Source organism: Electrona antarctica (genome assembly GCF_951216825.1).
Source record: "Electrona antarctica genome assembly, chromosome: 6".
Classification (NCBI taxonomy): domain Eukaryota; kingdom Metazoa; phylum Chordata; class Actinopteri; order Myctophiformes; family Myctophidae; genus Electrona; species Electrona antarctica.
In genome coordinates, this window is record NC_136811.1 from 35,907,182 (window position 1) to 36,126,217 (window position 219,036).

Below are 219,036 nucleotides of genomic sequence, written 5' to 3' on the forward strand. Positions count from 1 at the left end.
GACCAGCGCTATTGAAGATATATTATGACCAGAGATGTCAGAAAGCCTAGGCCTACTTCTCCTTTCATAAGTTTCATATAGTTCAACTTGCACTTTTAGGGAAGTTGAACTATATGGAAGATGCAGGAAAAAGAAACAGTACCCTAAAATGCCTTGTTTGTTTCTTGTTGCTTTGAGTGGGGACAGCACCCTATATACTCTATGGACAGCACCTAATCTGCAATGTCTTTTTGTCTCCACTTTCATGTTGCATGTGTTTGTGTGCCTGTGTGTGGGGAAGAGAGAGAGAGAGAGAGAGAGAGAGAGAGCTGCTACTTGCTGCTAGTTGTCACAAAGGTTTTTAAGTGAATGTGAAAGTGGATGCAAAAACATTGAAATACTACTGTCAACTTTCAAAAGTCTATACCAAGCCGTATAACTATCTCTGACAGAAAATACACAATCTTTTTATAGTTTCACAAGATAGTATTACTCAAAGTGTTAATGTAACACAGCTCTGTTTACACCTTTATTGTATTCCTATTTACTGTATATTCAATATTTATTTGTACATCGACAAAAAGAAAATCAACCAGGTGCTCGATGCTAGTCGGCTGGTGCTTCAAAGATCAGTGGGACTGGAATACTAAAGGAAAGGCGGCGATCCAAGCACTCAAAAGATAAAAACATTAAGGTACTTTATTTAGAAAAGTTAAAATAAGCCTGGCTTATTTTAACTTCTCTAAATAAAGTATACTTTTTATCCACCCTCTCCTCATTTTTTAATCTTTTGAGTGCTCGGATCGCCGCCTTTTCTTATTTATTTGTACATACTGTACATTGTTTTATCTTGATTGTTCCACGTTTACTTTGGCAATGTAAACGTAGAGAGAGAGAGAGAGAGAGAGAGAGAGAGAGAGAGAGAGAGAGAGAGAGAGAGAGAGAGAGAGAGAAACAGACATTTAAAATGCCTAGGAAAGCACAGGCTGGTTGAATGGGGATGTCCCATGGACTGTGAAACCAAGAATAGGAAAGTGGAATAGAAATTGACTTTCACTCCTGCTAGCTCAGTAGCTCACACTGTTTTCAAACATAAAACATATGCTGTACCTAGTTTACGAAACTGCATCATTTTGGTTTCATCAGTCCAATAAAGGTTTCGCTGACCTTCTCAAGCTGGTTTCTATGTGACCACAGTGGGATGGCTATTGGCTATTATGAAGATCATATTTGGAGTAACCTACATTGTCCCCTCCCTCCCTCTTCCCTTTCCAACCACGACTCATCAAAAGTTCAAAACCATCTCATCTATATTATAAGCCTGTGTTAAAGGGAAAACCCTGTCAAAGTAGCCTACATTATGACCCACAAAAACACAGCAGCCAGATGTATTTAGACAGTGACAACATACCACACAGGTGAGTTGAGACTAGATTCACTTGATTTTCATTCACATTAAAGTTTACCGTATTAACATGATATATATATATATATATATATATATATATATATATATATATATATATATAAATATATTGTATTATTGTTGTACATTTTGTTTTCTACATTAAATGTACAAAACAAAATGTACAACAATAATATAATATAATGATTTTGTCTAAGGTTCATAATGATTGTAGTAGTATAGAATGTGTGAATAATTGCTACATTGATTCATTGGTGTTATTAGTATATGCATATAGTATAGTATAGTTCTTTGCTGTTTACAATAAACGAGCATAATATCACTAAGGATGCAATATTGCAGTTTGTCTTGATTGAATACGGTTATTCAACAGTACATTTCCTAAACAATCCTGAAATTACTTTGTCATACCTTATTAGTCAATATTGACAAAGTTGTCTTATTACATAATATTATTTATTTATAACTCTCACCCTTTCCTTAGTACCTACTGTATAGTATATACTCTTTTTGAACAGTGTAACTATGTTCAATATGGTCATATCCAGAGCAACTTATAAATTGCAAAATCAGAGTGAAAATATCTGTGAAAATATGGTACTGGAAATAAGTGAGGGTGAGGTAGTCTAGGGTCTGAAGAGGTGAATATTGTACAGAAGTAGACATCTGCAGACTGCAGTATGTGTGTTTATGTTTGCAGGATGGGGAGAAAGTCAAGGTCCTCTAGATACCGGTGGCTGTGGTTGTGGTGTGGCATCCTCACCGTGGCTGTGGTGGCTATGGCTGCAGTTCTCACTTCAAGTAAATTAAGCTCAACCAACAAGGTAACTATGCACATCTAGCATGTGTTTATTCAGATCGGTGCAGGTAAGGTTTTGAGTAAGCACTCTGTGCATAGAAAAGTGCTATAAAAATGCAATCCATTATTATTATTATTAAGATTTAATTTATACTTCGACAAACAACTATTTATGGCATGTCATTGTTCTGAACTGGGAAAAAAATCACACTCTTGTGAAGTGAGGGGCACCTTTGTTTGCTTTTATGTCACGGGGGGCATGCTTTTTTTATGTTTTTTCTTTTTGTGGCTTTCGCCTTTATTTTATATTTTTTTATAGAGGGACAGACAGTAGGCTGACAGGAAAATGGGGAGAGAGATGGGGGTGACATGCAGTAAAGGCCGTTGGGATCGGGAGTCGAGGCCGCGGCACACTGCCAGACTTGGGCTACCGGCCAAGTTGCCTGGACCGCTGAGCCACGGCCCAGGCACGGGGGGCATGCTTAAAGCAAACCTAAAAAGTCCATAGACTTGACTGCAACATGATGCCACAGGATATCATGTCTGAAAGCCTAGCGTCCCTCAAAAAGAGGGTATGTCATTTTCATCAAGAAGAGTGACGATCATATGACAAAGTATAAATCCTTAATGGTCAAAATGTCTAATGTTTTCACCTGTTTGTAACCAGTGAAGTGATGTCCACTAGATTAATCATGCTCACTACATTTTTGAGGGGCACTAGCCCCTCCTATGCCCAGCTTTGTCTGTGTGTAGCCCATAGTGATGATTTGATTGGCTGAGCATGGAATGTGATGTATGATGATGTATGACGATAAGAGCGCCCCTCACTTCACACAAGTGTGATTTTTACTTATTCTATATAACATAATTTTAATTAGGCCTATCTGTTCTTGATACATGAAAAAAAACACAATCGTGTGAAGTGAGTGGTGCCCTTCATCATGATGATGATGATGCATGCCACATGACGTCACGGGGGGGGGGGGCAGACATACATTGACTTGAATGCCACATGACGTCACAGAAGACATAAGACATATCCTACTTGTTCAATTCATATCCTACACACAAAGCATACACAAAAACATATATTGTCATAATCATTTACATGATTCAACAATTTTAATTTTAAATGGCATAGTCTGACTTTTCCCCCAATCACCTTTCATTTGATTTACAATATGCTTCACCCCTGGTAAATATAATGGTATATGCAATTATAATTCACTATAATGGATGGATAGAAGCTGCTCACTGACAGGGAACATTTCATCTAATTTGAATGCCTCTAGGTGGCAGCATCCTCCTGATGCTGAGGTCTTCTAATTAGCTTACAGTGATCTCTCATCATGTAGAGGGAAAAGAGAAGGTGATAATGGCCATTATGATCCCAAAGTGATGCTTTGACTTACATTTTTCAAGGATGGCTCCTCTACACATATACCAGAAAACGACACAACTTTGGGTATGTGCCAATTACTGTACAATACCAGTGTTTACATTTATCATGCCATTGTTGAAAACAATCTGTTATCCTGTTTTTTGCCTGTATTAAATTGGTTAAATAAAGGCTTTTGAATGGTATTGCCAATAATATATTAAATGAAAAGTGATAGGAACACATCTAACTTGAAGCTGTCTTGTTTGCAGCCACAGTTGCACACTTTAAATCAGATGGTAAGTACAACATTTTTATTCTTAAAACCCTTTACAATCCCTTGAGTCTATAAAAAAGTTAATGAGTGAGTGAGCTATAACTATCATGTCTACGAGCACCAGACTTCAACACAGATGTCAGTCAGACAACTCAACTGAGCAAATGTGAGGGTGAATGTGGATTGAATTTGGCAGGACAATAGTGAACTTCCCTCAGGAGATATCTAGAATCAGAGGTGGATGCTGAGGGATGGAGGTGGAGGTGATGAAATGCTGGAAAGGTAATGAGCAGTATAACAATGTTTGCAATCTGAACAGTGGAGCAGCGGCATAGCAGTGTGCAGACCCTATAGGCAGAGTGAGAGTGACCAAATGCATTCCGCAGCTTAGGCCACCTTATTACAAAATTAGGTAGCTAGATAGATAGATACCTTTATTATCCCGCAGGGGGAAATCAGTCGCCCAGAGGCGGCACAGCAGTTAAGGTTACAAAATACAAGTAAGAATGAGAGATACAGAAGAAACAAGGTACAAACATGGATAAACAAAAACATATATACAGTCGATCAGTGCGTCATAATAAAGTGTATTACTGCATCTCATCATAGGAAAAACAAGACAAATAAAGTCAACAGTGCAAAGCCAAACAAAAAAAAGTGTCCATTGGTCAATGCAAGAAAGCTTGAGAAACCAGGTTATGCTTTGATTGTCCTATAGCCATGAAGCAGCCGTTGTGTGTCTCGTCTGGATATGCGTTGCAGCATGCATAATGGGTCTATTGACTCCACTCAACTCAAAGTTTATTTATCAAGCACAACTCCAGTTTTCTGCTTGAAGCCAAGCTTGAACTGAGTTGCAGAATCCACTCCATACAGTGAAAGGTACAGAACTGATGTGTGAAGTGGTGTTCTGTACACGATATCAGTGCAGGAATAAAAACAGAGTTTGTGTTCCAGGTCCTCCAGTCTCCTACATCCAGCTAACTTTGAGTAAGTATACTTTACAGTTCTCCCTTGTGTGACTGAGATGTTCTGTTCATTTCAAGCGGTTTGATATCCCTTCCTCTGTTGCCAACACTTTAGACATTTAGCAGATATAGCCAATAGTGAATTATTTACTTTTCCCTGTTTTAGGTTTACTATCATGTTTGAGTTATTACTGTAGATGTAGATGGCAGGACGCAGGAGTGAATAGGGTATGAATATGAAAGACTGTGACGATGGCCTGACCTCCCAACAAATACAATTTAATCTTGCAAGCCTAACTAATCTGAAAATCTGTTATTTTCCATGAGTGACATATAAGTCATACTTTATCTACAGTGCTTATAGATGATATTAGGTGATGTACAGTTACTATATTCTTAATGTTACACATGTGTGTACGCATGCACACACATGTGCCCACACACAGGCTAAAATAAAGGAAGATAAGACACAGTCCTGTCATGTTTCCATTATTGTATTGTTCCTCCTACTTCACTTTTTCCTGTGTGTGGGTTAAAAAAAACACAATAAATCCAAAGCAGAACTGCAAATAAAGCGAGGTGTAAATACCCACAGCCCACAGAGACAAAAATAATTTGTTAAAGCTGCTATAAGCAATAATATGTCAAAAATGTAATGACGCTTTTCCTTTTCTTTTTTTTTGTATTCAGACCGCCAGCAATGGAGGAATGGGTAGAACGCTCCCAAAAAAGATTTAGTCTCTGTGACACATCTAGGGGCCGCAACCTGCATTCAAAGATGTTCCTAGAAGCTTTGTCATTGGTCGAAAAAAGCCCGGTGTAGACAGGCAAATCGACCAATGACAAAGCTTCTAGAAAATCTTTGAATGCAGATTGCGGCCCCTAGATGTGTCACAGAGACAACATTTTTTTAGAGCGTTCTACCCATTGCTGGCTGTCTGAAAAAAAAACCACTTTGCATGACTACGTATGTTGCTCGAGAGAAATACAAATGTGTAGAAGAGAGTGTGGGACAAAGTGTACAGTAGTCACTCAAAAAGAAATTAGACAGTAATCTAAACTTCTACTCTTTATTGATGTCTTCAAATTAACCTGATTTGAACCTGTGTAGGAGTGTAGTGTATGAGATGACTGGTAAAGAATAATAGGAGAGATTTCCTCTTTCTCTTTCTGGTTCCTAGATTGAACTATGTATTATCTCATCCCTCTGGATTAAGTGCATCTGCTAAATGCCTAAATTGTAAATTGCAAATGTAAGTTGTAATGAAACAACTACTTGAAGCGGGGAGGCATCTTTATCAGAATATATAACCGACAAATAAGCAGTATTAAATGAAAAAATAACAGTGACAGATAAATTATGTAAATATTCCAGATTAATACAAATAAAAAAGGTATATAAATGACAGTGATTTAAATATGATGTTAATTTTGTGCAGTGCCAGAACATATGGGCTAGAGTGGCCGGTGACTGGCCAGTGGCCACATCTGTCGCAAGCTGGTTTCACATTTGGATACATTCTGTTGAGCCTTTCCTTTGACAAATGTAATCTGTGTAATATTTTAATTTGCAGAAGACCATGCCTGGCGCATACTGAAGAAGAGTGCACTAGTTTTTTAGATTGTAGACCATTGCTCGTCAGTGATAGATATATTCCTAAATCGTTTTCACTATTACTTTCTGTGGTAAACTTAAGTAGGCTTTCATGATAAATGTCATATCACTGAAGTATACTTTGAATTATAGGTTTGCTTTATCACCTGCTTTTCTCCTGTCTCAGGTGGCGATGGACACTCATGGCAGACCGATGTTGTCGGCACCTTCGAGCCCTACTCCCTCATCCTCCAGAACAACTCCATCCATTGCAGAAAGGATGGCGTTTACTTCTTCTATGCTTATGTCACCTTCTTCAAGATTCTTACTGAGGCAGAGCCTCGGGAAGAACATCAAAACAAGCAGAAAAAAACGGTGACTCTTTATGGAAATGGCATTCACAAGAGCGAGAAGAAGCTGTTCGAGGGTGTCTATTCTAGTCAGGGAGAGGGCTCAGTGTCAATGGCCAAGATGGTGAGGCTCGAAGATGGTGATAGTGTCAGGTTAAGTATCACAAATAAGTATCGAGCTGATGCGGGAAATACATATTGGGGTGCCTATCAAATCTAAATCCACAAAGGCAGAGTCACTGTTCCTCTACATTGAACAAGAAACCGCATTTGCAGTTATATATTCCAACTGAATATCCTTCTGGAAAAGTGTGAGGAGTTTTGCAGGCATTGTGAAAAATTAAGCTATATTCAGATTAATGTAAATTAAGAGTTGGTTAAGAATTCCTATCACTGTTATTTGATGGGTAATTTATGAGTTGTGATTCATGTGAGTATACAAATGAGTATACTTTCTGGAGAGGCTAATTGAAGTATAATGGAGATTGTTGTTATTATTAACATTGTTTACTTGTCATTCTTGTTTTCATGTTTGTTGCACAGATGTTAATAGTCAGAAGAAAATCATGCATTTTTAGTCCTTTGTACCAGGGTTGGGGGGAGGGTTATTTTTGGCTAGGAAATGAAATATTGTATATGCTGAATTTTGTAACTGTATGTAAATGAATTGTCAAAAGTAAATAAAAGATACAATGAACTGCAGTTCATTGCAGTTCAAAATAAAAACGGTTTTCCCCTGCAAAAAGAAAAGAGAAGAAAAGTGATTTAATTTCCTGTAATAAATTGCCCTGGTTTGGCACCTTGTGACCGTGACTCTTGAGTTTGGTGTATCAGTCACCATAATATCTGCAATGATTTTCAAGACCTTGACAGTGCTAACATAAAAATGCAATTTCTGAATGCATTTACCTAAGGTCAATGCATCCAATCTGTGTAAAACTACAACCGCAGTTTACTGCAAGTTACATTTAATTAGGCTTTACATCTTGCAGGCACTAGCAACACCAACAAGTACAAGACAGGAAACCACATTATTATTATGGTACATTATTAGTCACTGTGGCACCAAAACATCTTGCTCTCATAGCTCCATCAGATGGTGACTGCTTAAGCTTAAAACACCCTCTGTAAATAAGTTAACATAACATATTATTTATTGTTTTGTCCCACGGGTAAGTTGTTCCTCTCAAGACAAGAACTATTAAATGATGAATTTGTGTTTCTATATCTATCCGTATCCTCTGTTGCTTTGTAAAGCACTTTGTGAAAAGTGTCCCATAAATCCATTTAATTTGACTTCAAATAAGTATGAGATTCATCATGATTGTCATTATTCACAAATCCAGTTCACTTTAAGGTCACCATCAAGACCATTAAATCCTTCAAAGCTTCAATTTCATGTTTTGAGAATTACATTAGTTTTCAACCCTCAGATCATCACCATGCAGCACAACTGCAGTTTTTTGTATTGTTCCATACATTTTTACCTCCTAATCGTGTTAATTGTGCAATCCAAGATAATGAGTCAAATTAATTAATTAATCTGGCAGTTATGTAACTTCTCAGGCACAACTTTGGACCACCAGCTGACACAAAGAAGAGTGACGGATAGCACTCATTGCAGTGTCCTTGTGTTCAGAGTCATCCAGTCACATGAGTGTTTAGTTCATGTTTTATAATTGTATTGGGGCTTCCGAGCGTTACGTTTTTCACATAGCTAAACAGTGCATCTAAGTGACAATAAAGTATTTGGAGTCATCCAATCATGTTCCAGGATTTATTTTAGTGGTTTTAATGGTGGACAACAATGTTGGCATTTCTGCAAACCATCTTGAATGTCGACGTTTCTGGACCAATACATGTATGGACTTGTTGTCAAGTACTATTTGCAATTTCTACTTGAACAATGGATTTCCACCCTATCAGTATGCAACTAGGAAGGCGCTGAGTCGACAGTGCAGTAGGAGCACCGCTTGCTGCAGGCACTTGCTCGGCTATTGTCTCGCTAAAGGTCAATTTATGATTTGAGCAACAAGTGCTGATGACACTTAACACTACTTGTCTCACAAGTTTCACAACGTCCTGAGTTTTGACTCACAGACAGCTTAACATGATGTAAACAAGGAAGTGAACATAGTTTTGTGCATCTCTGTGGTAACTAAGCTATATTGTCTTCCCAGCCAATCAGAGTATGCAGCATTTTATGAAGCGTCACTCTGTGTCCATACATATTTGTTCCATAGGAGCAACGACCCTCTGCGAAGGTCCTCTGTGACACATTTGTCATTTTGACACATGTAGCCTAGATGCGGCGCATCATTTGACACTTCACGCAATTCACGCAAAGCATGAATTGACCCTAAGGCGCATCTCAAAGGGCTCAAGGCCATTACGCCTGCATGCCTTCTGTCAAGTGCTTGTATTATGATTAAATATTCACAATTCCTACCCCAAGGGTCTGACTTGTGATTCAGACCCTCTGTCACTGGAAACGATGACATAAGACGGTGGGAATGACTACATACAATACAAATAATCGGATACTAACAATGGCACTATTTGTTTCAAGTTCAAAGTGTGACATATATTTAGACATATCTTCATCGCACATGTGTAAGAGCTTGCTCTACCGTCACTAATGAGTCTGACCCCACTGGACTAGACTGACTGAAGAGTTGAAAATAGAAGATGTGCATGGTTTATTTACAAACAAGACTGGGTCAAAGAAAGCCATAGAGTTATAAGGGTCAAAGCCCAGTATGGACAATGTACTTGTGAAATGTCAATGTCCCATGGCCTGGAGGGACAATAATGGAATTGCTCTACATCAGGGGTGCTCACACCTTTTTGACTTGAGATCTACTTTTAAAATGACCAGCTCAACAAGATCTACCCACCAAAAAAGAAAAATAGCCCATTGCTGAAAATGCGTAATAAACATTTAACATCTTGAAAACAATGCATCAATATAAATCTTTTTGGCATCTGCCAGTTAAATTAAGATGACTTGACCTGCCCAGGCGGTGGCGTAACCGTCTGGGCACCCGACTGGTAATCCAGTCGCAGTGTGCCGCGGGTTCGACTCCCGAGCCCGACACGGCCTTTACTGCATGTCTTCCCCCATCTCTCTCCCGTTTCCTGTCAGCCTACTGTCTGTCCCTTCAAAAAACCAATAAAAGGCGTAAGCCGCAAAAAAAATATCTTTAAAAAAAAAAAAGATGACTTGACCTTAATTCAAGTGGCAGATGCCAAAAAGAAAGAGTTTTGTGATTTTTGTTTACAAATATATATTTTTTATATTTTAATTATCCTTTTCTACATGCACAGCCTTGGTGATCTACTGGTAGATCGTGATCTACCTTTTGGGCACCCCTGCTCTACATGTTGCTTGTTTGTACCTGACACCGGACATACTCAGATCTAAAGGCTGGATCCTTGAGTTCCAGCCTACAAATTGGAAGTGGAAGTGATGTTTATTTACCAAAACTATTTAACAGAAACACTAGAGAAGGACAACAGGCTATCGATAATATAAAGAAAAGAGTCAGATAACTATCCATAAACTTCAAAGGACCCCAACTTATACCAACATGGGAGAAAGTAGCTCTAGAATGTATCTGATGTTACATACATTTGCAAGTATTTCACAATACAGAGCCATAGAACTCTTCCATAGACTTATGGTTAGCGGCGGCAGAACGGTGGCATAAATCTAATCGGCGCTCTGTGTGTTACTGAGCTACTCGCTCAATAAATAATTCCAAAGACTTGGAGTCAGATATGGTCCTCTACTTTCACATCATGTGAAAGTTCTGGCATAAAAGGTGGTGTGATTAATTACCCAGCACCATTCAAAACACACCTGTCAATTGTGTGCCCCAAACATTTGTGCTTCCCTGGTCAATTTGTGATGACGTTTGTGGTGATCAGAGTAAGTTTTGGTAAATTCAGTTGCTGCATAATTGTCAGGAGTAATGGCTTTTTGGGGCACGGTGGCACAGTCGATAGTGCTGTCGCCTCACAGCTAGAAGGTCCTGGATTCGATTCCCGCTGGGGGCACTGTGGGCGCTGGGGGCGTGTTCCCTCCTCCGCGTCATCAGTGCCCATACCCTAGGTGGGGTTGGCAAAAGGGCCTTTCTGTGTGTAGCTTTCATGTTCTCCCCGTGTCCCCTAGGGTAGGTACCCTCACAAAAAACATGCAGTAATCCTGGTCTCTAAACTACCTCCCCCTGGCCAGCCAGGGCGCCTGATGGAGGGGAAAGGAACTTGTCGGAATAAAGTGTTCCTTCCACGCGCTATGTCCGGCTGAGGAAATTCTCCCCTGTCAGGTGAAAAGAAGCAGCTTGGACTACTCATGCATAGAAGGAAGCATGAGGTCAGTCCGCTGCCCCCCCAGGTTGGCAGAGGAAGTGTAGCGCCCAGGATTACATTAGATAATTGACACTGGGTGAAAACAAATGGGTTGCAAAATCGTGGGATAAAAAATAATAATAATAAAAAACGTAACTCGAGAACCGTTTGACCCACCGATTTCACATTCGACACACACGTTCCACACCCCCACACGGAGTGCAGTGCCAGGTATCGAGTCGGTCGGACCCACGGTTCTCCAGAACCACCACAAAAGGCTCTGGTCAGGCTCTGCCAGTGGGCCTAATTTCATCTGTGCAATTTCCAGCCTCTGCCTCAGCCAATTGAGGCTCAACCAATCAAGCTCTGCCAGTGGGCCCAATTGATTGCCAAGTACACTTTTCAGTTTGCAGTCTTCACACACACAGGGTGCTGCCACACTATCTAAAGAGCCGCGCACGTTCTCGGCTGTGCGCAGCTTATTTTCCGAGTTTTTAGACAGCTGGTGGATGGAAAAGAAGCTCCACCTCCGCGGAAGACTTGCCAGATTCCCGGAAACGCTCTCCTCCGCACAAGTTGTCAGCGGAGGTGGAGCTTAATTTCCATCCACCAGCTGTCTAAAAACTCGGAAAATAAGCTGCGCATGCACAGCTTAAGAAGTGCGCGGCTGGCGACCGCTTTGCGCTTAGGTGTGGAAACAGTGATACAGGCACATACACAGATCTCCATGTGGGACACCGGCTGACAGTTAAAACGGGTGCTATGGCAATGTATATCATTAGGTTACCAAGTTGCATCGTTCCCAAGTAGGCCGGTGGCCGACTGCGACGGGCACGTACAGGTCTAGTTTGTATCAATACGCCTGTATCAACAGAATAATTATGTCATAGGTATATATGGGGGCATCATATTTGGTCTTGAAACGGGCCTCCAGATTCCTAAGGCCGCCCCATATCTGACTCCAAGTCGTTGGAATTATTTATTGAGCGAGTACACACGGAGTGCCGACCACATTTATGCTGCCGTTCTGCCGCTGCTAACCGTAAGTCTATGGAAGAGTTCTATAGCTGTGTATTGTGAAATACTTGCAAATGTATGTAACATGAGACATTCTAGGGCTAGGGAGAAAGCAAAGGCAAGTGGCACAGCCGCACAGGTGATGTATCATGTATGTGTGACGGGGGTCAAGTGTGCTTTTCTTTCTTTTTTTTGTGTTGCATAATGGCCTTATTATTTACCTGTTGATCATGTTAATGCAATGTTCTCCTTTTGTATTACTGTCTGAGTGTCTCCCTTGATTGCCTGATGAGCGCCAGCCACGCTGATGACTTTGGACCGGCCTTGGGGTTCAAATAGGGACACACTCATTTGGGAAGGGAGAGCCAAGGAAGCGGGTCTGGAAGGCAGCAGCTCTGTCCGTGTGGCGACAGGGCTGAGGAGGTGGGGTACTGGACAGAGGAGAGGACAATTCCCACAGCGGGCCAGGATAGCTCGTGTGGCCGTCTGTGTGAGGCAACTATGCAAGGGATGAAGGAGAACCAGCAGATGAGATGATCACTCAGGTTGACCGGGGAACCTGTGTTTGAGACGCTGAAAGAGGGGAAGCCAGTCTGACTCAGCAGAGGGGCCAAGTTGCGACTAGCCCCTCTTTTCAGATAAGTACCCCCTCTGTGGCCTTGATGACAAGTTATGACGACATGTGCCTTTTGGCTGCTATCATTTGTTGGAGTTAAGATATTGTGAGCGGATGTACTGTCGGCCTGTCCTTCGCAGTATCAACAAGAAGAATAGGAGGTTCTGAAGACTTCTCTCCTCTGACACTGTCTGCACTTTCCCATATGGACTGACCCCTCCTTTGCCAATTTGCACATTTTGATAGTAATGTATTTTAAGAGTTGATTGTTTTGTTTATTTGGTTAATTGTTTTGTTAGGATTTAGTTAATTATTAGGATTAGGGTTTAGTATTTTCTATTGTATTTTAAGCAGGTGTCTTAGGAACCCATGTTGTTAGGAATAAACCACAGACGAAAAACAGTCCAAATTTCAGACTGACCCCTCCACGAAAAGGCCTCGTTGTCCTGACCCCTTATCTATCATTTATACATTATGGATCAATAGTGTGGACTGTTATTCGTCTGTGGCATTCAATAATGTGTATACTTACTTTTGAGAGCTGGTTTCCGTGTCAGACTTCTTCCTGGTTTCTTTATGATGTATTGCTCTTTTACCTGGTTAAAACATGAACCTTTTAAATGTAAGAGTATAATTGAGGACTTGCACCTCCCCAAAGCAAGTGGCTTAGTGGGCTATACAATACATTATTGGGTCTCACAGTATACATGCACACGCACTTTAAACAGTGCACTTTAAATATATATTACTGTGTTGCTCATGATGTTTTTATATTGATCGTTTCTTGTGACTTAATCGGCCATTTAAAATACGAGTTTTTTAAGTCCCGCAATTCCTTTAAATGTCTCCTATGAGTAAAGTAAGCCAAAAGTAATCAAACCAAAAATTGTAGATCTTCTATTTTCTGAAAATCAAATAAACCACAAAATTAGAAAACAAAAAGGCAATGCATTGCTCAAAAAAGGGGAAAATATATTCCTCACCCAACCTTCAAATCAGGAGGCCACTAGTCCAAAAGCATTGAATTGGTTCAGAGCTTAAACTGTCAGAAATGAACATCCTTTATTCCCCTTCACAAAAGTTCTTCGGTCAAACTACTCAGTGGTTTAACAAGTTCTGATTCTGTTTTAGTATTGGACTATTGTTTCACAAACCACCACCAAACTGTCTTTTTGATAAATGGAAACACTTCCTGTACTTTTATAGATGTTCCTAGTATCTCACTTCCTGGAACTATTGCTAACATGCTTTTCCCAAAGAGTACAGCTCCCCCTATGATCAAACCTTGTCAACAGAAAATGAATGACCATGGTTTAACTACACAAAACAAAACATATCTTTTCCATACACTACATTTCGGGGTTAAATATGCAACCATACTTTAACTAATATATTCCCTTTTGTTATCACCCAGTATGTTATGTTTTCTTTTCTTTCAATACTCATACCAGGACAGGGAAAAACATTTCTTCATCTTCACACATTTATGTGGCAGTGTCACAGGTTGATACGGCCAGTGTATTGGTGCCAGGTGGGACACGCCTATTCTATCAACGGACATGATGAATGAAGCGAGGCCTGTAATAAGTGAAAGGTGAGAGACAGAGGCAGAGAAGAAAGACAGTAAAATTTTCAAAATGAAGTACAGTAATATTCCACTCATTTGAACTCCTGTTGCACTTTGTATGCTGTGGTTGATGTGGATACATTATCCACATGTGATGTATGACATGATGATTACCATTTTATCATGTGATTGTCCAGTCCAAAGAACTGAGGAGGACTGGTAAGAATAAAGTGTGAAACGAAGCGTGAACAAGCCCTGTGTTGGCCTGTCAACATGACTCATCAGTCAACTGTTTTATATTGGTGAGTTAATAAAACAAACAAATGCTACAAACAAACGTCCTAAGTGAAAGTCACAAAAGCTACAAACGCCAGCTTGTAGCCTATACTGCATAAACAAAACAACAACTTGCCTTGCCCACCGCATATACCTATGTAAGTGTATGTACAATATTGACATAAAATGGAGTAACAATAACCGCACAACACAATGAAACATTAGTCCCTAGCTGGACTGAGCAAAGCGACCATTGGCAGTCGTACAGTAGCATTGAAAAGCCTCAGGGCTATACTGGCACGAAACACTGACCAAGTCTTTTATTCTTCTGTGTGGGAAGATAAAACTTCCACTATCCATGGAGCTAAGCCGGCCACCACTCCATCTTATTCTGGAGGGGATGAGAGGAGTTGACCAGGATAGCCTCCAGCTTCTTCCTATAGTTCTCATCTCTGCCAACAATTCCACTGTCCAGTTTAGCATAGGCGACAAGAGAACTTTCTTCACCAGCTTGTTCTGTCTTAGTGTCCCTAACATTGCTGTAAAAACATTCACACTGGTTCATTCCCCTGAAGAAGCTTAGCTAGTGTATAAGCTGGCCACCTCTCCTGGGAGGCGGATACTGTACATGCCAACTCTTTCATTCTCTTGCCCCTGACCTTTGTAACTGCTGATTGAAAAGCCAGCATTCACTCTGCTACCATCTGGGTGTAAAAGTCCCAGACTGGCAGCTCAGTTTCTCAGTCTTCTAATGTGCTGTTTTGTTTTGGTATGGAAGATGCTCTACACACCACCACAAGACACGGGTCTTGTGGTGGTGTGTAGAGCATCTTCCATACCAACTAGCAGTGGTATGTTTTAACCACCGTGTCTTGTGGTGGTGTGTAGAGCATCTTCCATACCAACTAGCAGTGGTATGTTTTAACCACCGTGTCTTGTGGTGGTGTGTAGAGCATCTTCCATACCAACTAGCAGTGAGCCATATTGTCTCACCATCTTATTAACAATGAAGCCCACATACATGAATTGACCAGCACAGGTCCTCTCTGATGTGAACTCAGTGGAAGCTGCTCACTTTTCCACTGCAGCCCTGTTTGTGTGAATGGAGCAGGTGCTCTCTGCAACTCCAAAAATGTGCCTAGTGGCCTGGAAGGAGAAATCACTACATTACGTCAGTCAGATCTCTGCTCACAATATATCCTATCACTGCTATGCCGATGACACACAACTGTTTCTATCCTTCCCCCCCTCTGCCACCCAGGTAGAAGAGCGCATCACTGCATGCCTGGCTGACATCTCACAGTGGATGTCTTCCAACCACCTCAAGCTGAACCCAGACAAGACTGAGCTTCTGTTCTTCCCAGCTAAGTCCTGCCCTATGCGGGAGCTAACTATCTCCGTAGACAACGCCCTGGTAAAGTCTGTCCCGACAGCCAGGAACCTTGGTGTTGTCCTGGACAGTCAGCTCTCGTTCAAAACACACATCACAGCTGTCACTAGATCCTGTAGGTTTACACTCTACAACATACGACGAATTAGACCGTTCCTCACCCAGGAGTCAGCCCAGCTCCTAATCCAGACAACAGTCTTGTCAAAACTTGACTATTGCAACTCCCTCCTTACTGGCCTACCGGCATGTGCACTTAAGCCCCTCCAACTGATCCAAAATGCCGCAGCACGCTTGGTCTTCAACCAGCCAAAATTCTCACACGTCTCCCCCCTTTTCCGCTCGCTCCATTGGCTCCCGGTCGCTGCCCGCACAGAATACAAAACTCTGATGCTGGCATTCAAAGCAACCAAAGGCATGGCCCCCCCATATCTCACAAGTATGATCGTACCCTACAAACCCTCCCGCTCACTCAGATCAGCCAACGCAGGGAAGCTGGAGGTACCTTCACTAAAAACGCCGGGACAACGCTCCACACGTCCCAAACTCTTCTCCCTTCTGGCTCCAAAACTATGGAATGCACTTCCCATTGCAGTCAGAACTGCAGCCTCACTCCCAATCTTCCGCCGTAGTCTGAAAACCCACCTCTTCAGACTCCACCATGGCCCGTAGCACTTGCCCTAGCCTAGCCCCTTAGATAGCACATTATGTAGACTTAGATAGTATTTTAAACAGACTTATAGCTTGTTATGTAGACAGCTCTAGAATTGCACTTTATGTAGTCATAGCACTTTATAGTACACATGTATAATATATTATATAGTATAGTATGTATAGTTTACATAGATACTCCACTGTTACGTTCTTAGTTTACGCATGATTCATGATAACTACTTTTTATACATGTGATGTATGCCATGCTTTGTGTTATTGCTTAATGTAAGTCGCTCTGGATTAAGAGCGTCTGCTAAATGCCTAAATTGTAAATTGTAATTGTAGTTATAACTCAGCTGTCAGTCAAAACTGCAGTCACCTGACAACAACTTATCCGAGCTGTGGAAAGCCTGGTTTCCATAACATTGTTAACTAGTGTCATCTGTTCTAGTCAAGTCAAGTCAAGTCAATTTTATTTCTAGAGCACATTTAAAACAACCAAGGTTGACCAAAGTGCTGGACAGCATAAAAACAAACATATACAGTAGGGAAAATGCACGAGAAGATACAGTAAAAACACTTTCTAGAACCCACCTACACCCAAGCAGTTTTACAAAGTGCTTAATTCACAGAAGAAATAAAACACACGATGCAGACAACAGAATAGGCAAAAAAAACATGGTGAACTAGAAAAGGTGCCCCTCGGGGCACAGGTCTCCACCAGGCCAGGTCAGGTTGTGGCCTCCTGGTGGCGCTATAATAGGCGCCATCAATGATAAACATTAAACACCATTGATGGCAATTGGATGATTTGAGGCATTTTGTTCCAAAAATGTGTTTTGCTAAAATCTACCTGTTGGTGGCGCTATAACAGGCCAATGTGAAATGGGTGGGATATATTCCTCAGCCTAGTAGGAAAGTCTGTGACAGATTTCAAAATTGCACTCTGCGTTCATGATTTGAGGCTTTTTGTTTCAAAAGGGCCAATCCTTTTTCCAAAGTCTGCCTCCTGGTGGCGCTATAACAGGCCGTTCTGGAAAATTTGGGGACGGACGGACACACGGACGGATGGACGGATGGACGGACGGACGGAGTGCAAAACATGGAGGGTTAAAATTTATTATAAAAATAAAAGCAACTTTGTATTTAAATGTGTTTTAAGAGGGATTTAAAATATGGCATACCGGTAATTAGCATACAGTCCAGTATGTGAACAAGCAAACACCATACAATACATCTAAATAAGATAACTAGCATCTATAGTTAATAGCAAAAGGTTCAGATGCAAAGACAAGAGTGCTATCGTATAGACTAGGGTGCCTGAATAGTTGACTTTTCAGACTTGGGGAGTGAGTCTTATTCCACAGCTTGGGAGCCAGGAGGGAGAAGAGTCTAGGATGTTTGAAGCGTTGGCCAGGGTGTCGTAGAGAAGGGAGGGACAGACATCGTGTTTGCTGATCTAAGTGGGAAGGGGTGTAGGGCTGCATCATATCCTGTAGGTAGCGTATGTGCCATAGGCTATTAGTCTTGACTTGCAATAGCCAAATGATTAAATCGATGTCCATTCCTTGATGATGTAAGCCGGTCAGCCTGACCCTGTGCAGCTAGGGTGCCATGCACGTGGTCGCTTGTAGGTCATCACCAGTGTTTTGAATCGGAATGGAACAACCAGCAGCCATGCAGTGGAGGGAGCGCAGAAGTGGAGTTGTATGAAAATGTTGATATAATCTTAGTGGGAAAAGTAGTAAAATGTATTGCCAAATGAATGAAAAACCCTCCCCTCTCACTCAACAATCACTGATTTTGTGCCCCAGAGCAGAGCATATACTTCCCAGGCCTCTCCTGGAACTGAGATATGACAGCAACTATAACACAAATCATAACGCATTATGATGTAAATACTGGAGAGCAAACTTACTTCCTTCCTCTTTCATCATTGGCAAGAAATTGCTGTGCCATGACCACATTCTGGAGAAAACAAAACATACGTTTTAAATAAGCCTTTACACACCTGTATCAGTGGTTCTCAATCCTTTTAATGTCAAGGACCCGAGGTTTGGTATGGATTAGACCACAGACCCCACAGTACCTGAAATGGAACCAATTCAATCCGTGAGAAAATTCAGGAATGAACAAAAGGGTTTCTCAAAGCACTCAAACTATCCTTTGGGAAGGGACTGCAGCACTAATATTCTACAGCAAATGGAGTGTTAAAGGTAATGCATTGTGAGCAGGACAAGCAGGGTGGGAAAGGCCACCTAGATATGAAGTCTCAAATCGTGGAGGTTGAGTTTCCCAACTTCGATCTTATTAGTTTAATGCTGCCCAGCACAATGAAAAGGGCCATTTGTCTCCCTGTGGAATCCAGTGGGAGGTTGCTGAGTTACATATTACAGATGACCTCTGCTTTCGTCACAGAGGGGGAAATACAGCTTTTGTCAGAATGATGTAATCAAACACACTATAGTCAAACATTTCCAAAACCTTTAGTATCAAATCAAATGGCAGGTAATTGGTAAGTGATATTAAAACATAATGCATAGCCAACGTCATGACGTGTTAGGTGAGATTAGACCCTGTAAATAGATACTCTGATATTTTGTGTATGTCTGTGTTTGTGAGTGTCTGTGCATCTGTCCAACACTTTTGTCCCACATAACATATTTGAATTAATAATACTGTTCGGATTGCAATGACGATAAGATACTAACAGTCTTTTTAGATCCCTAGAGGCACATGCAGGGGCCTGTTTCAAGAAACTTGGATTAGAGATTAAACCAGGATTTAACAGATATAATATAACCGGTTTCATGAAAGCTGGTTAATCTTGCCAGATTAATTTGACCAGTTAACCTGGATATGTTGAGGCTTGATTCGGTTTCATGAAAGCATGCCACACTAGTTACCATGGAAACTAATGCTGTGGATTTAGCCTGCTCCGGACCAAGCTAACAGCCAGGTTTAACCTAATCCTGATGTCTTTACTGTTCATTAAGCAGTCAATCTGATCACAAACCAATGATTATTTCCACACTTATTCAATTATTATGGGTTTATGTTGCCTTATTTTTATGAGTCTGCATTAAAACATCATAATACTGTAGGTACACATTGCCATTAAAGGACTAATTTAAGCCCTATATACAAAATCAAAGAAGCAAAATATATAGGCTGCACAACATCATGACAGCTCTTACTAATTATTTGATCTGCCCAAAACATTGTGTTTATTGTCATGATTTGTCACAATAAGAGTTGGCTTTGTCTGTGGCGTAAACATCTTTAAACTAGAAAAAGTGCCCTTCTGGGCACAGGTCTCCACCAGGAGGATAGGAATGTGTGTGATGTTTGGCAAAATGCCTTTGATGGCAATTGGATGATTTGAGGCATTTTGTTCCAAAAATGTGTTTTCCAAAAATCAACCTGTTGGTGGCGCTATAACAGGCCAATGTGAAAAGGGTGGGATATATTCCTCAGCCTAGTAAGAAAATGTGTGAAAGATTTCACGTAAATTGCACGCTGCGTTCATGATTTGAGGCTTTTGTTCAAAACGGGGCAATCTTGCAAACTGTGAAAGCCAATTATAGCCAATTAGGATGGAATATGAAATATCGGACAGATCCGACTTGAGCACATGACCATAGAGATACTGTGTAACGATTTGTAAGATTTTTGGACAGAATCTGGAGGAGTAATATAAAAAAATGTGTTTTACAAAAGTCGGCCTATTGGTGGCGCTATAAAAGGAAGATGCGGAAAATGCAGGTCAAAGGTTTGTCCTTGGCCTCTAGGGAGTGTGCATGCAACGTTTCACGCAGATCAGTGCAGTTTTAGGTAAATAAAAAATGTGAAAAGCTGCCTCATGGTGGCGCTATAACAGGCCGTTCTGGAAAATGTGGGGCAGAGGTTCATCGTTGGCATCCAGGGAGTGTGTGTGCAAAGTTTGGCATCGACCGGGTTAACGGTGCCGGAGATTAGCTGGTAACGGACGGACGGACGGACGGAAGGACGGGCGGACGGACACACGGACGGAGTGCAAAACATACTCTCTCCCCATGCCTTCGGCCTGGTGGAGACAATAAATACTTTTTGAAAAGTCTATGGGGAAAATGAACGGGGAATTATTTCCTGGGCCCTCATCAGGGGCGGGACGGCAACGCTCTATGGGCTACCACCCACACGTGTGCCCAATTAGGATCGGGCCCCAGTGCCCCACCCACGACTAAATGAAGTGATTAGTTGTGCTGAATCCCCCTCTCCACTCCACCCACTCTCAGCTAAGGAGTGAGTGGATTTTGTACAGTTGCTTATATGTATAGCAAGTAGCAACAGCTATTACAAAAAAGGGTTCTCGGATTGAAAGGTATAACTACGAAAATTGATTCCCGGTCTAAATGGGTTAACACAGAAAATGGTCATATAATTCGGTGATCAATATATTGGTATATCAACAGTTATACTTACATCCATTGATCTGTCAAAATTCAGAAAACTAGTCCATTTATAAGTGTGCAAGTGTTTCGGACATATAGACTGTAAAAATAAATCACACCCGTGTGAAGTGAGGGGCTCTCTTATCATCGTACCTGTCGATTTGCTCAGACACATATGACGTAAATTCTCCATTCATTGTCAATGGGAATTTAACAAAAATACTGATTTGAGGCCTGGGCGGTCCAGGCACCTAGGCCGGTGATCCAGCCTGACAGCGTGTCGCGGGTTCGAGTCCCGAGCCCGACGACCTTGTCTGCGTGTCTTCCCCCCTTCTCTCTCACCCTGTCCTGTCAAGCTAACCTATCAATAATGGCAAAAGAATATCTTAAAAACAAACAACAAGTGTTGCTGTACTGTACTTGCTGTACGTACTGTACAAGCCCTCATCCCTGGCCTATGTGTGTGTGTGTGTGTGTGTGTGTGTGTGTGTGTGTGTGTGTGTGTGTGTGTGTGTGTGTGTGTGTGTGTGTGTGTGTGTGTGTTAGGCTGTGCAACAGTGACACTTGGTGGTGAACAAACGCTATAATGCCATTTTCGTGCTCGGACAGACCCAGCCACCCAGCCAGGGACAGACCCAGGGACCCAGGGACACACATAGCTCTATAGGATTGGTTGCACCACTCAAAAAAATACTGATTTGCTCAGACACATATGACATCAATTCTCCATTCATTGTCAATGGGAATTTAATGTTTGTGTAGGACGAAAATAGCCGATTTGCTCAGACACATATGACGTAAATTCTCCATTCATTGTCAATGGCATTTAATGTTTGTGTTAGGACAAAATGGAAACAGGGGAACGCCGGTGACGCCATTCGTTTCTACAGACTTACAGTAAACGGTTTTTTTTCATCACCATCTTGGAATTTCTGGTCCGGCGGTCCCAAGAAGCAACCGGCAACCCATGTCCATGACTTACACATGCCAGGTGTCAGGAAACTGCAGGCTACAATTCGCAGATCCTGTAATCCTGAGTTGAAAAGGTATTGTCATGCACATCCAAATAGACGCTGGTGCAAGATGACGTGTAAAAGTATCAAAAAGAAAGAAAAAGTCTGACCACAAATGTTCTTCCGGTGAAAACCATCAGGTACCAATTTGACTGACAGTAGCAGAATTATGCAAATATGGAAAACCTCCCCAAATGTTGTGTTGCGTTGCGTTGCGTTTCGTTGTGTTGTGGTGCATGCACGGTGTGGGCAATGACCCCTAAAATGCAACATCATGTGTTTTGCAAAATTGGAAGGAAGCTGAACTGTAATCCTGAAGTGTTGAGAGTATAATTGTTTGAACAAGTGTTAACAAGGTTTTACAGCAGTTGCTCAAAAAGCTGCAATAGCATGAGGTGAGACAGATGTCTCAACAAAAACAACTCCCAATGGTAATAGTCACCGTTGCGTTGCTGCACTGATGTCTTTGGCACCATTCACACCTGAGAGACAGCTGTCTCCTCTGTGTCTCCTTCTGTGTGTCGCATGGCTCGCAATGCATTTTCAATGGGAGTCACGTGGTTTGATGAGACAAGCTTGCTCCCTGGCTGTCTTCTGCCCTCCTCCCCCCATGGAACAAGGTCGTCTCGTCAAACCACGTGACTCCCATTGTAAATGCATTGCGAGCTGAGAACGCACAGAATAGAAGAGACAGGCCTGGGCCGTGGCTCAGCGGTCCAGGCACCTTGGCCGGTAGTCTGAGTCTGGCAGTGTGCCGCGGGTTCGACTCCCGATCCCGACGGCCTTTACTGCATGTCACTCCCCCATCTCTCGCCCCCATTTCCTGTCAGCCTACTGTCTGTCCCTCTATAAAAATATAAAATAAAGGTGAAAGCCACAAAAGAAAACATTAACAAAAAAGAATAGAAGAGACAGGAGACACAGAGGAGACAGCTGTCTCTCAGGTGTGAACGGCGCCTTTGAGAACGTTTCCAAGATACATAAACTGTATAGTGTTTGTGTATATCTTGTGTATCTGGACAAATCATTAATTTAGACCTGTTTAACCTACACGTCATTATACCTTTCAATCCGGCACAGAATCTGTGGCATTTTAGATAGCAACATCATTGTAATTATTAGTATTTTGTTTATAAATATGGTTTTTTTAGGCAACTGTGATGATTTAGAAGGCGTGAACTGAGTGAAGATTGTGTGGGGGTTAAAGAAAGTAGAAAGTGATACTGAATGAGAAATTAAAAGCGATAAGAAAAACAAAACTTGTTGTTGTGGACATTTTCTGACGTGATTTTCTGACTGCGTATCATTTCCCCTTCCAAACATTCACAAGCAGTCAGATGAGAAAGTGGAAGATACAGAGAAACCATAGCATCACAAGGGAAAGGTTATTGAAACCTGTTTAACTGCCTGGTTTTTACTTGGTTGCATCACCGATCATTACCGAGTCAGAAAGGAATGCTGACACACTATTTTTAGACATTCTGAAAAGTGTAAACAAATATATAAATGTACAGTAGGCCTAGTAGTTTTGAAAATAAAATCTCCAAAAATAACTATTAATAATAGTAATTAATCATTCAATATGTCTGGAATATAGATGATCCACTCACTATAGGCTATACTCACAAGTGCTCTTTTCAGCCTCAAGTTGCTTATTACGCTTTTAAGCGTATTAAAAATATGAATGGGTGCCTGGCAGCTTAGCCCGTGAAACAAAAAACAAAAAAGGTATTACAGTAATGGTACGTAATCAATAATTGTATAAGAACAAAGCTACACCAATATGACAGAACAGCTCTTGGCTATTTTAAGGATATTTGACAATTTCTGGAAAAAGAGACAAAATGGAATCGCACTGCTCACTTTAATAATCCCTTCAGGATGGAAACCTTACAGTACACTAATTTTCTGGTGACTCAACAAACATTGTAGTTTAAAAACTTGTAGTTTCATGGAATTTCAAAAACGTTTTAGATAGACATTTATATTAATCCCTGTAAGATATTCAGGTGTCACAGCAGCACTGCGCAGTATAGTAGTCTTTGTTGACCTAACCATCTGGACTGCCTGGGTACACATTTTTTGGAGAAGGAATGAGCAATTAAGGTGTAAACCGCAGCAGTGACAAACAACATTCCCCTGGTGAAAAAACTCACTTGTCATGACTCGTGTGTGTGTGTGTGTGTGTGTGTGTGTGTGTGTGTGTGTGTGTGTGTGTGTGTGTGTGTGTGTGCGTGCGTGCGTGCGTGCGTGCGTGCGTGCGTGCGTGCGTGCGTGTGTGTGTGTGTGTGTGTGTGTGTGTGTGTGTGTGTGTGTGTGTGCGCATGCATTTGTGCGTGTGTAGCCTGCTTGCCTGCGTGTGTGTGCGTGTGTGTGTGTGTGTGTGTGTGCGTGCGTGTGTGTGTGTGTGCCAATTACATCATGTCATTTTTATTTATTGTTTTCAAAAGCTGAAACTAGGAACTACTAACCACTTTCCCATCCTCAAATGTTGCGCTTCCCATTTGATACCGCAGCCAACAGATTTCTGTTCGCTCTCTTTCCCTCCCAAAAGCATAGCGGTGTCTCCGTGGCCCATGGGTCGCTCTACTGCCTGCTGCACTGTCTCCACTTACAGTGTGACATCACTGGAGTTTCCCCTTTTGTAGAAGCAGCTGCCGCAGCATAAATACTACAGCCTCCCTGGCAGAAGTTCACTTAACACAATAGGCATATCGTCACTGCACACTGGAAGCACTTGGAGACACTGGCTATTTGCACCAGATATTTAGCTGCCAGAGGGTTTCTTTACAGAGCAGACAGTAACAGCTCAGTGGCAGAGACAACATGGTGGCATACACAATGACATCAGGAGACTTGGAGACTGGGCTTGGTGAGAGAACAGTTGTTGTGGTTGAGAAGAAGTCATCCCTGGGGTGGCAATGTAAGGTGTGCTGGGCCATCCTCATTGTGGCCCTTTGTGTAGCTGGAGCCCTGTTGTTTGCTTGGTACTGGAATGGAAGGCCAGAGACAATGGTAAGGAATACTTACCTGTCTGTCTGTCTGTCTGTCTGTCTGTCTGTCTGTCTGTCTGTCTGTCTGTCTGTCTGTCTGTCTGTCTGTCTCTCTGTCTCTCTGTCTCTCTGTCTCTCTTTCTCTGTCATAATTCAGAATGATGTAGCCTAGCTGGCAGGTTAAAAACGAGAGGTGCTATACTAATACTAATTTACTCTTTGATTTGTCTTTTGTCACAGATGCGGCCTGGCCAATCAGAAGCACGGCAGGAGCAAAAGCAGAACGAAACTTTTGCAACAGGTAAATGATTTGCGTTGTTGCTCTTTCCCAAATGCTGAGTATTGAATTCAACATGGGATATTTTGAGCCCTTACGGATCATTTGAGACAAGTTCCTCTCTTTTTTCCCTTTCCTTAGAACCCCACCACACATTGAGGAGAATTGGCAGCAAGTCCAAAGCAGCCATCCATTTAGAGGGTGAGTCATAGTCAACCTTGACTTATCTTTCTGCAAACAATGAGTCCATGGTCTAGTTTTTCCACAGCCTCTCAAACTCTTTCTCTCTCTCTTTTGAGCACAGCTTCTCATTTAGAAGTGGGTTGGCCATGAGGAAGTGACTGCACAAGTTATTTATTGCCTGCCTGTTATTTTAAAACATACCTGACTTCCACATGGCCTACCTGTGGATTACTCACTTCTGTATTACACTATCTGCTAGCTCAAGATGTTCTAGCTCAAGATGTTCTAGCTCAAGATGTTTCAAAGTCTAAACATGTTTTTGTTTTGTTGTTTCTAGGCGGCTATGATGAGAGCAATGTATTAAAAAAACAGGTGGAGTGGAGGAAGGATCAAGGTCAGGGTTTTGCTCAGGGTGGATTCGGACTGGAGGACAACCAAATCATTATCCCGCAATCCGGTCTCTACTTTGTCTACACCCAGGCATCTTTCCGGGTCTCCTGCAGTGACGAGGAGAGTGCAAGCAAGCACAATGCACCACTCAGCCACAGAATCTGGCGTTACTCAGACTCCTTGGGCAGCAAGGTTTCTCTGATGAGTGCAGTGAGGTCAGCATGCCAGCGTGCTTCTCAGGAGGACAACTACAGAGTGGGAGAGCGCTGGTACAATGCCATATACCTTGGTGCCGTGTTTCAGCTGCGCAAGGGAGACAGACTGTGGAGCGAGACCAATCAGTTGGCAGAGTTGGAGTCTGAAGGGGGCAAAACATTTTTTGGTGTGTTTGCACTTTAACACATGAGAGTAGGAACTTAAGGGAATGATTATAATAGTAACAGCTGTTACTAACTATGCTGTGGTGTTTACATACCCTATGTTTTATGTTAAAACTCGTTAGTCATCGTCATGATGACATGTTATCTTAAGATCTCCATGGAGATTATTTTCATGTAAATACTTTTAAACTGCAACAGTTTGGAATATTATGACTATTTTATGCACTTTTGTACATTTTTATATAGACCAGAGATTGTAGGGTAAACATTCTGAGCCAAGTGTTGACACAGCTCTTCACTGGAGAGTGCAGATTCATGGATTATTGTAATTTATTGTGTATTACTCAATAGTATTGCCACTTATCATCATGTATTATATTTATTGTCTTTATTTATATGTCATCAGGATTTGGTAAAAACAGTGATATTTATATATATTTTTATGTGTAGGCCTACATGAACTTGATTTTTCATTAAAATGCAGAAATGTGCTCAAGTTTATTGGGTTAGGTTTATTGTCTGTTATGTTACAACACAAACAGTTGAATCATCAAGGCGCCAAACACCAAGACACCAAACAAACATCTGCGGTCGAATAGGCAAACAACTTTGTCTAGCCTAGACAGTAGCCTGCACTTTACAGCAAGCAAGCTTGTCCTATTATTTGGCAAAGCCACAACGAAATGCCTCCGCAGCCAGCAAATACTTCCTCTGTGAGATCAGACGGGACGAGGGGAATTTCCTTCTTTTTGTGTCTTTGTGAGTGCTGTGTCAGGTGGAGGCCCACATAAGCCTCAACCCAGAGCGGGTTTTCCCCAATGACGCCCCCCCCCTCCCTCCATCCTTCCCTTCGTCCTCCTCCCTCACCCTCGCCCTTCCCCTCCCTCCATTTCAGCATACCTCATCTTCAGTCAGCTGCAGAGGAGGAGGAGGAGGTGCTGCAAATGACGGGGAGGGAAGGAAGTGGATGGGAGGCTGGGGAGGTGGTGAGGTGCTTACATGCAGCTGCGCTTTTTTACATTGTCACATGCTAAATCATACAAACTGTCACTGTCGCGTGGAAACCTTGCATGTCCAAAACCGTTCCTTTTTTATATATAGGCCTATATATATATACATCATTTGTAAAAATAGCTGATCTACAAGCTTACAACAGCTCTGATAGTGACGTGTTGCTATTTTCACTATAGCTTTGTGTGACACGTACTACTTGTATGATGTAGGGCATATATTTACGTATGTAATACATGTACAAAACAAAACTCAAAAGTTGAAAAATAGAGATACAAGGTTTCTGACCGACAGTCAGGCAAACTGTACTGTATGGGTTTGTCTGTCCGATAAACATCCACTTATTGTCGTGCTAATGAGGTTATTATGTTCCCATGGCTCTGTATGCAGGTGCTTATTGTGTTCAAATCTATTTCACACTGTCACACATTCCTTTAATGATCTCATTTAGGAGGTTGGTGGGCTTTTTTATGGAGTGACTCTGGCAAATCACACTGCAGAGGAATTATGTTTCACGAATAGAGAGACTGAGCATATCCCCTTAGAAATAGAAAATAAATAAACAATTGATGACATCTAGTGGTTGACATCCAAGTGCTTTGGGACTATACTATTGTAATCAAGAGGCACCCCGTTAAATGACTAAATCAGTCAACATAGGAAATGTAGTGAACCCATAAAATGGTGCATAGTACCAAATTATACTGTATTAAAGTTACAAATATTTGGAAGATATGTAGAAAAAACAACAACATGAAGCTGTTTATAAAATTATATCAATGACATACTTTTCCAAAAATGAAACTAGATAAAGTGCCCCTCGGGGCACAGGTCTCCACCAGGGCAGGTCAGGTTGTGGCCTCCTGGTGGCGCTATAATAGGCCAATGTGAAAAGGGTGGCATTTCTTCTTACACCTTGGATGGTTGGATGATTTGAGGCATTTTGTTCCAAAAATGTGTTTTGCAAAAATCCACCTGTTGGTGGTGCTATAACAGGCCAATGTGAAAAGGGTGGGATATATTTCTCAGCCTAGTAGGAAAGTCTGTGAAAGATTTCACCTAAATTGCACGCTGCGTTCATGATTTGAAGCTTTTTGTTCAAAACGGGCCAATCCTGCAAACTTTGAAAGCCAATGTTAGCCAATTAGGATGGAATATGAAATATCGGACAGATCTGTCTTGAACACATGACTATAGAGATACTGTGTAACGATTTGCGGGATTTTTGGACAGAATCTGGAGGAGTAATATAAATAAATGAGTTTTATAAAAGTTGGCCTCCTGGTGGCGCTATAACAGGCCATTCTGGAAAAGTTTGGGCAGAGGTTCATCGTCATCAATCACACACGCACGCACGCACGCACGCACGCACGCACGCACGCACACACACACACACGGACGGACGGAGTGCAAAACGTATTCTCTCTCCATGCCTTCGGCCTGGTGGAGACAATAAGCCATGCTCATTTCAGCTACCATGAGAGATGATAATGAAACACACATACTGTAACCCAGTGAAAAACAATTGTTTTATTTGACCATAGTATCCATATAATTTGCAGACATAGAATCTGTAACATAGTAACATTTAAAATTTTAGATAAGAGTGAATACAAATATTTTCAAATCCAGCTATATTTGTCATACATGTGCAAGATTATAGAACATTTCTTAAATGATCTTGGCATTCATATATTACACTGTCCCAGGAACTATACAGTTAATAAATATGGGCTATTTCATTCATCTATATCTTGAGACTACATTATGTCTTACTTCTCCATACCCTGAGCTTAAGTGTATTCATCACAACAGCAACAAAACAAGTAAGTCAAACATAATTTTGTCCAGTTAAAGTGCACCATGAATAATATAGTATTTTAAATTTATTTGCCAAGGTGTCAGGTCTCACCTGCCAATAAAGCTGGCTAATGAATGAAATAGTACATTCAGATTAACTGCTGAATAAATATGGAGCATCAGATTCCTTTACATATCATTGTTTGATATATTGTTTTGTAGTTGTACAGTATCATACAAAATGGAAAAAAATGGCAAAACACCCAAAAATATACTGCAGTGGTTGTGACTGCTTGTGGCTGTGTTTCAGAACACACATATCCAGATTGTCTTGTGGGAAAGAAAATGCAGATCATCCATAAAAAAGAAATGACCATCATTATGTGTAATTATTAATTGTGTATTATCTTTTATATATACAGCCGTGTAAAAAAAAAAGAAATCAACAGTTTTGGAAAACATTTTTCCATTGGCAAACACTATCAAAAATGTATAATACATAAAGTTGATAAATGTATCCTACCAAATGAGTCTCATTCTTGAAAGTTGGTACATCAGTATCAGTATAAGGATTTTATAAGATACAAAGTTGCACTTAAACATACAGTCCATACAACAGATATCCACACCTGCCCACTTCCTTAACCTCTTTTCTTTATGGCTATAGAATAATGCACATTATCGCTCTTCAGTGAATTCAGAATTCTTTTTTTGCGTATTTAGTGTCTCTTCAAAGAATACTTAACTTTAATAGAAACATCAGGGGGAGGAACAAGGAATTGTACATTGCTATGTCCCTTGATAAATTCAACAGATTCCACGACTGAATCCCTCCAAAAGTTAACAAACGAAGTGAACGACAAATCCATTACAAAACAGATTACTGCTATTACACGTATAATAACAATATCAGCAAGTACTTTTCTAGTTGACAAACTTGAAAGAGGAAAAAGGCGGTAATAGATAGCAAACACATACATAAAGTTCTCCTATTAAAAAGCCTTGACATAAAGGTTCTACAACAGAACAGAATAACAACAGGAGAGGATTGCTCGAGAGATCTGTCCATTTAATAGGCCTCTGAAAAGGCTGCTGGGGATGTGCCTGTCTCTTGTTTTATCTGTCACCAGTGCCTTACAAGTAGGTTGTACCACAGTGAGATTAACTGTGAGCGCGGGTGTTATCTGCGTGATTCTCCCAATAGCTGCAAAGTGTAAAGCACTCCTATTAGCCTATTGTATTTGTGCTTCCGTGCCGTTACGAAAACATTGCCATTGTGCTCATCACCGAAAAACAAAATAAAAAGAAGTGAGTCACAGTGTCCCCCTGTGTTTGTGTTCCTTCTGCGTGATGTACTGCGCCCAGTACCCCACCCCTCCATCCCTCAGGGGTTGGCTTTATTTATACAGCAGGGGGATCTGACTGTTGTGACAGTGGTTGCGGGTCATCTTGCTGTCTGCCTGGTAGACGTTGGACGAGTTGGAGAAGGAGGGCGGGAGCGCGTGATTGTCTGTGTTGGGATTTGGGTATCCGGGTGGCGGAAGCATGGATTTGGGGTCCGGTTGGGACGAGGGCGGAGGTGTGTTGTGGTTCTGATTCTGGCCCGTCGAGGGTCGTCTGCGGTTGCGCAGGGCTTGCCTCTCGGCCAGCTGGTTGCGGAGTGCCGAGACCCTCTCCTCTTTCTGGGAAAACGCAAAGTTCCATTTGGATGAGGTCCATGCACTTGTTTTAGTGCACGTGTATGTGTATGGGTGAACAATGTATGTACTTACCTCCTGAATGATCTTCTGCAGTTCCCTGTTCTCTCTCTCCAGCTGCCTGGACTTCTCCTCGTCGTTGTTGTTGGTGGAGGATCCAGTCTTCAGGGTGTCCTGTTGCTCTGACTGCCACTCTCCGCGGGTGATCAGTCGGCGCATCTGATCCAAAACAGTAACAGGAAGTCAATAAACTGGACTCAAGCCTAATAGTTGTGCACCGCTGTCACGTGACAAAAATAGGTGACCTATAAGCTCCCAATGCATTGGATCGTGATGCGTCGTGAGCTTGTAGAATTTACAAGCTCACAACGTCCAACGTACAATGTAGATATAGCTTATTTTTGGCCGAAGACACCGACATGTAACTAAGTATAATTTAAGCATCAGACAGAGCAGGGAAAGGAGGAAGTCCAAAAATATACGAAGGGAGGATGACCATTGTGTTGTCGAGGCTGCCTTTGTCTAGACGACTATTTTATTTTTATTACTGAAGAACAGGGCAGGGGTGCAGTCCACTCAGCATTTTCCGAGATCGACTAAATGTAGAAGGAGAGAGAAACGTAATGTAGCAGAACATTGGGGGGGGGGGGTCCAGAAATGTGTGACTGAAATATATTCTCATACACGCACGCACGCACGCACGCACGCACGCACGCACGCACGCACACACGCACGCACGCACGCACACAGAGAATAAATTGGATGTAAAAGTTGACATCAACAAGGTATCAAACCTTTCATCTCATATAATTTGCTCATTGTGCAATTGGATAGATGAGGTGTTACTACTTTGTACCGAGGGCACTGCACTGCAGACACATCCTCAGTAAGCTTCAGGTGCTGCTCACTCACATTCATAACACTGCTGCATTGTGGACAATGTCTCGTCAATGAATGATTAACCAAAAGGGATATTTCCCTAATATAGGAAATATCCCTTTAAATCTGTCATTTGGTTTCATATTGCGATCCATCCTGTTTCGTGTGCTGTAAGCATTACAACCATCAACATTTATTTTGTATACTCGGCCTTATGCATCTGCTGTATTGAACATCCCCAGAATAGGGATGTTGGGGTTAGCGTTTATTTTCAGTGTGCAGGCAGCTGTTCATTCACAAAGAGACAAATTTAAAGCGCAGTATTATGCGTGTCTTAAGTACCAGGTCTTATTACTTAACTTAAGACCTGGAGGCGTGGTCAATGCTGTTTGGCCACTCAGAATAGCCAAATGGCATTGATCACGCCTCCAGGTCTTAAGTTAAGTAATAAGATCTGGTACTTAAGACACGCATAATACTGTAAAGAGTGAGGCGTACCTTGGGCACAAAGAGGACCACAAGCGTGATGTAGGCAGAAAAGACAATTGCCAGAGAGGCAAAGGCAAATGAGGCATCCTGCTGAGATGTAAGGATCATAGTCACTGGAGCAGTGATCATGCACAGTACCTGAGTGAGGGAGAGAGAGAGAGAGAGAGAGAGAGAGAGAGGGTTGAATAAAGTAGTGTTTCATGGGTCAGGACCCAGTTTTGGGTTGTGGAGCAATTCTTATGGGTCGTAAGTAAATTGAAAAATATATATATACATTTTCAAAACTTTGTTTTACGAGTTTTTTGTTTTTCAAAAATCAACATTTTACTAAATTAAAAAAGAAGAATTAAAAAAAGAAGTCCATAAATGTAAAGGAAACTATATATAGTGAAAATAGTAGATCTACTATCTATTTGGGTCGAATGTTGGAACAAGGAATAAAAACTAAATAAAAAGATGGAGAGAGTGTAATAGAGATGAGGTGCAGGGTGGGTGGGGTGCTTGGCTGAGGAGTCACATCTATACAAGCAGAAGGCATCTGTTTATCATTCCGATTAGGGCCCCCATGTGAAAACTGTATTAAAAAGTCATGAGTGTTGTGGCACAGTCACCCTTATTGTCATCTCATCTCCAGATCGGCGGCATCACAGCTCAGCAAAGAGGAAGGAGGTTCTTATTTCCCCAGATATCATTAACTATTGACATTGTCATAAACACAGCTGTGTGTGTGCATGTGCGTGTGTGCGTGCGTGCGTGCGTGCGTATGTGTCATCATAATTTACGTTATGTTGCATTAGACTGGTCTCATATTATGCAGCAACATGATGAAATTAGAACACTAGGATGTTTGTTTGGCCACATATCACCGTCTCATAAATAATCACGAACGACAGATCAATGATGAAGTCGATGCCTTCGCTAATTACATCACCACGGCTTCAAATAATTCATAATGTGAGTCAACTGTTAAAGGAGTAGTGAAAACATTTTACAGTCTGTTTAGAGAGAAGACCGCATAGCTTGAGGCTGACAGAGACATTAACTCCTTGGACACTGAGCAAGCCACTGCAATTGGAATTAATTCACATCACTTTCAAGCTTGTATGTGTGTCTAACTACTAAACTAAGTGTAAAATTCCAGCTCTTTCAGCAGAAAGTGCATCTGGATGATTCACTGGCTATTAACAGTTGCGTAACAATTTCTAGGGTTGTGCTGTGCATTTGTGTGAAGTGTGTGAAGTGCGTGCGTGCGTGCGTGCATGCGTGCGTGCGTGCGTGCGTGCGTGCATGTTTTAAGGCTGGTCCCACTATGATAAGATGGAAAAGTATGACTTGAAATGAGAGCGATAGTAGCGATCTATACTGTATGATTGTGGTCTGATGGTGTTTCTGTCGCTGGAATATGCAAAAACGTACTGGATAACCAGTGTGTGGTACAGAAGAACATTTTCTAATGGTGTGGGCTTCTACAGTATGGGTCTTGTACATTACTGTTTAATTATGCATCTGTATGTTCTGTTGAATGTATACTGTAATTTATTTTTCCTTTTACTGTTAGTGTCTGCAGTTGTAAGTTTCTTTGAATCCTGCATCAGATAATTTTAACAGTCCATGGTAACACTGTTTTGTTGTGTTTGGTGACTTTATGTTTACTATATGCCCTGAAAATAATAAAGTATTAATCATAAGAAAGGCCGCTCCCACTATATGGTATGCTCTGATCTCAAAGTGATCTTGTAGTCTGTAACCACTAACCAGTAATAACCACTGTTCATACTATTGTACACATGCATATTGCATATCATTTCTGTCTGGTGGATACCTCATATGTCCTAACCTGTTACCTTTTAGGATTCAAATTAAAAAAATAAAAACTACAAGCTTGTAAATCTACAAGCTATAGATATACCATTTTAGCTACTTTTGTATGACACCGAAGTATGAGTATGAGGGCATTAATTACGAAAGAACATAAAAAGAAATATGGCGAAAGCAGCACGACAATAACATAGAATTCTACTGAAACTACAGTACTACTGTGGAGGGCGAAGTTCAGTTGATAACTGATGAAAGATTATGAAAATGCAGGCAAATCCACCGCTTGGTGAAAAGCTCAGATAGATTTTAACTTATAATGATGCCAAGAGTTCAGCCTCTCAATAAAGCAATGAAGGTGAGCTATCATGTAATTCACAGATTGTCTTTGGCTCCCATGTCTCTCTACTCACAAGTATTCCCCCAAGCCTTTGCTCTTTTCTCTTTTGGGAATATAGTACATTTACAGAGAGTAAATTTGTTCCTGAAGTAGGGACCATCCGACAGCATTTCATTACTTTCACCAACTATTGATCTTGTCTGTGTTTTATGTTTTGTTTAGTATGTCTTTAGCCTATACTGTAGGTCAATGTAACAATAATCCAGAATCGGACACCAGCTGTATAGTCACAGCTACTGTAGCAATATATGAAACTGTCCAGTCTCTATGGTGACATTAGACATACAGTTGGAGGCCATCGATATTGTCCTTTTCTTTTTGCTGAGGTTTGCGTGATCTGCGCAAAAGGACACCCAGGTGAAAAAGTAATGTATTTTAATATATTAAAAATATACTTTTAGTACGTTTATTATACTGAAGGTATACTTTTGTACTAAAAGTATATTGGTACTTTTGTCAAAGCATGCTAACAGTACATTTCTTTCCAATACATTTTTTTACAAATATAATCAGAGTGCATTCAATATATATTTCTAGAAAGTACATTGAATGTCAACATAATTCTAATTCAATTAAATGTACTTTTCAAAAATGTATTCTGATAATGTTAAGCTTTTGTTGAACTTAAGTACATTTAATTTTAAATATATTTTAAACTATTGTATTTTAAGTTCTTATACAGTATACTCCTAGGAAAGTATCCTCAATATGCACTTATCTTAAGATATACTATAATATGCATATAAAAAGTATACTTTTCACAAATACAATCAAAATATGTTCAAGTATACATTACAATGTATACAATGTATTGAAGTTTCACTTAATTATACTTCATAAAAGTAAATTTTTCATCAGTGCATTTATAGTATAATGCTGACAAAGTATACAGAACAAGCATTACACTTAAAGTTTACTTTAGTCTACTTTATTTTAAGTATACTATTCATGAATGTTCCTGGATGCTATTATTCTTACATTATATTTGTAATGTATTGTTATTAAGTAAATTCAAAATATATTTATATAAAGCACATTAAATGTCAACATAAATTAATTTGTAATTTGTTTAAGTGTACTAAACAAAAATATCAAATGTAATTTTTAAAAGTGTGTTCAAATAATGTTTATCTTTTGTTCAACTTAAGTACCTTTCCTTTAAAATATATTTTAAATTATTATATTTTGAGTGTATTAAAATATATTGGTGGCTAGAGGAAGTCCATTTCCCAGCATGCACTGGGGTTCCAAGGACTGTTATTGTTCTTATTTGTGGTGTTATTTGAATATTAGAATGCATATTGGGTTGCGTTATTTTATGGGTCATTGTGTTTAGTGTTTTGTTAGTGTTTTTTGGTGATTCATGTTGTTTTATGTAATTTGTTTAGTAAAACCATGACTGTAAATGTCTGTTGATTTGGCCAGTCTCTCTCATACTGTATGTGCAGTATTGGGTTTGTTGGATTGGGTTTGTTGTTGATGGTTGCGCCAACAAAGAGTTGTCATGACTCTTGCAGGCCGCAACTATACCTCAAGCCTTTACAATATGACAATTTTTGGCATATTCTTTTTTTAAGAATATATGCAAATTTATACTTTTCAGAAGTATATTTAATATACTCATTTGTACTAAATAAATATATATAGTAATAGTAGTATAGTAATTATGCTCAAAATTTAAGTATAATAGTATAATATAAATTCATTTGAAGTATACTTTCAATAGTTTCAAGTGTACTAGCAATGTAATAATAATGTTACAACACAAACATACTTTAATTGTAATAATAGTATATTTTAAATTAATTGTCTGTGTACTTGTAGTGAGTTTAAATGCGTTATTATTACATTACTACTTCAAACTATTAAAAGTATACTTCAAATTAATTGAATACATACTCGTATATGTGTAATACATTGATAGTATACTTGAAACAAATACAAGTATATTTGCAATACATTGATAGTATATTTTAAGCATAATTGCAATATACTCTAAATATTTATTTAGTACTTGATATGTATTGTTAATGCACTATAAATGTAATGATAGTATACTTTAATATACTTAATGACACCAGGAAAAGTGTACTGTGCTGTACTTTATTTGTAATTAAATTGTATTTTTTTCGGGGGGGAAAGTACATTAAAATATATTTAAAATATGTTTAAATATATCTTTAGTGCAACTTTAGTGCAACTAAGTACAACTTAATTTTTTTGAAAATAATACATTTATATAATAAATGTACTATACTTTAGTATATTTCTTTTTCACCTGGGTGCAGTTAACCCATTTTGGGCGGGAACCCCTTTTGGTGTTTTAAACATTATGTTATAATTTAGCTATTGAAAAATAGCAGATCTACAAGCTCATAGCGCGCCACCGAGTGGCGCGCTACGAGCTTGTAGGTCTGCTATTTTTGAAAAATCGTGAAAATATTTATTTCAGAAAACTGGAGGATTTAGAAGGATTTTTAAAAATGTTGAGGTCAGGCCTAAATGGGTCAAATGATAAGGGACAATATCGGTGGCACCCAACTGTATGTACAGAATACCTGTTAGTACCCTTTGGTGTGTGCAGAGGTATTCTGTAAGCCAACAAAACACCTGGTGCAACATTATAGGACAAAATAAATATAGTGACAACTTCAGTACACAATGCTCATTCTAAATGTCATCTAGCAGTATTCCGTGCTCTATGGACCAAAAATAGCAGAAGATTGATTGTTACTTTTGGCACACGACACGTCATAATCATATACAGAAACATAAATTAGGCTTCAAAGTGTACTGGCATCGTTTCTGTTTTGCACTCACAGCAACGTTGTAAATAGCCATCCCCACAGCCCGATGGTCATTGATCTTCTCTGTAGAGACGGACTTGGTTTCGTAGGCCAGAAATATACCCAACAACAGCAGCAGACCCTTGTAGCCATACACCACGCCTAGAAAACAAAGGGGAAAAGTAAGGGATAGAGAGAGATCAGGGGGTTAAAATAATACATTATTAAATGGGTGAGTTGGTGAGTGAGCGAGGCAGACAGAGGCTGCCAACAGACTCAGTGCAAACGAGCAAGTGAGGGAGGCAGCGAGGAAGTGAGTGATTGGGAGAGACATAAAGCACGGAAGAAAAACAAAACAGAGAGGAAGAAATATCCTGAAAGAACACAACTACAGAGTGACTAACTGAGTGCGAGAGGGGAATATAACATGAGGGAGTGACATCAAATGAAAAGAAGAGAACTCCTATGAGTGACTCTTGACGAAGGCTGGACATGTTTCCTTCAATGTTACAAGAGCGATGGCCCAGTTTGTGACCCACATCATTTGAATTTCAAGATCATAATCCTTTCCGTAAGAGCTGCTGCCATTACTTTGAAGGACACGGGAGGGTGATGAGAGAGACAGAAAGAAGAACGATGAGACGATAAAGTGTAAAGTATGCGAATGAGAGATAAAGCAAGTGTGTGTGTGTGTGTGTGTGTGTGTGTGTGTGTGAGTGTATGTGTGTGTGTGTGTGTGTGTGTGTGTGTGTGTGTGTGTGTGTGTGTGTGTGTGTGTGTGTATATGTGTGTGTGTGTGTGTGTGTGTGTGTGTGTGTGTGTGTGTGTGTGTGTGTGCGTGTGTACATTCTGCTATGTAACTACTGATATTTGAGGAGAAAATGTTTGCGTGAACACACACACAGTCTTTCTCTCATTACTATCAGGATAAGTATTACATTATAAACAGTAGTTACATGAATGTATTTTTTCATTGTCTCCGCCAGGCCGAAGGCTGCCTCACAATAAGCTATGTGCATGGCCTGGTGAAGTTCTGTGCTCAGAGGAGCAAATATTTCTAGTTAAACTAAACGCACAAAAGTGTATAGTATGGAATCTGTCAGCGTATTTGTACGCATTTGTCTGTCTTTGACAGAGACATTCAAATGAGAGAAAGCGAGCGAGTCTGTGACTCAGAGGAAGAAAGTGGTGAAGGGGAGTGTAAAGACACAATAAAATAGAAAGAGGAATACCAAGCCAAGTGTTCATCTTTTCTGAGCTGCAGTGTTCCAACAGTGGCTGAATGAGGACGTCCAGATCTCCTTTGGGGGCCTCCCTCGTGAACTTCTACTCACATGGATGGACGCAGAGGGAGAGAGAGTGATGGCGAAGGTGGAGAACGACAGCAAGGGAGAAAGAGAGAGAAAGGCCATGAGAAATGATGACACAGCAACATAGTGGGGAGTAGGAAAAAGTGCACCCTAAGCATAAGTCTGGTGATTGTATAGTGTAGAGGGCAAGATCCCCTGGAGTACAGAGGTCGTCTGGGCTGCAGTAATGACTGCATTTTGATGCCAGGTGGGTGGATATTACGAAAATCTAAGTTGCTTAAGCAAAAATTCACTTTGTACAGCAACAATACCCGTTTCACTGTGACATGTTGATGTTAGATGGAGAAGCCTTCACATCACTTTACATTCCGTTTCCCAGTACTGTCACTTTGATTGTTGTCACTTGAAAAACAATTTGTTTGTTTGTTTTCCAATTTGATTACACCAACAGAAATGTAGTCTTTTCTATCATACACAAATAAATACAGACCATGAAGGTTTTGACAATTTAACATTACAATAACAAAATGCCACATTATTCATGTCTTCAATATGAGGGAAGATTCTGCAACTGATGTATGAAATATTTATAACAATTGTGTATGACACGGCATTTACGGTGAGCAATTCATGTCATTTTAATTCATGTCATTTTAGAATAAACCGGAACCTCCTCATTGCCGCGAAAATGGGGAATTAAATCCACAGAGTGAGTGTTCTGCTGGTTAGCATCCAGGCTAGTGGGACGTAGGCTCATCACTCCAACCCTAATTGAGTGAGGAGCTGACTGGGAAACATGGGGTGAGCTGGTCTCCACAAAGCTATTAAGCCTCCCATTAACAACATCCAGGTAGGGAACAAAATGGTTTGTCCATGGCCTCTCTTTGAACCACTGCTGGTGTACTGTAATCTCCTTCTGGAGTTCAGCACGCAGGTTTGGAGGAGATGCCACAAGACAATCAACAACAGTTTCAAAGTTCAGCACCTTCCTTGTCAACACTATCAGCCGATGACCTGCCAGAGCCCTTGTCAGTCGTCTCCAGTGGTGACCGGGGTCGGCCTGAGGTTATGGAAGCTCTCCTCCTGGGCTATCTGGTCAGCTGCTTCCTACAGCTGCCAGGTGTGTTGGGCGATGGCTCTCCGTCTCCAGAGTCTGCAGCATCCTCCTCATCTCCTGGGTGTGCAGAGTCCTCTGGGGTCCCGTCACCAGAGTCTGCAGCATCCTCCTCCTGTCCTGAGTATGCAGTTCCGCCTGCAGTCCCGCCTCCAGTGTCTGCAGTTCCGCCTGCAGTCCCGCCTCCAGTGTCTGCAGCTCCGCCTGCATCCCCGCCTCCAGTGTCTGCAGCTCCGCCTGCATCCCCGCCTCCAGTGTCTGCAGCTCCGCCTGCATCCCTGCCTCCAGTGTCTGCAGCTCCGCCTGCATCCCCGCCTCCAGTGTCTGCAGCTCCGCCTGCAGCTCCACCTCCTCCGCCTGCAGCCCCGCCTCCTGCGTTGGCAGCCCCGCCTCCTGTGTCTGCAGTCCCACCTGCAGCTCCGTCTCCTCTTCCTGCAGCTCCACCTGCAGCTCTGCCTGCAGCATCTCCGGCGTCGCCTTCTGAGCCTGCAGCATCTCCGGCGTCGCCTCCGCCTGCAGCACCTCCGGCGTCGCCTCCATCTGCAGCATCTCCGGCGTCGCCTTCCGAGCCTGCAGCACCTCCGGCGTCGCCTCCGTCTGCAGCATCTCCGGCGTCGCCTCCGTCTGCAGCATCTCCGGCGTCGCCTCCGTCTGCAGCACCTCCGGCGTCGCCTCCGTCTGCAGCATCTCCGGCGTCGCCTCCGTCTGCAGCATCTCCGGTGTCGCCTCCGTCTGCAGCACCTCCAGCGTCGCCTCCGTCTGCAGCATCTCCGGCGTCGCCTTCCGAGCCTACAGCACCTCCAGCGTCGCCTCCATCTGCAGCATCTCCAGCGTCGCCTTCCAAACCTGCAGCACCTCCGGCGTCGCCTCCGTCTGCAGCATCTCCGGCGTCGCCTTCCGAACCTGCAGCATCTCCGGCGTCGCCTCCGTCTGCAGCATCTCCGGCGTCGCCTCCGTCTGCAGCATCTCCGGCGTCGCCTCCGTCTGCAGCATCTCCGGCGTCGCCTTCCGAACCTGCAGCATCTCTGGCGTCGCCTTCCGAACCTGCAGCATCCCGGGCGTCGCCTCCGTCTGCAGCATCTCCGGCGTCACCTTCCGAACCTGCAGCATCTCCGGCGTCGCCTCCGTCTGCAGCATCTCCGGCGTCGCCTCCGTCTGCAGCATACCCGGCTCCGCTTCCACGTTCCTCCGCCTCGTCTCAGCCTCCAGGCCGCCCTCCTGACGGCGCCTCCTCCACCTCGTCTCGGCCTCCAGGCCGCCCTCCTGACGGCACCTCCGCAGCCTCGTCTCGGCCTCCAGTCCGCCCTCCTGACGGCGCCTCCGCAGCCTCGTCTCGGCCTCCAGTCCGCCCTCCTGACGGGGTACTGTCAGGGTCTGTCTCTCCACAGACCATGTCAGCCCTGGCCACTCCCACTTTCCATTCCACACTGCAGTCCCATTTACTCACCTGTCTCCAACTCCCTCGTCATCCCACCTGTGAACTATTCTACAATCAACCTTCCCCCTATAAGACTGGACTCTTAGCAAGCATGCCTTGTCAGTTCATAGTTTGATGTTGTCGATGCAAGTTCCTGGATTCCTGTTTTATGGCTATACTACTCATTGCTGTTTCCTGCGTTCCTGAGTTTTTCCCTGCATACTATTCCAGTGTAAGACTTGCCTTTTCTTTATTACATTTTTTGAAATCCGCCCTAGTTTGCTGTGACTCTGCATATTGGGTTCAAATCCCTCTGCATCCTAACACATAGCCTATTAATCTGGGGTTCCTTGATGTGAAGAAATGTGGAAGCAAGCCCAAATAAGCAACTACTATACACTTTAGAATCAAGCCCAAAAAAACATCAACCAGCAACTACCAATAATTTATTTGCAAGTGACTTTACAGAAAAAACAAGTCAAAGGTTGCATATAATAAGCAGACATGGCAATTAGTATTTGCGAATCTATCTTTGAGGATCTCTGTCTCTTTGAGGATTTCTGTCTTTCTCCATCTCTTTCTGTCTCTCTCCAACCTTTATTGTCTCTTCAAGGCCCTAATTTATCTCTTGCGAATCTGTCTTTGAGGATTTCCATCTCTCTTCATCTCCGACCGATCTTTGAGGATCTCCGTACATCGGGCCATTGGTTCGTATCAAATCGTGTCAAATCTTTGAAGATTTTGTCCCCTTCTCTCTCTCGGCTGCCTCTTTCTCCCACTTTTTCAGGGTCTTTCTTTTACTTAAAAAATAAAATTAGAATGTTTAATTTATTATGTTATTACAATTTTTTTCTTTTTTCCAGTTAATCACAATGCATAATCACAATGCCAATGTCATGGTGATTTTGTCACCCTCAAAAGTTGTCCATTTTGCTGAAGAAATACCTCTCTTTTCATTTTGATATCTAATGCTGGTAATGAAATCTTAAATTAAAAAATAAGTTTCATTTTTTATGTTATTAAAAAAATTGTATAATAAATAAATAATATAAATTATGTTGTTAATAAAACTTAAATAACATATTTAAGTTTTTATTTATTTCCTCACTGTCTAGGTTTTCAAGTAAATCCATATTTTCATTGTTTAAGTCTTGGGGCTGATTCATACTGGACATCTTCATATATGAAGATCACAACACTGACCTCATCAAACCCTGTGTAGCCATATAGCCATGAAGAGTGGATTATCACCTACATCTGCATATGGAGCCGGCCAGCAACTCTACATCTGACCTCACGGACACCATGTTGATCTGACCTCATCAAACCCTTAGATCTCCATATGTGGAGCTGACCTGTTCTGACATCCCATATGTTGATGCTTCCCCACCCGTCTACCTGATACCTGTCCATTCAAACTCTAGACTGGCCCGAACTGGGCTGGCCTGAGGCCCCGCCTGGCCTTACTATAATTAGCACACAATTTACGCCCTACCCGGCCCGAAAACGTCAATTAAAAATCACACCTGTGTGAAGTGAGGGGCATCACATGAACAACTGAATTTATGTGATTGGTTAGCCGATTTGCTCGTCTACATATGACGTACATTTTCCCTTCATTGTCAATGGCATTTACTGCTTGTGTTGCCACAAATTTATGTCATATTTGACGGACAATCGGACATATGATCTAGTTTCTCCTTTCATTGTCAATGGCATATATGAGACGTGTGGGGACAGAAGCTGTATATAAGAGTGAAAAAAATATAATATTAATAATCTTAATATAATATATAATATTAATCATATTCAGCTATTCGGTCAACTGTTTCCTAAATTTGGTATTCGGTTTAGGCCAAGAATTTCCCTTTCTGCTGCCGTTGGTTCTCATGGCTACCAGTTCCCACCTGATGTTGTGTGGGAGTTCAGAGTGGTCCAGACGATACTGAATAACTGCTAGCTTACATAACGTCTTAAGACTAGGGCTCAAGTCTAAGGTCACATTCCCACCTAATACTTCGGTAGACTCAATGCGAATGGGCGGAGAAATTGGGATTCTTGCATATTTAATTTGCCTTCACACTGTCATCCGCAGCAATTGGAAACGCAGCAGGGGGGACCTTTATCAATGTGTTCCATTCATAAACTAGCCTACACAGTGAAATCTATGGTGATAAAATTATACTCATAACGTGCATGTGTCGTGCCGTCTGGGACTGTCACTGGACCCCCATCTCTCTCTTTCTCTCTCTCTCTCTCTGTCTCTCTACGCACGCAGCCACACACTGTTCTTTTGGGCATGGAGGCACAGCACTGAGCGCACTGATATAACAGACAGCAGCGCAAAATGTTTACAAGTTTATCGAGATGAAAGTCCCTACTCCCCAGTCCCCACACAGTGACAGCATTCCATGTTTACGGCACGCACAGACAGACAGACAGAATATTCTGTAGGCTATAATACACTGCAGTGTTTTTATGTGTTTCCTTAAACAATTGATTAATGTACTCGTCCTCATTTCGATCAGGGCTTCAGTCTCCTCATTCGACCACGTCTATCCACGGTAACGGGACATCTTTGCGCTGCGTGAAATATGCCTTCTCCGTCTCCAACTGTGTTCAGCTCCTCACCCGCCACATTGTTTGCTTCATTTCCTTTATTTACTGTGGATTGCTTTCACACCTGCACCGAATCGTAATCAAGTGCGATTGGAAGCGAAGCGAAACCCCCGTTTTTGCTCGGAGTAGAATGCGGTTCTTTGATACGCATTAGGATTCGAATGAGCCTTCACACCTGCCAAACGAAGTGCACTTTCTGACAATGCGCAGCAGGATTCGTTTTAATCGCAGCAAAGCTTTCTGGTGTGAATGTCACCTAAGACGAACAGGTCATCATTATTAAATAGAATGAAACGATCACCCACCATGCAACAGCACATCTTACTCATTGAACTCGGCCTTTTCCCCTTGAGCTCAACCCTCCTCCAGGAGAAGGTCTCTGGATTGAATTTCCACAGATATCTGGCCATATACCGCGTTTCACTTTTAAATATGTACAGCTCTCCATTGTAGGTATAGGGTGAATGTCAGAAGCGTAATTGAAGTGTCAAGTGTCAAACACTCTGATGTCGTTGAAGTCAGGTTGCCCGGACTGGCTATAATCGCACTTAAATACAAACAACTTCGTTCCGATGATGGTGGCAGCGTTATTAAATTAAGTAAAGTCTATATTTCCTCTGGCTCCATTGCCTCTGGTATTCATTAAAGACCAGACCATTGTGGTGGTGTCCAACTTATAGAGGTCCATATCCTCCATAGATAAACATGACCTCCCCCAAGACACCGGCGGAGTGGTGGTTCCTCTCCTCTGGAACAGTCCCTGACACCATGGGTTTGAACCATCTGTGGGTGTCCACATCAAATGCATAAAGCACGTCGCAGTAACTGCCATGCTTGCGCAAGTAACAATCAGTCCGTCCCCTTGTATCGTAGGTGGCGCCTCCCCACATGTAGATGGCTCCTTCTATCAGTACAGCTGTGTGGCCCGAGTGCTCGGTGGGAACATCAAGGTGACGTTGATCTCTTCCAGTTGCCACTGGAGGAAACCTCCTCCAGCGTAAAGACACTGTCAACATGCTGACCCTGTTTTGATGATTTTATTAGAAATGTTCAAACTGTCAATGTTTCCTTTTTTTTTACTAAGTTTAAACGCTACTAGGAGCGTTTAATCTGTATGAGCTTCTAGATCAGCTATGTTTGAACAATGTTGAAAATCCGAAATAGTGCTTATCTCACACTGGTCACGCTAAAGTCTCTCTAGAAGTGTTCATATTACAAACGAGATGCATGCTGAAGTCAGAAATGAAGACAGAACATTGCGCTTCTGGCCAAAACTAGAGTTCCCTATAGTTTTAGAGCTATGAGCCATTCTAATCGGGCCACAAACAAATATGCAAAAGCTTTGCAAAAGCTATGGCTACACGATAGAAGCACGGGATCTTTGAATCACGGGATCTTTGAATATCTCACGACACACGGAACAAGAGAAATGATCCTCCGAAATAGACACCTGTGAAGCCATTTAGTTAACTATTCCTGGTCTGGTTAATTGTATTAATTATCTCTCTGTATTGAACTCTCCCTAACAAATCTTTTTATGAATTGCAATTGATATATGATATGATATATGATATATGATGTAGTAATGACAAGATATTATAACAATGTATGATTCCCCTAAAAAAGTCCCCCTTTTCACAATGATCATGCAAGATGACAACTGAATTAATGTGATTGGTTAGCCGATTTGCTCGTCTACATATGACGTACATTTTCGCTTCATTGTCAATGGCGTTTAATGTTTTGATGTTTAATTTACGTCATATTTGGCGGACATTTGACCTAATTTCTCCTTTCATTGTCAATGGCATGTGGGGTCAAAAGCTGTATAGGGGCTAGTAGCGACCCTAAAAAAAGATATGGAAAAATAAAAGTCCATATATGGTTATTCCCAGACCTGTCGCTTCTCGCCCTCAGGGCGTCTTACTGGTAATTAGGAACCAAATGGACTATTATGGAATGGGTCTGTAAATAAGTGCAAAAATGAAACAAAATGGACCCTTACAGGTGCATGTAGTTCCATTTGTATACTGTGACAGTTAAATGAACACAGGATTGTACAGTGTAGATTGGGGTCCCAGACATGAAACATAAATCATTTGTGGGTCCGTGGTCTAATGCATATGAAACTGGGTTTTTTCATTTTAAAAAAGGGTCAGGAATCACTCAGGGTAAGACTCATCGTTGGTAACAGCGTGATCATCAACCACGAGTATCTGTCCTCAAACTCCATATATCTCAACATGGGAACGGAGAATCTCAACCAGACAAGGAAGGTATATACTTTACCTCCACAGTGATGTGGAGAGGGTCCACGATCTGCCAGATCATGAGAGACAGGAAGTCGATGGCCAGCAGCACCCCCACCGTTGCATACAGTTTCCATGGCTCCAAGTGCTGCCGGGGAGGATTATAGGACAGAGAACGCACATCGACGTCAGAGATGCACACAGGCAACCGCAACAATCACACACGCTGCCCAAGGACATCAGGAGCCGAGTCCACGAACAGAGACAAACGGCCAGGACTCCTTCTAGGACAGGTGTCCTTGTGATTTCTGGATGAATGCACAACAGTTTGTCTGTGCCTGAGTGCGTAAATGTGTCAGTGAGATGATGGATCGTCGGATACAATGTGTCTGTGTTTGCGTAAATGTGTGAGTGAGACCAAGTGGAGGGAGAGAAAGAGAGAGAGAGAGAGAGAGAGAGAGAGACAGAGGAGGGAGAGACAGAGAGAGACAGTCAGACAGAGCATGCATGAAAGAGAGATGGAGAAATAGAGAGAGAGCAAGAATCAGAGAGAGAGAGACAGAGAGAGTGTGAGAGAGAGAGCATATCCATGTAGTTCTTTGGGGATGGAGCTGGTGTATTTGTGTGTATGGATTTAGAGGGCCGTTGGGGATAATGTGTGGGCGCATGCATTTGTGTTACATAGAGCTGCAGCACCTACACTATATCTATATCATGTTGTCATTTTACATCAAAATTAGCATTTTAAATAGGATCAATATGCATGACGTGTCTATGTGTATGATATAAAAACACCCATATGAACTTCCATTATTCTATAGCATATAGAGCCATACTGAAAGAATTACAGGCCAAAACAACAGCCAATCAAAACATGCTCTCCCCCTTTGCTCTTCTATAGCAACAATCCTTGTTTTTATTTCATGCACAGTGGCACGCTACCAGCTACTGTACCTTCAACACAGCAATAAAATAAAACAGATATTAACCACATGAACCATAGCATCCCTGTTCTGCATGGGGCAAACCCTTTTAAAAAATAACCGATCTACTATTTCCGGTGAAGAGATTTGGTGTAGGGAAAAAAAAGGAGTCCTTTCAATAGCAGTGGTTCCCAAACTTTTAGCAGATCTGTGAGCTTGTACTACTTAACCCTCTTAAACATTCGTTTTCTAATTTATGGAATTTCTTAGATTTTTCTTTTATTAATTCATGAAATATGTTGCTTTTTGAAAATGTTTTGAAATAAATAATTAAAAACAAAATGTAGGAAACAAAAAATAAAGGGACCCATAAAAATGTGTCCGTGACCCACAAATGGGTCTCGACCCAGTGTTTGGGAACCAGTGTATAGGGTGTTTAAACAGCCTTGGTTGTCTCTTCAGTTGAGTTGCATGAAAATGATTTGAGCAGCTACCCCAACACACACACACACACACACACACACACACACACACACACACACACACACACACACACACACACACACACACACACACACACACACACACACACACACACACACACACACACACACACACACACACACACACACACACACACACACACACACACACACACACACCACAAATCCTCCCTCTCTGTTTCTGACGCACGGCAAAGTTTCTTTAAATACTTTTGCACATCATTCTCTGGCAAATTGCCCTTCTGTGGACATGAAGAGCGTTGAAAGTCAACCCGATTCGTCGTGCACTGGCTAAAATAATAAAGCCCCTGAAGGATGGGTTTCTGCATAGAACTTTAATACTCATCCATATTCATAAATATTCCACAAATGGCTTAATCTCCCATTCTTCTGATTAGGTCTTAGAAATTCCCACAACACATCGTAGACTGGCAGTATCTCACTGGTTCCAGGTCACACTATCTTTGAGAGGAGACACACTGTGTGTGAGAATTAACACACGCGCGTGTGCGCATGCGCTCTTGCGTTTGTAACACATGCACGCATGAATAATCAGGCTACATATAGTGCAGGGGTCTGGCTTCCCGTGGGTGTGTGTGTGCCTCAGTGCTGTATCTTTATGTGCATGTCTGTGTCTGTCCATGCATTCATGCATGTATTGTGTGTGTGTGTGTGTGTGTGTGTGTGTGTGTGTGTGTGTGTGTGTGTGTGTGTGTGTGTGTGTGTGTGTGTGTGTGTGTGTGTGTGTGTGTGTGTGTGTGTGTGTGTGTGTGTACATTTTCAACTGCAATATCAGGCCCAATTTGCCCAAAGTAGGGACGTCAGGTTGACATTTTTTTAATTGGGACACATCAGCTGCACAATAGCGATAGCGATGTCATAAAAAAGGTCAATTGCCATGTGGGGCTCTATGTGTTTCCCGAACAATGTGTCGGGACCCATTTTTGGTATACAGTTAATATCTTATTTTTATATGACCTACAAACAATGACTTTATTTTTTCAAAAGAGTTTCAAAAATAAAATGCAAAATTAACAAGTTTCAGAAATTTTCTAAAACAATCCAAACAGATTTCAAAAGATTTAAACTATTAAAAAAAACTAAAATCATAACAGGACGAAAACAGGACGTTCTGCATGATGATCGACGAGTGCTTTTACTTTTGGTAACATTTTGATTACCGGACTTTTACTTAAAAGTAAAAACTGTGAGTACTTTTCCCACCACTATACTGTACAACTCACTGTACACCACTGATCCTCGACACATGGAGCCAGCCCATGCTCTCTTTAGAAGCTTACACTGTGAAATCTAGAGTGTTTCCTTAACTCTAAGTGTGTATATAAAATGGCTCTGTAAGGTTTTAATTTTATAAGGGATGTAGTACACCCTGACCTCTCTCTGGCCTCTCTCCCGTGGTGGAAAAAAACTACTCCCATGTTTTTAAATAAATACTAAATCTAGTAGATCTACAAGCTCACAAGTTCACCCATTGCGATCCGATCTATACAAGCTCTGTAGATCGGCTACTTTCGAATAGACAAACAAAAAAAAGATGTATTTTTGTAATGAGAATCTAAATCTATGAAGTACTGTAAGTTAAATAATTGTAGTGGAGTACAAATTACAATATTTGCCACTGAGATGTAGTGGAGTAGAAGTATAAAGTATTGAAAAATAGACCTAAACGAATAAGAATAATACTTGAGCTAATGTACTTATATACTTTCCACTACTGCCAATACCTAAAAAATGCGCCCCCCTCCGCCCATACACCCCCCCCCCCCCCCCCCCCCAACACACACACACACACACACACACACACACACACACACACACACACACACACAAACAAACACACACACGCGTGCGTGCGTGCACGACAGATCTTAATCCACTGCTCCTCGCTATACCTTCTTCTTCTCTTTCTTCTCCTCCTTCTTGGTGAAGAGGGTGTGGACCCACCAGATCTTGGTGAACATGCTGCCGTAGGCCAAGCTGAAGCCCAGGCCCAACAGCCACAGGCGGAACTGCAGAGAGCCAAAGAGGACGAGTGGAAGAAGGATGGAAGGAAAGTCACACAAGGAGAGGTGAGATACGTGGGAGCAGTACAGCGCAGGGGGAGGGAGGAGAGGAGGTGAAATGTGTGATGGTCAGGGGGAGAAAGAATAGGGGGTGGGGTAAGGGAGCATGAGAAGGAAAAAAGATGGAGAGGAGGTATAGTTGAGGGAGGAAGGAGAGATGCAGGGGAATGGAGAGAGATTGTTAGGAGGAGTAATGTTGGGAGGGACAGAACGCATGAAGGAAGGGATGGTAGAGAGTGTGGAGAAAAGTATGAAGGTGAGAGAAGAAGACAGAGTGAGTGGTGAAGAGATGGGAGATGATGAGGTGTGTTCAAGAGACAGACAGACAGACAGACAGACAGACAGACAGACAGACAGACAGACAGACAGACAGACAGACAGACAGAGATGGAGGTGAGAGAGACAGAGAGACAGAGATGGAGGTGAGAGAGACAGAGAGATAGAGGTGAGAGAGAGAGAGAAGTGAGGTAACAATTTATAGAGGTGTTTATTTGTCTCTCAGCAGCAGGTTTCTCCCTCCGAAAACCATCACCTCAAACCTAACATGCACTGCCACACCTTTATCCATCTCTCTCTCTCTAAAGTAAATAGTAAATGGTGCATTTATATAGCGCCTTTATCCAAGGCACTTTACAGAGATGGTGCATTACATTCACCCATTCACACACCGATGCCGGAGGAAACCATGCACGGCACCAACCTGCACATCGGGAGCAATTAGGGGTTCAGAGTCTTGCTCAAGGACACTTCGACAGTAACTCTGGGGGAGCCCGGCTTCGAACTGGGAACCTTGCGGTTTCCATCCGGTCACTCTACCCCTGAGCCACTGCCGCCCCTCTCTCTCTCTCTCTCTCTGCCATTACCTGGCACACTACAGGAAACTGTGATCGGTGGACATGGAGGCCATCAATCCCCAGTGGGAAGACGGCAGCCAGCGCCATCATGCAGCCCACTGCTGTCATGTTGTTCAGGTAAGGCTGCGAATTCTGAATGTAGCTGTGACAGTAACACACACACACACACACACACACACACACACACACACACACACACACACACACACACACACACACACACACACACACACACACACACACACACACACACACACACACACACACACACATAAAGATATAAAGTCATTAAAAGGTCATTCCCAGTTATCTGCATTCCATATAGCAGTCGAGCACATACTTTAACAGCTGATGTTTCATTTCAGTTGCGGTACCATATATCTATGACATACATTTGAACCAGAGATACCATTTTGTTATTGCGCTCCGTTAGCGCTGAAAATGGAAAGATTTTAAAATCCTTACTACCAAAATCTCACTGTTAGCTGGCATTACATCATTTCATATCAATCATTTCATATCACCAGATACATTTGGAGCCTTCATCTGTGCTGTGGCATGGACAGATTACGCAGTATGGTCATTTGTATTTAAGAGAGAAGAATGTTTTGGGCGTGTAATTTACGTGCGCTCTCATTTTGGCTCCAAGATCAATTGCCTACGTGGGCATTTATTGAAGGTCAATGTTGCCCCCCAACATCGTTGTCAGCATTAATCTTTTCCCCAGTGGCCTCAAAATATACTAAGTTGCCAAAGAATTCCATAGTCTCGCATTCTCTCAAAATCTGGCTCTCAATACGAAGGCATTTCGGTTGGCACCCGGGTTCTGTGCGCGCACCACTGGTCGCTAACCATGCTTTTCCACCTTCCCTTTCTGACTCATTGTTTAAAGTGTGGCATAGAAATGGTATTCACTCCTTCAAAGATCTTTATATTGATGGATTATTCCCGACCTTTGAACAAATACGACGCAAATTTAATTTACCCCAATCAAATTTTTTTAGATTTCTACAGATACGACATTTTTTAACACAGCACACTGCTTCATTTCCAAACATACCTACCAACTCATCAATGGAATCTATATTTCTACCTGACCCATTGGTCAAAGGAGGTGTTTCTATTATTTATAATTCTCTCTCATGTTTAGATAGTAATGCCTCCTTGGATTATTTAAAAACTGCTTGGGAAAACGATTTAGGAATATCTATCACTGACGAGCAATGGTCTACATCTCAAAAATTGGTGCACTCTTCTTCAGTATGCGCCAGGCATGGTCTTATACAATTTAAAATATTACACAGGTTACATTTGTCAAAGGAAAAACTCAACAGAATGTATCCGAATGTGAATCCAGCCTGCGACAGATGTGGCCAGTCGCCGGCCACTCTGGCGCATATGTTCTGGCACTGCACTAAACTAACATCATATTGGCAAAGTATATTTAAATCACTATCAGACATTGTTGGAAAACCTTTTGACCCGGATCCACTGACAGCAGTTCTAGGAGTTAAAAGCCCCGGGGTCAAATTGTCTACTTTCCAATATAACATGGTAAAATATGTGACTCTACTGGCTCGCAGACTGATACTGTTGAACTGGAAGCAAGCACATGTTCCGACTCACACTACACTTATGAAAGAGGTTATGCACTATTTGCAATTGGAAAAGATAAAGTTTGAATTGAGAGGGAGTGAAGATAGATTTTACCAGACATGGCAACCCTTCATTGACTATTTCAATAGGTGCACGCTAACCCCTCCTACACAATAGATAACAAAATAAAAAATTGGAAAGAAGAAAAAAAAGGAGAAAGGAACTGAGTGTTTTTTCTTATTTTATTTTCTCATTTAAAAAGAAGAATGTCGGGTTGGGAGAGTTTGAGAGCAAGAATGTCTGTCCTGTTGTCTTTACTTTGTTTGTCTGTTCACATTTGTCAATGTTTAACTGTTTTGTTTTTTCTTTATCACATTTATGTACCTTTTTTATTATGTATTGTATGTCACTTAATTACTCATTATCTGTCAATTATTTTCTTAAGTTATGTCATAATACAAAAAGCCTAATAAAAACTATTTAAAAAAAAAAAAGAGAGAAGAATGTTTATCTAAGTGCCTTATCAGACAGTCTCAGCATTTATACTCAGACGTTAAATCCCACTTATTTTGCAAGGCATATAGACTTCACAGTGTACTTTCACTTCCTCTAATCTCCTCTTTGTGCGTATTTTATTCATACCAGAATATGAATGATAATTCAACTATGAGAGTATACAAATGGACACAAATTGGTCAATCTGTACACTCTGACTCTAATAGTTCAATTAATATGCAGAATTTTACTGTGTTCCTTTATGCCATGACCTTGACCTGGTTCTGTACACATACTGTATGCATGATGTAGTTGTACACACGCACATTCATTTTGTTTGTACGTAAAGAACATGTGAGGTTTTATTTTATTTTTATTTAACTGAGATGTTGATGTAGGCTTACTGTACTTGTGTTGCCTAGCAAAGCACTTTGTGACAAACTTAATTTGTAAAAAGTGCTTTGTAACTAAACTTGATTTGATTTGAATTGACAGAATATTTTTGGCTGCCAAGTGCAGTCCTGGGTGAAATAGTGTTTGAAATATAATCAAAGCTGGTCAGGCCCTGACTGCCAAGAAGGCACCTGCTTGATATTCCCCAAAGAAGGAACCTCATCCACTCCCGGAAAACAGCAGATAAGCCAACAGACTTACAGGACTTAAAATCACTTTGACCCAGGTCAAACATAAAAATACTGTATTAAAAAGGCATCAGATACATTGGGTGGGTTCACACGACATGGATTAAGTCTAGAAATCCTCCATCAAAAGGTTTTTTCTTTTATCTTTTTCATTTTAATTTTTTGTGTGGTTGAATTTTCTTTAAGAAGTGTTATTTGCAGTTGGCCTATGACTATGGAAGATAATGTTACGGTATGATGCCACACCCAATAGCAAGCTTCAAAGTCTGGGGTGACTAATGTCAAATAAAGAAAATAACAGTCCACTTGTTTTAACCTCTTCAGACCTACATTATTTCAGAAATAGCTGACCTACAAGCTCACAATGTTGTATCGTGGTGCGTTGTGGGGTTATAGCATAGCTATTGTTTAAGATTTTTGCCTATAATGACAAGCCAGGGTTTTTAAACAAAGGCAGCCTAGAGGTGTAGTAGTTGAGCTCATCACCTTCCATTTGGGATGACTGGTTTCAGTCTAAGTTAGCCCTCTGGTGGTCAAATTTGCTGACAGATTTTCAAATTGTAGCTTCCATTCACTCTGCATACTTGCATAGATATCCCCCTGTTCAATTCTGATTGTTGTCAATTATTGCACAGTTCTTCCTGTCAACTGTGCTATAAAATGAAATCAATTTGACCTCTACAAAAAAAAAAGTAATCGAAGAGATTACGGAGAAGACGGAAGAAAATGAAGCTTCTTTATAATTTAAGTCATTTTCTGTGTGTAGGCTATATGCAGGTGAAAAAGTTAACTTTATAACATTTGGCTGCAATTCGTTGCAGGGAGGTTTATGGATGTGAGATCAGGTAGTGGTGATGTGGACATATTTAATTCAAAATGTCATGATGTCAAGAGGCATTTTCTTGAGTGCAGCATATACTGTACACATATACAGATAGACTGAAAAGTTATTACATTACTTTTGCTCTCACTTTTGTGACTTTTTTTATAATAAATAAAGTATCTTTAATACATCCATGAAAGCTTTTGTTGAGCATGCATACCCTACACATTGACACCTGGGACCTGCCCTGTACATCCACAGTCTGTTTACCAGCGATAAGGCCCACTGGAGGAAGTAGCGTGGGGTTAGCCTAATTGCTTTGCGCCAGAGGTAACCGAATAGTAATTAATTAACTTTTTACCCCATCCACATTTCCCGGACACAATCTGGACCCGACCCAAACTGACGATCCATCATCATTATCAGAAGCCCACACACTTCTCTAACTCCGATTTCTGCTTCGGCGCCAAATGGTCACTCGACAAACATAACATAAAAACAATAAAAAGCTGTCATTACCCATGCACATGCCATCCGGCCACTGGTTGCAAACGGTTGCAAGGAGTTGCATGGTAACCCTTTGGTGTGGTTTGAGCCATTGAATTCCATGCGTTGAATCACTTGGGACAACTTGGGACGACGTGCGTCAACGTGCAACAGGACGCATCACACCACTGGGACAGCGCTAAAACCGCCTCGACCCTTTGGGCTTAGTGATCAAACCTACCGCACGTTGCTGTTGTAGATGTTGAACGTGAGACAGACGATACCGAACAAGATTCCGAGGCCGGCGAACACAGACACAGATGCAAACAGCTTCTGAGACAAGAACCTGTAGTCTTCAATCACTACCGTCCGATCAGCTGGAGGCCCGGCACCTGACACAGAGATAGAGAGAGGGAGGCAGAGGGAGGGAGAGAGAGAGAGAGAGAGAGAGAGAGAGAGAGAGACAGAGAGAGGGCCGCTCTTATCATACATCATCATACATCATCATACATCATCATACATCATCATACATCATCTCATTCCGGCAGCACGTACGCACGCACGCACGCACGCACGCACGCACGCACGCACGCACGCACACACACACACACACACACACACACACACACACACACACACACACACACACACACATACTGTACACACACACATACACACACACACAGATAGATAGAGGGGCCTCAATGATTATACGAGACGGTTGAACTTAATTAGCCGTTACGGTGTTAAGGGAAAACGAAGTGAAACTTAAAAGTGGAACATAAAAGAAGGTAGTAGCAGCAGTTTATAGCAATCATTGGCCGCATTAAGCACCACTTTATAAGTTGACAATGATGTGAAGGGTTACAAGATAAAGGGTGAATAAAACATCAACACAAATTTATGGCAATTATATCAATACAACTTTCATTTAATCTGTGTGTTGGTAAAGGTATCTTCTTCTATGTCTAGAACAAGGCCTGGTAATAGGCCAGTCAATCTGTCAAGAGTGTGGTTATCTTGTCACAGGGAACAATAGAACAGTGAAACGATGCTGTATGTACCCCCAGTCCCCCACACAGGAGTGAGTCATGGATGTCAAAATATGGCACACTTGTTTCACTGTGCCGTGTGTTATCTCCATCTTTAAATTATAGCATCTACATGAACAAAACTGTGGTTAATTAAAGCCTATTGACACTATGTCAAACAACAGTGTTGTTCGCTGTGGGAAAAGTATATTACGTAGAAAACATGGGCATCATCAATTGGAAAAACAATATTTATTACAATTACTACAGGTTGATATCATTAACAGCTATTACATTATATAATATCACACAGACCACAGGGCCCTGAATTAATATGCCATGAACAGCTCTAGAACATTTACAACCCATTCAAATGTAAGTCTCCAAAACATCACAAATTAGCTTTGGTGTTAATTAAGCATAATGAGCTTTAGGGGTTTGGGAGAGTGCACACAGATGCTAGTAGCCTACACTGTAAAATCCTCTGTGTTATCTGCGGGTTCATTTGGTTACCATTGTACACACTCAGAGTTGAAGTAACACTGAGAATCTTTACAGTGTAGTTTGGAAAGTGAAGTATTCCTAAGTGAAGCTGGTTCCATGTGGGCCAGATGGATGGGGGCAGCCTTAACACTCACCAACCTCTGGCAATGACAAACCTCTGTCTAGTCTAATCTAGGATGGCCTGCAGCTCCCTGCAGCTGCGTGCGTGCGTGCGTGCGTGCGTGCGTGCGTGCGTGCGTGCGTGCGTGCGTGCGTGCGTGCGTGCGTGCGTGCGTGCGTGCGTGCGCACAAGTGAGTGTGAGTGTAAATTGCATATCTTTCTTACCTGTGTGTGCATGCCATACATACATGTATGAGTTTATGCATGCGTGTACAGAGTTGTGCATGTAGCCAGATCATCTGTGTGTACTTATGTACATTTCTTGTATGTGAGTGAGAGAGTGAGTGAGAGTAAGAGAGTGAGAGAGAGAGAGAGAGAGAGAGAGAGAGAGAGAGAGAGAGAGAGAGAGAGAGAGAGAGAGAGCATCTGTGCATGTCCAGGCGGAATAAAATCATGTTCAGTGTCGCCAGGAGGGTAAGGATGCGTGGGGGTGGGTGTATGGTTGGGGGTGGGGTGACGTGTCAGAGATGATAAGGGTGATGTGTTGGCGTCACAGGCAGGACAGCACAGGGTCACAGCCAACGGTTCACGGTGTTTTCATGCACATGGTGTTGACACAGTGTCAGTGGAGTCACAGCACTGACACATGTGACATATGTATGTATGGACTGAATGAGAACTGCAGCTATGCATGCTGCTCTGTGAATGTGCGTGCGTGCGTGCGTGCGTGCGTGCGTGCGTGCGTGCGTGCGTGCGTGCGTGCGTGCGTGCGTGCGTGCGTGCGTGCGTGCGTGTACGTAGTCTGTTGAAATGGCATGTGCTTGCACAATTTAAACCCTCCTCCGTCCTTGATCAGGGAATCAGGACAGGGAGTTGCCATGGAGACCCATGCAGCTCTGTAACAGTTGCCACAGCGATTAGAAGAGCTGAGTTTAAAACGGTTGTTAGGGGCGACCATGAAGAGAGTGAGAAAGTAAGGGAGGGAGGTGCTAAGTAAACTGGGAGGAAAACAGCTTGAGAGCAATGGTGTAAAGTAGCCTAACATTTAGTACAGTAAGGTTGCATTCACGGTACAGTAACAGTAAGTACATTTACTCAAGCAATGTCAAATGTACTTAAGTACAATTTTGAGGTACTTTTACTTTACTTGAGAAATTATTTATATTTTACAAATATTTGACTTTGTAATAAGTTACTTTGCAGTTACTTGAGTAAAATACCATAGTATTTCTTCCATCACGGATGGAGAGATTAAGCTTCAGACTGGGTTCTGTGAGTGTGCAGTGACCTCTGCCACAGATCTATGTACAACTAAACTGAGTCAACTCAGAAACCCAGGAAATCAATATGATTTGTCATCCTTATTGGTCGATAAATGAAGTTTTGTTCAACGCAGATTCAGGAGTGGAGAACGCCCACTGCTCAACCTGATCACTCAGCTTCCCTATCTCCTTATCGAGTTCACCTGCGTCCTACAGTCTCACAGCCAATCACGTAACATTCCCCACAGCATAAATACACCATCTCATCCCTTACCTGCTTGATACTGCCTCGCGCTTTCAAATCCCCCCCCTCCTCCCCAACTAACCCCCTTCATCCTCAGCCTTGCCCCGCTAACACTTCTTTCCCTCTCCTTCTCCTAGGAGCCCCGAGGGGGGCAGCGTCCGAGCCGAGGCGACCGATCGCTCCCGAGCAGAGCACGGCGGTCGCCATGCTCCCGAGACTACGCCCCCACCCTGAGTCTCGCCCTCACCGGCTCCTCATCAATACACCTACATCTCACTTGTGCAATAAACACCCCTAAACTTGAGCAGTGATGTGGTCTCTTACTAGTGAAAAGCATATTGGTCCCTGTTTGGACAAAAAAAAAGGCAAACCAATTTCAGCTCTTCCAGTCTTCAATGCACAAAATGTCAACTCTGTTACATCGCCATAAGCTGAACTGTTGCCCGGAGGCATTGGCTTCTGATCTACATTTTTACTCCCAGAAAGAGGGGCTTTCTGAGTTCAGTTAAGCCCTGGTAACAAATAATTTCCTTAATAGCCTAAAAAGCGACTCTCTGTGGGTCCCCGGCAGCATGCAGGATTGATTATTGGCCCAGTCGGTCCAGGCTCAAGTGTGTCACCTCTCCAGGGAGGGGTGGGCCAGTAAACAACCACAGAATTGGTCCTGGTCTTGGTGGCTGAAGAAAATCAACAGTAATAGATTTTTCACAGACAGCAGACTGTAACTGGATAGTGTGGCACTCAAGTCTTAGCCTCCCATGCACATGAGTGAAAGAGAAAGCAAGCTGTTGGCTTGTGTGCTGTAAGCTAAGGCATCTCAATATAGAAAATGACACAGGACCAAAGACATATTTTTCCCTTGTCAGACTGGGCGATTGAGCCAAGAGCTGGCCTGTATTTGCCTCAGCATCAGATTGTTGTGCATCTGCTGTGATGTGACATTTTAACACGTGCTGATGAATGGTGGTGGTTGTGAGAAGGGGCTAATTTAGGGTGAGAGCGAGTGATTCATCCCAAATGAATGGTTTCATCCCAACTAGTGGTTAGATGTAAGTTATCCTGATAGACGTGATTACATATTATTTAAAGAGAGTATTCTAAGTTAAGCGACCAGAGGTCTAATGTGATCTAACAACGCTGACTCGCGGCTTGACAGAAAAACACACACACACACACACACACACACACACACACACACACACACACACACACACACACACACACACACACACACACACACACACACACACACACACACACACACACACACACACACACACACACACACACACACACACACACACACACACACACACACACTGTAGGCAATATAATCAGCTATCACCCCACCTATCCAGACGTCATTGCCGAACCAGGAGAGGTTCTTCTGGGAACTGTCATAGTACCCGATCTTCTTATAGCTGCCTCCTAGATGAGTGCGAGATCGAAAGAGAGGCAAGGCATATATGAGGGAGGGGTGGGTTGGTCGATAGACAGGGGAGAGATTCAAATAAATGTAACGTTCAAGATTTGGCTAAATTCAATTACATCACATTCATTTCTTTTTAGCTGCCTTTCTCTTGGAGAGGGCAGGAGAGACTGACTGAGTGTAATAAAAATGGAAAGAATAGAGAGAGAAGTAGAAAATGAGAGAGATCAATTAGTAGGCTGACTGTTCTTGTTATTTAATCTGAGGCGCTCAGGTCAGGATTATATTAGAAATTAGATAATAGGCTGAGTCTACTGTAAATTGACGATGGTAAATTAGTGAGTGTTGTGCTGAATTCTGTGACTGGAGCTCTTACGCCTTATGGGAAAGCATTGTGCACTCCCAATTGGCTTAAAGGACAGCCAATGAGTAAAAGGTCATGAAAAAGTCACGACTAGCACAGTGACTGGAACTGGTAAAAAAGAGAGTGGCATTCATGACCAAGAATACTGATAAGGCCCTTGACTTATTCAGGAATTCAAGTCAGGTTGTCTCATTGTAGATGTCAAATTGCATCGACACCATAACAGGAAATATGAGACTGGGTGGGAGGGAGCTGGGAGGAGGGGGGATTATAAATTCTCATCCTTAGGACACCAAAAAGAACAGAGGTAGAAAATAATCCCCCACCTTATCCTGTGCAGGAGAAACTCATTAAGTCAGCGGTGACAAATAGGGTGCCATTTCCAGAAATGGCTTAAGACAAAGGCTTGAGCCCAATTAAACTGAAGCCTTGAATCAACACATTTCTGCATCAAGCCCATTCGCATGAGCAATTATGTGACATTGAGACCAATTGCAGCGAAATCCCACAGTAGCAGTCCCTCCCAAAAAATAATAGGCCTAGGTTTCGCTTTGTAATGAGCAGAGAGCAGGCATGAATCGATGTGAAAAATACAGTCAGCAATGATCTAATTGATGAATGAGTGACATTTACTTCTCAGACCATCCTTCTGCAATAGGAGGTCTATGACAGAGTGTGGCCATGAGGGATTCAGTGTAGAATGGCATGTGTGGGAGGACAAAAAGGCTGAGAAAGCAGAGTCATTAATTGTACCTTGCAGTTGTTCAATAAGTGTCATTGCCATCCTGGAACCCTGAGCATCAAACACCACATGGCCCTAAGACACAGGAAAAAGAAGAAGTAAATGAATAGAAAAACTGTAATGTGTGTAACTAGTGTAACTAATTTTGCTTTAATCTAACCAGTTCAACTTAATGACACCGTAGTTTCTTACACCAACAGCATAGTGATATATTTGCACTGCAGGTATGTTTGATTAGGTAACTACCCCCCCCCCCCCCCCCCCCCCCCGCCCCCCACAGTTATATATGAAACTAAACACCTTCAGCCTAATGTATTATTTGTCGTATGAAGCTGTTGCTAGGGACGCGGACGTATGATGAAGTAAGTATTAGCCACTAGCCATTATCCTATACTCAACATCCCCATGGCATGTTCCCTTCTACTGTTTTTACTGCACTCACCGAAACCCCTTCAAATGAGCTTGTGTTGAGGGCCCTATAGATCTCTGAGGTGATGTCATGGTTGTTGTAGTTGAAGTCCTCCAGGCGCCGGCCCTTGGCTTTCAGCGGGGCCACAGTCTTGTTGAGGGCCAAAGCCAGGGCCCACACCGCATCGTAGGCTAGAGGGGCCTCCTGGAAGCCACCGGTCTCCTCCGGGTTCAGCCCACCCAGCCGAGACATCAACGCTGCCTGGAACTCCTGGGATGTCTGATTGGGAATGAACAGAAAGTAATCCTTGGCTTAGCCCTAACTTTATCTAACAATAGACATAAAATGTATTAAGCTTTATATTTCCTGGGGCTCAGCTGCTGACCATGATGTGTAGCTGGCTTGGTGTTGGTTTGTTTTCCAACATGATGCCATGAAGGCACATTTCCACATTTGTCACAAAGACATTACTATTCTGTAACCATACATTTTCAAGTGTACAAAATATTGTCCTTTGAGTTTATGACTATATCAATATAAATATTGCAATACTTTGTGTTATCTCTAAGTGCAAGCTGAGACACATGTGTGACAGGAAATAATAACCAATCTCCAAGGTATGAAATGTCTGAGGTCAATTACACTTCCAACTCAGCCATGTCAATTACAGCTCATTGAAATTCCAGCTTGGCATTTGGCATAAAAAACTGCCACTAGCTACCGAAGACTAGCTGACAGTGTTCCATCGCAGACAGTTCAATATTGGAACAGCGGCTTCATCTGCGCACACTTTCTGGCGGAAATATGCCAATTCTGTACTTGGAAATTGAATTTGAATATACTGAATGTGAATGGGAACTGTGCCTGTGCTGTGGGTCTTATTGCTGCGGGGAGTTGATATGGTACCTCAACAGCTACATCAGCAGGTAGCGTCAGGTACAGTATGCATACATAAACAACAGCTGCAGATAAGGAGCAAGGGAGGGATGCGGAGAGGGGGAGAGGTAGTCAGAGGAAGAGGGAAAGGCGGGGGGAGGGGGGGAGATGAGCAGTATAGGAGGTAAATTTCAGGTTTGAAAAAAAGAAGCATAAAATTGAGAAAGAAGGGATGAAGAAAGACAGGCGAGCAGAGGAGGAGGAGGAGGTGGCTGAGTTAGTCCATTAAGACCTGAGGCCGATTCTACAAATTCAAACTCTTTCAAGATTTTTCACAAATGTTCAAAAATAGCAGATGTACAAGCTTGTATATCTGCTATTTTTGAATAGCCAATGTAATAATCTAAAATGACACAGATGATTTCCCAGTTTTTCTAATGTTTTTTTTTGTGGCTTTCGCCTTTATTTTATATATTTTATGGAGGGACAGACAGTAGGCTGACAGGAAATGGGGAGAGAGATGGGGGGGTGACATGCAGTAAAGGCCGTCAGGATCGGGAGTCGAACCCGCGGCACACTGCTAGACTGGATTACCAGCCAAGGTGCCTGGACCGCTGAGCCACGGCCCAGGCGATTTCCCAGTTTCAATGGGTTAAAGGCTGAGGGTAACGGCAGGAGGAGGGACAGAGAAGAGCGGACAAAAGAAGAAAGCAGGAGAAATGAGCTGCAAGGTGTCATGTCAATGAGATGATGGTGGGTGAACGAACCAGTGCACAGTGACCAGGGAAAGTAAGACGGTAAGACAGTAATACGGAGTCTAGCTCAGTGCTCCTCAAACATGTTCATGTCAAGGACCCCCAAATTGATAGGCTAAATATACACTTGGCCGCTGCCCCCCGTTTGAAAATATTTTGTACCAGTGATCCCATAAGAGAAGATTATGTCTTCCCATTTTCCAAAAATAGCAGATTTACGCGTTGCAAGGTTGTAGATAGACTATTTTCAAATGGTTGTTTAAAACACTTCCTCATTTTGCTAGGGACCTTAAAGGGACATTTCACCGCTGGAAGAAACTGCAGTTACTCAATGTTAATAGTATTTGTAGTAGATAACTTTGAAATAATTTGAAATTTGCACCCTGTGGCCCTCATTTATCAATTGAGTGTAAATTCTGCCCCAAATTCGAGTGTAGGATTCGTAGTACACCCACGTCGGGTCGGCATTTATGAAGTGATCGCAGACAGCTGATCCTTCCTTAATTTCGTTCGGACGTTTATAAATGTGACGGCTGAAATCTATCTGGCACGCCCTATGAAATCAAGCCTCGCCCTCGTTTTTGCGACATGAACAACTGCAGTACGACCTTGGAAACCATAGTTACATGACGAAAAAAGTCAATAAAAAAGTCACCCCCCTCTCATACACACACAGACGCACGCACGCACACACAACTTGCAAGTCCAACTGGTTTGTTGTAGCCTATCTTAAATAAATAAAGAACGAACACCTGTATGAATTAAATAAAGCTGTAGCTGTAGTACCCTGTCTGTTTCTCCTCTCGCTTGCCTTGCTGCCCACACACACACACACACACACGCACATACGGGCCGTGGCCCAGTCAGTTTAGAGCTGGCCCAACTTTGAGCCTTGTGCATGCACATTTCTGGTTAGTAAACCACAGCATGCAAGCCGCCTTTGTTTTAAAATGGTTCCCCAAACCGTTCACAGTTCACACTTTACTATCGGCCGGGGATGCGCCCCCCCCCCCATGCTAATTTGCCCAGTCAATCATTTGATCCGCGCTACGCGCCTGCCGTGTGTTGTAGCCTATATTAAATTATTAAAGTATTTATTCATTTAATATAGCCTACAACAATATATTAGTGAACAAAAATCTGAACCTGCATGTGAACAATGAATTAAATAACAAATAGGCGCACACACACGCTGCTGTTTTCCTCCTCTCCTGTCCTGTCTGTCTCTATCACTGTGGTCCGTTCATGACACCGCGACCATGCACGTTTATGACAATCTATTTAGATTACCTCGCTAGTCGCAGTAGTCGGTGCAGTGGCTGGGCTGTCAACTGACAATTATATAAATGTGCAGCCTAAACCAGCCTCATGTGGTGGGCTGGCAGCCTGGCTGGGTGGTTTAGCCTATCCGATGCGGTCAGCGGTCCCCAATTTTGCGCTGGCACGCCGGCACGGCACATTTGGCATTCGAGCGACACGTCGGGTTTATCCTTAAAACGACGAGATGTAACTCGAGAAAGACATGGCTGTAGATTGCGATATAGCCTACCCGTTGGTTGGTAGACTTGACTATAGCAGCATGCACTCTCGATCCAGTTAACTATTCCAGGAGGGGGGGGGGGGGGGGGCACCGGCATGCGCTCATGCAAAACACTGTTTAAATGGCTTAAGCATCTAAACTTGCAACATTGTTTTAATTGCGCGATTTTAACTGCTTGTAAAGTTGGTAATCTCCTACCAATTTCATATGACACAGACACATCGTTGATGTAGGCCTATTCCTTTTTTACATGTAGCCCATATAGGCCTACATACATACTACATACATATACTTTAGATGCCTGTCACAGCCTCTCAGCTGGTCAAACAATGCTGCTCCGCTGTTCTACGACAGAAAAACAGCCGAGGACAAAGCGTACGACAGCTCCCGACCAGACGTGATTTTTGTCTTGGCTCAAGTTCAAATTCAAACGTTGGCGCAAATCGTAAATGCCGAAAGTTGCGGTAATTTCGGCGTACACCCATATTTTGGCGTACGCACGGTTGATAAATGAGGGCCTATGACCATAAAAAGAATGTGTGTCTGTGTGTTTAAGTGGATTGCTGAATTCCTACAATGACAATAATGCTTTGGTGTGGAGGTGTGACTTGTAGTCCAGGAAGGAAGTGAGACCACATTTTCATGACAATGGTATCATGACTAAAATATCTAAAAACACATATTACACACATAAAAACCCCAGGAAAGTGTTTCTTGTGTCCTAAACGTCATTCAAATAAGATCTGGTTGCAAAATGGGCGAAGTGGCCCTTTAAGCACACCTGGGGGTATCCTGGACCCCACTTTGAGAAGCACCGGCCTAGCGTATTAAAGCATCACCCACCAGGTTGGAGGCACCACGAATGGTCTCTGGATTCAGCATGACAATCTCCGTGGTGACATGTCCCTCCACAGCCTCCGTCATGTTCTCCACTGTGCAGTTGATGGCTGGGTCTTTAATCTTGAACCAGTTGTCTGCGTACCAACCAATCAGGAACCACACATACTTCTTCCCATAGAGCTTCTCTTTGAACACCTGTGGGAGAAGTTAGAGAGTTAAAGTAACACGATTAATTTGTGCCTCCTCTGACTCTCTGATGTTGCTATGAAAACTACTAAATTAATTTAGACATTCCACAAAGAAACTCATTACAGAGTCCAGTTCCTCCTAATAGCCAGTCAGGATGAATCTACTGGGATCAATTGAGTGGAAAGGAAAACTCACCTCGCAAAACACCTTCCTGGCTTCAGTCTCGTAAAAGAGCCCCACAATGATTCTAGCATCCTGGCGCTGTGACACGCACGCACGCAGGCGCGCACACACACACACACACACACACACACACACACACACACACACACACACACACACACACACACACACACACACACACACACACACACACACACACACACACACACACACACACACACACACACACACACACACACACACACACACACACACACACACACACACACACACAAACCCAATAAAAGCTCTTAGTCATAACATTAACAGCACAATAACAGCCAAGTTGTTATGCAGTTCCTGCTACTTCACAGGGCGGCCGCGTGCCGCTGTTCGGGAGCTGTTAATTAGCCCTGTGCATTACATTTCCTCAATCAAATCGCCTCTATGCTAATGGCATCGCGCATGCAGCTGTGAGCCTGTGAGCAGCTGAGGTGAATTTTACATCAAAGCACCTTGAGGTTCTTGACAGCAACAGCCGGGTCGGTGAGAAAGCTCTGACGAACACTGATCTCAATGCCTGCCTCCTTCGTCCTCTCCTCCAGATCATCTAGCGTCTGGGAGATGAAAGACAATAGACAGAGACGGAGACAGACAGAGAGGGTGAGGAGGAAGGTTAGAAGGTTAGAAAATCCACCTTTCAGCTGGAAATGATCAGTCCCCCCCTTCCTTTTCCCCCCTCCCTGTACATACAGTGTTTTATTTTTCCTGTGATGATATTGAATTTTGTTGTTATTTTGTATGTCATGTCTATGTATTGATTGCATAGGGCCTAAATGGAAACAAGACCGCAAGGAGTTTTTTTTTGGTGATATCCCTTTTGGACTATACTGTAAGTGTTTGACTGTACTCTGTTGCTGTTTATACATTACTGTCTAATAAACTATTCAATCAATCAATCAATCAGATGCACAGTAAAAGCCTCAGTGCTCATTCCATTTGTAACTGAGGGTCTACAAATCTTTGTTTACAAATTGTAACCAAATATAATTCCCATATTATCTGCTGTGGTTCTGCTGTACTGCTGTATTAATTTAGAGTCAGACCCTGGAGTTAACTATAGCACTGGCTGAAGCTCATAATGCAGTATCTTCCCTAACTAAGCAGGGATGCATTATTGGAAGAGCGGTAGAAATGTGTGTATTTTGTGTGAGGGACCATGGTTCAAATACTGGGTTGTACATGAACATGTGTGCGCGCACGTGCGTGCGTGTGTGCGTGCGTGCGTGTGTGCGTGTGTGCGTGCGTGTGTGCGTGTGTGAAAGAGGGATCATTAACCTCCATTACAGGAGAGAACCTGAGTGCCATGGTATTGAGCGCTGTGCCTGGGAGAGATGCATTGCCTAATCAATATTTCTTGCAACCAATATTCCAACAAATTACTTCAGAAATCCTACAACAATTGCCTGGAATGAATACTTAAAAGCAGACTCTTATAGCCTGGGAACAGGCACTTGTGCACACACATGTAATAACGACACGCTGATCACACACACACACACACACACACACACACACACACACACACACACACACACACACACACACACGGGACCGTGGACAAATAAAAAGGTAGAGTAAACTGAAGAGTGAGCTAATGGGTGACCAAATGACAGGAGAGGACAGAGGAGATGAAACAGAGATAAAGTAAAAAAGTGGAAGAAGAACATTTAGTTCCACTGACTGAAGTGAACACTTCGGTGGTCTGCTGAATGGTGGCGATGCGTGTCCACTTCCACTTCTGAAAGAGCCGCACCCTGGTGGGGTTGTGGAGCGTGGCTGAGGGGTGGGTGCGGAAGAAGGTCGGGAAGCGCTGTCGGTTGGACAGGGCAGGCGAACTGGAGCCGTAGGACAACTGGTGGAGTTGGAAGCAGAATGTGTGAGAAAGTTGTTGACAGAGGGAAGGCAGAGAGAGAGAGAAATATACTGTGACAACATTTACACTTTTGAACAGTTTCCTGAGGATGTCTCCTCAATACATCGGCATGTGACTGATGTGAGGAGACATCGTTCACCATGGATTCAGATCAGAACATGTCCCCTCTGTATATGCACATTGCTGTATGGTGGCAGTGAGTTCAAACAGCGGAAGACAGAATGATTGACAGATATAGGAAAATTGAAACACATGAAGAACAAGAAAGAACCATATCTCACCTTCATTTGTGTATAGATTTCGTATGTCTATATGTTTTTCTTGAGTATGGACCGTAGGAAGCTGCTGCCTTGGTGTGGAGGATAGGTAGCAGCCTCACCCATACAGTATCACCCATAATTATGGGGGATACTGTAGCTCTGGTCCATAGCTCTAATGCGTTGCATTTAGAGCTATGTTACTCTCGACTTCCGCCGCTCACATGAATGCAGACCAGCCTCTCGTCTTTAGCGTAAATAAAAAGAACGTTTTTGCTACTCACCAAAACAAAGGCAGGTTGTGTCATTAGAAAACCTACTTTCCTTAGTGGGAGCACTCTGAGCCCCCACCACATGTATAAACGGTACTTTTTTGCAAAAAGGGGATTTTGTTTCCACTGCGCCTTCTTATTGCCCAGAGAATTGCCTCATAGAGAATCATTTTCTTCCGGTGAAAAAAATCCCTTTCTGGCCAAAAAGTACCGTTTATACATGTGGTGGGGGCTCAGAGTGCTCCCACTAAGGAAAGTAAGCTTTCTAATGACACAACCCGCCTTTGTTTTGGTGAGTAGCAAAAACGTTCTTTTTATTTACGCTAAAGACGAGAGGCTGGTCTGCATTCATGCGAGCGGCGGAGGTCGAGAGTAACATAGCTCTAAATGCAACGCATTAGAGCTTTAGAGCTATGGACCAGAGCTAGGGATACTGTATGTCCTCTAATTATTTAAGCAATGTGTATCGCTTAAAGGGGGGGAGTGATTTTATGTTGGCAAGAAGCATAATAGTGTTTGAAGGGAAGGTCCTAAACAGATTTTCCTTTCCTTTAAAAAATGTGACAATAAAGGGTGATATTCCAACGCACGCACGCACGCACGCACGCACGCACGCACGCACGCACGCACGCACGCACGCACGCACGCACGCACGCACGCACGCACGCACGCACGCACGCACGCACGCACGCACGCACGCACGCACGCACGCACGCACGCACGCACGCACGCACGCACGCACGCACGCACGCACGCACGCACGCACGCACGCACGCACGCACGCACGCACGCACGCACGCACGCACGCACGCACGCACGCACGCACGCACGCACGCACACACACACACACACACACACACACACACACACACACACACACACACACACACACACACATACCAGAGCCTGTCTGTAAATCGCAAACAACCAACAATGCATATAGTTTTGAGCACTGAGGACATTGGAATGGACTTTGTGATAGATGTCACATGTCATGTAGACATCTATCTGTTTGTGCTCCCAGCACTAACAGATCCCTGTGCGTACACACAGGTAAAGAAGGTGTTGATACGATAGACTGGAAACAACACAAATAGTGACAGCTGAGCTCTAGCTTGACACGAAAGCGAAAGGGGCAGAAAGCATTGATGTGTACTAGGGGGAAATAGCTGCAGCTTCCACTGCCAGCGTACATTAAACACATGACACTAGTGTCCCAAAACTGGGAATGTCAATATAGGTTAACATTCAGTTAAAATAGGTAAATATTTTGGGAAAAATAAGTGAACATTTGGGGGAAAAAAGCAAATGCATCGCATTGAGCTTGTAAATCCGCTATTTGACATACTTGTGTAGATTGATTAAATTACACAAGTATGTGAAATTATGTATCACAAAGGTAACTGTTACACACACACAGGGAGAAACACAGGAATAAAGTAATATACACAGAGCAGTCAAACAAATTCACATAATGCAACACATGCACACAAAATATATACAATTGAGAAGAGCACACTTTGTGCACACACAGCTTTGTGTGCGGTTCGGTTGGCCAAGTCATAGAGCGTGAGTCCGTGACAAGTATGCGGAAGTGCCGTTTACGCCTGTGCTTTGTGGCCGTGATACGTCACTGCCTTTACCTCTGCATTTCCAACCCAGCTTTGTGGGTGTTCGCACCAAGGTGGCAAAATTGAAAAATAGCTAAACAGCAGGAGCAGAAATGATAATGCAGCTGCGCTCCCAAAGAGACAAGCCAAATCCCCTATTGCTGCTTTCAAAAAGACAGACAAAAGGAAATCTTTTGACTCCCACCACAATATCAGCCCTTGTAGTGGCAGATCAGTGGCAGTCCCTGGCTTAGTGTCACCAAAGGAGAGCAATGGGGTATCAAATTAACACCATGCCAACAGAGGACATTTTTCGCATATGGGAAACCAATCATCTAAGCCTAAGAGGAATCCTTGTTGGCCATGGGAGAAATTAGGCTTATGGATTTTAGGCACATCTATTTCTGTCACATTCACCTAGCCTGGCATTGACAGACTGATCACATGGGTTCACTCGTTCACACGTTCTCGCCACGATATCGTGGAGAGAACTAGCTGGCAATGCCTGCAGGCTAACATTGAACCCAGGTCTCCTGCATGGGAAGCCAAACATTTACTACTTCGCCAAAGCAGGGAATCCCCCCCACCCCTCCCCCTAAGCCTTTGGGCTACAGGCAGAGATACTCACTGTCTGCTACACAGACAGAGAACGGCAATGGAAGTAATTGCTTGTGGCAGTTACTACGCAGCAAGTGGTGGCATGTAGTAAAGAGTGCAACATTGTACGAGGGAGAGTTGAGGCGGGGGAGCAAGGAGACGAACGACCAAGAGGGAAAAAGGCGCAGACAGTAATGATAGAGAAGAAAAAAAGAGCGGAATAAAGACACAGAGGGAGGAAAGAAAGAGGGAAGGAAATAGAGCAGAGGGCCCCGGGCAAGGGGAAAGGATGGAAGTAGGGGGAGAGAGAGAGAGAGAGAGAGAGAGAGAGAGAGAGAGAGAGAGAAGCCAAACATTCAGATTGTACTGTTGAACAACATAACATGGCAAAAAACAATACTGGCAGTGGAAAAGAAGGGGTTGTTTGCACTCACTGCCTAACCACTTAATGAAAGTTGTATAAGAGAACAAAGGGCTAAATATGAAGTACATCGGCTACAGAGTGCAGGGAAGAAAGAGCAGGCATACAAAATAGAGACAGTTTTACTCAAACAGACTTGAAGTTACATGAACTGTTTATTTTGTGGAGCCCACATTGAATTGCCTTTTCAGGGTTGAAATGTGCTATACAAAATAAACTTGCCTTGCTTTGCCTTTGTGCCCTTGGTCACTTTGTAAAGCGCATAAGCATGCCGATTTCACCTTTGTAGATCCTGACTTGATTACTAAGTGGCTAAGAAACATGTTTACTCCATTTGCGCTATGGAGCAGGGAAGTGAGGTAAACATTGGCTACCAGTAAAAGCGGACCCAACCCAACTCCCTCTAGGTTTCTCTCGGTGTTGCATTGGTCATTGCACGCAGTACCATGGCGCCCCCCCTAAGATATTTCAGGAACACAAGCGCACGCACATGCATCGATCAAAAACAACCTTAGGTTCACACCAACACATTTTTACAAAACACTGCAGAGTGTCACACCAGTGTGAATTAACATAGGAATAAGCCTGAATAAGCCCATTATGATTATGTGACTAACTCCTGTAGTGTAGGTGCGACGTGTGCTTGATGTCATTAACATAGCGTCCCCGCAAAGACAAAATCACCAATTCAACATTGGTTTCTCTGGATGAAACCAATATTAGTTTCTCTGGGTATGAAACCAATATTAGTTTCTCTGGGTATGAAACCAACATTGGTTTCTCTGGATGAAACCACAGAAAACATACTCACCACTATGAGGTTCCACATACGGGCAGCCTCAGCCACTATGGTGGAGACACCACTGCAGCCAGGCATCAAGACAATCTTTATGGGCTCCGTGTAGAGAAGGTCATAAAGCAGCTTGGTGGATTCACCGGGGTCACACTAAAGTGGAGGGAGAGTTGGAGGAAAGGATGAAGAGAGGATGATGGGAAAGTACAGTATGGGTGTTTGTTGGAAACAGAGGACATGGGCGATGGAAGAGAGGAAAGATGAAAATGAGACAGATGATAGAAGATGGATGTGGGGGGAAGGAGAAGGGAGGAGAGAGTGGTAAAGGAGGAAAGGAATCAAAATCATCTTAATTTGTCACCTCACAGGTGTATATGTGTAAAAAGGAGGAAAGAAACAAAAGTTAACCACAATGCATTACATATAACTTGCTCTCACTGTCCTTTATAGAAGTACAACACGATATCCATAAGCATAATAAATGGTCCCAAGCCCATTACAGAGAGAGAGAGAGAGAGAGAGAGAGAGAGAGAGAGAGAGAGAGAGAGAGAGAGAGAGAGCAAGTGAGCTTGTATTCAACTCGTTGTGAGCTTGTACATCTGCTACAATAGCTCCTTTTTTAAGAAGAAAATGTATATTATAGGTGAAAAAGTAATTTCACCTATAAGTGCTCAAAATAGGGACACAAGGTTGAAAGTGGTTAAAGGACCACTTCACCACTTTTCAACCTATTTTAATATAATTGGTCCTCATTAATGTTCACTAGAGCGGTGCCTGTTGGACACTGGCCTACTTGGAACGATGCAAGTTGGAAATGAATTCCCCACCCAGTTATGTCTGTGTCCATTGTATGCCCATATATGGAGTTCTTTGTCAGGCATGCCCAAATATGGAGTCTATGCAGATATTGTGATGTCAGAACAGGCCAGCTCCATATATGGAGATCTATAGGGCCTCTGTCCAGAGCCCGGGCAGAGGCGGTTCTGGACAACCGTGGGTACGACCAACTCAAGGCCGGGCACTGCTAGCCTGGCGCAGCCAGACTTCATCCGCCCCTATTGCATATGCATATGCCCCGAGGCGGAGCCCAGCGAAGTGGTATATTAGTATCGCAACGCGAGGCTAGGGCACTGCACTCCCTGTGGTGGTGTGGAACACGTGTGGTGAATTTGTAAATCCATTATCGCATTGCAACCTTTCAGGAATAGAAAGCCTGCAGTTTCTATTAGCTTGGATGACCCATTGATTGATTGATTGATTGATTGATTGATTGATTGATTGATTGATTGTCTACGGCTTTTCAAATATTTAACCAATGAAATTGGCATTATGAGAGCTAAATAAAAAGTACATTAGATCCATTGGAACAGTTATTTTTTCCATTCCCATGTCATGGTTTTGGATATACAAGGTTTCTGCCTGACAGTGACAATATATATTGTGTCTGCCGGGTGGAAACCTCATATGTACAAAACTGTTACTTTGCAGGATTCAAATTCAAAAACCTCAAATGTAGCCGATCTACAAGCTCAAAAACATGTTTTTCGAGCTTAGAAATGCCAGTTTTGATGCTTTTGTACAACGCTGCAGTATGATCAAGTAGGGCATTTATTTCCGAAAGAAAACCCACAAATAGTTAAAATATAGATATGAGGTTTCTGACAGCGACAATATGCACTAAAATATACTCGCACAAATACACATTTACATGCCCATCCAAGAAAATAATTCCTCCCACCAGCATTCTGAATGTCATGAACAATTGCACGGCAGTGGGTGATGGCCTACCAAAACAATTGCCTGGCTGAGGTGACTGTAGCTGTGTGACTCCTCTGAAGAAGTGTTTCTCAAACTTTTTCATGTCAAGGAGGACGTAGACATAATCTCCATCCTACTCCTCTCCTCCCGCCCAACACTTCCTGCTGACAGGCCCCAGCCCGGGAATACATTCAGACAAATATCACCCTCCCCGCCTAGCTTCCGACTCCCAAACAGTGCAAACACGGACCAATTGTGTTCGTATAGAGTAGACGCTCGACAAAGGGTGGATTCGAACCCACAACCTCCACAGTGGTGGACACTGGACAGGCACTTTTACCACTGCGTCACTCGAGCCACTGCTGATTTTCTTCATATCTGCGTCAACAATGTGCAGAACTAACTTCATCACGTAATCCTCAATGCAACCTTTTTAAAGAGTAATAGCGGTCCTACATTTAAGAGTGATCTTCTCCTGATTCCTTATTACTAAGACAATCAATCAGTGTTGCTAAAACCTATTATATACAGTATATTATGACAATAAGATTTTAGAATTAGTGAAATTAAAAGGTAGAGTTTCTGCTTGACTGTGAACTTTATAAAAAACAAAACAACCAAAAGAAAATTCCAATGGTCAACTTCCATGTAATTTCAGATCAATTGGTCAACCTACTAAGGAGAAAAGTGCATGTGAAGGGATAACCATATAGTACCTATACCAACCTAACGGCCAACTGTCCCTACATGCACATGCACATGCACATGCACATGCACATGCACATGCATGCGCTCGCACACACACACACACACACACACACACACACACACACACACACACACACACACACACACACACACACACACACACACACACACACACACACACACACACACACACACACCAAATACCCATATAACCGCCACTGCTGGTGCTGTCCTTGGTGCTGAAATTCCCCAAACCAATATCAGTGTATGTTAACATGTCTTTGATGGCTCTCCAGCCACACACACCCTGCCTGCAGTGCAGTGTGCCTTTGAAGAGAAATGATGATTCCCTACAGGAGAATGACAGAAGACTCTTCTTAACGTACTCTCTAATTACACTGCAGATTGAATAATATAAAAGAAGCGTGAACAGAGAATAAGACATGCAGGGCCCGGGGGGGTGGCATGTATTAAATCTCAAAGCCGGTGTAGCTACATCCTAACATCCTTATAATTATGCCTGGAGTGCTACTCTAGGCTTGTATTCCGGTGGCCATGTGTGAAACAAGGATACGTAATATGGATCTCACATTGGATGGAAAACAGTGTTCCCAGCTGCCAGTTAAAGCACGCAAGTGAGAAAAGCCGCCATCATGCCATTTCTCTCTACCAACACTGTCTCACTCCATCACACACAATAATTGATCAAAGTTTGCAGTCTCCACTTTGATATATCCATGGCAACGGAGCTGGATTGCATGCGTGCGTGTGCCTGTGTGCCTGTGTGTGTGTGTGTGTGTGTGTGTGTGTGTGTGTGTGTGTGTGTGTGTGTGTGTGTGTGTGTGTGTGTGTGTGTGTGTGTGTGTGTGTGTGTGTGTGTGTGTGTGTGTGCGCGCATGCGTGTGTGCCTGTTTGCACTTGGGCATGCACATGTGTGTTTGTGTATAAAGATCTCGGAATGCTGTAAATAGCCTAATGTTCTCTCTGCACCCTGCCAACGAGCCCTTTCCAAAGCCATTTCCCCACCACAGGGTATCGGCATCCATTAAAAAATGACAGTCTGGGAAGTGTTGAACTTCATGAATATTGTATAGTATATTGACCAAGTCTGTCACTTAAACTGATAACTGAAAAACCTGTAAACCTGTAATCACACACTGGAATTTGGTTTGGCACTTGTTTGCCAAAATCCAAATCAAATGGAGGTGAAATTCGAATGCATCTCTCAGATCTATAGTCTGAGAGATGAAAACAAAAGCAAACTGGCGAAACATGAAAACAAATACAGGCTGTGTGACAATGGTGCTACCTGCTGTCTTCCAGCCTTGATCGTGAGACGCAATTATACCAAGATAAATACAGCGGTTATGATCTTGTATTAATCTGACCACTAAACAGGAAGATGAGAGCGGAGCTCGCCAGGTGCAGGTTTGGTCCTTGACCAAACAAGCTGTGGATGGATTAATAATAACTGCAAGTAAATAGCAGGCCTAATTAATCCCTTTCTTCTAATTGCTTTTTCTGCTTTGTAGAGGGCAAGCTTCTAATTAATATTTCAGCCATGTGTGAAACATTTTCTATCTGGAAAACTGAGAACTTATAGCCTGCACAAAAAATGGGATAAATACCAAAAACTCCTCTTGACATAATTCAAGGATTTTACAGCTGTCACTCTAACTTGTTTTATTCTGCATTTGCATATTTGTCTTGAGTCAGAGGCCTCAATGAGTCATGCTCTACAAGTGAAGTTTTTCTAGCCCATAAAATCTGTCCAAAATTGGTTGGTAAATTCCAAATTGGAGGCCAAGCACGCACGCACGCATGCACGCACGCACGCACGCACGCACGCACGCACGCACGCACGCACACACTTAATTAATTAATAGAAATGTTCAACATGCTTCAATACGTGTGTGAGTATGCAATACAATGTGAATGACAATGTAATGTAACAAACACTGGGCACACATATTCTGCATACATTTGCAAATTAACACACACAACCCTGAAACCTTGTTTGTTTCTGTGCTTTGCTCAAGAGTAACTGTGTTGCCATGCCAACTCTCGCTCTATCTCTCTCTCTCTCTCTCTCTCTCTCTCTCCTATTCTCTTAAACAGGATTCCAATGCAGGGCCTCTTTCACCAATCAGAACAAAGCTCATAGCGATTTCTAACCAGTCGCAGCAGCACAGTTAACCGTTTGGCACCCGAGCTCTCTCAAAGCATCTGTCCTGCAGTATGATTGATAAACACCCTCAAGGGAGGAGAAACAGAGCGGATTGAAGAGGAAATCCGCATTTTTTTCTGTGTTTCCCCAAATTCCCCCTTTAGTCCGTCATGGAATAATGTCAAAGCTTAAAGAAAGCCTTATACTGTATGACCGCCTCTTTTTAAAGTGAAAACGTGCATCACGTTTTTCACTTGAAAATCAGCTGTAATTTGGTCACAACCACAACCACAAAGAATAAATTAGGCTTACTATGGCAAAAAAGAAGACTTAGAACAAACCTTAAACATTTTGCCTGGGGTATAGGCATAATGAATTGAAAACTGGGACAGAAACCAGTGGGAGAGAACAGCCTATATGCTGAATGTATAGCTCATGCAGTGATTGAATAATGCTGACATTTAAAAAAAATACCGATGATAAATGATTGATGAGCAAGAAGGTGTTTTCTTCATTTAACACAAGGCAGTCTCCATTATTATGGCAAGAGTAATTTCATTAAGAGGACTGATGTGTCTTAATTAATCTTTGAACAGTGCTGGGGGGGTTGTGGTCAGATGATCTCCAATGGAGACTCAGGATAAGGCAGTGGCAGTGCCTCAAACAAACACTATAGAGTAACAATAACTAGGCTATGTTGTTTTTAGAATATATGCTATGTGCAGGCACTGTGAAGAAAATAATAACTCCAAAAGAACATGCATGGGGAACATGTTTTCTGTGGGTGGTTTAGGCTATAGTCAAGTCGGTGTATGGAGCTAACTTGCTAAACCAAAATTCAGGAAAAAGAAAGACCTACACAGTAGCCTAAACTGTCTGAAATTACACCAACAACAACAATAATATGACAATCGCTTCACGTTACATTTTCAAGAGACCCAACTGTCAGAGCAATTTGTCTCGGAGCAAATCGCATTGATTGTGCACACATGTAGCCACACACAGACACACACAGACACACACACACACACCACCTTAAGCGCCGTGTCGCTCAGTCACACTCACCATGCTGTCGTAGTGTATGAGCTCCAGCTCGTAGTCTGGCAGAATGTCACTCCTGTTGTTCACAAGGTCCAGGGCCATCTGCGCGGAGGGCAGGCACGCCTGACCGCCCGGCCAGCCGCCGCTCATTGGAAACAGCGCTCCGATGTACAGCTTCTTTTTGCCTATGGACGGACACGGCCAGACCAAGAGAAGCAACATAAGAGATGCCCGGAGTTTACTTGCTTCGTGGCCGGAGGCGACCCCGTGTGACTGCCGTAGACTTCTCCGAAGCCCCAACATGATCAGGTGAGTTGGAACTTGGTTTGAAGTGGTGCAGTAAGATAGAGTGCTGTTCTTTTTTTTTAATGGTAAAAGTTGCAGTTGTCTGTAGGCCTACTTGTCTTGATGGGGGACTTAGAGGCTACTGCTGTTATGAATGTCGTGCACTCGAATCTCAACTAGTTGTCGGCGAAAACTTAAAAGTGATCTCAACACGTGTCCGGTTTATTGGAGAACTTTAATTAGATCTTAAAATATTTTACTTTGTTATTGTGCGTGTGCATTTGTGGACAGAACATTAATTCCTTAATCATTTTAGTAACGTATAGGCGCAATCGATCCTATAATTTTGAGATAATTATAAGGCTATGTGGTAGCCTACCTTGATTATTAGCGGCTGGGACGAATTCAATTTGGGATCCATAGCATTTCTACTTTGGGCATAACAGATACGATTCTGATCATTCTGAGCTGGCTATTGCATTGCAATCATGCACATGCAAACTGACGAAATTAATTTAGGGTTCATGCATTTGTAGTTGTACACATTGTGCACAAGGCAGTCGAATTACAGTCAACGATGCACAAATGATGCCCATACTCACGACTTTTACAAATAGAATAAAACACGCGCACCGAGCAACACTCGTCTCGAATCCACGAAGAATGGGTCAAATTGACCAAAATAAAAAAAGTTGGACTTTAGAAATTAAAAGATGGTTTTGTGTGTGGAAGAAACGGATATTTTCTCCTCGTTCAACTATTCGTATTCCAACATGAAAAGGATTTTCTGCGGAATCAGGCGCGCCTGAGCTCTGCGCATCACTCACTGCAGCACACTGACTAGCTGGGAGTCTTAGCCAGAATAACTCGCACAGAAATGTGTGCGGAGAGAGAACGTAGAGAGAGAGGGGGGGGGGGGGGGGGGGGAGAGAGGAGGAGAGAGAGAGAGAGAGAGAGAGAGAGAGAGAGAGAGAGAGAGAGAGAGAGAGAGGGAGGGATAGAGGGAGGGAGGGAGAGGGAGATATATATATATATAGAGAGAGAGAGAGAGAGAGAGAGAGAGAGAGAGGGAGAGGGAGAGGGAGAGGGAGGGAGAGAGAGAGAGAGAGAGGGAGAGGGAGAGGGAGAGAGAGATGGAGAGAGAAAGAGAGGGAGGGAGGGAGAGAGAGAGAGGGAGGGTTGAGACTTGAGAGAGACAGAGAGGGAGACAGACAGACAGACAGACAGACAGATGGGGGGTGACAGACAGACAGACAGACAGACAGACAGACAGACAGACAGACAGACAGACAGACAGACAGACAGACAGACAGACAGACAGACAGACAGACAGAGGAGAGGGAGGGAGGGAGGGAGGGAGGGAGGGAGGGTGAGAGAGATGGATAGAGGGACAGAGAGACCTACCTGAAGGCGGTTGAGAAGGGTCTTTGTACAAGGACCACTTCACCACTTTTCAACCTATCTTCATATAATTGGTCCTCACTAATGTTCATGATAAAATACCACAATTTGTTTTCTACTTGGCCTGTGTCTCATAGGAAAGCTGTGGGCAGTTCAGAAACCCGTCCACCAGTGACATCATCGTTAGGCAGATTTAAAAAAAAACCCAAAATATTTAGATTTTTATTATTGTGAGAACAATGGCTACTATTTTCGCATTGCAACTTTTTAGGAATAGAAAGCCTGCCGTTTCTATTAGCTTGGCAGGGTTTCTGAACTGCCCACAGCCCTTCATGAGACACAGACTGAGTAGGATTTTTTTTTTTGCTATTTTATCATGAACATTTGAAAAGTGGTGAAGTGGTCCTTTAAGATTTTCAAATGAAGCACACATTCAATAATGACCATGCAGGCGCCAGTGTCTTATTTCACTCTCATTGAACAAGCTACAACTTATTTTATCACCACATTGTCCCATATAGCTTACAGTCCTACTGTGGTCCTATAATGCATTCTCAACGTTTGGTCTATATGTTGACATATCCAATTATCCATCTAAAGGGGTTACCTAGACTAAAGGGCTCCATTTTCATTCGAGCATTCTAAATACACTATTTGGGGATTTAGCATTGGGGAAGGGGCGTTCCTGCACTAAAGTGGTAAAGTGGCTATTTTGGTCACCTGTCTAAATCCCTAAAACACCTCCGCTACCCGTTACATTATGTGTGGTTTGGGCGTTACAATAATGAAACCAATCACCGTGCCACATGCCATTGCCTTTAAGAGATCCCTTATCCATTGCCCAGTTCTATATTGCTTCATAGCCTTATGGTCTAGCCCATGGCATGGAAGAGTGATGCGTTGCTATGCCTTGAAGTCTCACTTGTGCTGCCCACCCCCCCCACCCCCTCCCCGTGCCAACAACTCGCTCAGACCTCGCTCATTTTTAACATTTCAAAGTGCTGTGTGATCTACGGATTTCGAGCTTTCGTTTGGTATATAGATCGTGCGTTTAGGCAGTCTCTACGAAACGGTATCAAGCGAAAATGAAATGTCGGGAAATTGGATTAAACCACATTTGCTGCGCTGTGATGAAACTTAACGAGTAAATGGAATCACGCACAATGGCTGGCACAACAAGTCAAATAACTTCTTTGACTAGACAATTATATAAACACAATGGACACAAGGAAGTGACAGGTCACAGCAGGAACTCACTTCTGCTGATTATAGGAAAATTACAAAGAGATGTAATAGGAGAATAAGGAGAGATGATCAAGCAGCCTGACTCCACGGACATCTCCATTGCAGGCGCACGGCGAGTATAGGAGCTTGCCCTGTCCCTTTTTATTATTATATATATATATAATTTGTAACCCATTTTTCACCCCATCTATTGTGATCCGGGGCTCTACACACCCTCCGCCAACCTGGGGAGAGCAACGGACTTGAACTCATGCTTCCTTCATGCATGAGTGTCCAGGTTGCTCCTTTACACCTGACAGGGGGGAGTTTCCCTGGTTGGACGTAGCGCGTGGAAGGAACACGTTATTCCAACCAGTTCCTTTCCCCTCCATCAGGCGCCCCGGCTGGCCTGGGGGAGGCAGTTTAGTGACCAGGATTACTGCATGTTTTTTTGTGAGGGTATACCTACCCTAGGGGACACGGGGAGAACATGCAAACTCCACACAGAAAGGCCCTTTCGCCAACCCCGCCTCGGGTATGGGCACTGATGACGCGGAGGAGAGGACACGCCGCCAGCGCCCACAGCGTCCCGAGCGGGAATCGAACCCAGGACCTTCTAGCTGTGAGGCGACAGCACTACCGACTGTGTCACCGTGCCCCCGCTTGCTCTGTCCCTTAATGGTATTTCGTCACCCGCTATCTATTTTGCCGACACCGGTATTTGCGCCTAGAGGTGTGGTCATGGGCGTGTTGGCACGATTTCCCCTAAATTGCTATTTTGGTCACACACATTTGGGAAGGCGATAGTGGAGTTTAAAAGCACCTGTAAGCCATATGCCAAATTAGTTTGGTAGAGTGGCGCCGTGCGCCTGCAATGGAGATGTCCGAGTCAGGCTGCTTGATCATCTCTCCTTATTTTCCTATTGCATCTCTTTGTAATTTTCCTATAATAGTGCCTGCTGTGACCTGTCACTTTCTTGTGTCCATTGTGTTTATATAATTGTCTAGTCAAAGAAGTTATTTGATTTGTTGTGCCAGCCATTGTGCATGATTCCATTTGCTCTTTCAGTTTCATCACAGCGCAGCAAATGTGGTTTAATCCGATTTCCCGACATTTCATATTAGCTTGATACCGCTTCGTAGAGACTGCCTACACACACGATCTATATACCAAATGAAAGCTCGAAATCCGTAGATCACACAGCACTTTGAAATGTTAAAAATTAGCGAGATCTGAGCGAGTTGTGACTCAATGGAAAGATGAGTGTTCTTGGCTCTGTGCACAAGTGAAACTTCAAGGCACAAAGCTTCACTCTTCCATGCCATGGGCTATAGACCGCCCATAGAACTGGGCATAACGGGCAACGGATAAGGGATCTCTTAAAGGCAATGGCATGTGGCACGGTGATTGGTTTAATAATTTCCCCTAATATAAGCCCTCAATGGGGGTTGGGTTTTTGTGCTAATTCGCTTATTTCCATCGAAATAAGTAGTAAAGTGTGCTGCTTGGGATACTATTTACATTATGAAGAGAGGATATATATAAAAAAATATATATTTGAGCGATGGAAATAAGCGAATTAGCACAACACCCCAATGCCCCATTCAATTCAATGCAATTCAATTCAATTCATTGAGGGCTTATGGTAGGGGAAATAGCCAATAATGCGCCTTCCCAAATGTGTGTGACCAAAATAGCAATTTAGGGGAAAGCGTGCCAACACGCCCATGACCACACCTCTAGGCGCAAATACCTGTGTTGGCAAAATAGATTGCGGGTGACGCTGGACCAAAATACCATTAAGGGACAGAGCAAGCTCCTATACTCGTAATTTCCAGGCAGCGACGAAAATCGAGCCCTAAATGCCAGTGTTGAACTATTGACAAAATTGATCATTAAAAGTACCACAGACGAAAAACAGTCTAAGTCCAAATTTCATTCTCACCCCTCCACGAAAAGGCCTCGTTGTCCTGACTCCTTATCTATCATTTATACACATTATGGATAAATCGTGTGGACTTAGACTGTTTTTCGTCTGTGGCATTCAAATAATAAATGTATCAGTAAGATTATAGCTTTCAGCTACACAATCAATCAAGAATGCTCCAAAGTGTTCGTTCTTTGTAAAAGCCTCTCAGTGTGCTCACTCCATGCTCATCCACCTCCATACAAACAGCCCCCATGCGCTACAGCGGCTACTTTGAGAAAATAATCAATGACAACACAAACATGATCATATGCATGTTGTATGTTGGTATGCAAACACACTTGCCACCGTATACATACTAGAAGATACACACACATTCTGTACACTCAGACCAAAAAGACACACTGGCCTTGCAGCAGCCAATGCAGCACTTTCTCGCTGCCAACTGCCAACCTTACATGAAATCCCTCGGTAGGTCAATGGCTATAACAGAATTAGAGCTGGAATTCAATTATGATCCAGCTGGTCATTATTTCTGCCCTTTTCAAAAGTGAGTATGCATGCACCTCCGTGGAGAATCCTGTCTGGCTCCTGCCAAGATATTCATGAATCAGTTGACGTCGTTATTAATACTTAATGGCATTGGCTTTTACTCTAGGGAAAGGTTTTGGATTGTTGTAAAAAAAAAAGTCTAGGTCTATCAATTATACTATTTTTCCACAATCATATACACAAGTATCAACAATGTTCTATGAACATTCTAATAACACTGTAATAATAGGATACTTTCACTTTTGAAAGTTCCTTATTCAAACAGCTGTGAAAGAGACCATTCAAATAATTTTAATTCTACAGTGATTTTATAAAACACGATTATATAACTTCACTTCATTATCCAAATCTCATTATGTTGGAGTGTGCAATTCATGCAGATCCCATTGCTAATAAGCCACCAGAGGCCGAGGTGAATCTAGTGATCATCTGTTGGCATTTTCCCTCCCCTTCTTCTCCATCACCCCATACACCCCCCTTAACCACCCCACACCCATCCCACCCCATGACCCATCCACCACAGCATCAATTATTTAGGCCTGAACTTTTATAAGGCGTTCCAATCCACACCACCAGCAGCGAGCACTGACAGCACGCACAGCGTCCAAGAATGCAGTAAACAACCCCTGTGAAGGCACAGCCGTTTGCTGCCGAGGTATTAGGTGCAGTCTGCAGCGTGCACTATGGGGACATTTCAGCTGCAATCTGTTGCTGAGCCAATTTAATGAGGGCGTTTGGACTTCTTGAATCTAGAATACGTGCAATAGGGCATTCCCCTGGATAATAATGGCCTGCTTTCTCACTCACTTTTCTTGCCTTTGGTAGCACAAACAAATCGAATAAAAATAATGTTTTCCCGATATTTCTCAGATAGTTCCACACTTGCCCAGAATACCAAGGCCACCATTCAAAATGGATTGTTCTAAGTAAAAGCACAAATGTGTTTTAAAATCCATGTTCTTCTAGACATGGGTGTTGCCTGGAAGCTGACATGTAAGCTATAGTTTTGTCAGTATTGTTGCAGACACTGGTCCTCTGTCACATAGTAGGCTATTTATAATTAATTCTCAGTACAGTATCTTTCTTTAACATGCTTTGAGTACCGGATACTGTAGCTGGGATTTACATCATTGTGTTATGCAAAGATAATCACACATTGGATAATTCATGAACTCATAGTAGATACATGAAGTAGCCTACATCCACATAATTTTGGTTAGCCAAATCACTGAACTCTGATGTGACCCGCACCAGGTCTTGGGTCCAGACTTTCTTTTCTTTTCAAAATCTTTTTATTTCCTTTTTTATAACAGTATGGGTGGTCACAGGTTCATAGAAAAAATAAAAATAAAATATCAGATTTTAGTATCAGTGACTGAGGTAAACAAACGTACTGTATAAATCACAGAGATCGTGGGCAGACATAATGAAAAGACAGTTAGTGCAAAACATGCCCCTTCAAGATAAAAGAAAAACATTTTCTCCCCTTCTAGTCCCAATTTAGTATAGCCAATTCCCAATTCCCCAGCCTCTCTACAAGTACTCCATCTCTGCTAACCCCCACAATCAGTCATTGGGAGGGTGAAGAAAGCCTCGGGTCTCCTCCGATACCCGGGCCATCAAGCCAACATCTTCTTTACACCCGACAGTGAAAGGTCTCACTAGGGGGGCGTAACGCATGTGGAGGTACACGCTATCCCCCCCACCTCCTCCCTCCCCTGAACAGGCGCCCTGACCGCTTGTGGGGATCATCAATGCAGCGACAAAGATGAGCCCTCCCCATTCAGCTTCCCACCCGCGAACACGGCCAATTGTGTTCGTTGGAGCGCCCGGCCAAGCGGGTCCAGACTTTCTAGTTACCTCTGTTCTGTTTGTATTGCCACTGGTCTGTGTAAGTTCCGATGTGTTTTGAGAATGTCAGACAATATGAGGGTATGTGCACTATGCCTATAATAGCCAGATTAAGTGTTTTTGTTTTTCTGATGTTCTGTATGGGGAACACTCACAAAGGTAAATGCTGTTAAAACGCTATACAAATGGCATTTCATGATTATTCATGTTCATGTTATTATTTTGGGGACCTTGGGGACAATTCTGTCTGTAGATCACAGAGTACAAGAGAAACTATAGTGGATGTAATCTTCCCAGTCATGGGCTCTGCAGTTGGGAAGGTAATATGCATACTGTATGAGCACGTACGCACGCACGCAGGCACGCACGTGTGTGCACACACACACACACACACACACACACGCACACACACGCACACACACGCACGCACGCACGCACGCACGCACGCACGCACGCACGCACGCACGCACGCACGCACGCACACACACACACACGCGCACACACACACACACACGTGTACACACACACACACAGCAGGGTATTAACCTTTCTCCTGCTGAGGAGGCAGTAAGTGGGTGGTGAACACACACTGAGCGGAGAGGGAACAAAATAAGAGAAGATGACAGAGTGTAAAAAGAAGGTTCTAAGTAAGGTGCTGTACGTGGTCTTTCTTTGTTAAAATAAGTGTAAATAGCTCTATAGTCCTATAGTAATCATTGCTAACTTTGTTAACCAACAGGTCTTGCTATGTCTCCAGTTCGTTAGTAAACAGAAAATACATTTTCAGGTCAGGGTATAGAAATGTTATCTAATCAGGAGAGAGTACTCATACAGGATAAACAAGTGCAATTGGAAGTTATGAAACTAAAACAAGAAAGTTGCAGACAAATTTGGAACTGGAACACTATAAAATTGAAGATGATAAATGGCTTCTGATTGGATAAAATGGGTACCCCACCTGAAAATGTATTTTCGGTTTGGTAAGGAGCTGCAGAGATGCAGATTGCAGACCCCTCTTACTGAGCAAACACTCTATATAGAAATGATTACTATACAGAATATATAAAGCTTAACCTTTTTAAATGTTTGTTTTTGTTTTAACAAAAAAGCTAAACAAAAAATAAATGACTTACAGAACCTTTACAACAGGCAGCAGTGCAGCACACCATCAAATCATCTGTGTTAATTCAACTCATTTATGAGAGTGTAAAAATGTACCCAAATGAACACTTTCAGAGTTAAATTACCGTAACAGGGTAATGACAGGACCGGAGAAATTATCTCCTGTTTAGTTCATTGTGTCTTTGTAAAGTCTCTGTCTTTATGTTATGTGAGTTCTGTTGTCATGCCCATGTCGACATAAATCCTGGCTGAGAGAATTGAGTGCATGGTTTTAAATTTGACAGTGGATATTCAGCTGTCACAGGTGTCACATGGCATTGGTAAAGGAAACACTTGTTTTGATGTGTCTGTTTGAGCGCTCTAAACACCCTCCACAGATCCTTACTCATAATATTAACCAGACCAAACCAAACCCATGCCTAAACATAAACAGTGCCTAATCTTAAAGCTGCACTATGTAACATTCCTCTTCTATCCCTGATGTGAACCCGGTTTCCTGCACAAGTGCTGACATTTTTTATCATTGAGCTAATAGAGACTGCCTGCTTGCTCAGGGGATACATTTAATATTGACCCAGTCAAAATTTGTGTCAGATCCCCAACCCCAATTGTATAAGTTATATATCTTATACTCTACAGATTGGACAAAATTATATTTGAATCATAAAAAGGTTGCATATAATTTGCCCAAACGTAACAGTGCATAACTTTAACTCAAATGAATTAACTAAACTACACCAGGCAATCTCATTAACAGTCACTAACCTCAACCAGCTGCAGTTGCATATGATTGCCCCTGACCAATACAAACACATTGAGGCTCAGAGGGCTGAATATTCATTACAGGGCTGAATATTCATTACAGGGCTGAATATTCATTACAGTGCATGCATGCGTTGTGTGTCTGTGAATCTCTATATATGTATTTATGTAGCATTTCTGCTCAAGCCCTTCCAACAACTCCATATGCCTATGGTCCAATACCGTGGACCATAGGCAGTGGCGGTGGCTCAGGGGTAGAGTGCCTGGATGGTAACCGTAAGGTTGCCAGTTCAAACCCGGGCTCCCCCAGAGTTACTGTCGAAGTGTCCTTGAGCAAGACACTGAACCCCTAATTGCTCCCGATGCGCTAGTTGGTGCCTTGCATGGTTTCCGCTGCCATCGGTGTATGAATGTGTGTGTGAATGGGTGAATGTAATGCACAATCTCTGTAAAGCGCCTTGGATAAAGGCGCTATATAAATGCACCATTTATTTCCCTTGACTGCAACTAAGAGCAATGGGTTAGTCTGCGGTTAACAACTAAATAATTATATTTTTCCAGTGACATTATTTCACCAGTAGGGCCTATATTGTACCTTTTATTTAGCCAAGAAAGGTTGTCAGAACTGAGAACAGTGCACACATTCGTCGCCAACATGCTTCACACTAATACACATTTAGTAGAAAGTAATTCTCCATAATCTGCTAACCCTGATTGTTAATTCCTTGTGTCAATTTTGTTCAGTCAATCAAACTGTGTGCAAGTGTCTTGCTTTTTGCTGCCTACACCAGAGAGAGAGAGAGAGAGAGAGAGAGTGAGAGAGAGAGAGAGAGAGAGAGAGAGAGAGAGAGGATAATGTATCTCTATTGCCTGTTTTATTAAAAAGTGAAAGCCTCTGCTCTGTCTCAGAATGACAGCCTAGTGGTCGTGGACAGCGGAGAGTGGACACAGTGGACAGTAACAACATGATACAACAGCCTAGTGGTCGTGGACAGCAGAGAGTGGACACAGTGGACAGTAACAACATGATACAACAGCCTAGTGGTCGTGGACAGCGGAGAGTGGACACAGTGGACAGTAACAACATGATACAACAGCCTAGTGGTCGTGGACAGCGGAGAGTGGACACAGTGGACAGTAACAAGATGATACAACAGCCTAGTGGTCGTGGACAGCGGAGAGTGGACACAGTGGACAGTAACAACATGATACAACAGCCTAGTGGTCGTGGACAGCGGAGAGTGGACACAGTGGACAGTAACAACATGCATTTACTTGAGTAGCTGCTATAGGCATATACTACATACAAGTTCCGTTTTTGAGTACTGTATGTCTGTAGCCTACTTGAGCAGAGTATTTGTATTTTTGAGTGGTGTAAACCACTCCTACAACTGGCTTTGTTAGTTTACGTGTCTGTCTGTTTGTCTGTCTGTCTGTTCGTACCAAAAAATGAGCATGGTTGCTATGGTCACCCAGTTCACACGGGTGTGATTTCATTACGTCAGACATTACGTCAGACCACAGCTGATCAGTCTATATAAGACCTTACACCACTCAGTTCACACGGGTGTGATTTCTTTTGATACTTTCAGACAAATGTACTTTTGACTCCACTACATTTCTAGGATAGAAATTACATTATGAATTAACCACTTAAACCACATTTTCAAATATAGGCCTAGTTGAAATATAGCAGATCTACGTAGTAGCACACACAACAGCACAAAGTGTGAGCTTGTACAAAAGTGTCTAAATATACTTACATATATTTTTTAAAGCAAGTACTCCAGTACTTTAACTCGAGCTTGTAGATCGTCTATTTTTGGTGTGCGATGGGTTTAGTAGCCTACAATGCTGTTACAATCTGCCTACTTGTAGACGTATGAGAGCATTTTACCCAACTCTCATAGATTAGAAACGGCTGCCCTCTTGTGTCCATAAAATGCATTGCAGCTTGAGATAAAAGACATTTATTTAAATGTAATTATACTGTAGGCTACATAACAACATGATGAAACAACTCAGGGCCAGAATCCTACCTGTGTAGTTTCTGTCATCTTTGGTAAGCCAGCAGAAAAAAAAGGAAAGGGAAAAAGTTCATTAGCAACTAGCAAAGAAGATTTGGGTGAAATGTTTCAACATTTTAAAACATAGAGCGGTTTGATGAACAAGAGAAGAGGACATCTTTCACTAAAATATTGTTATGGTGTGTATTTTCCCAGAGGAATATTGTGTGCATTCAGTATTCAAAATTCATATTATTTCATGCCACAAAGTGACAGAAACATACTTATTGGACAGGCTAATAATATCACAGCTATAATAATACTATTATGTTGACTATCCTATGATGTAGCTATCCTATCTATAAAATGGCAAGCTAAGACCTCAGACCTGCAATATTCATATGGCAGGAATTTCAAAACCAGTGCAAGTCCCCAGATTACACTCTAATTGCTTAGTTAAAGGTATAGGGTTGTGATATTTTTTTGGTTAAAACAAAAGGTTTTGTGTTAAAAGGTTAAAGCACTATATTGATTGCTATAGACTTGTTTGTCGGTAACAGGGGTCTCCCCAGTCCCCATCTCTCCAGGCAGCTCTTTAAGAAACAAAATACAATGGACCCTTCTAAACCCAGACCCCAAAAGCGATTGTCCAATGCCAATCCAAATAGTTTAGCAACTGTTGCTGAGAATGGCAAGTTTCCGTCACCTCATAGCTGTCAATGTTATTTTGCATGGCTATGTTGTTGAACCGATGCTATAGCAGCCATACACAGCTTAACGTCGGGGAAGTTACACGACTCACACACCCAGGTGATGGCAATAATACCGTACCGTGCATTACATGAAAAGTTGATTGAGTTGGAATTGGATACAGTTTCTCCCTCTAACATTTCCTCCTCGGCTCCTCATATTTCTAGTTTACTGAAATAATGTCATGTACATTTTCCAGTGCATAGCAAATAGCATACTGCAGGCCTTGTTGAAAATTGCCCAACATATGCAAGTTAGCATCCGGCAGTTTCTAAATGCTGGGAACCCATACTCAACATTTCTAGCATAAAACTTTAGGGTACTCAACATTTCCGGGTTCACAATGGGGCTCTATGGGCTTAACCTGACTCCGCCAGATGGGGCAGCAGAGAGTACACTGGGTTCCCCCCTCTGCTGCCCCATCTGGCGGAGTCAGGTTACTATGGGCTGGCAAGTGGACTACCCATTTATCAGCTTCAAAGTTTTGTGTTCCAGTTCCACTTCCAATGTTGTCTGCTCATTTCTTTGAGTTATCACTTCCAATTTGTTTAATAGTATCCTATGTAAGTTCTCTCTCCTGGTTGGATCAAATTGGTATCCATCCTTGCCTGAAAATGCATTTTCTGTTCAATCAAGAGCTGGAGGGACCGAGTGACTCCTGTTACTGAACAAACTCTGCAATCACTGAGTATTGTCAGAATATAAAGCAATTTAACACTTAAATATCACTTACCCTACTTTTTTATAAATTTCATAGAAACAGTCTGGAAAAGCAGGTGAATTTAATGCAAATGCCTGCTTTTTTGTACTGGACATTTCCTTCAAAGACTATCTACTAATCCATCAATTTAATTCATGCTGAATTGATGATTAATTGTGGGAATTTGTACTCTAAAGTAGTGTTACTGTGTTACCAACTTAATTATGTATGTTAAACAGATAATAAATGCATGGTGACATTGCTATTGTGTTTTACGAAGATGAATTATGCCTTTGAAATTTAAATTGGGCTGTGCAGAGTGAGTAAAGAGTAAGTAAGAGCAAAAAAGCGTTTAATTTAATCTATAGCACTTCCTCCAAATTTGGTGACCTACATTGCTGAATCAATGAAAGGAAAACAGAGATAGTATAGGCCTATCACTCTGACATAACTGTTGCTGAAGTGGTTGTGAATGCTGCCCAGCCCAGATCTTTTTTTTGTGCTGGCCTTTTTATGTATTACTCAACTGACCAGACATAACAGTTGTGAATTTGATTACTATGTTACAAAATAACACAGGCAAGGACATTTTTCAGTGTGTTGTTACTGTATCTTCTTTTAGCCTAGTTCATACTCTTTGCACTGACAGTGTTGCTTGCTGATAAAATCTGTTGTCTAAATTGAACGTAATGCTCTATTGAGGCAGTTGAGTCACTCACAGAGGCACGTGGGTTTGGGTGAGTCCCACTTGCCCAGCTTGGTGCAGTGGCTGATGTTTCTGCCTTCCAGGATGAAGCCGGCATGGCAGCTGTAATGGAGAACTGTGCCCTCCACCGGTGGGCCCGGGGGCTTCACCGCCACCCTGCCGTTCTCCAGAGATGTCCACACCCGTGGGCACAGCAGCACTTGAAGTTTGGAAAAGAGGGAGAGGGAAAGATAATTAAGCAGCTGTAGAAAGCCAGTAAGCTGCTTCGGGAGAACATCATCTTTTTAAAGCTTAAGTGGTACAGAAACATAAAGTGATATATGGTCACCATTTTCAACTTCTCTTTTTATAAATCAGTGCTATTGAACACCCTTTACATCTGTGTGTGGGTATTACAAGTATTAAAATGCTTCTGACTAAACCTCCTTACTCCATTGGATCCTCAAACTGTCGGTCAACCACTACAGTAACTCCAACTTTGGAGACAGTTGTTTTTTCCATCATTAATTAAAATGACAAAGCCAGGCCACAATAATGGTCAAAAATATCCTAACTCCACTTGACCTGTACTGTATTTGGGTAAAGTGATGATAATATAAGGACACAAGGACACAAGGGCCTTTCATTGTGGCGTTTGCATGTTCTCCCCGTAGGTACCCTCACACAAAACAGCAGTAATCCTGTTCTCTAAACTACCTCCCCCTGGCCAGCCAGGGCGCCTGATGGAGGGGAAAGGAACTGGTCGGAATAACGTGTTCCTTCCATGCGCTACGTCCGGCCGGGGAAACGCTCCTCTCCTCTGTCAGGTGAAAAGAAGCAGCTTGGACTCCTCATGCATAGAAGGGAGCATGACGTCAGTCCGCTGCCCTCCCCAGGTTGGCAGAGGAAGAGTAGCGCCCAGGATTACATTAGATAATTGACACTGGGTGAAAAAATGGGTTGCAGAAATCATGGGATATAAAAAAAAGAAAGATAAAAAGGACACATTCAAGTATCTGACGATTTATAAAGTCACCATACCAACTTTCATGAAGCAGTATTGTGTTCTTTTCTCATTTCCTAAAAAGTTAATATTTTGGACATAGCCCCAAAAGCAGAGAGTGCATAATCCATAGCTGGTTTCTGCCCAGCAGCAGAGATATATCCAGAAGATCTTTTAAAGGAATGATGGCAGTATTTGCATAGACAGAGTGAGTCCCTCACACTGCCATAGCTGTGTGCGTGCGTGCGTGCGTGCGTGCGTGCGTGCGTGCGTGCGTGCGTGCGTGCGTGCGTGTGTGCGTGCCTGCCTGCCTGCCTGCCTGCCTGCCTGCGTGCGTGCGTGCGTGCGTGCGTGCGTGTACAGTATGGTAATTGGTGCATTTATATAGCGCTCTTATCCAAAGCGCATAACAGATTGTGCATTACATTCACCCATTCACACATCGATTGCGAAGGAAACTATGCAAGGCACCAACCTGCACATCAGGGCTCAGCATCTTGCTCAAGGACACTTCCATACTAACTCTGGTGGTTGTTTCTAACCAATGTCTCTCCATCTCTCAAAGAACAACTTTTTGGATCCCGATTCCCAATCAGTCTGGATTCAAACCTTCTCATTCCACTGAAATGGCTGCCTCCCACTTATGAGTCCTCATCATTCTTGACCTATCTGCAGAATTTAACTCAGTGAACCAACAGCTTCTCTCAAACACCCTTTCTGACCTTGGTATCACTGGGATGGCAATGAAGTGGTTCTCCTCTGCCTACCAAGTTTCATGGAAAGGTTTGCTTTTATCCCCTCATACCGTCATGACCAGAGTCCCCCAGGGATCTGTATTTGGCCCCCTCTTTTTTATCCCTTACACCAGATCCCATGGCTCTGTCATCTCTGCTCACAAGCTCCTATGTCATTGTTGATGACACTCAACTGTTTTTATCCTCCCCTCCCTTTGCCACACAGGTTGAAGAGCACATTGCTGCTGCATTCTGTCATCTCACAGTGGATGTCCTCCTACAACCTCAAGCTCAACACTGAGCTTCACTTCTTTCCTGGAAAGTCCTACAGTAACTCCCTCCTTGATTGATTGATTGATTGATTGATTGATTGATTGATTGATTGATTGATTGAATACTTCACTTTACCTTATACCTTATTGGCAGAAATGTAATCAGTACAGGGTACAGTCAAACAGAAATGTAATCAGTACAGGGTACAGTCAAACAGAAATGTAATCAGTACAGGGTACAGTCAAACACACATCCAAAGGGACCACCGAAGAAAGTCCTTGCGGTCTTGTTTCCATTCAGGTCCTGGGTATTCAGTTCATAATCATGGCATGAAAAATAACAACAAAATTCAAATCATCATAAAAGGTAAAAATAACAAAAAATATGTACAGGTTGGGGAACAAAGAGGGGGGTTATAAGGAGGTGGGGGTAGTCACTAGACTTAGAGGGGGGGGGGGGTAATCATTTCCTCTCCCTTTGGCATGCTGAAAGGTGGATTTTCAGGCCTGTTTTAAAGGACGCCAGGGATTTGCATTTTTTCAGGGAGGGAGTCAGGGCATTCCACACTTGGGTGGCAGTGCTGTAGAAGGAGAATTAGCAATTGTTTGTTTGAAAGTGGGTGGTACCAGATTGTTGTTCTTGCTTCCTCTTGTATTGTGGCTATGGTAGTCACTTACTTTTTTTTAGGTAGTTTGTCAGGTATGCGGGTACAGAGGGCATAGAGAGCAAAGCTGCATTTACAATTTTAAATGTCAGTCCCAATTTCAATTGCTTAACTCTGTTTTCTACCCGGAGCCACCCTAGACTATCAAAATGGGTTGCAAAAAGATCGGCCATGGGCCCCAGACTGAGGAGTAGTAGTTTGTTTTGGGAGGTTTGTAGCTTGGACTTTAGTGACATAGAGATGTTTGAGAACCAAGAGGTGCAAGCATAGTTAAAGTAGGGCTGAATTAGGGCTGCTTGCTGGTCTGATAGTATACTCACTCAAACTCCATCCAGAATGCCACAGCATGCCTGGTCTTCAACCTCCCAACATCTCCCCCCTTCTGTCTTCTCTTCACTCACATGGCACCTGCCATCAGTACACGATCCACCCCTACACCCCTTCCCGCACACTTTGATCAGGTAACACAGGACGTCGACCTGCTCCTCCATTCCCTACAACACCCTGGCCAATGCTCCATAAATCCTATAATCTTCTACCTTCTGGCTCCTAAGCTGTGGAATGGCCACATGTGGAGCCCTGGTCTAGACCCCTGGCACACAACCCGCTCAGGAAAGCAGGAAGCATTTCCATATATTGCAGTGTGATGATGCAAAGATGTGGCAAGCTATTGATTGGAAGCGGGGGTTTTCCTCATCCCCTCGACAAGAGATACCTTCTGTAAGTGATTTTCAAGAACATATGGAGAGACTGCTGAACCTCCTGCTGACAAGGGAGAACACCCACTACATACTGTATGTAGGGCTATAATGCCAACAGTTACATGCCACTTCTAGGCGAGCCTATCACAATGGCAGAGCTTCAATATTTGTTTGACCACCAGCTAAAGGCAGGAAAAGGAGCGGGCCCTGATGGTGAAGTACGCCCAGGTGTGTTCAAACTTCTGCTAAGTGGCCCGGACGGTTAGCTCAACTGTCTGGGCACCTAGGCTGCCAAGCCAGCCGGACGGCTTGCCGCGGGTTTAACTCCCGAACCCGACGGCCTTTGCCGCGTGTCACTCCCCATCTCTCTCCCCTTTCCTGTCTAATTACTGTACCCTATCAATAAAGGCAAAATACGCCCAAAATATATATATATATATATTTTAAAAACTTGAATGGGTGATGCACATAAAAAGTAATGCACACTCATGAACTCCATATTTGTAACTGGCTATCCAATGAGCCGGGCCCCTGCTAGACTTATCATGTTATTTAAGAAAGATAACCGTCTTGATTGTGACAATTACCTGTGATAAGTGTGATTAATAATGCAGCAAAGGTTTATGAATATGTGCTCAATAACAGACTGACTGGTATAAGCCATTCCGAGAGCAGGCAGGTGCACAACATAAAATAAGCTGCTTTGAACACAGTGTGGCACTTAGGCTTATAATTAGACATTGTGCCAGAAAGAAGCTGCATCTGTACATTGCCTTTATAGCTTTTTCCAAAGCCTATGACAGGGTCCCAAGGGGAAAACTGTTCAAAGTCTTAAAGAGCCTGGGGTGTGGACTTACTATTATATAGCATTTTGGTTCTGATGTCAATGTACAGTGTGACTGTTACAAGTATCCTGGACTCCACCACAATAACAGCGTCCATCGTGTGAGTGAGGCAAGGATCCCCTACATCCTGCTTCCTGTTTGTAATGTCTGTTGAGATGCTTATCAGTTTCTAATGCTAATGGATGACACTGTGACTGTTATCCTGGCAACCTCAAGAGAAAGGCTGACTGAATATGGCATGCTTGTTAATGAAAGTGAAACAAAGTTTATGGCTATATTGGGATCTGAGGAAGATAAGCAACCTATTCAGCTTGCTTCAAGGCTGTGAGACATTGTGACAGTTAATACGTATCTTGGGGCCATCTTCACTGCTGATGGAAATGCCTAAATCTCATTTGCCCTACATGTAAAAGAGAAGACAAAGCACTTAAACAAACTGATTGTTCTTGTCCACCAACTATGATGTTCCAAGGTTCTTCAGCAAGATACAGCCACGTCATGGCATGCTTGATTACCCTGTTGATATCTATAATCTAACTATAAATGCACCAAGTCTCTGTGTGTACATCTGTAAATGGTAAATGGTGCATTTATATAGCGCCTTTATCCAAGGCGCTTTACATAGTTTGTGCATTACATTCACCCATTCACACACACATTCATACACCGATTGCGGCGGAAGCCATGCAAGGTACCAACCAGCACATCGGGAGCAATTTGGGGTTCAGTGTCTTGCTCAAGGACACTTCGACATGTAGACAGGAGGAGCCGGGATTCGAACCGCTGACCCATGGATCATTGGACGACCTGCTCTACCTCCTGAGCCACAGTCGCCCCATCTGTACGTCTGTAATCTACGTAACTCGAGAACCACTCGCCCCACCGACTTCAAATTCAACACACGCGTTCTACCCCACCACAGTGCAGTGCTAAGCTGGCCTGTTCTGACATCCCAACACTCCATATTTGGGCATGGCTGACACAGAACTCCATATATAGGAATAAAGGGACACAGAGAGACACATACAGAAATCTGACATCATTCTGACATTGGGCATAAAAGGGACACAGACATAATATCTGGGTGGGGCATGCATTTCCAACTTGTATGGTTCCAAGTAGGCCAGTGCCCAACGGGCACCACTGTAGAGGCCCCACGGGCACCTCTCTAGTGTTCTGAAAGGACAACCAAGTCATGAATTCTCATTTACCATAGAAAACGTAGAAACAAGATCATATTTAGAGTGACCGAGGAGACATGACATGATTGATAAACTGCAATCCGAAGAGGGATCAAGATATAAGACCTACCAAGTTCCAACCCAGAACCCAGATCAACCCAGATGTATCTGTCCATCCACTCTATACCAGCACCGGCAGTACATCTTACATTGGGGACTATTTGAGAATAAGCTTTACACGGTTCTAGTTATCCTCTCATAGGCTGCGTGTGGAGAAGGGGGGGTGGAGTTGCATACCACCTGAGCAGGGTATGTGTCAATGTAAGACTGGTATACAAAATTAACAACTTCATACTGTTTGTATCAATAAAGTAACTAACTAACTGGAAGGTTACGCCTTCCCCTGACATTAATAACTATTAGGTTACTCCTAGACTTTTAAAAATGGAGGGAAAAGATACAGTGCATTACACATTGTACCTCGATCCCCACTTGGTGTATTGTAAATGATGTAACATGGTAGATTTGTGATAATGAAATACATTTGCTTTGCATCAAAGATTGCCATTAAACCATCAGGGAATTTTAGAGAAAATTTATAGTAACCACTATACTCTGGCTTGTTGAAATACACATCTTGATGGGGAATAGGAGGACATACGGTAAAGGAAATAAAGCAGCAGGGGACAGAGGTCCTGAGCTGAGCGTGCTCTACTGTCAATTGATTAAGAGAATTACAGGTGCAGGCTCTCAGTGCAGAAACATGCAGAAACAGTCTGCACTCACAAAGTCCTTTTTTTTCAATTCTTTAATTTACTGCAGCAGCAGTTCAATTTAAACCAGAGAGAGTCTGATAGAGGGTTGGATCAAAGAGCACTTACAACATCTGCTGGACTGCATGATGTCCGTCCATGTGCCATTGGGCAAACACTTCCTGACCTTAGGCCCCACAATCACCCTGTTCCCTCTGCAGATGTACTCGATCTCATAATCCATCGGCAGAATCTGCACACTGCGTATCTGGCAGGGAGAGGGAGGGAGAGAGAGTTATATTAGTGCCAAAGAGAGAGAGTAATTACAGTGATTGATGCTCTCTCATACCATTTGTCGCATTCACTTAGGGACTCCTTTAATTTTGTCTTAATACACTGGCTTTCTGGGCCCATGTGGTGCTATTGGTTGAGCTGTGTTATAAATAACATCTCATGGCAATATCTTCTGAATTAACAAGCATCTGTGGTTTTGAAATGCATATTGACTCTGGTTTCAGGAGGGGGTATAGGAAGAGAGGGGGATCTCTCGGCGCATGTGTGAGTGTGATTATGTTTCAACCTTGCACTCCGATGCTGCATGCATACCGGTATGTGGGGGGAATTGTGTGCATGTGTGTATGTGTATGTCTGTCATTGTCTTTGTGCCCTGTACAGTGCACACACAAGAGTGTTCGACGCACATATGCGTGAGTGTATGAGCGGGTGTTATTTATTTTATTTTGGACATGTCAAATCAACACTGTTTGATCCCTGCGTTTTTAATCCAGAACAGATCCAGAACCTGTGTACCTGTTCTTGGGTCAGCCCCCTGTAACGGATCCCTCCATCCCTAGGAGGCCGGATGATGGCACAGCCTGAAAGAAAAGACGAGTGAAGGAGGTAGGCAAGATGGAAGGAAGAGTTTCATCCTCCAGAAAAAAAGTAGATATATTACTGTAACATGATATCCCTGTACCATTTGCTGCCTTCCCAACGTGCACAAATAACAGCACTCCATTTAGGTCACTTAGCAATCTCTATGGAGCTGCTTCTACCCATTAATGCATATAAACACACACTCACGAACACTCAAACACAAGCACATAAACAGACATGCACATAGAGACAAAAACACAAGCAAATTACCTCCAGTTGATGAATTATGTATGGGCACAACAAGAGATGGAAGAGCATAGAGAATTATCAGAAACAATAGCTGTGCCATCTCTGGATCTGAAGAGAGGAAAGAGAATGAGAGAATGAGGGAGGGAGTCAGGGAGAGGGGGGAGAATAGGAGAGAGAGAGACATGAGGGAGAGAGAGAGGGAGAGTTTATGCACAAAATATTGCATAAAATAAAACACAAAGAGGAAGTGGGGCTTTGGGCAAAAGAAACAGAGAAAGCACAGGAACAGAATACATCTAGAAAGGTTAATAGTATTCTTCCAATAAGGGGGCTGTCATCATATGTGAGTGAGAGTATCATGACTACAGTGCACACATACAGTACTACTGATGCAAACCTACTGATACTACTCTTAATCACCCATTTTCAGCTTATCTTCAGTTTAGGAGAGCTGTGGACAGTTCACATCGCATCGACACATTTGTGTAGAATTGTAGATCTTCTATTTTTGCTATTTTTTCATAATTTGTTTTGCAATTTGTCTTAAGCATGTCTGTTTGAATTTGGTTAAAGGAATACACCACAGTTAAATAAAAGTTATAGCTTCCATCCACCAGCTATAGGGATTAGCATACAGTATACTGTAGCAACAAACATTCACACACGCTGCTAGCACGTTTCTAGTCCTATGCAACAAAAAGACCACGTGGTGTTCCTATTTTGGGACATTTTTCAAAAAACAATTAATTTTCAAATGTCTTCAAGCTACAAGCTGCAAGCTTGTACATGAACTACTTTCGCTATTCGTCGTACAACTAAGGGTAACTGATTAAGTTGGTATTGTGTATTATTTTAACCACTTGACCACTATTAACCACTATTCTGGGGAGAAACATTCCCCAATAATAGCCAATATACACATTACACAAGTTGTAGCTCAAGTCCAAGTTAGCTCAAGTCCGGTTCTCTAAGGATAGAGAGTTGAAGTTGAACAAGTACATACAGTAGTAGACTCTCTTTTGGCTCTCTGGGATAGAGTTAGGCCACAAACCACTTGGCCAATTAAATGAGTGATGAGTTAACCTGTGACACTTCAAAAGATCCCTGACACTTCTGTGTGGAGTTTGCATGTTCTCCTCGTGTCCCCTAGGGTAGGTACCCTCACAAAAAACATGCAGTAATCCTGGTCTCTAAACTACCTCCCCCTGGCCAGCCGGGGCGCCTGATGGAGGGGAAAGGAACTGGTTGGAATAACGTGTTCCTTCCACGTGCTACGTCCGGCCGGTGAAACTCTCCCCTGTCAGGTGAAAAGAAGCAGCTTGGACTCCTCATGCATAGAAGGAAGCATGAGGTCAGTCCGCTGCCTCCCCAGGTTGGCAGAGGAAGTGTAGCGCCCAGGATTACATTAGATAATTGACACTGGGTGAAAAAATGGGTTGCGCGCACACACACACACACACACACACACACACACACACACACACACACACACGCACAAGCACACGCAGACATGTCATGCACACGCACAGAAACAGACAGACACACTGGCATGACAGATACACAATGAAGTGTGCATGTTGTGTGTATGTGTATACAGTAGTAACAGTATGCACGCAGCTGCGCACACACACACGCACGCACGCACGCACGCACACACACACATCCATTAAGTTTGGATGTATCAAAGTATAACACACAACCCTATATATAGCTGCTCATTTGCAGTGTTGAATAATACATTTGGATTTATACTGTGGTCTCAAATACACAAAGTCACACATGTCGTACACACACACGCACGCACGCACGCACGCACACGCACACACACACACACACACACACACACACACACACACACTGCACACACACTGCACATACACTGCACATACACTGCACATACAAATATACACTGTGTGATGGGTGGTGGTGTGGCAACAAAGCAAAGCACCACAGAGGGAGACAGATGGCGGCAAGGATTTCTTATAGAAGACAGACAAACAAATTCTGCTGGATATTTCATTAGCATTAGCCAGTGTATTTTTAGAGTGTTTGTGCAGGACTTGTGCATACATGTTGAGTAGGGGGCCTGCTTGTGTGTGTCAGTGTTTGTGCAGGACTTGTGCATACATGTTGAGTAGGGGGCCTGCTTGTGTGTGTCAGTGTTTGTGCATGTGTGAGTATGTGTGTGCAGCATGTGCATTGTGTATACTGGATATGCGCCTCAGCAGGAGACATTAATATAACTGGTACCATACTGTGTAACATAAAAGCGAATAGTCTGACTCTGAGTCTGGCATGGATGAGACAGCCTAGAAAGTACAAAGCCAGTTAACTTCATCCATATGGAGGCTATGATGCAGAAATATGAAAGACACCCCCCACCACCACAACCACTGATGTGGCTCAACTTGCCTCAAGCTTACAGCGCAATTAAGACCAATTTCAGGCAGCACCCTGCATGGACTATACATGTACCACAGTTGTCCATATAGTCTACTCTATACCATGATAAGGATCGATTCTAAGAACCTTTAAATGTTATGTTCATGTGTTAATGGGTGTGTTGTCCATCTTTATCATCTACCTCGACTGAATTACTGCTGAATTAGGCTACACATTGCCTGCATGTCCTGGACGGGGTAGATTCCGAGTCCGGACGTAAAAACAAATCCATTGCCATAAAACCCCTTGAGTATATGTTAATCCCGAAGGCGGCCACGGGACGATTCTGGTCCGCTTCAGAACCATGGACAGCGCGGCATGTTCAGATTGTTAGCGCAGTTGCCAGCAGCCTACTGGTGGATGGAGAATTATTAAGCTCTTGGTCGTTATGATGACACATCATGCACACACTGACTCAGATACTGTGATTTGTGCATGAGTGAGCATGAACTATTGAGACGTGAGGGTCACAGTAAGGGTGCCACCAACCGTATGCTGCCGGTAGTTACTGGTAGGCTGTTGACAAGGGAATCCGTGATGATGGCCTGCATGTGAAGGAAGGCCGACCATTATTTACAAGACGTCTGCACACAGAATCGGCATCTAAAAACGCTCCTACAAAAGTATGAATGTCCAGCTCAGTTCAGCTCAAATCAGTTAACTGGACTGGATGATTATTTCAAAAATCAAGACGCTACATTTCGAGACGTTTTCCCCCCCAAAGCACCAGAATGGTAAACGGTAGATTAGGATGGTCGTGGAACAGAGAAATGAAAACAAACAGCTCTCTGTTTTATGAAAATAGCCTATACAGATACATTGTACATATATAAAATATGATAAAAAACGTTCTTTGGTATACAGTAGCCTATACTACTGTATATATGCTGTGAAATCGAATTATATTTTCACATATAAATCAATGTAGTCAAATCCTGCAACCAACAGTAACATATGACACACTGAAGCGATGCTGTAGTAACGTTACTTACTATTAGTTTCGATGCGCTCAGTGAAGATAAGGTCCTTCGGGTGGGACTCGTCGGGGAATAAAGCCCGCGGTGTCGGATTATTTGGTAAAAGAATGTCTTTATAACGATGTGTATGGCTATTGTCGATATGGCTATAAATGTGCAACTATAGCACCGTGTGCGTAAACAGAATGCCACAAAAAACAAAACGTATGCTGTGTTCTTCGGTGTAGGCTATGTTATTGCTTGGGGCTGGGCGCACGCCAAAAATAAATACATGACAATAATCCACAGAGGTACATGCACGACTATATACAAAACGCATCCCATATACGACGGAGCAGCGATTTGCCACCACACTCCCCGCTTTCCCCCCCTACAATCTCCAGCTATATTCACGACGTCATGATGGAGACGTAGGGTGCGTAACACTCCCTCTCTCACGCATATAGTCAGCTCAGCAGCAACCTGGATGAAGCACGCCTATTTAACTGGTCTACCATATTATTATGATCAGATTCATAATACATCCGAGGAGGCTTTGGTCTTATATCTTATTAAAAGCTCGTGTATTGATCCCACCGTGGATCATCATCAGGGTTTGAAGACCGGATCATGGGGCGAGTCCAGTATAGTCACTCTATGGCTATACGTTAAGCTGCTGTAAAGCCCTCTGGAGCTTATGTCATCAAAGCAACAATCAGTAGTTTTTGTAAGTGGTCAGTGGTCATTCTAACAAACCATACTCCTGCCTCCTGTCCCGTCTCCTTTTGTCTTTGCATTCTCCTGCCAGTGCCTCTCCTCCCCTGCCATCTATTCCGAGACCACCGCTCTCCTTCATATTTATATCTCTACTGAATAATTGAAGCATGGCGGGAATAGATAACCTCTGCTTCTGCTGTGTCTCACCATCACTCTTCCTAACAAAACCAAAATTCACATCATCTCCTCCTATACAAGCTGGCCCTACATTCCTGTTCACGAAAATAACCTAGCAAGAAGAAACACAAAACAAAGGAAGTATATAATAAGTTACACACAAGAAAAATTACAGGTTGCAATGTTTTATTGATATTGAATCTTTTGTTTTTTTACACTAGGCTATTGCATACATGGTTGAGTCAGTTAGTTGAACAATATAATATGAGTGGCATGTCAAAGTCACACTAATACCATCAAGAGTTGAAGACGTGAAGAGTGTTCTTGAGAATGTAAATGTTGGGAGTGTTAAACATAAAGGAGTGGGATTAAGACAGGCGGTCAAGTGTGCACGACATGCTTAAAATATCAGAATGTCGAGAACTGTACAATCTCTCAAATATTCAAATCCACTATATGTCTCTGTACATTTCATTATTTTCCAACTTTGTAATAATTACATACATTTACAAGTCATCTCTTGACTTAATTGTTTTTCACATTAAAACTTCCACAACATATATATACATATACAGTAGACATATATTATATATCACATATGTAATATATATGATACAGGATATATACTATATAATACAGTATATATACTGTATACCTATGTCAGAAAATACAACAAATGAGTAAAATTAAATCTCAAAACTCATACTCAGCTGATTCACAATAATAAAAAAAAAGACCATAAAAGGGTACACAAACTCCTTCCAAGTGTTTCTAAATACAGCTAGAATTTCATATTATTCAGTTTAAAATGACGTCACTATACAGGCTTAATTTGTCAGGTGTTTTGGGTCAAGGCACACTTAAAATTACAATTGAGGATGAAATTTGCACAAATGAAATCTACCTTTACAATAGTAAACAATATTGAAATGAGGAAATCTGGGACAGGGTTTTGAATAACACAGCAAAGTACAGCAAAACTACTGATGCAATAAAAAAAATTAAGTCACAACTCTTAAGTGTTCATTTGATCGTATAGCCCTGAATGAGACATTTCATGTCTAAATAAATAGCTAGTTTGGAGTGCATGCTGTCTTGATGCAAACAGAATAGTCTGTGGCTCTCTTAATTGTTTTAAGGCTCTATCCAGTACATTTCATCAACCTTTTCTTCTTTTTTTAAAATTTTGTTTTAGGAATAATCAAAAACGCATTCTTCTTTCTTGCCAAAACACTACATAGACATAGATCACTGGAAATAAATACATGAAATGTGAACCCGAACATGCTTTTTCTCACAGCACAGAAAGAGAACCGTTTTATCATTCTTTCCTGTAGAGAACAAGTTGATGCGTATTGTTAAAAGTAGTGGAGATCTCAGCGTACGCGGATGGATCCTGCACCGCTACACCTTGAAGGAAACACTGATTTTACTTGACATGTCATGGTGAAAATAACGAAGAGCTTGTTTTTACCAGTCTAATCAAATTAGATCAACCACTTATCTCAGAAAGGAACAAATGATGCAGGCCCTGCATATAGGGTTCATCCTTTGCAGCTCGTGCTATAGGAGCTACGCCTCCCAGGTTCCCTTACTACCAGAGTATAAGAGGTTATTTAACTTAGTGGTTCTCAACCTTTTCATGCTGTGACCGCCCAAAATAATAAGATTTGAACTGGGGCCCCCCACCCTGACAAGCACTTGGAATGTAGGATTTGAGGCATTCAAGTTTGTGACTCGGCTCCACACCACAGATAGTATGAAAATAGCACATCTATACAAGCTCACAATGCCTCACATAGCGAGGCGTTGTGAGCTTGTAGATCGGCTATTTTCACAATTTCTGCCTCTTTCTTATATTATTTGACAATTTGGCTTATGTTTGAACAGTATATTTTAGTATAGTTTGATGGCTTTTGATCTCCCCCACTGAGAACCACTGATTTAACTCACCTCAAAAGGTCTGTAAAGTTTAGGAATACCGGTAATGTCCTTCTACTGTGATGCAATATATCAGTCTCATGATAAAGTGTTGCCAGTGAATGTACCTGTGCTTCTTTATAGATTATCATACACCTATATCATTGCTTTACTCCAGTTCTTTCACTTTCATACTGAACTCACGCTTTTATACTTTGGTATTTGCCTATATTGTCAGGTTAGGTAACTCGTGTTTTCTTTTTAAGCGAGTACAAGTAGAAACGCTGTTGCTGCTTGCTTTCGGTTTTGTCTTCCAGGATTAATACGACAACTATGACATCAGCTTCACAAACTGAAGCTTCGGTGGTGCTGTTTGTAGAATTGCTGTTGGCGTTCCTTGATGGTGGGGTCTCTGTTATCCATCGCTCCTCTGTCTCTGTCCACCTCGTCGCCCGTCACGCTCCCCACATCGCTGAAGTCCCCAAGGTGCTCCACGGAGTCGCACTTCTCCAGGTCGGAAGCGATGGTCTGCAGGCTGAAGACCGAGTGGGAGTCCGACCCGGCACGCTCCCTCTCGCCCTCCCTGTACTTCTCTACCAGATCGTTGGTCTTATCCGGCCCGTCTCTCTCCACCGGCCCGCCTCCAAAGGCTCCGCCTTTCTTCTGGATACCACTGTCGCACTCTGCGCCCACTGGGGGGCTCCGTACGACGCAGCTGATGGCCAGTCCTCCATCCGCTGGGTCCTGCCCCCTCTGGGCGTGGATCTGCTCACTGATTTTCTCCAAGTTGCGCAAAGCGATGGAGTAGCGGGTCTTCACCTTGGCCACATACTGTTCCAGCTGCATCACTTTGGTCTTGTGCTCCTGGAGTCACAAAGAATGCAGAGTAGGGCTGGGCAATTAACCGAAAATATATCAAAACCCATATTTAGAACCAATAGCTGAATTATACTAGTTGTGATTCAAAAAATATTTTTGAGGGGCATTTGTGTAAACAAACATTGAAGACAACAGTGTGTAAACACAAACACTGAAGACACAAATTGTGATTAGCCAGAATGAGATGAGATTTATTGTATAAAAACAAAGACCATTTTTTAATCGATTTTCTATAATCGACTAAATCGATTATTCTGATTAACCACTTACCCCTGTATTGTACTTCATTGCCAATGTTGGCGTGTAAAAATTGTGAAGCTAGCTGATATACAGGCTCACAACACATCGCAACAACCCATTGTGAGCTTGTAGATATGCTATTTTTCTTTTCTTTAAATAACCGTTCATTAATGGTAATCGAGGCACAGGTTTGATATCATCATGATATTGAATATGAATATTTGAATTCATATTGCCCAGCCCTAATATAGAGCATTCATCAACACCTGCATTGATTTCATGCCACTGAGCAAATAATGACCTACAGTAAATCCATGACATGAACTACAGACTGTTTTTGTCAAGTCTGCAGCTTTCAGTACATTTACCCTCACAAGTGTGTGTGTGTGTGTGTGTGTGTGTGTGTGTGCGCGCGTGCGTGCGTGCGTGTGTGTGACGTGTGTTGATTGAATTATTAATTGCAGCACTATCATCACTTGGAATTACCTCCAAGATGTGGTTGAACTGAGCCTTAAGCTCAAAGTAGGGTTTGGACTTGACAATGACTCTCTTGAGGGACTTCTGCAGTGTCTGGACCCGAGCTTCTGCCTCCTGACAAGCGTGGGTGACACGCATGTGTTCCCTTTCACTGCGGAGGCGCTCCTCCTCTGCCTCATTCACCTAAGGACAGACATGTACAACACATGTCAACACACAGAGTTAAGGCCGACAGTACACATACTGTAGCAGAAATAACCAAGCCTGTACCAGGCTCAGAGAGAGTTTATTTCCCTGAGGCTGTCCTGAACATAATAAAATATCATGTATGTGTGTATTCTTTACTTCCTTCACATTTTAGGGGTCTGTCTCCAAGTAAGGTCACCAAAAATCTTGATGAGGAAGGAATTGTATAAGGAAAAGTTGTGTTTGGTGTCATAATGATAGAGGCCCCTCCTTTCCAGCAAATAATTACGGAGTCCTTACCTTAGAGGTGGCATGGTTGAGCATCTCTTGCCAGGTTGGATCCAGGGTGTTCTTGCCGTCAGCCATCAGACCCTGCTCTGCCACATACACCATCTCCCTGGCGGCTGTGTGCATGGAAACGGCTCTTTCATAACTCAGTGCAGCCTTCTGGGTCTCCTGCTGCGCCTAGAGGAAGGGGACAACCAATCATAAGGCAAGGAAGTTGTAAATAACATAACAAATCAACTGTGAAACGAAGAAAAAATGACAACGATTAAACAAATTCCAAACCGGTGTGATCTTTTATTTAATAGCAACCTGGAAATACTGATACACACCGATAGGTCCCACTTTGTAAACAACATGGTGTTAGTGTCAGTGACATCTGGTCTGTCCTCCTTGTTACCGGCCAGGTCAGAGTTATTCCCTTCTCTGATCATTCTTTTTGCATTTCCACATTTTGTGTTATATGTGTACAGCTAGCAGCTACAAGCTACACGTGTGGTGTAGTATAAACACAACACACACACTACCGCAATGGGAGAGTCACCTACACAGAACCCTCAACAGTAAAGCCCTATGTATGTGACGCATGGCTCCCTTTATAACCAAAAATGTTATGTTAATTAAGACATATGCCTTATTACTAATCAATACAAGATGGATTTATCACAATGTTTGTCTGCATCGGTTGCTGTTCTTAAGATGTGGCTAGACGTGTACCGGAAGTTTGTATACTGGACCAGACCAGGTAAACCAGAAATTGACCCAGCTCTACATATTAGCATATATTGTTTTAGAATTTAGTTTATCCTGTTTGGAGGAACAGATGGGTGTCATTTCAGAGAGCATCAAGTATGTAGTCAAGAGAAATGAAGTACATCAAGTACATTTGACCTGGTATTGCAGCACCCGGTTTTATCAGTGGGGGGTGGGGAGATTAGACAACCCAAAATGGTATTCACCCGAGGCTATGGATGGCCCTTTCACACTGATCGCCACAGCAACACCAGGTGAAACCAAATCGCTGATTGGTGTGTATGCAACAGAACAATAAAAGACAACTACCTGTTTTGCAAATGCTCTTAATCCAGAGTGATTTACAGTAAACAAGGTAATCTGTACATTGAAACTATCCACACTATATGATGTCAGGTCTACAAATTGCCTGGCATCTGTCTACATAACATGCTATCTAAATTAAATGTTTAGCCTTTGCATAAGACTGAAGATTGGAAGTGAGTCTGGAGTTCTAATTGCAATGATATATTGGGAGTTCGTTCCACAGTGTTGGAGCCAATATGGAGAAGAGTCTGGGACGTGTATAGCTCTGGTCCATAGCTCTAATGCGTTGCATTTAGAGTTATGTTACTCTCGACTTCCGCCGCTCGCATGAATTCAGACCAGCCTCTCGTCTTTAGCGTAAATAAAAAGAACGTTTTTGCTACTCACCAAAACAAAGGCGGGTTGTGTCATTAGAAAGCCTACTTACCTTAGTGGGAGCACTCTGAGCCCCCCACCACACGTATAAAAAGGTACTTTTTGGCCAGAAAGGGATTTTTTTTCTCTAGAGGAAAAATATTCTCTATGAGGCAATTCTCTGGGCAATATCGGTAATTAAAAGTATTTTTTTCCCCGGTGGCAACAAAATCCCCTTTTGGCCAAAAAGTACCGTTTATAAGTGTGGTGGGGGGCTCAAAAGAGTGCTCCCACTAAGGAAAGTAGGCTTTCAGGAATCTTTAGTAAGAGTTCACATGATGCTTTCCAGATTATGTAATCTACTTCCTGTTTTTCTTTGTTTGAACATCATGGGGCTAGTACTGTCCTAAAACAGTATTAACTGTTTCTTTGTTTGAGCATCATGGGGCTCTTTATCTGACCTAATCACTCCCAACTCCCCAAATTTGTTTCTGTTGCTGAATTTAAAATATAATTTATAGTAATGCAACAACGGATTGCACGCCTGTGAGTGGATTCATATTTATTTTACACAAAATGGACACACAATTGAATTGCGTACCTCTTTGGCAAGACGTCGAGCCTCATAGTATGGCCTGGCTTTCTCTATGCAGCTGCCGAGCTGGGAGCTGTGGGCATTCAGTTTTCTGGCAGAGTCGGTGAGAATCTTTCTATACCCTGACCTGGCATCCTGGATGGAAGATAAGGCAATGTGATTATATGTCACTGTATTATAACAACTGACCATACTAAAACACCATAAACCATGAAGGCCGAGAAATTAGTGTTTATGTATTTTGATCCACTTTGGCAGAGCATCTCAAACCCAGAGCTCTGATGAAGGCTCAAACGCGTAATCGTTCCTTTTTGGTGTGTGCTAATAAAGAAATGGAAATGTGAGTACTTTGTCCGCCATTTATTACATTGGATGGATTTTGGATGTGCTACCTTTTTCTCATTTAGTTTAATTAATTAGTTGGTGACAGACAGATCATCAACACGGTAAACTTCAACACATTTGAAAGTGGGTGTATGTTGCAAAAAATATATTCATAAGACCTTTGCTTACATTTGTAGATTATTAATTACCATATACTATACAACAACTATTGTACTATTTACACTTACATCCAACTGCAGTTCTAGTTTGTTGATTTCTGCACTAGCTTCATTGAGGTGTTCCAACTCCTCCTGTAAGACAAATACGTACATGATTTATCACTTGTGTATTGATATTAAGACACACACAATGTATATATATACTGTAGCCTGCGTAGTGCATATATATATTTGCAAATTGTCTCAGTATTGTGATAATAAAGGTAGGCTATAGTATCCTCCTGTCACTTGTCAAAACATGCATGCTTCACTTCATGAAAAGTACCATCATTCTGGTTCGATTGATTGAAAATTGTACAACAGTTTGTAGAGTAAGTCCAGTTCGAGGAAAGCAGTTCAAAACAAGGTCTGCAAAGACTAAAGCCCAAACCACACCAAAGGGTCAGGTTGGGACGAAACAGTTTTTAAGGTAGACCACACCAATGCAACGCATTGCAACTCAATGAGTTGCATTGGTGTGGTTTACCTTTAAAAACGTTTTGAAAAAGAATCACCTGCACAGAATTTCTTGACAGAAAGTAGCTCATAACATGTCTACGGTGGATTTTTATAAAAAACAAGCTCGGCAGATTGAAAGAGGATAATTCAAGCTTGGACTACAGCTGCAATGTTGGTGAGTTTAACGTCGTTTAAGACAAGCAGATCGCAAACCAAATTGGATGAGTGGGGAGTCAATGGAGGGTATTGCAACTCTAGATTCATCCCATTATAAAAAAATCTAGAGTTGCAAATTGCGGCTAATTTGTCTTAATCATCATTAATTGTAAACACGTTTTATTCTCGTTATATTCCCACAATTCCCATTTTCCAAACGAGCACACGCTTCTCTATGAACTCTCATCTCGTACCTGAATTCTGGGGTCCAGTTCTTCTTCGTAGGGGCTCTGTGGCCCCTCGCTCTTCAGTCTCTCTCGACCACCATCCTCGTGGGACGTTTCTAGTGTAGTTTTATTATTATTAGTTTCAACAACTTTGACCTCTGCAACGGACCTCTGCAATGGAGGTATTTCTTCCCTCCATTCACCCGCTTCGGAGTCCCCAGACCCGGCGGGGCTTTCTCGCAAGTCGCCTGGCTCCATCACAGGCCAAGTCTACACGTTAGTGCTGCTGGAAGCAAACGTGAGCTCAGGTTACGTAGCTAACGATAGCTGACTTCGGTGGGGATCGAACCGCGACAATCCCTGTTAACAACCAACGGTATAGAATGCCACAGCCATAAAATAACGACAGAGCAAATAATGTCGTTTGGTTAGCGATGTACAAGCACCATCAGATCACAACGAATTTAACGAAATGAAACCCATTGAATACCTCCCTTCTGGATGTTGACCAGACAAGGCTAGCAGGGTAGCTCGCTAATAGGCAAATGCTCTCTGCATTAAACCGGCCCTTACTCAGGTATAATTAAATATGTCAAAGTAAAGAACAACGGAGGCCCATCGCTATGTCCCTCCCTTACCCGGAGCTTTACCCCCATCTCTCCAAATGAACCCCCGTAGCAGCCCCTCTTCCCAGCTCAGTTCATTGTGGAAGAAAAGTAAACACTCGAACCACTTGAACCCCAACGGCTACCGTAGGACGCAAGTCCCCCTCCCCAACACACACAAAAGTTGTTACCCGCATCGTAAATTCGTAGGCCAGTCATAACCTCGCCTCACCAGTCTTTCCACCACCTCGGAGGCCAGTCATTATTATTGCATATTATTATATTAACATTTATTTGCATTACATTGTTTTTTTTCTTACATGAAGAAACGGTAAACTTCAGATTTTGTACCCAAAATAAATGGGACAATAAATATAACTAAGAACACAATGTTCCTTCCATTAAAGGTTAAATGGGTAATTTTATTCCAAAAATATAACACGTATTATTATTATTTTAATACTGTGACAAGAATGTATGGAGGCCTCTTTGGACAATTATTAAATCAAAAGTAGTATGATTGAAATGTAATCAATGAGAATTACCACAGGGCAGAGAGAAAGAGGGATTATATTAGTTAGGCCCATTATTGGTGACCAGTGTGACCACCACCAAAATAACAAAACAAAACAGTTGCACAGTTTGTACAGACATTTGTACCAGACAAATAAAAATCAAGAACAGAGGTTACCAGTAATTTAATTTAAACAAATGTGACAAAATAGGCTATCACATTGAATGAATTAATTAATATATGCATAGCATAATATAAAAATAAATCTCTTGATTTTTACAGCAATTATGTTAAATCATTATGTAGGCTAAGGCTTATCCTGCACTGTAAAAATATGTTTTGGAATCATGAAAAAGACCTGAGTGGTATTGGCAATAAGTCCTATATCAGGAAGGAGGATAAACCATTCTTTATAATCGACACAGAGATAGATTACATCTTAGCATTCATTCAAATACAAACTTGAAACTAATTCATTCTTTGGCCTAGAATGGTCTTCCTCATTGACACATACAGATTTCAATCAGGTTACTGCATATCAGATCAACTCCAGGTGGGGTCATATCGGGTCCATCCGGGAGGGGGTGCCAAATAGATCCTCTTCCCCCTCGACATGAAACTGACAACGCCCCTGTATCCTGCCCGTGGGACTCCAGACTTTAAGTCGTCCATGACCCCCAGGTTTTTGGCCAGGACTTTAAAACTGTCCTTGCTAGAGTACTGCAGACGAAAGGGCCCCGATCCAGTCAGTTGACCCTGCTTGACCTCTTCATAACTCACCACAGGAGCACTATAAACTTTATTCTCAAACTCTTGTCTGTAGGTCTCCTCTTTCAAGTAGCTCAGATCCAATTTAGTGAAAGGCACATATTCAGAATTCAGCTTTATGTAGCGCAAGTACTTGTCGTAAAATTGGCCCAGGCTCACACCCTTCCTACCAAAAGTCAAAGTGCGTGAAATCTCTGGGCGGATACAGGCCCGGTCACGGCGCTGCGCCGGCTGGCGCATCCAGTCGTCCCAGAAGGAAGCAGGCCACTTAGGCTCCAACTCATCCCATAGCTCCTTGAGGAGCATCCAGCCCAGGCCAGGGAAGAAGTCTGTCCTGTAGAGCAGGTTGGCTTTACCAGGGTCCACAAAGCCATCCCTGCCATTGTCATTCCAGGCTGACACACACCACAGGCTTGGGTCAGACTTCAGCATTGGATGAAGGGATCGGAAGTACTCAAAGAAGTCTGGTGCCACCTAGAGGAAGAAAATAAACATTTAAATATACTTTATTAACACAAATAAATGTAACACTGTACTAGTATACAATAGGTGAACTGAAGTATAGTTAACACAATCCTAACTTGTGTTAACTATACTAATAACAACTATGGCAGTGGTTCTCAAAGTGAGGTCCGGGGACCTCCACAAGTCCTTGAAGGTGTTTCAGGGGGTCCCCAGCAAAATTAGTTATAACATCAAAATTTGTTTCATCACTATGGTTTATACCCATTAACCCATTTAGACAGAGTGTGTAACTTATACGTTGTTATAGTTTTCATGCCGGGAGCCACCTCTGTGTCTCATACACTTCTCTGTGTCTCATAGTCTATAGCAACAGCATTGTTTTCATTTGAAGGTTTTCAGAAAACCTTAGGTTAGGTTTTAGAAGGTTTTTTTTGTTTTAGAATCGGCCTCAGGCCTAAATTGGTTAAATAGGGATAAACTAAAGTGAGTGTGAGCTCATCTTGTAGATCGGCTATTTTCAAATAGCCAATGTAAATACTGTAGTACTTACATTGACAATACTTTTTTTTAACATTTTAACAAATCTTTTATGAGCACAAGATATTTTCAGATGGGGGTCCGAGGTAGAAAATCACTGAACTATGGTATTACCTCCAAGTCATCCTCCACAATCACAACTGAGGAATGAGACAGGGTCTTGAACACTTGGTTGAGAGCCCAGCGGTAATGCCTGGAGATCTTGTAATAACCCTGAAACTTCTTGTGTTCCGGACGCACCACGATATCTGTCAAGTCTGGCTGTTTTAGGTGAGTCACCTGATTACCATAAGAATGTATAACCTCCGCCGTCTCAGGATGTCCACAGTCCTGACTGACAATGATCGGGTAGAGCTCCGCTGACGGTCGATACTCTAAGAGCTTGTCCAGGCAGCGTTTCACGGTGACCCTGTTACAGGCAATAACCAGGATAGGAATTGCAGTCTGTTGGGGTGCAAGCTTCTGTCCACTTCTATTCGGTAGCTCCCACAGTGACCGATGACTCTGGATCTGTAGGAGGATCTTCTTCTGCAGTTCAAGCTCTGCTTCAAATGTGTCAGCCATGCGAAGCACATCGGCCGCCACATCAAAAGCTGGCCCTTCATCCAGCTCCCTCTGCTCTCTGTTTGGCTTGTTGTCTGACTGCCCAGACGGGGGCCTCCCCCATAGCAGAAGCACCAGTATGGCATTCCAGGTGACAAATAGTAGCGTACCACCGAGAATGAGAGAGCCTCTTTTGCGAAGCATGGCCCAAATCTCAGAAGAGAGGGTGGAGCGGGGTCAGGAAGACAGGGTGCTGAAGGAATGGTGTCATAAAAATGAACTGTACGCCCAGGACACAGGGAGGAGTACCTTGTGACTCATCACAAGAGCATAATGAAGTAAGACCCACACTTTTATTCCGATTGTGTATACCAACTAAATATTATTATTTACTAAGCCATACTACAGTGACAAAGAGATGAAGCTGGGCACTGCAGAGATTCAGGTGGGCAAAGGATGCATCTTGCATTTCTGGATCCTCAACTTGCATTATCCAATTCCACCTGAAATAAAAATGTTCCTTGTTATGACAAAGTCAGAATACAAACATAAGCATATAGATAAGCATATGTACAGTTAAAAAGGCTATATAAAACTGATCCTGTTATCAAAGTTATTAAATCCCATAACCTATTCAATTACATGAATACAATTAAATAGTTACAATATTATCGTTTATGAGGAAATTAGGTTAGCAATAGCATATGGGTATTGGACTGCACACTGCATGCAGTCGGTGCACAGAGGAATGTGTGACATCCAACCCCGGTGCCACAAATCGATTTTATTATCACCTGTAGCTAGCACACAAATTAAGCTAAACCAGAGTTATTCTAACTGACCAATAACTATATAATGAAAACACATAATTGCTTGTTGCATGTCCATCAGATCGAATGACATATTGGCTGTACAAAATAACGTACAGCTGAAGGAAGAACGTGTTCAGTGAAATTAGCCCTTACCTTGACAATATAAGAGTTTCTTCCCTCTGTAGCCATTTCTCGGCTATTTCTTCGATGACAATCGGCGAAAGTAAACGAGCGAAATTACAAGAACGTACTGTGTCGCTGTGAAATGTCGCATTAGCGAATTATACACGATAAAGTCAACTAATCTCGTTACTTTTCCTTGTTTCTCACAAGACTGAAGAAGTCGGACGACAACTTCCGGATAACATGTTAACAGGAAGTCCCGCCCCGACCGTCACCTTAGAAATTACATAACGCGATTCTCTTATTATTAGGACAACACTGAAAGTTTATTCTTCACTTTAAAGCATAGGTCAGATGTGAAATATGCTATAAAAAAAACTAATAATAGCAGCAGTTGTGGTTGAGTGAAATGTAGGCTAATAAATCAATTGAATTTGTCCATGTTTTCTGCACAAGTTCAAACTCACATTACATGTATTAAACAAATGCCTAATGCCCATGCCCACATGTTTTGTACATAAAATCCATCACATATTCAAGTGGCCCAATTATTTGCCAATAATTTGGCAGAAATACTCAACATAGCTGATAGCTCTGATTGTATGGTAATAAAGCTAGCCTGGCTATAATACATCGTAGCTACAAGTCAGCTCAAGTTTCAGCATTTCATTTATTATGATACACTTCAGAAATAGGAAAGAAATCCTTTGTGAACTTGATGCTTCAGTACTTCTGATTCTATACATTTTATTAATGAACATTCGTTTCCAGTGTCCAATTTTGAGATCACATCACAACGATGAATTGAACATGGTGGACCCTATTGTAAACAAGTGTAATGCTTAATTGGGTCGTCCACTCACAATTAACACTAACAGCCTTTGTATTGAGTTTGTGCTTGAAATGTACTGTAATTCTGCAAACTGTTAATAAATATTTCAATCAATCAATCACAATGGCAAAAAATATAGGCCTATGATAAATTGCAGTATAGGGTGCCATGGCCTCATTCTTGTCTCAATCAGGTCGATTCTCTTTGCTCTTCGGTCTAGAATCGGAGCAGACTTTCAATGGATCACTGGGTCCCTTTACCTGAAAGTGTGAACAACAGACAATTAGTTTGGGTTTTTAGGACCCCATCTTTTAGACATTTATAACGATTTAACTGCTCACCTGTTGGACATTTGAGACATTTTGCGTAGTACTTTTCCCCTGTTCATCCATCTCTCTTGCATTATCAGGGCTGCAGGACAAGACCCCCAGGTTAAAATAAATCATTTCTGACACCAAAATAGACAAAGATATGCAGGTATTCTTCAGAGTCGACCACCCTTTTAGAATGAAAAGGGGTACTATCATTTGCCCTACACTTTCCTTCGAACTTGGCAAAATCACTGACACATTCAAAACTGGAAGTTCTTTGATATTCTGCAAACACTTTATTGTATAAATGTGTGATGCAAAAACAGAGGATTCAAGTTCAACTCTTCCAGGTGCCGTAGACTGCAATGTGCGCGCGCGCACCGGTGCATTCGGGTTCGGGGCACCTGCACCTGTCACGTAAGGACGCGCGTCCTCTGGCGGCGTGCACGTTCTCCAGTGTGAACGACGGAGATGTTTAATTCCACGATCATTTGTATTTGTCAGCAACGTTTTGTCCTCCAGCGGCGCTGATTTCACCGTGGCTGACGATCCTTCCCCCCTCGACACAGTACTACGTTCTCCTCGCAGAAAACACTTCCATGTTGGTAACGTGGACGCAGGCTGGTTGGACGCGGTACCGCGCTCACTGGTGGAGTCGCGCACCGCCCCATAAGCCAGCCCGAGGCTGCGTGCCTGTGTGACAGGCCGCTTGTTCGGTGGATTCCTGCTTAAAATATTCCCCCGACACCGGAGAACAGCAGACAGGGCAGACGCAGAAGGAGTAGAAGCCATAATCTGAGCATATTATGACAACTGTCTGCACTGCAGTTTAGACTTCCTTGACGCTTCAATCACTGGCCGCCTCTCCCTAGCTAACCAACACCGGCAGTCAGCACGTAGGTTACAGTTACACTACAGTAGTTTGCGTCAGCCCCCCAGACCATATTTGCTTCGTCCGGCCCGGGGTCGGGGTAAATGGGTGATAGCAGCTAGGCTATGTTGTCAAAGAAGGAGGAGGGTGTGTGGGCGTGCGCGCGCGCGCGCGTGTGTGTGTGTGTGGCTTTTGTTGCTGGGGTCCAGCTGTAAAGGTTTGCCTAGGGCTAAGGTTTGCCCACATAACTCATGAGTCCACAAATAATTGGGCAATTAGGCCTAGCTAATTATTTTAAATAACTTTGCATTTAGTTTAGGCATATACCCTTAGGAACATCTTTGAACATAAGATTTGGAAAAACTAGACTACATGTCAACATTTACTTACTTGGGGTAAATTAGCCTAGATAAAGTTTAGCCCAGCTGATTTATTTTCAGACACTTAGACCATCTCATTTGTGGACTGGTGGTGTAGGCCTATGTATGTTGAAGCCAAAATGATCAGCATTTTACTAATACTGACCAAATCATATCTCCTAGTCAAATATGGCAGCTGATTTCCTTCATAGAGCACATAAATTCCCCTGCATGATAGTCAAACTGGTTTCTCGGCCCTGTGACTCTGAACACATGCAAATCACTCTCCCCAAAAGTGTCACTGTGTCACAGTTGTATAGTGTCACTGTGTCAGATATATTCTTCCTGAACAAATTATCTAACAGTCTGCAATGCATCATCAGCCTAGTTTGTTGACACCTCAGTCTTCAGGAGTAGGCTAGTAGCCTATCGGGTAACAAAACCAGTTTCCAAAAGGCAGACGTGCAAATAGCCATGCAGTCTTTAACGTCAGCAATCAGGTGTCACTGGAAATGTGTCTCTACAATGGTCATCATTATTTATTAATCATTGACTGGCTGTGACTGGCATAATATTGACTTTCCAGGTGAATGCAAGCATCCACCATTTACATCGCTGGTAACATCTTACAATCTTTTCGGGCATTAAAGCTTTCCAGAAGATCAGTCTATTCACCATAGCCTACACTACAGATACTAGGCTTAGCCGCAATTTGCAACTCTAGGTTTTTTGAGTGGTGCAACCACTCCAAGGAACAGCAATGTCCGTCCGTCTTCACCTATGTGACTATGAGTACCAGTAGGGGAAAAAGTGGCGCTGTTGTGCCAGAAACAGAGAGAGCGAGATAGTGTTGCACTGTTGCCTGCTAATTACAGAGCGAGAGAGAGGCAGGGGGAGAGGGGAGTTGCACCACTCAGTTCACACAGGTGTGATTTTTTTATAATGGGATGAATCTAGAGTTGCAATACCCTCCATTGACTCCCCATTCATCCAATTTGCGTTTGCGATCTGCTTGTATTAAACAACGTTAAACTCACCAACATTGCAGCTCTAGGCCAAGCTTGAATTATCCTCTTTCAATCTGCCGAGCTTTTGTTTCATAAACATCCACCGTAGACATGTATGTCAAGAAATTCTGTGCAGGTGATTCTTTTTCTAAGTGTTGAAGTTTGGAAGCACTCGTTTTTATTAACGGGTCGCGCTGCTGCCTCCTGTATTATGTGCAAATGCGAAACAGGTGGTACGCAGTAACGCAGGGCCGTTCAGTGACTGCTTCCAAACTCCAACACAGAATTTATTGACAGAAAGTAGCTCATAACATGTCTACGGTGGATTTTTATGAAACAAAAGCTTGGCAGATTGAAAGAAGATAATTCAAGCTTGGCCTAGAGCTGCAATGTTGGTGAGTTTAACGTCGTTTAATACAAGCAGATCGCAAACGCAAATTGGATGAATGGGGAGTCAATGGAGGGTATTGCAACTCTAGATTCATCCCATTATAAAAAAATCTAGAGTTGCAAATTGCGGCTAATACTAGGCTATTTTGGGAATAATGATAGGTTATACTACAAATTTCCTTGTTTAAATTAAACTCTATTCTGGAGAAAAATACACATCATTTAAAAAACATTTGACAATAAATGAAAATTAAAAGTTTATTTTAATACAAATCTATATATCTTTATACAATGTTGAATGGCTATATACAAAACGTAGACATCCTGAGTCAAACATTTTGATCGGCCCAATAAAAAAGACCGGCAAAGATCCTTAGTACTCTTCATGAAGGAGTTTAGTGCATCTGATCTGAATACTTACAGATTTCTCATCACTATGGATGCTGTCCATATAAATGTTCATAGCCTTCTCTATGTCCATTGCAAGAGTGCCTTTCACAGTTATGTACTTCATAAGGAAACATAAAAAAGGAAATAAAAATAAGTTGGTCTCCATGTTCTTGTGTAGCCTACATCACTCTGGGCCTGTTAAAGGTATATTCAGTGATTTCAAATATCTTTTTATTTTATTTTTTATAATCCTCCCTACTGTAGAGTGTGCTGACCATATAAGGAGTTCCTCCCTGTCCCCAGTTAACCCCTGGGGTCAAAACACCGTAGGTTTCGTTTTTGGCTAGGGTTAGCCAAGGACTGTCTAAAGAGGATGAGACGCGAAGACAAATTTGGGCATGTACAACTTCCTGGTCTCAACTGCGCATGTTTCTTTCCTTCCATGGAGCAACATGGCGTCGCCCGTACGGTCTTCGCGTCTCGTCCTCTTTAGACAGTCCTTGGGGTTAGCCAGCCTTCATCCAATCATGATCGAGTGGGGGCCTTAGTGCACGTGCTGTTGGCCCCCCACTGTAGAGTGTGTGCATGTGCACATCTTGTTAACTGGGCGGACCAGAGGGTTTTTCAAATCACCCAAATCAATGAATTCTCCTTTAAGCCGGTATCGTTCAATGACAATCTAGGCTAACAGCTCTTCATGCTTGCAAATACGTTTTAGTCAATGACAGATTTCCTTGCTTCCTTGTTTTCTTTCACTCAGTCCACTGAGCATTAAACCAAAACATACTGTATACAGTATGTGCTGCTTTTGGTGTCACTGTCATTTAAGGTTCACAGACCATCCCAATCATTGTTATATATATGAGCCAGGAGGGTTTTCTGTCCTTTATTTCACCCCCTTCTCTTCATGGTGCTGCTGCTGTGGTTGGAAAGACTGCCAGAGTTTGGTTATTAACATGGTGAGGCTTCCCGTGAACAACCACATTGGGCATGACAACAAAAGCCACAATCCCTATTAGCATGAGTGCCACTGTGATTGTGATGATGGTTGCTACCACAGCATAGTAGCACTGGTCTGAGCGGAACCAACTGCGCAGGCGACCTCTGACTCTGTTGGGGGGCCTTCCTACATCCACAACAGTGGTCGGAGCAATGCCTTGTTCCAGAGTGCTGAGGTTGACGTCGTTACCCTCCATGGAGGAGCCATCCTGCTTCTTCTTGGGCAGGGAGAGTGTGGTAGATTTGGTAGGGCTGCTAGGAGGGGGGTTCTTCAGGACCAACTGACCCTTGCTGCGTTTGAAGCGAATGGATATCGCCCTCTGCATCTCTTGAGGGAGTTTGCGGAAGATGTCCAGGTTGTTGCCTAATTGAGGCAGGTCCCTTCCATGGGGGAGCTCTGTCATTTCACGACACACTGGGCAAGACAGGGACTTGAGCTCTAGAGAGGAGACATTGATACGTGCAAGGCACTCCAGACAGAAGGTGTGTCCGCAAGAGAGCAGCTTGGGGGTCTTGAAGATGTTGTCATAGGAACAGAAGCACACAACACATTCTGTATCAGCCATTTCATCTTCAGGGTGCTGCGCCTTCCTCCCTTCCTCCTTCCTATCCCGTCTGGAATCCTCACTCCTCCCACGTGTCCTCCGACCTTGTGTGCTTCGTCCTCGTTCTCTCCTCCTCCCCCTATCTCTGCCAGCCCTCTCAGAGTCGGTGCTCTTGGATCGCCTCACTTTTGCAGGTTTCTCCTTCTTCCCTTGATCCTGCTTGGTGGCCTTGTCTTTAAGGTCAGGTTTGGGTTTAGGTTTGACATTGGGGGCTTGTCTGGTACCACAGGTCTCATCCCGACTCCCTTCACCTTGATGTCTCTCTCTGTCCTCATTCATGATGGCAGGATGCAGTCACAGTCCCTTGCTGGCTGGATTCAAATGCAGGCCTGCCTATATAACAGTTTCTTCAGAAGAGCTGTGGAAAATGAAACATGTGATAAGATGACTGGTCTTTGATAACAAACAGATCAGGAAGCAAATGCAGGATTAGGTGAGCTGCTGTCATACCCATGAAAGGCATGCCTGAAAAAAAAAAACACTTTCATGATGATGAAGCAATTTTAATCTATAAGAATCTAATGTACTATTGTAGTCTAAAGCTATCAATTTGATTTGATTGTTTCATTTACTTAACAGGCATGTGGTAATATTGTCTCGATAATGGGTTGCCATATTTACTTAATAGGCTTTCCTGTACAGAAGTCATTGGCAAACATGTCTGTAATGACCACAGCTTACTGTACTCAAGTGTGTCAAATAGATTTCAATGTACTGATCAATTTTTAATGGTTTCTCATTGCCTTTTTGACAATGTGCAGCTGACTGAAAGCAAGCCACCATTTATCTGAGATACCATAGCAAACATTCCATAATGACAATCTACTTTACATAGTCACTCAATCATTAACCCCAACCTTTTAACCATTAGGCTACTAATCTCTTATTTTCATGACAGGCAGCTTTGTGGTCATACATATTTTTTCATATAATCCACTGCATCATTGCATTTGCAAGATGTGATGATTGTTTGTTTGTTGTTGTTTTATTGGACTAGTGGTACTGAGTTTTTACACCTAAAAGTGTAATTTAAATAGAGATGCATTCATGTACATAAGTAAAAGCAATATGAGTCTGACGAGTGAAAACAGAGAACATTAAGGTTACACAACAAATTCCATAACTCTGTAAAATTGTAAGGATATATTACAGGTCCAGTTGAATTAGCATTCAAGATTTCACTGTGTACTGTAGATATCCAAACGCACTTACTTTTTTGAGGTAGGTGAATGTTGGATGAATCCCATAGATAATCCAGCATGTAAAATATTTCTAATTAGTTATGTTCCATTCAATATATCTCCATCGACACCAAAACTTAAATCCGACTCTCATCTGATCTCCTACACTACAATCTGCGTGTCACTTGTTCTACCTGTGACTATACTGCCTTCCTTGATTGTCCCTCCTTCCTCCTTTTCTTGCCTCTGTTGGCTCGAGAGTCGATACCTCCCACTCCAATCTCTCGTCCGACCAGTTAAGCAAGTCAATGTGGCATTTGAAACATTACTTAAGTTTGTATGTGTGGAATTCGTGGCCACACTTGATGTGTGTATGTACGTCTGTGTTTGAACTTATAGCATATATCATTTAAAATATGACATACAGTGACCCATATAAATATACAATACAAAGCTCAGCTTTTTAGTTAAATGTCTTATCTTGAAAGAAAGTGCCTTGAGATAGACCTTTGTCTTTTTCTCTTTTCACCTTGTACTTCAACAGAGCATCACATTTCTCCTCAGTGCCATAACAAAGTGTTTGCATTCTGGACACTGTACAGTCTAATTTATAATGTGAATGTTTCCCATTGATGTAATATTTCCTGATGTGAGATGGGGACAGGGAAGACAGTCAGTGGAAAATTCCAGTCACTGAAGCAAAAACAAGGGTACCAGACTGTCAACCATGACCTACAAGTCAAACAACAAATGCCTCTCATACTTCCACTTGTCTTTGTCTAGTTAGTATCTTTGAGATTTTACTGCCCTGACAAGAAGAGCCACTTAAAAGCTTAAAACAAACTGCTGCTACCAGAAACACTATTATTTACTGTTCACTTAGTTGGGATGTGCATACACTCATAAATGTGCTAATAATACCATGCTTAATGGCAGTCAGTTATACTTAGATATCTTCCTCAAATATTGACAATTTAAAATATATAAGGTTATTTGCTCACTAATGCAAGTGAACCTGAAAACATAGAACACCATTATTAAATGTGACAAAAAGTTGAGTGAAATAAACAGTTAAAAAAAATCTGTCAACACCACCAAGTAGTGTCGTTAGTAGGAATTAACATAGTGAAAAACAAAAAGGTAAAACAATATATATATTTTTTCCTTTTTACCGAATGGGTTTCCAGATTGGTTTCTTTATAACCAATATCAACCTTCGAAGACATTTTTAACAATCCCTAGGAGAATTCTCAGTGAATTCTAAGTTGCTGTTTTCTAGCTTGACAATGGATGATAGTGGGTCACTCAAACGAGCTGTCTAAACATAACTTCCCTGGTGCATGTCAATGAACTTCCTCATACAAAAAGGCAAATAGAAAACTAGGCTAACTGAAGTGAATGGCAATGGTTAATGAATAGTATTTATCATGATTCATGACTAATGAGTATTCTGCAATATTAGAAAGCCATGTGACCTACCTTCCTTCTCTAATCTTGACTTAAACACAAAAACTCACATCCCAGGCCAGAAAAAAGTAGCTGGAAATGTTTATTGTCATAGAAAAACACATTTGCTTGTGAGTTAGTCCATTTACCATTCTTACAATGCCTTGCTTTCACATCCATAAGCTTAAACAATGGGCTTTATTTAGGGTAAGCAAACAAGCCCCTCTGGTGGGTGTTCAAGTGCACTTCGAAAAACAAAGCAGTAGTAGTAGTCTCATGTTTTCTACTGAGGCGTAAAAACCAACCCAGCAAGTCCTGTTTCTGCTGCTGCAAGGCATGGCTGTGTTGATGCAGGGAGTTCAAATGTAAGGACATAAGCATTCCCTTTTTGCGGCTGAGCTCACACAACGATAATAGCGTATCCACAATTCCACGTGAGGTTTTGATCAACTGTAATTTTTCTGGACCGATCGCTCAATTCTGTGTTGGCAAACAGAGCCATCACCAGTGCGAGTGGGATTGTGTCACTTGTTGCCATGATCAGCCAGTTCCTCTTTTGTCTTGCCTTGTTTGCGTGGCATCTTCTTGCTGCTGCTGTCCTCCAGCTCTTTGTTCTTGTAGTAGTGAGGAGCCACTTCAAGAAGCCAGCCACTCTCTATCTCAATCACCTTCACACAGGGGGAAGATGGATAAATCAATTAACGGCAATTCTAAGGTAAACATTGTTATGGTGGTACAGTAATCTCTGCTCAGACTTCTTCATTGCATTGGCACATGGTCACACGCTAATAAGTTGGCAGTGCCCAGGATCGAACCCATGATCTTGTGGTCCAAAGAGCCCCCCAGCACTCAAAACACAAACGTATAACTATTACTGTTACTTAGACAAATTCAGAAACGGGTCTCATGGTCGCAGCTTACGTATTTCCTGTAGTCGGACTCGACAAAGCTGCGGGGTTTAAACCCTCACCAGGCGCACCTCTTCTACTACAGTGAACGGTAGAGTGACTGATGTTAGTCTGCCTCAAACGTTACTCTTTTACCTGCTTTTTACTAACACTAACTTACAAAGATGCCCAGAACATCGAGATGAACCTGTGTAGTTTATGGCTGCTCCAACAGTAGTGGCAACATTCCCCAAAAGAAAAACGGAATGTCAAAATATCCACCGCGGTGGCTGAGACCAGAGCCATTGAGTAATGGTTGAGACGAAGCAGTGAAAGGCTGCCGTACTTTATACCTCATACTTTAAATGCTTAGTATGAGGTATAAAGTACATAACTGACGTTATGTATCTTTCAGGACCTTTCACTGCTTCGCCTCAACCATTACTCAATGGCTCAGCCACCGCGTGGATATTTTGACATTCCGTTTTTTTTGGGGGGGAATGTTGCCGTTGGAGCAGCCATAAACTACACAGGTTCATCTCGATGTTCTGGGCATCTTTGTAATGTTAGTGCTAGTAAAAAGCAGGTAAAAGAGTAAGGCAGACTAACATCAGTCACTCTACCGTTCACTGTAGTAGAAGAGGTGCGCCTGGTGAGGGTTTAAACCCTGCAGCTATGTCGAGTCCGCCTACAGGAAATACGTAAGCTGAGACCATGAGACCCGTTTCTGAATTCGTCTATATGTGACCTTTGGGCAGCGAACGGCATTGCAAACACTAATCCAACCAGTAGTGTGATGCAGACAGACCTGTCTCATGAACTCTTTAGTGGTGAAGACCAGCTCATGGTAGATGAGCCAGCGTGGCTGTTCCTCAAACAGGGAGCTGTTGGGGTGGACATAGACCGTCTGTTGATGCTTCACCGTCTTATAGCCGCCCTTACTCAACCGTGCAGTGTGGTAGAAATACCCCGCTGTTACTGCCTGGGGGGAGAGAGAGGCAAGAGAGGGAAGTGGATATTATGGTTTAAAACGGTATATACACATCTATATAAACTTTTCAACCGTGTTTAACCCATTGATACCTGAGGCTGAATCTGGGAACGCCTTCTAGGGCCTGACCTAAGGTTTCTGAAAACCTTCAAATTTTGATTCATTATTTTTTTAAATAGTTATGTTTTTTCAAAAATAGCAGATCTACAAGTTCATAGCGCGCCACTCGGTGGCGCGCTATGAGCTTGTAGATCTGCTATTTTTCAATAGCTAAATTATAACAATAGCTGATGAGACACAGAGAGAGCGCCGGCATCAAGGGTAGAACAACGTATAGGTTGCACCAGGCATCAATGGGTTAAAGCAATGTTGTTGTTGCTGTTGATGATATTGATCTCTCCAGTAATATGGTTATTAGGTCATGTGAGGTATCTGATGCTATTAACCTGCTTTAGTCCAATGCTATCTATGTGTTTCACTGGTTTTATGGTTCATGGTGTCCTACTATTGAAAAGAAATCGCTCTCTGCAGCTCTGCTCCATGGGGGGGGGGGAGGGCAGAACACAGCCATGGAGCAGAGCTGCTCTGTGAAACCCAGTGACTCCCATTGAAAATGAATTGCGAGCTGCTTTGCCCCCCCTCTCCCACCGGAACAGAGAGAGCGATTTCGTTTCAATAGTGTGTACGGCGCCAAACAGCAGGGACAATAACAGGCCTATTGCCTATGCCAGTATCCTGTCAAAGGTGTTAGAAAGAGTCATTTTAACCAGGATTTAAATGTATGTTTTAACTACTGACAATCAGTACAGATATATGCATAGATCTATGCTCTAAAGGAGTTGATCGCTATTCGCTAAATATGAAAGTCATAATTGCGCTGTATTTGTATGTTTTATTGACCTATCAAAGGCATTTGATAAAATCATGAAAAACTATTCATGAAACTGATTGCAAGTTTCCCAAAATACATAGTTAGAATTCTTATAAATTGGTATGCCCAGCTAACCATAATTCTGTCTCCACCCCATTTCACCTGGGAAATGGGGTCCGTCAAGGTGGAACTTTATCTCAGTTTTTATCTAATGTTTTTATGGATGACCTCTCAAGGCAGCTAAATGCTTGTAAAACAGGTTGTATTGTTGGGGAGTGTCATTAATCACCATATGTATGCGGATTATTTAGTTATACTTAGCCCATATAATGCAAATATCTTGGTCTCTGGCTCGATTCAAATCTATCATTTAAATGTCATATAGATAACATAGTCCGGAAAATCAACTTTAGTACTGGTGTTCTATATCGTAATAGAAACTGTTTTTCTTTTACAGTAAGAACTAAACTAGTTCAACAACTCATACTACCAATTCTTGACTATGCAGATGTAGTTTATCAGACTGCCACTAAAACAAACCTTCTTCCCCTGAACTCAGTATATAACCGTTTATGCAGATTTGTCCTTGACTGCCCATATTTGACCCACCACTGTACCTTGTACGAAAACCTCAACTTACCATCTCCCACCTCAAGAAGACACCAGCACTGGCTGCAGTTCATCTTTAAATGCATTCATTTCAATTATCCACAGTATTTAAAACAGCTTATGATACCATACACTTCTACACATCAACTTAGACATTGTTCACAGATTTACTTTAACATACCCACATCAGTTGGCAAAAAATCATTCATGTTCAAAGCTCCTTGTGACTGGAACAATCTACCTGTCCATATACGTTCAATAACATCTTTTCATTTGTTTAAAACTATGCTGTCCTCTCATCTTGAGACTACCTGTTCATGTTTTCATTAATCATCACTGTAATAGATCCATGATGCAATGATCCATGTGTTATGTCTACGTTATGTCCATGTTATGTGAAATGTTGTTTTGTTTTTGTTTTTTGTTTTTCCTGTTTGTTTATGAATTGTATTGTTTTGTCTTGTCCTGTTTTGTCTGGTTGAATTGTCTGTAAAAAGTGTCTTTATGTATCAAGTGTACTTTGTGAATTGCGGACCCCCTTGAAAACGAGATGGTTCATCTCAAGGGATTGTTCCTAATAAAGAAATTTCAGACAAATATATACTGCAGGGTTAGAACAATTATTGAGGATATGCTCACAGTATGGCAAAGAACATATTACTTATAATGCCAAAAAAGCATTATGATTGTTAGACAGGATATATATAAAAATATATATCCAATATCTCTAGCTAATAGCTATCCAGCTGGATAAATAGATATACTGCAGATCACGAGATGCCTTATTAACCCTGCCGTTGACAGAGATCTCCGTCAAGTCTAATCCAATGCTTCACTGCCGATGAGGGAGATTTCCCTCATGTGGTCTTTTCAGTGGTATGATAGATCAGGGGTTCTCAATGTTTTTGGCTGGGGACCCCCGGAAATGCTTTGGCCATTTCTCGCAGTGTCTGGCATATTTTCTAGACAAACTGGCACATGATATATTTCCCATTATGTGACATGATTAACTAGTAACACGTAACCAGCTAAAATTCAAACTGTAAAAATATTCCATTAGCCACTGACTAAAGAAACACCCAGCCTTATCTCATGTGGTTTTGGGGTGTGTTCAAACTGATACATTCTGATAAGGTTTGTAGAAGTCCATCTGCAAAGCCCATACACAGGCAGCCTTTAGTGTAGATGATTGCTCTGGTTTACCTTTCAAATATATATATTTTTTTTCATCAGTGTCCAGTATATTGCAAAATCATGGTGAAATTGCTGATGTTAAAATACATGTTTTTGGCACGAGCAACAGGTCAACAAGTTCCCCATTCAGCATGTCCAGAAAGCACTGACCTTGCGGATGGGAGTGATGTCGCTCTGGGAGCTGACCACCTCCACTTCTATACGGTCCATCAAACCCTCCAGCTGCTCCCTTACATCCCGCGCCCTCTTCATGGAGCGGAACTGGATGAAGTTCTCGTAACACCACTGGGTGGAGTAGCCGCTCTCCATCCACTGACGGAAAAGGATATACGATTATTAACCTGAAGTCGATTTAAAAAAAATGTCTTCTGAATCCTAACATTTTTCTGAAAAACCCATGTTTCTATGTCAGTGGGGCTCAACCTTTTTCATGTCAAGGACCCCCAGAATTATCTCTATTGGGCCACGGACCCCCATCTCAAAATATGTAGTTCCAGGGACCTCCCCAGAAGCCAATATTTTAGTTAAAAATGTTCGCTCTGAAATATATTCAAAGATTTGTGCCCCATTTTCACGATTATTCTAAAATAGCAGACCTACAAGCTCGTAGCGTGCCACTCGGTGGCGCGCTATGAGCTTGTAGATCTGCTATTTTTCAATAGCTAAATTATAACATAATGTTTAAAACACCAAAAGGGGTTCTCGCCCAAAATGGGTTAAGGTCACCGTCTCCTGGGAATCAGGTGCAACCTTTACTCAGGGTACGAAAGAATTTTCTGCAAGGTTTTGTTCAATAGGCATTAGTTTTAGTTAAGTTTTAGACCTTTACTTCCTGTTTATTGGTTCAATTCCTATTGATATTTTATTCGGCTTACATCTTCCCAGGCAAAAACAAAGATATGAGCTTCCGAGTCTGACATGATACTACCGTTTGATTTCATTGTTATTGTATGTTTCAACTCTACCTGAGTGTAGACGTTAAGCAGCACCATGTGGTCCCCTCCTGGCACCACAAAGTTCATCCTGGCATTATCGGCATGTACGACCTTGTCTTTAGGTCGGTAGAAGATGGAGTTGTTCACCGACAACATTGCTGCTATGGTCAACACCTCCTCTGAACACTTATACCTATTAGAAATTGGGGTGGTGCAGAGGGTGGAGGAGATATAAAAATGACTGAGGCTTTGCCAGCTTTCCTAGTACTTAAGAAGACATGAAAGGGTTTGTGTTTGAGCCGTCACCTGGTACCAACCTCTACAAGACTAGAACTATTTAAGTGGTGCCTGTGTCCATGCAGTGTTTTGTGAGATGTGTGCCTTAAGTGGGGCAAATGATAAGAAATGAACATCCCACCACCTACTGAAAGGGTAAATATTCAGAATCAATGTTACTCTGTTGTAAGAATCCAACATTTTGAAAGTTCTGTACCTACAATGTCTTGTACATTCTTATGGGAATCTTTAACAAAAGAAATGTAATGAGTAAGGTTCAACTAGGTACAGTAGAAAAGCATTTTGAAAAAGGAAGCCATTTTATAGTTTCAGGATTTTGTGGTGTTTGAGGCCACGTTTAGATGACAACGCACATGGTGTTTGTTTACATCATCGGCCGACGTGGACAGAGCCATGACATCACACGTTTTGCAGATTGCATGTTTACATGGAGACATCAGGCACAGTGTTTTCAAAGATTTCCACACTGGAAGGTAGTTCTACTTTGTTGCGTTTCAACCCCCAATAACGGCATTGCCGTCTAAATGGATGGCACATCTGATATTTTATTTTTCTCTAAAGACTGTTACCGTGTAAATGTGGCCTGGGTTGTTAACAGAACAATGGGTAATGTTAGATATCAGCAGACACTCACTGTTCAGAGGCTAGGATCATTTTGCTCAGCATTGGATCCACTGGCAGCTCAGCCATCCTGCGACCCATCTGAAAACAAAACAACAAGTCAATTCACTGCTCATTACAAATTCCAACACTAGGTCAAAATTCCAACACTAGGTCAATTTGTAATGAGGCCCAGTGGCTCATTTGTCTGAAAAACTTTGTTTTCCTGCAGAGTATCAGTGATTAACTGATCAGTGAGATTGTGCATGTGATAACAGCTGAAAGGAGACTTTGTGTATCACATACTGTATCTCGTACCTATCAGTTTTTAGTCAATAAGGAAGGGAGTCGCGGGAACTGAAAATGTGCCACTGGCTGTGCGTGATGTATTTACTTTGTGTTTGTATGCACAGAATGGAGGAGTGGAGTGAAGACGCCCATAGATGATATAGGAAAGTCAACAAAGGGGCCCAAGAAAGCCTACCGAGTGTTCGAGGTTGTCTCCATGCTCCACGCCCCGCATGTTTTAAGTTGGGCAGAGGAGTCAACTATAATAAAGGTATCTTTCTAAAACGGTTAGTCCCAATACTTGATTCTGATTGGCTGGCTACCGTCACATGATCGTTGTAAATTTCACCGATAACCCACACCTTCAATCACTTCATATCATTCCCAGCTGATTCCGCATCTCTGTAGCTGTACTGGGGAAGTGGAGCGCTTGATTGACTTACAGACCCATGCCGTGCGGGCGTCTAAGCACCACCCGGCTCATATGACTGTGAATGTGTGGCTCCAGGCAGCCCGTAAAGACATCAAGCGCTATTCTCCCGTCATAGCCTACTTGCCGAGCAAAACAAGGAAGTGATGTGGCTCAATAATAGTTTTAATAGGTTAATATTGCTAGTCATGTTTGTAACCGTTTTAGAAAAGCAATAAGCCACTCGAGGCCCCAGCTTACCGGGTATTTTACAATGGCTGGGAGGGTAGAAGACCCTCCGCTGCGTGTCAGGTCTGCCTACGCCTCCCAGCCATTGTAAAATACACGGTAACCTGAGACCTCTCGTGGCTTATTGCTTTAGTAACTTACTAGAGGTTTGGCGGACCTAAAACAAGCCAGAAAAATGAAACTTAACATGAACCCTGCTTTCAACATACAGTACAGTACATTGTGGTGCTCTCTGCTGGAAGAGTTTGCTTTATTTTGGCAGTTATCTGTTACCAATTCTATTGTGTTGAATTTTGAGAAGGTATTATTTACAGGAATGTACAAAGAAAGGAAAAAGAAAAACCATTTAACAATGATACATTTAGGTTCCCCTCATTTAAGGGGACAGGGTACCCACTCAAAGCCTACCAAGTGTTCGAGGTTGTCTCCATGCTCCACGCCCCGCATGTTTTAAGTTGGGCAGAGGAGTCAACTATAATAAAGGTATCTTTCTAAAACGGTTAGTCCCAATACTTGATTCTGATTGGCTGGCTACCGTCACATGATCGTTGTAAATTTCACCGATAACCCACACCTTCAATCACTTCATATCATTCCCAGCTGATTCCGCATCTCTGTAGCTGTACTGGGGAAGTGGAGCGCTTGATTGACTTACAGACCCATGCCGTGCGGGCGTATAAGCACCGCCCGGCTCATATGACTGTGAATGTGTGGCTCCAGGCAGCCCGTAAAGACATCAAGCGCTATTCTCCCGTCATAGCCTACTTGCCGAGCAAAACAAGGAAGTGATGTGGCTCAATAATAGTTTTAATAGTTTTATTAGGTTAATATTGCTATATGTTTGTAACCGTTTTAGAAAAGCAATAAGCCACTCGAGGCCCCAGCTTACCGGGTATTTTACAATGGCTGGGAGGGTAGAAGACCCTCCGCTGCGTGTCAGGTCTGCCTACGCCTCCCAGCCATTGTAAAATACACGGTAACCTGAGACTTCTCATGGCTTATTGCTTTAGTAACTTACTAGAGGTTTGGCGGACCTAAAACAAGCCAGAAAAATGAAACTTAACATGAACCCTGCTTTCAACATACAGTACAGTACATTGTGGTGCTCTCTGCTGGAAGAGTTTGCTTTATTTTGGCAGTTATCTGTTACCAATTCTATTGTGTTGAATTTTGAGAAGGTATTATTTACAGGAATTTACAAAGAAAAAACATTTAACAATGATACATTTAGGTTCCCCTCATTTAAGGGGACAGGGTACCCACTCAAAGACATGATATTTCAAGGACAAATCTAAGGTTTTCAATTACTTACTCTTTTCGACTGATTCTCATTCATACATTGAATTCACACACACACACACACACACACACACACACACACACACACACACACACACACACACACACACACACACACACACACACACACACACACACACACACACACACACACACACACACACACACACACACACACACACACACACACACACACACACACACACACACACACACACACACACACCTTAGTAAGTTCTCCCATGTGGTTTAGAGCTCCCAGAGCATACAGCTGTTCCAGAGCCAATACCAGGGTCTCGTGAGGGGGCGGGTCCATAAAGTCAAAATGAATCAGGTCATTGATGCCTGCAAGCAAAAGTGAATAGTCTGATAAGATGACAGCGAACAAACAGTGACCCACATGCTTATTGTTATGATTGCAGGGCGTTTTATTATGCGAGATCACATTACTCACTATGCTCATTTTTAGCATACTTCTTAGTAAGCTAAAAATCAATTAGTTGAATCAAGGGCATGTGGAAAAGAGTCTGTTATTTGTAGAATCAAACATTTCTTCCCTCACCCAGACTTTTGAGCAGAAGGACTACATTTCCCAGGTTGGTCCTCTGGATCTCAGGCACTGTGGTCTCCTCCATCTCGTGCTTGAAGGCCCAGGCCGTGTACAGCCTGAAACATTTCCCAGCAGCCACTCTGCCAGCACGGCCCGCTCTCTGGTTGGCCGACGCCTGAGGGCATACAAAACACCCAGGAATGTTATATTAACTAAGGCAGAAAAAAACCATATTGTTTTTCCATAACATTGTAATTACCTGACATTAAGGATCACCTAAGCTTACATGCTATTTAACATTGCATCAATGTGAAAAAGCTGCTTGAAACAATTAAAGGCAGTGACTCCACAAACAGCACAATCACTCCACCGGAGGCGGCATTGTGCAATTTGTGCGATAGAAGTGAGCAAAGCAGACCTAACTTCATGTATGATGTATAATAATGTATTGTATTCAGACATTGTGTTAAGAAAATGCTTAAGTTTAAGTAAGGGATTGGTGCCCTCCAAGGTCAGGTAAGCCAATGAGATTGTGTCAGAGCTTGTAGAAATTGGGTGCCACTACCGGTTCAGGAGCCATAAGTCCACGACCAGTATTCAAAGTGAATTACCCGTGAGCACGGCGTGACAATTAGTGACTCCATGCCAGTGCGGGCGTTGTAACTCTTCTGTTTGCAGAAGCCGGGGTCAATGACGTAGATTATACCGTCTATTGTCAGAGAGGTCTCCGCTATGTTGGTAGCCACAACCACCTTGGAATGAAAGGGAGAGAGCACACATAGCCATAAGAAAAAGCCAGTAAGCCTCGCATAAGTATGATCTGTAGATTAAAGCTAAAAATAAAACAAAGTGATCAATGGCTTGATTAGTGATAATGCAACAACTCTACTACAGCCAATGATTGCAGCTTACATCACTACAGTAAAGTCATTCATTCACAGCACCCCCTAGGGGCAAGAACAGGTATGTCCAGGAGGTGCTTTATGCAACTTTGTAAACACTTTGTATAGACACTAGACAGTACAGTAACACAGTACATTGATTATCAGAAACATTGTTTCTCAAGCTTGGGTGCATCAAGTAATTATTCAAAGGAGGTTAAAGTGCAGAAGAGAGAAGACATTAGTGTTTTTGAATCCAACCTTGCTAAATAATAACATTAGAGTAACATACTGTACTGCAAGCCTGCTTCACTACCAAAAAAATAAAAAGGTTATAGGAAATTAGGAAACAAATACCAATGTGTCTGTTTATGAATCCAGCCTTGCTAAATAATAACATCAGAGTAACATACTGCAAGCCTGCTTCACTACCAAAAAATAAAAAAAATGTTATAGGAAATTAGGAAACAAATACCAATGTATCAGTGTCACTAAATATTTTCCTGGTCAACACAATACGAACTAGACCAGTGATCCCCAAACGTTTTAATTTCAAGCACTCCCAATTTGATATGCTTTGATTTGATAATAGACTATGTGACAACCAGGTATAGTTTGGTGACCACCGGAGAGACAGGTGACAGCCGGAATGTAGACGGCACCTGGGTGAGCAGTATGGGTTAGCGCCCCAGGCTGTGTCCTCCGTGAGGAGGAAGCCCAACAAACCCTCGGTGAGGCCTTTAGGAGGGCCTTCAAGCAGCAAGCGGAGCCCGCAGCACCACCTTCTCGCTCGGGTGGAGTCAGCGGAACCATTGCCCACCACTCCTGAATGGAGTGCCTGGTGCTGGGAGTCTGGTGCAACGCACAGGTCCTGGGCCTGGTGAGAGCAGGAGTGGACCTGGTGAGATGTAGGAGGGGCCCGGACAGGAGTCAACCGACAGAGCCTAGTCCTTCCATGCGCCAGAAGCGGACCTCCCAGCCCTGGCAGAGTTGTTCTGGAGTAGTTCCAATGGATTGTGTGGCGCTGGTTTTGCCCTAGTGGGACTGATTGAGGGTAGCTACTGGGACGTAAGTCGGGACTTGATCACCCCGGCTGGGTCGCCTGAGTGAGGGGTATGATGAGGATACATCCCATGTTATTGCATTATTAGGCCACAGACCATTTGATATGATTTAACTTTTTATACCTCTGGGATGACTAGGATTAGGAACCCAGTATACACTATAAAATCCTCATTGTTAATTTACCTCTGACAAATGGAACCAACTGAATCCGTGAGGTTCCATTTAGTTCCATTTGTACACTCTTTGAGTTACAGACTCGAAAGCGTCGACATAACTCTAAATCATTTAGCCGAGCACCTCCTGGATCTCCCTCCTTGAGCGCCCCTCCATCATGCTGAGAACGAATACGCCTGACCACCGTTTCTCAACGTTGGGTCCGGGGATCACCAGGGGTCCAAACAGACAATGGGTCTGCAACTCTGAGGATTTTACATTGTAGTTTGTGTTACCAAAGATTTAAAAAAATAAATTAACCAAATGGGGTCCGTGGCCTAACATATCAAACTGGGGGTCCTTGAAATTAAAAAGGTTGCGAATAACAGAGCCAGACTACACAGTATAATGGAAATGACAAACCCATATCTGTGTCTGACCTTACGAGCTCCAGGCGGAGTAGGGTTGAAGATCTTGGCCTGCATGTCAGAGGGCAGGTTGGCGTAGATGGGCAGCACCAGCAGCTCAGAGATCTTGGAACCCAGTCGTCTGCATCTCTCCTGAAGCAGCTCACAACAAGTCTCAATCTCCTCCTGCAGAACACATGGATGAAAGCTAAATAAAATCTCACAACTGAAAATGTTTGTGTGATTTGTGAACAATTATGTAAAATGTATGTTTGTATGATGTTTTAATAATATTGTTCCTGCTGTTCTACATACTGCAAACTAGGCAGTGATGTAAATAGGTTTTCAATGTAATGAGTCCCGGGATGCAGGGATGATCTTTTAGATGAGTCCCAGGGACATTTTATTCAACGAAGTTAGGAGTCATATTTTGCTATTTTTACAAATTGCATTTAACTCCCATTTCATTTGATATGGTTATATTCATGTAGAAAACAGAAGAAGAAATGATTATTATAACTAAAGCTAGCAAAATAAACTAGAATAAAAAAAACAGTACAGTAGTACAGTAGTGCATCCCGTGGATGCAGAGGTCGTTGTTTTATTGCATCCCTTAACCCATTTTGGGCGGGAACCCCTTTTGGTGTTAGCATTATGTTATGCTTCTGCTATTTTTGAAAAATCGAAGAACGACTGAAATAGAAACATAGCTTTTTCAGAAAACTGTCAGGATGTAGAAGACATTTTTAGAATCTGATCTCAGGTCAAAATGGGTTAACTATAAACTGCGTTTTGGGATGCAAAATGCACCCTATTTTAATCTCTGACTAGGTGAAGAAATCACAGATTGAGGCTTTGACCTTTGCTTTTACATGAAATATCCGAGACTGATAATATGGAAGATGCACATTATGCTAGTTTTGCCACTTCAAAAGCTCTAATATTAAAATAATAACCAAAAATAGTAGCATTGAGATCTTGTACATATGCCATTTTCTCGGTGCAACATGCTTCCATAGAAGACATGCTGCCTTCTTTGGAATCCAAATGACAATATGTTGTGGCGACTGAGAACTTGAATCCATGAGAATACACACAGAGGAGATTGCAAATAGAGATTAGATCAAGTCTACTTTACAAGTGGAAGTTACTAGTGTGGGGAGTGAAAGGGTCACATCCAGTGTCAAAGTAGTGCAGTTGTCACCAAGTCACTCCCCCCCTAGCCGCAATTTGCAACACTAGATTTTTTATAATGGGATGAATCTAGATTTGCAACACCATCCATTTACATCCATTGATCCAAATTGCTTTTGCGATCTGCTTGTATAAAAACGGAACATTACAGCTGTAGGGAAAGCGTGAATTATCCTCTTTCAAACTGCGAAGCGTTTGTCCCCCCCCAAATAACCACCATTACTTACTTACTTACTAACTAAAGTAGTTGTAAACATGCACAATTATGCATATAATATACTGTATTGGTTATGAGAATACCTGTCCAGTAAGGAAGACCAGGATATCGCCTAAAGGCTGAGTGACGTGGATCTGTAGCACAGACACCACACATGCCTCCAGGTAGTCTGCTTCTGGAGCCTACAGAATAGAGGAAAATAAATCAGCACCAATACATTTTACACAAGTTACTTAAACAGAGAATAGATTGACACAAAATAGAAGCTCTGGGGTGCCGGGAAGACATGGCCGCTTTTACTCTTTAAAGCCCCGCCCCTTCTGTTCCAGAAAAAAACTGGAGACATATTTTTGCTTGCTTACCTTTCTCTCGTTTCATTATTATCACTAGATGATCCCTCGCGTTCATATTTTGAACGAGAGACATGTTGAAGTCAGAAATGAAGAGTTTAGTATATCTATCAGATCAGCCAATAGCAGATGTCTGTGTTTTTTGTTTATTTACTTTGTTATTCATTCATTCCCCCTTTTGTGCCAGGGAAACAAATACATCTTTATGAAACAACAGATGAGCATTTGAGATATCCTGTTTGAGACTAAAGTGTTGAAAATGGGAAGGGTGGAGACAAACTGACATACAAGCCATCCTTAGGGCCTGCCAATAGCATGGCTAAAACATTTTACATAATATTGAACTCGACTTCAAATAGAACTGAAATGTGACTATTACTAGGCTGTTGTAAAGAAGCTACTCTCCTTGTGTTTGATAAGTATACTATATTTATATATATTGTTTCCAATATGCATTTCAGTTACACAACACTAGTGTTGTATAAGTGCATTCGGTGTCACAGTTCAGTGTCACAGTCTCCCGACTATCCTCTCACTCCATGAAACGTAATACCTAACAACAATCTAAACTTTCCGAGTTCATTAACAAAGACTCCCTACCCGCAAACCGCAGCATTGCCTGGTGTAATAAACATATTGCACAGATGCAGTAGTTTAGCAAACTATCACACATTCAAAATTCAACCACGAAGCAGCCAGGTTTGTGTGTTCTGCGGATATGTGCCAAGGACTACTACAAAGGCTACTACAAAGACTACTGTATGTTATTGTTAACTACATAATACAGGCTACAAGTTATGTAACAATGATGATATTACATTTACTCCACCTCAGGGCTTTACTCATCTCAGTCCTTCTATAATGTAACCAGAGTAGCAACCTGCTGTATAAGTAACTTACAACCACTTAAAAAACACAATCTGAACGGCCCATATAGGATACATGACGTTTATCCGATATCCAAACCCTGCCCTACTGACCTAGAGAACTAGAGATAATGTGTACTGATTTTAATATATTTTTTATCCTAAGATTTTGCAACCCATTTTTTTCACCCAGTGTCAATTATCTAATGTAATCCTGGGCGCTACACTTCCTCTGCCAACCTGGGGGGCAGCGGACTGACCTCATGCTTCCTTCTTTGCATGAATAGTCCAAGCTGCTTCTTTTCACCTGACAGGGGAGTTTCCCCGGCCGGACGTAGCGCATGGAAGGAACACGTTATTCCGACCAGTTCCTTTCATAATGTGTACTGATTTGCTTGATGTTTGGACTAAATCTGTAGGAGTGATAGAAAAAAAACGGACGGACATACGGATAGTCTCGGCCACGGCTTCGGCCTAGCGGAGATAAAAAAAGAGCCTACAACAATATACTGAACTTGTCCAATACAGCCAGAAGAAATTCTAAGATAGGTTTGCTGATTAACATTAAATCTTTTGGGGAGGCGCAACTATCCGAGAGTGCTACAGCACTTTACATCTCTTTGCAGTGCAGTCCCCTCTTTGTGCATTTTTCTCAGTGCTTACAGAAAATAATCTAGCACTATCAGAACAGTACTGATCAAAAAGACAAAAGTGATGGTAGTTAAATGTTCTTATGATGCTATGCACAATAAAAGTAGTCATCTTATGGTCTTTGCAGTGTGCATGTCATTCATGGTGCGTGGCTGGAGCTAGGCAACATTATACACCTAGCAATGCTGGCCACTAACCTTAGTGTAGTAGATGTCAACCGGGAACCTCCTGCCTGGTATCCTGAAGACGGGAGCGTCATCAAAGAAGCAGGAGAAGCGCTCCGTGTCCAGAGTGGCGCTGGCCACCAAAACCTTTAGGTCCGGTCTGAAGCGGGCTATGTCCTTGATCAGTCCAAACAGGATGTCTGTATGCAGCGTCCGCTCATGGGCTTCGTCTATGATGACCACACTGTGGTTAAAGAATAAGGACAGAGGAGATGATGAAGAGACTGTAACACCAATCATGGAACATACTTAACCCATTCAGGGCGGGAACGCCTTTTGGTGTTGAGCATTATGTTGTACTTTAGCTATTGAAAAATAGCAGATGTACAAGTTCATAGCGCGGCACTCTGAGCTTGTAGATCTGCCATTTTTGAAAATGTTTTTTAACTCAAACCTTTGCTTCTGGGAGGTCCCTGGAACAACATATTTTCAGATGGGGGTCGGCGGCCAATTACATATGATTCTGGGGCTCTTTGACATGAAATAGTTTGAGAACCACTGACATAGAAACAGGTTTTTCAGAAAACCGTTTGATTTAGAAGACATTTGTAGAATCGACCTCAGGTCTAAATGGGTAAATACGGGAAGAAATTCCCATAATACGCAAAAACTATGAACTCGTATATCAAGCAAAGTGGATGGCATTTGTGATGCGATTCATCGATTTATCTCTTTATTGGTTAAACCAGCATAAGTTCAAGGATGTGTTTAGTATATATATAATATAAAACAAGAAATTATTACATAGTAATAATGTGTCAGGTGAAAGAGGTGCCTTCTCCGTTGTCCCCCTTTTTGCCTTTGTTTCCCCCTCCCATATTATTGTTATTATTATTTTAGTAATGTTTCTCTGTTGCAAATAATTATACAACACTATTAGAAATTGAAAACTATTATTTCACCTTGGGTGAGTCCATTTGGATGTGTATTGTCGGGCTTTGGAGACCGAACTAGGCATATGAATTAATTTGGAGCGTATTCTACAGGCACACACCGTTGCTGGCTGTACAGGCTGCTAGTAGCACTGGCCCGTCCCCGCAGTGCAGCGGTGGTACACGGAGACTCCACACGAATCACGATACATTATATACATTGATTCTGTGCACGGTTCAGTGACTGCGTTTTGTTGTGGCGTTGCATTGGCTGCACTGCACTGTTCCAGCCGGGGTTGGTTTGAAGTGATATCGAGGGACGTGCGAACATTGCAAACGTGTCAAATAACTGTAGTATGCGCGTTGCTCTGCACTGTCTGGCTGCAGGCTGCCAGGGATATTTGCCTTCCCATTGCTGTTGCTTGTTGTCCCATTGGCTAGAAGCAGCCAATCACGTCAGTAATGACTACATGTCGATCTTTTCATGGGTAAACACTAATCAGGTTTCACCGGGCAAAACGAGGAGCTCGATAATGATCATCCACTGGAAAATATTGACTAACGTGCTCCAAAACATATACGTCTGGCATCTCAATGCAATGGATTGACAGCATTATGGACATTATTTAATTATTTTCACAACCGAACGTAATGATGAAAAAAGAATCACACCCGTGTGAACTGAGTGGTGCGACTCCCCTCTCCCCCTGCAATTAGCAGGCAACAGCGCAACACTATCTCACTCTCTGTTTCTGGCACAACAGCGCCACTTTTGCCCCTGCTGGTACTCTAAACATAGTCACATAGGTTAGGACGGACATTGCTGTTCCTTGGAGTGGCTGCACCACTCAAAAAAGGAGTAAACTATAGTCCCTCAGTCCATTCAATATACCTGTAGGTGGCTAGGTCAGTCCATTCAATATACCTGTAGGTGGCTAGGTCAGTCCATTCAATATACCTGTAGGTGGCTAGGTCAGTCCATTCAATATACCTGTAGGTGGCTAGGTCAGTCCATTCAATATACCTGTAGGTGGCTAGGTCAGTCCATTCAATATACCTGTAGGTGGCTAGGTCAGTCCATTCAATATACCTGTAGGTGGCTAGGTCAGTCCATTCAATATACCTGTAGGTGGCTAGGTCAGTCCATTCAATATACCTGTAGGTGGCTAGGTCAGTCCATTCAATATACCTGTAGGTGGCTAGGTCAGTCCATTCAATATACCTGTAGGTGGCTAGGTCAGTCCATTCAATATACCTGTAGGTGGCTAGGTCAGTCCATTCAATATACCTGTAGGTGGCTAGGTCAGTCCATTCAATATACCTGTAGGTGGCTAGGTCAGTCCATTCAATATACCTGTAGGTGGCTAGGTCAGTCCATTCAATATACCTGTAGGTGGCTAGGTCAGTCCATTCAATATACCTGTAGGTGGCTAGGTCAGTCCATTCAATATACCTGTAGGTGGCTAGGTCAGTCCATTCAATATACCTGTAGGTGGCTAGGTCAGTCCATTCAATATACCTGTAGGTGGCTAGGTCAGTCCATTCAATATACCTGTAGGTGGCTAGGTCAGTCCATTCAATATACCTGTAGGTGGCTAGGTCAGTCCATTCAATATACCTGTAGGTGGCTAGGTCAGTCCATTCAATATACCTGTAGGTGGCTAGGTCAGTCCATTCAATATACCTGTAGGTGGCTAGGTCAGTCCATTCAATATACCTGTAGGTGGCTAGGTCAGTCCATTCAATATACCTGTAGGTGGCTAGGTCAGTCCATTCAATATACCTGTAGGTGGCTAGGTCAGTCCATTCAATATACCTGTAGGTGGCTAGGTCAGTCCATTCAATATACCTGTAGGTGGCTAGGTCAGTCCATTCAATATACCTGTAGGTGGCTAGGTCAGTCCATTCAATATACCTGTAGGTGGCTAGGTCAGTCCATTCAATATACCTGTAGGTGGCTAGGTCAGGTTCGGTGAGGAACTCTCTTACCTGTAGGTGGCTAGGTCAGGCTCGGTGAGGAACTCTCTTAGCAGCATGCCATCTGTCATGTACTTCAAAACTGTTCTTTCTGAGGTGCAGTCCTCAAAACGGATACTGTATCCCACCTAGAAGAGGGCATGCAAACGAAATAGAATAATGATCAATCAGAAATGTATTTATGTGCATTTTACACAGAAATGTAGCCTCCAGACACAATAACAATTCTGGAACAGAAATGCATTGAAATGTTCTACTACTTAAACCAGAACACCTAGAGAGAAAAGATAAACCCACATCATTGCCCAGCTTGACGCCCATTTCCTCTGCCACTCTGGCTGCCACAGACATTGCCGCCACTCTGCGAGGCTGCGTACAACCAATCTTCATGCCTCCACTGGTGTAGCCCTGAGAGAGAAGGGTGGTAATTAGAGAAGGGTGAAAAATATATTCATGTATACATACAACCATCATCATCATCATCATCAGGTAGCTTGTTACTTAACTTTAATCCAAATTGATAACGTTTATATTTGCACGCCACATTTCTGTTGACCAATGTACACTCTTTTTACAGCGGCAAGCGGCCTTTCACTTACATGTTCAATGAGGTACTGTGGGATCTGTGTGGTCTTTCCGGAGCCCGTCTCCCCCTCGACGATCAGGATCTGGTGTTCCTGAATGGCGTTCAGCAAGTCCTCTCTGTAGGGGAAAACGGGTAGGCTGCGTCGTACCTCCTGAAGGGACAGCTTCTTTCGCTGTGCCTCAGACACGGACGGTTCATCCTGCTCCTGAACACACCCACAAGGAGAACAACACATTAGGGCTGTTACGATTATGAATTTGTACTTGCCGATTGTCACTCAAACAATTGCGATTAACGATTTAATTGTGTTTCTGTCGTTGAACATTATGAATGATGAATGAATAAATAAAACGTAAATTGAAAAAAAGAAAAAAAAAGAACATTATGAATGAGATTAGAATACATTTGTGTGTAGCTTTTAGGCTTTGTAAACCTAAGTTGCACAGGGCAGATATGACAAATAACCCACATTTTTAATTACTTTATACTTAAAAAAAATAAACAATAGTGGAAATAGCCAATCTACAGTCCATCTTTGAGCATGTAGACCTGCTATATCCACTATTTTTGAATATGCAAAAACATAATTATTCACATACAAAAAGACCCTGCAATAAAAATGTTATGTGCACTCTAAAAAGGAATGAATATTTGTAAGTGAATTGCAAACACAGCCATGCTCACTACACGCTGCAATTCCATTCAGCTCTATTCAATAATGAATTTCTAAATTTAGTTATTTCACCAGCCAATGCCATAGTCAAATTATTTCAAAGCAGTCCAAATAATTGATTAACTCTATCTCTACCGCTAGCTGTTAGCATAAACCACAGTTCCCAGTGCCAGCATACACATTCACAAGACGGAGTTTGCCCAACCCCCCCCCCCCCCCCCCCACACACACACACACTGGCTACATACACTCGCTACACATTCGAACAAGCACACACTGTTTACCTTTCGTCAGAAGCTTTTACATGGCGGCAGCATCGCAATACAAAGGCACAAATTAAATCTGAAATGTGGATGGCAGAGAATCCAACAAGGACAGCAATCTTGGAGTCCAATTTATAGAGGTTTTCAACTGTTTAGCACTGTGAATATATTTGCAATCCCATAGTTGGAACGGTGGGGCATTGCTATAGGAACCGGACCAATGTTAAAAGCTTCCGTAGGCCTCAACCATTATATAGATTATAGACTGAGTATACGTTGGGGTACGTATATATACGGACCTGGGATAAGACGCCACCTAGCGTTGATGTCCATATATATACGTACCTGGGGGGAAAAAATAGTTAAATACAGGTTGTACCCATCATAGTACAACCCGCCAAGGTGTTATAATTTAAATAGGCGGATAAAATGGCAGCCATGACAACCCCACCTTCTCTGACAGGGTACCCTTCATGGTGATGGCACTGGTGACAAAGTTGATCATCTCATCCTCCTCAAGGATCAACTGGTACTTCTCCCGCTCCTCCTGCATGCCTTGCTCACGCTCCTTCTTGGCCCCGAAGCTCAAGGAGGCTGTCTTCAGCCTCTCCTCCTCCCAGCGACCTTGCTCTCCTCCCAGCTCCATGGGCATGTCATCAAAGTCCATGTCCCTCTGTGGCACCTCCTGGAGGAGGGTGGATGAGAGGGAGAAATGTGCATGGAAGTAGAGGAGAACGGGGAGAACAAAATAAATCCTCAATGAATAAACCAAACCAGCAATCGTATCACAACTTCACTTGTCCCATCTCTCATTCCTACCTTGCTTCTCTTCTCTTCTGGCATGTAGTATCTGTTCTTTCTCTCCTCTTTCTCGTGGGCTCCGGCCTTCTTGTAGTCTTTGGCCAGGTCGCGGAGGTTGCGCTTGTATTCCAGTTCTTTCTTTTCCCTTTCTGTCAGCTCCTCAGTAGAAAACAGGTACTCGTCGTCTTTGATCTCGGCCTCAAGGTCCTCCAGCTTCTCTGCCTCTCTCTTCTGCAGGTAGTCCCAGCGGGATCGCTTCCTCAGCTCTGGCAACTAGGAAGGGATGGCAGGGATGGGAGAACTCACTGGACTGTGTCATTATGTTGATAGTTACCTGGTGAATGATTCCAGTGAGGGTCTTTCAAAAGGCATGCTGCTTATGGACTTGAGAATAAATGAATGAAAATATCATTTGAGATGGGGACACTTTGGGGCATGCTATACTAATGCTGAATAATGGCTACATATCATCTTTGGAGTATACATTCTAGTTTGAGTGGTCAGGAGCAGAAGATACATTTGAATAGTTAATGAGATGAGAGATGAGTTAATGAGATGAGATAATAAACAGAAAGAGAAACAACAAAAACAGAAGAAGCGGAAACCAAAGATGACATGTGAATACTAAAACTGTGCACAGTGGCAAGAGTAAATTTCAATTATTTTTATTTTCTTCATCACAAAGACGTTTCGGCTATCCAGACAAATCTGTGTAGGTTTCGCTCTAGACACTGATGAAGGCTGGATAGCCGAAACGTCTATAAAAATAATTGAAATGTACTCTTGCCATTGTCTGCGATCCATCACTCCCCTTTTTTCCATGATGTTGTTTTGAGTGGATAAGAAGACAGAGCACGGTGGTCACAAGAAAAGTCAATACTAAAACTGTAAAATGAAATGTTCCACATTTTTGGGGGGCAGCATTTTTCCAGTTTTGGTCCACAGTGCCAATTAGTTGCTTTAAATGTATTCAGAACTGAGCTACTATGTCCAACTGATAACTACCTACCTACTGTACCTACCAGCAGGACACCATCGGTCCCTGATAGGCGAATCGGCTGCATATACACAGATACTATTATAATTTAAATATTAATCCATTGAGACCTGGAACGCATCCATGTCACGTTAGCGTTTAACCACATTAACCATTAACCCATTTTGGGCGGTAACCCCTTTTGGTGTTTTAAACATTATGTTATAATTTAGCTATTGAAAAATAGCAGATCTACAAGCTCATAGCGCGCCACCGAGTGGCGCGCTATGAACTTGTAGGTCTGCTATTTTTGAAAAATCGTTAAAATGTGCCTCAAATCTTTCCGAAAATGATTTTTTTCGACGTCAGGCCTGAATGGGTTAAAGAGCTTACTTTCATATAAAAATGGCTTTTTTTCCAAGATTTGAAAAATGTATTAAAGGATTCCAGGATTTCCCCCATGCATTAATGGTATCCTCCAAAGATGGTGAATCTTCGTAGAATACATCATGTGTGGTGTCAGCTTCCCTAAGCCTATAAATCAGTTTGTGGTAAAAACAAAAAATTGTGTTCATCACGATGGGGCCAGTCAAAGCACTCACCATTTTCCTTTGGTCTTCTTCAGCCAACTGCAGTCTCTTCTGAGCCTCTTCATAAGCCTGGAGTAAAACAAAATGGAAGGCATTACAGTACACCATATACAATAATGGGTCAACTCTGATGAATTCATAAAGTCATCCCCACCTTCTTGTCCGTCCTTTCCGCTATGTTCCTTGTCTTGTCTTTGTCCTTCAGTTTCACTCGCTCAGCAAAAGCATCCCTCTCCTCTATGTCTTGTACTCGCTCCCTCTCCTCCTTCTCCCACTCCTCCTCTTCTTCTACTTCTTTCTTGTTGGGCTCCTTCTGGTCACTACGTGTATAACAATAAGAATGTAGAAGAAGGTAGAAGGTACTAATATCAATGTACAACACAGGGGCCACCTACAGTACCCTGTTGTACCAACAACATAATTGAAAACTAAGATCTCAACTTCAAGTGAGTGACATGACGTATAGAGGGAAACAAGAACACAGAAGACACAAGCACTGGGGATACCTTTTTGTGGGTTCATCTTCACTTGATGACTCGCTCTTCTTTTTCTGCCTGATGTGCTTCCTCTTGTTTCCTTTGTCCTTGCTTTTCTTTTTCCCTTTCTCCTTCTCTTTCACTGCCTCTCCATCACTTTCGCTGTCCTCCAGTAATGTGTACGTCTGATTCTTCCTGTCCATCTCTATGGCATGTCGTTCTACCGCTCTCGCCGGCTTCTCAACAACTTGCTTGCGTGGAATCTAGGATGCATCATTTAAGACAGATGTAGAGATTAACCACTTGACTTTGTAAGACCACACTGGATACTGCCTGACTCGAGTTCACTAATAGCCTTCTGAGCCATTGCTGCCCAGTTGTCAAATTCGCAAAGTGAAGGAGTGTACAAATTATTAAATGGTCCACGTATTACTTTATTTGCAGAGTCCACTCTTTGGTGTGGAAACCTGGGCAGAATGTATTTAGTAGAGCCTGACAGATATATGGGTGTGGCCGATATATCCGACATTTATTTGTGTATTCTTCATTACATTGGTATGCAGCAGGTGTGTCCTGATTTTTAAACACTTTCAAATTGGTCATAATAAGAAATGTGCAAAAACAGCCAATCGACGAGCTCACAAGGCATCCTTCCTGAGCTTGTATCAAAAAGTTGTGTTTATTTGATGCGTTTGCTTTTGTCAAATATAACATGTTATCAAAGCTAAGTTTCTCAAACAGGTCAAAATATTGGTAACCGGTGGTCTATCTGACCCAAAGATCTGGCATTGGTTGGGCAGCCTCTAGTAGGATTGGAGCACAGTAAACACAAATTACCTACACAAAACATTTACCTTTCCATAGAGTTCTTGTGCGAAGTCAATCACTCTTTCGTCAATGTCGATTGTGCCAGTTTTCTTAAGTCGATCAACAAAGTCTTGAGGGTCCCAGGACTTCCGAGCAGTGCCAATCAAGAACTGGGCCACATACCTGTCACTCAACCCCAGGATGTCATGTAGACGGTCATTCACCCACTGCTCTAGATCAGCCATGTTGTCTGTCAAAACAGATGACAGAATGTTTGTCAAGTATGGATGTTTCATGTTTTGCAGTCAAATTGTGAAACACAGAGCAACACACAATGCTGCCAACATTAATTTCTTAAATTTTCCAGACTAGTCTAGTTGATCTAAGCCTAAAGCCCAAAGCACACCGGTAGGGACTCCTTGTCTCCTTGGGACAAAGCCGTTTAAAGGTTAACCAACACCAATGCAACTCATTGCAATTCAATGAGTTGCATTGGTGTGGTCTCATCCCAACCCGACCCTTTGGTGTGGTTTGGGCTAGCCCCTTTCGGCACCCTCGGTTAAGCTTTTCTGAAGTTCGGACACGCTTACCCCAGGGTCCCTGAGTGGTTATTCCACTCTCCATGGGATACAGATGTACATACCCTCCGTTCACGCCGAGCGGCGCGCCGCTTGAGCGTTGGTGAGATGTTTCAAAGATGCATAAAGCGGCTATAGGAGACAACGGAAACGTGGGATTAACCGCCGATGCCGTTAAGTATTTTTAATCTTTTTTTTAAGTTTTGGCTTCTCCTCACTTCCCATGACCCGCCTCCCACAACACAACAGCATTATAAAGATCCTTGCATGTACGCGGTCGGCCAATCAGAGGCAGTAACTAGGACGTGCAGCTAGCCAGTCGCCGCTCGGGAGGCGGTACAATGGGAAGTCAACAAGGAAGTCAAGCAAGTGAGGAAGAGAGAATTTCAGAGAAGCCAAAACTTTAAAAAAAAAGATTAAAAATACTTAACGGCATCGGCGGTTAATGCGATTTCTCCCACGTTTCCTTTGTCTCCTATAGTCGCTTTATGCATCTTTGAAACATCTCACCAACACTCAAGCAGCGCGCCGCTCGGTGTGAACAGAGGGTATGTACATCTGTATCCCATGGAGAGTGGAATAACCACACAGGGACCCTGGGGTAAGCGTGTCCGAACTTCAGAAAAGCTTAACCGAGGGTCCCGAAAGGGGATAGGTTTGGGCTTAAGGCAACCAACATCATCCCAGTATTACGCCTGACTTCTTTCGAGTTTCGAGCTGCAATCCTAGCCCTGAAACATGACTGTCATAAGTACGAGCGTGATTGATTGATTGAAGTATGTATAACAGTTTGCAGAATTACAGTACATTTCAAGCACAACTCAATACAAAAACTGTTAACTGTGAGTGGACGACAAGCATTAATAATATACACTTCTATATAGCAAAAAACAGGAAATCATCATAAAGCAGGTAAAAAAAAAGGGGGGGGGGGAAGATATAGTCAGTGAGGTGAAAAAGGGGTGGGTGGGCGTCATGTGAACCATGGCTACTGCAATCCATATCTTACTAGTGAATAAAGTTACATCAATCCTAGAAGCCTCTCAAGAACCCCTGGAGATCCCTAGCTAGCAACGTTTGGAACCTTACAGCTAGGGCATCCACCCACTTTGAGAACCACATAGAGATAAAAGATAAAGCTAGCAAAGCGCCAGGTTGCGTATGCTTTCTGTAAATTCTGACAAAAAACCAGTTTCCACTATTAAAAATGTATTGCAGTTCTGTTCGTTTCAGAACAAGAGAAAGATCCAGTCAGTCAGATCAAAACTAGCCTTACCTCTACAGTCTATGCAGGACGCTGTAAACAAAGTGCTTAACGTGAGTCAAACGTGCATGTTACTTCCTTCCTACCCTGAGTTATAAAGTTCACAATTTCACGAAAGCAACACTTCACGAGGTGGTTACATTATCTCTCCCGTGTGATGCCTAACCAAAGTAACCATTTGTATGAAGCGAACGTTACGGTAAATGTTGTGTTGCTAAATCAAATGATCACAACAGGATTTCGTTAATATTTCTCACGCTGGACTTGGCGTCGGAAATAGAATTACGTCATTTCTGGGGCGACACGCAGTGTTGCCAGGTTGGTTTTGCAAGAGAAACAAGCACCTATGCTATGGGGTTCCCTCTGGCATAAGCACAACATGTTTTCAGATGGGGGTCCGCAGACGAATATATGTTAATGTGGGGGTCCTTGACTTGAAAATTAAACAATGGTTTAAACAACATTAGGATAAACAGAATAACATGTCAACGTCAATAACAAGGCAATAACTACACTGGTGACACCCATAGAGTATAGGTGACACCGTGTGATATAGGCATATTATAACTATAATGGCATACTGCCCTCATGCGGTCACCATGTGTCAAGTCAACGATTTCAGAGCTTTTTGCGGAATGATAATGATAATTCACAACCACCAGAACATGTGGTTAACTAGGCTGTCCATGCTCTTTGACTCTAAATAGACGATTTAAATTGTAGATTTGTTTGCGTACAGGGATAATAGATTTTCTTCATCCTAACATGTGGCAATCCAGGGGCTCTCAACCGGAATAATTTTGATTGATTGATTTAAATGTTTATTAACAGTTTGCAGAATTACAGTACATGTCAAGCACAAACTCAATACAAAGACTGTTAACTGTGAGAATCCACCTTGTTCGAAATTCATCAAAACATTTAGAGACAAAATAGACACTTCTATATAGCCAAAGAACAGAACAGGAATTCATCATAAAGGAGGTAAAAAGGGAAAAGAAACATACAGTGAGGGGAAAAAGGGGTGGGTGGTGGGGGGGATTCTGATTTTACGGGGGCCAGTTTCGAATTGCAGCCGTCCGTAGGTGCCCGTTGAGAGCGGTTTTGAAGGAGTCAAGGGATTCGCATGTCTTAAGGACTGTTGGTAGGGCGTTCCACATTTTGGTGGCATAGGAGCGAAAATAATTTAGTCCCTTGTTTGTGCCGAATCTGGGTTGTACATGGTTCGTTGCACTCCCTCTGGTGTTGTGGGTGTGGACTTCGTTAACATTAAGGAAGTATCAGGTACATGGGTATCTTGGTGGTGTATTGTATCAAATCTTGTGGACAGACCCATTGCAAGATACTGTACTCTGTCGTCGACCCTAAGCCATTCCAGCCTGTCAAAGTGGGCAGGGGTGAGGTGGGTTCGGGGGTGTCTGGAGCCTTGTTTTAAGGGCCTTTGAGGTGCTGTGGTACCAGGAGGTGCATGCATAGTCAAAGAAACCTTGTACGAGGGCTCCTGTTAAGGTCTTCAAGGTGTTTTTGTTGACCAGTGAGGAGATCCTGTAAAGCAGGGGTGCCCACACATTTATGACGTGAGATCTACTTTCAAAATGACCAGCTCAACAAGATCTACCCACTGAAAAAATAAGTATACCATTGCTGAAAATAGTTTAAATATATAATGTACCTGGGGGGGCTTTGGAATAGGGAGAAATTATGACAGGCAGTTTCTGCTGTCAAAATATGTCCCCCCCGTATTTAACTTAAACGCCCAATGCATTCTCAATGGCAATAGCACAAACTTTGCCATGCTACTAGTCCTACATACTTACACCTAGAAACCCCATTCAAACCTATTTAGGTTCATCTTACGGTGGACATGTTTGCCTGAAAAGAAATCTTTGAAATGTTTCATAGTTTTAGAAATAGCCTATAGTGCTTTCAAATTTGAGAAATTCACAATGGGGCTCAATGGCAGATATTGGCACGTCAAAAAAGCACTTTCACCTAGAAACTCCATTCACACTTTTTATAATTCAGCTTACTGTGGAGACACATGCTGGAACTTTTTACTTTGAAATGATTTGTAGTTTCGGAGTTATTTAACTTAAACGCCCAATGCATTCTCAATGACAATAGCACAAACTTTGGCATGCTACTAGTCCTACATACTTACACCTAGAAACCCCATTCAAACCTATTTAGGTTCATCTTACGGTGGACATGTTTGCCTGAAAATAAATCTTTGAAATGTTTCATAGTTTTAGAAATATAGTGCTTTCAAATTTGAGAAATTTATAATGGGGCTCAATGGCAGCTCTATGGCACGTCAAAACATTACTTTCACCTAGAAACTCTATTCACACATTTTATAATTCAGCTTACTGTGGAGACATATGCTGGAACCTTTTACTTTGAAATGATTTGTAGTTTCTGAGTTATTTAACTTAAACGCCCAATGCATTCTCAATGGCAATTACACAAACTTTGGCATGCTACTTGTCCTACACTTACACCTAGAAACCAAATGAACTGAAACTGAAGCAATGGTGTAATTATGCCCACATCTGAAGTTAGGTGGTCAAATGAACTGAAACTGAAGCAATTCAGTAAAGGTCAACGCTTCCTCATGGGGTCATTTTAGGGCCTAGGACCTCCAGTAAAGGGTAAAATACTCTTCTTGGTTGTGGGAACAACATATCCAACGATGAGGACCCCATGCCCAAAGATGTCCCCCTTGCAACTGTTTCAACTTTGGGTCAGCCTACATGTAAAAGTGCCCAAAGTTGAAGGGCAGAGCTTCAACTTCAGCTACCCAGTACCCAAGGTTGAAGCCCTTCAACTACGAGCTTGTAGGCTCGTAGTGCGGCACCGAGTGCCACGCTACGAGCTTGTATATCTGCTATTTTTCAGTGGGGTACATTTAATCACTGGTCCTGGGTCAATCCAAGGGCCTACCACTCCACTCTCTTGACAGTTTGAGTTCATTTGAGCACCTAAATTCAGATTTGGGCACTGTAGCATGTGGTTTTTAAGTGGTGGGCCTCGGGTCATCCTAGGGGCTAGAACAGGGGTGCCCACACATTTATGACGTGAGATCTACTTTCAAAATGACCAGCTCAACAAGATCTACCCACTGAAAAAATAAGTGTACCATTGCTGAAAATAGTTTAAATATATAATGTACCCGAGGGGGCTTTGGAATAGGGAGAAACTATGACAGGCAGTTTGCTGTCATATTTCCTCCCCGTATTTAACTTAAACGCCCAATGCATTCTCAATGGCAATAGCACAAACTTTGGCATGCTACTAGTCCTACATACTTACACCTAGAAACCCCATTCAAACCTATTTAGGTTCATCTTACGGTGGACATGTTTGCTTGAAAAGAAATTTTTGAAATGTTTCATAGTTTTAGAAATATAGTGCTTTCAAATTTGAGAAATTTATAATGGGGCTCAATGGCAGCTCTATGGCACGTCAAAAAATTACTTTCACCTAGAAACTCTATTCACACATTTTATAATTCAGCTTACTGTGGAGACACATGCTGGAACCTTTTACTTTGAAATGATTTGTAGTTTCTGAGTTATTTAACCTAAACGCCCAATGCATTCTCAATGGCAATAGCACAAACTTTGGCATGCTACTAGTCCTACATACTTACACCTATAGAAACCCCATTCAAACCTATTTAGGTTCATCTTACAGTGGACATGTTTGCCTGAAATGGAATCTTTGAAATGTTTCATAGTTTTAGAAATATAGTGCTTTCAAATTTGATAAATTTATAATGGGGCTCAATGGCACGTAAAAAATCACTTTCACCTAGAAACTCCATTCACACATTTTATAATTCAGCTTACTGTGAAGACAAATGCTGGAACCTTTTACTTTGAAATGATTTGTAGTTTCTGAGTTATTTAACTTAAACGCCCAATGCATTCTCAATGGCAATAGCACAAACTTTGGCATGCTACTAGTCCTACAATGTAGGACTTTCCCTGGACCTTCTAGCCGCTAGAAGGTCCAAGGGGTCAATCCAAGGGCCTACCACTCCACTCTCTTGATATGTTGTTCCCCAACTCTTGGAGAGTATTTAGGCCTTTTACTGGAGGTCCCAGCCCCTAAAATGACCCCAGGAGGAAGTGTTGGCCTTTACTGAATTGCTTCAGTTTGAGTTCATTTGAGCACCTAAATTCAGATTTGGGCACCGTAGCATGTGGTTTTTAAGTGGTGGGCCTCGGGTCATCCTAGGGGCTAGATGTATACTACTGTCTCGTGTCTCCTGATTTATTATACATACACAAACAGTAGCCTATTCCATGATTGTTTTTAAATTCATTCGATAGTGTCTGCTTTCATTTCATACTTACGCATTATAATGGACTCACATTTGTCAATTTCAGATGAATTGAATATGAAGGACCCCCAATGGAAACAAGCCATAGTGCTTTCTAGGGGTGGGACTGTGGGAAGATATATCGGTATCGCGATATATCACGATATATATCACCGCGATATATATTGTATCGTCCTTCCAATATCATGATATTGATTAGTTAGTAGGCCCTACTATAGGCTACCTATTGTTGTGGACAGACAAGTTTTGGACAAATTGTAAAGTTGCAGTCAATGTTTTACTGTTTGGAGGAGGCATGATTCAGGTAGCCTACTTTATTGAGCTGAAAATATAATTTAGTCACAAACAACATTTCCAGTGACTGCAGTGAGATAAATCTATCTTTTTCTTCATCATAGATCGAACATATACTACTACTATTTACTTACCTACTTTTGCACAAATGGGATTCACATTTATAGCCATCAAACTACTGGACTTCCATTTTACCAATCTGTTTAGAGTGTGCTCACTGTGCTGTGTGCACTGTGCACAGCACATACTTTTGTCCTTTTCAGTTGATCAATGCAGCCACTCAGCCTGCAGGCAATCAATTTGAACAAATCAATTGACCTTAATAAACGTATTGATAGGTGAGGAACAGTGTTGTAGCCTAGGGTAGAAATGTGGTCTCTCGTGTGGGAAACATGAGACAAACGCAAGCCAGGGAGAGGAGAGGGAGACATAAAAGTTACGGATTGCAGCTTTAACACTGGGATGGCCAGAGTGCCAGCCCTCATAACAGGTAGCATTGATGACGTCAACAAGGTAGCGCGCACAGTCAGCTCTCCCTTCCCTCCGGTGTTGCAACGCAGTCGAGTTCACGGAGGAGTTTCAGTTTGTAAGAAACTTTTTTAAAAACCTATTTACACATAGTTTTGATTCAATGTTCAATTATTACGGTGTGTGTCGCGAGATCGGCTTTTATCAGCTGACTGTGTGGTTTCTGGTTTGAGTTGTGTAGATAACGATAGGCTGCTATCTCCTCGGCTGTGATATATTTCTCTACTAGGCTACTACTTTATCACGTTCAGTCCGGATTGAACCTGTAGCAGCTGTAATAGTAGCCTATGCTTTGTATGAAAACTCACGGTCTATCACATTATGTCATGATGAGATCGAACGAAGTGTAGTACTGGTGCTAAATCGAAGGTGCGAAGGGATTGAGAACAGTGGCAGGTTTATTTTCGGCTGAATCACCACGGCGCGGCATTCATAGCCTTCATTCTAATGTTCAGCGTTTGACTCGCTGCACTTCAGTTCAGTTGCCTAAAATAGAACCAGATAGACGGCAGGTCAGTTTGACCACGAGTCCAGGACATATGAATTGATTCTATGCAGTCCGTGTTTTATTCCGATTTAACGCAGTAGAATAAATGGGCTGCCTGTGTGCGAACGAGGCGAACTCAAAAGTGCTGCGAAAAGCGTTGGACAAGTTTAATAGTTTGGGGAAAGCATTTTCTGCATCGACAGTCACAGCCTGACAGATATTTACTGTCAGCGTGGCTGAAGGTCGACGTGTACGCCCCGTGGTTAACTACTGTAAACACCCACCCAGCTGAGCTGCTTGCTATTGGGAGAGAGCTCTCTGTCCGGTCACAACATCCAAAGGGGAGTAGATTAAAAACCATACTGCTAGACAAAGCATAAGAGACAGGCTATTCAGGGTTAAAAAATTGGAGCAAATGTCCTCATGTTTTCTAGTGGGATAATAGAGACAACGTTTTGATCATCCAGTTAAGACTGGAATATTTTGAAGTTCAAGCTACTGTAGTGTACATTGATTACTTGTTGTACGGCCAGTGGCAATCCTGGCTACAAGCGATGCTGAAAATGAATTCTACTTGAGGTTTCCACATTGAATTATAATAAAGCAGGATTAACATTTATTTCAGATCTTCCTGTGTGGACATCAAGGGAGAAGTTCATCTCTCCATCCATAATGTCCTCCAGAGGGAAAAAGGAGGGGTGTCGTGTATGTGGGGGCCCTCTCCAGGGTAACCAAAGACGATGGTTGTTTGCAGGTCAGAACAAGAGGGGTGGTCAGCCACAGACTCCTACTGAATCCCTGAGCCCATGGGGTAAGTGTGAAACAATGAGGATTTGTTCACATAAGGGATTGTTGAATAGAATGAGGAATTATTCATTTGTTAGCCAAATCTTGTAATTTACATCTGAATATTTTATATCTGAGTAATTAATACGGTCTTATTTGATATTTGGTTGCCACATATATGGTTTCCATGCCTGGTTTAGTGACTACTTTCTGTGCCCCTTGCAGGTAGTACACTCTCTCTGGGATCATCTGTCTCTCTGTCCCAGTCCTTACTATCGCCGTCCTCCCCCTCAAAAGGAGTAGATGTGCTCTCTGTGCTAACACATATCCTGGGACAGCCGGTACCACGAGGCAGTGGACTCGGAGAGTTCCTGTGTGGCAAATGTGTGTGCGTTCTAGAACGGGTTTTCAAGTTTGACTCGGTCATAGCCAGGGTGAAGGTGCTCTCATCCGAGAGGCTTAAGAAGATGACCGATGAGAGGGACAAGATCAGACAGTGGGTGCGCCAAAATTACTGCCACAGACACCCACATGACTTTAAGACCATGGGCAGCACAAGTGAGGAGGATGGAGAGGCTGAGAAGGAGGGATACAGAGAGATGCTCCGAGACAATATGGCTCTTTCAGAGTACGAGTGCTGGTCCGAGAAATGGGCCACATGTCCATATTTCATAAGAACGGGTAAAAGGTGTAGAAAAGGTAAAGGTTGTGAGGGGTGTACCGCGCTACGGGTGTCTGACTCAGATTATGAGTCTGTTTGTGGCATTCCCCGCCGCATACCTTTCCAGTCCTTTTCCCCATTAGCCCTGTCACGGGACAAGTCCCAGAGCATGCCACTCCATTGGTCAAGGTCGTCATCTGTCTGTTCCAGCCCTGCATCTTTGGCTGGGTCCAGTCTCTCCTTACTGGTTCCGTCTCGCACAGAGTCCATCCAGTCTCTGGCGTCGCTGGACGGTGCCGACCCATTCGATTCACCAGATTCACTCAGTCTTGTTCTTATAGAGCTGAAAGGTATTGAGGGAAAGCCAATCAGTTCTCCATTAGGGAGTAGGATCCCTGTTCTGGGCAAGAAGGAAGGGAGGTACTCGGAAGTGTCAGATGAGACGATATCACCGGTAGTGCACAGGGTTCTGAAGTTTGGAGGTGCAGAGAACGGAGAGAACAGACGGGATGAAGAGACTGGGGATAATATGATAACAGAGCTAAGAGATGAGTTCATGCCACTACATCGAGAGGTGAGTATTTCTTACTCCGGTGGTAGTGGTACTAGAAACACTTTGTTGCCAGTGTGTAGAACACAAATGACGGTCAGGGGCAAAACATGAAATATATAATATACAATAATTGCCAAGACAATCAATGCTAACAACAATAATAATCTGTAATGCGCAAGGACATGTACATGGCGACGTGTTGTAACACACACGCACACAAAGCCAACCTCCGCGTTCACCGTTTAATAGCTTATATCAGACGGTGAGCGGTTAGGGACGGTCTACAAAGTGCAACACCGAACGTGAAAATATTCAATAACTTCCATTTATAGGCAGAATATCACCACCAAATGTACACAGGAATGCACCCAGGGTGCCGGCCCGATTCCGGCGAGCCGCCCCGCATCCGAAACGGTTGAGAAATGACAGAGTTACCGTGTGGGGGTCCCTCTACTGTACCCTGTACTGCACTGTCACTGTACTATACTGGCACACCCAAAATCACCATATATACAGTTAATATGTGCGTGTTTGTGTGTGTGTTAGGTTGCGCACAGGTGGTGAAAAACAACCATGCTGTTTTCGTGCTCAGACGCACCCAGCCACCCAGACAGGCAGGCACCCACACACATACTCACTTAAGGAAGTGGTTGCACCACTTAATTAATAAAAAGTGTACAGCTCTCAACTGCAGGGTAAACTTACAAAGCAGTGGCTATCATAATGTTTTTTTTTTTTAAAGTAATAATCTGACTGCTTGCATTCAGCTGACCGAGCAGTCCAGCAGTGATAGTTCCATGTAAATATTGATTCGGTGGGCTGCAACACTATCCAGAATCTATGAAAAGGCTGTAAAAAATATTCACCATGTTTTGAAAGTGAACAATGACAAATTAAAGCCATGCATTTATTCGAAGTCCCTGTTATTTCAGAACACTACAGGGAGAGTACACCACGCTTTCAGGCAGATGCGAAGTCAGCTGGATCAAGCCATGGCCCGCATCAGGACCCTGGAGGCTGAACTGAAACATGGCAGCAGCAGAACAACTGCTGACATGGAGGTCATTGGGTCAGAGGACTGGGCCCCAGTAAGTATCCACCGCTCTGATGCACTGCTATTGATTTTCTTATCTCTTTTCAGTCATTTAGATGAGACTAAAAATCTTTAGCTACCTAAATATGTGCAGTAATTACATATAACCTTAGAGGAGCATCATTACAAGCACTCAATCGTGTAAAAGCATTCTAGCCATAGCTCCTACCTACACAATAGCCCTAGAAATATCAGAAACATTCTACAAGCTAATGCAGTTTGCCCAGCCCAGATGTTTGTAACTGGCATGGGAATCGGCTCTAACCCTTTTCACAAGAGAAAAACAGGTTTATTCTGCAGTGCTTAGAAGCACAGATGCACAGCATACACCTCCATTTAGTCACGTGGTTAAATTGCTGCTTTCTCTGAGCCACTCTAAATATTGTGTTGACTTGACAGAGCACAAATATAGCATTATGCAAGGCATGGTGGGTGGGTGCAGACAGATGTCTTTGTCACTTTGAAAGGGTGTGTCTTTGGTAATGCAGGTACTGATCACAAACAACACACACAATATAAACGGGATCTTCTCTGGAATCCTCCCCAACCAGTGGAGTTTCCCCAGGGCTCACTAGGCTTTTCATAAGATATCATTAGCAGGGCCTTAAGCTGTTGTTTCGTATCTTGTGTCCTGAATTACCTTGTCTCTCGCTCTTTGTTTTTGTGACGCAGTGAAAACCACTCTCACTTTTGCAATGTCGTTTGTTTTCTCTAGTTCCCCCAGAGGGAAGGTAGCAGTGTGCTTCTCCAGAGCCTAGGCCACTCCCTTCACAGCCGTGAGCGTTTGATCCAGGTGGGTGAAGTTATGAGGGTAGACAGGATTCAGTCATGCATGCATGGTGTCGAGGGTACTCTGTTACAGCTGGGCCACGGGTTCAAAGCTCACTGGAATGTTGTTTGTCTTCCTAGTATTGGCTGTATGACCTTTAAAGGGACAGTACCACCCAAACATGTGTTGGTCTCACTCACAGCTGAGTTCTGCTGGAAGTCAGTGGAAAATGCTTTCAGGCTATGTTGTGGAATTTATATCTTGAAATATTATTGTTTTGAGTCTGACCAAGGTTCTCCTTTCTTGAGCTGAAGGTGATTGAAGGAAATAATGCCATCTTGAGAATATTTATATATCACCTTCATCTTTACTGTCACTATTGAATGAATGAATTATTTTATGTAAGTGTCATGCCACCATGTGGCCCATTATATGACACATTTTCATACAATTTACAATTATTCAAATGTACACTTCTAGACAAGAGAACGCATGAAAGAAAATCTCTATTATGGTATAACAGCTATTAAAGGTACTGGTACTAGCTTTAGTTTCCATTAGTAACCTGTTATTGCTGCCAGGAGGGAATAAAAGCTAATTTCTAATGGAACTTTTGTTGCTGAATGAAAATATTATCTGTCTCCAAAGTAACTGTCACTTTCCACACAGTAGACAACAATTTCCTGTTTTCCCCAGGAGTGCATCGGTTTGATCAGGAGGCTGTGTGTGGAGGAGGGAACAGGGACTAACCTGGCTGATAGGCTGACTGAGCAACTGACGGAAAACCTAAAGGAAATTCTCTCTGATAACAAGGTAAGAGTTATTGGTGCTGAAAGTGTCCATCCAGATTGTTGATGGACAGAAGTTGCTGATAGCAGCCATTCTTTGTATATTTCACTCATACTGATTAACATCATATGTAACCTAAGCACATAGTATTTGCTTAGTATATCAATTCAATACCTTAATGGATTTCAGGGTACAAAAAATATCCTTATACCTGTAAATGTAATGCAATATTATTATGGGTGACAGTGGCTTAATATGTCTTACTGATTAAATTACCTGCTATGACTAGTGCTTGTCTCTTTACATAGCACTTCTTCACAATACACAGATGTACTAATGTGACAAAATGTTATATTTGTTGCCCGTTTCCTACGAGCCTTGTGGCTTTGATCCTTCAATTCCTTACTGCTGATTCAGTTTCATATTGTCACGCTGGTAATTTAATGTAATTCCACTGTAGCACTCATTGACAGTTATTCTTTGTTAAGTGTGAAATATAAATGGCTGTAAATGTGCTGTAGGGTGCCTTGGAAGGTTTGAGGTCTGAGATGAACGAGAAGGAGAAAATAATGGAGAGGGAGATAGAAGCACTGAGGAAGGCTGGGAGAGAACGAGAGAGAGACCTCAACACACTCAATGCTGTGCTGCAGTGCAACCAGGATGTTATCAATGTAAAGAAGCATACACACACACACTGGATACCTTTTGTTTTTTTACACTGCCACACCATTACCACGTTCACACAGTGTACATTGTACTTTTTCACAACTCTTGTCAGAAGTGTTATTTAGACTGGTCTGCATTCCATGTTGACCCCAGGATCTGCGGTTGCTCCTGGGAGAGAAGGAGCGCATGCTGCAGGAGACGGAGAAAGAGAGGGAGGTGTGGAGACAGAGGGACCAGGCCCTGGCAGCAGTGCTGAAAGAGAAGGAGGCTCTGCTCCACTGCCTCAAGGTGGAGCTAGAGAGCTGTCAGAGAGATGTACAGGTGAGGGACGATGAATCACTGGCCCAACAGAAATCCAGCAGGTTTGTGAGAAATGTCACACCCTTTCTCACAAAACATCCTGTATTGATGTTGACATAATGATAATTTCTTTAATTTCAGCCAAACCTTTCCCCAGTCTTTGGCTTTCACTTCCACCCACCCTCCCAGCTCTCACCCACAGCTTTTTCCTGCCATATTAATTTGATCTGTAAATATTGACCTTACTGGCTCGCTGGAGGGAAAGTTTTCCCTCTTACAGTGTTTCCACATCTGAGCCGACAGCCGCGGACAGAAGAAGCTGTGTTTTACGTCATTCGTAATCCGAGTTTTTAGAAAAGAAGCTGGGAGACAGCCGAAAACGTCCGCGGCTCCTTGGTAGATGTGGCTACAGCTATAACTTGCCTTGCTGTCCTTACAGGCTCTCTCCGAGTCTGTGATTGGCCAGGGATTGCCAGGGGGTGGGGCAGAGTCGGCACTGGCCTACCAGTTGAAGGAGAAAGAGAGGCTGCTGGCAGCCTGGATACAGGAGAGAGAGGACAACAGCGCCACCATGTGCCAGGATGTCACCAAGCTCACCACCACTCTGCAGGACTACCAGGTTATGGTGCAGGTGAGACCTTCAGGCTCTGACACACTGTAATTGCCACTGACACGCATCACGTTTTGGCCATTTGTTCACATTGACGTGTTAAATCATCTCAATATTTTCGACTGCATCACGATTGCTGCTGATGGTTTGGTAAAATTCACGAGTGAGAACATAATGGAGTTTATCCGAGTGCAATGTAACCAAAACACAGAACAGAAAACGGTGACCGTTCGACAGTGAGGCATCAGGCATACCAGCAACAAGACAAGACTACCATAATTTGTTTAATTTAACATAAAAGAGGGCTTTCCGGTGGTTTCTCTGTCTTACAGGGCTTTCAACTATCTCATACACCATGGGCAAATAAAGCACTCATTAGAACACAGATGATAAATAACACACTTGGCTTCATACAGTACACAGCAAAGATCCTCTAGTTTGAGGGTAATATTCTGGTGTTCTTGGCGTGTTACTACCCAGTCCATGGCACCCCTTGGTAGGATAAGCTTGGGCAATGACAATTGCCTGAGTGACAATCTATATTTAGATTTATGCACATGGTCCCTATTGCTGCTAACCCTCACTACTTGGGGAGAGTGTACACGACCACACGCTTCCTCTGATACACACAGACATAGCAGTGTTTGTTTATACATTTTTCAATATGGAAAAAACATGCATTAATGTTCTCATCAGAACCAGCAGAAGAGCCACAGTCAGACTGTGGCCTCACTGACAGAGCAGCTCAAAGACACTCGCAGGGAGATGAGGGAGTATGGAAAGGAGAAGAAGGCGGCAGAAAGATCTTTGCAGCATGACGGGGAGGACAGAGAGCGTGAAGAGAGGAAACTGAGAGAGAGCCTGGAGAAGCGAGACAAACTCATAGAGGTAAGCGCTTATTGCGAATGTTTAAGTGTTTCACCTTTCAACGCTATATTGACACAAGTTTATATGCTTTGTTGTCAATTTTCTTCAACACAGCAAATCCTCCTAGACTCTGAGGAGCGTGACCATCTCTTCAAAGAGCTGCAGCACAACCTGCTGAACAAATATGAACCCATGACTGCCGTTAAACACACCTTGTGATTGAGGGCACTGGGCATACAGTAGCAAGAAGTTGAAACAGAATGCACATGTTCTGTATAGAGATATTATACTAACTTGCACTTTGGCACCACGTTTGCATGGACATGTTTATTGTGGTGTACGTTTGAGACTAAAAACGTCTTTTTCTTCTTCATTGTTGAGATACTGTACATGCCTTGTCCTAGTATGGACCAAAGGAACATTTTTTACTTGAGTACTTGACTATTAATTCATAACTGACATTTCAGCTGTCTAGAGTGGAATACAAGATTATTTATGGTGGGGCAATAGTTTGGAATGGTTTATTGATTTCTTAAAACTGGAGATACATCACTTAATTTAAAATGTCATTCAAATGTGTTGATTGTTGGATGGTTGATTCATTTCTGAATCGCATGTTTATTGATAAATTCTGTATACTTCTTTAATTCTTTAAAGTGCAGTCATGCTGTCTTATTTGTGTTTCTTTTTCATTTTGATGAGCCTTTTTAAGTTTCAAGTACAAATCTTGCCATTTTTGTTTACAGTAGCTACTTTTACTTAAATTGAGGACCTGATTACCGTAACTTGTAAAAAGTAATGTGGCTCAAACGTTTTATTTGGGTAACTTGCCTTAATAATTTTCCTTAAGCGCGTTGCTTTACTATAACTCTTTAAGTGTGATGTCTATTAATTTTATTTTCCTTTTTTTTATTCAAGAGAATAAACTACTCTAATCTAATTTATTTCCGACTTCATTTTATTTCGTTGCCTATCGTAGTGTAGCCATTGATGTAGGCAACAAATGTAATCGCCTATGCATGTTGAGCCCAATGACGTGTAGATTTCTCTCAACAGAACTTGATCTCCAGCTATTATATTACAATAAAAGCTCTCCTCAGGCATGCCCTCCCGGGGAGGGCCTCCCCAGTCCTCACACTGACCAATCAAAAGCCTGTTTCTAAGTTTCTAGTTACGTCGGGAACTGTTGCTATGGAGCAGATACAAAAGTTTTTTTTGTGTGTGTGTCCTGTTAGTCGATGGTTTACCATTTCATTTTGAAAGTATTTGTAATGCAAGGAGCCAATAAGCGATTGTAAATGCCAATGGTGTTTGAGCAGGGAGGAGAAATGCAGGTGCAGTCAGTTCCACTCGGCTCTGTGACCATTGGACCACGCTTGTGGCACGATGCGACGGTGCACTCCATCCGCCGTGCTGAACGTTTGGTGCGGCAAACCCATGCAGGACGTGGGGCAGGCACCAGCCGGCCTCTGAGCTGTACTGTTGGCTTCTCTCCTAAGGACAGAGACGTACGGACAACCGAGGATGAGAAGGAAATGAATGACAGTCATCATGATTCCATTTGTAAACATAAGCTGACACGGCCTTACACCACTGGGACAATGGTAAGAGAAACAGTGCAGGTTTACAGAGGTATAGTAACATTACCATAATGGTCAGTCTTATCTACTGTATACCGACCTGGGCTGCAGTATAGGCATATTATAAATACTAGGTCTGCTTAGGACTAAAAACTAAAGATGCAAAAACAATCGGTAGGCTAATTCCCACAGTTAACATTTGAGTTTTTAATTCATTAATTTAGATGTTTTTCAATGTATGTAGTTCACACTGCCTGGCGAGAGATTGTCATCCAGCTGACTACATTGCGAACACACACACACATCAGTCATCATCAGTGGCATACAACCTATGCATGCAACTATGGTCACAGAGGATGTGACCATAGTTGCAGCGGGCCCACATCAGGGGTCAGCGGCGACAACTACGGGGGTGCCTGGTAGCTGGAGCACCTCTGAAGAAAATAGGAACACAAGATGGCACCCCTGAGATTCCCTCCCCCATGACTGTTTTTGTCACTAGTGATGAGTATTTTCGGGGAAATGAAGAAGACGAGTTGTAGGTCATCTCGTGTTTATTTAGAGACAGCCATATCACAGATTCCAAGACCCCGTAAAGGTGTCCCAGACCACCAGCTCTGTCTCTCTGTGATGTTCACTCCGCTCTCCCGCCAGTCCTCCTTCTTTCTCGAGAGTTAAAGTCTTTACAGTTGTCGGATGTTTACAGAAATATTCATATCCTTACTAATACATCATGTAGTTCTCTATCCCATTGGCCTTTAAGCTGATTGGCTAATACACATCTCAAATTTGAGATGTGTATTACAGATGAGACAACATGCTAGGCAATGGTCAGTGTGGTGTTAGCTGTGCTCTCTGCACGCTGTCATATCAAATGGTCAGTGGATGATAGGCATTCTTGTTCTTAATATAATTCAGAGCATGGCATGACACAGCATCTCTCTCACAGATAGAAGTATTGAACACAGTTTGCATATGTACTAATATGAATTATTTCATATCAGTAGTCACACCTTTACAGGGGTGGTGGGGGTGTCCTCAGAACAGGTATTCAAATGCTAATGTGGTGGCTTTTGTTTTAAATAAGCGACCGCCACAATTACGCTACAATAGACATTCATTCATTCTTTAGTTTATTGTTGATCATTGATCATGCTGAAATGTTGAAACAAGATGCTGAAACAAGTCATGAGTGAATCATGTGTTTGTTGTGATCTGAAATTGTACCACTGTTTATTAGCAAACTGAATAAAGTACCAAACGGGGAAAAAACATGAATTTGCCCCTGTCAGGGGTCCTCCGCTTAGCCCACCATGCAACATTATTATTGGCCTTCACTTTTATAACTAGGCTATGATTGGAGGTCAAAATTAGTTCAGTCAGGACAACTCAAGAATGGATGGAATATATATTTATTGAATATAAAATGAGCAATAGATTTATTATGGTTTAGTGATGAATTGATCTGCTTTTTAGGTACTGAGATCAAGCGCCAATCAGTCCCAACCATAGGGACTCCGAATTCCCTGGGGCCCCGTACCTAAACCTCAGATCCAAAATGATAGATGGTAGCTGGGGTGGAGGAGGGTGAGCAGCAAAAGTTTAAGCAGACAGCAGCACAACAGTATCAGTGTGCAGCAGCAAGTAAGCAAGCAGATTGAGCAGAGCAAACTTCCAGTTTAAATAGCCGGTATGAAACTGGAATGTGTGATTGGATGAAGTGAATCATGAATCAGAAGTGATGCTGAGGCCGCCCAATTAACGTCTGGCAGCAGAGTTTCCTGACTGAACTTGCTCTGCGCATGTCTGACAGGCGCGATGCTCATTTTTCAGGTCATCTTGCTATTCATTGTCCAAATTTAGCTAAAGTTTATTTCATGTATTTTACTAGTATTTTGTATTTTATTTTAATATTTTTTTGGGGGGTATATGTTACAAGATACATTATGGTGTATTTTTGTCCAACCCTATCTATAGCCTATATTTAATTAGTGTGTTGTTATTGCAGTTATTGCAATTACCCTGTTGTCTCCCTCCAAGGGAAACACAATTTGACAGTCTTCCTTCTATTTAGTTTCTTCATGGCACCCAAACCACAGGTGTGGCGCCGTTCCCCCCTTCCAGTTTGCGTGAGCAGTGTGCGGAGGCTAGCATTGCAGTAGCTGGTGAGTACATGCGCAGAGTGCGGGATGTCGAGGGCCAACTCCGCAGGCAGGCAGGCAGGGTGACACAAGAGGGAACCAAGCTGGAGAGGGAGAAGGGTCACCTGGAGAAGATGATACGCAGCTTGAGGTGTGACCTCCAAGTCAACATGAAGAGTGTGGATGGGAGAACCCAAAGACCGGCCACTGTTGAGACAGTGAGTGACTGAGAAGCAGTCTGATGGAATCATTGTATGAATAAATACAGATACGTTACACACTGTACTTTTCTCTCACAGTTGCAATACAATTATTCTCCTCACTGAATGTCCTGGGGATGACAGTGTTCAATAACACACAGTGCTGCAAGAAAAGAAAGGCAGACAGGCAGTTTGACCTTTGACCCAGAATCATGTCGACACCACCATGCATGATATGATGATGAAGTGTAAATCTACTGTTGCAGGAGAGAGATGGTGCTGATTACTTGCTGGCATGTGAGAGACAAGAGCTGTCTGATTTGAAACGGGATATGGAGGGAACGCTGAGAGACACTGTGACCCAGCTACAGGTGACAAACATTCTCTAGTCCTCTTCGAGTATGCCACTCCAAGTCTCCCACAGGCTGCCTATCATTTACTGTCCCTGTCTCAGCTGTCAAAGCACCACTCTCCCTATCAAATCCAATTACATTTTCAGTTCTGCATAATGAATTGGCACAGTTGTTGTAAACAAAGGACTTGCACAGACTTGCTAGAATCTCTTCCCAACTTCCACAGACCCTGGGTCAGTGCAGTAGGCAGCTGTTGGGTTGTGCCTGTGAGAGGGCTCGTGTCATACAGCTGCTGCCACACAGTGGTTCTCTGTCTTCAGGAGGACGTGGCCCTCCCTCTCGGACAAAAACAGACCCTGTCAGCCCATTCACACCAGGTACTCCACATGATCACAATTAGGAAGGGTGTAGGCTAGTAGGGCTACACTCTCCACTGTTAAATTTAAATGAACTACTCCTTTACTGTAAGTAACACTGTGCTCTACGGTTAAAGGTCCAAAGAATGTACAATGTATGTCCACAGATAGTCAGAAGATTCTGGAGTTGGCTGCCACTGCTGTGAGTCAGTCCCAGCTTCTGAGGGAGAACATTAGACGGATGATAGCCAGCGCCATCTCCAGGCAGAAAGCTGCTCACCACTGTGTTAATGATGGCCTGATAAAGAAAATAGCAGAGACCATCACTCTTAAGGTACACAACAAAGGATTATGGACCTTAAATTCAATATGGCATTTAAGGTCTTCCTCAGGAAAAATGTGGGTGGGTGGGTGGGGGGGGGGGGGGGGGGATAAACCGTAGACTTGCCACACACTTAACTAACCCTATAGGCACACTGCATGTTAGCAACACATTTTATTTTATTTCCCAGAGCACCCTAATTTAAACTGTTGCAAGATGGATCCTGTCACATTGTTATCTGTGTTGTCAGTGAGTGACACTGTTGTACCATATGTGACATCACTGATGGGAATCTAGCTTTACGACTTGTCACAGGAGGTATTTCCTGTCTCTCTCTGTACTAAAACTAAAATTAAGAAAAAGTTTTCATTTTACATTTCAATGATGCACATAAGTGTGTAACAGTTTTGACATTTGTGTAAGATTTAATTATTTGAACCTTTTTTACACTTTATTCTTGCATGTCACAGCATCTCCTTCTCTTTTTCAGCAAAACTTAACTTTGATGTCCACAGCAACCAGACAGGCCTTGTTTCGCAAACAGAGGGAAATGAACTGTATTCGACACAACCACGGTAGAGCTCTGGTCAGTATACATGTTACAGAGTTGTTCATTTGAGCGCTTTATGTGCTATATGCTGACGCACTTTACATTCCATGGAATGTAAAGTGCGTTATAAATAAAATCCATTATTATTATTATTATATACAGTATATATCATTGTTTGTTTCTGTAACATGCATTAGAAAACACTGTAAGGCAAGGTAGCATAAATAAAATAGATGGGAAGAGCATTTGCTTCAGATGCGTGGCCCATTGAGGAGTGGTTGATCAACTGTATTTCCTACAATAACCATGTGCTTAGGTTGGACTTCAGGATGACCCTGAAGTGACCCTGTGTAAGGATATAGTGTAGGTAAACACCTACACTATATCCTTACACAGGGTCAGCAGATCTGCCATTAAAGAAGACAATGTTTTCTATGTTATGTGTTACCAAGGGCCCAGAATACAGTGGAGATATATTGTCCAGAGAGAAACTGAACAGGCCTCTGGTCCAGGTCTACCATAGACACCCTGGGACACAGTTACCCGAGGCGGCTCATCTCATACAGGTAAAACTGCAGCTCAAGTCAAGCACGTCTACAATGATGCTGAATGATGTGGTCGCCCCTTTACCAACTCGCCCCCGCAAAATGTTTTAATGTAGTTAATTTAGTATTTCCCTCCCTCTCTGAAATCTGAAATTATCTTGTATACAGATTTATTTGATTGTAGTCGATCTCTATACTCTATACTCTATAGGCCTACTGCTTAATTAAGTTAATTTAGGACCGTCTAGCACTGTAATTTCGTTTTATTAAACAAATTTCTTCCATGTAGCCCATGTTTTGTAATGGCATCATCATATGCTGTTATGCCCGTGGAGTGAACTTAACAATGATAAATTAATATGATAATTGCTTTTATATAATCACCATGAATTATGTTTGTTATTTACAGCTAGGTAGAGTAGTGGGGCGAGAGATGGAAAAGGGGCCTGTTACCTGTTACCGTTTAGACCAGCTGAGCATGTTATATGATCAAGCTATCTGTGTATTGTTTGTGATTCTTAGGGCAGTGCAGTGCTGAGGCGCTGTCTGTTGTCCTCTGAGGATGAGCTGGCCAGACTACATGGCACCTGCCAACATCTTCTAGACAACATGCATGGCAAGACGGTGGCGGCCCAGGTGGACTCTGCCGTAGTCCGCATGAGGCGTCAGCGTGTGGATAAACGAGCCATGCCCACTGTCCTCCAGCAGGGGGCATACTGAAATAAACACCTTGTATTCAGTACCAAGTCTCTTGAAATGATGTGTGTTAAAAAAATGTTTGATTAATTACACATCAGCAATAATCTGTACAGTATTGGGATGTTTTAGAAACATATAGGCCTACATTTTATAATTTATTGCAGGAAACGAGGAAAGGAATGGTGCTTATAGTGTTTCCCTCTCATGATACCTTTATCAACTTTCCTTCTTTTCAAAATCGTTTTATTTAAATTTTCAATGACTGCAATCGCAAATAATGAAAATACTATGCAGCAGATGGGCCTCCGCCAGGGCTGCCTATCCTGTTTGTGATTTTCATGGACAGGATCTCCAGGGCGAAGTCGTGGCGGAGAGGGTATATGGCTCGGTGAGCATCACTGCTTTGCTTTTTGCAGATGATGTGGTCCTGATGGCACCATCGGTCCAAGACCTTCAGCTCTCACTGGACCAGTTCGCAGCTGGGATGAGGATCATGCCGGAGAACCGGAGCGGCAGGGGCGGTATTGCAGTCGTTGTACCGCAATGTTGTAACGAAAAGAGAGTTGAGCCAGAAGGCAAAGCTCTCTGTCTACCGAGCAATCTTCGTTCCTACTCTCACCTATATGGTCATGAAGTGTGGATCATGACCAAAAGAATAAGGTTGCGAATACAAGCGGCCGAAATAAGTTTTCTTCGACAGGTGGCTGGCATCTCCCTTAGAGATAGGGTGAGAAGTTCAGTCACACGAGAGAGACTCTGAGTAGAGTCGCTGCTTCTTTGCCGGGAAAGGAGCCAGCTTAGGTGGTTCAGGCATCTGGTTAGGATGCCTTTCGGGCATCTCCCTAGGGAGGTCCTCGAGGCACGTCCCACTGGGAGGAGACCCCGGGGCAGACCAAGGTGCAGTTGGAGGAAAAACATAGACTCCCTGGCCTTGGAACGTCTCGGGATCCCCCAGGAGGAAGTCACTAATGTTGCCCTGGAGAGGGAAGTCTGGAGCTCTCTCGTGGAGCTGTTGACCCGCGACCCAACTACGGATAAGCGGTTGAAGATGGATGGATGGATGGACTATGCAGCTGAACACCTCAAGCCCCTCCCAGACAAAAGGAAATATGTTCCCCCCCTTCATATCCCAATTTTATAATTAAGCCAATTCCCAGTTCCTCTGCCCTCTACGGGTGCTCCATCTCTGCTAACCCCCACAATAGGTAATTATTGGGAGGATGAAGATAGCATTGAGTCCCCTCCGATACCCGGGCCATCAAGCCACCATCTTCTTTTCACCTGACACTGAAGGGCCTCATTAGGGGGGGTGTATCCTCCCCAGTTCCTTCCTCCCCTGATGAAGACTTGTTTGAGTCAAAACATGTTGTTGTTTTAAGCTTTAATAAAGTACCCTGATTTTATATCCGCCCTCTCCTCTTTTTTAACCTTTTTGAGTGCTCGGATCACCCCTCTTTCTTCAGGTGCCCTGACCATTTGTGGGAATCACCTTTATCAACTTTTTAATTTAAATATTGTACAGTTGCAAGTTAGAAATCTCTTTACGTCAAATGTTATGGTGTAACATAAGATCTTGGATCAGTGTATTTAAACTTTAGCCAAGTCTGTAAAGTCTTATCTTGACTAACTACAAAATGTATGTTATTGAAATTTGATCAACATATTCATGCTTTCTTTCAATAATTGAATGTTTACAATACATGCTTGGTCCCCAAAATAAAACCGAAAACAATAACAAATGAGTGCTTTACTGTACACCTTAACGCCTTTCACATCTGAGCAAACAAAATACTTTCGTTGGAGTCTCCTGGCAATACTCCTGTCCCTGTTTATACACTGCAAAACCCTTGAGTATAAATTCAACTCTGGGAGTATACAGATGGACCCATACGGTCCATCTGTACACTCTCAGAATTGAATTAACACTAAGGATTGCACAGTGTACCTCTTATTCAGTTTCCCAGTCATGAGACTGCTGGTCACTTGACGGCCCTCCTACCAAACTTCACGTCTTTCATTAAGAAATAAGGGATGATTCAATCAACATTACCTTTTGTGTGTGGAAGACTACTTTGCAGTTTGTGAGGTTCAATTTGCAGACTTAAAATTAGTTTTTAATAGATTTAAACCAAAGAAAATGGTCCTGTCAAGCTCCTTTTATAGTCAATTCCCATGCTTGCATGAAAGAATATTTCTCAATAGGCCACTGTCGTAGACCAACCACAGCTAAGCCCGGCACCATAGTAACTTCAGGCTTAACAACACTGGACAACTTAGGCCAAATTGAATCAGATCTGCTAGGGTGGGGAGACTCTTGGAGTTAATCAACACAATATCAAGAGAAAGTAGGGAGTACTGATCAGATCTCAGTAGCTTGGTTGGGTGGAAGGAGAGACGAAACCCAAAGGCAAACAACCTGGGATAATACTGATAAGGACGACCAGGAAATAGGTTTGAGTGGATAAGAGCATATTCTATATCAAGTAACTCCAGGCTAAGATGAGTGCAGCAACATTGATATAGGCGATAGCAAGAAGAAGTTAGTGAGTTATACAGTTTTGTCTTTGTTTGGAGAGAGACAATAACACAAAGTGATGTCGAAGCTCCTTTGTCCTCTGCTTTTCCTGTGTTTATTCCCAGCTGTGGGTAAGTGAATAATATCCCTGTGTGTGTGTGTGTGTGTGTGTGTGTGTGTGTGTGTGTGTGTGTGTGTGTGTGTGTGTGTGTGTGTGTGTGTGTGTGTGTGTGTGTGTGTGTGTGTGTGTGTGTGTGTGTGTGTGTGTGTGTGTGTGTGTGTCGCACATGCACAAGCATGCTTGTACAATACACATTTTTTTTCAGTATCCAGTTTGCAGATTTTCAAAAGTTTCAGGTTTTTTAAATATTGATGAGATTAATGTCTCGCCACTCAAAGGCTATTCATTCAGTTTTTCTGATGGTAAACAATCTGTGTTTCAGTCCCCCTGTTCTGTTACACCTGTGTGTTCCCTGCCATCTCGCCTCTGGACTGCATCAGGTATCCTATGAAGTGTCCTCCGGGCCAAGTATGTCTGTCCAGCAGAGCTGTGGGCCAAAGAGGTGAGGAGGCCTAAAGTTACTGTGCACATTTAACGATGAAACAGCCTAAAGATTTTGCAGGTTTAAAGTTGTTAAATTCAATGTGTGTGCAACATTACAACATGTCATAACACACAACAATTCAGTTCAATACCATGTCTGATTTCATATATCAATAATTTCTTATATACCTTGGCTTGTCAGTGCTAATGGGTTGCTGGGAAACAATTGGGGAACATGTTTATTTCCTGTCAGCTACTGATATTCACTGGCAAGTTGTAGCACTGGTAGATGTGAGAGTAGAGGTAAATCTGTGTGGCCGTGTTCATTTGAGGAGGAAAGAATTCTTTAACAACCCTCACTCAGTATATAACTAGCAGCACCAACATGTCCACGTGCAAGCCACTTAAACTAACCTAAACACCCAATTGTTCCAGCTAATCAACTAAATCAAGCATTGCCCAAGAGGCTGTATGCCAGTGGTAAGCACCCTTTCCAATTTCAAGGACTTTGTTTGATATGCATTAGGCCAAAAATGTTTGTTCATTTGTACACCGTTGGAGTTACCCATAAGTGTCCATTTGGACCCTTGATTCGACTCCATGTTGAGAACCAGTGCTATAAGCTACTAAACAAATGCATATACTGTAGTATTGACCTTATGCAGATTGAGCACATCTTGTCATTAAGTTAATGGCAGGGTGGCAACTAGCTGCAATTTGCCATTGACAGCCCATACATCCAAACAGAAACGTCCTATGTGATTGTATTAAACAACATCAAACTCAGCTGTATGAACATGTTATGATACTTTCTCTGAGCTACTTTTTGTCAAGAAATTCCTTGCAGGTGATTCTTTTTCTATGTGTCAGAGTTTGGAAGCGCTTGCTTTCAGCAAAGCAATGTCCTGCTGCCTCCTGCATTATGTGCAAATTCAAAACAAGTGGTACGCAGGGCCGTTGAGTGATATCCAATGTGCACTTTCAAACTCCAACACTTCACCTGCAAGGAATCTCTTGACAAAAAGTAGCTCATAACATGTCTACGGTGGCTTTTTGATGGGCGCTAAGCGCCCCTCCTATGTCCAGCATTGAGGGTTTGTGAAACACAAACATTGAAGATTAAGGTGATGACGCAAATTGTGATTGGCCGGAATGATATGATGTATGATAACTTGATAAGAGCTCCCCTCACTTCACATGGGTGTGATTTGAATCTTGCATTTCCCGTCAGTGTGTGTGTTGGTTGGTTGGTCACCCCATGTGCACGGGAGAGTACGTGACATCACGTGACATCATCAGGGATGGAGCATGTGACATCATGTGACATCATCAGGGATGGAGCACGTGACATCACGTGACATCATCAGGGATCAATATTAAGTCCATACCGGGTATATAGAGATCCCTGATGTCATCAATATTGGCCAGCAACTCTACATCTGACCTCAAACCTCAAACCCTCCATATGTGGAGCTGACCTATTCTGACATGTTGATCCTTCCCCATCCATCCTTCCTCTTCGATGTCTCCCTTTTGACTGATCCCTGTCCATTCAAACTCTGCCCCAAAGAGACGGGCCTGCCCCAAAGTTATTAGTGCAGCCACACCCGGCAGCCGACGAAAACTAGAGTTGTTAACAGGCCGAAAATTAAGATCTTACCCCCCATGCCAAAGCGCCAGTGCTCGCCCAGCAGTCTGCTGTCACCCAGGCAGATATGCACGCGACCTCGCCCCTTCTCGCCCTCAGGCGTCTTACTGGTGTTTACCTTTTGTTTAATGTTAAAAACAATTTCTTATTCACAATGGAAAGAGCAATAGAATCTGCACACTGGATCCAGCTCCATATGCATTTGATGTTATTAACCACCAATGTGGAAATACAAAATATATTTGGAACTGGATCCAGGGTGAGGACTCTATTTTTTAAGCACCTTGGCCTTTTCACTTTGGATGTGCGTGCTCTCTTTACTTGTTTATTTACAATGGCAGCCTGTGCTCACAGGCCTCAAAATATGCCCTGAACTGTTGTGCATTCCAAATTCCAAATGATATAAATGTGATTAAATCAAATCAGTTTGTGTGTGTGTGTGTGTGTGTGTGTGTGTGTGTGTGTGTGTGTGTGTGTGTGTGTGCGTGCGTGCGTGCGTGCGTGCGTGCGTGTGTGCGTGCGTGCGTGCGTGCGCACACTATGGTTGGTGCCTTCACCACACTAACATGAATAATTCTGTTTTCAGGAGACTTCCGTGTGGTTCTTTATGAGAGGAGCTGCGTCCTTACAGCCCTGTGTGGTCTCAGTGGTGAAAAGTACACCATGGGGCTCAACTTCACCTTCACCAATGAATGCTGCAACACACACCTGTGCAATACAGGCGGAGCTTATTCTATCACCCCCTACTGGACGGGCACACTACTCACACTTCTCATCTCATACTCTGTGTGGTGATTGTGCCCTGTGATTCTCAAAGTGTACAGGGTCAGGGGACCCCCAGGGTTCCTTAGCGAAATTAGTTCGTATAACATGAAAATCTGTTCAGCCACTTTAACCCTATATACATTGGCTATTTAAAGATCACAACGCGTGTGAGCTTGTAAATCTGCTATTAAAAAAAACATGAACAATTTGTAATATTTTGTAAAGATTTTAACAACGCAAATCCTTTTAGGAGGGGTCCCTGTCTGGCACAAGATATTTTCAGATGGGGGCCAAATAGGCCCAAATATTAATTTGAGGGTTCATGAGAACTGCAATAGCCCACACTATAAAAGTGTGTAAAATGTATCTGCAAGGGTACATTAACGTTCAAGATTTTGCAGTGCACACACTTATCCTGTATAAGTGTGTGCACTTATCCAGGATAAGCAAGAGTAATATCCATTACTCTTCCAATCCTTGGATAAGTTATCCAAGAGTAATATACTCTTTCTTAATGTAAGCCTAACTGCTGAGTTGTAAGCTACTGCCATCTATCTCTGTACGTCTGTGTGTGTGTGTGTGTGTGTGTGTGTGTGTGTGTGTGTGTGTGTGTGTGTGTGTGTGTGTGTGTGTGTGTGTGTGTGTGTGTGTGTGTGTGTGTGTGTGTGTGTGTGTGTGTGTGTGTGTGTGTGTGTGTGTGTGTGTGTGTGTGTGTGTGTGTGTGTGTGTGTGTGTGTACGTCTGTAATCCACATAACTTGAGAACCGTTCTCCCCACCGAATTTGACACACAGCTATTTTATTTCATGATTTAACTTGCACGTCTGGCTACATTTGGTAGTGAAATAAGGCTGAAAAAAGTTATTTTTGTGTTTTGTTCACAGCACACCTAACAATGACCATTGATATTAAATATTGATGATAGTTACATAAAATCGTTTAAATGAGATTCATATGTATGTAACTTTGTTATTTGAAGGCACATTATGTCAGTTGAGGAGATGTAGTTGGCCCTTGGGTGTTTTCTAATAGGGCCCTTTGAAAAATGGACACACCTGTCATATGGAGCTGGCCTGTCACAACATCACAACACTTAATATTTGGGCATGCCTGACACAGAACTCCATATATAGGAATAAAGGGACACAGAAAGACAGATACAGAAATCTCATATGGGCATAAAAGGACACAGACTGATGGGTAGAACGGGTACTCTGACACGGGTACAACGGGTATTGCATAGTACCCGTTGGCAGCCTGTGCTCACAGGCCTCAAAATATGCCCTGTGAGCACAGGCCCCACGTATTCCACATTTGGAATACGTGGGGCATGGATCTCCTAGCCTGGTTAATAAACCAGACCGAATCAGCCGTTGGCAAAAAAAAGTTGCCTACCAGCGGATTTCGGTCTGGCGAGGCTCAGTAGCACGCCTCTTTCCTACAATCGAGAACAGGTCGGACCAATCGGGACACGGTATGCAATATGGGCGGGCTTTGGTACAGTGACGTTCAATGCTTGAGACCTTTGACTGACAGTAGCTCTGACCAATTGCGTCAAAGAGAAAATGTTTGAACCCGCCCCCCGGGAAATGAAATCCAAGTGGAGCCAGCCCAGACTGATATACCGCGACAGTGTTGTGTGATATTAGTCTGGCTTATTAGCCAGGCTATGGATCTCCAACTTCCATCGTTACCGACTCGGTGCTCTATCTACTGTAGCTTATGTGCTTTATGCACAACAACAAAAGGCAATTGTACACTATATATATGTGTTCATACACCGTCCTATAGGATCATACCAGTGTGCGTTTTTTTCTTTTTGTCAAATAAGTTTTTATTAAGAACATGTTATAAATGATTATATAATTGGTACAGTATTTTTTTTCCTTTTATGAAAAACAAAAAGAAGAAAGGAAAGAAACAAGCCCAAAATGACACACACACACACACACACACACACACACACACACACACTCTAGTGGGTTGTTGTTGCTGGCTGCAATGCTATCCCATCGGCTCAGAGGTCGGCTAGAGCATTGGTTCCCCCTAGGGGTCCTTGTCGAGTTCCTGGGGGTCCCCAGCTAAATGATCATTAGGAACCAAATGGACCCTTATGGGTCTGTAACTCATTTGTACACTCTCTGAGTTAAATTAACGTTGATTTTACAATATAAATTGGTGTCCCAGAGATAGAAATGCCATTAAATGGGGGACCGTAGACTAATGCATGTCAAACCTGCATTAAACTGGTTGAGAATCACTGCTAGAGCCGTAAGCAGCCATGTGGTCATTTATTTGAACCCATAATGTATTTCGCCAAAAACAACAGATTTCACTACGAATAATAAATTAGTCTTTACACATTTTTTTTTGTTTGATAACTGCTAATTTTCATTTGCATTTTGAATGCAAATTCAGCCCACTCATAGCGTGTGGGCTATGGTCAATTCAATGTAGCACACGATTTTTGCATTGGGCATAAAATTAGCTACAGCTGGTACAGCTACACACAATTCCTCCTTTAGTCAACCATAATGCAAATAAATAAAAATTGTATTGTAGCTATATCAATCCATGCATAATTGTATTAGGTTTTTTGTAGCTATAGCCTATGCATTTGCATGGAAATGTTTTTTTGTTGTTACTATTTTGCATGTTGTAGTTGTAGCCATATAGGCCTATAACATTAAACCTAATTAGTGTCGTTTAACATAATGAGTTAACACATAATTAACACATTGAATAATAGATTATTTAGGCCATAGCCATTTGTGTTTTCCTGCTGACAATAACAGCCTGGCTTACTGTTACATGCAGGCGGCCCAGGCTGACCTGACCAGGTGACAGGTCACAGGTGTTACTGATTTGTGATCAGTTTTATTATATTTCATCCATATATATTGCTGATAAAGTGAGTAAACTTTTAGCAAAGGGCTTAGCTCTGACCAACTATAGTGTCGTCGTGGCCGTGTTGTTTTCACTGGTGGCTATAGCATGTGGTTCTGTCTTCTGTGGTGAAGTCAAAGGCCTCTGGGAGTGGGAACACACCACAACTACCGCTGATGATGCATTCGAGACTCCCACAGTCCCACTCATCGAATAAGAACATTTCTCTCTACGAAGACTGGGACTGGACTTGAGCAGATACCAGATAACATAAGGGCTGTGCTGCAGCTTACTCCGGTGCTGTCTGAGACACTCATTCTGGGCCACAGTGAGTCCAGGCATTCCTGATGATGGTGAGAGTTCCAGTGCTTGTGTACAAACAAAATCCTAGTAGTGGAGGTTCGCAGGAGCGCTTCGGGTGCTGCTGTGATACCTTCCCTGCTCACACTCGGCACATGTCAAGCCAGTCAAATCACGAAGGAACTGGTTTATTTTAAATATGACCTTGGGCTCTGCGGAAACAAGCCAGCTGTAAGTTCCCCCCCCCCCTTTTTTCAATTAATGATGAATAAATTAAAGGTATAGGGTAAGTGATGTTTTTTGGTTAAAAGTTAGCTCTGATCCATAGTTCTAATGCCTTCATTAGAATGCAACGGCAGCAAGAACTAAGGCTATGGACCAGACCAGAGCTAGTTAAAAGTAAAACTTTTTTTTAAATCACTATATTCTGATAGTAATTGTTGCTATAGTGTTCAATAACAGGGGTCTCCCTGTCTCTCCAGCTCTTTAATAAACAGAAAATGTTCAGGTAGGTGACACATTTTCAGCCAATCAGGAGAAAGTAGGCATATCCATTTATCAGCTCCATTTTTATAGTGTTCCAATTTTGTCTGCTCATTTCTTTGTCATCAATTACAATTCCACTTGCTTTTTATCTGTACATTCCTGACTGAGTTCTCTATCCTGATTGGATGAAATTGGTATCCCGATCTGAAAATGCATTTTCTGTTTTAAAGCTGGAGAGATATGGAGACTCCTGTTCCAGAGCACTCATTGAGTACTATCACATTATAGAGCTTTTTAACCAAAGAAAACCACTTACCTTATACCTTTTAAGCAAATTAATTACATTAATTCAAACAAATCTTAAAGTTCAGGAAGAGTGCTAGTAGGTCTATATGTGCTTTTCGTAACAGATAATGAACAACCGTTTGGTTTACACATACATTCTACGATATGATCCACCAACGCCACCGACACCTGCTGGACCAATCAGGCGAACTGCATCGTTCAGCTTGCCCATCGCCTGTCACTACAACAGGTGAAGTCGTTGCAGCTTTATTGTAGGCCTATGTCGGTATTTGACCCCAGAGTCTGAAAGATGAACATTACACTCAGATACACGTATACCTATGCTGTTGGCTACACACCGAAGGTGGATATTTGAAAGGTCCTCAAGCCATTGAAGAGCAGGGTCAAAGTGATTCTCACTGCACGAAATGGTAAACATTTTATGAGCCTGCTTTCTAGGCTATCAAAATAAATCCAGTCCTGTCCCACAGCCACTTATGTTCTAAATGTTCATCTCTTGATAGCTCAGTGGGAAAGACTTTCCCACGTGGAAACGTATGTGCTTGGCAAGCGCATGTACTTTCAGATTGAGGCTCCATCCATGAGCATGAATGAAAGGATATACTGTATGTCCATTCCTGTCATACAACCCACAAGAAGTCCCACACCTCAAAGTCCCAGTATCCAATCACAGAGAACTCCAGGTAATGTAATGTCTCATTCATTAATTGACTGTTTACTTGCTTATGCTCAGCTCACCTGTGCAGAGCACAACTTTGGCAAGGTTTAGTTGTTGAGTTCATGCAACACCCATGTTTGTTCATCTGATTGTTCCTGCGTGTGCTGTGCTGTCCTGGTACAGGTGCATGGTTGAGAGCAAGGAGGGACATTCCAGTTTCGTCCCATACAAAAATAATACTGTGAGATTCTTTGTGGATGCATTCTTGCTTAAAGGAATGACAGGAAAAGTAAGTCACTGGGCTGATAATCATTAATGAACTTAACTCATCATTTCATTTTACCCTATGATAGTTAATGTACTGTTGCATTAACTATGGACTGGAATATTCCAGGCTAGGAAAAAAATAGTATATTACAGAGACATAAAGTTGGTATATAATATCAAAGCACACATTTTTGTTCCGCAGCTAATGTTCATACACTGTGCAGTATCTGTGGAGAATTCTATCCCCACTTCCACAGCCAAGTCGTGTAATTACAACATAACAGCTGGAAGGTGAGCTCTGGTTATATTACATTTTTGATTAAAAATCAATAGACATAAAAATATTAAGTACTGTAGTGGCAAGCTCAAACAAATTTTGCCACTCGGCTGGGCACATGCGTGTATAGAAACCGTTTTTGACGTGTTCAACAAAAGCATAATGTCCAGGCATAAACTGCTGTTGGGTGCAGGGTTCCCATTTATTCAACACATGAATTTACATGCCTGGACATTATGCTTTTGTTGAACGTGTCAAAAACGGTTTCTATACACGCATGTGCACAGCCGAGTGGCAAAGTTTGTTTGAGCTTGCCGCCCACTACACAAGTAAAAAACATATGATCTCTAGCCTACTGTGCCCATACCTTCCAAACCATCAACCTGGCTTGTTACACCCTGTCACCGTGTGTCAATCATTGTAACACACACCCCCCATGGTGAACCCGCCCATCTAACGGATTAAAGGCACACACAGGCAGAATGGCTCCTTCAAGTACAATTACATTTCTTTGAAATTGATGTATCTGTGTTGGGTTAAGACACACACACACACACACACACACACACACACACACACACACACACACACACACACACACACACACACACACACACACACACACACACACACACACACACACATACACACATGACACGCACACACTCTGTTACCAATCGCTATTTCAACACACATGTTTCCAACTGTAGATCTACTGCCTCTGCTGATAAGATATATCAATATATTGAATATGGTTACATTTGTTTTGATCAACTGAACATTGAGACCCAGGTTGTTGGATATAATTCAATTAAAAGCTTTTGATCTCCAGTGACAAAGATGGTTAGCAGAAAAGCGTGGTCGATTGAGCATGAAGTCAAGCCCACCGCAACACCAACACTGACAGCCACAACGGCAAGAAAGAGGAAGACAACCTCAACAAGTTAACAACTATGACGACAACAGAGTTGACGACTACAACCAGAAATGCACAAGCCATAAAGAAAACGGCCGGTGGGGGTGTGAGGACCCAAAAGGACTCAACAGACAGTTGTGAAAGGCTCCTCTGTGGGGGGCCACCAGACCACGCATGATATTTGAAGATGTCTTTGGTCTCAACAAAAAATACTTAACCTGGAATACATATTGGTGTTTGACACCTATCTTAAAGGGTAACATGCAGGTTGTATTTTTTTTTTTTTTCAATTTACGTTTTATTGAATTTTAATCAAACATAACGACTGACAATTGACAATACATACAACCAAAAACAAAACAAGACAATATACGTACAATACACACAATACACACAAGGGGAGATGTCTGCCTCTCTTCTCATCGATGATCATTCAGAATCATAATACATAAGTACTATACAAAATCAGGTCTTATGGTAGAAACATGCGCAATCCATCTAAACCAGTTATCTGTGAAGACTTCAATCTGACCTCTGAAGCTGAATGTAATTCTCTCCATAATATATATACTATAGATTAAATCAATCCATTCATTTATAGTTGGTATTACATTTGTAAGCCACTTTTTTGTTAAGGCTTTTTTGGATGCCACCAGCAATACCCTTAATAGATACTGATCCTGCTTTACAAATTGAAGTCCCTCCAGATCTGCAAGATACATGGTTTTAAAATCAAAAGGAATGTCAACACCAAAAACTGCTTCCAGGACACTGTGGACACTTCTCCAAAATGGAACCACAGAAGGGCAACTCCAGAACACATGAAAATGACCTGCCAATGTTTCCCCACAGAGTCTCCAACAGTCCGACTGATACGTGTAATGTCTTTTCTGGGCTGGAGTGCAAAAGAAACGACTCACATTTTTCCAGCTGAATTCTCTCCACGTGGGGGAACTACTCATTTTCCACTGATGTTTACATATTCTTTCCCATTCTTCTGCTGATATAGTAAGGTTGCCCTCTGCTTCCCATCTTGCTTTAATATTCAGAGTATTATCTCCTTTCATGTTTTGAAGCACTACATATAAATTTGAAACTATCTTTTGATAAGTAGAGCCTGCATACGCATTTTGGAAAATCTTAATGATCTCTACTCCTGTTGCATCCTCTCTTCTTAATAGCTTTCTATTTATAAAGTCTCTGATTTGTAGGTACCTAAAAAGGTCCTGATTCTGTAAATTAAATTTGTCTTTCAGGTCCTGGAAGCTCATCACACTACCCTGTTTTAAAAGAGTACAATATGCAGAGAGGCCATTCCCAATCCAACCTCTAAACCTCATGTCATGTGTACTAGGTCTGAAGTCTGAATCATATGCAAACCATTTGAGAATTCCAATTTTGTCCTTCAGTTTATACCTCCTAATTATTTCACACCACACCTTCAATGAACCTGTTATCATCACATTCTGAGGATCCGACAAGTGTTTGACCAAGGATGGGTCTCCCACCAACATGTTAATAGGTAGACCCCTTCCCATTGAACCCTCTATATCTTTCCATCTTGATTTGTAACTTGGCTTACACCATCCAATCAATGGTCGGATTTGAGCTGCTCTATAATAATCTCTCAAACATGGAAGGGCCAATCCCCCTCTTTCCTTTGGTAGTTGTAATGTCTTGAGCCTCACTCTAGGTTTTTTCCCTGCCCAAATAAATCTGGATATAACTTTATCCCAGTCAGAGAAGAACTGTTCTGGTTTTGAGATAGGGACTGACAAAAACAAATATAAAAGCCTTGGTAATACATTCATTTTTACAGATTCTATGCGTGAACTCAGATTTAAATATGGAATTAAATTCCATCTATCAATATCAGGCAGGTTGTATTTTTGTTCAATAAACAATATGGACTAGGGCAAAAGTGTCTTTCAAAAAAATATATATTAAAATTGACCCAGTTTTAGCAATTTTATCAAACATTTTCTCGGCCCAAGTCGGCCAGCCACGCACGCAGCTTATGTCCTAGCACTTGAAACTCAAATCTCTTGACATAACGTGTATTGATACCTTTTCCTTTATTGACTTTAGTACACAACATAACCATGTCCACGAGTATTCTAAATGGATGTCAAGAAGGTTTGCTTTTATGAAAATCTAACAAAATGGGGTTGTGCAGTAATAACAGACCTAATGAAATGAAATGATTACTATATTTACCCAGGGTATCTGGGCTAAGCTCAAGAACTTGTTTCCAGCCAGGCCCTGCTCATAGAACATTTCATCGTAGTGGTTCAATGCCTTGTTCAAGGGCACTTCAGCGGTGGTAATTGTAACGTGTCGGACCGCTGATTCGAACTGGCGACCTTCCGGTATCAAGACCGCTCCGCAATCCGTTCGGCCACCGCTGCCACAGTCACATCAGAATCACTCAGCCGAAGGAGGGATTGTGAAGTACCAGACTGAGGTGCCTTGTGCAGCCCTACCACAGCCACCAGCCCCAAAATGAACTTCATGGGACCAAGCAAGCATTTCAAACCTTACAAATAATCGCAAGAGTCAATTTTATATAAGTATAAGCGTTTATTAGCTTAAATGTCTTATTGCTACATGGTGTCAAACATTCTGTACAATTTAACTTTTACAAATGTCAGGTCAATTATTATAAAAAGAAATTGACGTTTAAGATATAATGAAAAGCAGTGATAATGCTACTTACAGATTAACCATTTGGCTGTTGCCTTCACAACCACTACTATCAAACCAGCTACTTGGCTTTTTTTTTTAAATGAATCACATTAGATAATCACCCCATTCAGGAATGACCACAGACGTTGTAGTAGAATAGGCTTATTTCATCTAACATTACTTTTCCTTTGTACATTATACAACACCCCTTTAAACAGACTACAGTATAGCATCATATCACCTTCATTTCGACAAGACAATGTCTTGCAGCGTGTCGGGGTTCTTCTGCCAACTTCACTGTGGCATGAGATGCCTTGTCCTCAGTAGTATGAACTAAGATGGGAATGAGCTGTGGGGTGTCGAGGCATGGTTGACCCAGGGTAGATGGGGCTGTTGGGTGAGTTCCAGTATGTTGTGGGAGGGCCGAAAAAGTTCCCAGGGGACACGGACATAGGAGCTGGGTGCCCTCCCATGAAGTTCATTTTGGGCTGGTGGCTGTGATAGGGCTGCACGTAAGGCACCTCAGTCTGGTACTTCACAATCCCTCCTTCGGCTGAGTGATTCTGATGTGCCTGCGAGATGCCCTGGAAGTCAAATTTGTAGGCATAGCGCTTGCCATGCACTTTGGTCATGATGTTCTTGTCATAGTAGTAGCGAAGAGCACGGCTCAGCTTGTCATAGTTCATGTTGGGTTTGCTCTTGCGTTCCCCCCAGCGCTTTGCCACCTCATCCGGGTCTGTCATCTTGAACTCGCCATTGGTGCCTTCCCAGGTTATAATGCTGGAATTGTTGCTGTCAGACAAGAGCTCCAGCAAGAATTGCCACAGCTGGATCTGCCCTGAACCTTGGGGATAAAAGGGGTAGGAAAGTATAAGGGTTTTGTCATGACATCTTAAGATGTTCATGAAAATGCTAATACGTCTTTTGGGATAGTGCAATAATCATTACAAATTAAGTCTAATTTCAAATGAACTTACTTGTACAAAAGTCTAAAACAATCCCATATTTTCTATGACTACCTATCACATAGAAATGCATTTATGATCAGAGCCTATGTTTCACCAAATGTGACCTTTTCACTGTGTGCCAGGAAGTAATGGCATGAGCGGCAAGTAACGTACCCACAGGCCTGTGAGCGCTGGGGTCAGGGAGCCTGTTTGAACTTTGTTTGCCTGTTCGGTTCTTGGAGGAGTTGGGGGCTTGGCCTTCTGTGAGGAAAACAGTAGGGCAAATAGTCACTTGGATGAGAGGGAGGCAACTCAAAAGTTTGGACCGGATTTTTGCATATTGGGGAGTCGACTTGATGCAATTTATTGTTGCTTTGATGTTCACTCCTATCCCAGAATGTACTGTCTGTAGGAGCTTACATTCTGTTATAAGCCATGTCTCAGCCCTTGCTTGCTCTCTTCAACTCACTCAAAAACCAGAGCAGACAGTGTAAAGGCCTCATTTGCGGCTTCTATTTATTTTGGTGCATGCTTACCTGGGTTAGCTAGTCGACTGCTTATGGACCCTAAAGCTTGGTATGGGTCTGTGAGGAAGAAGAAAATGTATTATTAATGTTCTCATATTTTCGCTTTCAAGCATTTGATGAGTAGGAAGGAGTGGAATTCACACCTTGCACGATTCTTGGTGCAGCCTCTGTGACTCTAGTATTGTGTTGGTGCTCCATGGAAGAACCTAAAAACAGGAAATTTAAAAACATTTACATAAAGCTGCATTGTGGGATATAATTTGATTGTCACAAGACCTGAAAAAGATTAACTGTATGAGGTTGTATGTAGATGTAGCGCTAGATGTCTGCCCCCCCCCCCCCCCCCCCCCCCCTCCCCTTTATAAAGCAAGTTGTTATCAAAATCTGGCCCATCGCTAAGATCTCTAACATAAATAGGCGTTCCTACTCCAGAGCTGTTGGAACACCTTGGCATCGCAAAATGGCTGATAGTTATGTTTGTTTGTTTGCTGTGCATCTGTTGGCTGGGTGGGGGGGGGGGGGGGGGGTTGTTTTGATATGCTGCTGTAGCGTAATTCCCAAGACTTATTGGTAGGGCTGTATATCGTTGTGGTTTATGTTATTCGGATGGGAATCTGTAAAGAACAGTTTTCTAAGCTATTCATTCTAGATATCATTCATGCATAAAGGATGAAATTGTCCTAATGTGTGGATTCATACCATACCTTTGGGTACTGCAGCCATGGTGTTTGCTGGCCAACTGCTCCTGCGACTGATATCATCATAGGTATTCTCTAGATAAACAAGAACCAAAGATGAGACTAGACAAGGACAGGAAGAGGGCTCAAACAGCCTTTGAAGTTGACAGTGCCACTACTAGGAAGGAAGCCCATAAATGGAGACCAAGAAGGAATGATATAAGGACTTGGGAGAGCTGAAGATGACCCACAATTTCTTAGGGTGACTGTTCTTTTGTTAAGGCCACCCATGTCACCACAAGATTGTCAATTGTGTCCAAAAGTGGGACCCATAGCCCCCATTTCCTGTGCCGGTGCAGCTGTTTCCTCTCTGAAACTGGCTGTTGAGTTGCAGACTCGACAGGCTCCTCATCGAAGGCCACCGTTGTGCTATGAAACCTTTGCACTCTTGAAACTATGTAATATGGTATTGAAACTCAACACATTATTTTTTGCACCCCTTAAATCATTCAAGCAGTTTTCTCTGCTGTTCTTTTGTGATAGATCCACGATTGTGATCTCAAATTCTCGGGGACGATTCACACCCCAAATTCTTCAGCTCTCAAACGGACCATGTTATTATGTCTGCTGGGTCGTGACACCCGCCATATGCGCTTGAAAGATTCATGGCTTTGAGAATGAAATTCATTTCCACTTATTCATTTCCTGTACAATCAAGTGTTTGATGGAGAGTCTAGAGTGTGAGAAGTCTGTCTTACCCGCTTTGACCTGTAGTCTTGGCTGTTGTGGGGTGGTGATGGTGGGAGTTGTGGGGTAGGAGAACGTTGGGCTACCTAACGAAAATGACAACAAAAGATGTATGTCAGAATAGATTGAATACAAATATTATACAAATAATAACAAAGAACCAATACAATATTTAACTTCAAAATGTCATTGAGATCAAACTGAGTCAGTTTTCAGTTTGATCTCTGTCTGTTGGCGTGAATGTGAGTCTTGATTCTTGAATGAAATATATGGCTGCGATATTGTAGCATGAGTCCAACAATGGCTTTACAAAGTCCCAGAGTGTATGCCAGGTGACATCACCAGTATATAAGATGAACTACAGAGCTTAACTTATTTCACTCCATAAATGTATGAGCCAGATTACACCTCAGAAGAGAAACAACCACAAGAGACATAAATAATTTGTTTTTCAGTGACCTGCTTGATTAAATAAAGGTTAAAATCACACTTGTGCTCTTATCATCATACATCACATTCCATGCTCAGCCAATCAGCTGAGCAAATTCTGTGCTCATACACACAAACGCACAAAACTGTGCATTCCGGGCCCGTTCCGTGTTCATACACACACAAACATAGCGCCCCTCAAAAATATAGATGTGCAGTCAACTATCGCTGCAGCCCTATAACCAAGTGAGAGACCGGTTTTGTTCATAAAACAATTAACGTAACTATAACTAAATGCATTTGAAATTAAATAAAAAGGTTACCGGTACTTTTCAGGATTCTATTTAAAAAATAGCAAAACATAATTCAGAATTTGAATTCGAATATAGCAAAAATAGCTGATCTACAAGTTCCAAACACGTCGCACTATAAATTGGCTATTTTTGCTACGACAGAAATGTGCAGTGTGGCCCTCTGGAGTGAGTGTGGAAATATAGTGGCCCTCTCCATCGTCAAAGTTGCCCACCTCTGGCCTAGATGGTTATTTATTTTCACTATATATCATATGCAAAGTTTATTGTAAGTGCTGGACCTGTTCAGTAATAGGGGTCTCCCTGTCTCCATCTGTTTAGTAAAAAGAAAATACAATTTCAGGTTGGAATACCAATTTCATCCAATCAGGAGACAGAACTCATACAGGATAAAGGAGTGAAATTGTTAGTGATTAAACAAAAATTCACACTCGTGTGAAGTGAGGGGCGCTCTTATCATCGTACATTATCATACATCATCTCATTCCGGCCAATCACAATTTGTGCCCTCACCTTCGTCATCAATGTTTTGTACGCAATGTTTGTGTACGTAAAATTTGACGTAATTTGAAATTGAAAAACCGTGCCCGTGTTGTGATGTCGGAACAGGCCAGATCCATATATGGAGATATAGGGGTGATCAGGGCCCGGGCAGAGGCTTTTGTACTGGTTCTGGACAACCTCAAATGAATGATCCACCCAGTTATTAAGTATGTGTCCCTTTTATGCCCATATATGGAGTTCTTTGTCAAGCATGCCAAATTAGGCTTTTGTGTGATGGTTCTGGACAACCGGACAAACCCATATATGTATATATTTCTGTATGTGTGTCTCTGTGTCCCGTTATTCCTATATGGAGTTCTGTGTCAGGCATGCCCAAATATGGAGTGTTGTGATGTCAGAACAGGCCAGCTTATGGAGATGGGGAGAGGCCCTGTCCAGAGCCCGGGCAGAGGCCTTTTTAGGGCGGTTCTGGACAACCATGGGTCCGACCTACTCGACACCGGGCGCTGCAACCCCTGCGGGGGTGCGGAACGCGTGTGTCGAGTTTGAAGTCGGTGGGGCGAACAGTTTTCGAGTTACGTGGATTACACACGTACAGACAGACAGACAGAGACATGGTGCATTTATAGATAGATGTAAAATTCTCCATTCATTGTCAATGGGAATTTAATGTTTGTGTAGGACAAAGTTTTTGACACACCAAAAGCTGGACATTGGAGGGGCTAGCACCCCTCAACAAATGAGCTATCAATTCTCTCTCTCGCAATGATTGATTTGATTAGCCTACTATCAGAATACAGGGCTTTAACCTTTTAGCAAACTTTTCAAATAAAAAGCACACTCGTGCCCAGCCTCCCACTGTGGCTGCCACATGAGGTCACGAATGGGGTCCTGTTTTTGGGGGGGCATAGAAGTCCATACATGACATCATTTCTGAAGCCAGACGTTGGAGGGGTAGAGCCCCTAAAATATATATACCCCTTACAGGACCTTTTAAGTGTTTAATGGAGATAACACATAGAACAGAACCACAATACAATGCTATCAGCCAGCATTTTATTATAACCATAGAGTGAGCCTTACTCTGTCTGAGGTATGCAAGGTGTGAGAACAGGATGTCTGCATTATAAGCGGATGTGAGACGCATCATGTCCTCCTTGGTCATCTTGCAGAGGGCCTTTCCATCCAGCGCGTGGAACAATATGACATCCACCTCCTCAAGGACATACTCCTTGATGGCCCAGTCCAGCCACTGGCGTACGTGGTCCTGTGTCCATACCTCAGGGTCTAGATAAGATCACATATTAAACGGATAAAGAGAGAGAATCACGTGTCAGTGTTGTGTAATTGATCACTTTTAATAACCTATGGCTTAAACTAATATTTCATTAGTAATTATTTGTATTACTGGTGGTATGAATGGTATGAATACAATTATTAACATTTTGTACCAACCATTTTGAATCAATCTCTAAATTGTTTTGCTACTTCAGTGTTACCACTGATTAAACAAACTGGTATATGAAGATTTTTGATACCTAATTTAATATGCTATCTATATTATTGTTGGTCTTATCAAGGTATGTGAACACGGCTCATTTCCAGTAGCAACAGCCCATAATATTCATACACGAGCAGAGTTTGAGATTGTACAGATTAGAAGACGCCACACCCTTGGATTCTGATTGTCCTTGTTTAACACATCAGTGATGTAACATCCGTGTATTATTATGTAGCAGCTTAGCTTGAATGACTCATTGGCAAATTGTCTGCTTCCACTTTACTACATTTGAGGGAACCCCTACACCCCACTGTCTAAATGTGTTCCCTGAGACTCTCTCACTCATAGTTGAGTGCAGTATAGACAAAAAAGAACCTACAATAACTTAACCTAACTGTGATTTGTGTGATTTATTTATTTATTACAAATGACTTACAGACAGGAAACCTGATTGGGTTTAAAAAGGACCTTTGATCATTTGTGGTTGAAACATAGATGTAGCGAGATGGTTAAACAGGAAAGAGACTGCATCCGCACATGTGTACACTTCTTGCATGTTCTCTCTGCCATCAACACAAGCAATAAAATAACCTTTTATTTCTATACATTTATGATAATTTAAGATCATAGCTGATATACTGTATTCATAAAACATTATAACACTTATTCAATCAGGCAAGAGGAACAAAAACACTGACAATGTGGGGGAGTAGTGGCAAACATGCACGCACACACACGCACACGCACACGCGCACACACACACACACACACACACACACACACACACACACACACACACACACACACACACACACACACACACACACACACACACACACACACACACACACACACACACACACACACACACACACACACACAGTAGAGTACAGTACATATGCTATGCCCAGATCTTGATTGGCATTGCACAAGACAATTATGTGCCAATTCTTGTGAAACACAAACTATCTTGTGACAAATATATGTGCACAGTAAAAGCCTCTGTTTATTTAGGCTAACTGGGTGTAAAATTACAAGTGACTCAACTCACCCGCTGGCACAATGACCCTCTTCTCATCTGTGGTGGTGTTGGGTGGGCTGCTGGTCTGGGGGCTGGCACGGGCCTCCGGGTACGTTCCCTGGTATGCCATCTGGGGCTGGGCCCCTTCACTACTCATGTGTCTGGACCGCTTGGTGACACTACAGTCCACTGGGGACTCACGACTACAAACGACAAACAAGAGAGCACCGGCGAATTGTGAATGGTTATCTGGAAAGTGAATTATATGGAAAATGACATTGATGATTTTCCATAACTTGGAAGGTTTGAAAATATCAGTAATTCTAATTTAAACCTATGCATTTGATTTAAGAGCTATCATACATTGTGCTTATATTATATTATATTATATTATATTATATTATATTATATTATATTATATTATATTATATTATATTATATTATATTATATTATATTATATTATATTATATTATATTATATTATATTATATTTTTTCTTATATATTATAAGAATTTATTATGTACGCCTCAGTTTCTAGCTTTATTGCCGCCTTTGGGGTGTCGGTGGACTTGGTCATCTCAGAGATGCGTGGGCTGAGGAGCTGGGCATTTCAATATCAGATGAGTTGTGTTATAGATATAGATTGATTCAATTTAAAGTATTGCATAGATTGCATTACTCCAAATCTAAATTTAGTATAATTTACCCAACAATCTCCCCTATGTGTGATAGATGTGGTATTGCAGAGGTGTATCACCAATTTCTGGGGATTTTTTTTCTTTTTTCTGGGAAAAATATTGTATTGGTTCTCCAGACAACCGGAAAAGGGATATTCAGTCAGATGCTGTTTAACAATATTTGGTTGCTCTGATGAGACAAGGGCCTTCCTTCCCACCAAAAACAGATGCTTAAGGCAGGTATGGTCGCTGCCTAAAGATTTATACTGATAAACTGGAAATCTCCAACTTCTCCATGTTTCAAAAGATGGCTCAACGAGATGCTCTCCATTGCTAAGCTGGAACAAATCCATCATGACGGATAGAAGACACATGCTAAGTGGATGTGGATGCCATTCTTGGCAATGCTTGACAATAGTTGAGTATATATGTTCTGTATATCTGACTGCTATACAATACCATGCATCTTTCAATATTGGACTCAAGTATTCCTGCTTTCTGATGGTGATGGTCATAGATTGTGTGTGTGTGTGTGTGTGTGTGTGTGTGTGTGTGTGTGTGTGTGTGTGTGTGTGTGTGTGTGTGTGTGTGTGTGTGTGTGTGTGTGTGTGTGTGTGTGTGTGTGTGTGTGTGTGTGTGTGTGTGTGTGTGTGTGTGTGTGTGGTTGGTTAAGTTCTGTCATTTGAGTTTGATGTCTTGTATTGTTGTGTTGTGTTGTGTGACAAACACGTGTGTGACACGTTTATCATAAGCATTTCGGAATGTGATTCATCATGGCCTTCAGACGTCCTTCCTCACCTGGTTCCATTGACATCGCTTCTTTTCCCAGAATTCTGTGTTCCTTGCCCCACCCAGTCAGGCTCAGGGGGATCAGGACTCTGCTTTGGGGCCTGGCTGAATCCACCAGAAGACGTCATCTCTGTCTTCATATGCATGGCGGGGGCTGTGGTGTAGGGCGGCTCAAACATGGACTGGTCCTCGCTCACCACAGACAGCGCTTCCTGTCCACAAGAAACCAGAACATGGAGTCAGCCGTTGCGGTAAGAAGGGGTCACAACAGTGTTGACTGCAGGGAAACTGACGTTTTCACTGCAATGTGTTCACGCAACAGGTTCAACAGGCCATTACCATTCACAATAGTCAAATCAAAGGTGAATATGACTCATTTGAAGGATCATGGGAAGTCTACTCACTATTAGTGAATATCAGAACCTTTTCCAATCATTGGGTATTAACCACTTTAAATAATTGTTTTTCAACATTATAGGCAATATTATTTTGTATCTTTTAAAAAACATTTCTAAAATGAATTTGTAAGTATAGAAAAGGCTTAGCCTTAGATGGTCATGATCTACCATCCCAGAATCTAGAGCCTGGGGCTGTTATTGTGTAAGATTGACTGGATGAACCATGCATTTATTTGAAATATTATTTCCAAATAATACAGTGGAATAATAACATGGAATTTCAGACTAATCTTTGGAAAAGCCCCCACATCTGAGAATGGAATTTAACCCTCATCTCTGGAAAAGTAGTAGCATTCAATTTCCATCCTTCCCCCCCTTTTTTTAAGTAATTCACTGGAGCACATGACATCACATATTGGGAGGCAAGACAAAAGAAGAGAATCAAAATCTAGTTTTATATGGCCTATCTACAAGCTAGTTTTATATGGCCTATCTACAAGCTAGTTTTATATGGCCTATCTACAAGCTAGTTTTTACAATGTTTTTCAAAATAGTAAAACATGGCAAATAAGTTTAGGGATAAGGGGTGGTGCAAGATGGGGCCCTGTGTGTCTAATCATTTATGTAGCACCTTTCCATTTATTATTATTACAAAGTGCTTTACAAGATGAAATATCTGTGTGCATTGTACAGTAAATGTAGCAAGGCCATAAAACAGCAAAATAGTTAATAAAAACAAAGAGGGAAATCAAAATGATATTTTGCTGTTTAAGAAATATAGACTTTTTATAGATAATCTGATTTCCTCAGGACCTATAGGTATAAGTCATTCTAAAGTTATTGGAAGCTTGTGTGATAAAAGTGCAGAGGTGAAGAGGCTGTATGTTAAAAACATTCAGATTAGGATATGGTACAGTAGTCGCTATATGCTATCTCCAATCTCTCCATCTAATGCTTGCCACTGTGTGAATTCGTTACAGGATTGAGGTTGGTGAAGTTTAGCACAGGGTGGAGTCTGTTCAAGATTTGAGTCTTTCTGCGCTGCTTCCTGTGTTTAGCACAGAGAAAGGCCTCAAACACCACGAGTGTGTGTGTGTGTGTGTGTGTGTGTGTGTGTGTGTGTGTGTGTGTGTGTGTGTGTGTGTGTGTGTGTGTGTGTGTGTGTGTGTGTGTGTGTGTGTGTGTGTGTGTGTGTGTGTGTGTGTGTGTGTGTGTGTGTGTGTGTGAGAGAGATGTTGTGTCTGTACTCTGTAAGGTGGGTAAAGCATTACGGACAAGACCTGTTGTTTGAGTGAATTGTGTGCATGTGCAATCCAAGGCAGTCTAAGTGTGTGTAAGTGCATGTTTGTTTAGAGGAGTTGAGTATTGTCTTTGGTCCTTGTACGTCAGTGGCGTGCTTTTTCAGTGGCTCACAGGAAACCTGGCCCCCATGTGCAGAGAAACCTTTTGGCACAGGCCAAGGGAGAGGAAACAGGGCGGGGGGCACAGTGTAAAAAATGTGGGTCATTTTAAAAGTGGAAAACAACTCTAGCACCCATGGTCAGGGTAGAAAGGATAGAGGGATGGAATTGGACAGCAAGGGTATGCCTTGATTGAAGTGCTTGATTTGAAGTGCTGTGGCGTGCTTGTTGCGCATGCGTGCCTTTGTTTATGTCTATGCATGTTCTGTTTTTGTTAGGTTTTTTTTAGGCTCAATTGTATTGTAAAATAGATCTTAATGGTGCATGGTGCAGAGTTTGGCATTTCCTGCAGACAACTGAGATGATTGAAATTCATCAACCTGTAGCTGTAGTAAAAACTACCAAAATCTATGATCTGTTATTGTTTTGATAAACATACAAATATAACTACTATGGCATCTTGTAATAATACAGTAATTCATAATTACAAAAAAGCCAACTTTTTGTTCTCTACATTATAATATTTTGTATAGGTCAAGACCACATACCAAAGAGGTCCTGAAGTCACTTTTAGGTGCCACATTATGAATTGCTTAATATCTACAGATTATTATTTATTTATAATTATTATTTTATTTATTTATTATTGCAATTTAGGCATTTAGCAGACGCTCTTAACCCAGAGCGATTTACAGTAAGCAACAACACAAGGTAATACATCAAATGCATAGAAATAGTAATCAAGGCACATTGAAACTAGAAACACTATAGAATGCCAGTTCAATAATAATGACCATTAAATCCTATATGTACAAGTTCAATGGAAATGGTAATTTCTTGCCACCAATAATTTCCACACATTTAAACTGCAATCTCATTTTGGAACAAAACTATATATTCACTGAAGCTTTTTTGGCTACAGAAAACAAAAAGAGCCTATGTCTTATACCTCTAAACAGAATCATCATTCATAAAACAGGTCAGCTTCCAGATTTGTTCTGCCTCTTTTTCTTTGACTGTTCTTTTAATTCATACTGACTGATCTGTAATTCCTTTGCTGTCTTTTCCTCTCTCTTTTCTTTCTCACCCTGCTTCATGGTGTGTCTGTGTCTTTCTTTGGCCCTTTCTGAGGCCCTGAGTCAGTGCAGAAGTGAAACAGTTGGCTGACTTCACATATATTTAAAAGGCTTTGCATGGGCAGCAAATTATCATGCGAACAAATGGTATAGAGAACACTGATTTAATTCATTAAATGTATACTTTGTCACATGACATGGCCCTTTTCAACAAAACTCACTCCACAAATAGTGTGTATTTTCAAATGGAGCTTAATCCTTAGTGACATCACCTCCTCAGGCTCAGCTAACTTCATTATTCTGGGTCCATTTGGTTAATTTTTTTATTTTGTCCACATGTGTATAAAGCTCATGCAACCACAGTGACAGTCGCAAACACATTCTCCCGCTCTTTGGTCTTTACCTCCCTTTTGTGTGCTCCCTTTGCTCTCTTTACCTCCCCTTCATGCTGTCCTTCTCCTCTGCACGCAGATACAAATATACTCAAATAAATGTGGCCTGACCGCCAAAGCCACAACTGACTTCCTGTTCAATGTTTCTCTTTCTTAGCAAGACCTGTTGCACAGTGACACAAAACAAGGTTCCAAACATTGCCTAGGCAGGTTACATTGCCTGCAGAATCAATGACCTATACTCGTCAAATTAAATACTGTTAAATAATAATACGATGGTGAATTATGTGACCTCTATTCTGTGATAGTGATCAAACTCAAGCTGAGTGCAGGGTGCTTGTCAGCAGCTTTACAGATTGCATCATGGAGTCTTGCCCAAGCTATCAGCTTCATGAAGCATGCATCATCTGCTTGTCACTGATTAGTTGAACGAGTGGCATGCTGTTTTAATTTGTTATACTAACATGTCTCATTACTACTGTAGCCTGATCAACAAGTCTGTATAGCACTTTGGCCAACTCTGTTATTTTAAAATGTGTTTTATAAAGGATAATAAAGTTTGACTGGATTGGATTGTGTAGCACCCCTAAGATTATACAGTAACCTTATTTTTTAATTAAATATATTATAAACCTGAAAAATACAGTGGGAATTGTACTGTTAGTACTTTTTGAAAATTGTACTTCCATTGCATGTTGCATCATGTGCTAGTAATTAATTATACATACTTTCTTTCGAGTAGGCTATACCTATTGTGTACTTTTTTGTTGGATCAATACCAGGGTATATTTGTAAGCTTTGCGTGCAATATATATAAGTCACAAAGTCAACTTACAAATTGGTCACAGCAGTCCTTTTCCAGCTAATTGAATATATTCACATGCAGCATCCATTTTGCTCATCACCTTGGGTTGGAATCCCCACTCTGTCTGGGTAATGGTTATGATAAGAAACTTTTGGAGTTATCAATTAAATACAGTCACCATTGCACCCTTCCTAAATAAGATGTTCCTCTTTTATTGTTGTCACAAACAGATGATATTATTTCCATTTAAACATTATGGCTCTGTTTTTCTAATTATAGGCATTACAAAATACTTACATAATACTATATGTAAATCATAATGCATCTATTCTATACTCTAGATTTATTCTTATAACTAACTAAAGATGACAATGGGCCTACCTCTGTACCTATGTCAGTGATTATTGTCACAGTGGGTGTTGTTTAAGGATTGTTTATGATCAACCAACTCTTGTTCTTGTTTTTACTCTACAAAAAGCTGCTTCCAAACTATAGGCCTACTCAATTATATAGGTAGAACTCATACAGCAAACTGGTGTCACACTGTCAATATTACTATTAGTGATCTCTTTAAAAGAAATCTACACAAAACAAATGATGTTGTGCCATGCTGGTGTTAACAAAGAAACAAGGTGTCCCTCTCCGCTTTGAGAGGCAGAAAGCAGAAGTAAAAGTTCAGTCGTGCTGATTTTGCAAAGGCGTGCAGCTGCGTCTTCAATCATGATGTGGTTTTCACAACTTCGAGCTTGGCAAGTTTGGCAACATCACGACCTCTGAGGGGGAGCAAAAAACTGTCTACAATATAGAGGCCTCCTATTAGGACATTTTGTCAAGGCAACGCGAGGGCTGTGAGCAAGGCACATTTCGTTCAGGGACACACTGGTGTCACATGCACTGCATGCCATGCGTGAATCAAATGTAAAACAATGCATTGACTCAGTTTATCCGCTGAATTTTATTTGGCAAGCCTTTGTTGGATTTTTTTTTTTTTTCTCGTCCAGGGAGCGGAAATGTGTGCGGAAAGTCTGAGGTTTGAGACAGGAAGCCTGCTCAGTTCAGATAACGACACCTGACAAGTACTCCCGTTTGCAACTATAAATTATTCTTTAAATAACCTTATTTTTAAAAACAACACCAACTTAACACAAGAGCACTACAGAACATTTATCTCAACTGTATAAATGTTGCAAATGTAAGCTACAGTGTGTGGGCCTATATGTGAGAGGCCAGGGGTCAATGTCACATCTTGCCAATCATTTGTAAAATGTACATCTAGGCTAGCCTGATTGGAACCCAATTATGGAATGATGTTGTTTAAATACAGTAAAACTCCAGTCTATTTTAAATTAGACTATAAATGGGCATTGGATTCTTATAGCGCAGGCTAAACGTCTATTTTAAGAACAAATAAAGACGGGATAGCTTCGACGAGGATTTCGTTATTTCCCCGTTTAATAAGTTAAAAAGTCGTCTTTCATTCAAGCTGAGTGGAGGAAAACTTAATTTGTGTTTTATCCAAACTGACATGTTGTACAGTAGCCCACAGTAGGCTATCTGGCCAAGCGGTAGGCCAACATCGAAAATCTACACATTTGCGCACCCAAAAGTGAAAGGATTATATGTAGGCATATATCTCATAGCCTGAATTCCCTGAAATGATTAAAAAGATTAGCCCGCACAGACAATATATAGGCCTAGCATTCAGCGTGGCGTACATGCTCAGTGCAAAAAAAAAACCAATCGATTAATAAAGTAGGCATTATATCTGCTATGTGCCATTAGAGTAATATTAAACATTTCATTCTAATTTCCTTTGCGATATTACCCCAATAGGCCTACATGTTTTGCCTTCACTCTAATTATAATGTATCAATATGAAGAGTTACAATCGATGCATGTGTTCTTAGATTTTTGTATTTTTTTCTAGTAGAAAACAAAATAATTATCCATATGCCCCCTGACCAATTAGGGCTATACCTGTATGCTTTTTTTACTGATATTTTCGAGATTATTGCGTTAACGAATTCTGCGGCTGACTATTATAGAAATAAGCCAATGTTAGGATGTAGTATCAAATGTATATGTCACCTCATGAAATTCCTTCGTCTCTTTGGAGATTTATCTCATTGTGTCCAACTGGGTCCATGGCGCCATCAGGCACCTGCAGCGCACCAATATCCTTGCTATTCCTAATTAAATTGAGTTCGCAACAGATGTTTACAGTTTGCAAAGTAAAACTAAAACTAAAAATAGTTGGTCCTGTCTTATGTGTCGTCCTTTAGCCTATAGATCACCCTGATCAAACGAAGCAATTAATTTTGGTAATCGTCTTTTTACGCGTAGGCTACGAGTCACCAATTTGTTTTTATCCGAGTGTAAAGATGTAGTGGTTACTTGTGTTATTATAGAGCCGACATACAACCACGAACGGGAAGGAAGAGGAAATTTTGTACAAGAAGGAAAGAGTGGGGACCTCGCATCACCGCCTTGCCTCTTTCACTCAGCAAACAGAGAACTGATGTGGGTGGCTTTCACAAGCAATGTTAAAACCAGATCAAACACTTACCTTTATCGTACAGTCCATTGCAGAAACGTCTCAGTCTTTGTCATTTAGTCGTTTAGAAATGTTAACGTTAACTGAGTCCTTTTAACGTCGCTTAATCGCATCAATTCGTGGAGGGGAGCATTTACTCTTTGGCGCAAACCATTGCAGTAGCAATTTTCTCTCAGAGACCATAACCGGATGACAACGTTTTTTTCTCTCGCTCGCTCTCTAAATTGGGAAGTGAAGTCACTCTGAACAAGTGCCTTGAAGCTGCGCTCATACTGAAACTACAACACTGGTTGTTGTTGTGCCAATGGCTTATTATATACCGGTAGGCCTAATCATAAAATGCAAATAGGCCTAACATTGGGGAAGCAATCATGCCGAATCATATGTTCCTTCTGAATCCTTCCTTCTGGCAATTTTATATTTATTTTATTTATATACAATCATTGTATATAAATACAATACATATACAAATTATTACAATCTAATATTTAGGGGGACCTCACCTCATAAAGTAAACTATAGTCTTCTTCTTCTTCTTCTTCTTCTTCTTTGGGTTTAATGAAAGAATCGTTCCCTGACCGGGAATCGAACCCGAGCCGCAGTAAACTATAGTCATGGGAAGAAGCTGTTTAAATATAGCGGGGAGGCCGCAGGCCCGCATACGTATATATCTGATTGACTTAAGTGATGTATATGGGTCATCACTCATCACAGATATGGGTTTACCATATAGCCATAGGTTTTCAATGGGATTTATTTTTCATTTTTTATGGACAACACAAAAGTTATAGCCTATAGGCCCACTATCCTGTTGTCTGTCTATATGCGAAACATTTGCGAATGGCTTAGGGTCGACGACAGAGTACAGCATCTTGCAATGGGTCTGGTCCACAAGATTCGATACACCACCAAGATACCCATGTACCTGTCTAGATACTTCCTTAATGTTAACGAAGTCCACACCCACAACACCAGAGGGAGTGCAGCGAACCATGTACAACCCAGATTCGGCACAAACAAGGGACTAAATTATTTTCGCTCCTATATGCCACAAAAATGTGGAACGCCCTACCAACAGTCATTAAGACATGCGAATCCCTTGACTCCTTCAAAACCGCTCTCAAAGGGCACCTACGGATGGCTGCAATTCGAAACTGGCCCCCGTAAAATATGAATCCCCCCCCCCCCACCGCCCCCCCTTTTCCCCCCTCACTGTATATGTTTCTTTTCCCTTTTTACCTCCATTATGATGAATTCCTGTTCTGTTCTTTGTCTATATAGAAGTGTGTCTATTTGTACGTCTCTAAATGTTTTGATGAATTGAACATGGTGGACCCTCTTGTAAACAAGTGTAATGCTTAATTGGGTCGTCCACTCACAGTTAACAGCCTTTGTATTGAGTTTGTGCTTGAAATGTACTGTAATTCTGCAAACTGTTAATACATATTTCAATCAATCAATCAATCAATTTAATAGGACTACCTGCTGCTTCATAACCGCCAAAAACCATTTCAGTTATATATTTTCACTGACATTCGATTAATTTGACTTACATCTTAATAATACTTTCGATTGTATCAACCAATCCCCAAAACATCTTTATTATATTAGATTATTATTTTCTGTGGTTCTTCCTTTTAGTTCCTTCCTTGCGACACCCCCCCCCCCCCCCCCCCCCCCCCGTCGTCGTAGTTCTAAATAATCATCTCATCAGCGCACCAAGGTTGTGTAACTCGAACCCCGTTGTGTCCTTGTCTTGATGGGAGTCCCAATCACGACTCGTGTGTCTCTCACATCACATCGTGCACGATTTCGCAGCTCACTTTTCCAGATGTAGGCTATTTTTTTCGGTCGGAGGAGAATGGCTAGAGATGTTTGTTTATACAAGGCCCTTGGGTCGGCCTTATCTACTCAAGCCACTCACGCCGTGATTTCAGACTTCTTCAGCAAGTAGTTTTTACGGGCCATTGTTCTGTCGAATGGCTTCTAAAGATATGCTCATGGCCTCCCACCTCATTAGACCCACAACTCGCAAGTTCTGATTTCAAAAGCCCATGCACTTCAACTCCACCCAGATTATGACTTGGTGTTTAGTCAAGGATGTCAGGGTATTAATATGACAAAATACTTGATAGTAGCCGATTCATTGTTTAACCTGCCTTTATAGCCTAGCCTATCTATTATCTATATATTATGTTAATGCACTCTTTTGTTTTGTTTTAATGCAGGCACAGGCAGTTTCCCTATTTTTCCTCTTTAGTGGCCTCACTCGTTTAGATTCGTTTAGGCTAGAATAGGCTATAATATTAGACTATATTTTAGTCTAGGCCTACTTGGTCTATAATTCTCCCAATAAAACAAATATATAATATAACAGCCTAGGCCAAGTATCTGTCTTGTTTCTCTTTATAGCCTCATCAATATATCCAACCAATCACTATTGTAAAGTCGTTTGGGTCATTGATGGGGTGATAATTGGAGTCTTTTGTGAATGAATGTTTGGCTGCCAAATGTATGTTCGTGAATCGTGGCTGACGTCACGCTCTATTAAAGCTCGTTTTTTTTGGATACAATGTGTTGGTCACGACGCTGCTAGAGGACGCATTCCTTCACTGCCTGCCACGCCCCCCGGACCCCCTTTATAACGGGACATGGCTGGCCACTGATTGACTATACTCTGTCTGTGTTAACTTGTGGACGATCTGACTGCAAGTGGAAGAGGATTCTTTTTGCCGGGAATAGAACATATTATGTACTGGGATTCCTTCATAAAACCAGGCGACAGAAACACAGACAGCAAAGACGCAAAAATAAAGGTAGGATTTGTATATGATGTGAACGGGGGTCAGCCTGTTTCATAAAAAAAGAAAGAAAGAAAAATACATGTTGAGTCCGTGTCTTTAGCCTCATGTTCAGTTACAAAAACGTCATAGTTATAACAGTTATTACAGAATGATATAGCCACTCAAGGTAATTGAGTGAGTGTTAGGTCTATAACAAACAATAGCACATTCTGCCTGCATGGGTGACTGAAACATTGTGTTTCTTGCAGATGGAGATATACCAGTCTGGATATTACACAGAGGACTTCAGGACCCAGGAAGTACCAGCTGGCTTGGATTTCGCATCATATGGTAAGTCTGATGTTATATCACCTGAGGGCCTATACACACAGTATCCATCACACAACATCATAACAATTGAAAGATTGTTGTATATATTTGATACTTTTTTTTCAGTTGGATTTTGTTCCACTTGGTGCTGCTACGCTCATTACAGTATAGGCCTATAATTAATAGATAGATTTGGCATTTCTGGACATTTCAAATCTTTGTATGATCAACCGCCCAACTCTGTTTCCGCTGAGCCTGCTTATGTTGAAGGACAGAGGAAATGTTTTGAAGCCAGTATCATCACTCCTGTCAAAATGTACTGAATGAGACCTTGACAAACCGTGTGTGTGTGTGTGTGTGTGTGTGTGTATGTGTGTGTGTGTGTGTGTGTGTGTGTGTGTGTGTGTGTGTGTGTGTGTGTGTGTGTGTGTGTGTGTGTGTGTGTGTGTGTGTGTGTGTGTGTGTGTGTGTGTGTGTGAAGAATATCTGAATGGGCTGAGAGAGAGAGAGAGAGAGAGAGAGAGAGAGAGAGAGAGAGGGAGAGGGGGGGGTCAGGTTATAGATACTCACTGCATTTGACTGCCTCTCTCCCTCCCTTCCCTAATCCTTTCCTCCAGACTTCCTCCTCCAACAGATTTAGGGCCCCCCCACCCTCCATCACTAGTCTGTCACCACCACCACCCCACACACACACACACACACACACACACACACACACACACACACACACACACACACACACACACACACACACACACACACACACACACACACACACACACACACACACACACACACACACACACACACACACACACACACACCAGCATTTCCTCATCTCTTCCCCCCTGTTTCCTCCTCTCCCTCCATTGAGCAAAAACCGAGGTGGACCTGAATGGAGTGCTGCTGATTCGGCAGTATACACAAATACCCCCCCCCCTGTTGTTTTGTTCATGAGAACTCACCCCATATTTTTTTTCCCTTTTTATGGACTTTTCCAACTAGTTATTTAACCTCCTATCAGAACCCTGTAAAATGTATTCCTCTCCTTCTGGCTTCATGCACACTGACTTCAAGCCGCATGTGTCTATAATGTTGTTGTATGTAACCTCCAGACTACGGTGGTGAAGACCTGTCTTTTTTGTTAGACAGTAAAGGACCTGCACAACAACAGTACCCAGCAGAGAGCTACGCAGAGCCGCTGAAAACCTCTCGCCCGTATGACACCAAAGGTAAGCACTCACAGTCACAATACATTCAGTGACTTGTGTTGTGTGCTCACGTTCAGTGTTAACACATGTACTGTCATCAATGTATCTGGTCTGGACAGTTTATCCAATTTAATGTTTTCTTTTCTTGTCTCACAGTTACTTCTAACGATCCAATCCTCTTCAACCTCGACTCATACCCAGAGTTCAACTTTTGGGCCTCATATCCAAATGGTGGGCATCTCTCATATTTTTGTGATTTGGCATGTTTTACCACTGAAGAGTAAAGAAACACCAAATCAAGTGTTTTATTAATTTCATTTGTTGATCAAATTTGAAGTAGACTATTTCCCTTAAAGCTTGATTTAAATGAATTGTACCTGTTTCATTTTCATAGATGGGCTAACATTGGACCAGTCACAAGCAGGCTTCCAGGAGTCCACCCAGACATACCAAAGTCTAGTACCCCAAAATGGACAGTTCAGCCCAGGCATGGGAAGTGACAGCAACCCCTTCCTCCCCGGAAAAGGAGTACAGAGTAAGCAGTTTGATGCATGGATATAGCAAACATAACATATAGCAAGCATTTATACTTACTTATTAAGTCTTTATTGTATTTCTATGATCTTTTAAATCCAATAAAGGCTATTACAAATATGTGTGTGTCTTACCAGTAAATTAACACACGTGGCTTTGTTGCAGCAGGTGAGACAGACCAGACCTACACATGTCACTCAGCAGAACTGTATGACTCTGATGCACAGAGACGGACATCATCCTTCTGGCCTGACTACCCGTCTCCCAGCTACACTGCACCTCTACCTCACCCGCCTCCAGCCTCGTGCCCCTCAAATCCTGGGCCTCAGTCCACGGGCCAGTACTGCCCCCGTGTGGCAAAAAGGAAAAACACACACTCCCAGAGGCCAGACAGGGAAGGCCAGATGACGGGAATGTCAACTTATCCAGGTGAGAGACAAACAGATGAGATCTGATTCTGTGTAGAGTTTGCGTTGTAATCTTTTTTGAAAGAATTATACATTATGCTTTGTGTATTGCTATTAATGTTTGATGGAAAATAAAATATTGTTTCCTATAGACAAATGCTCAAGCAAACTGATGCATCCCTTTAAAGTGTATAGTGAGCTACAGGATTGATTGATTGATTGATTGATTGATTGATTGATTGAATACTTTATTAAAAGTTTGCACAGGAAAGTACAGTTCAATACAGGGTCTGCTATAAAAGGATTTAAAAGTAAAACCCAAGAAAGCATATGGCTTGTGTATATTATATCTTCATATCCAATTCATCTGAACATTTAATGACATTTAATATACAGTACTATGCAAAAACATAATTTAAACGGTTAGAAATAAAAATGTGCTAATATATTAAAGTCTAACTCATGTTGATTAGGTGATGTAATGGTGATGTAAAACAAACGATGCCAACACAAACAGTTAACGCCATTAACAATAAAGAGACAATATGACGTAATGAGGGACAATATGATGCCCCTCAAAAATAAGTAATAATAAAAAGGTAGGCCTACAGTAAAGGCCGATTTGACTGTTTACTGGGGACAGTTTGAATTGAAGGCACCCAAGTGCTCTTTGAGAGCAGTTTTGAAGGAAAGTAGGGATTCACATTCCTTTACGACTGTTGGTAGGGCGTTCCAAAAGTTTGTGGAATAGGAGCAAAATTAATGTAACCCCTTGTTTGAGCCCAATCTGGGTTGAACGTGATTAGTGGAGCTCCCTCTGGTGTTGTGTATAGGATGGCAAGGATTTTGTACCAGACATGCTAGTGCCTAGTGATTATCTCTGAACAGGCCTGAATTAAGTTGTTATGCATGGCATCACATTAAGCTTTATTAACGTCAGCTCTGATACAAGCGCTCCTCTTCATTTCCAGTCAGGGTTTACAGGGAAAAAAATCACAACATACCATGGAAACATAAGCATACAGAAATCATAATTGCTTATTATAACATAGTAAACATGGTTTCATAAATCCATTCATTCGTTTAGGATCTGGACCCATCCAGCTGTGGCAATTCTTGCTGGAATTGCTTTTGGACTCTGCCTGTAATACCTTCATTTGCTGGACAGGAGATGGTTGGGAGTTCAAGATGTCCGACCCCGCAGAGGTGAGGCCATTTCCTTTGCAGTTTGGTTTGAATTATGTGTACTGGGGATATTATATTTTCCTAGTTCTATTCCCAACTGTGCACCTTCCTAACTAGTTTTGCCCTACAGGTGGCCAAGCGCTGGGGCCAATGCAAGAACAAACCCAAGATGAACTACGAGAAGCTGAGTCGTGGCCTGCGATACTACTACCATAAGAACATCATTCACAAGACAGCAGGCAAGCGGTATGTGTATCGCTTTGTCTGTGACGTGCAGGGCATGCTGGGAAAGACCGCACAGGAAGTCCTGACCAGTCTGAATGTTGCATCGCCACCGAGCACCGAGTCGTGGCAGTGTCCTGCTGTGCCTTCATCCTTGTCAGAGCAAAGCAGTGAAACATGGTCATCACAGTAGGATCGGTATATGCCAGGACTGTTGGTGTCTATGGTGCTGCTTATACTCAGCACCATAGACACCATAACTCTGTTAAAGACTGAAGATTTACCCTGCTCTGAAATCAGTTGGCTAAAAATGATTGGAGTCATGGTTGACTATATGGTTGGCCAATTTGAGGTACATCGTTCCATTTCTGTAATTGGTCTGTTATGTGATATATTGTCAACTGTTGCATAATGTTATTTGACAGCATCTGTTAAATATTTATGCTATATTTTTGAGGGGCACTAGCCCCTCCTATGTCCAGCTTTTGGTGTGTGTAACCCAAAATTTGTCCTAACACAAACATTAAATGCCATTGACAATTTTGAGTGTTTGTGTAAACACAAACATTGTGTAACATAAATGTTGAAGACGAAGGTGAGGACGCAAATTCTGATTGGCTGGGATGAGATGATGTATGATCACACTTGTGATTTGACCTTTTTAAAGGTTCAGTAACTCATTTTGGTGCTGAAACCTTCAAATGACCAATTTAATGCTCTTCGACAACTGTAAAAAAAATGTAATTTCTTATAGTCAGATGATTTGAGCACTGTGTAAACAACTTACTTTTATAAATGCAGCCTACTGGTGTTTTCTATACAGTCTTCTACATAGACTAATTTAGTGCATGCATCACTTTGTAAATAATGTTAATAGTTTTCATATTTGGAGGTTTTGCATTTGTTTGTAGATTATTTTTTTATACAAAACTTTCATGTCTACCTCTTTTGCTAATCAGAATAAAAGAACCTGGGATTCATACAGATCTTATACTAATGTGAACATTTCTGCCTGTGACAATTGTTTCAATAAACTGTAGGCTACATAATGAGGTTAAGTCCATGTGTCATTGTGTGAGTTTATTGTTGGGGAAAATGTATTGTAAAAAGTATTGTAAAAATGTGGCTACATTACACATTACATATTTGGGAAAACAAAAAAGTGAAATTGAAAAGTGATTTTTTGGTTGCCCCTCAGCCCATTCAATGTATAGCTTATATTCAGTATTTTTGTTTATGATTATGGAAACAATATTATAGAAATATTAACGCTGGCATACTGTTTTATAGGGCTCCAATGTGCTTCATTACATGCACCCAAAACGTAAGCTCTTCATCAGACCTGATGATTGATTGATTGATGGATTGATTGATTGATTGATTGATTGAAATATTGTATTAACAGACTGCCCAGAAAAGCTATAAGGTATTAGCCACTGTAGAATCTTTTGATGACAATACTTTAGTAGGCTACACTATACTTACTAAAGTAGGTACGTACAGGCTATACGTTTTTGAACAGAGTAGCGGCAGTAGCCTATCCTACTTCTCCTATTACTGTAACACCTTTTTATTGCTGTGTTTCCGTAGGCTGACGGAGACAATAAGTCAACAGCATTGGCCGTTTGACTCATGCCTCTGCCTGAAAGCGCGTCCACTGTTTTTTAATCGCTGCCTGACATATAGGCCTACTTTTTGGACAAAAGTTTGTCTACGACTTAACCTTTGGACATGGCCAAAAAAGCAATTCACGCTGCTCTTAATGATCTGAGCAAGCGTGAACTGGAGGCATTCTGCAGCTTTTTGATTGATCGCAAAGAAGAACCGCGCATTCGCCGAAACGCAATCGAGGATAAGAGTATAATACAAATTACAGATAAAATATTTTCAGCTTTCACTGAAAACCGCGCCATTGACGTTGTTGTGGATATATTGAAAGAAATCGACTGCAACGAAGTTGCAAAGGAGCTAGAAGAGAGCTGGGCGAGTAAGTAGGGTAGGCTATCGCACACTTCCTTCCTCACATGCTTAATTACAAATTATTGCATGTATAGGCAATCATATAGACAGGCCAAGCAATATATGCTATATATTATAATGTTCTTAACCGATAGTTTATAGGTCCGCTGGAATTGCTGGCAATTTGGCATTGGCACAGGCCAGGACATGCAACTGTTGCAACATACCGTAGTCATCTTTCTTTTACTTTCACTTTGGGGAAAGTTTTGTTAGTTGTCTTGTTAGTTTGTCAGTCAGTGTTAAATTAGTCGACTTAAATTAGTTTGTCGCTATTTATTAACAACTATTAGCTCGTATTCACGTTTTAATTTAAACACTGTTTATATTTTATGTCTTGCAGAACAATCCAAAGGAACGACTGCACCTATCCGTGAGTGGTTGACTCTAAACGTATAGTCTCTTTTTGAAGGGCGGGGGGCACTGTTTTTCTAGCAAATCTAAGCTAGCAAATATAAGACTTCCGGGGGACGATCTCTTCAAAATTATTAGTATTATAGAGTATTGAAAAAAAGATTAATTTGCACATTAAAACTATAAATTAAGCATTTAAACGATGCTATAGGACACACATTATGTTTCCGTGTAGAAATAAGTAATAAGTAATGTTTCTGTGTAAAGATAAGTAATTAAAAAGTTATCTAAATGGATAAATGCTATTCACTGGAGTGCATGGACTTTATAAAGTGGACACTGGACAAAAATCCCTGCTATGTATCGACTAGTGTGACATATGCACATGTCCGGGGAGACCTCCTCTACAACACCACACTGTCCGCTAAGCAGCAGAGGTGTAAAACAAAAATTGGCACGCCATACAGCGAGGTGAAAGGTCAAACACCATCCCATTTCCAGACTAAAGTGAACTAAAGTGGACACTGGACAAAAATCCCTGCTATGTATCGACTAGTGTGACATATGCATATGCTTAGCGGACAGTGTGGTGTTGTAGAGGAGGTCTCCCCGGACATGTGCGTATGTCACACTAGTCGATACATAGCAGGGATTTTTGTCCAGTGTCCACTTTAGTTCACTTTAGTCTGGAAATGGGTAATTTTTTACCTTTCACCTCGCTGTATGGTGTGCCAATTTTTGTTTTACACCTCTGCTGCTTAGCGGACAGTGTGGTGTTGTAGAGGAGGTCTCCCCGGACATGTGCGTATGTCACACTAGTCGATACATAGCAGGGATTTTTGTCCAGTGTCCACTTTAGTTCACTTTAGTCTGGAACTGGGATGGTTTTTGACCTTTCACCTCGCTGTATGGTGTGCCAATTGAATTTTTACACCTCTGCTGCTTAGCGGACAGTGTGGTGTTGTAGAGGAGGTCTCCCCGGACATGTGCATATGTCACACTAGTCGATACATAGAAGGGATTTTTGTCCAGCATCCACTTTATAAAGTCCATGCACTCCAGTGAATGGACTTGGGCACTCCAGTGCATAGACTTGGGCATTTATCCATTTAGATAACTTTTTTACGTTATTTCATTACTTATTATTACACAGAAACATAATGTGTGTCTTCACAATAACTGTAATGTAATAATAATACTAATAATGTAATGTAATAATTATTTAATTAACTACGCTTTTATTCTGAAAGCAACCGGATGTCTTAAATTTGCTAGCTCTCAAACAGGAAGTTCTAGATTTGCCAAAAAGACGGAGCCAGGGCGGGGCAGATTGGAATATGAAATGAAATGAAATGAAATCTATATTTACCCAGGGTATCTGGGCTAAGCTCAAGAACTTGTTTCCAGCCAGGCCCTGCTCATAGAACACATTTCATCGTAGTGGTTGATGCCTTGTTCAAGGGCATTTCAGCGGTGGTAATTTTAACGTGTCGGACGGCTGATTCGAACTGGGAACCTTCCGGTATCTAGACCGCGCCGCTATCCGTTCGGCCACCGCTGCCACATGCTACAAACATAGCAACAACTCTGGTTAACAAACTGCCCTCCCACTCTGGGCTCTTTGGTGTAGAGCACATTACAACCTTCTACAGAAACCTAGGTGTTTGTAAAGACGATTTTAAACTAGTTATGGTAACCGGTATCTAGACCGCGCCGCTATCCGTTCGGCCACCGCTGCCACATGCTACAAACATAGCAACAACTCTGGTTAACAAACTGCCCTCCCACTCTGGGCTCTTTGGTGTAGAGCACATTACAACCTTCTACAGAAACCTAGGTGTTTGTAAAGACGATTTTAAACTAGTTATGGTAACAACTGATGAGGTAATTAAGAAACTGAGTGCCCTCCAACCCCACAAGGCCACAGGCCATGACAATATTCCCTCCAAATTTCTCAGAGACTCAGCCATCTCTATAGCTCCAATCATCACCCACATAGTAAACCTCTCCATCAAACAGGGACAGGTCCCCCAAGATTTCAAACTGGCCAAAGTAACCCCCTTGCACAAGAAAGGGAGTAAATTAGACCCCGGCAACTACCGCCCTATTTCTATTCTTAGTTCCATCTCGAAAGTGATGGAAAAAATAGTCTATGAACAGGTTGAAAAGTATCTTGCCACTAATAAATTATTGTACGAGTTCCAATCTGGCTTCAGAACATCCCACTCCACTGACACATGCCTTCTCTATTTGAGCGACCACATCAAACAAGAGGTGGACGCTGGCAAATACTGCGGCATGGTCATGCTGGACCTCCAAAAGGCTTTTGACACCGTGAACCACTCCATACTGGTTAACAAGCTAAAAGCAATTGGTTTCGATAGCACATCAGTGAGCTGGATGCAATCCTACCTGGAGGGGAGAGAACAGATGGTGGAAGTGAACGGAACACTGTCCCCCCCCCTCCCAGTGAGCTGTGGCGTTCCACAAGGAAGCATACTAGGGCCTCTACTGTTCCTAATATATGTAAACGACATGACTTCAGCTTGTGACTGCAACTTGTTCCTGTTCGCAGATGACTCAGCACTGCTGGTCTCGGACAGGGACAAACTGCAGGTTGAAAATGCCCTCAGCTCTGAACTCGGTAGAATCTGCACCTGGCTCGCTGATAACAAACTATCTTTACACCTGGGAAAAACTGAATCCATTCTCTTTGGCTCTATTAGTAATCTCAGCAAGGCAAATGGCTTCTTGGTTAGAGTGGGTGACAATGTTATCACACGTAAAGATGAAATTACCTACCTAGGTTCCATCCTGGAGGCTAATCTTTCCGGTGATAAAATGGCCACCAACGTAATCAAAAAAGTCAACCATAGAACAAGATTCCTCTACAGGATCTCCTCACTGGTCAACAAAAACACCTTGAAGACCTTAACAGGAGCCCTTGTACAGGGTTTCTTTGACTATGCATGCACCTCCTGGTACCACAGCACCTCAAAGGCCCTTAAAACCAGGCTCCAGACTTCCCAAAACAAACTGGTCAGGCTCCTACTTGATCTAGCCCCCCGAACCCACCTCACCCCTGCCCACTTCGACAGGCTGGAATGGCTTAGGGTCGACGACAGAGTACAGCATCTTGCAATGGGTCTGGTCCACAAGATTCGATACACCACCAAGATACCCATGTACCTGTCTAGATACTTCCTTAATGTTAACGAAGTCCACACCCACAACACCAGAGGGAGTGCAACGAACCATGTACAACCCAGATTCGGCACAAACAAGGGACTAAATTCTTTTCGCTCCTATGCCACCAAAATGTGGAACACCCTACCAACTGTCATTAAGACATGCGAATCCCTTGACTCCTTCAAAACCGCTCTCAAAGGGCACCTACGGATGGCTGCAATTCGAAACTGGCCCCCGTAAAATCTGAATCCCCCCCCACCGCCCCCCCCTTTTTCCCCTCACTGTATATATTTATTTTCCCTTTTTACCTCCTTTATGATGAATTCCTGTTCTGTCTATAGAAGTGTCTATTTGTACGTCTCTAAATGTTTTGATGATTTGAACATGGTGGACCCTATTGGAAACAAGTGTAATGCTTAATTGGGTCGTCCACTCACAGTTAACAGCCTTTGTATTGAGTTTGTGCTTGAAATGTACTGTAATTCTGCAAACTGTTAATAAATTCTTCAATCAATCAATCAAAAAACCCGCACGCCTCCTCCTCCGCGCCACACATACACGCACTGACAGAGTAAACAGAGGGCATTTAGCCCACACGCTGCCTACTAGTGTAGCTAATCTAGCTATCCGGTCAAACTGTAACTATCACTCAAAACAAAATAATGTTTTCTACAGTTGCGACAGTGTGGCGGTCCTACGTCACATGCATTAACGTTGGTCGCTGGTCGGACATGGTCCAGCTGATTTATTTTTGTCTAATGCGAAACAGCGTGGCTGTCCATACAAGGAGGAGGAGAGATGATCTACCGAATCTATCTATCTAGCCCACCAAAACAAACATAAATGTACTTTTGCGTCGCATTATGGATAGCGACAGAAAGACCCAATGGATATAATTAAACAATTGTTCCCCTGTGCACAGCACACACTGTCTCCAGGTAAGAACAAAAAACTGATTTGAAGCTGCACTTTCACTTTGTGTTGACTTACTGCAGAGTCCTCAGTCCTGCAGCGGTGCAGCCCCACAATGGAGAAATTATCTTATCTGTCACTAACCTCTCTACAATGCCATGTTATTCAATATATTAGTTTAGCACAAAATATAGGCTTTTCTAAACCAAGCCCTTATTCAAAAGTTATGTAGGCTGTCATTGTATTTTATGTGAATTAACTCACAGTTTAACCCAATGATGAAGATTTAAATTTCAAGGACCCCCAAATTAAATTTCTGAACCAATGTTCATCGGAAAATCATTTTTTAATTGATGGACTTAATGCCCTGGCACTTGGCCTTGTGCCCTCAAAAAGTTGACCACACTAAAGGCCAAGTGGCCTTGCCCCTAAAAGGATGAAATTCCAGGCCTGCATGTGTGTGTCCATCCGTCTCCTATTTGCATTCACACAGTAGGCAGATTACAGCCTTCACTGACTATGTACAAGATAAGAATTTTCTGTTCTTAAATAGCACTACAAACACCTGATTAGCACATATCCTATTGTTATCAGAGGGTGTAGTACTATTAGTTTAAGTACTGGAGCATTTGTTTGATTCCAAGAATCAAACACACCTAACTGTCAATATGCCATGAACTAATCATCACGCCTTAAATGTCAATGTATCATTTGTTTTTAATTGCTCTCTTGCATGCATGCCATTATGCTTGTCACTATAGGATCTTCAAGCGCTTAAAGACAGAATTATGTGAACAAGACCATGAACAAGACAGCATTATTGTTCAAATACTGCTTCACCGGCTTGAAAATGAAAATTGTCCAGAATTGTAAAGATAATTTTATGTTACATTAATGTTATTTATTTTATCATTAAAATCTTAGTGTTTGCCAATTAGTTGGGGTTTCCCTATTCTGGCTATGCCATAGACCAGATAATACTTTCCAAAATATTCAAGAACATTCAAAAACGGAATAAAGAAAAAAGCTTGAGCTTGTGGCTATTTTCACTATTTCTGAGATATAGCTTGAAGGGATTTTTCACTGTAAAACATGTCATTTTCATATCTAATCTGCCTTTTGACCTTATTTGTTGTTTATTTCATTATTTAAATATAGTAATGTTCTGTTAGGCCTGTTAGTCCAAGCCTGAAATCCATGCATAAAATAACTAATTGAAAAATTAAGGTCTCCCCAATTCATTAGGATATTGTCCTAATTAATTAGTTGGGACCCCCAAATTAAATTTATATTAATTAGCCTAGGGTGACAGCCTGACAGGGTCCTAGGCCATTTCATTATGATTTTCATCTCTGGACTGGGTCCCCAAAACATGTTTACAATATTTTACAACAGTAGCTACTTATATTTTGTTATTTAAAGCTGTGATTATTAAGAAGCACTGTTCTGAACCAATGTTCACCGGAAAATCATTTTTTAATTGATGGCCTTAATGCCCTGACCTTGTGCCCTCAAAAAGTTGACCACACTAAAGGCCAAGTGGCCTTGCCCCTAAAAGGATGAAATTCCAGGCCTGCATGTGTGTGTCCGTCCATCCATCCGTCTGTGTACAGCTAATCTCCGGCCCCGTTAACCCGGTCGATGCCAAACTTTGCACACACACTCCCTAGATGCCAACGATGAACCTCTGCTCAAATTTCCCAGAAACTGTTATAGCGCCACCAGGAAGCCGACTTTTGTAAAACACATTTTTTTATATTACTACTCCATATTTTTCCACAAATCCTGCAAATCGTTACACAGTATCTCTATAGTCATGTGCTCAAGACAGATCTGTCCGATATTTCATATTCCATCCTGATTGGCTAACATTGGCTTTCAAAGTTTACAGGATTGTTTTGAACAAAAAGCTTCAAATCATGAACGCAGCGTGCAATTTACGTGAAATCTTTCACAGACGTTCCTACTAGGCTGAGGAATATATCCCACCCTTTTCACATTGGCCTGTTATAGCACCACCAACAGGTGGATTTTTGCAAAACACATTTTTGGAATGTCTCCCTGGTGGAGACCTGTGCCCCGAGGGGCACTTTTTCTAGTTTCTATTATTTCGGCATGCACTATCAAGTCGGTTTGTTATTTCTTCGGGTGTGGCAACTGTCACACATCACTTCCAATACAATGCAGATTCCTTCATTTACCCGTCACTCAACCTCATGCATCCACGTTCTCTGATTGTCTGCCAAGGCTGAGACACACCGTTAATAAAACATAGATGCACAAACTGTTTACAGGAATCACAGCCTGTGTCCAAGTGGCATGCTACTGGCCCCACTGTCTCTTGGGGGCTTAGGATGGCTGGTGAGATGTTAGCAGCAGGTGTTGAAGGCTCTATGCACTGTGGGTTGCTTCCGGGCCTGGCTACTCCGTCTGACCAGAAGTGACTTATGTGCATTGTGTCGTCATTGCTGTCAATTCTATCTTGATGGATTTTTAAACCAACCGCACACTGTAACCTCGCATCACCAGGCTTTCCACCTCGGAGGAAAGCCTGGTCTGTATATCGAAATCGTCGTGTGATCCGGTCTAGACCGGATGGTAAAAAGATAATAAAAAAACGAATAAAAAAAACTATTATACCCGTTTGTGGTTTCCGACTTTTTCAGCGTCACTTTTGTGTTGGCCCCGTTTGTTTTTAGACTTGCATGACGCTACGAGTTGGAATTAAATAGATATACCAAACAAATTATTCCAAGACGTACTTGAAGAAACGTGTCGGATTCATATGGCGCACCAAGGCTTTTATTGGGTAGGCCCTGAAATACATAAACCCGAAAAGGAATGCTTCCCAGGCTACTGACGATAAGATTAGAAATACATTTAGGATTAGGCAGAACTAATCACTTCCACCATGGGCATAAAACGTGTAACGATGTTTTATTTCTTGCAGCGCCTGGAGCCCCAGCCCCACATGTGGAAGTTAGAGGTAAGTTGAAGTTGGGTATAGTACTGTTGGGTATAGCAACCAATTACCAAAGTAATTGATTTAAAAAAAAAAAAATCGACTTTAAATTAAATAATGAATCTATTCTAAACTATACATTGAAGCCATCGGATATTATAACTTGCCATTCCTATATTTGGCAATAATAATAATAATAATAATAATAATAATAATCGAAACATTTTAAAGAATACAAAATAGCAGATCTTCAAGCTTATGATTTATGCCTCTTTTTTTGCTGCTACACGGATTCTGCACCATTGTAAAAAAGGGCTTCTATTCAGTGTTTAATGAGATTAATCGATTTAGTTAAAACAATTTTCTTAATATTAATATATATTAATTAATTATTATATAAAAATAATAAATAAATTACAAAAAAACATGTATCTCAATTATTCAATTAATAAAACAAAAAATCAATAGAATAATTGCTAAGAAAATATAGTTGGAGCCCACTGCGTTAAAGGGGTATTTCACTTTCAAATAGTGGGTACACTTACAAATTCCATTTTAACCATGTTAGAAAACACACATCCCTGGTTCTGGTGACTGATATTGTTCTTCTAATGCGTTTTTTATTTTATTTTTTATTTTTCCAAGAAAATTATAAAAAGAAAAAGAAAAAAGTAATTTGACAAAGATATCCAGTTCCCAGCTTTGCTGTTGCTGAGGTGGTATGCTATAGTCTACCGACACTTCCCAATGCTGAGATGCAGGCACCACCTGTAAAATGTTGCCATGTGCTGGCTGAGGCCGTCTTCCATAAAAAAATAATGGTCAGGTCATCCGCGTAACCGTATTTTCTGGATGTTGTCTCCGGTAAGTCGTAGATGTTGAACGATGTGAAAGGACAGACCCATAAGGAACACCATTCCTCTGTCTTCTGAGCCTGCTGCGTTGGCCATCGCTGGTCACTATGACAGCAGCACAACGCCAGATCTTTTGGAGCTTGGACCCCGGAGTCATGATGGGTAGAAGGAGCAGAGCCAAGCAGATGTTTTTGCTCTCTGATGGATCAGGGTGGATGTTGTCATGGTCTGGTGATTTGCCTTGTATTAGTTTGCTGATGGCTGCCTGGAGCTCAGATGCTGTGAAGTCTCCTGATATATTAGCATCCACACTGGTGGCCCTGGAGAGGGAAGACACCTCAATTCAATTCAATCACACGCTCACCTCACATGCTGCCAATCGGGAAAAGTTCTTGTCTGCACCCGGGAAGCAGCCGTTGTTAAGGAGATGGGATGCGATGGTGTTTGGTGTCACCAGGTACATACTTGAGTCTTTCTGCCTGTCAGCAGGTTGATGGTCTGCCACGCTTTGCGACTAGAGTGGGTAAATCGATTGACTCAACCAACGACTTCAGTCCACCTTGTCTTTCGGGCGTCATCCAGTTTCTTTAGAAGTGCCGTTGCCGTCACATCCACTTCTTCCTTGCAGCTAGCCTGCTGATGGACATACAGGAGGAGGCTTCACTCTTCACCCCAGCCTGGGATGTAATTTGCATTATAGCCTCGTCAAGATGTTTTTCCTTGCTGCCCCTATAGGACCATTTCACAGTAGGCTGTGTACGCAACTTCCACATCGGCTGAACCTGGGTCCAGGAGACAGGCTTATCATCTTTCTATGTTCTAAATTCCACATACTGTGCCCCAGCAGCCCCACTGACCTGTTGTAGAAGCTGACATGCCAAAAAGATTGATGCTGCCATTAACAACACTCTCCAGGTCATCATCATTGGTTGCCTGGAGCTCACACCTGTGTTCTACCTGCCTGTCCTAGCAGAAATTGCCCTGGCTTCCACCGTTGCTTACAGTCATCCCGGTTCCCCATACATCTGGCCAGTTCGTTGGTACTTTGCGCTCCTGCATCGTTCTTGAGTACATCCATGTATGTTAGTGTGGGATGTCCTCGTGATCGTGTGTTGATTCCCACAGCACCAATTTGCTGGCTGGCAGTTCTTTTTGTCTTTGGCAGTGTCCAGCTAGTCTCAATTCTCCTGGCTCACCCTTGGTATTCCCTCATACAGGATCTTGCTGATAAGTACTGTACGCAACATTCTGGTGTAGCACTGTCTAGAGAGACACTTCTGCAGGGTTGGCTTCAGGGTCCAGCATTCACTGTCATAATAAGAACAGACTCTGTTTCTGTTCTACTGTTAAGAACCAGAAACGTGACTTGCATGTCCTATGACACTACTACGACAGTGTTGCCTCTAAACAGACTCAAGTCCCGTCACCCATACAACAAGGCGGCACAAGAGATGATCAGTTCTATCCCTGTGGTCTATGGACGGTAACAAGACAACTCACCCCTTTTCTGTTTTCCTCCCGGAATTTTCCCCAGTGAGGGGTGGGAGAGGCTGGACAGCAGACGGCTGGACTTTGAATTTATCTAACTATAAACTTTCACGGCAGCAGACAGCCTAAGTACAAATATAATTTATGAAAAGCTACTACAGTGAAGTCTGTTCACAGAAGTTGTTGTAGGCTATGTGGGGATTATCTGACGAGGTACCATTTGAGTGGGAAAAATCTTACATATACTAAATAATACTAAATTGTTTATAGGGACAATATAAGTAAAATAATATAGCCTTTCCACAGGAGTATCTTTTTATATTTGTCCAAAAAGAATACAAACAGCCAATAGCATATTACAAAGTTATCCCCCTCACTGGGGAAAATTCCGGGAGGAAAAACGGGCAAGCACCGGGGTGAGTTGTCTTGTATTCCTATGGACCATATGCAGACCGTGGCCATCTTTCCATATAAGTTAATGGCAAGGTGCTAACAAGGTGCACCTTCCCATTGGCAGCCCATTCATCCAAACAGAAAAGTCCTATCTAATTGTATTACACAACATCAAACTCATCAACATTGCAGCTGTACGAAAAGCTTGAATTATCCTCTTTCTATCCTCAAAGTGTTTGTTTCATAACAATCCACTGTAGACATGCTATGAGCTACTTTCTGTCCTAGCGGTGTGTTGCAGTTTGGAAGTGCTCGTTAGATATCACTCAACTGCCCTGCGTAGCACTAACCTGACTCCGCCAGATGGGGCAGCAGAGAGTACACTGGGTTCCCCCCTCCTGCTCCCATCTGGGAACTCTCAGGCAGACTTGATGCCCGGCCACAAAACGGCCTGGCCAATCAGCGGCAGCTAGAGGCGGGATCAAGGCATACACAGTGCTGCCTTGATCCCGCCTCTAGCTGCAGCACACAATGCAGGAGGCAGCAGGACATTGCTTTACTGAAAACGAGTGCTTCCAAACTCTGATGGCAAGATGGCCGCGGTCTGCAAATGGTCAATACAACGGCATGGATGGAGGCATCCTGGAAGCAGGATGCTTAGCCTGGCCACCAGGGTGGCTCCACGACATTGAGCTGGATATCTGATGATGATACACGAAAATGAAGAAAAAACAAAGTAATTGAAAAAACCCTCATGCACTATGCTGACAATATCAGTCATCAACGTATATTTTCAATGAATCTAACATGGAGTTTGACATTACAATGCGTTTATATACAGTAGGAAGTAGGCGTGTCTGATACAATTTATATCAAAAATCTAAATATTGAATCAAGCAACTTGGGTGCATAGAAAAGCCTACATGTTAAAATGACCCCAGAAGTGTTTTAAAGTGAAATACCCATTTAAGTGACATAAATTAACAGTTTGTTTCCAACTTCATATAGGCTATATTTATGCATGTGATTGTGTTCACCTTTTGAATTTGAATGCTGTTTTGTTTTTTGCAGTAGAACCCAAAGGCGCAGCTGCATCTGTCCCAGGTTGGTGCTTTTGAAAGTTGACTCTAAAATTGAGACATTTCCTTTAGGTCTACAATTGCATTTAGCATTACTATATATTCACATTATATTCATTGTAGTCTCCATCACAGTCCTTAGGATTTGGATATATATATAAGCTGTAGTGTTGTTGCTTAAAATATCCTTTAATTATGCACATTTTGGGGCGCTGAAGGCCTAGTGGCGCATACCAGATACACACAGTAAGGCCTAACAGCGAGTCACAGGTTCACAGGTTGGCGGCCTTTGCTGTGTGCCACTCCGTCTTTCTCTGTTCACTCTCTGTTTCCTGTCCTTCTTTACTGTACTATCCAATAAAGGCAGAAAATCCCAAAACATATCTTGCTTGTTGGCTATTACTGCTATTACTGCATGTATTTTGAGTCTCATCCACAACTAAATGTTCCTTTCTTCAGGGATTGCCTTTGTGAAACAACACCGGACTAAGCTGATTGACAGAGTGACCGCGATCTCATCTATCCTGGATATGCTCCTTGAGAATGGTGCCATCAAGCATGAGGCCTACAGTATGGTGAGGATTAAGCCCACCAATCCGGAAAAGATGAGGGAACTCTACGTATACCTGCAGAACGACAAAGCCAAACAAATGTTCTATGAAGCTCTTGAGGAACACGAGGAATTTCTTCTTGAGGAGCTGCATGTCAAGTAAATTTATTTTTAGGCCAAACAATGTAGGCTACAACTGAGAATACCTTTTTGGACCATGATGCTTTCTGTTAATTCTCATGTAAGCCTATCCTCTTTCTTTTCCAAATGTTTTCCTAATTCGTACAAATAGCAATTTGTTTTTGTTTTCTTAATCCCAAGATTTTATTGATCAGAATATGTAAAAATATTTTTGTTGAATTTAATCATGGACGGTACATGGTATTCTTTCTGATTACTACTTTGTCCTTTTTAATAAAAGATTCTACTCAAATTATGTTTGGCTAGTTCATAATGTTTGAATTTTCAAGTTTGATTGATTGAATAGTTTATTAGACATAAATGTAAAAAGTTAACAGCAACTGAGTACAGTCAAACACATCTTGTTTCCATTTAGTCTCTAGAGGTTAAGTGTGTTTCTTACAAAGAAATGTTTCCTAGAGCAATATAGGATATTATATATAGGAAACCTCTTATCTCCATGTTTCGACTTTGTAATGTTTAGTTCGGCCTACTTCGTCATACAAGGGTGTCACATAAAATTAGTGAAAATAGCTAATCTATAAGCGTTGCGATGCGACTTGTTGTGAGCTTGTAGATTGGATATTATCACTATTTTAAATGTTTTTTCTAAATAATAAAAAAAATAACTTTTTGTCATACAAATCAAATCAAACTTTATTTCTAGAGCACATTTACAAAGACCAGAGGTCAACCAAAGTGCTGTACAAGATCATAAAAACAAGCATACTGTACAAGGTTTACACCCGACAGCAACGATACGTAGGCTATTCACATTACATATACTGTAGGGGTGGTATAACATTGGTGGCCCAAATGCCTAGATAAAAGATACATGACTGCACAGTTGATGAATAGGGAGTGCATCTCTCTCTCTCTCTCTCTCTCTCTCTCTCTCTCTCTCTCTCTCTCTCTCTCTCTCTCTCTCTCGTTAAAGATAAACAGATGTAAAGTTACTAGAATTTCGCCGCCCTTCGGGCGGCGAATCCTAGTTCCGTGGGCAGCGCAATGGGAAGAAGGAAATAGCGGGATTTGACAGACTCCACTCCAGTATTGTGCCCTTGACATGTAGTAACGGATGGGTATTATTATTATTTGTTGTATTTTCACATCAAAGGAAATGAATGTAAATGAAAATAAGCAGACATGAAACTGCTGTTTACTGTTTTTGTTTGCTTACAATAAATTACTGTTTTTGGAAACCAAAAGCTGTAGAGAATGGAGCAGAACATACTGTAGTATATTTTTTGGGGGACCTTGACTGCATTATAGTAGGGCTACATTATTTTGGATTGCGGATTGCAGTGACCCCACATTGTTGGTTCGGGAACAATATTTGTAGTTACAATGAGGGCTACATGAGCCGAAGGGAGAGAAACACTTCGCCTCTCTCCAGTCCGTGCATATGGTGCTGGTACGGATCGCATCGCTGACTGACATAAACACACCGTTACAATTCAGAGGCACTTCAATAAGAAAACTCAACTAATAACGCTTGTGTGTGTTAATCTGCCCGATGCTGACGTTAGTATATAATGTTTGTAACATACTGCATGTATTTACCACCACACGGTGGCACTGTAGCACAGACTACCTGTTACCTGTTGCACACTGGTATAGTCCCGCGAGACTTCGGGACGGGAGTTCATGCTAGGATGAGATCCAAGATGGCGGAATAAACAAACCTATGCTGTAACTCACGTCTTGTGTTTATTGATATAAAAGGTTTACAAACCAACCAAAGGGTAAACTAATACATGGTGTCAGAGTAGCGGATAATCTGCTAACCCATCGCTGAAAAAAATGGATTCCTACGGTGTTCCTGCTCCACGGATGGACTGGGATTCCACAAGCCTGCCTGAAGCATGGAGACGCTTCCAGCAACATGCCCAGCTGATGTTCACCGGCCCGCTCAGAGAGAAGGAAGAGGCGGACAAATGCAGCTATCTACTTCTATGGATCGGGGATAAAGGTCGTGATGTTTTCAACACTTGGACGCTCACAGCAGACGACGCCAAGAAGTTACAAACTTATTATGATAAGTATACAGCCTACATCACTCCCAAAGCCAACCCCATCTATGCGAGATACAAGTTTCAAGAAAGGATGCAGGGTGAACATGAATCAATTGAAAAGTTTGTGACTGAGCTAAAACTGCTTGTAAAAGACTGTGGCTACCGAGATAGTGATGAAATGGTCAGAGACCGCATTGTTTTTGCAACAAATTCACCACATGTACGTGAGAAACTACTCAGCCAGGGAGCAGAGCTCACATTGGAGAAAGCCATTGACATTACAACGTCCCATGAGCTAGCGAAGCAGCAGCTGAAGACAATGGGTAATGCCAGAGATCACGATACTGTGCATGCTGTAAGCAGAAAGCCATACAGGCAGGAGAGACCGCAGAAAGCTGCAAGACCAAGAGAACATGATTCAACTCAGAGAACCTGTGGCTACTGTGCAGGGCAACACAGCAGCAAGGATGTTTGTCCAGCAAAAGGAAAACAATGCATGAAATGCAAAAAGTTTAATCATTTCGCCAGAGCATGTAAATCAAAGGGCCCAGCACAGTCAGGTTTTCACCGCAAGACAGTGCATACTGTCAGAGAGAACACAGATGCATACGAAGAGGACATTGATGAAGAGGAGTCAGGGCTCTACATCGACAGCATCACTATTGAGAATGAAGGGAAAAGCAGTGAGCAAGCTTACGCAGATGTTGAGCTTGGCTCTCCCCCACAAAAGGTCAGATTCAAGGTGGACACCGGTGCACAGGCCAACACCATTCCAGTCAACATCTTCCAGACACTATTCCAGGACGTTCCACTGAAACCAGTGACGCGCAAGCTCACAGACTATGGAGGACATGCACTGACTGTGGATGGAAAATGTAAGTTGAAGTGCAGACACAAAAACTGTACACTGCTGCTAGACTTCCACATTGTTGACACTAGCGCCCCACCTGTTCTTGCTATGAAAGCATGCCGTGACCTAAACCTAGTCAAGATAGTGATGGCCGTGTCTGAAGACAAAGGAAAATTGGACACTGACTGTCAGAGCATATTGGAGGAGTACGCCGATGTATTCCAGGGCATAGGTGAATTCCCAGGTGAATGCAACTTTCGTGTTGACCCTGACATCACACCAGTAGTCTGCCCACCACGCAGGATCCCTATAGCTCTACGAAACCGCCTTAAAGATGAGCTCGACAGTATGGAAAACAACAACATTATCTGTAAGGTCACAGAACCCACAGACTGGGTGAACGCACTCGTCGTCGTGGAGAAGCCAAAGACAGGAAAGTTGAGGGTGTGCCTAGACCCCAGGCCCCTCAACAAGGCCATACTGAGGCCTCACTACCCCGTACCTTCTTTGGAGGACGTCATCACAAAGCTCGCCGGAGCAAAATACTTCAGCGTTCTAGACGCTAGGTCAGGCTATTGGGCCATAAAGCTGAGCAATGAGTCCTCAATGTTAACCACGTTTAACACAGTGTTTGGCAGGTATCGCTTCCTCAGACTGCCATTCGGGATCATCTCAGCACAGGACGAGTT

The 219,036-nt window shown here is 42.3% G+C and overlaps 12 protein-coding genes across 18 annotated transcripts; 6 read left to right on the plus strand and 6 right to left on the minus strand.

The window, feature by feature from the left end:
* Positions 1–24,828: 24,828 nt before the first annotated feature.
* On the plus strand, positions 24,829–26,785 carry tnfb (tumor necrosis factor b (TNF superfamily, member 2)). Its single transcript, XM_079503991.1, has 4 exons — positions 24,829–25,099; positions 25,318–25,378; positions 25,496–25,555; positions 25,875–26,785. Exons 1-4 carry the CDS (start codon positions 24,911–24,913, stop codon positions 26,324–26,326), a joined length of 762 nt encoding a protein of 253 aa, XP_079360117.1. The 5' UTR covers positions 24,829–24,910; the 3' UTR covers positions 26,327–26,785.
* Positions 26,786–30,469: 3,684 nt separating this feature from the next.
* gabbr1a (gamma-aminobutyric acid (GABA) B receptor, 1a) lies at positions 30,470–96,949 on the minus strand (the record flags this gene model as incomplete). Of its 2 annotated transcripts, XM_079504079.1 has the most annotated exons (23): positions 30,470–30,800; positions 30,891–31,034; positions 32,193–32,321; positions 37,219–37,346; positions 38,417–38,510; positions 45,934–46,041; positions 49,233–49,349; positions 50,267–50,399; positions 54,540–54,690; positions 58,790–58,867; positions 59,986–60,049; positions 60,417–60,662; positions 64,398–64,589; positions 64,779–64,844; positions 65,261–65,362; positions 66,490–66,660; positions 70,650–70,784; positions 76,330–76,490; positions 87,470–87,487; positions 89,606–89,791; positions 95,854–95,992; positions 96,535–96,599; positions 96,871–96,949. In XM_079504079.1, 23 exons carry the CDS (start codon positions 96,947–96,949, stop codon positions 30,516–30,518), a joined length of 2,991 nt encoding a protein of 996 aa, XP_079360205.1. In that variant the 3' UTR covers positions 30,470–30,515. The 2 variants fall into 2 exon arrangements, with proteins under 2 accessions (XP_079360205.1, XP_079360204.1); XM_079504078.1 differs by lacking the exon at positions 87,470–87,487.
* A 4,361-nt stretch (positions 96,950–101,310) lies between these two features.
* Positions 101,311–109,236, minus strand: sh3bp5la (SH3-binding domain protein 5-like, a). Its single transcript, XM_079504102.1, has 6 exons — positions 108,548–109,236; positions 107,709–107,771; positions 107,143–107,271; positions 105,144–105,308; positions 104,667–104,840; positions 101,311–103,925 (listed from the first exon to the last, which is right to left on the minus strand). The coding sequence occupies exons 1-6, from the start codon at positions 108,776–108,778 to the stop codon at positions 103,407–103,409; spliced, it is 1,281 nt and encodes a 426-aa protein (XP_079360228.1). The 5' UTR covers positions 108,779–109,236; the 3' UTR covers positions 101,311–103,406.
* Positions 109,237–109,677: 441 nt separating this feature from the next.
* Positions 109,678–113,150, minus strand: mgat1a (alpha-1,3-mannosyl-glycoprotein 2-beta-N-acetylglucosaminyltransferase a). Its single transcript, XM_079503536.1, has 3 exons — positions 112,918–113,150; positions 111,524–112,455; positions 109,678–110,881 (listed from the first exon to the last, which is right to left on the minus strand). The coding sequence occupies exons 2-3, from the start codon at positions 112,154–112,156 to the stop codon at positions 110,183–110,185; spliced, it is 1,332 nt and encodes a 443-aa protein (XP_079359662.1). The 5' UTR covers positions 112,157–112,455; positions 112,918–113,150; the 3' UTR covers positions 109,678–110,182.
* A 695-nt stretch (positions 113,151–113,845) lies between these two features.
* Positions 113,846–119,991, minus strand: rnf183 (ring finger protein 183). Of its 2 annotated transcripts, XR_013790177.1 has the most exons (3): positions 119,864–119,991; positions 114,061–114,130; positions 113,846–113,979 (listed from the first exon to the last, which is right to left on the minus strand). XR_013790177.1 is itself a non-coding variant. In XM_079503115.1 (2 exons), the coding sequence occupies exon 2, from the start codon at positions 118,928–118,930 to the stop codon at positions 117,953–117,955; it is 978 nt and encodes a 325-aa protein (XP_079359241.1). In that variant the 5' UTR covers positions 118,931–119,009; positions 119,864–119,991; the 3' UTR covers positions 117,617–117,952. The 2 variants fall into 2 exon arrangements, 1 of the variants encoding a protein (XP_079359241.1); XM_079503115.1 differs by lacking the exons at positions 113,846–113,979; positions 114,061–114,130 and adding an exon at positions 117,617–119,009.
* Positions 119,992–121,363: 1,372 nt separating this feature from the next.
* On the minus strand, positions 121,364–146,643 carry dhx16 (DEAH (Asp-Glu-Ala-His) box polypeptide 16). The gene is made up of 21 exons (XM_079503528.1): positions 146,341–146,643; positions 144,534–144,736; positions 143,710–143,942; positions 143,358–143,523; positions 143,216–143,272; positions 141,656–141,910; positions 141,288–141,521; positions 139,914–140,105; positions 139,612–139,722; positions 139,327–139,442; positions 136,439–136,649; positions 134,458–134,556; positions 132,997–133,149; positions 131,069–131,209; positions 130,470–130,632; positions 130,134–130,252; positions 127,697–127,764; positions 126,796–126,958; positions 125,981–126,142; positions 122,974–123,147; positions 121,364–121,946 (listed from the first exon to the last, which is right to left on the minus strand). The coding sequence occupies exons 2-21, from the start codon at positions 144,729–144,731 to the stop codon at positions 121,803–121,805; spliced, it is 3,159 nt and encodes a 1,052-aa protein (XP_079359654.1). The 5' UTR covers positions 144,732–144,736; positions 146,341–146,643; the 3' UTR covers positions 121,364–121,802.
* A 4,765-nt stretch (positions 146,644–151,408) lies between these two features.
* On the plus strand, positions 151,409–160,017 carry LOC306924443 (uncharacterized protein). The gene is made up of 11 exons (XM_079502950.1): positions 151,409–151,556; positions 152,611–152,796; positions 152,997–154,006; positions 154,918–155,073; positions 155,794–155,871; positions 156,544–156,660; positions 157,158–157,307; positions 157,456–157,623; positions 158,042–158,233; positions 158,909–159,100; positions 159,194–160,017. Exons 1-11 carry the CDS (start codon positions 151,433–151,435, stop codon positions 159,296–159,298), a joined length of 2,478 nt encoding a protein of 825 aa, XP_079359076.1. The 5' UTR covers positions 151,409–151,432; the 3' UTR covers positions 159,299–160,017.
* Positions 160,018–160,407: 390 nt separating this feature from the next.
* On the plus strand, positions 160,408–165,846 carry tektl1 (tektin like 1; the record flags this gene model as incomplete). The annotated part of the gene is made up of 8 exons (XM_079503737.1): positions 160,408–160,683; positions 162,734–163,018; positions 163,267–163,371; positions 163,580–163,730; positions 163,877–164,043; positions 164,522–164,617; positions 165,034–165,147; positions 165,649–165,846. 8 exons carry the CDS (start codon positions 160,408–160,410, stop codon positions 165,844–165,846), a joined length of 1,392 nt encoding a protein of 463 aa, XP_079359863.1.
* A 2,573-nt stretch (positions 165,847–168,419) lies between these two features.
* lypc (ly6 domain containing, pigment cell) lies at positions 168,420–171,327 on the plus strand (the record flags this gene model as incomplete). Its single annotated transcript, XM_079503738.1, has 3 exons — positions 168,420–168,471; positions 168,784–168,903; positions 171,119–171,327. 3 exons carry the CDS (start codon positions 168,420–168,422, stop codon positions 171,325–171,327), a joined length of 381 nt encoding a protein of 126 aa, XP_079359864.1.
* An 8,642-nt stretch (positions 171,328–179,969) lies between these two features.
* fli1rs (Fli-1 proto-oncogene, ETS transcription factor-related sequence) lies at positions 179,970–195,008 on the minus strand. Of its 4 annotated transcripts, none has more exons than XM_079504092.1 (10): positions 194,846–195,008; positions 188,218–188,420; positions 186,772–186,944; positions 185,303–185,506; positions 182,987–183,061; positions 182,256–182,324; positions 181,695–181,757; positions 181,561–181,608; positions 181,199–181,285; positions 179,970–180,921 (listed from the first exon to the last, which is right to left on the minus strand). In XM_079504092.1, the coding sequence occupies exons 1-10, from the start codon at positions 194,861–194,863 to the stop codon at positions 180,398–180,400; spliced, it is 1,464 nt and encodes a 487-aa protein (XP_079360218.1). In that variant the 5' UTR covers positions 194,864–195,008; the 3' UTR covers positions 179,970–180,397. The 4 variants fall into 4 exon arrangements, with proteins under 4 accessions (XP_079360218.1, XP_079360219.1, XP_079360220.1 ...); XM_079504093.1 differs by lacking the exon at positions 194,846–195,008 and adding an exon at positions 194,368–194,637; XM_079504094.1 differs by lacking the exon at positions 194,846–195,008 and adding an exon at positions 192,310–192,372.
* A 2,527-nt stretch (positions 195,009–197,535) lies between these two features.
* Positions 197,536–202,514, plus strand: etsrp (ETS1-related protein). Its single transcript, XM_079504104.1, has 8 exons — positions 197,536–197,649; positions 197,886–197,967; positions 199,062–199,178; positions 199,314–199,388; positions 199,552–199,692; positions 199,857–200,120; positions 201,186–201,304; positions 201,414–202,514. The coding sequence occupies exons 1-8, from the start codon at positions 197,584–197,586 to the stop codon at positions 201,696–201,698; spliced, it is 1,149 nt and encodes a 382-aa protein (XP_079360230.1). The 5' UTR covers positions 197,536–197,583; the 3' UTR covers positions 201,699–202,514.
* Positions 202,515–203,107: 593 nt separating this feature from the next.
* On the plus strand, positions 203,108–215,732 carry pycard (PYD and CARD domain containing). Of its 2 annotated transcripts, none has more exons than XM_079504111.1 (5): positions 203,108–203,492; positions 203,865–203,894; positions 210,927–210,962; positions 214,745–214,777; positions 215,212–215,732. In XM_079504111.1, exons 1-5 carry the CDS (start codon positions 203,237–203,239, stop codon positions 215,463–215,465), a joined length of 609 nt encoding a protein of 202 aa, XP_079360237.1. In that variant the 5' UTR covers positions 203,108–203,236; the 3' UTR covers positions 215,466–215,732. The 2 variants fall into 2 exon arrangements, with proteins under 2 accessions (XP_079360237.1, XP_079360238.1); XM_079504112.1 differs by having other exon boundaries at positions 214,748–214,777.
* The last annotated feature ends 3,304 nt before the right edge of the window (positions 215,733–219,036 follow it).

Excerpts from the sequence above, each read along its gene's own strand:
- tnfb (XM_079503991.1), top strand. The coding sequence starts at position 24,911 with ATGGTGGCATACACAATGACATCAGGAGACTTGGAGACTGGGCTTGGT. Across the intron at positions 25,379-25,495 it reads GAACGAAACTTTTGCAACAG|AACCCCACCACACATTGAGG; the intron begins GTAAATGATTTG and ends CCCTTTCCTTAG. Across the intron at positions 25,556-25,874 it reads AGCAGCCATCCATTTAGAGG|GCGGCTATGATGAGAGCAAT; the intron begins GTGAGTCATAGT and ends TGTTGTTTCTAG.
- sh3bp5la (XM_079504102.1), bottom strand. The coding sequence starts at position 108,778 with ATGGAGCCAGGCGACTTGCGAGAAAGCCCCGCCGGGTCTGGGGACTCC. Across the intron at positions 107,272-107,708 it reads AACTAGAACTGCAGTTGGAT|GATGCCAGGTCAGGGTATAG; the intron begins GTAAGTGTAAAT and ends TCTTCCATCCAG. Across the intron at positions 104,841-105,143 it reads TCAACCATGCCACCTCTAAG|GTGAATGAGGCAGAGGAGGA; the intron begins GTAAGGACTCCG and ends GTCTGTCCTTAG.
- mgat1a (XM_079503536.1), bottom strand. The coding sequence starts at position 112,156 with ATGCTTCGCAAAAGAGGCTCTCTCATTCTCGGTGGTACGCTACTATTT. Across the intron at positions 110,882-111,523 it reads TTGTGGAGGATGACTTGGAG|GTGGCACCAGACTTCTTTGA; the intron begins GTAATACCATAG and ends TTCTTCCTCTAG.
- rnf183 (XM_079503115.1), bottom strand. The coding sequence starts at position 118,930 with ATGAATGAGGACAGAGAGAGACATCAAGGTGAAGGGAGTCGGGATGAG.
- dhx16 (XM_079503528.1), bottom strand. The coding sequence starts at position 144,731 with ATGGCTGATCTAGAGCAGTGGGTGAATGACCGTCTACATGACATCCTG. Across the intron at positions 139,723-139,913 it reads CACAGTACCTCATTGAACAT|GGCTACACCAGTGGAGGCAT; the intron begins GTAAGTGAAAGG and ends CTTCTCTCTCAG. Across the intron at positions 139,443-139,611 it reads GCGTCAAGCTGGGCAATGAT|GTGGGATACAGTATCCGTTT; the intron begins GTGGGTTTATCT and ends GCCCTCTTCTAG.
- LOC306924443 (XM_079502950.1), top strand. The coding sequence starts at position 151,433 with ATGGCCAGAGTGCCAGCCCTCATAACAGGTAGCATTGATGACGTCAAC. Across the intron at positions 152,797-152,996 it reads TGAATCCCTGAGCCCATGGG|GTAGTACACTCTCTCTGGGA; the intron begins GTAAGTGTGAAA and ends TGCCCCTTGCAG. Across the intron at positions 155,872-156,543 it reads GCCGTGAGCGTTTGATCCAG|GAGTGCATCGGTTTGATCAG; the intron begins GTGGGTGAAGTT and ends TGTTTTCCCCAG.
- fli1rs (XM_079504092.1), bottom strand. Across the intron at positions 181,758-182,255 it reads CATGGCTGCAGTACCCAAAG|GTTCTTCCATGGAGCACCAA; the intron begins GTATGGTATGAA and ends TCCTGTTTTTAG. Across the intron at positions 181,609-181,694 it reads TGCACCAAGAATCGTGCAAG|ACCCATACCAAGCTTTAGGG; the intron begins GTGTGAATTCCA and ends TCTTCCTCACAG.
- etsrp (XM_079504104.1), top strand. The coding sequence starts at position 197,584 with ATGTACTGGGATTCCTTCATAAAACCAGGCGACAGAAACACAGACAGC. Across the intron at positions 197,650-197,885 it reads GCAAAGACGCAAAAATAAAG|ATGGAGATATACCAGTCTGG; the intron begins GTAGGATTTGTA and ends TGTTTCTTGCAG. Across the intron at positions 197,968-199,061 it reads CTTGGATTTCGCATCATATG|ACTACGGTGGTGAAGACCTG; the intron begins GTAAGTCTGATG and ends TGTAACCTCCAG.
- pycard (XM_079504111.1), top strand. The coding sequence starts at position 203,237 with ATGGCCAAAAAAGCAATTCACGCTGCTCTTAATGATCTGAGCAAGCGT. Across the intron at positions 203,493-203,864 it reads GCTAGAAGAGAGCTGGGCGA|AACAATCCAAAGGAACGACT; the intron begins GTAAGTAGGGTA and ends TATGTCTTGCAG. Across the intron at positions 210,963-214,744 it reads CCCACATGTGGAAGTTAGAG|TAGAACCCAAAGGCGCAGCT; the intron begins GTAAGTTGAAGT and ends TGTTTTTTGCAG.